Source organism: Narcine bancroftii, chromosome 3 (assembly GCF_036971445.1).
Source record: "Narcine bancroftii isolate sNarBan1 chromosome 3, sNarBan1.hap1, whole genome shotgun sequence".
NCBI lineage: Eukaryota > Metazoa > Chordata > Chondrichthyes > Torpediniformes > Narcinidae > Narcine > Narcine bancroftii.
This window is the reverse complement of record NC_091471.1, coordinates 157,995,302-158,283,659: the sequence shown is the minus strand read 5'-3', so window position 1 is coordinate 158,283,659 and position 288,358 is coordinate 157,995,302. Positions and strand designations below refer to the sequence as shown.

The 288,358-nt window shown below is 44.1% G+C and overlaps 4 protein-coding genes across 32 annotated transcripts in view; 1 reads left to right on the top strand and 3 right to left on the bottom strand.

Moving 5' to 3' along the window:
• LOC138757761 (electrogenic sodium bicarbonate cotransporter 1-like) overlaps positions 1–89,368 on the bottom strand; it is a 148,290-nt gene extending 58,922 nt beyond the window's left edge. For 3 of the 8 annotated variants that reach the window (XM_069925585.1, XM_069925591.1, XM_069925592.1), the window contains exons 1-13: positions 88,656–88,985; positions 74,506–74,579; positions 67,222–67,407; positions 37,969–38,101; positions 34,305–34,465; positions 32,645–32,824; positions 26,292–26,368; positions 24,223–24,380; positions 23,443–23,530; positions 22,046–22,200; positions 12,437–12,550; positions 5,953–6,127; positions 3,904–4,037 (exon numbers count right to left, since the gene is read on the bottom strand). In XM_069925585.1, the coding sequence (XP_069781686.1) occupies positions 3,904–4,037; positions 5,953–6,127; positions 12,437–12,550; positions 22,046–22,200; positions 23,443–23,530; positions 24,223–24,380; positions 26,292–26,368; positions 32,645–32,824; positions 34,305–34,465; positions 37,969–38,101; positions 67,222–67,407; positions 74,506–74,578 (1,634 nt within the window). In that variant the 5' untranslated portion in view covers position 74,579; positions 88,656–88,985. Of the gene's footprint in view, positions 1–3,903; positions 4,038–5,952; positions 6,128–12,436; positions 12,551–22,045; positions 22,201–23,442; positions 23,531–24,222; positions 24,381–26,291; positions 26,369–32,644; positions 32,825–34,304; positions 34,466–37,968; positions 38,102–67,221; positions 67,408–70,606; positions 70,814–74,505; positions 74,580–83,373; positions 83,506–88,655; positions 88,986–89,076 lie in introns of those variants that run through there. The other 5 variants (XM_069925589.1, XM_069925593.1, XM_069925588.1 and 2 more) reach the window with 4 other exon arrangements.
• Positions 89,369–109,512: 20,144 nt separating this feature from the next.
• Positions 109,513–134,691, bottom strand: LOC138757757 (deoxycytidine kinase-like). 4 transcript variants are annotated; one of them, XM_069925576.1, is made up of 7 exons: positions 133,904–134,683; positions 128,842–128,960; positions 125,754–125,947; positions 119,299–119,446; positions 115,902–116,017; positions 111,252–111,377; positions 109,513–109,754 (listed from the first exon to the last, which is right to left on the bottom strand). In XM_069925576.1, the coding sequence occupies exons 1-7, from the start codon at positions 133,983–133,985 to the stop codon at positions 109,613–109,615; spliced, it is 927 nt and encodes a 308-aa protein (XP_069781677.1). In that variant the 5' UTR covers positions 133,986–134,683; the 3' UTR covers positions 109,513–109,612. The 4 variants fall into 4 exon arrangements, with proteins under 4 accessions (XP_069781677.1, XP_069781679.1, XP_069781680.1 ...); XM_069925578.1 differs by lacking the exon at positions 133,904–134,683 and adding an exon at positions 129,864–130,266; XM_069925580.1 differs by having other exon boundaries at positions 109,640–109,754; positions 111,278–111,377; positions 133,904–134,680.
• grsf1 (G-rich RNA sequence binding factor 1) lies at positions 130,332–189,411 on the top strand. 7 transcript variants are annotated; one of them, XM_069925569.1, is made up of 11 exons: positions 130,332–130,668; positions 157,147–157,294; positions 161,726–161,881; positions 172,383–172,553; positions 174,500–174,643; positions 176,114–176,252; positions 181,249–181,427; positions 182,053–182,165; positions 185,527–185,662; positions 187,254–187,337; positions 188,993–189,411. In XM_069925569.1, exons 1-11 carry the CDS (start codon positions 130,354–130,356, stop codon positions 189,016–189,018), a joined length of 1,611 nt encoding a protein of 536 aa, XP_069781670.1. In that variant the 5' UTR covers positions 130,332–130,353; the 3' UTR covers positions 189,019–189,411. The 7 variants fall into 7 exon arrangements, with proteins under 7 accessions (XP_069781670.1, XP_069781673.1, XP_069781672.1 ...); XM_069925570.1 differs by lacking the exon at positions 130,332–130,668 and adding an exon at positions 154,398–154,664; XM_069925573.1 differs by lacking the exon at positions 130,332–130,668 and adding an exon at positions 154,644–154,713.
• rufy3 (RUN and FYVE domain containing 3) lies at positions 187,909–258,268 on the bottom strand. Of its 13 annotated transcripts, XM_069925560.1 has the most exons (20): positions 233,448–233,554; positions 229,266–229,328; positions 223,677–223,850; positions 220,941–221,058; positions 219,709–219,810; positions 216,429–216,552; positions 213,559–213,623; positions 210,118–210,183; positions 209,020–209,089; positions 208,413–208,514; positions 207,938–208,054; positions 206,880–207,047; positions 205,436–205,533; positions 200,759–200,878; positions 198,811–198,913; positions 194,211–194,296; positions 192,245–192,272; positions 192,094–192,156; positions 191,842–191,915; positions 189,672–190,718 (listed from the first exon to the last, which is right to left on the bottom strand). In XM_069925560.1, the coding sequence occupies exons 2-20, from the start codon at positions 229,282–229,284 to the stop codon at positions 190,634–190,636; spliced, it is 1,782 nt and encodes a 593-aa protein (XP_069781661.1). In that variant the 5' UTR covers positions 229,285–229,328; positions 233,448–233,554; the 3' UTR covers positions 189,672–190,633. The 13 variants fall into 13 exon arrangements, with proteins under 13 accessions (XP_069781659.1, XP_069781661.1, XP_069781655.1 ...); XM_069925554.1 differs by lacking the exons at positions 229,266–229,328; positions 233,448–233,554 and adding an exon at positions 257,961–258,268; XM_069925561.1 differs by lacking the exons at positions 229,266–229,328; positions 233,448–233,554 and adding an exon at positions 254,854–255,011.
• Between the last annotated feature and the right edge of the window lie 30,090 nt (positions 258,269–288,358).

Genomic DNA, 288,358 nt, shown 5'->3' with positions numbered 1-288,358 from the left:
GCTTCCTTCAGAAAGAGCACTGGGAAACTTATTGGGAATGGGTAGTACGTGACAACCTGCTGTTGCACAATACATGCTCCACTAGTTGGTAACACTTTGATCCAACAGGACACTTCAGGCTGGAGGAATTTCTGTCTGTCTCCAGGTTTCACACTGTGGTTTCTGCTGCCCAAATTAATCCCACTCTTCACCCTGGTTTCATCCTCTCTATTTAGCAAAGGACAACGGCCAATGACAACTTTACAGCTTCTGTTGAAAGATTGATCCAGATTTAATGCTCAACACCTGAATGATTCTTTTCAGTTGAGTCTCAATGCTAAATGAGGCAGGTCCAGCTGAAAACTGATCACTGCTAAAGTTATTCTCAAGGTCAAAGTATCAGATAGGTTTTGGACAGAGTAAATGGGCAGTGACGGAGCATGGTGCAGAGATCAGAGGGAAGGAGGTCACCAGAAGACCCAGGGGTATGTGGAGCCCAAAGAATGTTCCCATGGGTCTGAATGTGCGAAGAGACAACAGAGCCACATTCAACAAGAGCTTTGCAAAGGCCACGAGATGTGGGCAGCAATACCACAGAGCGCTGGAAGAACTCTGCCTCAGGCAGCATGCGTGGAATGCAGCAGACAGTTGATGTTTTGAGCCAAAAGCCTTTTGTCAGATAAAGGCAGAGCCACGGGGAGAGAGTGAGAAGTTGTGACAAATTGAAGATGCTTTCAAAGAGTCTATAGTGCTGCGTTGGGCTGAATGGAATGGTCTCCTTCTCTTCTCTCAGTGACCATGACACCTGCTGCAAGACTGTACTCTCTCCAGCTGCCTGGGTTATTGGCCGTTCCCAACACTGCAGTGTTAAACAGGACCAGGAGTCGTAGGAACAGTATCAGGCCTTTCATCCCATCAAGTCTGCTCTACCATTCAAATCATGGTTGATGTATTCTTCCTCTCGACCCCATTCTCTTCCCTTCTCCCATAACCTTTGACACTCTCACTAATTAAGAACCTATCAAGCTCTGCTTTAAACTTACCCAGTAACTTGGCCTCCACAGCTGTTTGTGGCAATGAATTCCATAGATTCACCACCCTCTGGCTGAAGAATGTCTCCTCATCACTGTTCTAAAGGAATGTCCTTTTATTTTGAGCTGTGCCCTCTGGTCTCAGACTCTGCCACGAATGGAAAAATCTTCTCCACATCCACTCTTTAACTATGTGATAAGTTTCAATGAAACCCACCCTCATCCTTTTAAACTCCAGTAAGTACAGACCCAGAGCCATCAAACACTCCTCATCCCTGGGATCATTCAAGAAAACCTCCTCTGGACCCTTTCCAACACCAGCACTTTATTCCTTAGATATGGGCCCCAAAGCTGTTTGCAATATTCCAAATGGAGTTTGATTAGCATTGTTTAAAGCCTCAACATTACATTTTTGCCTTTATCTTGAAACAAATGCTAAAGTTGCATTTGACTTCCTTACTACCAACTCAAAATGGAAGTTCACCTTTAGAACAAAGATGAGGATAATGGGGTTGAGAAGAAAAATACATCAGTCATGATTTGAATGGTGGAGCATCTTGATGGGCTGAATGGCTAATTCTGTTCCTATGTCTTTGCTCTTATAATTTTTAGGGAATCCTGCAGTAGGACTCCCAAGTCCCTTTGGACTTCCACGTTCTGAATTCTTTCCCCACTTACAAAATAGTCCATGATTTTATCTATGTTTATTGTTTAGTGTATATTATTTCATGTACATTAAAACTGTAATATATTATATTACAGAACACAATATAGGCCATTCAGCCCTTTTAGTCAGTGGCAAACTATTATTCTGCCTAGTGCCACTGACCTACACCCAGCCCATAGCCCTGCCATCCTTGTACCTGCCCAAATTTTTCTTAAATGTTGAAATTGAGCCTGTATTCACCACTTCAGCTAGCATCCTGTTCCATATTCAGACCACTCTCTGTGTGAAGAAGTTCTACCCAATGTTCCCCCTAAACATCACTTTTTGACCTTTTGGCTAAGATCAAATGCAATGTTCCCCCTAAACCTTTCCCCTTTCACCCTTAACCCATGTCCTCTGGCTACCCTCAGTGGATAAAGAGTACTTGCATTTACTCTGTTTAGAATCCCCATAATTTTGTACACCTCCATCAAATCTTATTCTTCTCCACTCCAAGGAATAAAGTCCTAACCTGTTTCATCTTTCCCTATAACTCAGTTCCTCAAATTTGGGCAAAATCCCAGTAAATCTCTGCATTCTTTCAATCTTATTGATCTCTTTCCTGCAGTTAGGTGATCAAAACTGCACACAATACTCCAAATTTGGCCTCACCAATGTCTTATACAACTTTAACATAACATCCCAACTCCTATACTCAATACTTTGATTTATGAAGACCAATTTGCCAAAAGCTCTCTTTACATCCCTTTCCACCTGTGATGCCACTTTCAGGGAATTATGTATCTGTATTTCCAGATCCCTCTGTTCTATTACACTCCTCAGTGCCCTACCATTTACCGTGTATGCCCCACTTTGGGGGTGACCTTCCAAAATGCAACACACTTTTCTGCATTAATTTCCATCTGCCACTTTTCAGCCCATTTTTACAGCTGATCCAAATTCCTCAACATGCTTTGAAAGCCTTCCTCGTTGTCTACAATGCCTCCAAACTTTGTGTCATCTGCAAACTTGCTGATTCGATTTACCACATATTATCCAGATCATTAATATAAATGACAAAAAACAATGGTCCCAGCACTGATTTGTGACGCTCACCATGATTCTCAGGCCTCTAGTGTGAGAAGTCATCTACCACCACTCTCTTGCTTCTCCTGAATAGCCATTGTCGAATCCAGTTCACTTCTTCACCATGAATATCAAGCATCTGAACCTTCCTGACTAACCTCCCATGAGGGACCTTGTCAAAGGCACTAAAGTCCATGTAGACAACATTAAAGCCTTTCCTTCATCAACTTTCCTAGTAACCTCAAAAATCTCTTTAAGATCGGTTAAACATGACCTACCACGCACATAGCCATATTGATGATCCCTAATCAATCTCTAGCTATCCAAATAATTGTATATCCAATCTCTTGGAACACCTTCCAATAATTTACCTACTACTGACTTCAGGCTCATCAGCCTATAAATTCTTGGGTTACTTTTGAAATCTTTTTTAAACAACGGAACATGAGCTACCCTCCAATCCTCCAACACCTCACCTTTGACCAAAGACATTTTAAATATTTCTGCCAGAGCCCATGCAATATCTACATTAGCCTCCCTCAAGGTCTAAGGAAATATCTTGTCAGGCCCTGGGGATTTATTTCCACCCCCCCCCCACCACTTACAAGCACCTCCTCCTCCTCTTTAACCTGTATAGGTTCCATGACCTCGCTCCTTGTTTTTCTTAGTTCCCAGAGCTCTGTATCTATTTCCTGATGCAAAGCACCCATTTAAGATCTCCCTCATCTCTTTTGGCTCTATACATAGCTGACTATTCTGATCTACAAGGGGACCAATTTTGTTCCTTATTATCCTTTTGTGCTTAATAAACCTTAGGCTTTTCCTTCACATCATCTGCCAAAGCAACCTCATGTCTTCTTTTAGCCCTCCTGATTTCTTTCTTAAGGATTTTCTTGCATTTTTAGACTCAAGTACCTCATTTACTCTGTGTTGTCTATACCTGCCATAAACCTCTCTCTTCTTCCTGAACCAGATTTCCAATATCTCTCAAAAATCATGTGTTCTTGTTCAGTGCATTATGTGCATTGTTTTATCTACAGCATATACATGTTTTGTGCATTATGTTCAGTGAACAGTAAGTACGTGGTTAGTATACATTGTTCAATGTACAATGTGTATTGTTCAGTGTACATGTGTGGTTCATATCGACATCGAACCTACTGGCTGAAGGTGTAGAGGAGGCGTTCGAAGACGAGCACAGGCCCTGTGCTGCTGAGGATGGTGAGTGGCTGCCCAGAAAACAGACAGAAGATGGTTCCACTGACCGCAGTGCCCAGGAAACTCTCCAGCACGCCCTGAAACAGACCAGAAATGGAATCAGCAAACTCTGTCCAATGTCTGAATTGAATGAATTCTCATCTGTCAATACCAGCTGCACTCCCTGACAGAGTATTTACCAAGTCTCTTGTCTGCCTTACTTCCACTTTGACCTCCCTGTCTTTGGCCTTTTGTGATGCTCTAGTGAAGTCCAACGACCGCTCTGTTTTCCATTCAGCAGATTATAGTTGTTGGCACTCAATACTGAATCTGCAATTTCAGATAACCAGCCTTTCCAGTTTGTGGGGAACTGGTCAATTATAGTCATAGACCATGCCCTCCATGTTGATCAATTGGATATTGTGGGTTCATCCCATTCTAAAGGAACCTGTGACACTAACCCATGTTTCTCTTTCTCCACAGACACTGACTAAACTGCGTTGTGACCCCATCATTTTTCAGAGATTGGCCTTGTTTTTCTGGTTTATGTTTTCCACTTTGAAGGACTCTGTAAAATAGTGAAACCAGCAGCAAGTTCCTGGCTTGAGCTGGATAAACAGGGACCTTCACTCTGAGAATCAAGAGAGATGGGACTACCATAAAGACTAAACTTGGATCCTCCCTGCTCCTGTGGGAGTATGACTCCGTCTGCAAGATGAGAAGATGAGAAGCCTCTTTACTTGCCAGGTTGTGAATCTTCTGCTCTCATAGGATGTGAGTGATTAGTTACAGAGTGCAGACAATTGAACACAGAAGATTAAACCATGGAGTGCTCAGAGATAAGATCAGTCATTATTTGACAAGAACGGTGGGCAGGTTCAGTTTGGGAGCAAAGGGAAAGTGTAGATGGTGAGGAGCATACCATGATTTCCTCCTACTTATGTGCTAACCTGATGTCCAAGGTGAATCTCAGCATGCAAGGTCCATTTGGGCAGCAGTGATAAATCAGGACCAGGGAGACAGAGGCTCATTTCACCTGTGTCATTCAATGCAATGACCCAGAGTGTAATTACAGCAAACTCCTGCTTTATCAAACCTCGATTGTCAGGCATTAATTCACAAAAAAAAATAAAGGACCTTGGTGTTGGTGGGGATAAAGGTCGTTAATAATGATAGGGTTTGATTAAGATGTTTCTGCATTTGGCAAAAGCTAAAATAGGGACCACAAATGTAACAAAGGCTTTGACAAATCCAAGGAGTCTTCATGAGATCAGGAGCCCCTTGCACTTGTTCTCTCATTCAGTAAGATTGTGGCTGACCTTCCAGCCAGCTCCACTAATCCTAAATCACTTGATTGCCTTAATATGAAGAAATTCATTTTTTTTAAACATAACACCACAAAAAACAGCCCATTGCTCCATGGTGAGCATCAAACACCTCTCTCTAACTATCTGACATTAATTCCACTTTATCGTCCCCACATTTCTACCAACTACCACTAACCCACCCACAATTTACAACAGCCAATTAACCCACCCACCCACGTGCCATTGGGATGTGAAGGAAGCAGGAACATTTCGAGAAGCATGAGGTAATGGACAAGCTCCACACAGATGGCAACTGAGGTCAGAATCCTCTGTAACAGAGACTCCACAGAACATTAAATGGAGAATTACAAAGGTTCTCCCCCACCTCCCCAGGTGAAGGACTTCTGTCTTTGCCTCATCCAGAGTGGCTGACCAATCACTATGAGATAGGTTACACACATCCAACTGGGGGTTTGTGGGATGACATCAAATCCACATCGACCCTGTCAAGATCCAAATTTATTTGGGATCACCTCAACATTCTGGACCCTTTAGAACCAATTTTCTGGAAACACTGCCTTATGCACGTTGCAGTGAGACCATGGAATTTTGTAAAGAAATTTGGAATGATATCTCTGACGTAATCATACCCCAGTTAGGACATCTAGGAATCAGATGTCCAACAAATGGTTGTAGGCTCCCGAACCTGCATGTTGTCCGTGGCATCTCCGAGAAGTCCTCCAAAGGTGATCGCATTGGTCACAGTCCCCAGGTAGATGAAGAGGATGGCAGAAAGGGACTGGATGCTAAGTGCGTCGTAGAAATCACTGCCATACCATGGGATTTTCCTCTTGATATCTGCCACAAAGCCACCAAAGAATCTAAGACAGAGGACAAAAGAGAAGTTTAATAAAAATATGTGGCTACTCAGATGAGGCCATGCAGGGGATCATGGATGTCTTCCCTCTACAGGCTTTGGGGTCAATTAAGGTCACTGGCCAGACCAGAAGCCCAAGGAAAATCACTACTTGAAGCAACTGAATTCAGGATCCCCAACAAACTACCTTCCTTCATCTCGAGGGCCAGTACCAGAGTATTTGGAAAGTTCAAATTTAGAAAATCACTTTTCTTGAGTTAAAACAAGTCAAGCTTTTCCCCTTTCCCCTTAAGGAAGTCTAAAAAATTTAAGCTCATAACCTTATTTATTCAGTAGAAAATGTGCTATGTAATGTTTCATCATTTTATTGATCAGGAAAAGTTTAATAAAATGGAACAATCACATAAATCATATTGACCAACTGCCTTTTGAGAAATAATCATTGAATTTTACCAAGCAAACACACTGCAAATCTGACACATTAGTGTACGTCACAAAGCAACATCCACTGCAACCTACAAATTTACTAACTACAACACTGTTGGCTAAATAACTGGAAATGATAAGTCAGAACACAGGATGGAAATTCAGAACTTGATTGGGCAGTGCCAGAGCAACAACCCTGCTCTCCACATCACCAAGACCACTACAGGCATTATGAAGAAGAAAAAGAGGGACCACGTAATTGTTTCACTGACAGTACGGATGTGGAGAGTGTTAGCATCCTATTCCTGGGAATCCACATATCTGAGGATCTTTCCTGGAGCCAGCACGTTGAGGCACACTAATGCCTCTACTTTCAAAGGAGTCTAAGGAGATTTGGTATTTTGTCAAATACTGTATTGAACCTCTACAAGTGCACTGAGCAAAGTGTACTGACTGGTTGTATCACAACCTAGTTTGGAAATTTGATTGCCCAGGAACACAGAAAGCTGTAGATGGTAACAGACCTAGCCAGGTCCATCACAGGCACTGAGCTCCCATTCACTGAAAACATTTATGAAAAGTGCTGGCTCAAGAAGGCAGCCAAAATCATGAAGGGGCCTCATCACCCTGATCATAACCTCTTCTTACTGCTGCCTTCAGGCAGAAGATACAGAATCCAGAGGTCCAACATCTTTAGGTTTAAGAACAGTCTTTATTCATCAGCTATCAGAGTCTTGAACCTTCCTGTACTGCTGTAACCCTAAACTACTCCAAGACCATAAAAGGATCAGTCTGCACTACCAAAATAGCCATTTTTAATCTTACACTAATTGCAAATGTGAATATTTATTTATGTATTACCTCTTTGCATATTATGGTAAATTAATGCATGCTATTTTAGTTGATGAATCTTATAGTACAGACCTGAATGGCTACAGGAAGTGAGAATTTCGGTGCATTTTTACATTGTATTCATATACTGTATATGACAATAAACTCAAATGAAATCTTTCTGCTTCTGTTACAGACATTTTTACAGTGGAAAATCAAAGTCGGAGAAATAATGTGAAAATTGTGGGTCTTCCAGAAGACATTGAAGGGTCTGATCCAATAAAATTTTTCAAGAGTTGGATTTCCGAGGTGTTGGGTAAAGAGTTTTTTTTTCAGAAAGTTTAGTATTGGAGAGGGTACATAGAGCGTTACGAAAGAAACTGTTACCGGGACAACCACCACGAGCGGTCTTAGTTCGGTGCCTGAACTATCAAGACAGAGAAATGATATTACAGTTGGCGGTACAGAAGGCCCGACAAAGTCAATCTCCAATGATGCTTCAAAATAACAGAGTATTTTTTAAATGTAGATTTGAGTCAAGAAATTATTAGACGACGACGGGAATTTAATTTGGCTGAAGAAGTACTGTGGTGGAAGGGTTATAAATTTGCTTTTTGATATCCTGCTGTGTTAAAAGTCTTTTATGGTTACTTTCAATCTCAATTTTTTGAGAATGATCATGATGCATTGATTTTTGCTAATTCATTACCGGATTTACGAGGACATGGAAGAGTTTTGCCATCGTCGCCCAAAAAGAGGGCAAATGAAAATGATCAGAATGGGAAGAATGGGAAAAATGGAAAAAATGGAAAGAAAGAGGTTTTAACACAAAGTCTTATTGACATTGAAGATCCGGAACAATCATTGGGAATGGAGTCATGAGGTTGAATATATTTACAGTATTGGATTGTATTAATGTGAATGATGTATTTATGGCTGGGGGGGAGGGGGGGGTGGATAGCACTGAAATCCTTGATAGTCATCTGCCACTCGTGGGGTTTACCACTCCCAGTTTTTTAGGGCGTTAATACCTTTGGGTAGTTTTTTTTTGGGGGGGGGATAATTAAACTTTTTTCTATATATACTTTCTTTAAAAAAAATATTTAGGGGAGGGAGAGTGGTTTTAATTTACTAGAAGTGGAGTGATATTTTGTAGCAAGTGATTATATTGTTAGTTTGTAAGGATGTCTAATTTGAAATTTCCAACTTTTAATGTTCAGGGGTTAAATAATCCGATTAAGTGAAAGCGAGTTTTGGCTTATATCAAGAAAATGAAAACTGACTTTGCCTTTTTACAAGAAACACATTTGATTGAAAAAGAACATTTGAAACTGAAGAGAGATTGGGTTGGGCATGTGTTTTTCCTTCATTTAATTCTAAGGCAAGGGGTGTAGCAATTTTAATTCATAAGAATTTGTCTTTTGAGTTGCTGGAATGCTGGAAGGGTTTTAAAGGTTAATTGTAAAATTTTTACTGAATCTTGGACTTTGCTTAATGTGGATGATGAGTGTTTCATTTCGGATGCTTTTTTGTTATTAAATCAAGTTAATGAAAATATTTTAATTGGGGGAGATTTTAATTGTGTCTTTGATCCTTTGTTGGATAGATCCCCAAAAAGTTTATAGAAATCAAAGATGGCGATACAAATTGGGGCCTTGATGAAGGATTTAAATTTGGTGGATATTTGGAGAAGGGTTAACTCTACAGAGAAGTATTTTTCTTTTTATTCATCTCGACATGATTCATTTCCTAGAATAGATTTTTTTTTGTAACGGTACATTTACAAGGAATATAAAAGCAGGGTTATATCAGATTATTCTTTATTATTTTTTTCTTATGCAAATTCAGAAGTGGTACGTTCATCTTATAGATGGAGATTTAACACAATGTTTTGAAAAAAACAGAGTTCATTATTTTTGTTAAAGAACAGATTACTTTTTTTGTCTGAAAATGTTAATTCAATAAAAAGTCATTTTGTGTTATGGGATGCATTAAAAGCTTATTTAAGAGGACAGATTATTAGCTATACCACTAAAGTTAAAAAGCAGTATATGGCAGAAAGTTTAGAATTAGAAAAGCAAATTGATGAATTGGAGAAGGAATTTCAGAAGGAAGTGACAGAAGATTTAAAAAAAGTGGCTTTGACTAAATTGAAATTGCATTATAATAAGTTGCAGACTTATCAATCTGAATGTTTAATTATTCGATCTAAGCAGCGTTATTAAGAGTTGGGTGAGAGGGCACATAAGGTAGTTGCATGGCAGTTAAAGAAGGAACAGGTTTCACGGATTATTAATGCTGTAAGAAATAATTCAACAGTTACCTATAAACCTCAGGAAATTAATGACCAGTTTTATTCATTTTATAAAAAATTATATACTTCTGAGGGGAAACAGGATAGTGGTTCTATTGATTCTTAACGTTATTGCATTAGAAGAGGAGGATGTTACGGATCTGGAAGCTCCGTTTACAGAATTAGAGATTAAGATGGCTATGTTGGAAATGCCCAATGGGAAGTCACCAGGTGATGACGGGTTTTCGGTGGAATTTTATAAAACTTTTTATGAAGATTTATCTTCAGTGTTTGAGGAGGTATTACAACAAGTGACTGAACAGCATGAGTTACCAGAATCTTGCTCTAGTGCTTTAATTACTGTAATCCTGAAAAAAGATAAAGACCCATTGAAAGTGTCTTCGTATAGATCTATTTCTTTATTGAATGTTGATTATAAAATTATAGCAAAAGTGTTAGCAAATCGATTGATACATGTTGATCAAACAGGTTTTATTAAAAATAGAAATGCTTCAGATAATATTCTTCGATTGATTAGTTTGGTCAGTGCATATCGACAGCAGTCCACTTGGTTGCGCTTGACACGGAAAAAGCCTTTGATAGGGTCGAATGGGATTTTTTATTTAAAGTATTGGAAAAGTTTAAATTTGGCCCTTTCTTTATTGGTTGGGTTAAAGCTCTATATATGAACCCGACTGCTAGGGTGGTGACAAATGGTCAAGTTTCATCATCGTTTAAATTGATGCGTTCAATTCGACAAGGTTGTCCATTGTCACCAGCTCTGTTTGCATTGACTATTGAACCGTTAGCTCAAACAATAAGGCAGAATGAACAGATAAGAGGGATGAGAGTTATGAATGAAAAGTATAAGATTAATTTATTTGCAGATGATGTTTTGATATATTTAACAAACCCAGAACAATCATTGCCGCATTTACGGGACTGTTTATTACAATATAGAGCATTATCTGGATATAAAGTTAAATGGGATAAGATTGAAATTTTGCCAGTCAGAGAAGGAGATTATTCAGAGTATAAAAATATTATAAAACTGAAATGCTCTGATAAAATTAAATAGTTAGGAATAATTGTAAATACTGATTATCAATCTTTTTACAAGTTAAATTATGTTCCATTATTACAAAAAGATTAAAGCAGATTTAATTAAGTGGAAAGATCTTCTGTTAACTTTAATTGGTCAAGTTAATTGTATTAAGATGAATATTTTTCCTCATATTCAATATTTATTTCAATCAATAACGTGTACTCTTTCAAAGAGTTTCTTTCAGGATTTAAATAAAGTTATGAGAGAATTTTTATGGAAAGGTAAACTACCACGGGTAGCATTATATAAACTTACTTGGAAATATGCGTTAGGTGGGTTTCAATTACCTCATTTTCAAAATTATTATGAAGCAGCCCAGTTGAAATTTAGTAGTAGATTAATGGATTTGGACCAGTCCCCGAGTTGGGTTAAAGTTGAGATGACTTGTATTTCTGAAGTCGAGGAGTATCAATTTATATTTTGATGGAATGTAAATTTGTTGAGGGAATATAATATGCTGATATTAAAACATCTATTAAAACTATGGATTTAAAAAATAAAGATTTTAGGATCAAAAGGTAAATTGTCAATTTTAACTCCATTATATGATAATCAGCTTATTTCTTTTTCAATGTTTAATAGTCATTTAAAGAGTTGGGATTCTAAGGGTATAAAAATATTACAGGATTGTTTTGTAGAAGGATAGTTTCTTTCTTTCAATCAATTGAAAGAGCATTTTGATATTGCTGAAAATTCTTTATTTGTTTATTGTCAACTTCGATCTTTGGTGAAAAATATGTTTGGTAGAGAGATGATTTTACCTGCATTGACAGAATTCGAGCCTTTGATGTCTTCTATACCAAAAAAGGGTAATATTTCTGTTATGTACCAAGTATTACAAGACAATATGGATAAACCGGAATGGGAGAAGTCTAAGCTTAAATGGGAAAATGATTTAGCTTTTATTTTTTCTGAAGACTACTGGGCAGATATGTGTCATGACAGTGTTACTAAATTGACAAATGTGCTGTATGGAATGGTTAATTATAATTTCCTACATCAATTGTATTTAACCCCAGAGAAATTTAAAAAATATGGTCTTAGTAATTCGGATTCTTGTTTTAGATGTGGCGTATGTTCTGGAACTTTTTTTTACATGCTGTTTGGTCTTGTGTGTATGTACAACCATTCTGGGATGAAATTAAGTTAATTTTGGAAAAATTGTATAATTTTAAGATACCATTAGATTCATCTATTTTTTTAATGGGCTATATGATTCCTTTAAGGGGATTAGGGTTGGATAAATTTCAAATTGCATTGTCTGTAGCTTGAAAATGTGTAACAAGTACATGGAAAGATAATATAGTGATTAATATAATGCGATGCCATAATGAATTGAAAGCTTGTATTGTTATAGAAAAAATTACATATAATCTACATGACAATTATTCTCTTTTTGTTAATAAGTGGTTACCATATTTGGAATATATGCATTTAGATATATTTTGATTTATTATATACTTTTAGTTTGTTTATATATTTTTAGCTCTCCTTAAGAGAGCTAAATTTCCTTTTCTGAAATTTAAAAAAAAAATATATTCATATAAAATTTTCTTTATGCAATGTATTTCGTATTACTATTAATGATTCTTCAAATAAATAAAGTTTAATAAAAAAAGACATTTTTACAGTATAGGTTATGGAATTTCTCATCTTACCTTCCGGTTTTCTTCAGTTCGTCCGACACTTCATGGCTCCCACCCCCAGATCCGCTGTCGTGAGGCATATCTCCGTTCAACTGGACGCTCTCTCCTCCTGAAATCATGTTCTTCCTGTTTAAAATGATATCGGTGTTAAGCTATTCACCACATACAGCTCGAGAACAGGGCCTTCAGCCCTTTGCTGGGATCTCTACATCTCCTCTCTCTGCATAAATGCAACAATATATGCAATGGACCATTCAACCTGCAGGCTTACCACATCATTCCTTGATCTGGCTGATCTACCTTACAGCCATTTCCCTGCACTGTCTATGAGTGCTCTGGTTTCCTCCCACATCTCCTACCCCATCATTCATTGATCTGACTGATCTACCTTCGAGCCATTTCCCTACACTGTCTACAGAAACCATGACTTCTATTCCCTCTGCCCTCAATTAACTCAGTATCTGTCAGCACAAAACTCCAAAGATTCACCACCTTCTGAATAAAGTCATTTCTCTTCTCTCATTTCGCAGATTGATAGAGGTCTTCATTAGTTGGCGGATTGAGTTCCAGAGCTGTGAGGTAATGTTGCAGTTCCTATAAAATTCTGGTTAGATCACAGTTGGAGTATTGCATTTAGTTCTCGTTGCCTCATTCCAGAAAGGAGATTTACCAGGACGTTGTCTGGATTAGAGAATATGTCTGAAGTAGCAAGGTTGACAGACGTCGGGCTTTTATCTTCGGAACAACGAAGGATGAGAGGAGGCTTGATCAAGGTACAGTAAAAGTCCAAAATTCTTGATGCCAGAAACCTGGCCCTCCTGAGACTCCAGACTCTCAAACATTTTAAATTTAGCAGACTTCCGTGTGCACGCGTGGATGTGTGCCTGTAAAGCACCACAGATGCACAGTGGTAACAAGTGACCACGCTTATTCCAGGTAATCTTACCACAAAGAAACTCATTTCTATTTATATTTTCATTTTTAGTTTTTAAAAATAATTTCAAGTATTATATGCTCTTTCTTTTGTAGTGAAAAAATTTATGTTTATGTTTTTGTGAAGTGTTTACTTTTCTTTAAAACTGCTCGTTTTGATAAATGAAGCATCCTGTATTTGCTAATGAATAAACTCCAAAATGTACCGGTTCACCTTTTCTTTTTTCCTCCTTAAATTTGAATTTTAAAGGTACTGCCCGAGAATCCGGAAAACCCAACAATCCGGACCAATCCAATCCCCAAGCAGTCCGGAGTTTAGGACTTTTACTGTGTATAAAATTACAAGGGGCATGGATAGGGTGGAGAGCCAGAACCTTTTTTCTGGGGGTGATAGTAGCAAATACCAGAGGATATCTGTTTAAGGTGAGTGGAGGAAAGATTAGGGAGATGTCAGAGATAAGTTTTATACTCAGTGTGGTGGGTGCCTGGAATGCACTGCTGAGGGTGGAGGCTAGAACAATAGTGACATTCAAAACATTCTTAGACAGGCACATGAATGTAAGAAAAATAGAGAGTTATGGTTGAGAGTTAGGGAAAGGTTAATTGCTGATGAGTAGGTTTTACAGAGGTTGACACAACATCTGTGGTGCTGCAAATTTCTATGTCAATTCTTAAATGCCCAATTGTGACTTCCCTGGTCCAGGATGACATGGTAGTGCAGAGGTAGTGGTAGTGCAATGCAGTGGTGTGGTAGTGCTGCAGTTCAATCCTAACCACTGGCACTGACACTGTGTACATTCTCCCCATGACTGTGTGCTCCAGGGCTAGTTCATCAATGTTCTGACGTCATGCTCTGAACCCACAGGAAATGGAAGATATGTTGGATTCTCCTGCTCCAACTTCTGATATTCAAATCTTTTCATGATCAATGATGTGTTGTGATGTCAGGAGGGATATTCCAGTGGAATACAGGCCTCAAAAATGACCCCACTTCAAAGTGAGATTATAAGATCGTTTCCATTTATGAGGCATGGCAATATGCATGTCATCTCCTCCAGAAGGTCAGCACTCACCAAGTTAGATGAGAATCCATCCAGAGTTGTAATCAGTATTTGCAGTGTGTGTATACCAGATCAAATTATCTCATTACAGAGAGTGTTCAGTTAATAGGGTCACAGTTAAGGAGCTGGGAGTTCCTCTGCCTGTTTACTAAGTGGAAGCAATGGTTTTATTAAGGGTGAAAGTACCAGTAACTGCTTTATCTTATCTTGCAACCAGTCAAAACCGGAATTGCTCATAAGGGTTCAAATATAATACCTGTTTATTATAGAACAGAACACTAGTCCTAAAACTTGTGTAATCTGCTGTCAATCAGATTTGAGAGCCAAGACCCTTTTATCTTATCAACAAGTTAATGTCAACCTGCAATTATCCTGCAGGTTGAGTCTGGCTGTTTGATGGAATAATCCATTTTAGAACATTACCTTGCAAGGGTAGCTTGAATTGGCCACTGTAAGCATCTCCAGCCACCGGAGACGAGGACCAGGGGCCACAGCCTCAGAATAAAAGGACATCTCTTTAGAACAGAGATGAGGAGGAGTTTCTTCAGCCAGAGGGTGGAAGCCAAATCACTGGGTATATCTAAAGTGGAGGTTGATCAGTTAATGATTAAATTAGGGGTTATGTAGAAAAGGCAGGATAATGGGATTGAGATGAAAAATATATAAGCCATGATTTGAGCAAACTCAATGGGCAAAATGGCATTCTGCTTCTAAGTCTGATGGACATAGTCAAAACCCCAAGTTCTTGGTGTCCCTTTTAAGGTGCTGCCTGGCTGGTCAACTGATGACACCCCTCCTCATGGCTTCATGTCAGTAGGGCATCAACTAATCCATCCTGTTTCTGGCCAAGGAACTCCACTGATTTCCTTTCCTCAATCCAGCAGATATCCTGAGGATTCCTGTGCCTCCCATCAGCGGTCTCTGCACTGCAGTACTAACCAGGGAATTTTAGAGGCCAGATTATTTAAAGCAGTGGTTTTCAGACTTTTTCTTTCCACTCACATACCACTTTAACTAATCCCTTACTAATCACAGAGGACCTATGGCATAGGGATTACTTAAGGTGGTAAATGAGTGGAAAGAAAAAGTTTGAACACCCTTGATTTAAAGCATTTAAAGAGGAGTTCGGTGCACCTTTGAAAAATCAGGGGGTTGAGGGAAATGGGGAACTAGCAAATTGTTGGAGCTGCTGGGGAATCTAGGGTAGATCTACCGGATCATAGTGAATGATGGGGTAGGCCTGAGGGGCCAAGTGAAAGTGGCCTCTTGCCCCTATTTTGGGTTGTCACTCTCTCAACCCACAGAACAAAATGAAGATGGAAACTGAGTATACCATGCAGCAACTGTGGAGAGGGAAAAAGAGGGCCTTCGACCCGAAACATTGTCTCTGCTCCTCTCTCCATGCACACTGCCTGACCAGTTGAGTCTTTCCAAATATATTTCAGATTTCCATCATCTGCATGTTCTAATTTACACAAACTGAAAAACATTTCCATTAAATCACTGGAATATATATACCTTTGGAGTTTAGAACAAATGATAGGTCCACAGGATAGCTGCCCACAAAAAGAAATGAAGAAATTGAGGAGATGCACAACTTAAAAATTTCAAGGAAACTTTGGCTTAGCATTCTGCCCAAATGTTTTGCCCTGCGTTCCCCAGCAGACACTGCTTGTGGTGGTCACTGGTGCCACACCGACAGCAGGGGATGGATGCATCAGGCTGAGGAAGTGCCTCCATGGGCAGAACTCAGTAGCCGCAGCTACAGTGGAGGAAGCAAGATGACGAACGGGGTGCAGTGACCCTGGTATGTTCAGTGTGTCATTAGGTGCGTGACCGGCACGGGAATGGGTGTCTGCCCTACTGAGATGAGTCACAGTCACAAATGTCCAGGATAATTTTCTGGTGGTCATCGGAAATGACCACAAGTGCAACTTCATAATTGTGGTGAATGTCTGCCAAGCTGCCTGTCTGCCCCCCTCTGGCGAGCCTTGCTGTACTAACATTGGCTGTGCATTATCTCTACTGTTAAGGACACTCCCCTTGGGTATAACTGTGTATGCACCTATTGTCTTTCATTATTGTACCATGAGTTTCTGCTAATAAAAGCCATGATTATTGTTTGACCACATTGTCTTTGTCTATTTCATCAACTGGCACTTCAATAAACACATCTCTTCTTTCTTTTATTTCTTTGGCTTGGCTTCGTGGATGAAGATTTATGGAGGGGTATGTCCATGTCTGCTGCAGGCTTGTTGGTGACTGACAAGTCCGATGAGGGACAGGCAGGCAGGCACATTTGCAGCGGTTGCAAGGGAAAATTGGTTGGTTGGGGTTGGGTGTTGGGTTTTTCCTCCTTTGTCTTTTGTCAGTGAGGTGGGCTCTGAGGTCTTCTTCAAAGGAGGTTTCTGCCCGCCGAACTGTGAGGCGCCAAGATGCATGGTTGGAGGCGATATCAGCCCACTGGCTGTAGTCAATATGGCAGGCACCAAGAGATTTCTTTAAACAGTCCTTGTACCTCTTCTTTGGTGCACCTCTGTCTCGGTGGCCAGTGGAGAGCTCGCCATATAACACGATCTTGGGAAGGCGATGGTCCTCCATTCTGGAGACGTGACCCACCCAGCGCAGTTGGGTCTTCATCAGCATGGATTCGATGCTTGCGGACTCTGCCAGCTCGAGTACTTCGATGTTGGTGATGAAGTCATTCCAATGAATGTTGAGGATGGAGCGGAGACAGCGCTGATGGAAGCGTTCTAGGAGCCGTAGGTGATGCCGATAGAGGACCCATGATTCGGAGCCGAACAGGAGCGTGGGTATGACAACAGCTCTGTACACGCTGATTGTGTGTTTCTTCAGGTGGTTGTTTTTCCAGACTCTTTTGTGTAGTCTTCCAAAGGCGCTATTTGTCTTGGCGAGTCTGTTGTCTATCTCGTTGTTGATCCTTGCATCAGATGAAATGGTACAGCCGAGGTAGGTAGTAAACTGGTTGACCTTTTTGAGTTTTGTGTGCCCGATGGAGATGTGGAGGGGCTGGTAGTCATGGTGGGGAGTTGGCTGATGGAGGACCTCAGTTTTCTTCAGGCCGATTTCCAGGCCAAACATTTTGGCAGTTTCCGCAAAACAGGACGTCGTCTGCAAAGAGTAGTTCACGGACAAGTTGCTCTTGTGTCTTGGTGTGAGCTTGCAGGCGCCTCAGATTGAAGAGACTGCCATCCGTGCGGTACCGGATGTAAACAGCATCTTCATTGTTGAGGTCTTTCATAGCTTGTTTCAGCATCACGCTGAAGAAGATAGTAAAGAGGGTTGGTGCAAGGACGCAGCCTTGCTTCATGCCGTTGTCAATGGAGAAGGGTTCAGAGAGCTCATTGCTGTATCTGACCCGACCTTGTTGGTTTTCATGCAGTTGGATAACCATGTTGAGGAACTTGGGGGGGCATCCGAGGCGCTCTAGTATTTGCCAAAGCCCTTTTTTGCTTATGGTGTCAAAGGCTTTGGTGAGGTCAACAAAGGTGATGTAGAGTCCTTTGTTTTGTTCTCTGCACTTTTCTTGGAGCTGTCTGAGGGCAAAGACCATGTCAGTAGTTCCTCCATTTGTGCAAAATTCAGCAGGTCACACAGCATCCATAGGAATTAAAAGGTCACCAACATCCTGGTCCTGGTCTTTTCATCTGGTATAATGAAGCAGTTCACTGCAGCACCCAGAGGTGCTGTGTGTTGATGAGACCCCATTATAGGGTGGCATTGTTTCAAAGAGAGGCAGGATTTCCACCCGATCCCTCCCAGTGTCCGGGAGTGGGCACCCATCACTTCACTAACAGCAATGTCACTGATATCCAAGCTAACTATAGGACCTTACTGTGCTCACATGGGTAACTGAAGGATATTGCTCTTAGATAACAGGAAGAATGTTTCCCATGGATGCCGACACATCTTTCTGCTTCACAAGCAATGAAGCTGGTGGACTTCTACAGGTTGTGACTTGGGGCCACAACATTCTGCAGATGCTGGAATCTGAAGCCAAAAACAAACCACTCCAGGTCAGGAAGCTTCTGTGGGAAAGGAGGGATGGTTGACACTCCAGGTTGAGAACCTGCAACAGAACTAGTCAGGACAGATCGCGATACTCGCCACAAACCATCCTTTACCTCCAAAGATGCCTCCTGACCCTATGAGATCCTCCAGCAGTCTGCTTTGTGTAACCTGGAGCCCTATGGGATGTAAGGAGAGAGAGAGAGAGAGAGAGAGAGAGAGAGAAAAGGCAGGAAGAGTGCATGGAGGCACGATGAGGGCTGGGTCTTTCCCCTTCAATGGGGTTCAGGCAGAAGTGAGCCTTTCTTACGGTTGGACACTTAAAGCAGTGGAAAAAAAATTCAGGTGCAGTGTGAATTTGGCTTTGCATTAGCTTCCCAGCAGGTAAGCTAGGTTAAGATGTCTCTATCATACCTCAGAACCTGATAGGGAAGTTGAGCCAGTTGGGCCTAAGCATCTCCCTCTGAAATTGGATTCTTGACTGCAGGCTGGATCGGAAACAGCACTTCAAAGACCATAATACACTGAGCATGGGGGCTCCCCGGGGCTGTGTGCTTAGTCCATTGCTGACCACTCTGTTAACTTATAATTCTGCGGCAAAACCCAGCTCAAACCACATCATCAAGTTTGCTGACGATACGACCGTGTTGGGCCTTATCAGCAAGAACAATGAGTCAGCATACAGAGATGAGGTGCAGTCGCTAACAGACTGGTGCACAGCCAACAACCTGTATCTGAACATTAATAAAAGAGATGGCTGTTCATTTCAGGAGGGCCTGGGGAGGGGTGGGGGGGAGGGTGGTGGGAAATCACTCTCTGTTCACCATTGACGGCTCTACTGTTGAGGTCATCAAGAGTATCACGTTCCTTGGTGTGCTCTTGGTGGAGAATCTCACCTGGTCCCTCAACATCAGCTCCAAGAAAGCCCAGCAGCACCTCTACTTCCTGCGAAGGCTGAGGAAGATTCATCTCCCATCCTCCATCCTCACTACATTCTACAGAGGATGTATTGAGAGCATCCTGAGCAACTGTGTCACCGCCTGGTTTGGAAACTACCACCTCAGATCATAAGGCCCTCCAGAGGATAGTGGAGTCAGCAGAATAGATCATTGGGGTCTCTCTTACCGTGACAGACATCTACAACAAACGATGCATGCGGAAGGTAAATAACATTGTGAAGGACTTCACACACCCCTCCTGTAAACTTTTCTTCCTTTTGGCATCTGGAAGGAGGAACAATAGCATTTTCCCCCCAAGCCATCAGGTTCCTCAATTCCTAGAACATATGTGGACTAGTATATTGTGGTTTTTATTGTTTTATGACTTAATATTTAAATCATATTTATGTAAATCTGCTCCATGGTCCTGGAGAAATGCTATCTCATTGATGCACCATCAATAACTCCAAAAGACGGGAAGTTACTTAAAACTGACAGGCTTTTATTAACAATAGAATGGAGTCACGTCCATGCTGGTCAACTGTCCTGAACTGGGGAGTGGGCTGTAGAACAGTCACCTTTAGTCAGGAGTCTGTGGGAGGAGCCACAGGTACAGTCAGCCATGGGGCATGCCCAGTCAGTTAAATATACAAACAGCAGTTTACCACCCTTGACTTTACTGTGCATTGTATTGGTAGTTATGGTATGAATGACAAATAAAGGTGGACTTGACTGTATCCTAAAGGAGGGTGGAGAGCAGGAGGATGAGAGGGAGAGAAGGAAGGAGAGAAAACATGGAGGGGCAGACCAACAATGGAAGGAAGAGACAGAAAAATAAAACAGAAGACCAAAATGCTATCTTTGTATTTGTGTGTGTGAGGAAGCCGGGGATACAAAATGCACTGTAAATGTTCAGTGAATGTCTGAACTTCAATGAGATGGTGGTTATTCACTGATGGTGTTGTCTCATGGAACACTGAATTGCCACAATATGAAAGGAGGCCATTTTGCCCATTGAGTGCATGCTGGGACATTAGTAGTGCAATGCAATGGATGTTGTGTAGAAATCTATGTACACTTACACCTATTTTTGGGCTCAATCAGCCCGTGACAGCATTCTCCTTGAGCCGGTAGACTGTTTATCTGACAGTTTTAACACTAAACTTGACTTTAACCATCCAATTATCAGTGACTTTATCCCGATTTTAGTACGCTTAATGTTTTAGCTTTCAAAAATGAAAAGATGCAATCGGAAGAGATCAGCAAATCGTTCATTGTTCACACCCTGAATTGAACAAATAATTCATTTGCATGTCCTCCCTGTTGATATGGAGACTGAAAAATTGGCACAAGTTTTGTCAACAGACAGAATCGTATTGAATAATACATTGGCCTTGCTTATCCTGCTGCTGACTGACAAACACATTGACTGACAAACACCATTCATGGTGGACTCTGCCAACAGGTGATGGCTTGAACTTACAGCCCCTCCTGGCCATGGCATCTTGAGGACAATGAAATGCTGGCACTACTGCAATGTAGAAGCTGCAGCCACCAGTGCACACAATGCACACGATCGGATAATTGATTTTCAGTGAGAGCTTGGACCTGAACATTGGCCGTGATCTCTCTGCTCTTCTTTGGAAGTGTCGGAGGAACTGTAAGGAGTGAAGGGGATTGTCTCCATTACACAGGAGCCAAGGGAAGTACTGACTTCCTCTGTCTGCCCATGTGAGCCCATGTCAATGCAACATCTCAGGGGCCTCATTCTCAGTATCCCTCAACAGCTTCCACAGAGGCACCACTGAGAGTATCCTGTCAGGGTGCATCACTGTGTAGGATGGGAACTGCACTGCCCAAGACCACACAAAATGGAAGGATGCCTTCATGGCTCAGGCCTTCACACACAGACGCACACGCACGCAAGCACAAGCACACACCTGCCCTCCATCTATTCCATGACACCCACCACCCTCTCCTCCATCAACTCCATCATACACACCCCCCTTCCCTTTATCAACTCCACATACACTTCCTGTTGCTTTGGTAAAAAGCCAACATATTAAAGACTCATCCCCCCCCGCCCCCCCCGGCCACCCTCTCTTCACCCCCTCCCATCAGAAAGAAGATTTACGAGGGTGAGATCATGCACCACCAGATTCAAGGACAGTTTCCTTCCCACCATTATCAGACTCGTGAATGAACCCCAAAATAGTGAAGTTCTGTTGTCTTTGCACCATCCTAGCTGATCTCCCTCTGTAACTCTGCACTTCTACACATCATAAAGAGCCCCCATCACCTTGGTCAGAACCTCTTCTCACTGCCATCTTCGGGCAGAAGGTACAAAAATCTGAAGACCAGCACCTTTTGGTTCAAGAACAGCTTATTTCCAACAGCTATCAGCTCGTTGTTACATTAATCAGAAACTGCTACGACACCACAAAGATTGTCTATGCTATTGTAACGTCACTTTTTTTCCAGCGCTATAGTAATTGTGAAAATTTATTGTCTATCTATCCTTTGCATTTATTATCTCTGTTCAATGTGATGTGCATGCGAAGTGCTTCCAATGTTGCACTGCACCAAGTAAGAATTTTAGTATATATGTTCATTGTACGATATATTTGACAATCAGCTCGTAAACTTAAAGGTTTGGTTACCTTTTATCAGAGGAAGGCAGAGACTTTGGAGGCTCGATTCTGATCTCAGGATCCCACTCTCCCGGTGGAAGAACAATCACTTCATCCAGGAACTCGTCGATTCCAGCCAAGAGATCTTCACTGTCCTTTGCTTTGTAAGCAACATCATGGAACAGCTGCCCAGATCCACCAAGAGAAACAGAAGCCATTTAATGAACAATGACCAATAGCAAATCCCACAAAAGACAAATCTCCCTGATTCTGTCCTGACTGGGAAAGTAGGAACAGAGAGAAGCTATTAAAACTGCACTTCCTTGGGTTTGATGCAGGTTCCAATTGAAAGTTGGAACAAGAACAGGTTCAAATGGGTGATTGGCTTCACACTTTTCTGTTTTTCCTTTTGGGACAGAATCAGAAAAAAACCGTCTTCACGACTTAACTCTTAAAATGCTATCTCAACAAATTAGCGCAATAGAGCAGCAACCACCAGGGTTCGAATCCAGCGCTGTCTGTAAGGAGTTTGTACATTCTCCTTGTAATAGTGTGGGTTTCCACCGGGTGCTCCAGTTTACTCCCATGTTCCAAAGATGTATGGGGTTAGTAAGTTAATTTGATGCATTTGGATAGAGTGGTCCCATGGGCCGGAAGGGCCTGTTACCGTGCTGTATCTCTAAAGAAAATTCTATTAAACCACAAATAAAATACCACAGATTCTAGAAATCTAAAATAAAAAATCATATTATCCTGGATATACTCAGCAGGTTGGGCAGCCTCAGTGGAATCAGAAACTGAATTAAAAATCCAGGCCAATGACCTTCCATCAGTTTTGAAGGGTTCACTTGAGAAGGATTTTGGGATTTAGGGTGTAGTGGATTCAGGGAAGGTGATCGGGGGTTGGGGAAAGTGATGGAGATTCGGGGAAGGTGATGGGGATTCGGGGAAGGTGATGGGGAATTCAGGGAAGGTGATGGGGATTCGGGGAGTGATGGGAGATTCGGGGAAGGTGATGGGGATTCAGGGAGGAGGATGGGGGATTCAGGGAAGAGGATGGGGGATTTGGGGAAAAGGATGGGAGATTTGGGGAAGATAACAGGGGATTTGGGGAAGGTGATGAGGGATTCGACGAAAGTGATGGGGGGATTCAATATGGTGGATGAGGGAATAATTCATGGATACTAATGGAAATTCAGGGGTGTTTGTACAGGAATAACCCACAGTTGCATCTGATTCTATGTTTCAGTGAATGCCCCTGGTGTCCCATGTACCAAGGTGCGGTGAGAGGTTCATTTGCGAGCAGTCCAGCTAAACATCCCACACGTATGTTAGAGTACAGAAGGACAGGACTGCAGGCAGAGATCAATCAGAACAGAGCAAAAGCATCGTCATTTGGCGAGAAGTGCATTGGCCATTGGTCTCACCTCATCAGACATGAGTGTGGCAATTGCTCTCCCAATCTCGTGGTATGATTTGGCCTTTCCTTTTGGTCCGAGCAGAACAAACAGGAACCTGGATAAACAGAACAATAAGCCATCCCCTGATTAAGAATTACTCCATAGGCAGAGATCATGCCTGCACTCAATGACCTGCCCCACAATTAGAACATAGAACAGTACTGCACATAGAACAGGCCCTTCAGCAACAATCTTGTGCTGACCTATGGAAACTGACTTCACAACAATTTGAACTTTTCCTTTTTCACACCTATAATGCTCTTTTTTCCTTACATTCATATCTAAGACACTTTTGAAGCCCGTCCCTCACTGATTGACCCCTCCTCTTCCAAACTCTTGACTCCCAAACTGGTCATTTGGACGCCCCCAGTTTGCAATGACTTCCTACTGCCAAGGCCCAAAGCACTGGAAATTCTTCCTCATCCCTCCCCTCCCCTCCTTTCAACTTATTCCCTTAAATGTTGCTGGTTGACCAAGGATCTAGTCACATCTGGAACACAGATGTGATAGGTACAGTTCAGGTGAACCTGTCCCTGCATTCAGCCCCATTACATCATTAAAACCAGTGTACAAATGGAACTTGCCCCTCCCTGTGACTGTCGACAGCACAACAGACAATGCTGCTCCCTGCCCTCCCCTACACACTGGAGCATAGCAGGATTGGGGCTCAGAGAGATCAGGAGCACCAAAACGCAGAGTCAGCATGGGTCCCCAGCTGTGGTCGGAGCCAGCTGTGGGCTCACTCACCTGGTTGGCACAGGGACCTCCGTCAGAGCGCCCAGCATCACAGCTTGCTGCAGTCGCACAAAGGCAATGAAAGGGGCTTCCAGGAAATCCACTTCCCCCACCAGCACGTTGGAAGCCTCAGCATCACGGGGCAACTTCTTCATGAATTTGTTCTTCAGCTGCGGACAGAAAACCAACAGGTAGGTGGTGGTAGGGAAAGCAGGCTACACAGACAAAAGGGCAGGGAGCACAATCTGGGCAAGTGGGCAACAGTCTGTCTCTGGTCAATCTGTCTGGGTGTTCTGGAGAAACTCCTTTCCCCAGGGAGCAGGAGGAACATGGAACTCAACCTCACAGGGAAGGGGGGAGTTAGGTGAGAGACAGAGATGGTGAAGAAGGGTGCATACGAGGGAGAGAGGATGCAAAACACCAGACAAGGTGCTGGTGGTCTGGCTCAGTGCTGTAATGCTCTCAGAACATTATATCACAGTTCAGGCCATTCAGCCCATGAAATTGTGCTACTGTAAACCTACTGCACAACAATCTAACCCTTCCCCACCTCACACCCATAACCCTCTATTTATTTTATACATTCACATGCCTATCTAAGAGTTTTTTTGATGTCCCTATTGCACCAGTCTCCACTACTGCCCCTGACAATGCAGTACAGGCACCCACAACTCTCCAAGTAATAAACTTACCTCTCCCCTAAACATTCACCCAATCATCTTAAACAGATGTCATCTGATATTTGCTAACGTCGACCCCAGGAAAATGGTGCTGGTGTCCACCCTGTCTGTGTGCCTCACAAATGCCTTTAGGATGTGTTCGTAAACTGGAGCAAACCACATGGTCACGGAGACCACCTGTATGGGACATCAAGCCACAGGCCACACCTGACAGTGGGTCAGGTCGAGAGAGGGGCTAGAACCCGTGTACATTGAACTAAGAGGCAGGTCCTTGAGGGCTGAAAGTGCCATTACTTTTCCTTGGTTCCCCCCATGAGGTTCACTGACCCCCCGCAAACACCGGCCCTTCTCCCATTTCCAGTGCCCAAAGACCCCTTTGTGAATTGGAAGCATTCTGGTCTGCTCAAGGGCAGCACAAGGGAATGCAAGAAACAAGAAGGGATGGAGGCCCTTCACTCCCTTGAACCTGTCCATCTCTCACGGCTGCTGTTCAATTTCCCAACTGATCCCCACAATTCCCAAATTTTTGTTGTGTTCAGGATTCCACAGATTTCTCAGAGAATTATATCGATTTGTATGCTTCCAAGTGCTCCTCGATGGAGGACTCCACTCTGCAGCCTGAGAGTAATATCTCGCCTTCGGTGAAGCTCTCTTGAACTACCTATCCTTTTACATTTTCCCATCATGGTAAATATGGTAATTTAATTTATACTATTGTACTTGGTATCTTATGTGCCTATCCGGCTGCAGCAAGGAAGAATTTCCATGCATCTGCACATTGTATTTGTGTATATGACAATAACATCATCCGTGTCGAAGGACTCAGGCCTGAAACACCGAATGCCTTTTACTTCCTATGGGTGCTGCGTTTCTGCATCACTTTGTGTAATGCACTAACAATAAATTCTCATGTGATTTCCTTTTATTCCTGTCAACCCCTGGGAATGTTTTCGAATGGAGTTTGAGATCGTAGTGCTCTGACAACTTTCCTGAGCTAAAGAGGGGAGGGTGGGAAGATTACCTGAATGGGAAGAATGAATGGGTTAACACATAGATTGCAGAATCAAGTTATGGGCCACAAAAGCAGAGAACAGGTGGGACAGTGCAGCAGGTAGAGCCACTGCCTCACCACAACAGAGACCCGGTTTTAATCCTAGCCTAAGGTGCTGTCTGTGTGGAGTTTTCTCCTGGGTGCTCCAGTTTCCTCCCATATCCCAAAGACATCCAGGTCGGTGGGTGAACTGGTTGCTCTCGTCTGCCCCAGTGAAGGTAAGTGGTGGAATATGGGGAGCATGATGAGAATGTGGGGAATGAATGTGGGATTAATGTGAATGAGTGGTTGAGAGACAGCAGGGACTCCATGGGCCGAAGAACCCGTGTCTCTCTCTGACTGCCTCTTACCTGATCCTTGTCTGGTTTGTCCGAGATGTCATTCATGCTGGTTGTAGTCAGGTTGCGATGGATTAGCCCTGGGCTACCTGGAAGGGAGAACCAGTGGATGGGATTCAAACAGCACAGGATGAGTTGTGGGGAGGGACTGAGACCAAAATTGCACAGATGGGAGAAGAGATTCAGAAAGACGGAAAGCTGCAATGTTATAAAAGTTGTCAAGTTTTATATTTCCTGTTGGTACTCGCAGTTTGCAGCTATTTTCTCTACTCTCGTCCCTCGGAGGCAACAAAAGGACTGTGACCCATTTGCCTCTCTTCTCTTCCCATGCTTTTTGGAAGAGTCAATGAACAACTTGTGGTTAGCTCCATTATAACAGCACAGGCTCTAAAAGCAATCATGTCAAAACAGAAAACATTGGTGATAGTCAACTGGTCAGACAGCATCTGTGCTGTGGAAAACCGAGTTACGTTCAAAATGTACCAGGGGTGTAGATTAACTGGGTGTAAATTGGGCAGCACAGCACAAGTGGGCCAAAAATGCCTGTAACTGTGTTGTATGTTTAAAAAAAAAGTTTCTGAGTGGTGAACCTTTCTCTAACCTGACTGGTCGAAATCCTGAAACACCACAGATGCTACCTGATTTGCTGAGCATCCCATAGAACCACAGAGCAGTACTGCACAGAAACAGACCCTCCAGCCCACCTAATCTGTGCTGAACTGTTATTCTGCCTCGTCCCATTGACCTGCACCCAGTCCATAGCCCTCCATACCTCTCCCATCCATGTAATTGTCCAAATTATTCTTAAATGTTAAAATTGAGCCCGCATTCACTACCTCAGCTGGCAGTTTCTTCTACACTCCCACCACTCTGTGTGTGTGTGAAGAGGTTCCCACTAATGTTCCTTTCACCCTTAACCCATGTCCTGCAGCTTTAGTGACCATGATAGTGTTTACATCCACCTCAAACAAGCTGATAGGGTCTTATTATCTGAAGGATGATGCTGTCTGTCCTTGCATCTCCTGGCAGGGGATTGTACCCACAACCTGCTGACACAACAGGATCACTAAGAACCGCAGGACCTGGTATCCTACACTCTCCTCCATCCCCCGACTGACTGTCTCATCGTTCCCACACCCTGTGACAACCGAGAAGCAACTGAAGGGGGAAGCAGTTAAGAGTTGTGGTGTTGCAGATTAGATGAGAACATTCTGGGCCAGGACAAGGAGAGCTTGGTTCCCCCAACTCCTGAATTTAGCCCAAAAGATGTGGCATTTCCCAGCATTGTAGTCATAAACAGATACAGCACAGATTTGGGCCACTTAATCTGTGCTGACCATCAAACACCTATTTTTGGAATTAAGTGTCTAATATATCACCTGAGTTGAATGTCTACAGAATCATACAGTGCAGCAAGAGGTTGGTAGGGGGAGAGGCAATCTCCACACACTGTCAACAAAGGTATCCAATACAGGAGTGAATAATTGTAATCTTCAGTTAAACCAAGGAATTAAATTCTCAACAGACAAATTCAGATATTTATTTTTCTGAATGATCTCAAAATGGGTGCATGCTATCCCATGAACCAACTGGTCAAATACCTTGTTATTTACTGCAGTCTCTCCACTGTTTCAGGAACAGAAAGGAACCATGGTCAAGTCTCTGGATCTGACCAAGAGCTTTCACAAGTTTGGAAGACTACACAATGGTATGATCTTCGAGTGGATTTCAAACTTGCATGGAAGAGGAGTGGATGTACATCATGGTCAACATCAGGAGACTGTGCCTTTAGACATCTCAATCACTGATTGTGATGTGGGTTTTTCTTTCCGACTATGGGTCTTACAAAATCATCAACCACATCATTATAGATTTTCCCCTCCCTCTCTCACTCCCCGTCATGGTTAAGTTGTCACCAAGCCGCCAGCCAACAATTCCTGCTCTGCTAACATCTACCAACAACTGCAAATCCTTTTAAGTGTTGTTCCATTGAAAATACCATGTAGCCCCTCAGTCAGATATCCCATTCAACAGATCAGTTGATCTGCACCTTAATTCTCTTCACCTGCCTTGGGTCCAAATCTCTTGGCACCCCCACACAATAATTACCTAAGATTTCAAATCTCCAAATGTACTGCACTGATGCCCCTCCCTTGTCCCGAAATTCTGTCTATCTTCAAAATTTTTGGAGGGAGAGAGTTCCAGATTCCCATTGTCCTTGGGGTAAGTTTTTAGGGTGGAGTCAGTTTCAGAATCTCTCCCTTTGCTCTGGTCTACCTGCTCCCGACCTAGAGTTTCTCTCTCCCCCTCCTCTCAAATGGTTCAATGGGAACGCCTCACTGATCTTCAGTTCTTGTGGAAGCCAGGGCCTGTCTGCACCAGAGAATGAATGGTCTAGAGACGGCTCCTTGACCTGCGTCACTCACATTCCCATTCCCCCATCACGGCCATTGCTTGTCGGCCAAGGTTGGACTTACTGGGCAGAGCCATTCTCTGGCTCCGAGGGACTGTCTGGTCCTGATCCGATGGTCGAAAGGCCAGGCATGGCCTTGAGCCCTCCAGTGGGCTGAAAGCTTATCGGAGGCCGGTGCAAGCAGGTGAAACGAGTGAGGGCCGCAAAGCAAAAGGCAAGAGAAGAGAGAAATATCGGCAGCAGATGGGGTTTACAGCAAGATGATGGTAGGTCCAAGGTAAGCAAGGAAAACATGTTCAAAGCAGCTAACATTGTAATCAACAGGGGATCAACACATCACATCACATCAGTCTGTTATTTGGGATGCTGTTTCACTGACCAACAAGAGCGATGATGCAAAGGCTTCAGTTTGAGAAATGTTTCCACATTTATTCCAATTCTTCAAATGTGCAACATTTATTTCAGAGTTGCAAAATTTCATGTTTTAAATATATCTACCGATGCTGATCACTTATGCAAATAAATATCAATATTTGGAATCCAACAAATGCTGCGTATAAACCATCGAGTGCAATTGTTGTCAGTCAGCTCTGTACCAGATTGGATTGGAAAGCTGCAACCTCTGCCTGTCACAGCATTGCTCTGTTCATGTTGAACAAGCAAACAAATTAAATTGGAGACCATCTATTACATATCCTTAGCTTTGTAAATAAACAGGGTAGAAGTGCTCCCTTGATCACCAGCACCAAGCCTGTCACCATGGGGCGTGACTGGTGCTTTCTCCAATCTGAAATCAATTGGACTGAATGAAGTATTCAAAAGTTTAAGTGAAATACATAAAAGTGCTGGAGAAATTCAGCTGCCTCCTTCCCTCCAGCTCCCCACCCCCTTCCCTTCACTCTCATATCAGAGAGCTACCCCTTAAAAAAAGAAAAAAAAAAGAGAGAAAAAAAAAGATAAAAAAAAAGAAAAAAAAAAGAGAGCTACCCCTTGCCCCATCACTGCCCAGTTTTTTCTCTTCTACCCTCCATAAATTTAGTGACACCACACTTGGAATATTGTGTTCAGTTCTGATTGCCTCATTACAGGAAGAATGTGGAAGCTTTGGAGAGGGTGCAGAGATTTGCCAGGATTTTGCTTGAAGGATGAGGCAAGGTTAACAGAGCAAGGGTTTTTTATTCCTCTTTGGAGCGAAGAAGGACGAGAGATGACTTAATAGAGGTCTAAAAGATTATGAGAGGCACAGATAGGGTGGACAGCCAGCGCCTTTTTTCCCGGTGACAGGAGCAAATACCAGAGATTGTCTGTTTAAGGTGAGGGGAGCCAAGTTTAGGGAGATGTCAGGGGTTACGTCTTTTTTTTTTTACGCAGAGAGTAGTGAGCATCTATGAACCTGCTGTCCTGACATCCTCCCCCTGCCCCTTCTTCCTTCCTCTCCTCCCCCTATATTTTTATTCAGGTGCCTGCCTGCTGTTTATTCGTCCCTTGATGAAGAGCTCAGCCCTGAAATGTTGGTGACCCCACAGATGCTGCATGACCTGAGAGTTTCTCCAGCACTTCTGTATATTGCACTACAATCGGAGCATCTGCAGACTTTCCTGTTTATCTAAATGTTGCCATTGCTATACTGTGCAGATATTGTTAGCTCTTGAGGACAAACATCTGTCCCAATGGGTTTAGTTTGATGGACAGAAATTGAGGTCAATTAATGAATTAATTTCAACCAATCCAGCTGATTTTCATCTTATTATAACCCATGCTGACAAAACATCAACCCATGGATATGCAATATTGGAGATTATCGAAACTTCAAATTAATATACAACATTAAAGCAAACAACCAGTAAGTTTTCAATTGCACAACAGCGTGAAGTTTGAGAGACAGATCTCCCAATGTTGTTTTTCACTTCAGGATGAGAATAGAGACAAACTGGGTGACAAGCTTCATATTATATGGTTACACCCTCCAATTCATGACTGTGAAGAGGTTTCAGTGGGATCAGAGTCTCTCAAAGTTCACCTCTGTGCATAAATCTACCACCACAGCTGTCTTTCCAAATGATTTCATGTATGGCATTCATATCCGAAGATGTGATAGAGATTAACTGGCTTTCATTAGGCCATTGCTAATTCATGCTAGATCAATGAACAGTGATAATTGGGGTGCAAGTAAAATCTTAGAGATGGAGCCAAGTACTCCTCTTTATCAGAAAGAATTATTCAATAAAATGCAATTGTATTTGCATTTGAAGACTGAAGAGCCCACCTCACTGACAAAAGACAAAGGAGGAAAAACTCAACACCCAACCCCAACCAACCAATTTTCCCTTGCAACCGCTGCAACTGTGTCTGCCTGTCCCGCATCGGACTTGTCAGCCACAAATGAGCCTGCAGCTGACGTGGACATTTACCCCTCCATAAATCTTCGTCTGTGAAGCCAAGCCAAAGAAATTTGCATTTGTAGTTTTCGTAAAATGTATCAGCATATTTTGGCTTTTAAATGGCCTAAGGACATATCTGATTTTACAGTGAGCCAGGTGTGATCCAGGAAGAATTACCTGAAAGGGAAGTCACTGCAGATTTAGGAGATAAAGTAATTGGTGTGTGGGCTAATAGGTCTAGCACAGGGGTATTGCAGCTCCAATGACCTGAATGGCCTCTTCCATGGTCACTGATTGTCTGGGACTGAGAAGGAAATGCAAGCACCTTGCAAATTAGCCAGTTAATCAGTACTCCATGTAATGGCCCAATCAGCTTCAAAGGTCAAAGGATCGAGATAGAGAGATTATGTGTAGTGGATGGATATTCATCCCCATGCATTTAGCATTGCCCTGACAGGTTCTCAATGGGAGCAGCTGGGAGCTATTCTTGGGCAGTACCAGCTATTTCAGAAAAGGCTGTGGAGGAGGCTCACTAAAGAAGCAAAGCAAGGGACCAACAGCGACAGGAGAGTTTAAACCTGCCACAGCCATGTACAAAGATGTTTCCCCGGACAAAGGCTTCTGCCCTGTTCTCTATGACAGACTGCATTTGAAGTGATTCCAATCATTGGGTGTTTGATGAATGATGGAGGTGGTTGTGGAACAGGCAGCAGTTGTGGGGACATGGAACCAAGGGAATGTTCTCACTGACTGTGCAGACCTTGGAGTTACAGGCATTTGGTGTTGATGTCAAACCTAGAAAGGGCTTTGGTGAGGAGTTCACTGTGGCTGGGGGAAATAGCACTGGTTGGGGGAACAGCACTGGCTGGGGAAACAGCACTGGCTGGGGAAACAGCACTGGCTGGGGAAACAGCACTGGCTGGGGAAACAGCACTGGCTGGGGAAACAGCACTGGCTGGGGAAACAGCACTGCCTGGGTTGCTTTTGCACAGAGACTGCATGGGTTCGACAGGCCAAACAGCCTCCTTCCTTGCTGCAAACGTTCTTTAAATCTGTCACAGATATTCTCTGTATATTTCATGGTTTCTTCAAACAAAAGGAAGTCTGAAGCTCACTTCCCACATAATTTGTGGAGCCCAGAGTTGAAGAGGAATCAATTGAAGGTGGGAGAACTTGCATTTTAATAGGTCAGAACATTACAATAAAAGCCAGGCTGGGAGATGGCATCAATATACAAATCAAACATGGTCTAACTAAATGATGCATGGGCTTGAAGACCAATGACCTCCTGCTATTCCTCAGGGTTAATTAATTCAGTGACCTGCCTCCTTCAATGTCTAAGCCTATCTCTTGTCCTGACATCATTGTGAATTGAAAGAGGAGTAACTCAGGAAAGGGGTTTATATGGTTCTTGTCGACTGATCAAAACCAAGCAGGGGTGACAGTGGCTAGCTTTTCCTTTCCACGATATGAGACCATACATGTAGGAAGGGAATTGTTAGCAATGAGTCAGACCACACTGGTGGGGTTGAACAAGGGGGGAGACTGCAGCAAATTGGCTCCTGCATTACCATTATCTGGGGTGGAAAACAGCCTACTTGCACTGGACACAGTCTTCCCGATTTCAGCCAGAGAGCGGAGGTTGGATTTTTTCGTCTGGTGCCGGTGTTTACGCAGCAGGGTGTAAGTCACCTTCTCCTTCAGCTCCGCTTTCAACAGCCCTTTCACAACTTGTTCGTCGACGATCATCTCTGCCGGGAACATAAATGGGTCAGCAGGGTTGGCGGGGATGAATGGCGCTGAACGCCTCTTCAATTACCAACAGCATGAGAGGAGTGGGTAAGTGTTTCCCTGGCACCTTTGGGACAATCTGAACCAGATCACAGCCAGATCACAACCATACAGCACATTCCTTCAGCTCATCTAGTCTCTGTCCAACTATTATTCTGCCCCGTCCCACTGACCTGCACTAGACCATAACCCTCCATACCCATTCATCCACATCCCTCTCCAAATTTTCTTCAATGTCAACATGGGTCCTGCATTCACCCTCCCACCCCTCTCTGTGTGAAGAAGTTCCACCCAATGATCCCTTTAAGCATTTCACCTTTCACCCTTAACCTGGGTTCTCTAGTTCCAGACTCATCTAACCTCAGTGGAAAAGGCCTGCTTGCATTTACCCTATCTGTACCCCACTTTGGATGGGTTGTTGCTCTTGATAAAGAGGGGCAGAGACAACTTGGAGAAAGTTCCTTTGGTCTACTTGTCCGTGCAGGCCATCAACTGCCCAAAATATGGGAAACGAATGCAGCGAGTAGCAGAAACAGTGAGAATATGACATTGTCCAGTGACATTGGTCATTCTGGGATGCTGGACAACCACTTGGCATCAAAACAGTGACCATGTAATCTTCCATCTCCCCCTGAGAGGGTAGCCAAGGCATCTCCTCAGCTCTGCACAGAGCAGCAGTCTCGATATTTATATTCAACGCTTTGGTTCTGCCCATTGAAGGTTGACCAGTGAACGGAAGGTCCATCGCACTGAGTTCTCTGAGTGACCTGCAGTAGTTTGAAGCTTGTCAGTGGGAGCAAGGATTTAGGGAAAGTGTCTGTGGCTCTGGGAACCCTATCATCCTTCCAAGCCATGCATCGACCTAATGAAATATCTCACCGCTCTCATACCATCACTGGGTCAAAATCCTGGAAACCACCCCTCCACCACCTCAGCATCGCTATGGGAGCACCTTCATTAGGAATGCAACGGACAACTTTCCAAGGGCAATAAATGCTAGCCTTAATACCCAAATCCCAAAAATGTCTATGGAAAGAGAGCATGAAAGAGAGAGGGTCAGAATTGGAATGGGAAGATGGTTGACAGTCCTATCTTTCCTCTAGACCAGGAGCCTGTGGAGCATGTTGCCCTATGGAGGGTGGGTATTGATTGGTGGTGACCAAACCAGGGACCTCCTCTCACAGAGCTGTCTTTGGTGATGCCGGATCTGGTTGATCTCCTGGTATAATTTCAATCTTCACAATAGCACGGAAAGGAATTTCCCAGAGTATTTTCCCTCGGTGTGTTTTTTTCCCTACTTCATGGCATACGCAGAGAGGAAGGAGGGGTGGTGGGTAAGTGTTCCCCTCCCTTATGGCCTGAGGCAAACCTCTACATTGCATGCTAACAGTAACATCCCGAAATATGACTCATCACACTGGATATGTGAAGGAAGCTTACCCACAATCTGAGGGAGAGTTGAAGCCTCCAAATCTAGCATGACTGTTCCTTTCTCTATACAAGTCCGGAGTTCAAATAAGCTGTGCAGGGAGAGAGTGGCCACGTGTGGCTTACTCCACCTCTCGCCACCTTCTTCAACCTTCTCCTCAAATTTGATCCACCTGGAGAACAGAAAAGGAGGGACAAATATGGTCACATCACATCCATTATGGGAAAGATAGTGGTTAAATTGTCAGAGCAGCAGCTGGAAATTTGGCCTGTTGGTTCCCAGACACAGATTGAAATCTCACCATATGAGCTTCAGAATGTTGCAAATTACACAATCTGGAATTAGAGGAGAAACTAATCTCAATAACTGAGCATGTGACAATTCTGGACTGTTGTAAAAAAAAGATGTTTCCCTACTGTCAAGTTCAAATTCAAGTTTATTGTCATTTGATGACATATACAAACAGCATTTTCCCAGACCAGGGTGCAAACTCATAGGCATACAATACACAGCACAAAATATTCACGTATATACATAATGATATAATTTAAAATAAATATATATATATATATATTTTGGGATGATTTACTTGGTTACAGGATACTGTTCATCAGTCTCACAGCCTGTGGGAAGAAACTATTTCCCAGTCTGACAGTCCTGATGTTGATGCTCCTGTACCTCCTTCCTGATGGTAGTGGGTTAAAGATACTGTGTGCTGGATGGAAAGAGTCCCCTTAATTTTTTGAGCAATATTTAAGCAACATACCCAGTGAATGTCGTCAATAGAGGAAAGGGATACCCTAGTGATATTGGCTATTTTGAGGATCCTCTGTATGGACCCAGTCTGATCTTTGGGGTAAGAAATAATCTCCCCTTAGCCCATCTGGTCTATGCAAGTGTTCTCCAGGTTATGAATGTCTAACTTATGGTCTGGATGAGAATGAGCTCTCACAATATTAATAAATTCAAAATAAAATTGGGTGACATGGTTAGCGTAGCTGTTAACACCAAACAATTATAGCACCAGTGGCCTGGGTTCAAATCCAGTGCTGTCTGTAAGGGGTTGGTACAATCTCCCTGTGTCTGTGTGGGTTTCTTCTGAGTGCTCCAGTTTCCTCCCACCTTGAAAAGACGTACAGGGTTTATAGGTCAGTTGGTGTATTTTGGTGGCCCTGGCTTGTATGTCAAAAATTTTAAAAACTTAAAAGTCAAATGTTCATACATGCATTCATTCCTACAAATGGCAAATCTAGTTTCCTCTCTATTTCTACTTTGAGTAATTATTCTTTCTTATCAGTTTTGTGTGGATTTTGATGCCATTGATTACAGCACTGGTGGATATAGACATCATGTCCAGTAATTTTTGTATTTTCAGACCCAAGACAAAACTGAATTATGAACATCAAAAAGACAACAGACCCATTTATTAACCAGAGATGGCCTGTATTTAATGTTTAATTTTTAAGTACAGCACAGTAACAGGCCCTTCTGGCCCACACACCTGCCCTGCCCAAATACAGTCATGTGAACAATAACCAAATAAGACCATACATTTTTGGAGGGTGAGAGAAAACCAGAACACCCAGAGAAAACCCACATATGTCCTGGGGAAAATGTACACACTCCTTATTGACATTTGAACCTGGGTCACTGGTGCTGTAATATCACTGCATTAACCACCCTGCTAACTATACCATCTGTAAGTGACTCCAGGTCCACCAAAATGACAACATAGTCAGTGACTTCCTCATCTCATGCCTGAGGATTAATCCTAATGTTCCCATTAATCTGCCCTGCATCTCATTATACTCTAACTCTCTTAGTCAGTCATCATTATCCCGTCTGCAACTGGTTCAGAATGCAGCAGCAAGGTTCCTGACTGGAGTCAAGAAAAGGGAACATATGAACATATCACCCCTATTCTCGCCCCCCTTCTCTGGCTGCCAGTACGGCTCAGGATAGATTTTAAAGTTCTCCAGTTTGTTTACAAAACCATCAATGGACTAGCCCCCTCCTACATCACCGATCTCCTCATGCCAAACTCCACTTCAATACCCCTCAGATCGGCCAATTTAGGGCACTTGGTTGTTCCACATCCAAATTGCAAACTCAGGGGAGATTGCACCTTCACGATAGCAGCCCCCAAACTGTGGAACAACATTCCTCCCTCCATCAAATCAGACCTTTCCTTTAACTCTTTTAAATCCAGGCTGAAGTTGTATTTTTATCGCAAGTTTTTGGAAGTGATTGTTGATTGTTACCATGTGGTATGTACAATTCTGAACCTTGGATACCTGTTGTAACTGCATTTTAAACAGCTGCTTAAGTTAAGATGTAATTTATGATCTGTACAGCACTTTGGTCTACATGAGTTGTTATTGCTATATAAATAAAATAAAGTAAATTAAACTAATCCTTTACCTACCTCTTACCTGTGGTGCCAAAATAATCCTGCTTTTATTAGGAGATTTCACTGTAAGTTCAACTAGATTCATTCAGAGACAATAACCTTCAGTTGGAGTTTATGAATGAATTAAATTCTCAATCCTTGGCCTTGAGCGTAAAGTGTCAATATTCATTCCATAAATATCTGGACAACTGAAAGCATACCTAGTATTGGTCTTCATTATAATACTGTTTATATTCAGCTGCTCGAACTGGATTAACACACACATGTTAGTGATGTCAGAGATTCTACTTTATAGAAGGAATTTCTCTGGTATATCCTAAATGTCCCAACATTTCTAAAGAGCTGCCTTGGACACCTCAAAGCACTTCACAGACAATAAGATACTTTTGTTATTAACCTTGTAATGTAGGAAAGATGGCAGTCATATTGTACACAAGACACCACAAACAGCAATGTGACAATAACCAGGTAACCTACTAAAGATGATGCAGACCAAGGGATTAATGAGACTAATCATCAGGGAAATGTCTCCTGCCCTTTAAAGGAAGTTAGTGGGAAAAATTAAGAAGGAAATAGAATTGTAGTAGACTGAAGGGGTGAGGGGAAGACTCCTGGAGAGGAAGGTTTGATGATGGTGCCAGTCTTCAGTCACTTTGCCCAGGGATAGAGAACCGTATTGCCCTATCAATTGGTGGAGAAGTGGGTTGGGAAGTCAGTGCCTTGGTGGGAATGGGCTTGAGGAAAATGAAAGTTCTGGACAGGTTAGACTTGGGGAGGGAATGCAGAAATGGGGAAGAGAGGATTGATAATGGGGGTTGGTGTATGAACTTGGGAAGGGAGAAGACTGCTAGTGGCTGATACAGTTATCAATGTTTAGAATAATGCTGACAAAGAAATTCTAGAAGCTTGTTCAAGTTGAGATTGACGGAAAGGAATGTATCAAGTGAATGCACAGCTTTTTGGCCAGAGCAGGGGAATCAGTAACCATAGGTGAGGAGGGAGAGATTTAACATAAACCAGAGGGGTAACTTTTCTTTTATAATGAGGGTGGTGGATGTCTGGAACAGGCTGCCAGAGCATTTTGGATGGTGTGGTGTTGGGCCAAAGGGCCTGTCCCCACACTCTTTGACCCTGAGAAATGGTTTGTTGCCATAATATGCCGCAGTGACTCCATTTTAGATATCATTTCCCTGGATCTGAAGCACATTGAGATGCACCGAGGATAAGTAAGGGTCCATGAAGAGGCAGTGGTAACATGCTCTTACCTGGCAGTCTCCTTCCACTCCATTTCATGCCCATCAATGGCTAAAAGTTCATCCAGTTCTGTGAAGAGTTGAGGGGCGGGACTCTCATCATCTTCCCCGAGAATGAAACGAATCCTCTCTGCAGCTGGTGAAGCTACAGGAGCACAAATGCCATTGGTTACAGTCGAAGGTACATGGTACAGTCAGTACAAGCAACCATTCACTCTCCATTTGCACCTCCACAGATTCTATAGCATGATCGTCAGAAACTGTTGGGCACAGAGCCACTCAGTGATTGGGGGGGGCCACTCAGCATTGTCCTCAAAGAGGATTGGAAGGGAAGATCACGAGGTTAGGGTCCAAGGACATGAAGGCACAGTTGCTCACGGTGGATCGATCGAAATTGAAAATGTTCAAGATGTCAGGAATGGAAGAGTTGTATCTCAGAGGGTTGTAGGGTAGGAGGGGTGTACAAAGATGATCAATGTGGGGGGGTAAGAGGTTGTTATAGAGAGGATGGGGTGATGGGTGTAAAGGGGGTTGCTGAGATAGAGAGGGAGAAGGAGTGAGGGGAGGTAGAGAGGGTGATAGTGGCTGGAGGCAGTTACAGAATTAGGGAGAAATGTAGGGGTAAGAAGTAGAGAGCAGTAAAGAATTGGAAGGGTTTTCTGAGGTCAGGAGGGGCGTAAAGTGATAGAGGTTACATAGATAGGGAGAGATGGATTTCAGAGATAGACAAATGTGGGATTGAAAGGTTTACTGTGACAGGGAGGGATAACGGAGAGATTTGAAAACAATAGGGAATTTGAAGTTGAGCTAAGGTAGGTGGTCCAGTCTTTATGGAGTGGTGTGCAATACACAGATGTGCTTGAGAAACTCAGCAGTTAGCCCCATCCCCTGGTCTCTCTCTTTCCCTGTTCCTCTGTCTCCTTTCCTCTAGCTCTACACCCCCTTCCCTTCCCTCTGCTACACTGGACAACAAATCTTTTTAAAATGCTTGCTTCCTGAAATAAAAATTGAGGATTATGATACACAACTTTGAGCCGAACGCAAAGATAATTTCAGATTTGCTGTATTACGTAGGAAGTTGGAGAAACATTAAATTAACTTTTATTAAGCATGTTTAATCGCGTAATGACGCTGACACATGGAGTTAGTTCAACTGACCTAAGAATGTTTTGCCACTGATTTTCATTTGTACTCAGCATCTGATACTTCTTGCGTCAGTGTCCAACAATAATCGGCCAGCATTGATAGATTTCATTTGCCATGTTACCACTTTTCCATTGTGGCAATGTCCTAGTGAAACTTTCCACCATGTTCGTCACTGACTGAACCAAGATCAACAGGAAAGATGTCCAAGTATGAAGGCAGAATATCAATGTTCAATGACATGTGGCACTTCGTGGTTTTGTGTGCTTGAAGCATGTTGTCAATCAGCTGGATGTAGTTTGGTGCTCTGCAGTTGCCAAGAAAATTCTCAACCATGTCTTTAAATGACTTTCAAGTGTGCCCAGGCCTAAGACAACATTTGCATATTACCAACTTCTGAGTTCATGCACAGGCATGCTTGGACTGACCGAAACAGCTTGCAAATCACAAATACATAGGTTATATCTAAAATAAGGTACATGATAGGAAAATTTTAAGGTGATTTTCATGATTAGCAACCCAAAAGTGTTCAGGAAGCAAAATCTTCATTGTCCAGTGCTATCAGAGAGCTAACCCCTCCCCCTATCACTTCTCAGCTTTCTTCTCTTCAACCCTCCCACTGCATCCACTTACTTCTTAATCTGTTTTCATCCTCTTTCCCCTTCCCCTTCCTCCTCTCCTCCCAACCCCATCTTTTCCTCAGGTGCCTGCCAGTTTTTGCTTAAACCTCACAAAGAGCTCAGGCCCAAAACCTCGGTTACCTATTTCTTTCCATGGAAGCTGCCTGACCTGCTGAATTTCTTCAATTTGTTTGTGTATTGCATTTGACCCCAGCATCTGCAGACTTTCTTGTTTAACCTCACACAAATGGAGTCCATCTGTGATGCCTTTGTTCACCAGTGCTGAGCACAGGTCTTGACAACTGAGAGGAGAGGATGTGTCCTCTTCTGGGAGATTCTAGAGCCAGGGGTCACACTTCAGAAACAAAATGTTGTCTAGTTAAACATGGATATGCTGAAAAAAACTCAGGTTCATGAATCTTGGAATTCTTTTCCTCAAAGAGAAGTGGAAGCAGTCTTTGAATATTTTTCATGCTGAGATAGAAAGATTCTCGATGAAAGGCTGAAAGATTAAGGGAGTTGGTAAGAGCATGGAGTTGAGGCAACATCAGATCGCTATGATCTTATTGAATGGCAGAATAGGGTCAAGGAGCCAAGCAAATCACTCCTGCCCCTGACTCATGTCTGAATGAGTTTCCTCAGTGTCCACTGCTTTGGCTTCAGTGGATGTGGCATGGGCAGGCATTCATTCAACATACAAGTGCCCTGAACTGATGGATCTCAGGATGGAGATTGGCAAATCTGGCATGCTGTGTCAGGTTTTCTCCTAGTCAAGAGAGAAGGCCCTGAGGGCTGCTGTTATCTGTGGCAGCATCAAACCCCCAGCAGGGGTCAAAAACCAGCACAAAGAAATTATAAACTAGGTGATCCAGCAGAAGGTGCAGGAGCTTGAAAGCACCAGATTCAAGTACAGTTTCTTTCCTGCCATGATCAGACTCTTAAATGGACTTCCCATCGATAAATAATAATGTCATGCACTGTTTAACTGCACTTTTTGCTGTACTCACACTCTCTGAATTACTGTTACTACACCCTGAACTTTTATTTAATTATTGCATGACTTCAATATGTGTTGACTTACCTGGTTAGCACACAAAACAAAACTGTTCACTGTATCTCCATGACACAACCAATTTAATTCAATTCAATGTAAAGGCTATTCACATATCTTTGCCAATGAAGATGTTCAGAGAGAAATTTACTTTTTCAGATGTGCAAATTGTTTTTGTGAAAGCTAGGAACTTTTTCTGATTCCCCAGAACTCCCGTTGCTCTTGGCAATTTTGATACCACAAAATACCGCTCAAACATGAAACGATCAAGGGGAGAGAGTGACAGGCTGCTAACGTGTTTCCTAATCATGTGGTTGTTAATATTTACTTAAAATCTCTTAAACCCCTTCAAACAAATAGCTCAACATGCCCTTGAATTTTATGTAGGTTTTAAACATATTTAAAGACCTACAACAACCAGTTGGTCTGAAGACCAGTTCCAAACATGTTCCAGCCAGTAGTTTCCCAGGGGTGCAATGTCAAAATGCAGTCAAAAAAAGATACAGCAGAAAAACTGACCCTTGGCCTACTGAGTCCATACTAACTATTAGACACCCATTATGGAATCCACATCTAATAAAGCACCTAAGCTTAGCCCAGGGTGGCCGAATGTACTTAAGGTAAGAACCACACACGATAAACTTTAGATGTTTGAGAGCCGCAAGACATAAAAAATATTACACATGCACTTTACTCTTACATGTTTTATATAAATATTAATAAATTCTTTCTTTCTTTTTCTTTAGCTTGGCTTCGCGGACGAAGATTTATGGAGGGGTATGTCCACGTCTCCTGCAGGCTCGTTGGTGACTGACAAGTCCGATGCGGGACAGGCAGGCACGGTTGCAGCGGTTGCAAGGGAAAATTGGTTGGGGGGTGGGCTCTGCGGTCTTCTTCAAAGGAGGTTCTTCAAAGGAACTGTGAGGTGCCAAGATGCACGGTTGGAGGCGATATCAGCCCATTTATCCCTCAAACAATTTCAAAACACTGTGAAATTTTGACTATTCTCATATTAACTTGGCGTGTTTCTTTTGTGTGCCTCATCTCATGTATTTTGTTACCTGTGGCTGCAATATAGCTGAAGACTTGTCGTACACAATTGATAAGACTGCAGAAGGATTTTGAAAATAACCCCAAATTGGCCTGGGTTAGTAATCCTGGCTTTACAATATATATTCTCAATATCTAAGTCAAAATTCTGGTAGACAGGCAACAGTTAGAGTGGATACATGCATGTAATAATATTCATTAATGCATATAGTTTTTAAACTACAAATTTGTATTGGTTTCAGTAATCAATATGTACACAACATATACACATGTAATAGTCAAATTTTGTGCACCAATTTTTAGGGTAAAATTTAGAGGGTCAGTTATTACACACATAACTTTTGACTACAGTAAATATCTGAGCCATTTGAGGCAAGAGGAGCTCACATGGGTAACCGAAAGGGACTGGGTGGCTGTCCCCGTTCAAGACATTGGGAGCTTAGATGGGTGGGAAGCCGAAGCGTTGGGAGCTCAGATGGGTGGGCATCGGGAGCTCCAGAAGGGGCAGGCTGGGAGCTTAGTTTAGAGGGTGGCTGGGGCATCAGGAGCTCGGATGGGTGGGTGGCTGGGGCATCAGGAGCTCAGGTGGACAGGCAGCCGGGACATCAGGAGCTCGGATGGGCAGTTGGCTGAGGAACCAGGAGCTTGGATGGGCGGGTGCCTGGGGCATTGGGAGCTCGACTGAATGGGCAGCTTGGATTATATTTACACCCTGTTAATCCTACTGCCCACAACACACCAACATGCGCCACAATCACTACAGAGCCAAAATAACTCTGCAAGCCGCACATCCATGTCAAAGAGCCACATGTGACTTGTGAGCAGCAATTTGGCCACCCCTGGGGCTTAGCCTCCGTAGAATCGCACATTTCAGCAGGAGGGAAGAAATCCCTCCACCAGCGACCACCAGAGATCAAATCCTAGAGTTAATTTTTGAAATCTGAAGTTAAACCACCGTACGCAATTCTAAACAGATGCATTCGATTTTACATTGAGATATATTTCCCTTGAATCTTGGTCAGCATGGATAAGGTGGGCCGAAGGACCTCTTTCCATGCTGTAAAATTCTTTGACTCTGTGACTCTGGTTATATAGCACTATAACAGGCCTTAGGCCTATCTCATTCATGCTAACCTGAGTTAGTCCCATTTAACTGTAATTGGTCCAGATCCCTTCAAACCTTTCCTACCCATAAACCGGTCTAATGTGCAACAAAACTTTCCTGGACTCATTTAACAAATTTCACCTCAACCAATGAAGAATCATATTCAGAATTTGTTGTCATGAACAAGTCATGAAATTTGGTGTTTTTTTGGCAGCTTCATAGTGCAAACATACATATTATAACCATCTTACGACCTTACTGTAAAAAATAACATTAACAGTGGACAAAAAGTAAGGAAGTGTTTTTAGTTCATTGATTATTCAGGAATTTGATGGCAGTGGGGAAGAAGCTGTCCTTATGCCGCTGAGTGCTCATCTTTAGGCTCATGTACTTATTCCCCGAAGGTAGCAGAGAGAAGAGGACATGGCATAGGTGGTGGTTTTTGAGGAGAGAGGCTGGTTTTTTAAAGCACCGCCTCATAGATGTCCTCAATGGAGTGAAGTCTGGTGCCTGTGTTGTTGCAAGCTGAATTAACAACCCTCTGGAATTTATTCTTGTCCTGAGAGTTGGCACCTCCATTCCAGGCAATGATGCAATCAGCCAGAATGCTCTCCACAGTACACCTGTAGAAGCTTATGAGAGTCTTTGGTGACATGTCAAATCTCCTCAGACACCTCACAAAGTATAACTGCTGGCAAACCTTCTTTGTGATTAGATCAACATGGAGGCTCCTGGACAGATCCTCGGAGATGTTGACACCCAGGAATTTGAAGTTCTTGACCCTCTCCACTACTGAGCCCTTGATGAGAAGTGGGTTCCTTTGAACTTTGACAGTCCCAGTCGATACAAGGGAAATTGAAATCACCCATTATTATGACAAAAATCCACCTGTGATCTCTTTGCATATTTACTTAGCTAATTCCTGTTGACTATTGTGGAGACTATAGAACAATCCCATCAAAGTGAGGAAACTTATTTTGATCCACTCACACATATATCCTCACAATAGCCTCATTTGGATGATCCTCCGAAAGTATCTGCTCTGCATACTGCAGTGACGTTCCCCCTCACCAAAAACACATCTCCCCCTCCTCTCTCCCCTCCACCTCTATCAATTTAAAGTTTGAGCTTATATTCATCTGATCGTACATTTACAACCAGATGAAAGTGTTTTTTCAGACCACGGTGCAAACACATACACAACACAGTACATAATAATCACACGCATACATAAAATATAATATAAATAATATGGAATTATTTTCCTAATTTTATTTATGAGAGACCCAAGGATACAGGATACCATTCATCAATCTCACAGCCTGTGGGAAGCTATTTCCCAGCCTGGCAGTCCTGATTTTGATGCTCCTGTACATTCTTCTTGATGGTCGTGGGCTGGATGGAAAGTCTCCTCAATCACTCTGATAAAGGTTGTCATTAGAGGAAAGGAAGACCCCACTGATCTTCTCAGCTATTTTGATTATGTCCTATATTGATTTCCAATTCAATCCTTTGCATCTACCATTCCACACAATGATACAACCAGACAGGACACCTTCAAATGTGCTCCTGCATAATGCTGTCAGGATGGGGGGCCTCCTTGGAAAGTGTCAACACTGCTACACCTTCTTGACTAATGAGGATGTGTTGTGGGCCCAGGATAGGTCATTTATCCTTGAATATCGCTAACGGGCTTGTCACATCTGTACCTCAAAACAATGAGCTGCCAGTCTCCTGCCCCTCCTTTAACCACGTTTCTATTATGGCAAAAATATCCCCAGCCTTATGTAGCAACCCATCCCTGAGCTCATTCACCTTACTGTCAAGCTTCTTGTTTTCAAATAAATGCAATTTAGTCCACCTGACCTTTTCCACACTCTGATTTGTTCCTCCTTGTCCTGCTACTGAACTTGCTCACTTCAACTGTGAAGAAGGTATGAAAAAATGTGGTGTCAGTTGGAAATGCAAAACCAGGATTTCACCAGTTTAGCCCCAATGCAAACAGGAATGTTCCATCATATCTGGGAGCTCCATTGTGGATAGTGTGATCTAAAGAACCCATTTCTGTGTTCTACAATTTGTTGGCCAGCAGGTATCAACATTGGAGAAGCAAAAGATCAACATGATGCTGGAATCTGCTGACAAAGGGATGTCAGAGAGACTCAGCAAGCCAGGCAACACCCAGGGAGAGAAATGAACAGTCACCTTTTTGGATTGGAGCAGTGCACAGAAGTGCTCAAGGAACTCAGCAGATCAGGCAGATCTTCACAAAGTGTAAAATCACTCAGAACACAGTCCTGATGCTGATGAAGAGCATTAAGCAAAGATTAACTGTTCAAGGTGCTCTACCTGTGCCAACTTCTCTTCTCTCACCACCATTTGGGTCCCCAATCAGTCCTTCCAAGTGAAGCAACACTTCACTTGTGAATATCCAAGTTTCATCTACTGCATCTGGTGCTCCTGTTGAATCTCCTCTACATTGGAGAGACTGGGCATAGAATGCTGCAATCGCATGAATCTCCAAGTGGTCACCCATTTCAATTCCCTGTCCCATTTGCTTGCTGACACACCAGTCCATGATCTGATGCACTGCCAGACTGAGACCACCCATAAATTGGAGGAACAACACCTCATCTTTCATCTAGGCACCCTCCAACTGGATGGCATTAACATCGACTTATCCAGTTTCCGTTAAACCACCCCCCATCCTCGTTTCCCTCCCACCCCTTCTCCTTTCCTCTTGTCTCTCTCTTCCCTTTTCCCGCTGCCTCCTTTCACAGAGCCAAAATCAATTCTCACCTTTCCGCTTATCATATCCAATTAACCTTTTGTTTGTTGGTCTGGACTCCTCCTCCCATTCTTCCAACCTTCTCAGACTTTGAGACCCCTGTCTGCCTTTTTCTTATACCTTGAAGGGCTCAGGCCCGAAGCGTTGATAGTATATCTTTATCTCCTATGGTCGCTGTGTCCCTCCAGCATTTAATGTGTGCTATTACTACAATCACAGCATCTCCAGACTTCCGTGTTTCACCCCTTTAAACAAGGGTAGCATGGCATCATTCACTCAGAATTGCACCATGACTTCTGCTGAGATTTCTGTGCTCACGTCTCCAGTGTGGGACTTGAACTCTGGACAGAATTAAAAGCCACAGGATGGAAAAAAAACCCATCAAAGGCCAATTTGTCCAACTCAGTCTGTGCAGACTGTGCAGTGTCAGCCCCTCACTTCTGGCTGCACTAAACATTTGACCATGGCTCCTTGAAGAGTTAATTCATGGGATTTCCACGACTACCCTTGTAAACACCTTCACTCATAAATCTTTAATGAGTTCTCAATTACAACAGACCTCCACATGTATTCAGATGAATAATTCATTATATATTTCAAGTGCAAACAGTCAACTATTGTGTGTGTAGGGGTGATGGAGGGGGGGCTGAATTCTGACCTCTGCTGGATGGTTTGCTCATACACCAGAATGGGTTAGTACTTGAGTCGGCGTCATTGGTCCCGTCCTGCCCGCCGAGTTTGCGACGGTTGCCAGGAGGCAGCTTCGGCGTTGCTAGGCCGCTCCTCTGCGGAAAGGCTTTTAACCATTTCCATATAGGCCGGCGGCCTGGGCAAGGAGGCTTCGTCCGTGAACGCGGCCCCGGGATCAGTTGGCTCATTCGTGAAGTGCCTCTTTCACCGTGCAGATTCTAGCCGCCCTGGATTTTCATCCCCATCTGGCAGGCAAGTGGCCCCTGACTGGTTTCCCCATCCCTGAAGGGTAGTCATTCCCGTCCCCAACGCGTTCATGGTGGACACCCTTCCGACAGTCTCTCTCTCCTTCGTTCTCCCATTCAGTCCCCGTGTTCCCTACTTTTTACAGCCCTGTGGACAGCAGTCGTAGATCTCCAGATATGGTTCGACCTAAAAGGGGAGGCAGGCCTCTTCAGCCCGGTTAAGCAACCTGCATAGGAGAAGGACACTCCGATATAAAACCTACGACCCAAGGACCACGCTGCCACGTCCCAGCTTACTTGGCCATGGCACACGAACCATGGGTGTAAAGGATAGGGCCAGTACTGCGCACACAGCACTCCACCTAAAAGCTCCTTCGCTCAGGCCCGAGGACATGTCCATGTCCTCCCCCTCAAAAGATGCACAAAATCTCAAGCTAGCATGCTGGAACATCAGAACCATGCTAGACAAGGCTGACAGCCACCGACCTGAACGTCGGTCTGCCCTCATTGCACATGAACTCCTCAGACTCGACATCGACATAGCCGCTCTCAGCGAATTCTGCCTTGCAGATGTAGGCAGCCTCCAAGAACACGGCGCGGGCTACACACTCTACCGGTATGGCAAGCCTCAGGCTGAACGATGCCTATCTAATGTTGGCTTCATGGTCAAGAACTCCATTACCTCCAAACTCGAAAACCTCCCGACAGGCCACTCTGACCGGATCACGTCCATGCAACTCCCCCTTCAAAACAAGCGACGCATCACTCTCATCACTGTCTATGCTCCAACCCTTCAGGCGGAACCAGCAGAAAAGGACAAGTTCTACACTGATCTGCGCAACCTCATCCAATGCACCCCTACAGCCGACAAGGTTGTCATCCTTGGCGACTTCAACGCTCGTGTCAGCAAAGACTCAGAAACCTGGCCAGGAATCCTTGGCAAGCAAGGTGTCAGCAAGTGCAATGACAACAGGCGCCTCCTGTTGGAGCTCTGCGCAGAACAGCGGCTTGTCATTACTAACACCCTTTTCCAGCAGAGAGACAGCTTGAAGACTATGTGGATGCATCCCCAATCCAAACACTGGCACCTCCTGGACTACGTTCTGGTGCGAGGAAGAGTCAAACGAGATGTGCTCCACACCAGGGTCATGCCCAGCGCGGAATGCCACAATGACCACCGGGTTATTCGCTGCAAGCTCAAACTTCACTTCAAGCCAAAGTTCAAAAACAGTGGAGCCCCCAGAAAGAGGTTCAATGTTGGAAACTTGCAGTCAGACGAGATGAGAGGAAATTTCCAGGCAAATCTCCAAGCAAAGCTCGAAGATACAAACTGCCTCACGGACACGTCTCCTGAAACCCTCTGGGATCAGCTGAAAACAGCCATACTGCAATCCACTGAAGAGGTACTGGGCTTCTCCTCCAGGAAAAACAAGGACTGGTTTGACGAAAACAACCAGGAAATCCAGGAGCTGCTGGCAAAGAAGCGATCTGCCCACCAGGCTCACCTTGCAAAGCCTTCCTGGCCAGAGAGAAAACGAGCCTTAGGTCTCGAATGCAGCCATCTTCAGCGCAAACTCCAGAAGATCCAAAATGAGTGGTGGACTAGCCTCGCCAAACGAACCCAGCTTAGCGCCGACATTGGCGACTTCAGGGGTTTTTATGAGACACTAAAGGCTGTGTACGGCCCCTCACCCCAAGTCCAAAGCCCTCTGCGCAGCTCAGACGGCAAAGTCCTCCTCAGTGACAATCGATGGTCAGAACACTTCCAATCCATTTTCAGTGCTAACCGCTCAGTCCAAGAATCCGCCCTGCTCCAGCTCCCTCAACAATCCTTGAGTCTAGAGCTGGATGAGGTCCTTACCCGGGAAGAGACATATAAGGCAATTGAACAACTGAAAAGTGGCAAAGCAGCAGGTATGGATGGAATCCCCCCCCAGAGGTCTGGAAGGCTGGCAGCAAAACTCTGCATACCAAACTGCACGAGTTTTTCATGCTCTGCTGGGACCAAGGAAAGCTGCCTCAGGACCTTCGTGATGCCATCATCATCACCCTGTACAAAAACAAAGGTGAGAAATCAGACTGCTCAAACTACAGGGGAATCATACTGCTCTCCATTGCAGGCAAAATCTTCGCTAGGATTTTCCTTAATAGACTAATACCTAATGTCGCCAAAAATGTCCTCCCAGAATCTCAGTGTGGCTTTCGTGCAAACAGAGGAACTACTGACATGGTCTTTGCCCTCACACAGCTCCAAGAAAAGTGCAGAGAACAAAACAAAGGACTCTACATCACCTTTGTTGACCTCACCAAAGCCTTTGACACCGTAAGCAGGAAAGGGCTTTGGCAAATACTAGAGTGTCTCGGATGCGCCCCCCAAGTTCCTCAACATGGTTATCCAACTGCATGAAAACCAACAAGGTCGGGTCAGATACAGCAATGAGCTCTCTGAACCCTTCTCCATTGACAACGACATGAAACAAGGCTGCGTCCTCGCACCAACTCTCTTTACTATCTTCTTCAGCGTGATGCTGAAACAAGCCATGAAAGACCTCAACAATGAAGACGCTGTTTACATGCGGTACCGCACGGATGGCAGTTTCTTTAATCTGAGGCACCTGCAAGCTCACACCAAGACACAAGAGCAACTTGTCCATGAACCACTCTTTGCAGACAATGCCGCCTTAGTTGCCCTTTCTGAGCCAGCTCTCCAGCGCATGACGTCCTGTTTTGCGGAAACTGCCAAAATGTTTGGCCTGGAAGTCAGCCTGAAGAAAAATGAGGTCCTCCATCAGCCAGCTCCCCACCATGACTACCAGCCCCCCCACATCTCCATCGGGCACACAAAACTCAAAACGGTCAACCAGTTTACCTACCTCAGCTGTACCATTTCATCTGATGCAAGGATCGACAACGATATAGACAACAGACTCGCCAAGGCAAATAGCGCCTTTGGAAGACTACACAAAAGAGTCTGGAAAAACAACCACCTGAAGAAACACACAAAGATCAGCATGTACAGAGCCGTTGTCATACCCACGCTCCTGTTCAGCTCCAAATCATGGGTCCTCTACCGGCATCACCAACGGCTCCTAGAACGCTTCCATCAGCGCTGTCTCTGCTCCATCCTCAACATTCATTGGAATGACTTCATCACCAACATCGAAGTACTCGAGCTGGCAGAGTCCGCAAGCATTGAATCCACGCTGCTGAAGACCCAACTGCGCTGGGTGGGTCACGTCTCCAGAATGGAGGACCATCGCCTTCCCAAGATCGTGTTATATGGCGAGCTCTCCACTGGCCACCGAGACAGAGGTGCACCAAAGAAGAGGTACAAGGACTGCTTAAAGAAATCTCTTGGTGCCTGCCACATTGACCACCGCCAGTGGGCTGATATCGCCTACAACCATGCATCTTGGCGCCTCACAGTTCGGCGGGCAGCAACCTCCTTTGAAGAAAACCGCAGAGCCCACCTCACTGACAAAAGACAAAGGAGGAAAAAGCCAACATCCAACCCCAACCATCCAATTTTCCCTTGCAACCACTGCAACCGTGCTTGCCTGTCCCGCATAGTACTTGTCAGTCAACAACGAGCCTGCAGCAGACGTGGACATACCCCTCCATAAATCTTCGTCCGCGAAGCCAAGCCAAAGAAAAGAAAAAAAAAGAACAGGAGAATAGGGAGCAGAACAAGGGAAGTTTGGAGGTGGCAACTGGTATCAAATGTAAATCCATCAACAGTATGTCCCTGGCAGGATTGCCCAGAATCCCCAGCAATTAAAGATTAATATTCCAGACAGTGAGATCCAAAGTCCAGGTTTGTTCGTTCAATGACCTGACCTGGGATGAGCACATTGACACAACGGTCAAGAATGCCTCTACTTTCTAAGAAGAGTAAGGAAATTTAACATGTCCCCATGACTCTCAACTTCTACAGGTGCACCGTTGAGAGGTGAACTTGGTGAATGTATCATAGCATGGGATGGGAGCTGCTCTGCCCAAGATCGGGAGAAGCTGCAGGTGATGATTGCACCTCAGAACATCACAGAAACTTCCCTCCGCTTCACGGACTCCAGTTTCAGTACATATCCCGTTGTCTGGGAAATGCAACCAACGTACTGACGGACCCATCACACCCCAGACACAATTCTCTTCTCCCTCCTCCCATCAGAGAGAAGGCTCAAGAGAGTGAAAGCACTTGCCCCCAGGCTCCCCTATGAAGCCCACTCTCTAATGTTGCCTGTTGCTAATTGATCATCTTTTTCTTTGTAATCCTCCACTCTGTAATTTTGCTCTTTACATGGCTGTACGAATGTTAGAGATAAGAAAAACCTTTTCTGCTGTACTAAGTACAAGGTGAAAAATAAACCTAAATAGTATTGTGACATTAATTTCAAGAGTGACCACCATTCTAAGATCGGTGATGACCACATCCCTTCAACGTACGTCGGACCCAGGGTTAGTCATGACAGCAAAACTGTAACTCTGCTCAGACGTGATGAGTGGATCCCTGTCTCCTGGTGCGAGTGGCTTGTGTGATGCCACAACCTGGCCTTACAGAATCAGGATGAAATGATCTGGCGAGGGTGCATCACAGGCAGTCCAACCTTTGTTACTTTCTTCACAAACCTCCACGAGAATTGAAATAGTGAAAATTAAATGTGGGAGATAGGTGGGTCATTTTTGAATGGGAGGGAGAAGGGAGGCAAAAGTTAACTTCCAGGAATACAGAGAAGTGCTGGAGAAACTCAGCAGGTCATGTGGCATCAAATTGGAAGAAAAGGGTAACTGACGAATCATGCCTGAGCCCTTCGTCAGGAATGTTCTGCGAGTACATCTGCAGGTTTTCCTGTTCAAACTCAGCATCATTTTCAGGAGTACTTTCAGGCACGTGAGCTTTCAGAATTGGCAATGCTCTCAGCAGATCGTACCACCCGAACATTATAATTCCTCGGCATCCAAACAGATCACACACAAGTGCAAGCAGAGGGCATGCAGAGAGGCTAATATTTTATGGAAAGAAGCTCACAATTACAAACTCACTTTTATCTGGTTGCACCTTTCCCAAAGATTCAAATGTTATTCCTCTGAACACAACCCGCTGGAGGAACTCGGCAGGACGAGCATCATCCATGGGAGAAAAGGAATAGATGACTTCTGAGCAATTGTATTTGGCTTCAGATTCCAGCATGCAGTCTCCCACCTGTCTCATGTTATTTAAACTGTGCTAGACTGGAAGGACCAAAACCAACCAATGAAATTACTGAGGACCAGCCCCCAGCAATTGACATTACTGAAGACCAACCCATTACTAGGTGTGGCACAGTTAGCATAATGGTTAACACAACACTATTGCAGCACTAGTGACCAGGGTTCAAATCCCGCACTAAGGAATTTGTATGATCTCTCCCTGACCTGCATGGGTTTCCTGGAGGTGTTCTGGCTTCCTCCCACCCTCCAGAACGTACAGGATTGTAGGTTAATTGGGTGGCACAGTTTTCAATGGTCTGAATTGGCTTCTACTATGTTGAATTAAAATTAGAAAAAATTTTGAGAAATTAAAAATTTGTGGAAGACCAGCACCCATCATTGACATTATTGAGGACCAACCCCTAACATTCATTTTAAATATGACTTACCTCCTCCAAAGGAATTGCTTCCCCCACAAATCTCAGGTCCACTTCTCCATTTCCACCAACCACTCCCCTTCTCACAGCTCCTTTCCACGAAGTGTCCGAGATGCAACACTCTTCTCTTCTCTTCCCACCCTCCAGGGGTCCAAACAGTCTTTGCAGCTGAAGCAGCCATTCACCTGCACTTCTTCCAAGGTAGAGTACACTGCCTTCAGTGCTCAGAACAATGTCTCTGATTGGCTGGAGAAGAGATCAGGTGACTCTGATCTGCAAAATGTCTCTCACCATTCCAAGGTCCACCCTGAGTTCACAGACAGCTACTCCCACTCAAGCCCCTCAGCCGCCTGCACAGTTTCAAGGACCAGCTCCCTGTCCATGCAGGGGCATCAAAACCTTGCAGGCTCAGAGGCTTCCAGAATTTCAGCATTCCTTCCACATTCCGTCAATAATTACTCACTCTGCTTCTTCACCTCCTTTGTTACCAGAAAAGTCGCCTGCATTCAATCACCCCTGGCTTCCATCATCACAGATATCTTCCCTCCTCTCCACAATGGCTACCTCATCTCCAAAGTTCTTGAGAGAACTCACCATTTCATTTAATTTCATATTTCCAGCATCTGAAGCATTGGGATGAGCTGGACTGATCCCTCCTCAGAGCAGCACTGGAGACTGCAGAGGCTGGAATTTGAATGAAGCACATTCGGCTAGAGGAACTCAACAGGTTGAACAGCATCCACGGGAGAGAAAGAAAGGTTGACGATTCAGATCAGAAGCCTTCATCAGCATCTTGATGAAGGATTCCTCCAGCAGATCTAAGGCCTCTGCTCAAAGTCTGCAGACCTGAAGCCAACCCTATATTGGGCTTGGTTTTATTTCTCAATGTGCACCCAGGGAGAAAAGAGTTGAGGTATAGTGTTCTACTTCACAGCAGAGTGATCCCATCTGTGTCTTCCAGACCCCCAGCCCAACCTCTGAATGGAAATGCTTCTCAAAGCGTACTCATGCCGCTCATACTTCTCACAATAGGGAGTGTTCTGTCACTCAATTAACTTTCCCTAAACTGTTCTCCCCAAGTTCCTGCCCACTGACCCTGCATTCTACCCCTCACTCACCCACTTGGGGGCCATTCATGGTCACCAATTATCCTCCCAAACCAAAAGTCTTCAGGGTGTGGCAGGGCATTCAAACTCCACGCAGGCAGGACCCGAGGTCAGGATTGTACCCAGGAGCTATGTGAAAGTGACACTACCTAGTACTCTGCCATCCTGTCCCACTGAAAGAAGACCCATTCTATATTCTCCATTTTAAGCAGGAGAATTAAAACTTTCCTCTCTGCCAATGCAGCCAGTGCAGCTTGTCCAATCTCCTCCTGGTCCAAGTGTCACAGAGTGCAGAACTGGTCCTTCAGACCCCATCCTCCATACTGGTCATCAGACACAGAGACACACTAAAACCATTTTCCTGCACTCTGCCTGTAACTTCAATGCCATGGCATTTAGGGCACTAACCTAAATACCGTTTAAATATTACAACTCCCTCAGACAGAGATAAGAATCAAATGGAATCCAGAAAAGAAAGTACTGCAGACACAGAAGACTGCAGAGGCTGGAATCTGGAGCAACACCCAACCTGCTGGAGGAGCTCAGCGGGTCAAACAGCATCCATGGGAGAAAGATAATAATGGTTGACATTTTGAGTCTAGATGAAGGGTTCCAACCCAAAATATCAGTCATCCTTTCGCTCTGACTGATGCTGCTCCACCCACTGAGTTCCTCAGGCTTTTGACCCTTTATTGAGGCTGGGGTGAGAAAGGGAAACACCAAACATCAAGTCAGTTGGGGGGGGGGGGGGGGTGCAAGGCAGGGATGGAATAGGCCACCAGACAATGGAGTCATCCACCTTCTGGTAAATACTCTATCATTTCAGCCACTCCTCTTGTTCTACTCCCTCTCCCCTTCCGCTTTAGTTTTGATAAAGGGTCCCAAACCGAAACGTTGACCGACCCTCCCTCCCCGGATGCAGCCTGACCCGTCGAGTCCCTCCAGTTTCTCCTTGTTTGCTTATGATGACAGCATTGGTGGTTCTTGCACCTCCTCTTCAAGAAGACCAAGAAGTCATTACATCATTTGAATGTAGGGCTGACACTGGAGAAGGCCATTTGGCCCTACTTGTTTCTGCTTTCCCCTTCAACATGGCTTAACTTTCCACAAACTCCTTGCCCTATCCTCGACTCCAGCCCAGACAGAAATCTGTCAATCTGGGCTTTGACTGAGCGAGCGTCTCCACTCCCTCTTGAGGAGAGAATTCTAACCATTCACCATATTCTCTGGGTGAAGAAGTGTCTTCTCATGTCAGCACATCTGGCCCCTGGCCCAGGGTAGACCAGTCAGGCAGAAGCATCATTTTGGCAGCTACCCTACCGAGCCCCACAAGAACTGTGTATCTTTCAGTGAGATCAGCGCTGAATCTTAGTGCATGAAAACTGAATCCCTGAGGACAGCCTGGAGTCAGTCTAATTAACTGCACAGCAACGCAGTCATTAAAATTTAATCTGCATTACAAAAGGCAGTCACAGAAAGGACCTCTGACCTCCGAGTAGCTTAAATCCCTGAAATTCCACTATGAATACTGTATTGACACCAATCCCCTGTTTATGTCACAGCCCAACCGTTACATCAGTTGTCCTTCACTAAAAATAATGGCAAGGGTGTGGCCACAAAACCTAAAGACTGGGATCAATCTTTGGGAATGTGGCTCTCGTCTTTGGAAAGGAGGTAAAGACTCCCTGGAGGACTTTTGGAAATTTAGGGGTCTGGCACCAGAGGTTGACTCCAGCTCGGGGGGCAGGGGGTCTTGACCCACAGTGAGAAAGATTGAGAGGCAATCAGGTCCTCAGCTCTGCCCATGAGTAGGCAATGGGTAGATATTTCTGCTTGTGGCACTTTGTCCAATAAATTCCCTCAGGAATCTGGGGAATCTTTTCTGCCTGTGAGGCAGCAAGAATGTAGAGCTTGTTGTCATCGGAGATGCTGGAGACAAGACAGAGAGGGGTGGAGAGGTTGTGAACTTAACAGAAGAGAGAGGGAGGGTTAGTCGTGAAGACCTTTACCTCAGGGAAACAGGCCCTTCAGCCCAATATTCATGCCAATGAAGGTGTCTACCCAAGCCCATATCCTTCCAAACCTCTATTATTGGGGAAAAGACCACGTCTGTTCATTTTATCTGTGCCCCTCATGATTGGACAGACCTCTATAAGGTATCCCCCTCAGCCTCCTAGGCTCCAGGGAGAAATGTCCCAGCTTATCCAGCCTTTCCTTAGAATTCAAACCCACCCCCACACCCCCCACCACCACCATTCCCAGTTAGAGGGGAATGAAGAGGGGCAGGAGGCTGGCATGCAGGAACCATTTCACCGTGGAGTGGAGAGGTGAATGGCCGTGCTGGGCATTGGTTCACTCGGAGTCACACAGCACAGAAACAACTGTTTAACTCAGCAACTCTGTGCAGACACTAGTCCTACACTAATCACATCTCTTTATTCTCCCTACATGTCCATCAATTTCTATCCCCCCACCCCCAGCACCCAGGTAACATACCAACCTCAATATGATCACACGTTGGCTTCCTGCATTCCAGGATATATCTGTGCATTGTACCCACGTATACAACAATACATTCTTATCTCAACTCATTAACCCCCGCATCTTTGGGATGTGGGAGGAAACTGCAGCACCTGAGGGTCACCTGAAGAACGTGCAAATTCCACACAGGCAGTACCAGAAGTCTAGACTAAATCCGGGTCTCTGGAGCTGCGAGGCAGCAGCACTACCCACAGAAACACTCTGCCACTTAATTCCTCCCAGTTCTTTGTCTTTATACTTCAGATGGTTTCAAATGCAACAAAGCCCCAGATATCCGGCACCTATGGGGATTGGTAGATGCCGGATAATGTATTTTCCAGTTGTTTGAAACTTACTCTTACAATGCCGAACTAATACACTTCCATTAAGAATAAACAGTTTAAAAGACAACACTCAACCAACTTTACTTCCATAATATATAAACCTCAAAGTATTTTAAGTCAAAACACAATGCTGATGAAACTCAGCAGATCAAACCTTGTAGTTTCTATAGCAAAAATAAAGATACATAACCAATGTTTCAGGCTTGAGCCCTTCACCAAGGTAGGAAAATGTCTGTAGACATCCAAAGCATTTTACTTTATTTTCAGAAACTTTCTTTGAAAACATTTAACCGTCGCTACATCTGCAGCTTCTTCCCCTTCCATGGAGCCGCCCAAAGACGAACAATAACATTGTAGATAATTAAAACCCTCCTCCCCCAAATTTACAGATATAGCCTCTGACTGGGGCAACTCTAATTAAGTTTGCCGATGACACCAAGAGTGTGAAATGTAGAAGAAATCGAAAGTTTGCAGAGAGTCTTGGACAGCTTAGGAGAATGGGCAAAGAAATGGCGGATGAGATACAATGTTGAGAAATGTACAGTTGTGCATTTTGGTAGAGGAAATAAATGGTCAGATTAATATTTGGATGGTGAGAAAATTCAAACCTCAGAAGTACAAAAGGACTTGCGTGGGTCCTCGTGCAGGATAACCTGAAAACTGACTGACCGCTACGTTGGATCGGTGGTAAAGAATGCAATTGCTTTGTTGGCATTCGTTTCAAAGGCATTGCGTATAAAGATAAAGAGGAGTTGATGAGACTCTATGGGGCACTGCTGAGACCTCATTTGGAGTACTGTGTGCAATTTTGGGCCTCTTTTGGGCCTCATACCTTAGAAAGGATAAAGCAAGGTTGGAGAAGGTACAGAGGAGAAATTTCTTTAGCCAGAGGGTAGTGGATTTGTGAAATTCATGGCCACATGCAGCTGTGGAGGCCCAATCATTGGGGGGGGGAAGGGGAAATTGATTAATCAGGGTATCATGGGATTATGGGGACAAGGCCAGAACTTAGAACTAGATGCGAGAACAGTTTAGCTCATGGAGGTTTCACAGAACAGACTCGATGGACCAAATGGCCTGCTTCTGTTCCTTTTTCTTGTGACCCTTTAAGAGAGTCACCCCAAATGTGAGCAGCATCAACCAGCTCTTCATCCTGGGCGACACCATTGCTGTTTCACACAACTTTATTAAAACACCTGCTACAAGCAAAGCACAAACAAGGCACTCCACTGGCTGAATATTTGCTCCCATCTTCACCAAAGGTTTATGTGTTACTTCAGAGAACATTTATTTTATAATTTTCAACTTACATATTTTTTATCTATTAGTTCATTTTTATAATTTATTTTCCTCAATTTATTTGCCAGTCACTTGAATTCCAGACATCAGGGCTTTTACTGTAATTGAACAGAATTTCACGGCCTCCCTATTTACCACTGCAGTAAACCATGACCACCAGCCCCCCCTCATCTCCATCAGGTACACTGAACTCAAAATGGTCAACCAGTTTACCTACCTCGGCTGCACCATTTCATCTGATGCAAGGATCGACAACGAGATAGACAACAGACTCGCCAAGGCAAATAGCGCCTTTGGAAGACTACACAAAAGAGTCTGGAGAAACAACCACCTGAAGAAACACACAAAGATCAGCGTGTACAGAGCCGTTGTCATACCCACGCTCCTGTTCGGCTCCGAATCATGGGTCCTCTACCGGAATCACCAACGGTTCCTAGAACGCTTCCATCAGCGCTGTCTCCGCTCCATCCTCAACATTCATTGGAATGACTTCATCACCAACATCGAAGTACTCGAGCTGGCAGAGTCCGCAAGCATCGAATCCATGCTGCTGAAGACCCAACTGTGCTGGGTGGGTCACGTCTCCAAAAGGGAGGACCATTGCCTTCCCAAGATCGTGTTATATGGCGAGCTCTCCACTGGCCACTGAGACAGAGGTGCATCAAAGAAGAGGTACAAGGACTGTTTCAAGAAATCTCTTGGTGCCTGCCACATTGACCACCGCCAGTGGGCTGATATCGCCTCCAACCATGCATCTTGGTGCCTCACAGTTCGGCGGGCAGCAACCTCCTTTGAAGAAAACCGCAGAGCGCACCTCACTGACAAAAGACAAAGGAGGAAAAACCCAACACCCAACCCCAACCAACCAATTTTCCCTTGCAACCGCTGCAACCGTGCCTGCCTGTCCCACATCGGACTTGTCAGTCACCAACGAGCCTGCAGCAGACATGGACATACCCTTCCATAAATCTTCGTCCACGAAGCCAAGCCAAAGAAAGAAAAGAAAGAAACTGACAGAACTGGTTCCTTAAAAGTCAAGCAAGAAATTCTGTGGTAGTAGCAGCTGTCAGGCATACAGTAATCTGAAAATCACAGGCCTGGACCAGGGAAAACATCACTACAGTGTCTGAACGTGAGATCAGAATAGTCAATTCAAGGCATCACATTGCAAGCAAAATGCTGCTTCATCCAACTGCGTGCAGAAACTGGCAGGCATCTCCTCCCTAACATTCTACCACCCATAACCTTCCAGCTCCCCAACACTGCCAACCAAGCACCCCTCCAGTTTCAACCCCTCTCTAAAAATGTCTGCATCCCTCCCAACCTTCTCTCCTTCCCTCAACTCCTCAGTGTTCTCCCTTCCCCAAAGGCACACTGATCCTCATCTGTTCTCCTGCTTGTTCTCTCCCCCCATCCACTCTGGTCCACATCTTCTACCCCTTCTATTCCACCTGAGGGAGCTTTTATGCCAGAAGTGTAGGGTCATGGCTCACGGCTGGTCTGCTGCCAAGTGAAACCTCTAGTTCCAAGTCTGCCTCGGTCTGTCACCCTCTCTCTTTTCCTGCGAGTATCAGACATTCAGACCCAGTCTTTCTCACTTTCACTGTCCCTGACTACACACACACACCTATGTCTCTCTCTGACCCTCCTCTCTCCTTCATCCCCTCCTCATCTTCTTCTCTCCATCTCTCTCACAATCATCTCTCTTGCACACCTTCCCTCCCCCCCACTACTTTTCTCTGAGAGAAGGGAGCAGGTGAACTAGCCAAGTGTTAGCCTTTCACAATGAGAACCTTGTCTGACCAAAAGCACTTTTGATCTGAATAAAATCTTCAGCTGCCGCATTCACTGACTCAATTATGTAACATTAGCCAATGGGATTTAGGACTATTTTAATGATGGAATGTTCCTTTTAACCTGATTACTTTTAAATTAACAAACTATTAATTTCACTTGATGATTATATGAGATTACTATAACCCCCTCTCCCTTTTTTTAATCCCTTAAAGCGATCGCTAATTGTGTTTATGGTAGATCAGGCACATTTTGTCCAACTGGCCATCATTTTTCTGTTCTGGTGTATGCAAAGGCAAGAAGCTTATCAGTGAATTGTGACAATAAATTTTAATTGACATTCCTCAAATCCTTGAACGGGTTTCACTACATCTTTGCATTCCTGAAACCCTTTCTGCAACCTTATCATTTCTGACACGTGAATGAACGCTGTTGAAATGCTGTTATGCAGGTACCGCCAGTAAACATTTAATTCAGATGAACTCCATGCATCTTGCATGGGGTTGGGGGGAGTCATCCATGCCTCAGTGGGCTGCACTCAGACCTCCGAGTCAGGAGGTGTGGAGTCGACCCACTTCATAAACCTGTGCTTCAGAGGCTGGCAGTTTGCCACAGCACGGAAGCACCTGGGGCAGCAGATGCTCGACTCTGGAGCAAAAATAAAATCCAACTGCAGAAGGAACTCTGCAGGTCGAGCAGCATCCATGGAGGAGGGGGTGGGGAGGGTGGAAATGCATTGGGGCTGAGATTGGGGAAGCGAGAGAGCTAGGATAGAGAGAGATGTTAGGGTTAAAAGTGAGTGGAGCATAACGGACATGTGGAAACAGGTGGGGGGGGGGGGGAGCCCCAACAGGAGACAGGTGCAGGTGAGTGGTGAAAGCAGACCAAATAAATAGGGCAGATGGAACCAGATTGGGTGGGGGAGGGGTTAATGGCAGATAGAGGGTGAAAATAGGTGACATGGGGCTGAAGATGGGTCAGAATGGGTGGGGGGGGCAGAGAGCGAGGGGGCAGAGAGCGAGGGGGGCAGAGAGGGAGGGGGGCAGAGAGCGAGGGGGGTAGAGAGCGAGGGGGCAGAGAGCGAGTGGCAGAGAGCGAGGGGGCAGAGAGCGAGGGGGGCAGAGTGCGAGGGGGGCAGAGAGCGAGGGGGGCAGAGAGCGAGGGGGGCAGAGAGCGAGGGGGGCAGAGAGCGGGGGGGCAGAGAGCAGGGGGTAGAGAGCGAGTGGGCAGAGAGCGAGGGGGCAGAGAGCGAGGGGGCAGAGAGCGAGGGGGGCAGAGAGCGAGGGGGGCAGAGAGCGAGGGGGGCAGAGAGCGAGGGGGGCAGAGAGCGAGGGGGGCAGAGAGCGAGGGGGGCAGAGAGTCAGTGAGCATCATTGCATGGGATGGGTACTGCCTCACCAAAGACCCACAGGAAACTGAAGAGGGTTAACATGGCTCAGACCATCGCACCCTCTCTCCCCAATCTATATCTCCCACTGCCTTGGAAAAGCAACCAACATATTATAGAACAGTACATCACAGAACAGGCCCTTCAGCCCACTATGTTGTGTTGATCTATGTAAACTTACTTCGCAACAATATAACCCTTCCCTCTTTCACTGCCATAGCCCTCTGTTTTCTTATATCCGTGTGCCTGTCTAAAAAAAAAAGATCGTGTCCCTATTGTACCAGCCTCCACTTCCACCCCCATCAATGGATTCCAGGCAGCCACCACCACTCTGTGTAAAAAAGTCATATTAAAAAAGCTCATCCCAAATCAGTCACCCCTCCCCTCCTTCCAGGAAAAAGATTCATGAGTGTGAGATCAACACAGCACCAGATTCAAGGGCAGTTTATTTCCTGTGGTTACCAGGCTCCTGAATGAACCTCACATCTATAAAACTACATTGCCTTGTTCTTTCCCAACTGATCTCTCTCTATGTTGTGCTATGTATGAGATATCTACTGGCCTGCTTGAAAAACAACCTCTATCACTGATTCTTGGTGCATGTGGCATTAAATGTAAACTTGAAATCTCCCCAGGCCACCGCACACTCTCGAGTCACTTGTGTAACAACTGAGCTCGTGGCATGCAGGCTAGAGTAGGAAGATTTAGCCTATACTGCGCTGCCTTGGGAATATTCTGTTGTTGCTTCATCATCAAAAGGTGGAGCTGCTGTAACGGCAGAGCTGCCGCTGGTGTGGACCCACAGAGAGTGGGGAGCAGAGACCCAGTGCTCCCGCGGGGTCCATCCATCCAGACCAAATGACATCGGCTCCATACAGGCTTCATGTGACTTGTAAATGGAGTTGATGGTGGTTTTATTTAAAATTCCACAACTGCTGGGACTGTGCCCAAGATGGCGGCGCCTATGATTTGCAGTCTCGGGAAGCAGAGGACTGGCTCGGGGCACCAGAAAATCAGGGAGGCCACCCACCATCTGAGAAGGAGAAGCAGAGGAAACATCTCACAGGACGGTGATGACAGAGGGGTTCTGAACCACCCACACAGGCAGCGGACTGATGGTAACTCAAGTTGCGGAACCCAGGCAGGCTGTGGGCTGCTGGAGTCTCCGGTCAAGGGAGGCACCAGGCTGAGGACTGCTGAAGACTGGCTTGAAACTGGTTAAATGGATATCAGGTATCAGAACCAGGATGCGCGAGGGTACTGAGGGCACTGAAGGGTTCTTAATAGAGTCGGAGGTTCAGATCTGGAGTTCAGGTTGCTGCTAGTTTGGACTGGACTGTGTGGCTGCTGGAGTGATAGAGGCAAATCCATGGACCTGCGCTCGCTCATTCTCTGTCTCTCTCTCTGTCTCTCTCTCTGTCTCTCTCTCTCTCTCTGCTTGCTTTCTTTCTCTCTCTCTCTCTCTCTCTCTTTGCTTGCTCTCGCTCGCTCTCTCTGCTTGCTCTCGCTCGCTCTCTCTCTCTGCTTGCTCTCTCTCAGCTCTCTCTGCGCTCTCTCTCTCTCTCTCTCTCTGACTGTAAGAGGCACTTCAGGCAATTTATACCAATGGAGAATACGTCTGCCTTACACCAGACAAAGACAAATTTGTGTAATAGGACACAGTTTTCATTACATGACAATAAATTGAATTTTGAATCTTGAATCAAGTGACATCTATTCTATCTGCCGAGGGAGTTCTCTGCCATCATCCTCGTTGCTGTGTACATTTCATCCCAGGCTAACGTCAGGCTGGCAGTGGAGAGACTGCGCACAGTGATCAGCAGGCATGATGCCTTCCTGATCATTGTAGAGGACTTAAAATTGGCCAACCTGAAGAAGCAAATAGACTTGGGGGGTTAAAACCCTACTGTCTAATTGGGTCATGGATTACCTCACCTCCAGACCACAATCAGTGAAGATTGGTAAGAACTTCTTCTCTACAATCTTCATTAGTACTGAAGCACCACAGAGCTGTGTTCTTAGCCCCCTGCTCTACTTACTTTACACCTAGGACTGTGTAGCTCAGTACAACAATTACACCATCTACAAATTTGTCAACGATATCATGGCAGTGGGTTGTATAAAGGATGGGATGGGTCAGCATACAGGATGGAGATTGAAAACTTGGCTGAATGGTGCACCAACAATAACCTTGCACTCAATGCCACCAAAACTAAGGAGCTAGAGAAAGGAAACCCAGAGGTCAACAATCCAGTGATCATTGGGGGATCAGAGGTCAAGATGGTGAGCAAATGTAGGTTCTTGGGAGTCACTACCTCAGAAGATCTTTGCTGAACCCAACACACCAATGGTATTGTGAAGAAAGCACATCAGCTCCTCTACTCCCTCAGGAGTTTGTGAAGGTTTGTCATGACATCAGAAACCCTGGCAAATTTCTACAGAAGTGTGGAGGAAAGTGTGCTGCATCACAGTCTGGAATGTAAGCACCAATACTCCTGAGATTAAAGCCCTCCAAAATGTAGTGGACACAGCCTAAGGACATCACAGGCACTACTGAGTACATCTACAGGGAACACTGCCATTAGAGGGCAGCAGAAATCATCAAAGACCCTCACCAATCCAGCACACACTCTGTTCTCACTGCTGCCATCAGGATAAAGGTATAGGTGTCACAAGACTCACACCATCAGGTTCAGGAACAACTCCTACCCCTCCACCATCAGACTCCTCAACAACAAACTCAATCAGGGACTCATTTAAGGACTCTTACTTGTGCACTATGTTGATTTTATTTTTGTTTTCTCTGTCTTGTACAGTTTGTTTACAGTTCTTTCTTTGTTTACATGTTTACGCCTTGTACAGTTTATTTTTGCACTACCAATTAGTGGTAATTCTGCTGCACCAACAGGAAAAAGGAATCTCAGGGTTGTATGTGATGTCATGTGTGTATTCTGGCAATAAATCTGGAATCTGAACCTGATTCTGATCACAGGGTCTAAATCCTGGATCTTCCTCCTCAGTGCATTGGGAAGACCTTCACTAATGTTTAAGATAGTGGCTCACCCCCATCATTGCAAAGCTTACAGTTCGAGTGGCCCAGGTTCAACCCTGACTTGACGTGCTGTCTATGTGGGGATAACACTTTCTCCATGACCTTGTAGTTCCCTCGGGAGCTTGGTTTTCCTCCCAGAACCCGAACATCTACAGGCTCCTCCATTAACTCAATGCAGGATGATGTGAGAAAGGATAGGTTACTGGGAAATCAGTGGGGGAATGTGACCAATGGGATTGTTGGACAGCCAGCATGGAGTCAGTGGGCAGAATGGTCTCCTTTCAGAACAAGGAGTTTTAGGGAAAAAAAGGGCAGTAAGGTTTACATTGTGAAGTGGCAAAGAGTCTGCCCATTTGTACAGACACAGACAAGGCTGGAGGGAGCAGCAGCAGAGCAAATCACAATCCTGAGAGAACACAAGAGCTGGATGGACTCAGTGGGTCAGTGGAGAACAATGGACTGTCAACATTAAAGAACCTTGACAAAAGGCTCAAGCCTGAAACGTTGGTTATGTATCTTTGTCTTTGCGAGATAAAATACATTGTGACTTTCTCCAGCATTGTGTTTTTACTTTATGTCAACATTTCAAGTCATGACCTTTCATTGAGATTAGGGACCCCACCGGAGATCTTGACACCATCTCTCCCCACAGATGCTATCTGTCCTACTTAAACCCTCCAGCTTCTTGTTATTTGCCTCTGAAGGAGAGTCTTCTCCAAGGGAGGGTGGGGATTTTCATTACTCATGGTGATGGAGGGCCAGCTTTCTCCTGCTGAAACCATCAGAGAGCTGAAGAGTCTTTCACAGGGCTATTGGTCCATTTCTCCTTCACCTGAAAAGGACTCCAGCAATGTCAATCACACCGTGCCTCTGCCACCCTCCCCACCTCACTTCCAGAGAAGGCGGTCTGCTTCATTTCTGCTCCCACAGGTAAACGGTGCTTTGAGATGGAGCATGTGAATACAGAGTGGATGAACTTTGGCAAAGGATTTACAAAGCCCAAACTAATTATAACTGCAGCCCAGTCTCACAGATCTGAGGATTAAAATGTGCTGCTCTCTCCATTCGTCAGGCTGGGTTCCATTGTGAACTCATCAAGTTAATGAGGCCATGATGACCCATGAATTTTGTGCACGTTATGTAAAATCCTTATTAAACGCATGTGAAAGCTTTTCCCATTCTCAGCACAGCTATTGTGCTTTGCAAATCCAAAGATTGGTCCACACTGCAGTTCTCCCTGCTATGGGAGGGCATGAAAAGCTGTGAACATGCCATCACATACACTGTCCCCTCCCCTCCTTCTGCACTTCCTGCTGCCTCGGTAAAGCAGCCAACATATTAAAAGACTCTTCCCACTCCGGCCACACTCTCTTCAACCCCCTTCCCATGGCCAAGAAGATTAATGAGTGTGCAATCACTCACCACCAGATTCTCCCCTCCCACTTGTACCACTTGTTCGCCTATGTGCCTCCCTTTCCCTCCCCCCTCCCCCTTCTTATTCAGACATTTGTCTGAGGTTCAGCACTCCTGAAGAAGCACTCAGGTCCAAATGTCAACTACCGTTTACTTCACTTGGATGTTGTGGGACCGGTGAGTTTCTCCAGCACTTTTTTATACTGCACTTGACCCCCATTCTCTGCAGACTTCATCAGATGCAAGGAAAGCTGCCATCCTGCTGTCATCAGATTCGTGAATGAACCTCACATTCATAATATAATATTGCTTTTGTTCCTTTCTAACTGATTTCTCTCTGGAAATCTACTTTTACTGCTGGACTGCATATGGGCTGACCACCTGAACTGCTCACAAAATGAACTTTCCCCCTGTACCTTGGTATAGGTGACAAGAAAAAATTGACTGAAAAAGATTTAGAAGGATGATCTTGCATCAGAGGGAAGCAGCTGGGGCTCATGCTCCGCAAGGCAGAGGTTGGAGTGGGTGACCTGATGGAGATGAGACAGGATTAGGAAAAGACAGCAGGGCCGAGCCAGTTAAATTTCCACCTCTGCAAGACCAGAGCTGGCAGCAAACACAGTCTGATGCTTTCATATAAATCCACTGGTGAAATGAACAGAATTGCATGGAGAGAAGGTGAAACATACGCCCACAGCAGTGGTTTCTCTCAAAGGCCCACTGAGTCTGTGCTAGATCACTAAGAAATCCCTCTCCCTGACTCCCTTTTCCAATAACTGATTCTATCTGAATGCTCCTCGCTCACCCACACCAGGGGTGGTTTACAGCAGCTAATGAACCCATCCACCTGCACAGCTTTGGAGTGTGGGAAGAGACTGGAGAAGAGGAAGCTCTTTTAGCAGCTGCCTTCTCCTGCCCTTACAGCGCCACTGTCAAATACCAACAAAGGTTCCAAAGGTATGTGGGTTGACTGTTTGATTGGCTGCTGGCACACTGTCCATCATGTGGGGGCAAGTGGTAGAATTGATTAGAAGGTGGGGGGGGGGGGGAATAAAGTTGAATTAGTGACCAGGTGGTTGATGGATTTAATGGGCAAAGGGCCATTTTCTGTGCTATGAGCCCATGACTCTAACAATTGCCCAGGTTCCTGTATCCAGTGAACCTTCAGCCTGGAGATGAAATAGAAAGAGTGCAGTGGAGATTCATCTAGATTCTGCTGGGACTCGAGGGAGAAGTTGGCTCTTTATACTCTGGATTGTATGAGGCTGAGGGGTGACATGACAGAGGTTTATAAATTCCCAAGGGGCATGGATAAAGTGAGAGCTCACAGTGCAGATCATTCTAGACCAGAGGGCATAGGTTTAAGGTGAAAGGAAAGAGATTTAAGAGGGACCTGATGGGCAACCTTTTCACTCCAAGGGTGATCCATATCATTTGGGGTGACACTGTTGGCATAGCAATGTCTTTACAGCGCTAGCGTTCTTGACCAGGGATCGAATCCTCCACTGTCTGTAAGGAGTTTGTACATTCTCCCCGTGTCTATGTGGGTTTTCCCCAGTGGCACCAGCTTCCGCCCACCGTTTGAAACGTACCGGGGGTGTAGGTTATTGGGTGTAAATTGGGCAGCACAGACTCATGGGCCGAATTGGCCTGTTACTGTGCTGTATGTCTAAATGTTTTTTAAATTAAAATATCTGTAACGAGCTGCCAGAGGAAGCTGTAGAAATGAGTACAATTACAATGTTCAAAAGTCATTGGACAGATTTATGGATAAGAAGGATTTGAAAGGAGATGGACCAAATACAGAAAAATGGGACTAACCCAGAATGTCAACTTGTTTGGCATGGACGAGTTGAGTCAAAGGGCCTATTCCAATGAAAGGCCTCCCAGTGCACCCCCTTCTGACACGATGGTTTAGTGACAGGGTCCTTTCAGGTGCTGTTAACCCCTCTGCCATACATATGCATCAGAAGGGTCGCCACAAAGATAAGCTCCCTGCCCTCCCATCTATGTTCCAGTTAGTACAGCACTCACAGAGGGGTTTAAACAGGCTCCCACTCGCTTGGTCTTCATTGTTTTCTGTGTCAGAGCGGTCAGAGGCTTCGGCTGCCCTATCTCGCTCCTTGTTCTTCTCCTTTTGCCCAACTCCTCGCCTCCGATGTCGCCTTCTCCTCCGGTAGCTCTTCGGGACATGAACTCCAATATAAACAGTGTGATGTCCTGTAAGGCAATACACAGAGTTAACTTCCACCCTCACCATCTGTGTGGTGGTAGGATTCACCTTTCACACTCTGCTTTCACACAACATTGAACATGGAAGAGAAACTCAGCAATAGAAGGGACAACTCAACTCTGGGGTCCTCTCCCCATTTTAATTGATCAGCATCAATTTGATCCCAATTCCCCACTTCTTAACCTAATAACAATTGACCAATCAAATAAGCAGAAGATGCTGGAAATACTCAGAAGGTTAGTCAGCTTGAGAGAGCGAGAATTCATGTTTCAAGATGATCATCAGATCTCTTTCATTTTGTTTTGTAAAAATCCTTCAACCTCACTTTTGAACTTTCTGTCTAACTCTGACCCCAGTGATCTCTGGGTGGTAGTTCTTTGACCCCAGTGGTAACTCTGGCCCCAGTGGTCTCTGGGTGGTAATTCTGACCCCAGTGGTAACTCTGGCCCCAGTGGTCTCTGGGTGGTAGTTCTGTATTCCCACTAGATGGAGGGGAGGGCAGCTAAGCTCTAGGTTCTGCCTCTACATCTCATTCCCCAACAAGGAAATGATTTCTCACGAATGACAGCCTCAAATACCTCTCATGACCTTTAACGCCTCAATGAGGGTCACTTCTTCAATTCAACAAATGCTTGTCAATGCAAGTTGTTCTCAAACAATGGCCCTTATTCTGAGGCATGTGCCCTTGGACGAGACAATGCCACGGGGCAGAGGTGGAATTCTACTCATCACAGCCCCTTGTGTCCCATTTTGGTAAACTCTAGGCCTTCACACACTGGACGAGCTATTTATTCCAAGGAAACACAAGGAATGAAAATACTGAAAAAAAGAGTCTCAGCAGGTCCAAGAGTTCCAGGGATCCATCCAGTGGACCTTCTCAGATCTGTCTCCAAGGTAGATAAACCCTCCCTCAACAAGGATACCAAAGTTGCCCACATCACTCCAGGGATGATCTTGCTATTTTGTTTTTAAAAAATTTTAAACTGTTGATTCTAGAAATCTGAAATAAAAATAAGAAACATTGGAACTATTCAGCAGGTCTGACAAAGGATTATTTCTACTTGGAACTATTTGTACTGGTGACCTCAGGCCTGTGATTGGAATAATGTGGGTTCCCAGCATGTTCTTTATACTCGGTGTATCTTCCTGTAATTAGCCCATATAAAAGGTAAAAAGGTAAAGGTTCCATTACTGTCACATAATTACTACATTTACAATATAATATACATGAAATTATTTAACTTTTGTTCACTGTAAGGCAGACAGAGAGTCACCACTTGTCCAGCATCCCTCACAGAAACCTACAGCATCTAGTGTTCCTAAGTGGTATCCTCTCCAAGTACTGACCAGGCCTAAGCCTGCTTAGCTTCCACTGAATGGGCTGAATGGCCTCTTTTTAATAATACATGAGCAGAAAGAACAGGCAGGGAACTCCCATGTCTTCCAGTCACAGGCCCAAGATAAACAGCCAAAATACCAACGAGTTCCTGAGTCACACGCACTCCAGACAATGCTAAAAATATCGTAATGTCAACTGGCAGGCTAATCCAGGGTTAGAAGTGGGATTGAATCCATTATCCTTCGCTACAGCAGGTGTTTGAGTGATGAGGTCTGAGGTGCGGGAGGAGAAGCAATTGCAGGAAAAGCTTGCGCCTGTGTCTCCTGGGGCAATGAAGACGTGACGGGCTCCTCAGGTGTGAGGGTTGCACCGAAGCCGGTCTCTGCAGACGGCACAAAGTCTTTGGGCAGTCAGCAAACAGGAAATTAAGGGCCTGAGCCATGGTTCCTGACCTCATTCATTGAGGGTCATTACACCATTTGGCCCTTCAAGACACTCTACTATTCGAAATATGGCTGATACATTTTTTCCTTTCAACCCCATTATCCGGCCTTCTCCCCATAACTTTTGATGCCCTTACTAGTAAGGAATCATTTTAAAACTAGCCAACGATTTGACTTCCACTGCCTTCAAGGGGAATATGCAAACTCTACTCAGATAGCATCGGAGGTTGGGATCAAACCTGGGTCTCTAGCACTGTGAAATAGTAGTTCTACACACTGCACAACTATGCTGCCCTGTTTCTCAACCGTTCTCTCCCACCCTACCACAAATTATCACTCTTCCCCTCCCCCTTCCTCAGCCTTTCACTTCCTCAAAGTCTGTTACAACATTAACTCCTTTTCCAACAAAGGCTTTTTAACTTTGATAGCTCTCTCTCTCTCTCTCTCTTGCTCACTGTGGAGCATTTCCAGCACTTGTGCCTTTCAAACATAGAATGTAGAATTCTACAGCACAGTGTTGTACCAACCTAATAACCTATTCCAACACTGCCTAGTAGTTCCCTGCGTCATAACCCATTTTCCTCAGTTCCATGTCCCTATCTAATCATCTCTTAAAAGATCCTATTGTACCTGCCCTTACCTTTAAACAGTGCCCACCACCCACCCCCCCCCCCCATTCTACATTTTACCTCAAGAGGAAACACGTTCTCTATATTTGTTCTGATTTGAGAAGCTGGAGGGATTCAACAGGTCAGACAGCATCCATAGTGAGAAATTATCAGCCAACACTTCAAGACAAAAAAGGCTCTTGACCCAAAACGTCGACATCCTTTCTCTCCACAGATGCTGTCTGACCCGTTGAGTCCCTCCAGCTTCTCATTGTTTGCTCAGGGTTCCTGCACCTGCACTTGGCTTTCTCTAAACACTTGGTTTCAATGGCCAGAGTACCATCAGTACAGGCTCCGACAGGATTCGCCTGTGCTTCTCCTGCTTCCCTTCCCTCCACCTGATCTGAGTGCTTACCCAACCTTCAGAATTCCTGATGTAGGGCTCAGACCCAGAATGCCCTGTTGCTTTCCATGGATGCTGTCTGGCCTGCAGAATTCCTCCAGTAGCTTTGTGCATTAACACATGCTGAGAGTTCAGAAGGGATGTAAGATAGGTGACGAGTGAGCATGAGAAATGACTAGCAGTAAATATAAAAATGGAATCTAAAGACATTCTTTAGACATTCTGTGGGGTGATTAAGTACTACAACAGAAATTTAGAGTAGAGTGAGGAGTCTACATGAGCGCGTTATATTGGTCTTCGCCATGGGCCATGAGGCTTCTGTTGGTGGAAGTCTGGATGGGTTAAAAATCAGTGGAGATCGTGGAAAGGCCATCTGTAACAATGTCGACTCACCAACAGGATTGAGAGATGGGAGGCCATGGTCAATCATCTCCAGGTTCCAGGTCCAATAATGCTCATTCTTTCATGAAGAGGGGCAAGGATTAATGCTGTAACTGGGAACTTCAGTTCTGGGGACAATTCCAGAAACAATAATTGGGGCAGAATTAACACTCACTTGGAGAAGAGGGGATGAATTAGAGAATTGTGAAAAGAAATGTGTCCAGCAAATGACAGTTTTAGAATGGTAACAGAGTGCATAAAATAAAGGAAATGCAATTGATGCAAAAACAGGAAATCGTCGCAGAGAAAGAATTTTCACATAAAATGGAAGTACACAGTGTAATTTCCTTGAGGTTGATATGAAGTCCACTGGATTTCTCAATAAGTATTCATAGTTTAGAATTTTTAGTTCATAATTTGATTTCCAAAATCTACAGTTCAATGAAGTTCCAAGAAGGTATGTACTGGTGGAATGCCAGAAAGGTGGCAGATAGAGTTTAATGTTGAGAAATGTGAACGGTTACACTCTGGTTGGAAGAATGAAATGTAGCAACATAGACAGAGAGCAGGTTCTCTAACAGTACAAAAGGTGCGAGCTGAGACACAAAAGACTGCAGGCGCTGCAGACATCTATGTGAGGCACTACCTCAAGAAAGACCCCCATCACCCTGGACACAACTTCTTCCACAACTTCTTCTCACTGCAACCCTTGGGTAGAAGGTGATGAAGCCTGAAGATGAGTGCTTCTAGGTTCAAGAACAGTTTCTTTCCAGCAGCAAACAAACACTTGACCACCCCCCCCCCCCCACCCATCCGTTACACTAAGCAGGGACTGCTCCAACATGACAAAGGTTCTGACCATTGCCAAGTAACTTTTTTAAAATCTTACACTAGAGTAACTGAATAGTTATTATTTATTTATTTTGTATTCATTGTCACTTTAATTCAACTTATGTACAACTAGTGTAGTTGTATGAAGTAATGTACAGCTGCAGCAAGTAAAAATGTTGATGCATGTGTACATTGCACAATATTCAGTATATGACAATAAACTCATTGTTGCTATCATTAAGGAATACATCTATCAATCACATAATCTGATGTACAAGTCGCATGTGCTTGCTTTGAGGAACTGCCTAACTGCCTAAACAATAATGGTGGAGAAGCTGCTGGTACTGACCCGTGGAGGGGGGGGGGGGGGGGGTGGGGGGGTGAATGGAGTCACAGCACTCCCGCAGGATCAAACCACCCAGTCCAACTGCCGCCAGCTCCGTACAGGCTTTAAATGGCCTATAAATGGAGCAAAAAGTAGATTTATTTTAAAATACTGCAACTGTTGGGTGTGCACCCAAGATGGCAGCACCTATGGTCGATAGCAGCCATGCGGGGTAGCAGACTCCAAAAAAGTAGACTACTAGCACAAGGCACCAGAAGGCGGGAGAGCACCACCCTCCCCCACTTGAGGCAGAGAAGCAGAGAAGATGACACATGGGACGGTGACCATGGCAGTGGCTCTGTGGCTGAAGAGCAGACAGGCGGCAGGCTATTGGTAACTCGAGTCAAGGAATCAATGCAGGCTGTGGGTGACTGCGATCAAGGGATTCACTCTGCGCTGTGAATTGCTGGAAATTGGCTCAAGACTGGCTGAAGGGATACCAGAATTGGGATGCGACAGGGTGCCTAGGGCACTGAAAGATTCCTAATCATGTCCAAGGTTCGGATCTGGAGCCTTACGGCAGTCGAAAACAAACGTTGTGTAATATTGCATGGTCTTTATTACGTGACAATAAATTGAATCTTTTCTTTCTCTACTACCGATATTGCTTGATCTGCTGAGGTCCCCCAGTGGATTGTTTGTTGTTCCAGATTTCAGCATCTACATTCTCTCCAGAACCTTGGGTAAATTGGTCAGAGGTCAGCACTCAGTTCTGGGCCTCACTGATCAAAGGCAGTACTAAAAAGATCAGGTGCACAAAACCAAAGATTAAATTGAGGGGTTTCAAGCAGTTGGAAAAGCAGAACAGACTGGTGAGGATTTCTCCAATAATGGTGTCTGTGAGAGAGTCGAACATGGAAAGATCTATGGAAGGGTTACATTGGATGAATGCAGGAAAGTTGTTCCCATTTTTATGGAACAGCTGGAACTAGAGCTCATGGATGGAAGATTGATGCCAAGATGGGAATTCAGGAGAAGCTGCTTTTCTCTAAGTGGGGAGGGAATGTGAATGGACGTTCAGGGGAAGAAGGGAGAGAGGAATGGGAAGATGACAGGAGAGAGGCAGAGGGTTGAGATGTGGGAGCTGATATAGCTTTTTCTATACTGTAATTTATATTTCATAGGTATCACATATGACATTGAATCCTACCACTGACTACAAACAGGTGCCAAGGTTATGCACATAACAACATAAGAAACAGAAGCAGGAGACGGCCATCCAGCCCATCAAGCCTACTCTGCCATTCAACAAGATCTCAGCAGATCTGGCCATGGACTCAGCTCCCACTATCTTCCCTGTTCCCTTTAATTTCACTATTATTCAACAATTGTGGTGTACTGACACTCCAGTGATTACATAATAATGCACGGGGGTAAATGCACATCCCAAAACATTGACAACACTGTTCCAAAAAGCCAACCCGACAGTAAATCTCCAAGGAAAAGGATAACCACATATCCAGAAACGGGATTGGGATTTCAGTAATAAAATCTTCAACCAAGTAATGACAACCCTTAAAATCATTCGTCCTGTGCTCACTGAGTCCAATTACCCAGGGTGGTGACATCACAAATTCAAACTCTCATGTTGCTCATAAGTCCCTCATAAAACTCACATATTATCTATGCAATCCATTTCAGTCACCTATACCCCTCCCTGTCACTGTACACCCCCCCCAGTCACCTACACCCTTTCCTGTCACTATACCCTCTCCCCCCCCCTCCCCAAGTTCCCTATACCCCTCTTTATCCCTGTAACCTCTTTCGGTCCCATGCACTTCTCACTGTCTCTGAATCTGCTCCGATCCCCTTAACCCCTCACTGTCTCTGTAACACCTCCCCCCCAACTCCTGTCCACTGCACCCCTCCCTGTCTCCTGTCTCTGTAACACCTCCCCCAACTCCTGTCCACTATGCCCCTCCCTGTCTCTGTAACACCCTCGGATCCCTACATCCCTCCTTATCACAGTAGCCCCTGCCATCACCTGGACCCCTTCATATCCCAGTAACCTCCTCCCATCCCCTTCACCCCTCCCTGTCTCTTAAGCCCTCCGGTTCCTTACACCCTATCCTGTAACCCACTTCAGTCCTGAGATCCTTCCCTATTGCTGTTACCCCTCTTCAGTCCCTACACCCCTCCTATCTCTAATCCCCTACATCTCTCTCTATCTCTACAACCCCCTCCAGTTCCCTACACCCCTCAATAAAACCCTTCTGGCTCCTTACACCCTATTTCAGTAACTTTCTGGTCCCCTACACCCTCCATATCTTTGTAAACCACTCTGGTCCTGACACCCCTCCCTCTCTCCATTTAAATGGGACCAGAGTAGTACATTCTTCACTCAGGAGGTTGGAACATGGAATAAGCTGTCAGAGGAGGTGGTAGAAACAGGACAATTATAGCACTTAAAAGATATTTGGACAGGAACATACATAGAAAAGGTTTTGATACCGGCCAAATTCAGGCAAATGAAACTAGCTTGAGTCTTTGTGGGCATGGGTGAGTGTTTTTAAGGCCTGTCTCCACGCTGTTTGATTATACTTTAGAAAGGCAGTGTACACTCACTGCCTCACTGAAGGCCAGGCCTCACCATCTGGGCGTAACTCTATAAACTAAAACCTTCAAAAGGCAGCAGCTCTGCCCCCAATTGCAGCTGACATCAGACACATGTAGAAAGGAAATTGGTTCCACATACCCTCGACTTCCTCTGCATCGCAGACGTGCTTGATGAAGGAGGCTCCTGTGTCCAACACTGCCTCATCTTCCATCCTGTAGTAATAGAAAAGAAAGAAGGATTGCTCGCATTTTTCCTGGGGTGTGCTGTTTGCATTGTAAGTGGACTTAGGGTCGAGCATTGTATGAGCCCTGCTTCATCATGTCCAGCCACAGTGATTCAGGACATTGAAGACCCTGCCCTTCAAAGGACCGCTGCCTTGCAAGGTTTAAGCAAGTTAATCCGAGGCAGTCTGGCCCACTTAAGCCAGATTGAGTTTGATGTACTGAGATGTGACATGGTTTTACTGCTAAACACACGTGTAGCTCCAGAGAGCCACAATATGCAGGGAGAGAAACACCACGCAATGTGACCGAGCAGACCCATAATAGTGGACGTGCAGATGTGTGGGAGGGGACAAGATGGGGATCTGATTGCACTGAAAGTTTACCTAAGAAATAGGAGCAGGAGTTGGCCATCTGGCCCATCAAGCTTGTTCCACCATTCAACAATGGTGATAGGCTTAACTCCACCTATCTACCTTTTACCCATATTCCTTAATTCCCCGACTATGTAAAAAAAGTTTGATCTGATCAAACGATTGCAGTTCTTCTTGTGTCAGCCTTGCACATGTCTGACTCAGGAGAGGTCATAGAACACTGGAGAATAACCAATATTGTTCAAGAAGGGCAGAAGGTGTACTCCAGGAGATTATTGGGGGTGGGGGGGGACATTATTGGAGAGAGTTGGGGAGAGGAATTTGCTCATTTATGGAAAGGGATGAATTTATTTTGGGATAGGCTTTGTGTAGGTAAGGTCATGGCTCACAGTTCTGATTGATTTTTAGAGGAGGTAAACAAGAAAACCTGCAGATGCTGGGGTCTAGTGCAGTACACAAGGTGCTGGAGAATCTCAGCAGGTCATGCAGCATCTATAGGAAGCAAAAGGCAGTTGATGTTTCGAGCCTAAGTCCTTCGTCACGAATGATTAACACACTGCTGATGAAGGTGTGCTCCAATACCAATATCCGCACCAACACTGTCATCTTTCCTTGCACGAGGATAATTGAATATTTAATATCTATCTTATGTACTTGTGGTCTCTTTTAGTTTCATTCAATTGGATTACTATTGTATATTTTTCGCTGTTTGCCTGTAGCAAGTAAGAATTTTGGTGCATATGTACATTGTACAATGTGTGTGACAATAAAGCCGTGATTGTTATTATTAGAAATAATAGGAGCTCAAGATGAGAACCCAATTGTTATCTCAAGAGCAGTCAAACTCCTACATTTGGGAGAGGACACCTCAGATCACCATGCCTTCCAATCTCTCCAGCTCTCCCCATTGCAACTAGTTCTCCCCATGGTAACTCAATGATGTTTGGGTAAATGCCCCCAACTATCACATATGGATAGAGTCAACAAGCCCAATAAACTCTGGACAAAATGAGTTCCTCCAGTGGCTTGCATTTTAGCTCCAGATTCCAGAATCTGTTCTTGCTTGTGCCTCCAAAGTCTGGAGGCTAGTTTCTTTGAATATTATTCTGTCGAGAGATCACTAAACACATTTGCAACAAGTTCTATTGCAATATCTGCCATTCTCTGAAGCAACATCAATGTTACTTGCACTTAATGGAGAATTATGAGTCATGTTGCAAAGAGAGCAGCAATTAATACAGGAACCCAAAAGCTAGCAGGTTTCCTGTGCCTAGATTTGCTCATTCTGGTTATTCATATTCTTGTAATTTTTGGCACACAATATTGCATATGATGCGATGGCGATAACAGAATCTTGGCTCAGAAAGTAGCAGAACTGGGCGTTAAATACTCCTGGAAACAAATTGGAAAGAAAGGAGAGGGTTAGGGAATGTTGATTGGAGTGAATATTACAGTGCTAGAGAAACGATGGAACGAAGAGATCCCCACAATGCTGTGCTGACCTATATAAACTTATTCCATCCTTCCCTATCTTGCATTCATAACTCTATTTTTCTTGCATTGATGTGCCTATCTAGAAGTATTTTAAATGCTCCTATGGCATCAGCCTCCACCATCAATTCTGGCAATGCATTCCAGGCACTCATCACTCTCTGTGTAAAAAAAAACGTTCCTCTGACACTTTTCTTAAACTTTCCTATGCTCACCTTAAACCGAGATCTTCTGATATTTGCTATTATCACCCCAGGAAAAAGGTACTAGCTGTCCATCCTATTTAAGCCCCTCATAATCTTATACACCTCTATTAAGTCATTTCTCATCCTTCGACTCTCCAAAGAGACAAGGTTAAAATCTATCAACCTTTCCTCATAATACATGTTCTCCCATCCAGGCAACAGCCTGGTAAATCTCCTCTGCACTCACCCTAAAGCTCCCACAGTCTTCCTATAATGAGGCAACCAGAGCTGAGCATTACTCTATTGGGTATATTCTATGGGTCATGGGGTGGGAGAGGATTTTGCACACTTTGTCAGAATAATTTCCGAGGGCAGTGTGATTCTTGTCCAATGAGGAAAGAGACATTGGTGGAGCAGGTCCTGGGGAATGAGGAGAATCGATTCCAAGTTTGGGCTGGGGAGCTTGCAGGTGAGAGTGATCATAACACTACAAGCTTTTGGTTAGCTATAGAAAAAGATAAATCCAAAAGTAATTAATTGGAAGGAATTTCCACAGGGTTAGAGCAGATCTAACCCTGTGGAAAACAGGCAAATTGGAAGCCAAGATGGTAGCAAATCTGGAACAAGCAGATACAGAGTAGGAGTGGGATGGGAAATATGTCAGGTGAGGGGAAGCTCAGGGTCATGCCTGTTGACTGAGCACAGTTGTTCTGTAGAGTGACCACCATATTTCTCCAGCTGAATACAGTATAGCAGGCCAGGAGAAATCAACCACAGATGACTCTGTGCAGACACAGACATGACTTATTCCCTGAGTATTCCCAGTGTTATACATGGATTGCATTACCACGATCAAATTCAAGTTTATTTTCACATGTACCAAAGTGCAGTGATAAAGTTTGTTTTGTACACAATTCAACATCTCATAGATATTAGAACAACTAAAATGCAATACAGCTGCAAAATTACAGAGAGAAATCAGTTAGCAAGCAATAAAGGCAATGTAATTTTACTAATGAGAGGTTCATTCAAGAGTCTGATAATGGTGGGAAACTGTCCTTGAATCTGGTAATGCATTATCTCACACTCATGAATCCTCTTCCTGACGAGCGGGGGATGAAGAAGAGTGTGTAGCTGAGGTGGGATGAGTCTGTTAATATGTTGACTGCTTTTCCAACGCAGTGGGAGATAGATGGAGGGAGGGGGATAGGGAATATGTGATGGAGTTGATGGAGGGGAAGGGGGATTATATAATGATCCAACCCATGTTGACAACCCTCTGTAGTTTCATACGATCTTGAGAGGAGCAGTTCCCATCCCATCCCCGACAGGATGCTTTCAGTGAGGCACCTGTAGAAGTTGCTGAGGGATTCATGTGAATTCTATCCATTAAAAAAGATGAAGCACATGGCATAAACAGGGCACTGGGTGGAGGTAGATTCAGTTGTGGCTTTCAAGAGGCAATCAGATTGATATAAGGTGAAGAAATCTTTCCAAAGGTTCAGAGAAGGGCTGGGGTCAGGTGCAGCAAGTGGACAGCTGGTATAGACACTGAGAACATGTACACAAAGGTGACTGAATAACAAATGAGAAAGTTGCTGTGAACAATTGTTTCTCAAACCAGAGGAAAGTGTGAATAGTGCTGCCCCAGGGAGGGGTTTTAGGAACACAGAGTATTCTAACCTTGTGCAGGCCCTTCAGCTCACGATGTTGCGCCAATCGATATAAACTTACTCAACAATCTAAATCTTCTCTACCTCACACCCATAACCCTCAATTTTCCATCCATTCAGATGCCTGTTATAGAATCTTTTAAATGTCCCTATTGCACCAGCCTCCACCAGCAACCCTGGCAATGCATTCCATGCACCCACAACTGTGTAATTTTTTTTAACCTGACGTCTCCCCTAAATTTTCCTCCCCTCACCTTGCACAGATGTCCTCTGCTATTGGCTACTGTTGCCTGAGAAAACAAAAGATGTTGGCTGTCCACCACATCTATGCCTCTCATAATCTTGTAGACCTCTATTCAATCATCTCTCATCCTTATTTTGCTGGGCCATCTGCTTTTATTTATCGATATTAACAACCTGAACTTGGAGTTGATACCAAATGATTACAATTTCCCAATGACTTCAAACTTCACAGGGCTGTGAATTGTAAAGAGGATAATGTAGCCGGATATAAAGTGGCTCTTAGAATGGACAGATGTTGATAAGAATGAGCTAATGGATTTTGGTCAAAAGCATGAGGAGAGATGAGATAAAATAGCAGATACTATTTGAAAAAGGGAGCAGGAGAAGAGAGACTATGTGTGCTCACATCATTGAAAGTGCAAGAGCACATTGAGAGATCAGTTAAAAAGCCATACTCAATTATCAATAGTAGAATAGATTATACAAGCAGAGAACTCATGCTGAACCTTTACAAAACACTGATCTAGCCTCAATTCCGGGATGTATGAGAGGCATGAGAAAGGGTTCTGACATGAGAAATGAGAACAGTTCCTCGGATGAGGGGCTACAGTTAGAAGGATAGATTGGGGTGTTTCCTTTGAAAAGAAGGTGGAGGCAGATTTACAGGAAATGATGAGGAGTGTGGATAGTGTACAGTGTGAGGCTGTCAGCATGCGTGGAAGGGTCAAACAAAGTACAAAGTACTGGAGAACTTCAGCAGGTCAGGGGGCATCTGTAGAAGCAAGGGAATGGTTGAGACCCTGTATCAGGATGAGGAGTGCAAAGGGGAGATGGGCAGCATAGAGGGGTGAGAGGAGGTGATGAGGCAAAAGCTGGCAGGTGAGGGGGGGAAATGATAAATCCAGGTGGCAAAAGGGAGAGTGGGAAGCAGGATCTGTTGGATGATGGGAAAGAAAAAGGGGGCAGATAAGGAGAGATATCAGAACAAAGAAAAGGGTCAAGAGGCAACAGGGTTAAAATAAAGAGGAAGAGAATTCAGAGTGACAGAGGAAAAGCATCTTTCTTCCATGTTTTGAATAAGGAATGAACTGGCTGCAGATATGGTGGGGCAGGTTCTATGGTGGACTTCAAGGTGGAATGTACTGAGGAGAAGTTTGCAAGGGTTCAGAGAAGTGCAGAGATACAGTGGAAGGGTGGAGAGCTAGTGTATGCAGTCACCCTGTAAGCTGCAAACATTCTTGTAATTGCCACTCCCTCCATGGTAGCAGAGTGGCCAGGAGCCCTTGCACCTGAAATGTCTTATCAGATAAACCCTTTTCTGTGGGTTCACATGTCCCTCACCAAAAAGCTGTGGCAAGAAATCAAAGGAAAGCTTGTTCTTCTCTTCAAAAAGCCAAAGGTTCTACTTGGTTTCAACATCACCCAAAGACTGACCTCCTGAGGTTGGTGAGCAAAGCTTGTCACAAGCATGTGACGAACACAAGAGCTGAGGCCATCATTCAACTTTCTCCTGCTGTCTCAGGAAAGCTGCTAACACACTAAAGGATCTGTACCACCCCGTTCAGACTCTCTTTTCTACCCCCACCCACCTTACCGGGAGGGAGAAGACACAGGAGTTTGAAAACTTGATCCAAAGACAATTTAAAGACTCTTAAATGGACCTTTTATCATCAGTAAGATATGCCACTGTTCTGTTTCCCCCACACTCTGCACAATCTGTGTAATGCCACACCATGCACTCTGTTACTCACTGTTACACCACACCATGCACTTTGTTTTTAATATGACACTACCTTCTCTACTTAAGATGCATTGACTTTTCTAGATAGCATGCAAAACAAAGGTCTTCACTGTATCCTAGTACAGGTGGTGGTAAACAATTCAATTTAAAGAGAGGTGGAAGATCATTGCTTTGTGTCACCTTCAATAATATTAATGTCCAGGTAGTCACAAGGTCCTGCTGGGGGAGATATGAAATCATGGCCCATGACAAAATGAATACAGATAATAATTCTTTTAAAGTAGCATCACAGATAGATGGAGGTTTTGGCACATTGGCCTTCAAAAATCAAAGTATTGCATACAAGAGTTGGGAAAATATGGTGAAGTCGTATAAGACATTGGTGCCAGGACTTGAGGAACTGAGTTATGGGAAATGTTGAATAGGTTAAGACTTTATTCCCTGGAGCGTCATGGTTCCACTGAGGTTGGGTAAGAAAAGAATGAGAGGACGTGGGTTAAGGATAAAAGGTAAACTGTTTAAGGGGAACATTAGGAGGACCTTATTTACTCAGAGGGCGATGAGAGTGTGGAACACAGTGCCAATGGAGGTGGTGGATGTGTGGGTTCGATTTCGGCACTTAAGAAATATTTGTATAGGTACAAAGATGGGAGGTGTAAGAAAGGCTATGGTCTGGGTGCAGGTCAATGCGACTAGGTAGAGTAATAGCTCAGCCCAGACTAGATGTAGTGAAGGGCCTGTTTCTGTGCTGTAATGTTCTATGGATCTAATGTGCCTAGGGCTTTAGCCACTGGCTGTAGGTAAACCTCACCATCTCCCCCACAGTTCCTTTGTCGAGGCCTTCACACCACTTTCTCACCCTCTTGTTTGCAGCAGCGCTCCCTAGTCACTCCATCAGAACCCTTTGATAAAGGCAGGTATCTGACATACACATCCACCCATTGTGAAACATTTTAACCTCTCCCACCCTCTGCAAGATGGAGGGGATGGGGGAGTCACGCAGTAACCTGGGTAACAATCTCCCTTGGCTCAGGCCACTGTATGTGGGAATTTTCAGTGCCAAGCAGCGGTTTCCAGCCACCTGGGCTCCAGAGCAGCTGGCCAATGCCTCAGTCCATGGCAAAATGTGTCGGTAACTCTTCCTATCTCTCACTTGTCCCTCTTCATTTACTCTGATATATGCGTGTCTCTGCTCGGTATGTGTTTGTCACTGTTTCTTGCACACTTTTAATTTTGCCCTCTGAGTCTCTTTCTAGCTATGTCTGTCTCAGAGTCTGTTTCTCTCTTGCTGGTTCACTTTTTTTCTCTTTCTCTCTCTCTCTGAGCCTCTCTTTCTCCTTGTCTCTCTCTCTCCCCAACACCATCTCTCTCCTCTCTCGGTCTCACATCAATCTCCTTTCCCCCCTCCGTCTCTCTGGAACTAACTAGAGAAAGCTATAGAATCAGGTACAATTATGACTGTCAAGGGACTTATGGTCAGATATATGGATTCAAAGTTTATGGACCAAATTCAAGAAAATGGGACTTGCCTAGTCTTGGTCAGCATGGATAAGTGGGCTGAAGGGCCTGTTCCTTGTGGTATGACTGATTTACTCACACAAAATTCAAGATATTTTTTAATGTCATCTAATAAAACAGAAAATGTAATTTACACAAAATTTCCTTTAATTTCTCTGAGACAGAGTGTCACCATTAATAGTGATCGGCACCCCTTCCAGTAAGAGAAAGAGAATCATTTCAAAATCACTGAGTGTCCGTGGATTCACCCACAGCCTCTGCAGCCACACAGTTTCTGGTTTAAACCATCGGCAGTCCAAGCTCTAGATCCACACCTCCAACGTGATTAGGAAACCTTCAGCACCCCAGACCCTTTGGGAGTCCTTGCCCTCAGCACCCTTATGAATCACAGTTCCAATATCATGTTCGCATGAGCCAGGCTCCAGCAGCCCATTGTCCACGCAGGTCTCCTGACTGCGCCGCCAGCAGTTCACAGCCTTTGTGGGTCCTTTGACCACAAGTCGCCAGCAGCCTGTGATGGTCCTTCAGCCATTGAATCTCTTGCTGTATGATCATCTATGCTTCTTCTCCTCAAGGGTGTTTCTCCCATATCTGGTGCCCTGAGCCAGTCTGCTGCTCCCCTGGAGTGTGCAACCCCTCAAGGCCGCTGCCAGCACAGGTGCCGCCATCTTGGGAACACCCTACAGTTGCAGGATTTTAAATAAAAACACTTTCATCTCCTTTAACAGACCATTTAAAGCCTGTATGGAACTGTCTGGAATGGGACCAGGCGGTTGGACGCTGCAGAAGAGCACTGTGTTTCTGCTCCCCACTCACTCTGGGTCCGCATCAGTAATGGTGCTGTCATGACTGCAACTCCGGTAGCACCGCTATTTTATAACAGACGCAGAAAACAGGTGTGTGAGTGTGCAAGTCCTGTCCTCCTTAGCACCTCTGTGGAATGGAATACTCCCTCTCTTTACACAGGATATTCATATTGAACATACTTATTAACCTCATTCATCTGCACTTACAAAATACTTTCACTTTCTCATGATGTGGCCTTTTGCAGATGTCAGGAGCTAGTCCCTGAATTTCCATTCAGTGTACCCAGATTCAGACCACTCTGCTGGAGCTACATGGCGATAGGACCTGTCGGAAGCTCAGGACTGCCCCACATAGAGAAACAAGGCAGCTGCCTGGTGCACAGCAAGACCCCATGACTAACCATTTCACCTGTCCATTGAAGGTACACTTCAAGCAACTCTTAGAGGACCCCCATTTCAGGAGGAACAGCAGAACACCCCCTCCCCACTACAAACCCTGGCCCAAAATTAATCCTCAAGCAACAGTTAACATTGATGATGATACAGTACTGAGTTTATTGTCATACACACAGTACTATGTACATATCCGTGCCTGAAATTCTTACTTGCTGCAGCTGAATAGTTACTTTAAATAAAAGCTCTGCTTGTATATAAATTAAATTATCGAACAATCGAACAAAAAGAGATAGATAAAAATATTCACTATTGCAGTTAGTGGAAGAAAAAAAGTGATACTTCAATCATGCAGACTGACCTTTTGGTGATCCGAGTTGTTTATGGTTTAGATTAGGTTAGAATGGTAACAAATGTTAGAAAAGGAACCTGAATATACTGGTCTTCAGAATTTTGTACCTTCACCCTGAAGGTAGAGTGAGAAGAGGCTGCAACAAGGGTAATGGGGGTCCTTTATGATGCTGTCTTGAGGCAACAATTCACATAGACGTCGTCAAGAATGGGAGGTCAGAGCCAGTGACGCAACTATAGCGCCTTTAACACTTGCCAGTGATCCCAGGAATCAAATTCCAATTGGCCTTTAAAGTGGCAAGTGTGAAAGCAAATTCTGCCCAACACCAGCATCAGGTGCCAGCCTCGACCCCCTAGTACAATCCCCGTCATCTGCAGATGCCAGCATTGAGATCAGGCAAGTGTGAAACGGGCAATTGCATTGAAGGCACTTCCTATTAAAGGTAGAACAGACCAAATACTGGGGATAAACCTTTGCAAGTGTGGAAAGCGTTTAGTGTCCTGGTTAGGAGTGGTCTATTGTGAAAGGCCAAACCCCTGTTCACTGAATGGCTGATTTACAGGGATGCAAGTGTGAAAGGGGTTCAAGTTTGCTACCTTCTGCGTTCCTCGCCACTCAAGTTACCAAACCAGGCTGCGTTAACAAGTCAATGCTCTTCGTGCATTACCACTATGACCCCCAATCTGATTCACAGGGGAAGTTTTATAGTTAGAGATATGATAATAAGCTAGAGCACCAGTGTGATCACATATGGTGGGGAGGGGGGCTATTACAACATCTGTCATGCATACTGTAGTCTAGAAACCAGAAGAGCGGACATTTTTTTGGAAATGCAGGATGCCCCGATGTGCTCTACAGCCTGTAAAACACTTTCCAAACACTAGTTGCCCTGGGAATGTTGGAAACCTCAAAGCTTTTTGAACAACAAACTTCCACAAACAGCAAAAATCCTGTTTTAGGAAGGTGGGGGGGAGGGGGGAACAAATGATATTTGGCCAAGACCCTGGAGAACTTTACTAGCTCTTCCTGAAATAGTGACATAGAACATAGAACAATGCAGCAAAGGAACACACCTTTCAGCCCACGTATCAGACTAAAGCATGCTAATTGCTCCTGACAAGTATCCTCCATCATCTTCATATTCCTGTGTCTATCTAGAGTCTCTTAAACACTACTGTATCTTCTTCTGCCACCACCCAGGCAACCAGTTTCTTCCCTGGGGAAAAAAGTTTCTGATTACCCTATCAATGCCTCTCATTATTTTAAACTTCCTAAGAATGGCCATGGGATCATTTGCTGTCAGTGGAAAGACCAGGCAGAGTTTGGGTTTAACCAGTGCATTCAAATAATGAAGAATCATTCAAGTTATTATTCCATGGTTGCCTTGGAATGATTATCCCAAGCAGACCCGCAACTTGGCCTGCCTTTGTTAGTTTTCACAACCCAGCATCAGAGGTGGTCCACTTACTCTGAGCAATGAGAACAACCAGTTAATCTGTTGCTAATAACATTAGTCAACTGCAATCCACCAGATCACTAACAGTTGAGATCACCGTTATTGTCACACACACATTAGACCAGATGCACCCGCTATAAGAAAATAAATTACATTACTACAATGTGCCAAATTAGATTAAAAAAAAAGAAATAGTTAAGGATAAATAAATAAATATTCTCAGATGCAATTAGTGCAAAAAATGGATATATTTGGAGACAGGTCTTTGGGTGGTCCTGGAGTAGTTAATGGTTAGGGGAGATTGATAATGAGTTTATCGTCATACACATTGTGCAATGTACATATCCACTGACATTCTTACTTGCAAACTATAATTGCAAACTAATTGAATTTAATTTAATTAAAAGAGACAATATTTAGACAAGATAGATAATAAGCATCCACAGTAATCCTCATGTGAGTATTTTCATCCATTGTATGCATTATCTTAGGCAGTATGGGCAGGCCCAAGAGTCTGATAGCTGTTGGATAAGAACTGTTCTCAAACCTAGAGACGCTGATCTTCAGGATTCTGTACCTTCTGCCAGAAGGGAGCAGTGACGTTGGCCCTTTCCTGGGCTCCAGACACAGTGCCGTGAAGGAGATACAGTACAAAGGAAAAGAGGTTCAGAGGTTTCCTCATACAGATCAGGGCAGCCTGAATGCTGGAGGTTCTACAGTCCAGTTCAAATCCCAGGGTGGGACTGACAGGCTTTAAATGGAGACTCTGCTCCCCATTTCAGAGAGTTCTCTCCAATGTCCAGAACCAGAGTCCATCCAACAATCCCGCAAGGTGGCTCCAGATCTATCTGCTAACTGAATATTTATTTATCTTTCCTTTTATATTTATTATCTTTTCTGTCTTGGCATATTATGGTATTTTAATTTGTACTATTGGTGTACTTTGCATATTCTTATAGCTGCAGCAAGTAAGAATTTCAGTGCATTTGTACAATGTATATGACAATTAAGTCATTGTTGTTCGTTATATACATTAATGATCTAGATGATGGGGTGGTGAATTGGATTAGTAAATATGCAGACGATACTAAGATAGGTGGAATAGTGGATAATGAAGAAGGTTTTCAAGGGTTGCAGAGGGATTTGGGCTGCTTAGAAAAGTGGGCTGAAAAATGGCAGATGGAATTTAATGCTGATAAGTGTGAGGTGCTTCATTTTGGTAAGAAGAATCAGAATAGGACATACGTGGTAAATGGGAGAGCATTGAGGAATACAGAAGTGCAGAAAGATTTAGGAGTAACGGTACATCGTTCCCTGAAGGTAGAAACTCACGTGAATAGGGTGGTGAAGAAGGCTTTTAGTATGCTGGCCTTTATCAATCATTGCATGGAATATAGGAGTTGGGAGGTGATGTTGAGATTGTATAAGACGTTGGTGCGGCCTAATTTGGAGTTCTGTGTGCAGTTCTGGTCGCCTAATTATAGGAAGGATATAAACAGAGTGGAGAGAGTGCAGAGAAGGTTTACCAGAATGTTACCTGGGTTTAAGCATCTAGAGTATAGGGAGAGATTGGACAGATTAGGTCTTTATTCTTTGGAGCATAGAAGGTTGAGAGGGGATTTGATAGAAGTATTTAAGATTATGAAAGGGATAGACAGAGTGGATGTGGATAGACTATTTCCGTTAAGAGGAGGAAAGATTAAAACAAGAGGACATGAGTTAAGAATTAAGGGGCAGAGGTTTAGAGGTAACATGAGGGGGAACTTCTTTACTCAGAGAGTGGTAGCCGTGTGGAATGATCTTCCGGGAGAAATAGTGGCGGCGGAGTCAATTGTATTATTTAAGAAAAGGTTGGACAGGTCTATGGATGAGAAGAAGATGGAGGGTTATGGGCATTGTGCAGGGAGGTGGGACTAGAAAGGGGTGTTTGGTTCGGTGGGGACTAGAAGGGCCTAATGGCCTGTTTCTGTGCTGTAATTGTTATGTTATGTTATATGTTATCTCACCATTTTGCTGGGTGGAACTGCTCTAAACCATGTGACTGTGTTCCCCAAGATAGCCACTCAGTCTGAAATTGAGCTCCACTGAAGATGCTATCTGACCAAATGAGTGATTCCTGGTTTTATTTCAGGTTTCCTGCATCTGCAGCTCAGTGATTTCCATCTCCCACTTGCCCAGGTTGAGGAAGGAACAGTGTGAACATTTGACTCGGCGGGGCGCAGGAGGCAAAAAACCTCAGCTCACAGCTGGCACCTGCTCCTGGCCACCAGAACAACTCGCTGACACCTGGGGGATATACACGGGCCGGCACGGACAGAGCGACCACCTTCACGCGTTCCCCTCTCTTCCCCCCCACCCCCACTGAGAACCAGCCGGGAAGACAGACGATGAACGGCTCAGAGAAAGAAACTGGAATCTGGAGCCATCAGTGAGCGACTGGGGGAAGCCGGCGGGTCAGGCAGCGCATGGGGAGGAATTAGATGCAGGGTCAGCCGTGAAACCAAAGGGCATGGTCGCCGATTGTCCTCGTTTCAGATAACTCCCTCTTTCTCTCCACCCCCCCCACCCCCCCCCCCCCCCCTATCTACTCGTACTGACTATTCTCTCCAACTCTCCCGGTATCCCCACCTGTCCTGCCCCCTCTCACATCATGGCCCTCGCCGCCCTCTTTCCCCTTTACGTAAGGCAATCCCCTTTTTAACTTGACACAGTCTTCCGCCCTGCCCATGGACCCTCCCTGGCCCGCGGAGTCCCTCCAGCTGCTGCTTGATGCCAGCCCGGGGACTGAGCTGCGCTCTCGGGGTGAGAAGGCGACACATTCCCGTGCGCCGCGGACTCCAGGAATGAAGTTTCACGGGAGCACGTGGCGTCTCGCCAGTCCCTCGGCTGGGGCACAGGGATTCAACCCCAACCACGGCCGACCCTGGAGGCGAACTTGGGACCTCCCTCCGCTGCACTTGGTTTACAAACCGCCTGCCGCTGCCTCCCGGCCGTAAGCGGTCGGAAGGATCCTTTGTCCCGGAGTCATCAGAGAGCGGCGCATTCTAAACGTACCTGTCTCCCCCGGTCTATATAACGGTGGGATCCACACACAGTCCTCACCCCACCGCTCACACACACACCCCACCGCTCACACACACACCCCCCACCGCTCACACCCACACACGCAGTCCTCACTCACACACGCAGAGTTCACACACGCAGAGTTCACACACACGCAGAGTTCACACACACGCAGAGTTCACACACACGCAGAGTTCACACACACGCAGAGTTCACACACACGCAGAGTTCACACACGCAGAGTTCACACACACGCAGAGTTCACACACACGCAGAGTTCACACACACGCAGAGTTCACACACGCAGAGTTCACACACGGAGTTCACACACACGCAGAGTTCACACACGGAGTTCACACACACGCAGAGTTCACACACACGCAGAGTTCACACACACGCAGAGTTCACACACACGCAGAGTTCACACACGCAGAGTTCACACACGCAGAGTTCACACACGCAGAGTTCACACACGCAGAGTTCACACACACGCAGAGTTCACACACACGCAGAGTTCACACACACGCAGAGTTCACACACACGCAGAGTTCACACACACGCAGAGTTCACACACACGCAGAGTTCAAACGAAGACAGTTCTCAGACACAGAGCTCTCCCACACACAAAGACACACGCAGAGTTCTCATAGACAGAGTTCGCACAAAGACAAACACAACACAGAGCTCACATACAAAGACACAGAGTTCATACACACAGATCGTTCACAATTCCCACACTGTCTTGCTGAATTAAAGCCCAAGCTCTCCCTACCTCGGAGCAGAGTCCTCGAGTTCCACTTGGCAGCGTTTGAACAAGCTCCTTTCTCTCTACCTCTCCCCCAGAACACGCGGCATCAAACACCCGACGTGGGGGTGGGGGGAGGATTTCCTTCCCAGACAACAAGCCTGCGGGTTCACGGCCACGCTGGAGTCAGCGACAAGCTTGTGTGTGAACGCCTGCCTCTCCGAGATACTGCCCGGCCAATTTGATTTCCATATTTAAAGCGCAAACACGTCACTGATCAAAGTGGGAGGCGAGGTGGTAAAGGGTCAAAGTGCCTCGTCCCCGGGATCGGAAGAAACTTTCGCGCTGGGCGTTGCACTGTTCTGAAACGGGGTCGATGAGAAGCAGCACTTCCTCCGGTCTGAGGCTCTGCGCAGTCCAACGAGGCCGGGCAAGGATGACAACTCACCTGCTCACAGCGGCCGCTGGTCACCAACAGGGAACCCCAAGCGCCACCGAGTCGAGGCGCCCACAAATTCCGCTGGCTTCCAGTTCCGATGTGAACTTTCCTGCCCCGGGAGTTTCTCTTCCTTTCATGTGATTCCCTTCTACGTTTATTCAATAAAAGTGTTTTCAGTTATTAAACTTCACAACTTTAAATTAAAGTGCTCAATCTGACTTTTGCCCAAGTCGACCTGATTCAGGCGTCGCTGTCGCTGTTTCTGAGGCTATGCCAGTGTTTCGGGATCCGCTCATTTCATCCAGAAATGTGGAGAGGCTCAGTCAAGAAGGCGCTCCCTTGTGGTTTGCAGCTCTCTCTCCCTCTCTCTCAAACACTCAAATACACACACACACACACACACACACACACCCACCACATACACATTACATATACACACACATTACATATGTACACACACACCACATACACCTCACATATACACACACATTACATATGTACACACACACCACATACACATCACATATACACACATTACATATGTACACACACACCACATACACATCACATATACACACACATTACATATGTACACACACACCACATACACATCACATATACACACACATTACATATGTACACACACCACATACACATCACATATACACAAACATTGCATATGTACACACCCACCACATACACATTACATATACACACACATTACATATGTACACACACACCACATACACATCACATATACACACACATTACATATGTATACACCCACCACATCTCTTTTCTTTGGCTTGGCTTCGCGGACGAAGATTTATGGAGGGGTAATGTCCACGTCAGCTGCAGGCTCATTTGTGGCTGACAAGTCGGATGCGGGACAGGCAGACACGGTTGCAGCGGTTGCAATGGAAAATTGGATGGTTGGGGTTGGGTGTTGGGTTTTTCCTCCTTTGTCTTTTGTCAGAGGTGGGCTCTGCGGTCTTCTTCAAAGGAGGTTGCTGCCCGCCGAATTGTGAGGCGCCAAGATGCACGGTTGGAGGCGAGATGAGCCCACTGGCGGTGGTCAATGTGGCAGGCACCAAGAGATTTCTTTAAGTAGTTCTTGTACCTCTTCTTTGGTGCACCTCTGTCTCAGTGGCCAGTGGAGAGCTCGCCATATAACACGATCTTGAGAAAGCGATGGTCCTCCATTCTGGAGACGTGACCCACCCAGCGCAGTTGGGTCTTCAGCAGCGTGGATTTGATGCTTGCGGACTCTGCCAGCTCGAGTACTTCGATGTTGGTGATGAAGTCATTCCAATGAATGTTGAGGATGGAGCGGAGACAGCGCTGATGGAAGCGTTCTAGGAGCTGTAGGTGATGCCAGTAGAGGACCCATGATTCGGAGCCGAACAGGAGCGTGGGTATGACAATGGCTCTGTACACGCTGATCTTTGTGTGTTTTTTCAGGTGGTTGTTTTTCCAGACTCTTTTGTGTAGTCTTCCAAAGGTGCTGGAGTGGAAAACCATTCTGCTGGAGGAATTCAGCAGTCACGGACCCGCTGCCGCCCGGGGGGCCCGAGGTCCTGTTTCTGCCATCGCCAGAGGCCCGAGGTCCTGCTGCCGCCCGGGGGCCCCGAGGTCCTGTTGCTGCCGCCGCCGGAGGCCTGAGGACCCGCTGCTGCCTAGGGGGGGCTTGAGGTCCTGCCTGAGTCTGCCTGAGGTAGCGGCTGCATCGCGGGGAGAGACAGCCAGCCGAGACTGGGCCTGCCCGCACCGCTGCCCGAGCACTGAACACAGGCTGCCATTGCCAGGCAAACCCTGGCAGCCCACACAGCCCGACCGTTGGCAGCCGAGCCCAGGCCGGGAGCGGTCAATGAGAACTGTTTAGTGTATTTCAGAGTTTAATACACACCTCAAAAACCAATAGTCTAAACACTAACAACTATGAACTCCATTGCAGAGTTCTCTCCAGTTTAAAAAAAAATTTCTACTAGAACTTTTCTTTCTGATCCTCAACCAATGCTGCATCCCCTTTACTCGTCCACGGCAGGAGTAAACGCACGCAGGCCGATTCCAGGGCGCACCACTCCATAACTGTGGACAGCAGTCGTAGATCTCCAGAAATGGTTCGACCTAAGAGGGGAGGCAGGCCACTTCAGCCCAGTTAAGCAACCTGCATAGGAGAAGGTCACTCCGATATAAAATCTACGACCCAAGGACCTCGCTGCCACGTCCCAGCAGATACACATACAAAAACACATATTGACACATACACACAAAACAACAGGCATCTGCACTGGCACACTTAGACACAATAAGTGACATACACACACGGTGCTGATGAGAGATGGGTACTGCTGGCCATCAGGCAGTTAACAGCAATGTAAATAACTAGATATTTCCCAATAGAACAAGATTGTTCAGCCCATTGAGTCAAAACTGGCATCCACCTACACATGAGGTGCAACTTGCAATAGCTAATAAACTTGACCACACATCTTTGGGATGTGGGAGGAAACCGGAGCTCCCAGGGGAAACCCACATGGTCACAAGAAGAATGTGTGAACTCCACACAGACAACACTGGAAGTCAGGGTCAAACCCAGGTCTCTGGAGCTTTGAGACAATGGTTTTACCTCTGGCATTTCTTTTCTGACTTTCTTCAGTTTGTCTTTATTTTTATTAAGTGCACATGAAATAAGAACTCTGTAAGAAGTTGCTGGGGTCTAATGCAGTACACAAAAGTGCTGGAGAAACTCAGCAGGTCCTGTAGCAACCACAGGAATTAAAGGCAGTCAGCATTTCTGGCCTGAGCCCTTCATCAGGAGTGCTGAAAAGCAGGCAGATGCCTGAATATAAAGGTTGGAGGAGAAGGAAGGGAAGGAGCACAGGATAATAGGTAGTAAGCAAAAGGAGGATGCAGGAGGGAGGGTAGAAGAGAAAGAAGCTGAGAAGTGATGGAAAGGGGTAGAGAACTAAGAAGGAATGCTCTCTGATCAGAGAAGGAAGAGAAAGGGGTAGGAAACTGGAGGAAGGGAGTAATACGAGGTGTTCTTCCAATTTGCAGGTGGCCTCAACTTAATTCACTATAAAAAGGATGTGATTAATCTAGAGAAGGTTTAAAAAAGATTCACCAGGACATTGCCAGGATTGCAGGGCTAGGATAAATACAGAGAGAAGTGTGATGGATCAGATCATATACTATATATCGACATGTAATAAAACAAAAATGCAACATTACACAAAAGATTTGCCATTAACAGTGCCTACCAACCCTTAGAGTCAAGAGAAAGAGAAGCAACAGAGAGTCCCCTCAGAGTAACTGAGGGTCCATGGGTTTGCCTCCAGCACTCCCTCCCTCATCCTCTGCAGCTGCACAAGACTCCAGTTCAGGTCAAACCATCAGCAATCAAACCTCTGACATGATGACAAAACCTTTAGCATTCAAGGCCCTTTTTGCCCTCAGCACCCTCTGGAATCCTGGTTTAAATCCCTGGTTCTCATGAGTCAGTCTCCAAGAGCTTACAATCTAGTATGAGGCCTTTGACTTCAAGTCGCCAGCAGGTCACCAACAGCTTGCCACCTGTGTGTGTCCTTCGGCCACAGAATCTCTTTCTGGCCACCACTGTGTACACTGTCCTTGGGCTTGCCTCCTCTGCTTCTCCTTCTCAATGGGGGCTGTTCTTCCCGTTACTGGTGCCCTGCACCAGTCTGCTATTCCCACAGAGTCTGCAACCCCTCTAGGCTGCTGCCAAACACAGTCACAGTCATCTTGGGACCAGACCTCTACTTCCTCAGGAGTTTGCGGAGGAGCTAGTGGAGTTGTTCAAGTGAACCGGTACGGACTTGAAGGGCCGACATGGCCTGTTTCCGTGCTGTAAACGGTTATATGGTTATAGTTATATGGTTGCAGGATTTTATATAAAGCACTGTCCTTTATCAGGCCATGGTAGGATCCTTCGGGAGGGCGTGTGTCTCTGTTCCCGGCTCTCCCCAGGACCACCCCTGCAGCAGCGCCACCATTTTATTTAGGGTGTTTTACCCAGAGTGAAGGACGCTGACTTTCTAGAGAAGTATAAATCATCATGGCATAGACAAGAAGATAATTAGCCTTTCCCAAGAGTACCAACACCAAACTTTAAGGTGAGTGGAGAAAGACAAAAAGGGACCTGAGAAACAATGTTTTTAAACAGAGGGTATGTGGAAGAGACAGGGACAATTGTGACACTTGAAGGACATTTAAACAGATCCATGGTTTAGAGGAATATAGACCCAGTACAGACTTGCAACTGGCTCTGGCAGGCACCTTGGATGAGCTGGTCAGTACAGCCTGCTTCCGCACTGTAATATCTACCACTTTAAGCCATGCCTCTCATCGTGTTCACGTCTGTGCTGGCAAAAGATGGATGTTGGAAATACTCATCAAGCCAGGCAGTAACTGTGGGGACATTGATCTTTCACATCAATAATGTGACCAGTTGTGAATTTTGATAAATACTTGAACCGGAAACAGAAAGCCAAACAGGAATCAAAAGAGATGAAAAAGTGAAAGAGCCAAACAGCTCCAGATGGAGAGAGGGGCACTTTTCTACGAAATGCACTTTCCTGGGAGAGAATTGACTGTGAGCTCATTCAGTAATTGAAAAGCAAAGTGCTGGATATAGGGTCAGGTGGGAAAGGAGGCAAAATTAACATTTCAGATGCATGACTTTTGATCAGAATTGTATTGGATATGAGCAAAACAAGAAAGTCTGCAGACACCATGAATGAAGTAGAAAAAAAACAAAGCTGGATAAACTCAGCAGGTCAAACAGTGCATTTTATAAAGCAAAGATACATCACCAACATTTCAGACTTGAGCCCTTCATCAAGGTATAAGCAAACTGTAGGCAACTGCCCAAACCTTTAGGGTTTAATAGGTTAAATAGGTTTGCATGCCTGCCTACATTTTGCTCATACCTTGATGAAGAGCTCAAGGCTGAAACATTGGTTATGTCTCCTTATCTTCGCTATATAAAATACACTGTTTGACCTGCTGAGTTTTTTATTGTATTGGATAGCTCTGGCCCCAGTGACAGCAGGGCAGCATTCAAACATCAGTCTGGTGAAGCTTGGTGCAGACGAAGAGTGGGGAGGTCGAACCATCCAGAAAAATGTGCTGAGTGGTAACCTTGGAAGAACATTAAACACAAGATAGTTAGCCAGTTTCAGACTTCTGCGGCATGTGCTGTCCAAGCTCCCTGCATTGAGTTCTAAAGGCAACTTAGGAGAGGTCAGCAATCCTCACTACCATTTGAGCAGGGAGTAAAAGTAGACAAAGGAGATCTGGTATAACTCTCATTCTCCGCTCTCAATGGTTTCCACAACAAAGATTTATTTCCCAGCCAATTAATTAGCAATGTAATTGGAACAATTCATCAACTATGTCCATATTCAGATGTTTTCCCTACTCCCTGTGACTGAGGAAAATTTTTTGTTCATTGTTTAATTTATTCTGTGTGGAATAACTATTCTAAGCAGTGGTCATTTCTTTCTAATGCTCTTTTATCATCAATTTGAGCTTCTTTTTTGTACCATCAATTGAATGTCATATTCTCTTCTTTCTGTCTCTATCAGCTCTCTCCCTTGTTCCCTGCCACCCATGCACCTTTGCCAGTCTGATCATTGCCTAATTGCAGGGTCATACACAAAGAGCAGAGAGGCTTCACAGGTTCAGTATCAGCTCAATGGGCTGAGTTGCCAGATCCGCATCGATGAAAACAACAACATGCACTAAACTGGTGCCTCTGCCCTGGTAAAACCTCTCCACAAGTTGGTTCAAAGCAAGGTCAGCACAGATTGGACACTGAGTTACAGAAGAAGACTCAGTGCACAGAGTGGTGGAGGAGCTCAGTGGGTCAGGCAGCATCCGTGGAAGGCAGCGGACAGTCAGCATTTTGAGCCAGAATTGGGAACAGCAAGAAGAGGGCTAAAGCCTGATTGAAAGGAAGGGGGAAGTGTATGGGCTGGCAGGAGATGGGTGATTACGGATAGAAGGGGAAGAAGGTAAGAAGCTGGGAGGTGATTGGAGAAAGAGACAGAGGGCTGAGGAAATGCACTCTGATAGGAGGAAGGAAGGAAAGGGATGGGGAGCTGGAGGAAGGTATGGGTGACAGGCAGATGGCGGTGGGGGGGGGGATAAAAAGAGAAGGAATTGTGCCTGAAAGATAGTGGAGGGTGGTAAAAAAAAGGGGAGAAATTACTGGAAACTGGAGTTCCATATTGATGGTGTCTGGAGACTGCTGAGGTGGAATATAGACGGAGTCTTTTCCTTCAATTTATATGCTGCCTCACCCTGGCAGTTCATGAGACCACGGAGAGATATGACAGTGTGGGAATGGGAAAATTACCATGTGGCTGGCCACTAGGAGGACCTGAATGTTTTGGGGAGCATTTTGGACAGGAGGAGAGTGTAAGTGAGGTGGAACAAGTATGGAAGCAGGTTGTGATGCTGGCTGAGGGAGTGTCCATTGTTGAGCGAGATACGTAGAATCGCAGCATGGTGCCTGAATGTTACAGTAGAATTGGAACTGCAAAGTGGAGCACTGAATGAGTTTAAAATCAGGTCTGTGTTGTCTGCCAGGGAACAATGTCTTTGGTCGCATTTCCCTTTCACTCTGCCCTTTCCCTGTATCCACTCCAGCCCACATACCCATCTACACTCCCTTGATCATCTGCCCATTTACCCACACCAGTAGCCATTTACAACAGCCAATCAGCACTCAAGCATGCCTTCAGGATATTGAGGGCCACCTCTGAGTGGGAAGGAGCTGGAGCACCCAAGCCCATGGGGTCACTGGGAGATGATGAAAAGTCCCACAGATAGCATCGGTCAGGATCAAACCTTGGTGACTGGAGCTAGGGGTTGGTCATCAGCTTTCCTTGGGGAGGAGGGGAGAGGGAGTGGAGTTGAGTTTGGTTGCAACAAGAGTCATTTTTAGATCTGAATTATGAAGCAGTTCCAGCTGTGTAGGGAGTGAGGGAGATGTATACAGTAAATGGTTGAGACTTTGGGAATGGATACCTCATTCCCTAAAATTGGCAACACAGGTAGACAGGGTGGGGAAGAAGGCTTATGGCATACTTTCCTTCTTGGCCACGGCACCAAGTACAGGAGTTGGGACATCATGTTGCACCTAAACAAGACATTGGTGAGACCACATTTGGAGGAATGTAGGCCAGGAGCCCAGAATTCCAGATGCAATCTCACCAGTGATCTACATTATCGGAGACTATACTACTATAAACTCAATAGAGGCCAATGTCTTGTTTTCCATTTTAGTTACTACTGTACAAATATTTATACGCTGAGACACCTTGCTTCCTCTGAACAGCAACCATTTGCAATCTCTCACCGTTTAAAAAATCCTTCACTTTCCAGTCAAGTAAGTGACCTTGAATTTCTCCACATTATATTTTATCTGCCATGCCCAGACAGAACATGAGGGGAACTTTTTCACACAGAGTGTGGTGGGAATGTGGAATGAGCGGCCAGCTGAGTGGTGAATGCGGGCTCAATTTTAACATTTAAGAAGAACTTGGACAGGTACCTGGATGGGAGAGGTATGGAGGGCTATGGACTGGGTGCAGGTCAGTGGGACTAAACAAAATAAAAGTTTTGGCACAGACTAGAAGGGCTGAAGGGGCCCGTTTCTGTGATGTAGGGTTCAATGGTTCTATGAGGCAGTTTATTGTGACCTATCTTGTGACAATTTTCTACTCAAAGACTAATATATGAAATTCAAATCATTTAATTTTGGGATGAAACCAAATGATAAGGTATAGACTGTGCAAGTAATATGATTTTAGGTGATATAATTTATTTTACAAATTTGACACCATCACTTTATAAAGGTTTATCGGAAAGTTAGGAATGGAAACGAACTGGATGGAATGTAATTGTACACAGAACTCTGAAGAGAACCCTGTGTACACAAGACAGGGTGGGAGGGGAGGATAGGGGTCCCACATGGGAGAGGTGACACATAATGGACATCTACCTGCACATGGACTGTACCCCTTCATCTCCTGCCTATTCACGTCTCCATCTAAATGTCTCTTAAATGCCACCATTACATCTGCTTTCTCCACGTCTCATGGCAGTGCGTTCCAAGAACCCACCACTCTCAATGAAAATAACATGCCTCCCAAATTTTCATTCAACTTTATCTTTAAAGCCATGCTGACTGGCATTTGACATTTCCACCCTGGGAAAAAGACTAACTGTCCACCCTATCTCATAAATCTCCATCAGGCCTCCCCTCAGCCTCCAACACTCCAGAGAAACAGTACAACCTCTCGCCATAGCTCATCCCCTCTAAATGTTCTGGAAGAAATCTTCTGTACCCTTTCAAAGCCATTGATTCTGAAAGAGGGATTGAGTAAATTTGGAAAAAGGTGAGATCAACTGGCCTTGGGATGAATACACTCTGGTGGTCTGAACTTCCAGACAGTGGAGAGGGGTCGGGGTGGGGAAGGGAGAGGGATGGGTGCAGACTAGCGAACAGATCCTCTATTTCACTCAGACCTATACTGGGTGAAGATACAATGGAGATGCTCAGAGCCACAGCTAAACCTGCCTATGTTTCACATTATGTGGAAAGAAACTGGGGAAAGGGAGGCAGTGGCTTGGTGTCTGATTAATCTAACTACAACATAAGCCCTGCTCACTATTCACACTCAACAATCTCTTCCTCAAACACTGTGCACAGAAAACTCATATAGCAGAGTTATCTCGGACATTACAAACTACACTAATCATATTGCAAGCCCTATTTTTGGAGAAGGTTACAGGGATATGGAGAATGCAGGGTCCAGAAGAGGGTTCCAGAGTTGGGGAGGAGTGTAGGATCCAGAGGGGGAATCGAGAGATGGTGAGAGCTGTAAGGGATGGCAAAGGTTAGAGAAGAGAAAGTAGCTGCAGGGTTTTACAGTAACAGTGCACAGACCATAGTGGCAGTCTCAGGAGATTAGAAGTCGAAGAGTTTTTGGATAGATTTTTTCAGATTGATTGAATTTCTACAGGCCAGGCTGTCTGAGACTGGGGGACAGGGACCAAGTTTCAGAGCCATGCTGACCCAGTACAGCTGGAAGAACAGAGGGTGGGAGAACAAAAATTCTTCACTCTTCTGTGCTCCCAATGCTGTCTGAATATGTTGCAATTACCTTGGCTATGAGGAACTGAAGGAGGGAGTGCCTGGTTGCTGTTGGCCAGCTGAACGTTAACAGGCGGTTCGACACACAATGAAACTAGGAGTTGTCAAGTTGACTGTAAACATGGAACTCCACAGGAACATTACCCAAATCCTTCCCAACTTCTTCAGAAGATGATTACACTAGAAACAGCACACAAAGTGGTGTAGGAACTCACTGGATTAGGCAGCAACGGTGAAAGGCAATGTACAGTCAACATTTTGGGCCAAAACCCTTAATCAGAAATCTTGAATCTTGTCTACTGCCTTCCACGGATGCTGCCAGACCTGCTGGTCTCCTCCAGCATCTTCGTGTGTGGCTCCAGTTCTGCAGCATCTTCAGGCTTTTGGTTTGCCTCCATCAGATGAGAGCAGGAAGTCACCTTCCTCCCCCAGTCTTTGTCGCTATCAAATGAAGCCAGTCTGCTCTGCCCCTTAGCAACATCTCACCACCTTCAAAACCCTCCACGCACACCAGACAAGAAAGTCCACTAATTATGTGGTGATACGACCACTTCAGGGGCTGATCTCTGTACCTGCAGGAAGACCACTTAAGAGGGCTGACTCCACCTGGCTGGCTGTCAATCAGCCTGTGGTGATATGTAATTACATCACTAGGTCACCAGGGGTCATCTCAGTGACCTTGTATATAAAGCAGTCCAGAGCTACAGTCTAGCCTTCCAGGTTCGTCTTGCAGAGAGACAAGACCTTTTAGTGTACGTATTAGTTTATTAAAGCTGTCTTATGCTCGCACTGCTGGTGTGGTTATTGTCAGTACACAGCCGACCTGAATAGACCACCTAAAGGGCTGACTCCACCTGGCTGGCTGTCAATCAGCGGATCTGAATATAAACCTGAGCTGGCCCTTACTGAGCCAGTCACACGGGGAGCCATCAAGGCTTGAACTGGTGTTTAGATTTGGTACAGTCTTTCCTGAATTTGTGCTTGCTCGCTGCTACCTCAGCGCCCCACAAATTATAAGACTGAAACTTCTCATAATCACCTCTGTGCCTTAGCTGAGGCAGCAGTCAGGGCAGAGGGCTTCAGACTCTTATTGGCCTGGGCAGGAGGGAGAGATGCCTAGTTTGACCCAGAAAGTCCAAGATCTGAGCCTCATGCTCTCTCCTCCTGCTCTCAAATTTTCTCCTGCCGCCAGAGGAAATCCAACAAACCAGCTCCCGTTTAACACTTCAATCAGTTGACCCCTTGATCTCCAATTATCAAGGGAGTCAGACCTGGTTGAACCGGGGTACAACACCAAGACCAAGGAGCTTACTGTTAGTTTAAGGAGAGGCTGTAGGACCACGCGGCTGTCTGCATTGGTGGAAATGAGGTGGAGCGAGTCAGACCCTAGGAGTGTACATTTCAGAAAAATTCTGCTGATGTCAACACATTGAAGCAACTGTGAAGAAGGCACACCAATGTCTTTACTTTGAAATGAGTCTGACGAGATTTGGCACATTGTCAATATTCTATCAAACTGATAGCTGTTGGGAAGCTGCTGTCTTTGAATCTAGGGATGCTGGTCTTCAGGCCAAAGGTAGCAGTGAGAAGAGGTTGTAACCAGGGTGATGGGGTCCTTCATGAAGTTGGCTGCCTTCTTGAGGCAACGTCTCACATAGATGCCTTCAATGGATGGGAGGCCAGAGCCTATATTCTGTAGCCTTCTGCATTCCTGAGCACTTGCATTGCCAAATCAGGCTGTGATGCAACCAGCCAGTATAGTTTCCACAATGTATCTGTAGAAGGTAGAGGCCTCGATGTGCCTTGATGGGCACTCCCAGGAACTTGGTTACAACATTCTCCACCACTGTCAATGCAGACAGGCATGTGGTCCCTTGGCCCCTCCTTCCTAAAATCAACAATAATAAGCTCCTTGGAAGAATGAGAGCATTTGATTCTATGCAGAGAGTATGTGTTCCTTAGTGAGAAATCTAGAACCAGGGGCAGCATTTCAGGATAGGGAGTCACGCATTTAAGGTGAGATGTGGAGGAATTTCTCTCAGAGATTTCAGACCCTTTGGAATTCCGAGCTGTGTATTCGAGTCACTGGGTTTATTCAAGGCAGAGGTAGATTACCAGGCACTGGGAAAACAGGGAGAATGGGACTGGGTGGAGAAGGTTTGAGGACCAGCCCTGATATTGATGGTGCTGCAAGGCCCATGGGCCACAGGTCTACCTTGGCACATACTCTGCCTTCTTCTCACCTTCTATGTCAGCAGTGGGGAGTCACCTGCGTCCTGCAGAGGGTTTTAAAACAGTTTCTCAAGAGCTTCTGGAATATGGCGGGTTTAAATCTAGTTCTCCCAGTTATCCTGAATTCCAAAACTTGGACTATGCTGCCCTCTGGTGGTACAAGTGTTATTTAGCATTCACAGTGGGGGCGGGGGTTGGTGGTGGCAGATGAACTCATTCAGTTACTCAGCATTTGAACAATAACTCATGTCCATCTCATTCATATGAAAATAAATAGACAACATTTCAGAGTCATGGATTGCTTTTACGTCTCCAATTGCTTGGTAAAGGCAGCCAATGTACTAAAGGACCCAATCACACCCTGGACATACACTCTTCTCCCAGGGAAAAGGTTGAAAAATATGAAATCGTGCATTAACAGGCTTTCAAAGAGTTTTCCCCCACAGCCATCAGGACCCTTTTTGAACCCCAAAACAGTGCTCTCCTGCGGCCCTTGCTAGGCACTAATTAACTGTTTTCCATTCAGTATTTCCATACTGCAAATTGTGCTCTTGTTCTACTTACATTTTTATAAATGTTAGATTTGACCTGTTACACTGCTTGCTGTAGAGACCTTCTCACTCTACCAGGTCTTTGGCTTGGCTTCGCGGACGAAGATTTATGGAGGGGGTAAAAAGTCCACGTCAGCTGCAGGCTCGTTTGTGGCTGACAAGTCCGATGCGGGACAGGCAGACACGATTGCAGCGGTTGCAGGGGAAAATTGGTTGGTTGGGGTTGGGTGTTGGGTTTTTCCTCCTTTGCCTTTTGTCAGTGAGGTAGGCTCTGCGGTCTTCTTCAAAGGAGGTTGCTGCCCGCCAAACTGTGAGGCGCCAAGATGCACGGTTTGAGGCGTTATCAGCCCACTGGCGGTGGTCAATGTGGCAGGCACCAAGAGATTTCTTTAGGCAGTCCTTGTACCTTTTCTTTGGTGCACCTCTGTCACGGTGGCCAGTGGAGAGCTCGCCATATAACACGATCTTGGGAAGGCGATGGTCCTCCATTCTGGAGACGTGACCCATCCAGCGCAGCTGGATCTTCAGCAGCGTGGACTCGATGCTGTCGACCTCTGCCATCTCGAGTACTTCGACGTTAGGGATGTAAGCGCTCCAATGGATGTTGAAGATGGAGCGGAGACAACGCTGGTGGAAGCGTTCTAGGAGCCGTAGGTGGTGCCGGTAGAGGACCCATGATTCGGAGCCGAACAGGAGTGTGGGTATGACAACGGCTCTGTATACGCTTATCTTTGTGAGGTTTTTCAGTTGGTTGTTTTTCCAGACTCTTTTGTGTAGTCTTCCAAAGGCGCTATTTGCCTTGGCGAGTCTGTTGTCTATCTCATTGTCGATCCTTGCATCTGATGAAATGGTGCAGCCGAGATAGGTAAACTGGTTGACCGTTTTGAGTTTTGTGTGCCCGATGGAGATGTGGGGGGGCTGGTAATCATGGTGGGGAGCTGGCTGATGGAGGACCTCAGTTTTCTTCAGGCTGACTTCCAGGCCAAACATTTTGGCAGTTTCCGCAAAGCAGGTATAATGGGACAAATAAACAGAACTGCGGCCTGAAAAACAACCCTCCACTACAACCTTCTGCCTCCTGCACCAGAACCCACAGGCGGTAAATCTAAAATCAGTGGTTGGAGGTAGCAGAGGACAGAAACCACTTTGCATTTGGAAAGGCCAGGACCCATTAGGGATAGTCAGCACGGCTTTGTGCATGGAAGTCATGTCTCACATTTTGAATTAAGTTTTTTGAAGGGGTGATGAAGACGATTAATGAGGCAGAGTGGGGTCATTATTTACATGGACTTCGGCAAGGCTTTAGTCGAGGTCCCACATGGTGGCCTATTCCAGTAGGTGAGATCACAAGGGATCCAGGTAAGATGGCTTAGTGGTAGGAGTCAGAAGGTGGTGATGGGGGTGCTTTTCAGTTCGGAGGTCTGTGACTAGTAGTGCGCTGCAGGATTTGCTGGGATGTCTATCGTTTGATATTTGTATTAGCTATGTGGATGAATTCAGAGTTGGCATGGTTAGTAAGTTTGCAGATGACACCAATGTCAGTGGAGTGGTGGAGTGATGAAGGTTCTCTAAGGTTACAGCAGGATCTAGATCAACTGGAAGAGTTGCCAAGGAATGACAGATGAATTTAACTCAGACAAGTGTGAAGTGATGCATTTTGGGAAGTTAAACCAGGGCAGCCAAGCAGTGAAGAAGGAATTGACCATGTTTGCCTTCATTGGTCAGGGCATTGTGTATAGGAGTTGGGATGTGATCTCATAGCTGCACAAGATATTAGTAAGGTTTGGAATACAGTGTACAATTCTGGTTAATTTTTATTGGAAAGATGTCATTGAGGTGGAAAGATTCACAAGAATGTTCCCAGGGCTGGAGGGCTTGAGTTTTAAGGAGAGCTTGGATAGACTGGAACATATTTTCCCGTGGAGCAGAGGAGCCTGAGTGATGACTTTGATGCACCATCAATGACTCCAAAAGACTGAAGTGAACAAACTGATAGGCTTTTATTTGTTATAAATCGAAGGTACATCCATGCTGCTCGATTGTCCTGCACTGGGGAGGGGGCTGTGGAACAGTCACCTTTATTCAGGATCCTGTGGGAGGAGCCACAATTACAGTCAGCCAATGGGTGTGTCCAAACAGATAAATATATACCTACAGTGGTTAACCACATTCTCCCCGTTTTTTTAAGAGTCCAACAGGGTGAAGTGTTGATGATATAGTTACAAGTTAAGTCTTTCAAGTGGTCTGGTTTTTCACTGTGATCATTGTAATTTGGGTTGCTGTTGCAGTGCAGTGGTGGGGTCCTAAGCAGTCTGGGGTGCCTGTGTGCATTCATTGGCATTGGACTGGTGGGTATACGGCGATGGGTCTGGCATGTCCTCTGTTGTGAGTAAGGTTATGTGGCATGACCCTGGTGCATCGTGGGTGGCTAGGGGTGGAGGAGGTGTGGGGTGATTAGTGGAATCTCCAGAGCCACTCAGGGTGTCAAATTCCTAACGGAGACAGTGTCCTCATGCTAATCAGGGTATGCCACATAGGCATATTGGTGGTTAGCATGGAGGAGGTGGACACTTTCAACCTGAGGGTTGGACATTGCACCCCACGTGCTTCCAGAGTAGGACCGGGCCTGTGGATATCAACCACGCCGCCAGCGTGGTCCCTTTTGCAGATTTTTTGGGAAAGGAAAACATACATTCATGGGGTGTGGTATTCATGACAGTATGTAGGAGAGACCTGATAGAGTGGAGTGCCTCCGGGAGGACCTCTTGCCAGTGGGAAACTGGAAGGCCTTTAGACCATAGGGCAAAGAGAACAGCCTTCTAGACCACGATGTTCTCCCTTTCCACCCGCCAATTTCCCCAGAGGTTGTAGCTGGTGGTCTTGCTCGTGGCAATGCTCTGGCCAACCAGTACTAGCTCATCGTTCATGAAAGAGGACTCCTGATCGCTATGAATATAGCTGGGGAAGCTGAAGAGAGTGAAGAGACTGAGCAGGGCCTTGATGACTGGCAGCTGTCTTGTCAGAGCAGGGGATGGTAAATGGAAAACAGGAGTACTCATCAATAACATTAAGGAAGTACACATTGGGGTCCGTGGAGGGCAGGGGTCCTTTGAAATTGACACTCAGGTGTTCAAAGGGGCAGGTGGCCTTTATCAACCGCACTCCGTCTGGCCAGTAGAAGTGTGATTTGCACTCGGCGCAGACTTAGCAGCTTTTGGTCATTGATCAGATCTCTTCAATGAAGTACAGCAGGTTGCGGGCTTTGACGAAGAACCTGGTAACTCTGGGGTGGCAGAGATCATTGTGAACGACTTGTAAGCGATCGATCTGTGTGCTGGTCCCGCAAGATAGGACATCAGAAGGCTCATTGAGTTTCCAGGGCCAGTACAGGATATCGTGATTTTAGGTGGACAGTTCGATTCTCCACCTCAATATCTTGTCATTCTTGATTTTACCCCACTGCTGATTATTGAACATAAACACAACTGCACGTTGGTCAGTTAGCAGGGTGAATTGTTTATCAGTCAGGTAGTGTCTCCAGAGCCACACTGTCTCGATTTTGGTTTGAGCTTCCTTCTCAACATAGAGGTTTCGTATTTCGGGCCCTGATGGTACGGAAAAAAAGGAAATGGCCTGCCTGCCTGGTTATCGTTTTCTACCTGGAACAGGATGGATTCATCCACAGCATGTATTGTGGCCTTGACAATATCTGCCTTGATGTGGATGAAGGCTGCATGTGTCTCTGACATCAAAGGGAAAGAAATGAATGTGATGAGGGGTCAGGCCTTATCTGTATAGTTAGGGACCCACTGGGCATAGTAAGAGAAAAAGCTCAGGCACCTTTTCAGGGCCTTCAGGCTGTGGGGGAGGGGAAGTTCCAGAAGTGGGCGCATGCAATCAGGGTCAAGGCTAATGACTCTGTTCTTAACGACACAGCCAAGGATGGCAAGATGGGTTGTGCAAAATATGCAGTTGACCTTATTGTACATGAGATTGAGGAGTATGGTGGTTTGGAGGAAACTTTGAAGGTTTACATCATGGTCCTGCAGGTCACGGCCAGAAATTGGGACATTGTTGAGATATGGGAATCTAACCTGCAGCTTGTACTGATCCACCATGTGGTCCATCTCCCTCTGGAACACTGAGATTCCCTTGGTGACACCGAAGGGGACCCGCAGGAAGTTGTAGACGCCATCTGCCTTGAACCCAGTATAATGGCGGTCCTCTGGGCAGATAGGGAGCTGATAATATGCGGATTTCAGGTCGATGGTAGAGAAGACCCGATACAGTGAAATTTGGTTCACCACATTGGGTATTAGGGGAGGGGGTTCGCTTCTAGTTGTGAGTACCTATTAATGGTCTGACTGTAGTCAATGACCATCCTGTGCTCCCCATTCCGCACTACCACCACTTGGCCTCTCCAAGGGCTGGTGCTGGGCTCAATGAGTAGCAGCTGCACCTCCACCTAAATAAAGGCCCTGTCCCCGGCAGTGTACCGTCTACTTTTAGTGGTGATGGGTTTACAGTCAGGGGTGAGGTTGGCAAACAACAGTTGGGGGGGAGGATGATTTTGAGTGTAGAGAGTCCTCAGATCATGCACATTGAGCGACTGGGTTGCTGGCTGTATCCGATGTGGGGGGGGGGGGGTTTGCTGAAGGGTGGTGAAGCGCAGTGGATGATTTGAGAACTCCTGGTTGTAGGCAATGAAGGGTGGATGGGACCCATCGAACTCCATCATCAATCTTTTAAGGTGACATTGAAATTCAAGTCCCAGTAGCACAGCAGCACAGAGCTGCAGCATTATCAAAAGTTTAAAGTCTTTTATAGTGGGTACCCCGCACAGTCAGGATCACTATGCTGTAGCTCCGGACATCCACCGTATGTGACTTTGAGGCCAAGGTGACCTTTTGGTTTATTGGCCTTACAATTTCTTGATGAATGAAACTCTCCGTGCTCCCACTATCGAACATCGTGTGGCCGTTTACCTGAATGTCCATCATTGACCTGGCGAGCTGATGCGGGCTGTCCTGGTCGAGTGTTATTGAGGCCAGTGTTGGAGCATTGCTTGTCACTGCGGTGGAGAGATCGTGTGCTGATTCAGAAGATGGCAGTGTCCAAGATGGTGGGCTCTATGGCCCACATGCGGCACTGCTGAATCCCGAAGTTGGCGCCTAAGATGGCGGCCCCACAACTTGCACTTGGCGCTGCTAGTTCCCGGCGATGGAGGCATCCAAGATGGCACCCCACACGGTCCGCATGCGGCGCTGCTGGGAATGAGTTTGGAACTACACACCCTTAGCATAGTGTCCCTTCTTTCTTCAGCTGGAGCAGACCATGTCTTTCACTGGGCAGCATTTCCTCGGGTACTTGGCCAGACCACAGAAATAGTATTTCGTATGCAATTGGAGTATAGCCGCCATGGTCAGATTGTTAGTGGGGCGATGGGTGGTGGGACATCCCAAGATGGCGGTGCATGGGCCCACCATGAAGCAGCCACATTGTCAATTGAGTAGGTCTCTATATTCTGAAGGGTCATCTCCAGCGTACCTGCCACCTCGACTGCTCTCTGCAGGCTGAGTTCCTCTTGCTCCAATAGTCTTGGCGGATGTAGTTTAACCTGATCCCTGCAACATAGGCATCCCTGATCAGGTCCTCAGTGTACTCCACAGCTGTCACAGCCTTACATTCACAGCCCTAACCAAGGGTTGGCAGGGCCCGGAGGAACTTGGCGTTTGACTCCACAGATCGCAACTTTCGGGTCACCAGGAGATGCCTGGCATAGACTTCATTAATCTTTCGTAGGTACTGACCCTTTAGAATGTCCATGGCCTCCTGATACGACACAGCGTCCCTGATCATCGAGTACACCAGGGTGCTGACTCGAGAGTGCAGAACCTGTAATTTGACTGCACGATGGATGAAGATGCCTGCAGGAAGGCCTCGAAACAGTGTAGCCAGAGTATGAAGTTGGTAGATGCCTCAGGTGACTGAGGGTCGATATCCAGCTTCTCTGGTTTCAGGATCTGCTCCATTATTAAAAAAATATAGCTCTCAGAATTGAAGACCACTGTCCAAACACACCGGTCAAGGCCAAATATTGCTAAATCTATATTTTCCACAAAACGGTGATTTTTGGTAGTCCTCGAGTTATAAATAAATAGTTCAATGACTCCAAAAGCCTGAAATTAAGCTTTTATTCGCTATAGAACAAAGGCACGTCCATGATGCTCGATCTGTCCTGGGGAGGGGGCTGTGGAACAGTCACCTTTACTCAGGAGCCTATGGGAGGGGCCACAGGTACAGTCGGCCAATGGGTGTGCCCAAACAGATAAAATATACAGACAGTGGTTTACCACAGACTCTTTAGAAGTTTAGAGATAAAATGAATAGTCACCGTATATTCCCAGGATCGGGAGGCATGGATGTAAAGCGAGAGGAGACCTGAGGGGCATTTTCTTCACACAGAGGGTGGTGGGTGTTTGGAACGGGCTGCCAGAAAAAAATGGTCGAGGCAGAGATAACTACAATGACTTTCTTTCTTTGGTTTGGCTTCGCGGACGAAGATTTATAGAGGGGGTAAAAGTCCACATCAGCTGCAGGCTCGATTGTGGCTGACAAGTCCGATGCGGGACAGGCAGACACGGTTGCAGCGGTTGCAGGGGAAAATTGGTTGGTTGGGGTTGGGTGTTGGATTTTTCCTCCTTTGTCTTTTGTCAGTGAGGTTGGCTCTGCGGTCTTCTTCAAAGGAGGTTGCTGCCTGCCGAACTGTGAGGCGCCAAGATGCACGGTTTGAGGCGATATCAGCCCACTGGCGGTGGTCAATGTGGCAGGCACCAAGAGATTTCTTTAGGCAGTCCTTGTACCTCTTCTTTGGTGCACCTCGGTCCATCAGCCAGCTCCCCACCATGACTACCAGCCCTCCCACATCTCCATCGGGCACACAAAACTCAAAACGGTCAACCAGTTTACCTATCTCGGCTGCACCATTTCATCAGATGCAAGGATTGACAACGAGATAGACAACAGACTCGCCAAGGCAAATAGCGCCTTTGGAAGACTACACAAAAGAGTCTGGAAAAACAACCAACTGAAAAACCTCACAAAGATAAGCGTATACAGAGCCGTTGTCATACCCGCACTCCTGTTCGGCTCCGAATCATGGGTCCTCGACTGGCATCACCTACGGCTCCTAGAACGCTTCCACCAGCGTTGTCTCCGCTCCATCCTCAAAATTCATTGGAGCGACTTCATCCCTAACATCTAAGTACTCGAGATGGCAGAGGCCGACAGCATCGAGTCCACGCTGCTGAAGATCCAGCTGCGCTGGGTGGGTCACGTCTCCAGAATGGAGGACCATCGCCTTCCCAAGATCCTGTTATATGGTGAGCTCTCCACTACAATGACTAAAATGCATTTAGATAGGCACATGGATAGGGATGTGGGCCGAATGCAGGCAAATGGGACTAGCCCAGGTAGACAACTTGTTTGGCATGGATGTTGAAGGGCCTGTTTACACCTATAACTTTGTGACTCCTTTAGTTTGCACTCTGCCTCTGATTACATGATCTTCTGTAGTTTCATTTAAATAAACCAGCTTATCAAGTTGTTCTACCCCTTTTAAATGTGAATGAAGGTGAAACGGCTTTGATTTGTTTCACCGTCACACATTATCAGAAGGCATGAGAGCTTGGAGGAGATAGGCAAAGCTGTTGCCACATATGGTGAACCCTAATTCCAGGGAGAGGTTTAGATAAGCTGGGTTGTTTGTTCGTGAGGTGTAAAAAATCGAAGCCTTTGGCATGAAGGGAATGGGAGGAGCTGCTTCACATTTAATCTCTGGCCAGGGTCCAGGTTCCAATCAAGGCGTGAGAAGCAGAACCACAAGGGTCAGTCACTGGACCAAAGGAACACAGCCAACACCCTGAGCTGCCCATCTCAATTCAGTGTTGTACAGAGAGCTGGAGAGAATCAGTGTGTCAAAACAAAAGATTGTGTCATTGTGTGACAGAGAAAGGGGGGGGGGGGGTGTTGTGTGTGTGAGTGTGTGAGAGAGAGAGAGCTTTCAGAGATGGAGTTACAGAGAGACGAATTAAAAGAGGACCCTGGACCTAATATGTGTAAGTGGGACTAAAGCAGGAGGGCATGCTGTTCAGTGCAGACAAGCTGGGCCTGTGGGCCTGGTTCTGTGCTGTGGGATTCTGCGACTCTGGTGTATGAAGATAGAAGGAGAGAGTCAACGAATGAGGGAGGGAGAATGTATGAGAGGGCATTGGTGTGTTGGTCAGGGGACCATGCTATGAGGGAGATGGGGCAGCTCTCAGAATTGAAGACCACTGTCCAAACACACCGGTCAAGGCCAAATATTGCTAAATCTATATTTTGCTAAATCTATATTTTCCACAAAACAGTGGTAGTCCTCGAGTTATAAATAAATTGTGCAATGAAACACTTCCTCATTCTAGAGTCAGGCCAGACTTTGATGCAAGATCATATTTATTCTATGCTTCTCATTAAATCAATAGAAATAATCATTATTTTACAAATACCGAGCTGTGATTCAACTGGTAACTAAAAATCACATGGTAACAAAGCAACACCAGGAATGGAAAATGTTGAACATTTCAACAGCTTCACAATTCTCTCTCATTTGTCTGCTAGTTCCCACTCTTGTTCCATGGCGTTTACCTGGGTCACAACCAGTGTAGAAATGCCTTGATCTGCAAGAGAAACAGCGTGTCATTGAATGGTTGTGTCCAGGAGATCGTGGAGGGATTGTGCATGGAGATTTATTGAATTAGTTTTTCAAGGACATGCTCTTTGATGAAATGTTATACCATCAGTGACTCCCAACAACCTTTCCCCTATAATCTGGAGTAGGGACACTCAAGCCAGCACTGAGAACTTAAATCAGAAGTAAGATACCACCACTATGAAGGGCCTATGGTTGTCTCATTGGCCTCTCCTCAGAAGCAACTGAGACAAATAACCTAGAAAAGTCACAGGTTACCAGCTCTGAAATTCCCTCGATAAACCTCCAGTGCCTTTACAATCTCCTTGAAACCTACATCTCCGAGCGAGCACATGGCTTCCTGTTTAGGAGTTTCCCTCTTGTGATCAAGTTCTTCCTGATTCTGATTACCATGTGAGGCACTCTGGAATGATTTAAAGGTGCCAGTATAACATTCTGCAGCTGATCCTTTTGACAGATCAAGCCAAGTCTCCACCCAGGCATCGAAAGTTTGCAGTTTCCATTTTGAATAGTCAGGGAATAATTATTTCTATCCTTGTAATTTTCTAGGCAACAATTGTGAGAAGAACCTAAGTCACAAGTTGAATGTGTGATTATCTGGTTCATGCATCTAGTATCATTTTCCTTAAATATACCCTGCTGTTGACCTTAATCCAAAGAACCATAGAATACTACAGAACAGAAACAAGCCCTACAGCCCATCTAGTCTGTGCCAAACTGTTTTCCTACCTTGTCTCATGTACTTGCACCCAGACCATAGCCCTCCATATCCCTCCCATCCATGTACCCCTCAAAATTTTTCTTAAGTGTCAAATTTGAGCCTACATTCATAGTTTCATGCTTTCAGCACTTGCTGTGTGAAGGACTTCCCCTAATGTTCCCCTTAAATATTTAACCTTTCACCCTTAATCCATGTTTTCTAGTTCTCATCTCACCAAACCTAAGTAGAAAAAAGCCTGCTTGCATTTACCCTATTAATACCCCTCATAATTATGTATACCTCCAGCAAATAACCCCTCATTTTCTGATGCTCCAGGGAATAAAGTCCTAACCTATTCAACCTGTCCCTGTAACTCTGCTCCTCAAGTGCCGGCAACATCAGCAATCATAGGACAGTGCAGGTCAATGGTGATCCAGGAGAAAGCAATGAATGGATCTGAAGGATAGAGCTGGCAGGAGACATTTGGTGGAGGGGTCTACGGCCCAGAGTGAAGACTCCCAGTGAAGAAATGAGCACTGAGATGATAAGTGGTGAAAGAGACCTCAGCATTAGTTTCAGGAAGATCAAAAGTGGAGATATATTCATAACAGGTTAGCTTCATATTTGCAAAAGGTGAATTGTACATCGATGGACATTTCTGTACCTCTTCTTTTTAAAAATATTTTATTTAATATTCCATACATGCAGTAACTACTGTCATTATAATAATACAGATATCAAAAAAAGATCAAATTTATTACATACATGATGGTTTTCACCCCATTCTGTACCTTCTCTATCATTTCTTTGCACTTGGCTTCATTGTGCTTGAAATCCTCATTAGCATCCAATGTCAAAATCGGAACTTCATTCAGGTAATCAAAGTGCAGGCTGGAATGAGAACAACCCATCACAAATCAAGCAAACCAATAATTTCCCTTCCTATGAACCCAATAATTCACACCCAATAGGACTTACACAAATCAGCTCTTTGAAGATTGACAGCAATGACCTCTGATAAATCACTGGTTCTCAACTATTTTTTCACCTCTCCTTCACCTACCCTGCACCACCTACAACAAACCCATAAACCACAGCTGCTGAGATTGAACTCCTTCCTGGACAACCATTAGCACTGCTTTGGTGAGAAAATCTTTTCAAGAATTTTCACTTTTCTTTTACATATTACCTGTTTGTGGCATTAATGATAGTTGCCTTCAGACCAGACCACCTCTAACAAACCCACAGACCACCAGTTTTTTTTCTGTTTTGATCAGGAAATCCTTTCTGGTCCAGTCTCATAAACTCCCTATCTTAATTGATTCAGTTCTCTCTCTAGTTTAATCTGGGAATTGGAGAGGCCATTCAGCCCTTTGTGCTAATGCTGTCATTCAACTAGATCTTGCCTGATCTGTAGCTTATGTAACCTCATTGGTTCCAACTCCCCAGAGAGAAAAACATACAGGTGTGTTGTTGACACTTTACAAGAGAATGCATGGAATCGATGAGATAACAAATATTGATAGAGACATGTCTTGATTGTGTTTCCTGTATACAGTATGAATAAAATATACCTTTCGAGTCAAAATTTCAAAGAATGAAGGGGGGGTGGGGGCAAGGGACCATACCCTTGCCTTCATTGATGGGATGTTTGGCAGAGAGGGTTATACCTTCAAGTTCCTGGGAGTCCACATTTTAGAGGACCTCTTTTGGAGCCAGCACATAGAAACCACCCTGAAGAAGAAACACCAATGGCTCTACTTTTTCTGGAGGAGATTTGGCATGTTGTCAGATACTCCACCAAATTTCTACAGCTACACTATGGGAAGTACACTGATAATTTGCTTTACAGCCTGGTTTGAAAAATCGAAAGTGGCAAACCTGGCCAAGTCTATCACTGGCACTGACCTCCCATCCATTGAAGACATCTAACACTATCAATGATCACCCTGGTTATAACCTCTTCTCACTGCTACCTTCAGGCAGAAGGTAAAGAAGCCTGAAGACTAACACCTCTAGGGTTAAGAACAGTTTTTATCCAACAGCTAACAGGCTCTTGAATCTTCCTGACCATAAGCTACTCCAGAACGACCAAATTTTCTGACTACACTATTGAAACATAACCTGTTTTTATTTGCACTGTCTGCAATTCTGAGTATTTATTTATCTCGCCTTTTACATTTGTTATCTCTATTTTTGTCTCGGCATATTGTAATGATTTAATTTATATTATTTTTGTGGCCCTCTGCATCTACTTCTCTACATTGTACTTATGTACATGACAATAAACTCAGACATCATAATAGTTAATACTGGCACAATTAAGATAACAGTTATCACAACACCATTACAGCGCAGTTCATGGATTCGAATCCGCTGCTGGACATTGGACACAAAGGGCATTCTTCCCATGACCAGTATGGGTTTCCTCTGGGTTCTCTGTTTTCCTCCCCCATCAAAAAAAATGTACGGGGTTTGTAGATTAATTGTGTATTTGGGCAGCATGGTTCATGGTCTAGAAGGGCCTGTTACTGTGCTGCATCTTTAAAATAAAAATATTAAATTTCCTGAAACAAAACAGTTGTAGTGCACGTCGAAAGAACCAAAGATTTGTTGATCCAAACCAAGGCTTTTATTAACTAAAAGACAGGAGCATATCACAAGTAGGCCGACCAGTCCAGAATGACCTGGTCTGGCTTGGAGCAATCCTTTAAGACCTGCCAGTAGGTGTGGCTATACTCTCAGCCAATCACAGTCATCCTACTCTACAATCTGTACATATGTACACATTGGTGATAGAATCTCTACTATCACAATTGTCATCAGTTTTGACATTTGAATGCTCTCCCTACAGCTAAGAGTAAAGAAGGTAAATGGCATATTTGCCTTTAATGCCAGGTAGTCGGAAGTCTTGAAGTAAGCAAGGAATGGTACAAGGTTCTAGTGAGGCCATGCCTGCAGGGTTTAGGTCCCTTCCTTAGAAAAGGTCATAGCAGCACGAGGGGCAGTCTGTGAGGTTCCCCAGGCAAATTGCTGGATTGTCCAATCATTGGGAGCTACACAAGTTGAATCGAAACTTGACGGTATTGAGAGGAATGAGGGAAGATCCAGTTGAAACACGTTGGATCATTCAGGAAAATGAGAGGGCAGAAGTCAACTTTTCCACCAGCGGAAGAGACTCGAATTTGGGGATGAGTTACGAGATCAGAAAGTGGTCATATAAAACTGATATGGGTAGGAACTCCTTGCAGAGGTAAGTCTCTGGAATTCCCTTCCCTGGAGGGTCATAGAGGCCAAATCACAAGGGATATTAAAGAGGAAGTGGGTGGATTTTGGAATGTCTACCCAAGCTAGACCCATTTATCTGTGTTCACCCAATATCCCACTAAACCTTTCCTAGGTAGGTATCTACCCAAATGTCTTATAAATGTTATATCTGTCCCCACCTCTACTTTTTCCTTTGGAAGCCCATCCCACACATCTATGGGGAAACCTGCCAGCAGATCCCCTTTAAATCTTTCCCCTCTTACCGTTAAACCTATGACCCCTGGATTTGCTCTGTTCTACATTCCTCATCATTTCCTCCACACTTTGGAAGGAGATCCTGCATCATTCAATGATGGCCTTTGGAAACAGCTCATGAACTGACCAATGACCTTCCAACAACCAAACCTGGTCAGGTCACCTGGTCAACCCTGGTTTGCTTGTTGGTCTCTGCTGAACACAAGTTAGCTTACCATTGATTGACTCATTGTGGCAAAGTGACGTGGATTGCTCTGGCCCAATGCAAAGCATGTGCACTTTTTACCCATGTAGAGATAGGGAGCTCCTTTACATCTCCAAACTGAGCTTAGCAGGAAGGGAAGTGACAAGTCGGTGGGGTTAGGGGGCAGGTGAGGGTGGGGTTTGAAGGAAGGTAGAGATGAGGTTGGGAGGAGGTGATGGTTGGGTTAGGAGCAGGTGTGGGGTGAGGGGTAGATGAGGGTGGGGTTAGGGAAGAGATGGAGGTTGGGTTGGGGGAAGGTGAGAGTGGGATTAGTGAGAGATACTCAGGGTTAGTGGGAGGTGAAGGTGGGGATGGAGGTGAGGGTGGGGTTGGGGAGGTGGGTGTTAAGTTGGGGGAGGTGAGGGTGGAGTTAGTGGGAGATGAGAGTGGGGTTAGGGAGGTGAGAGTGGAATTGGGGAGGTGAGGGTGGGGTTGGGAAGGTGAGGGTGGGGGATTGGGGGGTGAGGGTGGGGTTGGGGAGGTGGGTGTCAAGTTGGGGGAGGTGAGGGTAGAGTTAGTGGGAGATGAGAGTGGGGTTAGGGAGGTGAGAGTGGAATTGGGGAGGTGAGGGTGGGGTTGGGAAGGTGAGGGTGGGGGATTGGGGGGTGAGGGTGGGGTTGGGGAGGTGGGTGTCAAGTTGGGGGAGGTGAGGGTAGAGTTAGTGGGAGATGAGAGTGGCGTTAGGGAGGTGAGAGTGGGATTGGGGAGGTGAGGGTAGGGTTGGGGGTGAGGGAGGGGTTGGGAAGGTGAGGGTGGGGGATTGGGGTGAGGGTGGGGTTGGAGGAGGTGAGTCTTGAGTTGGGAGGAGGTGAGGGTGGGGTTAGTGGGAGGTGAAGGTGGGGATGGAGGTGAGGGTGGGGTTGGGGGAGGTGAGGGTGGAGTTAGTGGGAGGTGAGAGTGGGGTTGGGGGAGGTGAGAATGGGGTTGGGGGTGAGGGAGGAGTTGGGGTGAGGTTGGGGTGAGGGTGGGATTTGGGAGGTGAGGGTAGGATTGGAGGAGGTGAGGGTGGGGTTGGGGGTGAGGGAGGGGTTGGGAAGGTGAGGGTGAGGGGTTGGGGGTGAGTGCGGGGTTGGAGGAGGTGAGTGTTGAGTTGGGGGAGGTGAAGGTGGGGTTAATGGGAGTTGAGGGTGGGGTTGGGGGGAGGTGAGTGTGGGGTTGGGGAGGTGAGGTCTGGCTTAGAGGGCTGACATAGCTCTGTACATCTAGGAAGTGGGAGGAATCTGGCTCACCTGGAGGAAACCCATGCAGGTCACAGGGAGAACGTACCAACACTTTACAGACAGTGGCAAATTCGAATCCGAATCGCTGGCGCTGTAATGGGAGTTGTATTAACCATTATGCTAACTGTGTCACCCCAAGAGCTTTCAAAATGCAGTTGGATAACACCTGTGGGTGAAACAGTGGTAGGTCTCTGGGGAACAGCAGGAGAATGGTTCTAGTTGGAGTTGCCATGGACAGTCATGATGGGCTGAAAGGCCTCTCTCAATAAACCCAGCCTCACCCATCCCAGTGCCCAGCTTCAGAAGCATTAGTGAGTTCAGAGTAACTGTCAAGCATTCATTTCCCATGTCCCAGCCTCCCATCAGTTCCCTCCACGCCCCACCTCAGGTCCTGAGCACAACTGGGACTGAGCCCCGATGTGTACTCACTGCATGGTCCTGTGCTGCAGCCAGTCCTCATGCTTGCAGTGAAGCTTCTCCAGGTACTCCTTAGAAACTCCCTGCTCCTCCTGCCTTCCTCTCACTTCAAGCCTCTTCATACACACCTGAGGAGGAGCAGAGAGAGGTAGCATCAAAAGCCCTCCCAGCAAATGGATTCCACCCCAAACTCCATCCACAGACTCCCTGTGTCTGAAAAGTACTGGATTCTCCACCCCTTCTCCAACTCATATTACAATCAGCTGGCCACCTGCTCAGCAGCAATCCGCTCTGACTCTGCATAACATCCAGTACTACCAGTCATGGCCAGATTCCCCTCTACCCACTTGCAACCTGCTGCTCCATTTCTTGTTCATCTCTACTCAATATTAAGGAGGGTGAGGGTGAGCCACTTTTACGAAAGACAGTAAAACACACGATGCTGGAGAAACTCAGCAGGTCGGACAGTGTACTTTATTTGCAAGATACAAAATCAATGTTTCAGGCTTGGTCCCTTCATCAAGGTATGAAAAAAATGTTGGCAGGCACCCAAACAAAATGGTGGGGGTTGGAGAGGGGCAAGAAAAAACATCAGTCTCTCCGGAGAAGATCGTCACACATTGCTGCTGGAGTGGGGTCCAGATTTAGATCAATGCTGGAGACTATACAGTTCCAACTCAGGAGGGTGTGTCACTGGAAGGGGAAGCATTTGGTGGTGGTGGACCTCTGGACCTGCTGCCCTTGCCCTAGGAGGTAGTGGTGGGATATTTTGGGAGGTGCTGTGGTGTAGCCAGGGTGAGTAAATGCTGTGCATTTTGTGCTGGAGGGTGAAAGGAGGGAATGTTAAAGAGATGCATGGGCTGCTTTGATAGGGATAATGTCATGGAGTCATTCAGTGTGGAAACTTACCCTTTGGCTCTACTTCTTTACCCCACGCACATTAGCCCCACCTGCCTGTGTTTGGCCCATGTCCTTCTAAACCCATCCTCACCATGTATCTGTCCAAATGTTTCTTAAATGTTGCAATTATACCTGCCTCAACCCCATATTCCCCTCTTGTCCCCTCTCCACTTTCCGCAGGGACCGCTCCCTCCATGACTCCCTTGTCCACTCCTCTCTCCCCACCAATCATCCCCTTGGGACCTACCCCTGTGACTGCAGGTGATGCTCCACTTGCACCCAGACCTCCTCCCTCAGCACCATTCAGGGCCCCAAACAGTCCTTCCAAGTGAAGCAACATTTCATTTGTGAATCTGCAGGGTTCATCTACTGCATCCAGGGGTCCCGCTGTGGTCTCCTCTACATTGGAGAGGCTGGATGCAGACTGGGAGATCGCTTTGTTGAGCACATCTCTGTCCACCTCAATAGCATGGATCTCCCAGTGGCCACTCATTTCAATTCCCCATCCCATTCCCTTGCTGACATGTTAGTCCATGGTCTCAGACTGAGACCACCCGCAAATTGGAGGAACAACACCTCATCTTCAGACTGGGCACTCTCCAACTGGATGACATTAATATCGACTTTTGTTAAATCCACCCCCCTCATTTCATCCCCCCTTCCCCCAGCTCTGTCTCTCCCTTTCCTATCTCCTTTCGCACAAACATGATAAATTCTTACCTTGTCCCTTATCATATCCAATTAACGCTCCCCTTAATATACTTGTTATCACCCATCTCCATTCAATCTCAATAAAGGTCCCAGCCCAAATCGCTGACTGACCATTGACCATGGATGCTGTCTGACCCGTTGAGTTCCTCCAGCAGCTCATTGCTTGCTCCAGGTATTTATGATCGTTGAGTTCTAGTCAATGGTGACCCTCAGACTGTAGATGGTGGGAGAGTCAGCAATGGTAAAGGGTAAGTAATTTCATGAACGTCAGCACCTAAAACATCACAGCACACTACAGGCCCTTCAGCCCACAATTTTGTGCCAAACTATGTAAACCTACTCCACAACAATCTCAACCACACACACACAAAACCTCCTATTTTCCATTCATTCATATGCCTGCCTAAGAGCCTTTTGAATGTCCCTATTGTACCAGCCACCATCACCACCCTGGCAATGCTTTCCAAGCACCCACCACTCTCTGTGTAAAAAACTTACCTTTGACATCTCCCCTAAACTTCCTCCATTCACCTTACAGAAGCTGGTGCTTTTAGAATCAGTCACACAAGTTCACACTAACTATCAAACATCTATTTGTATGAACCCTTTATCCCCACATTCTCATCAACTTGCCCCAGACTCTCCCACTCACCAATGTACTGGGGAAACTCACAGATGATGCATGGCAATATTTATCATGAAGACCTACTGTACAGGGTAAGACGTGACAGGACCATCTAATTTTAATTTTTAAAAATTTAAACATACAGCTCAGAAACAGGCCATTTCGGCCCATGAGTCCGTGCCACCCAATTAGCCTGTACCCTGGTACATTTTGAATGATGGGGAGGAAACCTGAGCCTCTGGGGAAAACCCACGCAGACACAGGGAGAACGTACAAACTCCTTACAGACACTGCGGGATTCGAATCCCAGACCCAATCACTGGTGCCGTAAAGGCGTGGCACCAACTGCTATGCCAACCATGCCAACTGGATTGCACACCATGAAAACAGTCCCTTGGCCCAACTCCTCTATGCTGACCAAGGTGCCTCTCTGAAGCAGTTCCATTTGCCTGCATTTGGCCCATATCCCTCTAACCTTCCCTATCCATGTATCTGTCTAAACATCTTATGAATGTAATTGTGCTATGTGTGAGCTGTCCATCAATGTACAGTAAAACACCAAGAGTCTGTAATTTGATGATTCCATAATGCTGATTGTTATGTCTCTGTGTTGCTTGGGAAACTTTTTAAATAACTTAGAGATGCAAGATTCAAATAACAGAAGAGACTTTACTTACTGATGCCTTCCACCATCTCAGGAAAACGCTGTTCACACACATTCATACATGTACATACACCTCACAGTAGTGAACTACAGTTACTACAGTGAGAAGGATGTATTCTTACGTGATTACAAAATAGTTCACATTATCCTGACTATATAACACTGATGGCTCAGCATCTGGTTCACCACCTGATGTTTACTGTGTTAACTTTCCACTAAACACTGCCCCTGGTTCCTGCACTCCCTTTCCTCTCTCTGGGGCCTGTGTAACATCAAAAACTAATCTATTTAAAGTGTGTTGAGGAATTAGTGAGAAAGGTCATCTGATATTAGATTCTGCAGGGCCTGACCATGCTGAATTATTGGAGTTTTTCTGCACCAAGGATCCCAGCCACATGTTGGCCCAAGTTAGCAGGAATTCCTTATCCAGAGGGATGTGAGTGAAACAGATGAAGTTTGATCCAGCAAACTGAGCTGATGGCTTATCCAGAGAAAGAGCAGGGCCTCACCTCAGGGATTGCTCGAAGGTAGATGATGCCATCCAGTTTGATTTGATTTTCCAACCAGTGGTGTATCCAAGCATGCCAATCCTGGTAAATGACCCACTCAGTTGAACTGATGCAATGGGACTCATACATGTTAGTTGCAAAGACATACCTGACACAGAAAAGGAAAGTGAAGATTGTCAGAGTGTCCCACCCACTGAGTTCATGGGAAAAGTATTGGCTCTTTAAATTTTAAATTCAGACATACAGCACAGAAAAAGGTCCGACCAGCCCATGAGCCGTGCTGCCCAGATACCTCAATTAACCTGCAATCCCCATACATTTTGAAATATCTTGTGTAAGATATTTCAGGCTCATGGGCCACCTTTGAAAGAATCATCAGCTGAAGAATCAAAGACAATGTTAATAAACAGGAATTGAAAATTAAAAACTGTAGTTGTTGGAAAGCAGAAGTATAAACAAAGAATGGTGGAACATGCAACAGGTCAGGGAGCATCTATGAGGAGAGAAATAGAGCATATCTTTCAGGTCAATGGGCGTACATCAGGACAGGGAAAAGTTACAAAGACAATGGAAGTATTGGGTGAAGAGAAGGGGGAGTGGTAGAAGGAACACTGAGAGTGTAACACTCCTCACTGACCCCACCACACCTCAGTATGCCCCATTATTTTTGTCTTTTAAGTGGTAAATCAAAACTACCCCTTTATTATTTATCATCCAAAAGTTATAAGTGCCACATTACTTTACAATTCAGGCTATTCATACGAAAAATAAGTTACAAATTGAAACATAATTATCTCTGTTGATACTGTCAAAACCTTGCGGAGCCAACTGTTCTCGGAGATTCCAAACTGCCCGTGAGCACTGAGTGCTCCTTCTCCAGGGATGAGCAGGTGCATTGGGAGCCTCAAGGCCAAATATACTGAGGCCTGCAGATTTGTCAAAGTGCGGCAGCTGCAGGTGGCCCAGCGATCTGGCCGGCATGGAGGAGAAGGCGACCTGCGGTTGGAGGATGGGGATGTGTGGATGGACGATGATGACCAGGAAGAGGCTGAGCCATTACATGTGCCCTTCCCCTGGGTACCCGAGACATTGCCAACCCGCCAAGTGACCATGAGGTCCCAGACCTGCCAGGAGGACTCCCCACCAGTCCTCCCAAACAGGGAGGTAGCTGAGAATGTGGAGAGAGCGAGTGGATGGGTTTGTAGCCATAACGAGGTCATAGAGAACCAGAACTATTCCACCAAGGAGTTAACAGGGCTGGGTGATAGATATTGCCAGCAACCAGGTGAGCACCTGGCCACATGGCTGCTCCGGCTGTGGGATGAGGGGGTCCATATCCACCTCTCCCATCTAGATGCCGGTGCCCCGGGAAGCCTATCACTGCAGCAGACAGTGAACTACTCCCTGCGAGTGCCGCCCAAAGGGATTGAAGAGAGCACTATCCTGTGATCTTGGCACAAGTACTAGAGTCCTTGATCTCAGGACTCTCTGCCCATGGCTGGACAGTCAACCCATAGAAGGGACAGGCCCAGACGGTCCTCTACTTAGATATTCAATGGCATTCAGGCCAAAGGAACATTCTGTAGGTTGCAAAGAATAACATTTTTAACACTGCGGTGCCCTCCAAAAAACTGACAGCCAGAGCTTTGTCGGCCTTTTAGGCTACTGATGACAGCACATTCCTTGCCTCACCAAGCTGCTACAGCTGCTTTATGCGGTCACCAGAAGAAAGCTACATTCCACTGGGGTCCTGAGCAGCACCTCCCACTGAAGCCGCTTTGAACACCAGCTCCTGATGTGCTATCTGGCGCTCCTTGCCACAGAGCCCCAAAGTGCTGCTGAGACTGTAGTACTCCGGTCTCACCTTCCCATCATGTGGTGGGTCAAATCTGCCAATGACACACACAAAGAGGGCCGCACCCAGCATTGTAAAATGAAGGTGGTACATTGCGGACTGGACCAAGGCTGGGGCAGAGGGGTCAGCAGGCGTTATAAACAAGTTATGTCCCTTCCCAAGAGAAAAGGTCCCCTTCCCGAGGTTCCTGACATACATCCCTTTCCTGTATCCTGGGGCAGCCACTTAACTCCCTCAATAAATAGCAGCAATAGATGTACAAACGGCTCGAGTCCTTGGAAGAATGGAAGGCAACTATGAAAAGCAGTAGCCCTACACCCTGCCAATGGTAAGACCGTGACTCAAGAAGGGGGGGGGTGGGATTTATTCAGCTTGCGGAGCTGGCTGTGGTAGCGCTCATAATTAAAGAAATTATGGGTCCACACTGTATCTATACGGACTCATGGACAGTGGCAAACGGGATGGCAGTGTGGATGGCCCACTGGCACAAGGTGGGGTGGGAGATTCACAGCCGCCTGCTTTGGGGCCAGCAGCACTGGAAATGCATCTGAGAGCAGGCTGGGCAGAGGGTGCTCACAGTCCACCACGTGGACGCCCATACGAATAGGGACACGGCAGCACAAATCTGCTCAGTCTCCACCCACTCCAACAATAGAGACTCCAGTGCCCTGGCAGCATGGGCACAAAGGAAGAGCAGCCATCTGGGGTGTGATGGCATGTGACAGTGGGTGGAAGGCTTAGGGGTGGCTCTTACTCATGACGAGGTGCTGACAGTGGTGGATAATTGCCCTTTCTACCAGCAGACTAAACACAGGGCTGGCTGATGGGTATACTGGGGTGCATCCGTCATGGCATGGGAGCAGGCCAAGTCTGGCAAGTAGACTATGACAGCCCCCTCCCACACCAAAATAAAAAGAGCTTCCTCCTGACTATGGTGGACACCTTCTCCAGTGTCCTGGATAAGATGTCCTGTGAGAGGGCCAACCAAGACAACTCCATCTGAAGTATCTCTCCTCCATTTATAGAATCACATGGGAGGTATAGTCTGATCAGGGCTCACACTTTAAGGGGGCCAAAATACAGAATTGGGCAGTAGAGGCTGGTATCTTGTGGCTACTGCACATCCCCTACCACCCACAGGCATCCAAACTCATAGAAAGGATGAATGATCTCCACAAACAAAAACTGCGCATGCTGACACATGACCCCACATTGAAGGGGTGGCTCAGTGTGATGCAAGAAGCAGTGGACCATTTAAACTCACACCACTCTGGACGGGGCGGGGGGGGGGGGGTGTCCCATTTTCACAACATCTGACCTCTTCAGACCTACAGAAAACAGATGAGGTCAACCTGCAGGATCTTGTAGTACAGGGTCCACCTAAAAAGGGGGAATTAATTGCATGCAGACCAGGAAACACACCATGGATTGCAATCCCAGGAGAAACGTCATTGACGTGCCAACACATTAACAGACTCTCCAAAAGAGAGTGAAATATTCTCACCCACCCACTCTGCAGGCTGTCTACACTTCAAGCTCAGCACGACGGAAGACACAACATCGAGACGCCGGAGTGCCACCACTTCAGAATGCTGCACTCTCATCACTGCTTCTGACGGTCTTCCACCCATCTCTACCAGTCAATGGCAGCAGCTTGTATAGACCCTTGTACATTGTAACCTTTCGGTAAAGATGGTGTTCCTCTGCTTCCCCCATAACACCATTTCTAATAATTCCCCATGGGGCGAGTGCTTCAGGAACCTTTCTCAAAAATACTCTTAGTTTGGACAAAGCACAGTGAGTCCATCAAGGGAGCAAGAACACAGTGAGAAAATAAACAGGAATGGCACCAGAATGTAGCCCAAAAAATGGGGATGTTCCCAGGGAAGTACTGGCATGCCCTGGATGTACACCTGCCAGGCCAATCTCTGCTTCCCCACAGAATGACACAGCGGTGGACATCTGGGCTGTGTGCCTCATAACGATGGGGGAGCGCCTGGATGGATAGCCAATGTGCGAGAGGCGCTGGTCAAGGAAGGGCAATGGCACTGGAAGGATGGCCTTGCACTGCCTGCTCGCAGAAGGAGGTGGTGGCACTGGTGCTAATGTTGGTGGCAAAGGTGCACATACATGCCAGAAAATTCAGAGAGACCACGTATACAAACCACCCTCTCTCACTAGAGAGCAGCACCCTGCACACAACAGCTCTGTTCGGTCAGAGGAGAGCTGGTAGAGTGTAGTCATTTTCAGAAACATCACCTTCCTCTGCTGATGTGCCTTGTCCCTCATTTTAGAGGCACTTGCATTAGCACGCTTTTTATTGTACATTTTGATTTGTGTAGTTTATGCAAATTACATTTAGTATAAGTATCATAACCTGTCAATCGAAGATTTCTTTCTTTTTATTTTGTTAACCATTGTACAAAATGTTTGTTGTTCACATTTGTAGATTATTGGAGAGTGGCGTGACTTCTGAGGGGTGGGATATAGTGTAGATTGTGGCCTCTCCATCTGGAACCTAGTGGGAATGTGGATTGTGGAGGATCATGTGACCTCTCCGTCTGGTCCTGGTGGGAATGTGGATTATGACGGGTCATGTGACCTCTCCATCTGGAACCTAGTCAGAAGTTGTATCACCTGCCAATGAAGGTTGGACTCTGCCAACCCATTTATTGCACACCTGACCACTGACCTCTTTAAATCACTTACTGATGACCTGGGCCAGACTCCCCGGCTCATTGCACTTTAAAAGCCTAACACATGAAGCAGATCATCCTCTTTACTCCTTGGTCCTGACTATGAATGCTGCTCCTCGCCAGGTTGCGATCTGTTGACATCGCTGGAGGAGTTTTTGGTAAGGTGCGTTCTACCCTTAGAGCGGGACAGTGGTATTATGTGGGACTACTTACCATTGAGCCAGACCCCATTGGTACATGGAATCGGGAGTGGGTGTTGAAGTCTCTGTATTGTAAGATTGTGCTAGTTTCCAAATATTACTGCACGTGTATAATAGAGAGAGAGAGAGAGAGAGAGAGAGAGAGAGAGAGAGAGAGAGAGAGAGAGAGAGAGAGAGAGAGTAGGTGGCCACAGATATCGGAGGTTGCTGTATCTGATGTGAACGCCTATATTGTTTTAGTATCAAATGCTGTTTTGTGTCTTCTCCATTACGATTTTGCATGTGTGCAATAAAGATCATCCTTGGTTTGTTTGCCTGTGTCTGGACTCGATTCTCTGTTAACCCACCGATCATGATTTAATACCACATAACACACTTGAGGTATCTGATGCCACCCACTTTGATTTGATTTCCAAACCAGTGATGTATCCATGCATGCCAACCCTAGTAAAATGATCCACTCATTGGTCTAGTCTGTTGGTTTTTCATAAATATGCCAGATGCGCCTCTTCTTCCATACCGGGTGCATAAAGATGAGGAGCGTGAGGTTGAATTCAGTCAGAACGAGGAGCATGCAAGCAGGAGCAGCATCTTCACACACTTCATATCGCCATGAAACAGTCTCAATCAAGCCGCTGAAATGACAGTCGGCTGGTGATTCCATGAATCACCTCAACATGTGACTAGGCCCACTGCCTTCGCGTTTCATAGGCAAATCATGGATCTCCCTCCCATTTTCACACACCCTGGAATGGCTGTGGTGCTATCACTCCCCACCATTACTTTTGTGCATTTTCCAACTGTGATAGCTAGGGAAAAGTATCATGACAGCATCAGGTCTTCCAGTCGTTGAAGTCGCTGGCCCAGCATGACTCCTGGGGCCCAGGTCTTTCAGAAGAAGGGTCAGCCATATTTATGAAAAATGGACTAGACCACTGCATAAAATTATAGTCTACAAAAGGAGAGGGCAAGTGTCATGTTGACTGAAGTCATGCTAACTCAATCCTCCTCAGAGCCACATCCCGTATTCCCTATGTTGAAACAAAAGTCCAAGATGTGAGTCCTTTATCTGGATGATGAGATAGCAGAGTGAAGAATACAAATCCCCGGATGCTTCATGAACTGGCTCCCTGGCCACCTTCCAAAGCCTTCCAAACTCCTCGAAGGCGAACCTGAGGCTTCCAGGTCTTTGAGTCGCCATCGAAAATTCATGAACTACCAGCTGCTGAGTTAATCAGTGGTGGGGCCACCCATGTTAAGCTTTTAATGAACAAATTAGATGAAAGGTAGCAGTTCCACAGTGGAGTGAATCCATCCTAGCAACTTCCAGCTTATTGCTTGAACTACGTATTGGAGACAGCAGAGCTTTACTCACAAGCAGCAGACTTCTTCTGAACAAGAAGTGTGCCCGAGTACTCCCGCACCCCCACACAAAACCTCCTTTCAATTCAAATCCCATTTCTGCCGTTTGAATCATGTAACTTTCTCCACTTTCCCAGCAGTGCAGACTGTGACCTCTGCACCATCACTCTCACAACATCATGCTCCCTTAGTACTGTTGGAGAAGGCCAGTGTTATCTCAGAACATAGTATGAGCCTGTAACTTCCAGACTCACTGGTGTTACTGTGTTCACTGTGCATTTTATTGCCTTCCTTTGACTGTGGAAAGCAGGTAAATACTCACTGTGTGAAGGCAGTCTGTACCTGTCACTGTAGAGGGATCGCTCAAAAAACTGAATGGGTTGTGTCGAGTTTCTCAGCTTGTCACTGACCGACTGCAGCTGTGAACGTGTTCTGCTCAGGCAGGCGTAGTGCTGGAAAGTGTAGGACCAACGTTCCGGCTTGTCGTACATCATCTGCAGGAGGTTGCCTCCACTCTTCTGCGATGTGGTCAGCTCCTTCAACAGTTTGGGTAAACAGCAGTAAAAAGCAAAAAGAAACCAATGCATCTTCCAAGCCATGTCGATCCAAAATTAACAAGCTCCCCCCTCAGATGCCACACGGCATCGCACACCAGGAAGGTTGACACATTCAAGAGATGAGAGCCTTAGATAATATATTCTCTGCTCTGACCCTGCTGAGATGTGAAGATCAACTCATCATCCTGACCCATGTTCAACCAACACCCACAACCATCTGCTTGTTGTTCATTCCTGAGTGCAGGAACTTATTCTGCAAAAGCTTATTCTTCATTACATTTCCAACAGGGGACCAGAACTACACCATCCATCCTCTGTAAAGTTTGTTGGGATGTCTGATACTTGTGAAAGTCACCTTATAAAGTGCCTTCATTGGTCAAGTGGCTGAGTATAGGAGCAAAAACACTGATGAGACCACACTTGGTGTATTGTACCCTCTGGTCATCCAGGTATGGGAAGGAGAGAACTCAGCTGGAAAGATTACAGAAAGACTCATGAGGATTTTAGTAGGATTGGTGGCTTGACTAAGGAAGTTGGAAAGGTTGGACTTTTCTCCCTGGAGCATTGGAGGCTGATGGGTGATCTTAAAGAGGTTTATAAAATCATGAGGGGAATAGATAAGGTAAGCAATCATAGCCTTCTTCCAGGGTAAGGGAATCCATTTGCAACCTTTTTTTTTTGGCTATGACCCCCTTAGGATTCTGCTCAAAGTTTATGGCCTCCTTTCCCTGTGAAGTAAGCAAGTTTTGGTTTCTTTTGTACTTCTCTCCTTCCAGACAACATGAAAAACAACAAATATTTATGCTAAGTTAGGCAAAAAGAAAACAAGGCTTTTACTTAATGTGTTGTATTCCCCCCTAGTGGGGAGGGGAGGGTGGGTGAGGTTGTAGAGACCCCCCCCCTTGAGAATGATTGATCTAGAGGGCATAGATTTAAGGTGAGAGGGGATTTAACACAGAGGGTAGTGGGTGTGTGGGACGAGCTGCTAGAGGAAGTGGTGGTGTACAACAGCATAGTTTGAAGGACATTTAGATGGGTACATGGATAGGAAAAGTTTTGAGGGGTTTGGGCTGAACACAGGGGAATGGGACCAGCATGGGATGACACCTTGGTCAGCATGGTTAAGCTGGACAACTGCACTTGGTTCTGTGCTGTCATGCAATGTGACCCAATGACATTCCTTTGTTCCTTCCCCAGAGCTCAATCACATCAACTCAAACCCCCACAGGGGGATAAGGGGAGCAGGAATGGGAACACACCACTTCACCCACCCCACCTCCTAGAAATACACCTCCTCGCTCACCCTTTCCCCAGCTGGGAACGCGCCGGCACTTCCTTCAGTGTCACTGGGTCTAAACCCCGGAGCAGCATCATGGCAGCACCTCCTGCAGGAGGACTATGGTGCTACAAGAATGTAAGGAACCATCACCTTTGCTAGGGCAACTACCAATGAATACAGTCTTTACCAATAATCCCCAGATCCCCAAAAAGGTTTGCAGACTTCTGGGCACTTGTAAGTATTTGATGACAATTTATGTAAACAATAGACTTCATTCTCTTCTCTGATAAGTAACAGGCCCTTCCGGCCTATGCGCCTGCATCCCCTAAATACACCAATTAACATACAATCCCATACATTTTGAAAGGAGGGAGGTAATCAGAGCACCTGGAGGAAACACACACAGACACAGGGTGAATGTACAAACTCCTTACAGATAGCACCAGATTCAAACCCAGGTTACTGGCACTGTTACAGTGTTGTCCAGGAGTAATTCCCTTCCTGCTAAAAATACCCTCAGGCCAGAAAATGTAGAGTTAGATCCATCAAGATAGAAGAAACAAACGCATTGGAGAAACTCAGCAGGTCACGGAAGTAGCATTCAGGAGAAGTAAAGGGTAACCAACATTTGGGGCCTCTGCTCTTCATTGGGATTCTTGAAAAACAGGTGGGGGAAAGAGAGAGGAGAAAAGAGGATAAAGGGGAAGGGGAAGGAGCACAGCCTAACAGGAAAGAAGTAGATGCAGGTGGAAGGGTAGAAGAGAAAGAAACTGAGAAGTGATAGGAGGAGAGGACAGAGAGTAGCTCTCTGATAGGAAAAGAAAGGGAAGGGGTGGAGAGTTGGAGGAAAGGAGACAGGGGGATAGAGTAAGACAGAGACCAGAGGAGGGAATTAACAGCCATTGGAGAAGTCGGTTAATGCCGATGGTGGGAGTGCCCAGACGAAATATAAGGTGTTGTTCCTCCAAATACCAGGTGGCCTCGGTTTGGCAGTGCTGGCATCTACTCTCCCACCTGTCAGTGCAACCTCATCTGATACACGGTTGATATATTCTCATGAGATAACATCGAGTGACATTTGAATTTCCGAAAGCTATCACCTATGGTGGGAAAAGACAATCAAACAGACCAAGAAAACCTTAGGGGCTTGTGAAACAGATTGCTAGAGGATTGGATGGGCATTTTAAATTATTCCCCCACTACCTGAAAGACTTGGAGAGGCAGACCCCTCGTCACATCAGGATGTGGGCTCAATGAGCAGTGACCTGCAGGGCTACAGACCCAGAGCAGGAAGATGGGATCAGGCTGGGGCTCTGTCTTGCACAGTGGCTTCCTTGTGCATTGTAGGTCAGAAGCAGTAGAAGGCCATTCAGCCTTCAACATGGATCTAGCATTCAACCATGGTGAATCTATCCCAACTGAAATGAATTGTGTTATTGTCATGCTAAGAAGCTCCACTTCCCCACAGTTCCCAAATTCTTCTGCCTGTTGCCACAAGAAATCTGTCAATCTTAGACTTGAAAATACCCTAAGGGTGAAGAGAATCCTTCCCACCTTAGCTCCAGAGAAGAGATGATTGAAAAGTGTTAGGTACCTCAGAGTCTTCGTAGTCAGTTTCTGAAACATCACACCACCGAGCGATAGGCTCCAAAACCACATCCCAGTCTTCGCTTGCTTCTCTCAGTATATGAGCCAATGTTGACTTTCCTGCAGCTGCAAAATTGTTTTATTGACAAAAAATCTTTTGTTTAAACAAGTGATACTGAGGTGAGTGGAACTAAATGGTGGGATAGGATCAAGGGGCTGAATGATGATGAGTCCCATTGGAAAGAGGAACACAGACAGACTTTGGAACTGGAATCATTTTGACAGCTTCTAGAACATCAGCAAGGGTGAAGGGTTATGAATGGAAGGATGTAAAGGGTTAGCTTGCTGCAGAGTAGGTGGTGGTGACATAACCACCAGCCTACTGCAGGGGGCAATCTCTGTACCTGCAGGAAGACCACTTAAGGGGCTGATTCCACCTGGCTGGCTGTCAGTCAGCCGACCTGAATATAAACCTGAGTCAGCCCCTCCTGAGCCCGTCACACAGGGAGCCACCAAGGCTTGAACTGGTGTTCAGACTTTTACTGGAATAAAGCCTGTTGTACAGTCTTTGAGTTTTGTGTTTGCTTGCTGCTACCATGGAGAATTTTCTGACGATGGAGCTTGGAGATTAACTCCCAACACTCGGATGCTCAGGCATGCTTCGAGATCTGGAAGGACGCGATTGAAGCAAACATAGGCTGAGGTGATCAACACCAACCAGAAATGGCTCATGGTGCTCCATTAAGGACTGCACGGACTATGAACCTGCAATGGCCATCCTGGAGAGCATGTACAAGCCCCCAACAAACGTAGTCTACACCTGGTATCTGCTCAGCATCAGGTCCCAGCAGCCAGATGAGATGGCAGATGTCTATCTGGGGGCCCTTCATGAGGTAGCTCGCCCGTGCCTGGCCGAGACCGAGTGACCAAAGGGGAAGTGGAGTGAATGATCCGGGACACCTGTGTGTGAGGGCTGCACTCGAGGAGTTCCCGTAAAAAGCTGCTGGAGGAAAACATTTCCTCACTTACCAGGACAATGAAGGTAGTCTGCTCCCTGGAGGCTGCAGCTTATCATTCAGAGATCTTCGATGCTCGACTCCCCCAACCCCCGGCCTGGCAGATGCAAATGACCGCTGTCGCCGAAGGGCCCTACATGGAGAAGATTATCGCAGCTCGCCTCTGTGAGTACTGTGGGTCTCGGGGTGGGTCGGACAGGCGATCCCACAAAGGCTGCCCAGAGAGGAACTCGTACTACTCCTGATGTGGGAAGAAAGGCCACTTCGCCAAGGTGTGCCTTTTCAGGCCCGTCGAGAGCACTGCGGCCCTCCGCAATCAGCTGGGGGCTCTCCCGAATGCCGCCACATGGGAGGACTGGGCGACACCATTATTTGCCCCGCCACTTCTGCCTGCACTATCGACGTCACTTCCAGCCCAGCCACCGACCTGCACTGCTGCAGTGTGCTCGCTCCGGGCGCCACCATCTTCCTCCAGCTGACTTCTGCCTGCACCGCTCACTCGGATGTCGTCAGCTCCCGCTTTGCTGCCGGTTGTGTCGCCCAACCGCACCAAGGCCACGTGTGTCCACCGGACACCATCACCTTGGGCCAGTCGGGCCCCGACTGCACATCAACGGTATGATGTGGTCAACATGGGTGCATACCCAATTGCCCACCTGACACACCCCATGCCCTGGAAGGAAGCCCCTGGCTACTCGCCACATCCTTCGGGGAGCAGCGACTCAGACCTCAAGACAGTCCTAGCATCCACTGCTTTAAAAAGAGACATTCCCCATGGACTCGGGTGCTCAATAATGGACATCACCGTCAATGGGAAGGTAACAAAATGCCTGTTTGAAAGCAGTAGTTTTGAGAGCTTCATGCACCCGAACGTGGCCCGGACACTTAAGCTCAAAATCTATCCCACAAACATTTCCATCACTTTCACTGCCCAGGATTGCTCCATCATAGCCCTCGGGCACTGCTCAGTAGAGGTAACAGTGGGGGGGGGGGGGGGGGGGGAGAGGCGATCATACCAAGGGTTCAGTCTCCTGTTTATGCGCCAGCTCTGTGCCCCAGTCCTCTTAGGGCTGAACTTCCAGTGCCCCTTTCCCCCACTCACACTCCATAGCACACAGCCCTGCAACTGCCCCCAATCTACGTGCAGCCTCTCCATGCTACGGGTAACCCCTCCCACCCTCTTCAACTACCTTAAGTCAGATTACAAGCCCATAGCTGCCAAGAGCAGGTGTTATTGCACGGCCGACAGGGCCTTCATTAAGGCAGAAGTGAAGCGGCTTCTGGCAGAAGGTATCATAGAGTCCACCACTAGCCCCTGGAGAGCCCGTCCTAGTGGTAAAAGGGGGTTGTAAACTAAGGATGGTCATCAATTATTGCCAGACCATAAACCGACCAGTACACCCAACTGGACACCTACCCCCTGCCCAGAATAGCTGGCATGGTCAATGAGATAGCCCGCTATAAGGTCTTCTCAATCATTGACCTAAAGTCGGCCTACCACCAGCTCCCTATCCACAACTGGGATAAACCATATACTGCCTTCAAGGCAGATGTACGCCTCTACCAGTTCCGCTGGGTCCCGTTTGGGGTCACCAACGGGGTCTCTGTTTTCCAGCGGTAAGACAGACTGGTACAACCTAAGAGTGGCCTTCCCGTACTTGGACAATGTCACCATCTGCAGCCATGACCAGTAGGACCAATTAACAACCTGGAGAGATTTATCTCGATGACCGAGGAGCTGAACCACACTTACAACAAAGAGAAGTCATGTTCAGCACCACCCTCCTCGCCATCCTAGTGCACATCGTGGAACATGGTGTCATTGGTACTGACCCAGAACGCATGCATCCACTAATGGAACTGCCCCTCCCCCATAAGCTCAAGGCCCTCCACAGGTGCCTTGGGCTTTTCTCCTATTACTCCCAGTGGGTCCCCCGTTTCTCGGACAAGGTCTGCCCACTGGCCCAAGCCACCACCTTTCCCTTCCCCCCGAGGCGCAAGCTGCTTTCACTCACATCAGGCAGGACATCGCCGATGCCACGATGCATGCTGTAGACGAGGACACCCCATTCCTCTGATGTTGCTCTTGGAGCCACCCTCAACCAAGGTGGGGGGGGGGGGGGGTCGACCCGTGGCCTTTTCCAGGACCCTCCACTGTTCCAAGCTCGGGCACTCCGCCATTGAAAAGGAGGCCCAGGCGATCGAATAAGTGGTGTGCCACTGGTGCCACTACCTGGCAGGCAGGAGGTTCACCCTCTTCACTGACCAGCATGCAGTGGCATTCATGTTCAGCACCACCCACAAAGGCAAGATCAAAAATGACGAGATCTTGCCCTGGAAAGTCGAGCTGGCTACGTTCAGCTACAACATCCAGTATAGACCAGGGAAGTTCAACGACCCAATGCCTGTCCCGGACCCACGCCACTGTGCAGTCCGACCAACCGCAGGAGCTGCACAACACCCTTTGTCACCTGAGCGTCATGCGCCTGTACCGTTTCATCGAGTCCTGGAACTTCCCCTTCACCGCCCAAGAAGTCAGAATCATGGCCGAGTCACGCAGGGTTTGTGCCGCCCGCTACAGGCCCACATCATCAAGGCCACTCAGCCCTTCAAACGGCTTAGTATCGACTTCAAGGGCCCATAAACAAAATGTCTATTTCCTCACAGTCATAGACGAATACTCCCATTTTCCTTTCGCCATCCCTTGCCCTGACACCTCCACAGCCACCGTTATCAGGGCACTGATGCAGATCTTCACCATGTTCGGATACCCAACCTTCATCCACAGTGATCGGGGGTCCGGCTTCATGAGTGAGGAGCTGCACCAGTACCTGGTAACACGAGGCATTGCGGCTAGTCATACAACTAGCTACAATCTGAGGGGTAATGGGCAGATGGAGCGCGAAAACAGGGTGATCTGGAAGGCAATCTTCCTGGCCCTGAGGTCCAAAGCTGGTCTATTGCCTACTGGCAAGAGGCCCTCCCCGAGATGCTCCATGCCATTAGGTCGCTCTTGTGCACGGCTACTAATCAAACACCTCACGAGTGCCTTTACTCGTTCCCCAGGAAATCGGTGACTGGGGTCTCCCTTCCAGCTTGGCTCACATCTCTGGAACTGATGCTCCTACGCAAACACGTGCAGACCTACAAGTCTGACCCTCTGGTTGAGCAGGTGCACCTCCTCCACGCCAACAAGAACTACACCTATATCAGGTATCCCAGTGGTCGTGAGGACACCGTCTCAACCAGGGAAGTAGCACCAGCAGGGCCCCCCCCAGCATCACGACTAGCCAGTCCAACCTCCCCACCATGGGTAACCTTAGCCCACGCAGGATCCGGGGGCCGACCTCCTCCCTCCGCCCCTCCAAAGAACTCAACTCCTGGCCCACCTGGCCACCCCCACCCCCATAGACAGACATACAGGTAGACACCATGCTGCCCACACCGACGCCTGCCACGGCTACGCTGGATCAAGCCAGCCTTCAGGCACCAACCACACCCTCTCCGACCTTTGACCAGAAACCAACCCTGCGGCGGTCCCAGAGACTCTGATGGCCGCCAGTCCATCTGAATCTGTAAATACCACCCGCTACCGTTTACACACCTCCCCCCCAGGTCAATTTTAAGGGGGTGAATGTGGTGATATGACCACCAGCCTTCTGCAGGGGGCGATCTCAGTGACCTGCAGGAAGACCACTTAAGGGGCTGACTCCACCTGGCCGGCTGTCAATCAGCCAACCCAAATGTAAACCTGAGACAGCCCCTCCTGAGCCAGTCACACAGGGAGCTACCAAGGCATGAACTGGTGTTCAGACTTCTACTGGAATAAAGCCTGTTGTACAGCATCATGGGCTGAAGGGCTTGTCAGACCTTCCAGCTTCCTAGTGGGAGGAGGGACGGATGGGACCAAGGTGAAAGGATGGAATCAAGACAGGAAGACGTTTGGTGGGGCTAGAACAGGGGTGAGAAGCCAACGGGAGGAAGGATCCTGCTGCAGAAAGTACTGAGAGTTACTGAGCAGACCAGGGAGTTCACAGCTGCCCCATTACTCACCTATATTCCCCTCAATGGAGACCTTCCTGGGGATGTGGTTGCAAGTGTTTACCCTAATCCGTTTGGAAGGAGGCACCGCCATGTTGGTGTTTGAGGACCGAAGAACTCTGTTTTGTTAGGTTGTACTGGTGCAATCAGATGATAAATAAACTTAAAAATTGGGGAACCTCTGAGAACGTGAGAGTCTCAGACAACAGATGTGCTCTCTCTCTCTCTCTCTCTCTCTCTCTCTCTCTCTCTCTCTCTCTCTCTCTCTCTCTCACACACACATACACACTCACACATCTTCTTTTATTCTATCTTTTTGTCATCTTTCTCTCTAGCTCTTTCTCTCATCTCACTCTCTCTATCTCTCACCTGTTCTTTGACTATTACTCTCTCTCACCTCTTCTGACCCCCTCTCTCTCACACCTTCTCTTACTCTCTCTCTGCCTGCCACTCTCAGTCTCTCTTTCTCAATCTCACTCTTTCTGTCTCTTTCTCTCACACACATACACTGTCTCCTTCACATACTCTCTCTCCTCTGCCTTTTCTCCCTCTGTTTCTCTCTCTCACACACATATATACACACAAACACAACTTTGTCTCTCTCTCACGCACTCTGTCTCTCTTCACATCCACACTCTCTCCTCTCTATCTCCTTTCTCCCTGTCTCTCTATTTGTCTCTGTCTGTCTCTTCCCTCTCTCACACATAAAGCCTTTTTGTATGTCTTTCTTCTCTCTCTCTCACACACACGCGCGCAAACATACACACACGCACACAAATTCAGACCAAGCACTTCAATGATTGTCATGAGAACAAATCATTATCACCGCTTCAAAACCACTCCTCAAATTTTTTTCTGACGTCAGGTAGCAGATGTTCAAACCCATTAGGATAGAAACTGCAGCAAACCACACTGACAACTGGCATGGCCCTCCCAAGGCACTGAAACCCCAGAGAGTGAGTGGAAGCATTCACAACAGTGGAGACTTTGAAGGGTGTTGGGGCAATGTGGGTTTGCTCAGAGATATGGTCAAGGACCAACAAACCAGATGGAGATATCTGTGTGCACACTGCTTAGTAAACAAGTTCACTGGTCACCAGGTGGTTTTAAAGCAGTTTATGTTAAAGACTTGCACTTAAATAGCAACGTTCAGCAGGATTGTGCACAGAACAGTGTCAGGCAATAGGTCCCCAATCTCCCAGGTCATCTGTTATTCAAGTCATAGAGTTGTAGAGTACACAAACAGACCTTTCAGCCCACTGTGCATATACTTACCATCATACCGATCCAAACTAATCTCTCTTTCCCACATTAGTTCCATGTCCCTCTGTTAATTCATGGACCTGATCAGATGCCCATTAAATGTAACTTCTGTTCCTGCCTCCACCACCTCCTCTAGCAGCTCACTTAAAAAAAAATTAGAAGTATAGCTTGGTAATAGGCCCTTTCGGTCCATGAGCCACACCACCCAAATACATCCATGTGATCAATTAACCTACTAACCCTGTACATCTTTGGAACATGAGCGGAAACTGGGGTGGCTGGAGGAAACCCACACAAGGGAGAACGAACAAACAACAAACTCCTTACAGAGAGCAGTGAACCCGGATCGGAGGCACTGTAATAATGCTGCACTATAACACTAACCATGCATCATTCCAGACATCCGCTACCTTATGTGAAGCATTTACCCCTCAGATCGAAGAAAAATAGAGGATTATGGGTATGAGGTCAGGAAAAATTAGGTCAGCACAACATTGTGGGCTGACGGACCTGTACTGAGCTGTAATGTTTCATGTTGATCCCCTTTAAAGCTCTTCCCTTTTACCTTAGGACCACTAGTTTTGGACAACCCTACCATTGTAAATAGGCTCTGGGTATCTATCCTCTCTGCCTCTCATCATTTTATACACCTCTATTAGGACACACTTTTGTATCCATTTTTCGATGGAAAACAGACGTGGCCTATCTAATCTCTTGCCATAAAATTCAAAGTTCAGATTTATTGTTAGAGTACATACAATGCTGAGTTTCTCTTTCCTGAGGGCGAGGCAGAATTTCTACTTATCAATAATGCAAACAACTGCACTGAAGGAAAGATGCATATACAAAAGAGAGAAAAGAGTAAACAATGAAAGAAGTGTAAACAAACTGAGGGTGCCTTACAGAAAATAAATATTAAACGTATATTAAATAATGTGCAAAGTAAGAGTCCTTAAACGAGTCTCTGATCGAGGAGTCTGATGGTGGAGGGGGAGCAACTGTTCCTGAACCTGGTGGTGTGAGCCTTGTGGCATCTAGACCTCTTTCCTGATGGCAGCAGTGAGAACAGAGCGTGTGCTGGGAGGTGTAGATCCTTGATGATTGCTACTCCTCTCTGATGGTAGCGTTCCCTCTAAATGTTCTCGATGGGCTCATCGAGTCCATGCTGACCAGCAAACACCCACTTTTGCACAAATCCTGTTCTAACCCATTTTATTCTCCCCACATTCCCATCAACCCATACAAGGAGGCTTTTCTACTGTGGTTGGGTGAGTCAAAAATGAGAGGACATGGGTTAAGGGTGAAAGGGAAAATGTTTAAAGGGAACATTAGGGGGAACAACTTCATGCAGAGAGTGGTGAGAATGTGAATGAGCTGTCAGATGAAGTGGTGAATGACGGCTTGATTTTGACATTTAAGAAACATTTTGTTATATACATGAATGGGAGGGGTATGGAGGGATATGGTCCGGGTGCAGGTCAATGGGACTAGGCAGAGTAGTTGGCACAGACTAAATCGGTTGAAGGGTCTGTTTCTGTGCTGTAGTGTTCTAAAAACACCCCTCCCCCCCCATTCAAGACTCTTAATTAAGAGTTCTGATCTGCAATATCAACATTTCTTTCTTTCTCTCTCTCGAATGCTGCTCAACCCATTGAGTTCCCCTCGCATATTGTGGTTTGCTCCACATTCCAGCATCGACAGTCACTTGTGTGCCACTAACTACCACCTCCCACCCACTGATTCTAATGTTCACACACATTAGGGGTAATTTACAGCGGACAGTTAACCCATCGACCTGCATGTGTGGAAGGAAACCGGAAGACTCCGGGGGAAAAACCCACATGGCCAAAGGGTAAACATGCCAACTTCACACAGGCAGTGCTGGAGGTTGGGATTGAATGACTCTGGAGTCATGAGATTGCAGCTTAACCACTGCACTACCCCACACGGGCTTCACCAAGTGGAAGCACCTGTCCTACATCACAACATAATTTCCAAGCCCTTGATGGTCACCTCAGCCTTCTAGCTCTTCCTGCAGTTAAACCACGTCAGTGTCCCATGATGCAAGTTAACCACAGACTAACAATTTTTTAATGTTTACAAAGTAAATGATTTTACAAACCACAGTTGACAGTAAAAACTGACAACAGTATTAACATTGCAGCTGCAGCATTATTTGTACATTATCAGGCAAAAGCAGTTCCAATATCCTGGCCATGCACCAACTGCTCTGATGAAGCTGAGGTACTAACTCTGATTCTGCCCCACAGATGCTGCCTGACCTGTGGAATGCTTCCAGCATTTTAAGCTTTACTTCACATTTCCAATATTTGCAGCATTTCTGGCTTTTGAAAATTATTTTTCATCTTCAACAACTTAAGGTTACTTTTGCACCATCATCCTGCAAAAAACACCATTCATTTAAAGTTCATAAAATCAACTCAGGAAAATAAATTCCCTGATATAATCCCTTTGGTAGCCAGAAATGTTTTTTTTTAAATGGGCAAATAAGAGGGTATTTAAACCAAATTTTTGTCTATGCTTCCTATTGTGTTGGAACTGAAAGGCTATAACTGAAATCTGAGGGGTTCCAGGTGATTGTTTGTTAAACCCTCTAATCCAGAAATATCTTATCAGAGCCGTTACAGTATGTGCTCAGAGTTGAACAGGAACGTCTGCAGATGCAGTGACTGTGGTGCAATGCTGTATTGTGTATTTGCACAGTACGTGCTCAATTGCATCACAAAAATCTTGTAGCAGCAAACTCAGTTGATTTGCCTGAGTGCATCCCATTTTCAGGGGTAAAACATTAACATTTGCATTGGGTGTGCAAACCGTTAAGGATGGGGAAATCTACAATGAATAATTAATTTACAAATTATGTCCTTGTACTGACAATAACCACACCTGCAGTGCGAGTATAAGACAGCTTTAATAAATTATTATGTACACTAAGACGTCTCATCTCTCTGCAAGACGAACCTGGAAGGCTAGACTGTAGCTCTGGACTGCTTTCTATACAAGGTCACCGGGATGACCCCTGGTGACCTAGTGGTGTAATTACCTATCACCACAGTCCCTACTTCTAGATTAAATCTAGTTTGCCTCTGCAGTGCAATGTCAAAGAGGTTCTGCGCTTAGGATCAGACATTAAACTGAGGCCCCAATAAATAGATGGGCTGTGCTGTGGGGCAAACTGTTCTGGAGTCAGTTTATTCCCACAGACACAGGACACACAGTGAGAAGCTAGAGGGACAGTGGGTCAGGTAACATCCATGGAGTGGAATGGTGAGTCAATGTTTTGGGTCGGGACTGTCATTGAATCACTAGCCCCTTTCACATGTGCACCCCAGTGATTAATGGCCAATCAGCCTAAAAAGAGTCAAATCTTTTTTTTGGGAATATTTTATTTAAAGTCAACACATATATAACAATTCATAAAAATCATATATCACATTATTTAAAACTTAACTGAATATATGTTGATTTATATAAAAGAAAAAGAAAAAAACTACAAGAAAAAACTCAATCTAACCCCAACTAATCCCTCCCCTACTACCCCATCTAAAAAAATCTAAAATTACTAAAATATATAGTAAACATAATTATAAATTAAATCGGATTGCTTCAGAAGATGCTCAAAAGGATTCCGCTCCTCCATGCAAATTCCCAATATGCAAACGCAGCCTACCCAGATGGGCCCTTTCCCTGCCGCACTGAATTCTGGAAGGACAGGTCCACCATCACTTTTTCTCCACAGTATTTATAAATTGTGCACTATAGCGCCACCAACTTTCCCACGCTGTTTAAAAATTGTCCACTGTTGCTATTTATTGCTAGCATTTTCCCACAGTCCCTCATAAAGGGATTTAGGACAGATCCACCATCACTCGATGCGTCATGATGTCACTGGTAGAAGGCAGAACAACCCTAACTCCGGGGATGGCTCCTTGCAAGTGTGTTCAGTGTCCCAGTTAAAAATGGTGAAGTGTGAACAGCAAAAATGCCATTCCCATCCCGGGACACTGAACAGCCGATTTAGTGGGACGCAAGGGTAAAAAGGGCAATTGACTGATCATTTCTACCCAAAGATGCTGCCTGACCCGCTGAGTCCCTCCAGCAGCTCAGTGTTTGCTCAATGTTCCCGCACAGGCAATTTTTGTGACAGTAGGTTCTTAGGTTGCTTGTTCCTCTCCAATGTGTGGGTTATTGCTGTATACTAACAGGCCCTTGTGTTTCCTGCATTATAACAATGAAGGCACTTCCAGAAATATTTTGGCTGTAAAGTGCTTTTGGTAGTCCTCAGACCTGAAAAGATTTTGGAATAGTTGGCATATACAGTATTGAGGGGTCAGTCGTCAGTCACAGATAGTCATTTAACTACACAAGGATGGTCACACATACAGTGCCCTCCATATTGTTTAGGACAAAGATACATTTTTACCTTTATTTCCCCCTGTGCTCCACAGTTTAAATTTGTAATCAAACAGTTCACATGTGATTAAAGTGCACATTCCTGATTTTATTCAAGGTTATTTGTATACAGTTTGGTTTGACCATGTAGAAATTACAGCACTTTTTATACTCATGCACCATCAATAATCACAAAAGACCAACACTGTGAAACTGATGGGCTTTTATAACTATAGACTGGAACAGCCATCAACCTCATTGACTGATCAAGGCAGAGTGGAATGGGGAGCATGCAAGGGGCCATGGGTAGGATGAGTCTCGGGAGGCGTGTCCTGTCAGCAGCAGCCAATCATAGCGTAACAGTGATTTACCATATAAGCATAGTCCCTTCTTTTCAGAGCACATTGATAACAGTTATTCATTTGTAAAACAGTGATCCCCATTCAATCACAGGCAGTCTCTCAGTTCTCTCCACCCCTCCCCCTCTCAGCAACTTGAAACATATGTTTCCAAACTTTCCCATTTCTGATAGAGGGGTTTCAATGTTAAATGATGGCCCTGTCTCTCCATAGATACTGTCAGTCCAATTGAGTGTTCCCTATTTGTTCTTGGATGCACAATCAAAAGCTTGGCCAGGGAGGTAGGTTCCTAAAGAACATCCAGGAGGAGGAATGGGTTGAGAAAAAGGAGGGCAGGCACGGCTGCAGAAGAGCTACAACAGTATGGGAATGGTACAGAGGTGTAGTCACTGCAGGCATCTTGTGTCCAGAAGGATCCCACGCAAAAGAACTTGTGGTGATCAGATAACCTACGAGGGTATACCGAAAATAGTGAATGAACACAGCGCTCTGATTTCCCATATTCCAAAGTCGTGCAGGTTGGTGGGTTAATTGGTTGCAGTAAATTGCCCCCATTGTGTAGCCCTCAAAGAGTTGATATGAACACAGCGAGGATTTAAAAAAAATTATTTATAATTTTCAACCATGTAATTATACAGTTTATATAAACAAACTTAAGATACAGTAATTATACGGAATTTAAAATCCCTCCCCTACCCCTTCCCCCACTCTATGAAATATATTATATAGTAAATATATAATATAATTATCTGAGAAAACACAAAAGGAAACCAAGACTGAAAAATAGAGTGTTATTCCAGATTGCACAGAGGGTCGGCTCGCACACTGGAATCTTACAGTGTTTATATGTATATAACTTTTAGGGAAGAGATTAATACAGGACTTAGGAGGCTGGAAGTACATTTTTTACATATTTATTCCTAATCTTTGCTGCATATATGGGCTCCAGATCTGCACAAAAAGTGAATATTTATTTCTTAAATTGCAAGTGATTTTTTCTAAGGGAAGACAACTTTGTACCTCCAAATGCCATCCAAATACACAGCCGATTTCCAGGTCACTGAAATACACTTCCTTGCCACTGCTAAATTTTAATGAATTTAACTTGATGACTTAGTAAATTTAGTTTAGGTCTTGTTCCTTCAATGTTTCCCAACAAAAATAGATCTGGATTTTGTGGAAAAGCAATACCAGTAATTTGTCCCAAAAACTTTCCCAGATCCAACCAAAACATTCTAACCTTGGAGACGATTAAATATTTGGGGATATGGATAGATAATAATTTAAATAGTTTGTAAAAATTGAATTATTTACCATTTTTTAAAAAACTCAGGATTTAAAAAAATGAGTTACCTTGCCAATAACATTTGTAGGCAGTGTTACGGCAGCGTTATTTGCAAAATATGTCTTTAAAAGGTAGATTGTTGGGGTTTAGTGTAGGTCACTTCACAAAGTAACACTTCGCAAAAGACATCTCATTTAAAATGCAAGAACTTTGCTGAAGCTAGACGTTGAGGCTCCGGTTGGCTTTGTAGGAGTAAAGAAGAATGCTGTTCATGGGCAATAAAGTCCAGGTTCAGAGATACTGATAGAGTTTTTCAACTTGGATTTGGTGCCCTGGAAAAGGTCATGTGGTTTTTACAAGCAGAGAGGGAATAAACAAATAGGTGATTTCTCTTTTGGAGGGAGAGAGAGAGAGAAGTCTGTTTTACAGCAGCAGTTGAGGCTGTAAAATGGGAAGCTGGCAGCTTGTTAAAACCCTATTTTGAATACAGGTTGTGAGTTCTGAGTTCAGCCTCTTTAAAACCCTTGTAGTCCTTACAAGAGAAAATGGCTGGCTAGAATGTTTCTTCTGAAAGAAGGGAAACAGGAGGAACTTGGTGGTGACCTGGAAGAAGAGGTTATCATTTGGAAAACCCATTGATGGACGAGTTTCTTCACCAAGACACTGAAGTGACTGATTGGAGGAAATCAGTTTGCGTGTGTCCAATGAGCAACAAATATCTCTCTGAAACCAACAAGAACCTTCCTGAGCGGTAACCATTTACCTTTAAGCACCAAAGCCTGCTGAAGATTCATGAATGTTAAATTCTGGGCACTGTATAAGAATTGCCTGATATCAGTGAACTTGGAGAAGTGAAAAGTAAATGATTGGACAGTGAAACAGAGAACTTTCCTGAACATATCCACACTACATATATGTGGACTTAGAATTAGAAGGGGATTAAGTTAATAGTAATAAGTTAAAGATTGATCTTGTTATTATGTTTAAAGAAAATTAAAAGCAACTTCTGTTTAAGTAACCATTGTCTTGATGAATTTCTATCAGTGCTGGGTTTTGGAGTCCTCTGGGCTTGTCTTCTTTGGCTTGGCTTTGCAGACGAAGATTTATGGAGGGGTAAATGTCCACGTCAGCTGCAGGCTTGTTTGTGGCTGACAAGTCCGATGCGGGACAGGCAGACATGGTTGCAGCGGTTGCAGGGGAAAATTGGTTGGTTGGGGTTGGGTGTTGGGTTTTTCCTCCTTTGTCTTTTGACAGTGAGGTGGGCTCTGCGGTCTTCTTCAAAGGTTGCTGCCCGCCGAACTGTGAGGCGCCAAGATGCACGGTTTGAGGCGATATCAGCCCACTGGCGGTGGTCAATGTGGCAGGCACCAAGAGATTTATTTAGGCTGTCCTTGTACCTCTTCTTTGGTGTACCTCTGTCACGGTGGCCAGTGGAGAGCTCGCCTTATAACACGATCTTGGGAAGACGATGGTCCTCCATTCTGGAGACGTGACCTACCCAGCGCAGTTGGATCTTCAGCAGCATGGATTCGATGCTGTCGGCCTCTGCTATCTCGAGTACTTCGATATTAGGGATGAAGTCGCTCCAATGAATGTTGAGGATGGAGCGGAGACAACGCTGGTGGAAGCGTTCTAGGAGCCGTAGGTGATGCCGGTAGAGGACCCATGATTTGGAGCCGAACAGGAGTGTGGGTATGACAACGGCTCTGTATACACTAATCTATGTGAGGTTTTTCAGTTGGTTGTTTTTCCAGACTCTTTTGTGTAGTCTTCCAAAGGCGCTATTTGCCTTGGCAAGTCTGTTGTCTATCTCGTTGTCGATCCTTGCATTCGATGAAATGATGCCTGTAACCGCAGAGTAAATTGTATGAAGATGAATATTTTCCAGTGGATACAATACTTTTTTCAAACCTTACCAATATTGTTACCACAAAAATTCTTTCAAGAATTAAACAAACATATCAGAAAATTTATTTGGAAAGGAAAGATGTCAAGGCTATCGATAGGAAAAATTAATGTGGTCATACGAACTGGGAGGTTTGCAACTCCCTAATTTTAAGAATTATTATCAGGTGGCTCAACTGAGATTTCTTACTGCTCTATTTGAGGGATCGAGAAAACTGGCATGGGTTAAACAGAACTGGATAAAATTGGAGAGAATTTAGCAGTAGAATTTATTTATAAATGGGATTCAAAATTAACAATCGGTGTGAGGGAAACACCCTTGTGATTAATATTTGGAACAGTTGAATAATAAAATTGGATCAAAAGATAGTATTTCACCTAAACACCTCTGTTTCAAAACCATCTTATACCTTTTACTAAAGTCAATCAATTTATGAATATTTGGTTTCATTATGGAATTAAAACTGTCGAGAATTGTTTTGAACAAGGCCAGTTGATGTCATTTCAACAATTAAGAAATAAGTATGGAATCTCGCACAACACCTTTTTTTGTTATTTACAGTTGAGAGAATATTTGCGAGTTAGGTGTAACAATGTTTTTACTGGATTGTAGTAAGTTGGAGAATCTTATTAGGAAAGATTATACTGAGAAATTTATTTCTGTAATGTACCTTTTACTACAAACAGGCACTATTAAAAAGGGAGTTCCTAAATCAAGGCAGAGAGGGGAGGTTGATTTGTTACTACCATGGCTAGGAAAAGATAGGCAGAACCTTGCCATGATTGTATGACCAATATTATAAATATTAGATAGAGTTTAGTTCAATATAATTATTTACATCAATTATATTTAACACCTCAAAAACTACATAAAATGAAATTGGATCTGATCAATGTTTTAGATGTTTTACACTCTATTTGGTCATATACCAAGGTTAGATTTTTTGGTAGCAAAGATTTTAAGAAATCAATAACATTTAAATTTAAAAGAATTTAAGGGTGACACAGTTAGTGCAGTGGTTGGCACAACATTATTACAGTCTGAATCATCCAGGTTTGAAGCTGCCGCTTTCTGTAAGGAGTTTGTACATTCTCCCTGTGCGAGAGATTCCTCTGGGTCCTCCAGTTTCCACCCATGTTCTACAGACTTACGGGGTTAGGATGTTAATTGTCACATGGGTGTATTTGGGCAGTGCGGGCTCTTGGACTGGAAAGGCCTGTTACTGTGCTGTCTCCAGAATAAATAAATGAAAGATGCAAATGAATTTGGAAAGGGATTAATGCAGGATTCAAGTAGGTAGATGATTTGCACATGCTTGATGGGCTGAAGGATCTTTTTCCGGTTGTAACACTGACCTAGACCTGCTTTTGGTCTTGAAGCCACAGCCCTGACTCCGCCTATCTTGCTCACCAACACTAACTTTGTGTGTGTATGCAGAAAGTGAGATTGTCAGCTTCTCGGCATGACTCAACACTTTTCAGGTTGAGAAAGCCCATATCTTCTTCAAGTTAATATGCAAAAAGCAGACAGGCATCTGAATTAAAGACTGGGGAGAGAAAGGGGGAAGAATGGGTGGGGGAGGAGTCCAGACCAATAGACAAAAGGTGTTAATTGAATCTGATAAGAGGAAAGGTGAGAATTGATTTTGGCTTTGTGAAAGGAGACAGGGAAAGGGACAAGAGAGAGAGAGAGGGAGAGAGAGAGAGAGAGAGAGAGAGAGAACTAGAGGAAAGGAGTCAGGGGGAAGAAGATGGGGGGAGGGCTCAAAGAAAACTGGAGAAGTCGATGTTGCTGTTAATGCCATCCGGGTTGGAGGGTGCCCAGACAATTTACAGGTGATCTCAATCTGGCAATGCATGAGATTATGGACAGACATATCAGCAAGGGAATGGGATGGAGAATTGAAATAGGTGGCCATTGGGAGATCCATGCTATTGCGGGGGACAGAGCCAAGGTGCTCAATGAACTGATTTTCCAGTCTGTGTCCAGTCTCTCCGATGTAGAGGAAACCACAGCGGGAGCACTGGGAACAGTAGATGATCCCTGCAGATTCACAAGTGAAATGTTGCTTCACTTGGAAGGGCTGTTTGGGTCCCTGAATGATGGTGAGGCAGGAGGTCTGGGTGCAAGTGGAGCATCTCCTGCGGTCATAGGGGAAGGGCCCAAGGGGACAATTGGTGGGGAGGGAGGAGTGGACAAGGGAGTCATTCATGGAGGGAGCGGACCCTGCAGAAGGTGGAGAGGGGAGGAGAGGGGAATATGCGATGAGTGGTGGGATCACATAGTAGGTGGCGGAAATGGCAGAGGAGGATATGTTGGATGCAGAGGCAGGTGGTGTGGTAGGTGAGGACAAGGAAAATCCTGTCCTTGTTGCCCATGAGGGCAGAGGGGTCCAAGGCAGATGTGCGGTAATGGCGGATGGGAAGAAAATTTCCATCTACTGCCAAGACATCAACAGTATTGACTTTACCACTTCCCTCACTCATTCCAATTTCACCCCCTTGGAATGCCTGGCCCTCCTCTCTCTTCACACCAATCTGAACCTCACCATCAAACCTGCAGACAAGGATGGCACTGTTGTGGTCTGGCGCACTGACCTCTATCTGGTTGAAGTCAGAGGACAACTCTCAGACACCTCCTCTTACTTACCCCTCCAACAGGATCCCACCAAAACTCATCAAACCACTGTATCAGTTCCATTTCTGAACTCATCACTTCTGGTCTCCTTCCTGGCATGGCCTCCATCCATATTTTTGAATTTTTAAAAAATTATTTTCCAAACTTAAACTGAAACATTTATCAACGTTATCAGTGTCAGTGTTAACAGTATCAGCATTGACTACAATTTACAATTATCAATTCTATACAAAGTTTTCTGCAGAGTTCAAGCTCTTTCCATACCCCTCCCTTCACCCACTCCCCCACACCCTCAACATTTAACACTTAACAATTAACTAACCACAGTTACACACAACATTGAAGACACTGACAACAAAGGTGTGAAAAATATATCAGGGTTTTGTGGGTTTGTCACGGCACGGCGGCCAGAGCTCAGGCTGCTTTCTTCTCTTGACTTTTCCTGGTTGGGATGGGATGAACCCCCCCCACCCCCCCCACTGATTGAGGAGTAGAAGGGGTAGGTAGGGCAGCATACAGCCTCCAGCCTTATTGTTTCCCAACCCCATACCGCCCATTTCTACCACCTCCCCAAGATCCAAATACCTGATTGACCTGGCAGACCAATTGTTTCTGCATGCTCCTGAACTGGTATCCACTTATCTCGACTCCGTAATGTCCCCCCTGTCCAGTCTCTCCCCATCTACATCCAGGAAACTTCACACATCCTTCATCACTTTGACAACTTCCAGTTCCCTGATCTCGTTCCCCTCATGTTTACTACATATATCCAATCCCTACACACCTCTATCCCCCATACTTAAGGCCTTAAAGCCCTTTGTTTCTTTCTGGACAATAGAACCATCCAGCCCCCCTCCACCACCACCCTCCTCCAGTGGGAATAAATTGTCCTCACCCTCATTAACCTCCTTTGACTCATCCCACTTTATCCAGGTTAAAGGAGTAACCATGGGTACCTGCAATATGGCCCAGCTATGCCTATATTTTTGTTGGCTACATGATGCAATCATGCTACAAGCCTATACAGGCAAGGTTCCTTAACTCTTCCTCCACTACATCGACAACTATTTTGGTGCTGCCTCATGTACCCATGATGAGCTCGTCGACTTTATCCACTTTCCTGCCAACTTCCACCCTTACCTCAAATTTATTTGGTCCATCTCTCGACAGACGTTTTCTACTAACCCACCAACTCCCACAGCTACATCAACGATACCCCTTCCCTCCATGTCCCCTGTAAGGATTCCATTCCATATCTCAATTCCTCTATCTCCGTCGCATCTGCTTCTTGGTCATGGACTTACATGCCAGATCATCAGAGATGTCTCCTTCTTCAAACAATGTGGGTTTCCCTCTACCCCTCTATATATGAGCCCTCACTCATATATCTTCCATTACCCTCACATCTGCCTGGACTTCCTCTACCCCATGTGCAACAAGGACAGGATTCCTCATCCTCATCTACCCCCCACCACTAGCCTCTGTGTCCAACACAGCCTCCTCCACCATTTCTGCTGCCTACTATGTGATCGCACCACCAGACAGATTCCCCTCTCCTTCCCTCTCCACCTGCCACAGACTACTCCCTCCCTGACTCCCTAGTTCACTCCTCCCTCTCTGCAATCATTCCCTTGACCACAGGAGATGCTCCACTTGCACCCACACCTCCTCCCTTACCACCATACGGGACCCAAACACTCCTTCCAAGTGAAGTAACACTTTACTTCTGTATCTGCAAGAATCATATTCTGCATCCGAAGCTCCTGTTGTGGTCTCCTCAATGTAGGAGAGACTGGGTGCAGACTGGGATATTGTTTCATTGAGCACCTCAGCTCTGTCCTCTGCGAAATGTGGATCTCCCAGTGGCCACCCATTTTAATTCCTCATCCCATTCCCCTGCCAACACATCTGTCCATGGTCTTGTGCACTGCCAGGCTGAGACCACCCACACCCGCTAAATGGAGGAACAACACCTCATAATCTCTCTGGGCACTTTCTAGCCTGATGGAATTAACATCAATTTCTCTGGTGTCCAAAGAAACCCCAGCCCCTCATCTTCATTCCCCGTCTCCTTTCCTCTAGTTTTCTCTCTCTCCTCTTTTCACTGTCTTCTTGCACAGAGTCAAACTCAATTCTCATTTTTCCTCTTATATTCAACTAATAACTTTCATCTGTTGGAACGGACTCCTCCCCCTATCACCTTCCTCCTGATCTTCAGACCTACACTGACCTTCAACTTGAATCCCTGCTGGGTCTTCATTGTTCCTCCTGACCTCTCCTCTCGGCACTGAGTGGTCGCTCCTCAGCAGAACCCTTACCTTTGTGTTCTCCGTCCACTCCCAACAGCTGGCAAAGTAAGCTCAGGAACAGAGCATTGGGGGAATTAAACCTGTAACGCACTTTAGACCGGTAGACACAAAAGGGCAGGTGTCCCCAATGCACAAGTCCTGACTGTCCCGCGCAGTGTTGATCTGATGGAAGAAATACGCAGCTGGATTTTGATAAAAGGCAAAGATTACCTCTATTAACATTTGTCAATGTCACGAATTTTCACATTCTATATGCAAGCACTGATGAAGAGAAACATCAACTCTGCTTCTTTCAACACACATGCTACCTGATGTGTGTGCTACGTTCTTACACTTGGCAATCAAACCACTGCTCAGTCTCTTTAATTCAGCACTCTCCAGTTTTCTGTTGAAAGGTCAGTAAGTCCAGTGATTCGGTAAGTAAACCCAGTCCTTGCATTTTCCAGACTGTTTGTTTTCATTGGATCTCCTCGATGATCTGTTCCTTTCAAGCAAGTGCATCAAGAGATGGCAAACTGGCAACTTAGCTGATTGCTACTTTTAGGATCTTGCTATGTCCTGGTTGATCGCTATGTTTGCCTGCATTTTAAAAGGGAGTCATTGGGTTGGGGTGCTCTTTGGAAGACAACTAGGCAGGAAAGAAATGTTAAATCTCATGTTAAAAGCTTGCAACATAAAAATGGATTGGGAGGAAGGGAGGGGTGAGGAAGGGGAAAGGAAGGAAGGAATTGAAGGGGAAGGAGGGGAGGGGATGGAAGGGGAAGGAAAGGGAGAAAGGGAGGAAGAGGGAAGATGGACTTTAATTTCTCCTTAACTTCTTACCATCTCAATTTCCATCCAATGCATCACCTGGATGTGTTGTCCCAGTTGCAAAGTAGTAAAGGGAATTGCAAATTTGAACATAACCAGCTGCCACCAAAAGCAATCATGGGCTCTTTTATTGCTACAAATAGGTTTTGAGATAACCTCTTCCTGATGAAGGAGTTCAGCTGATATGCTTTCCACAGGACAGGATTTTCCTTGCCCTCACCTATCACCCCACTAGCTTCTGCATCCAACACATTATCCTCTGTAATTTTCACTACCTACAACATGATCCCACCATCAGAGATATCTTCCCCTCTCCTCCCTTCTCCACTGCTCTCTATGTGACTCCCTTGTCCACTCATCCCTTCCCACCAATTGCCCCCTTGGGACTTTCCTGTGGCTACAGGAAGTGCCACACTTGTGCCCACACCTCCTCCCTCACCACCATTCAGGGCCTCAAACAAGCTTTTCGTGTATCTGCAGGAGTCATTAATTGCATCCAGATCTCCTTTTGTGGCCTTATCTACATCGGAGAGACTGGTCGCAGTCTGGGAGATCACTTCGCTGAGCTCCTTTGCTCCGTCCACATCAGTGACAGAGACCTCCCAGTAGCCAACCACTTTAATTCCGTGCTCACATCTATGTCCATAGCCTCACACCAATCCCACCCGTAAATTGGATTAACAACACTTGATTTTCCACCTGGGCTCTCTCCAACTGGATGGTATTAATATTGACTCCTCTGGTTTCTGCTAGTCTGCTCTCCTTTCCCCCTCCCTTCCCTTTCCTTTTGTCTTCTTTCCTTCAGCTCTCCACCCCCTTCCCTTTCCATTTACAAAGCCATCCCTCTTTCCCTAGCTTGTTGCTGGCCCTCCTTCCCTTCTCCACCTATTATCTCCTGTCTTTGGACCTTACTCCTCCCCCTTCCCCTCCCCCCTACCATTTTGTTCAGGTGCCTGTCAACATTTGTTCATACTTTGAAGAAGGGCTCAAGCCTGAAACGATAGTTATCTTTATCCTTGGTACATAAAGTGAACTTCTTCACACAGAGTGACGGGAGTGCAGCCACATTAACAGTTCCTGCCCTGACCCCTTCGGTCTCTGCTTCTGGAGATGGAAGACATTCTACCCAATGAATCCTAGGGGCTTTACCCAGAGAACACTTGGGGCAGGCTGGACACGGACTTGGAAAGGCAAAGGCTGATGGCTTATCATCAGTAATTGAGGGTGGGTTTGGTAGGAAAGACACAGAGATGTGTGTGCATCGCAAGCTCAGACCCACAGTCACTGTGAACCAGATGGAACAAGAGGTTCAAATCCTTTCTGGTGGTCTTTGGAGAGAGACTTTTAGCCAAAGCAATTGAGAGACTAATATTGCCAGAATAATTATGTGGAAATAATCCTCCACCCTCTGAAACGTGGCACAGGCATTGGAATGGCACTGAGGTGCCATCTCAGTGTTTGCCAACCAGACACAAGGAATATGGAAATATGGCAGAGCCACTGTAATGGAAATGCTACCACTGGTGAGGACCCGTGGGGAGTGAGGGTGTGGAGATGCAGTGTTCCCATGGGTCCCAGCCACCTAGTGGACTGCCATCGGCTCTGCACGGGATGGAACAGGGTCTGTGCTCAAGATGAAGGCGCCTGTTAATCGGCAGCAGACACAAGGGGTTGCAGACTCCAGGGAAGCAGAGGACGGAGAGAAGGCGGGGACTGGGTACTGAACTTTAAGATCAGGCATGATCTCGTTGAATGGCAGAGCAGGCTCGAAGGGTCGAATGGCCTACTCCTGCTCCTATCTTCTATGATTCTATGCTTCTATGACTGGAATAGAGCACCGGAGGTCAGGAAGATCACCCCACACTCTGTCTGAGAAGGAGAAGCGGAAGAGATGACCTACGGGACTCTGGCCACGGAGGTGGACAAGTGAGGGGGCTCTGCAGTGGGCTGTTGGTGACTTGAGGTGAGGAACCCATGGAAGCTATGGGCTGTTGGAGACTGGCTTGAAATGGCCGGAGGGGTACCAGGTATCGGAACCGGGATGCGAGGATGTGCTGAGGGTGCTGAAGGGCCTATGACCATGTCAGAGGTTTGGATCTGGAGGTCGGGTTGCTGAAGATTTGGACTGGACTCTGCGTGGCTGTGGGGACTATTGAAGTGCTGGAGGTGAATCTATGGACACTCGGTGACTCTGGTGGGGGGAGGGGGTGAACACACACTCGCTTTGGTGCTATCTCTCTGACTGCAAGAGTCACTTAGGCAATTCCTGCTGGTGGTGAATCTGTCTGCTTTTCAACAGGCAAAAGGAAATTTCATGTAACACGACACTGTTTAAAAATGAATCCCGATTAACAATGTTTGCTGACCTGCCACAAACCAGAATGATAGTCAAAGTAAAATACTGTGCACTATGGGTGCTGGGAATCTGAAACAAAGGCATTTAATTCCAAATAATTTTAAATGGATCCATTCCCTGACACTTCAGTTTTGATATATTGTGTTAGGAAGCTTTATTCACAGTACTGTTCCAATCGGCAACATTTTGGTTTAATACCATACTTTTGAAACCGACCTTGTTCCAAGCGGACACATTCCCTTGTGGCACATCCTGTCTGAAACATTCCGGGAGATTCCACCCCTTGGAATCTGACACCTTGCAGTTTGGGCATTCACGCTCTTTGGATGCAAATCGATGGGTTTCAGCCCAGTCCATTGCACTTGCACGAGTGGAAGGGGACAGCAGAAGACCTCCTCGGACGGTATTGGACCAGCTTCACTCATGGCTCTGTCCGGATTCCCTCGCAATCAGCATCAGAGGGATGTGGTTCGGAGCTCCAGGCAATGTGGCTGTGGCCGCGGACCCTCACCCTGCTGCCGCATGTCCTGCTCCAGCCCTGTCACCCCTCTCCTGGCTGCCCAGTGACCTCCCACTCACCTCCTGGGCGCTGCAAGGAAAGGCAGCGCCGCAGCATGTGAGCCCTGATTGCACATGACCAGACACAGCTTGCCACAGCAAAGTCCCAGAAATCTCCAAGCCCACCCCTGCAATCTCTCTCGCTGGCACCGACTGGCAGAATATGAAATGCAGCATGCATTTTGACGTTTTCCTGTTGTTACGACCCCAGGGGATCCCCAAAACCCAGCAGCAATAGATATTCACCAAGACAAATGGTTACTTAAACAAAAGTTGCTTTTAATTATCTCTAAACATGAAAATAGAATCAAACTTTAACTTACTTAACCTAACAACCCCCTTCTAATTCTAAGCACACATGTATGTAATGTGTGTGTAAGTTCAGAAAAGTTCTTTGATTCACAGTCCAATCTCACTTCTCATTCCTCCAAGTTCACTGCAGGCAATTCTTATACTATGCACAGAATTTAACATTTATAAAGTTCACCAGGCTCTGGTGCTTGAAAGCTAAATGGTTATCACTCAGGAAGATTTTTGTCGATTTTCAGAGGGAGATTTGTTGTTCCTCTTTAATCAGCCACTTTAGTGTCTTGCTGATAAAACTTGCCCCTTCAGGGTTCTCCAGATGATAACCTCTTTCTTTCAGGTCATCAGAGAGTTCCTTTTTGTTTCCCTTATTCCAAATGAAACATTAGACAGCCAGTCCTCTCCTCTTGCATGAACCACAAGGGCTTTGACCAGGCCATCTTCCAAATGGGCTTGCCAGCTTGTCCTGTTCCAGTCCCAGCTACTTCTGCTGGCTGTAACACTGTCCAGTGATCTCTGTATCTCTCTCTCTCTGAGATAAATCCTGTTTGACTCTCTCTGCTTGCAAAACCACATGACCCTCTTAGAACAGCAAGCTCTCTTCTAGACAGCAGTGGCTCCAACATGCTCTTTCATCTGTTGCCTTTTGCAAACAATTCATTAGTGAAGTCTCTTGAGCACTCTTCAAAGCTCTTGAAAAAGCTGTGGAGCTGATATGTCTAGCATGGGGCAGAGCTCCAGTATTTCAAATAAGATCTGTTTTTGTATGTAACCTACTCTAACAAACCTTTCCCAATTTATCTCTCAAAAACATATCTATATACTCTGTCACACTATTACCAAGTTTATTAAAACTAGGGAACTGTTTTTCAATCCTCAAGGGAGAAAACGATATAGATGCTCGAATCTATATCGACTCAGATGGTCAAGCACTTTTCCCCAGCCTTCGTGTCATATCCCTATGTACATTTCAACGGGTAGAAAGGGTCAGTTAAGGTTTTGGGTCTGGACCTTCCAACGAGACTTTGCATTTACAAAGTGGTTCATCACAGCCTCTGGCCGATCCAATCACCTCAGTAACCCAGGATTTGGGTATAGAAAGATGGCACGCTGAAGTTTGGAGTTGGATACTGTCATGATAATGAATATGTATGAGATGTACCGGAAGTCACGTGGTATGAGAGAGAGATAAGAGCACAAGCAGGAGAACAAAGGAAACTGGAAAATAAAGACTCTGAGAAGTTTACCTGATAAAACTTGTGTTTAATGTTTTATTAACTTCACATTTCGGGCTACAAATGTGACAGATACCACTTGAGAAAATTACTTAATATTTAAGAGACAAATAGTATATATTTTACAAGATATGGAGCCCATATTTACAAAATATGGGTGTAAATATTTAAATGAGGCTCTGATATTCCCTCTCTCCTTAAGGTCTCAGGAAAAAAACTAAAATAATACGTACTCCTGTTGGGGGTCTCTTGTCCCCTTCTTTTTTTCCCCTTTTAGTAGGGGGATAGAGGGGAAGGGGGTGGGAAATAGGAGGGGTTTCTTTTTTCTCTTTATATACCACATGTATTTGTATTGATCTGCATTATTTTTAATTATGAGTGTTCTTTTATGTGGTTTTAAATTTATAAAATAAAACCCTTGATAACCGGGCATTCGTTCAGAAGTGCAGTCGCTGACTCTGCCTGGATAGAAATGACAACTGGTACAACAAATGCATCATGATGTGAAAGGTTCCCCCCGCCCCAGGCAGATTTTGGAAAGAGGAGGGAGTTAAGGGGATGCTTGAAAAATTAGCTTTCGTTTTAGCATTCTAGCAGAGTTCCAGACTCACCATTGCACTGGGTGCAGCGGAAACTGTCACCCTCCTCTGATCCCAGGAGTATCTGTCTCCAATGTTTGACCTTGGAAGCCTGGAGCTGCCGGAGGACGGAACAATTGGACGTGCTCCACCTGCATTTACCAGGTGATGGCGCACGAAATCACTGCTGATCGTGGGAGAAGCGGAGCTCGGCAGTTCCTCCAGCGCTGCAGATGACGCTGTGTGCGGCTGTGACCCCTCCGCCACCCCACCCCCCCCCACCCCCACCCCCACCCCTTCTCGTGCTGGAGGTGGTGCTCTGTGTGGAAGTCTGGACTTTTTCCGCGCTGCAGGTGGTGCAGTGTGCGGAATTCGGCGATTTCACCAGCCCTGCAGGCGGCGCTGTGAGTGGAGATCGGAAGGTCCTCCAGCGCTGCAGGTGGTGCTGCGTGTGGAGGTCAGCAGTTCCTCCAGCGCTGCAGGTGGCGCTGCAAGTGGAGGTCCACCGCCGCAGTGCCAGGCGGTCACTGTGAGGAGAGCGATTCCGTGCGAGGTGTGATCCGGTCTCCATGGCCGTCAGCTGCAGGCTCGGCGCTTTCCTCAACTTTCGTGCCGTGTCCCGGGCTTACGGTCCTTCGGTGGCCGGGTGCCTCAGACCCTGCCTGCCGCTGGTGCCGGTGAAGGAGCCGCAGGCCCGAAACTGGGCCGCGGGCTGGAGTAGTGCGAGCGTCGGGCCGCAGCGTCCTTACTCGCAGCAGGTGAGGGGCTGCGAGCGGAGCGCGGGCGTAAGGCGCTGGTAGAGTGCAGGTAAAGGCCTTAAACCCACCGGTGCCGGCCTGCCGGGGGCCTCGAGTTGAAGCTCTCCGACGTACCGTTCGATGATGATCCCTGGGGAAGGTGGCAGGGATGGGGATGGGGATTTTCCCTTGTAGGAGGCCATCTGGGTAACACCCAGGTCCTCCCTTGGTGGGACCAGCCAACAGGCGGAACGGGAAGGGGTCTGTTCACCTGGAAAGGATGCAGTGAAGATTCACCAGAGGTGTAACTGGAACTGAAGAGCTAATGAGCCTTTCCTTATAAGACTTGGCTGGGACTTTTGTTCTTTGAGTGTGGGAGGCTGAGGGAGGACCTTGTACAGTAATAGTCATGATGGACATGGATAACGTAATACACAGGCATTTTGCCCAGGGTAGCAAAATTAAAACGAGAGGGAAAAGATTTAAAGGGGAACTTTCACACAAAGGGTGGTGGGTACGTGCATTGAACTTTCAGAGGATGTGATGGAAGGAGAAACAAAGCATTTGAAAAGTGTTTCAACTGCCATAAGGATTAAATAAAGAGATTATGGACCAAATGCAGGCAAATGAGACTAATTGAGTGGAGAACTAAGGGACACACTGGAAACTACACTCTGGAATCAGAAGCAAAGCACAATCTGCTGGAGGAACTCAGTGGTTCAAGCAACATCAGTGGGAGAAACAGAATAGTCAATGTTGCAGACCAAACCCCTCAATCAGTCCTCGGTTCCTTTTCTTTCACAATGCTGCTTGACCCACTGAGTTCACAAGCTTATTGTGTTTACAGCTTGACAACTTGATTGGCATGGATGAATTGGCTTTGTAATGCAGTGTTGAAACTCATCAGCCCATCTCCTCCATGCCAACCAAGATGTCTATCTACACTAATCCCGTTTGCTCTTCCCTGAATTTACATCAACCATGAAATTGAATATCTGTGCAAACTGTTCTTCTCTGCCCATCCTTCCTCATGTCTGTAAGGTATAGTGATCTTTGGTAATGTGCTCTTTTTCCCAACAGATTGATTTAAAATCATCTGCCCATCTTTGTCCCACACTTTAAACCTGCTGACTATACCTTACCATTGCCCTCCACTTGGTATTCTTGTCTAAATGAAATGCATTAATTATAGTGCTGTTTGTTGTAATTTCAGTTCTATTTTGTGTGTCAATATATGGGTTTTAAAAACAATTGTGGAGCCATGTGTTTGAGAACTGAGTTCTTGAAGGTTTGATGGAGGCTGCGCTGAAAGTATACTGCCCTCTTGCAGCAGGGGCAGTGTCTTGCTGATGTCTGATTGCTTACAGCTTTGTGATGCCCTTGGTGATTGTGTGAATGACCAATAACCTTTCAGACCCAAGCAGAAGGCAGGGGCACTATGAGGGAGTGGTGGGATAGGGGAACATGCCTATGGAAGAAGCTCCCTTCCATATCCACCTCCAGTCACTTGCCTGTTGGCCTGTGTTCCTTCCCCTGCCCTTTTTTCCCTCCACCTCCCATCTTTTTATTCATGCGCTTATCTGCGTTTTGTTCATACCTTGATGAAGGGCTCAGTTGCAAAATGTTCGTGGCATACCTTTGCTTCCTTTGGATGCTGTGTGACCTGCTGAGTTTCTCCAACACTTTTGTATTTTGCACCAAGTTTAAGAGACACTCACAGATTTAACTAGGAAAGGTATGGACATAATGTGGATACGTGGGACTAGTGTAGATGAGCAAAAAGGTCAGCATGGCTGTGGTGGGCTGAAAGATCTATTTTCTCTTTGCCACAACTCTATGACCCTCCAACAAGAAAAGTCAATTTCTTGATAGTGACTGGCATTACTATTGCCCAGTTCCCCACCATTGATATCCTGGGGGTGGAGTTACCATTAACCAGAAATTTAACGGGGTTATGCACACACATCTGAGGGTGAGATCTTCCAGCAAGTGACTCCCCTAATGCTCGAAAACCTTCACACCAACCATAAGGCACATCAACAGTGTGTTGGAACTCACCATCAAACCTCAAGAAGCTCACTGTAGCAGGCCAAAGCCCACTTGGTCGAGACCTCTTCCCCCTCTGCCAGTACCCCACATTTGTAGCCTTGCCCATAGCAAATGCATGGGAACACCACCAACTGCAAGTTTTCCCCCAAGTGTACTCATCTAGAAATGTATCCCTTATTGTTAGGTCGCATATTTGGAACTTTCTACTCAAGAGTAATTTGGAGGCACTCTCACCAGAAGGATTGCAGTAACTTAAGAACCTGGTTCACTGCCCCTTCTTGGGGCTGAGTTAGGAAATGTTCAGTAATCTTGCCAGCATCCCCCATGCACTGGAAAAAAGAATGGAAGGGGAAAGGCCCAAGATGAAGCAACACAGAAATCTGTGTATTAATGTATTTCCACTTTGCTGTGTTGACTGTACTCAAAATATCTAATTTTTAAAAATCTCACTCAGGAGACCTGCCAGCCTTTCCAAGAGGACTATCCTCCACTTCCTGATTATGAGCCCTCTCTTTTAGAAATGGAGCAAAATGTGTTTGTTGTAAAGGCTCGTGGTTTGCCCTGGTCTTGCTCTGTGGAAGATGTGCTTGGATTCTTCTCAGGTAAGGAATTTACTAAAATCTAGATATGCTTTTGGTTCACTGGTTTTTGTCACTGACAGTTATAAATGGAAGTGTTCTTAAAATATGTTCATGCTTCACTGAAAAATGTGTGTGCAAACTGGCCTGGAGTGTTTATCCTTCAGTCAATGTCTCTGGGAACTTGCTGCTTTGTTCCCTGTGTTACAGTGGGATAGCTCCCCTGCTGCTCTGAAGTAGATGGTACTTGTGGATCCATTCAGTGCTAGAGATGTGCAGTACGTAAATGGGCCCTTTGGCCTTCCATGTCCATGTTGACCACTATACCAGTCTCTTCTGTGTCATGGCAATTCAAGTGCTGGTCCAGATGCTCCTGGTCTGTCATGTGATTCCCTCTAAACCCTTTCTGTTTCACTTTATATCTGTACCCTCTTGTTTTAGGTGCTCTATCTTATCTAGCACCCTGGTAGATTTGTAAACCTCATTTCTGTCACCCCTCTTCCTCATTTGCTACAAGTAAATAAGATGATCCAATCTTTCTATATGACTTGAACATTCCAATCCAGGCAATACCCTGGTGAATCCCCAAGGGACCCTTTCCAGCACAGGCACATACTTTCTGTAATGTAGCAACCAGAACTGCACACTGCTCCATCTGTGGGCTGAGCAATTCACTTGTACCTACTCTAACTCGTGTTCTCTTCTACATCAATGAAACCAAGCGCCGATTAGGCAGTTGATTAACAGAGCTCCTCACTCTATCTGCAGTACCAACCCAAGCTTCCAGTTGTATTGTAGTTCAACTCCCATTCCCACTCCCAAAGTGATCTGTCCATCCTCTGTCTTCTCTACTCAAGGGCAGAGTGGCTTAATACTGTTCCTATGTCTTGTGGTTCTAATCCATAGTTGAGGAACACATATTCCATCATGGTAATCTACAACCCATTGGTGTGAACACTGATTAGTCCTGTCTCTCTTCCCCCACCCGCCCTTCCCTCGTATCTCATCCACTTTCCCTCCTCTCCTCATCCCACCCACCTACATCACAAACTGGTCTCTTTCCTCAACTGATACAATCTGCCCCACCTCTTCCTGAATGGTACCCATATCACCTTTCTGACTTACCACCCTCTAGCAGCTATCTCCATCTTCACCCTCCCTCCCCCCCCTCCCCGACCTCCCGCCATCTGCCTCTGATCTTTTTCTATCTGTCTCCAAATTTCCTTGCACCCCACCGAGCTCCCACCCATTATGCTTTACTCTTCCTCGGTCCTCTCACCACTTCCCCAATTTTTATCCTGGCTACCTTCCTTCTTAACTCTCAGTTCTGATGAAGGGTCTTGACCTAAAATATTGATTCTTCCTTCCCTCTCCACACCCCCCCCCCCCCCCCCCACAGATACTGCTCACCCACGAGTTCTTCCAGTAGTTTATTTTTTTGCTCCAGATTTTAGCATTTGCAGTCTCCGTGTGATTGTGGCCTAATCAATTAATTAAGTTTCATCATAACATCCCTGTGCCAAGTTTGATAAACGCAAATATCCCACATACTGCCTTCATCATCCCACCCATGTTGTCTCTTGTAGTGGATGTGGATGTCTACTTCTGGGCCCTTCTGTTCAAAGAAACTTTCTATGACCCTACCAGTTTCTGCATATATACTACTCTTGACCTTCCAAAATACACCACAACGTTTGTCACGAGTAAGTTCCACCTGCCATTGCTCTGCCTGTTGGAGCTCACTATGATTCTTGCTATCTCCACCAGCACAAATTTTGGTATTTAATACCTTACTCAAATGATGAGGTTACAGGTAATATAAACTGTAATGAGCATTAAATGCTGAAGTTTGTTTGCTTTTTATCTGATTTCCTCGAACATTAACTGTCTTGATATGTGGGCTCTTCCCATTTGAATTTGCTTCACCACTGGGCCACCTTAGGATTCCCCTCCCAAAATGTTCTTTCCTGCCTCATGACTCATCTTTTGTGGTTTGTTGTTGTTGATATTAGTTTTATATGAAGCAGTTTTCTAGGTTAAACCTAATATAGGAATGAAATTTCCAGGCAAAGTAATGACTGACTTGCACTGTGTCCAGTGTTGTTCCCTGTATTTGATAACCGTGTGGAACAAAACACAGATTAGATAGGACTGATGATTTTCTTTCAGTCTGTAACAGTTAACCCTGAACTTCCAGCTGCCTGTCACTTTAATTCTCTGTCCCATTCCTTCTACTAGCCTCAGACTTTGGCCTCCTGAATTAGTCCCACAAACTCCAGCTGTGGCATTACATCTTCCAACTTGGTGCATTACAGCCTTTGTATGCATTTGAGTAATTTTGAATCAACATTTGTGACATTTTCTGTTTTAGTTATGGTTTTTAATCATGTGCAGTGTTTTCCTTTAGGGATTTCTGGTCATTTCTGCCACTTTCATCACCTCCAGACAGGTCCTTGAACCTAGAAATCCCTGCCAGCCAAACTATCATTGTTTTTACTCACTGAGTTCAAGCAAATCTTGTGTGGATTCCAGATGAGAGATTTCTTGCAGGATTTATTCCCTGTTGATGTCTGTAATCTCTTCATCTAGTGTGGCCAGAGCAAGCCCTGTCCACTCATGCTGAATAATGACACTAGAAACAATTTAAAAACTTCCATTTGCTCCTGTTTGGTGGAGTAAATGGTGTTGCTGTCCCTGCTTCAGGTTAAACCTGATATCTTCAGAAGGCAGATGGCCCAGCCAACTGTTGTGGAGTCGCAAGAAGTTTGTGTTCTGTAGTGGCTCACTTTGAAGAGTCCAGTGACAGTGTTCGGTCAAGAAAATGCCAGCCAGCAGCTGTCAGGGTTTTCACACAAGGTCCAGAATTCCGGCATGCTTCGCATAAACAGTTTATATTTGCCACATGCCCCGCTATCCCTTCTGTCATATTTTCTCTCTTGCCTTGCTTTGATCATAGATCTTTCCTTTTGTTTATTTTTCAACTCCATTTCCCAGCAACCTAAAATCAGTTTATCTGTAACCTTTCTCCATTCTGTTGAAAGGTTGTTGACTTAAAACAATAACTTTTGTTTCTTTCTCCACAGATGCCTCCTGTCCTGAATATTTGAACTTTTGCTGTCTCTATAAACCTACATTGTTGAAATGGAGGCAATGAGTGGTCTGACATTTGCCTCTGTGGGGCACACCCGGACACAGGGATACTGCTTGCCCCCGTTACATGTCCCCAGATTAGAGCAGGTCAAAGTCAATGACTGGAAATTCTAACTTTGTTTCTCTCTCTTGCTATGTACTTCTATTTCTAAACAGAACTTGCTCTGCTTTTGCAATAAATGAACAGTTCAATATTCAATAGAAAACTTGTCCATAAGATCAAAAGTCACAAGAGCAGAAATAAGCTATTCAGCCCATCAAGTTTAACCCGCCATTCAATCCTGAGCTGATCCATTCTCCCACTGAGCCTCACTCCCTAGTCTTCTCCCCATGACCTTTAATGTCCTGGCTAATCAAGAACTTATCAATCTCTACACTGAATGACGGCCTCCACTACTTCCTACGTCCACCATATTTATTTCCTATCAGTAAGGCTGCAGTTGCCTCGACACAGTGCAGCATTCCATGCTGAGAACTGTGGCTGGCAGCTTGAATCAGTGTGATTTGAGAGTGGAGAAAGAAAGGGTGGGCCTGACAGGGTTGGTGTCTGGAAGATTGCAGGGATGGGGTCAGTGAGTAGGTCATCAGCTTTGAATGAGTTTGGATAGAAAGTGGGTCAACCACGAGTTGAGTGGAATGGTCAGATTTGAAAGAAGCAAAGTTATGAAGCACTGAATTGTGGGATATCAAGGCAGTGAATGTTTTGATTGTTTCCCAACAGTGGTCAGTAGCAGGAGCTGGGTCTGTGGCTGTAGGTTTCAATCAAAGTAACACATCACAATACCTATCTTAATTAGTACCAGCTCAAACTCCTACAGTGTGAATTTAAGAGGTTGTGTTATTTACACTAAATATGACCCTGTTTTTCAAGAATTCCTCAGTTTTGCATTGAGTTTTTACTTTGTATCATTCAGATTTGCATGATTTTCCAAACAAGTGTGAAATAGACTGTGGGTATTGTGGAACTAGTCTAGTAATGATTAAAGAGTACATAAGAGATTCAAGAGCAGCTTAGATTCTGCAGAATAGAAGCCAGCTGTTCAGCCAACTGTCCAGGCTGTCCAACTGTTAATGCTCCAGCTGAACTTCACTCTCCTCAGCAGGCCATCACACTCCTTCATTCCAACTGTGTTCTAGCAAAGGATTACTGATCTGGTGACCCTTTGTATATCTCCATAATCTGCTGAATGTACTGGGGGTTGTAAGTAGAATCATTATAGCTGCATGAGATGTGTGGATCTCTGGCCTTTTCAGTGCTACTCTGTGGACATGTTTTTATTTACATTGGCCTTTTCCTTATCTCAGATTGTGGGGTGGTGAATGGTGTTGAGGGCGTGCACTTCCTGTGTAACAGAGCAGGCAAGCCGAGTGGTGAAGCAATTATTGAACTCCAGTCTGCTGAGGATGTCCGGAAGGCTTTGGAGAAACACAGAAAGTACTTGGGGGAACGTTATATTGAAGGTAAGTTGAAGCAGGACTCCAGAACACTTCTTTCATCACTGGAAGGTTCTTCCACTTGTGTCCGTGCTGACTTTATGAAAGATTTCTCCCAAGACAACCTCCCCTTGTTGCCTCTGTCTATGCCTCCTACTGTCTCAAGAAAGCTGCCAATATATTAAAGGACACATTCCATTCCCAGTAACACACTCTTCTAAACCCCCACCGTCCATTGGATACAGGAGCTTGAAAACATTTAAGGACAGTTCCTTTTCTGCTATCAGACTCTCACTGGTAAAAGATGATGTCCTTGTACTGTTTAACTGTTCTTTTCTCTATTCCATGAACTGTAATTATACTTTTCTCTACACTCTGCACATTTGACTTATTGTAACAATACTTCCTATACTGTTGTTTGTACATTTGTTTGTCATTATTGCACTACCTACATTATGGGTTGACTTTCCTGGATAGAATGCAAAATGAAGCCTTTTATTTTGGTATTTTGGTACAAGTGGAAACAATTCAATTCAAATGTTTTCATTTCCACTGTTTATTCAGTTTCCTGCTGAAAGTTGCTGTTAAATCTGCTTCCAGAATTTCTACTGGCTTTGTTCCAGAAATCAAAACAACGAACTCCTCTTTCACCAATTGCCTTTAATCTATTTCTCCAGTTCGCAACTCAGCACGTTCTTGGGTTTTAAAAATGAGCCCAAAAGTCTTTGTAGTTTGCAGAGTTAGATATCATTATGTTGATATTATATCATTATATTGTAGCCTATGCATATACTCCTGGGGAGCATTGTGCTGTAGACTGATGATCCTGGGACACAGGATGGAGCTAGATAACCATAAAAGAGGTGTCCTGGCTGCTCTAGAGAGAGGGATCTGGAAATTTCTAGCTTGTCTGCTTCTCACAAGTAACCAGAGTTTGAGTATAATATTCTGTTTCTTGATGCATTAATGTGCAATATTGAGCAGGGTTAAAGTAATAAACCATGAGGCTAAAAAATGCAAGATCTTTTCTCTTTCCAGCTTCACTACATAAAATTGTACATAATTTGATTTTTTTTGATGATAATGATTAATGGATAACTATTGGGAAAGAAATGGAGTATTTTGCTGTTTTTGAAACAAGATGTTGTATCTTTTTCTTTTATTCTAGAGGAGAGGCACAACTTCTTATTAATGTCCTCCTACAGTGCAGTGCTATACCTTGAGTGCCAGCCAGTGTAGTAGTCATGCTGGCAGCTACTGTGAAATCACTAAATTCCAATGTAAATATTGCTTCCCTCTTTCCTTGTGTGTCCATGTTTGGAGTTCTATTTAGAAGAAAGCTGTTGTGGGTTGCACTTTGGCTGCATTATAACAAATGGAAATTAAAAAGGGGAGAAAAGGTTTGAAGGGGAAATTGTATCCCTTTGCAGGGGATAAGGAATGTTTTGTAAACCAGAGTTCAGCAATTCCAATACATGATAGATTTATGATAGAGGATTATTGGAAGAAAACAACCTCTATCATTGCATCCTGGTACATGTGGTAGTAAACTTGAATGGAAGAACAGAAGAAATAGGAGTCTGCTCTTCCATTCAGCAAGATTATGGCTGGCTGTGAACTTGACTCCACTTGAACTTACTTGTTCCCCATCAGTGGATGGAAGGTAAGTAACCCTGGGACTTAGAGTAGGTGATCTATGTAGTGACTTGTTCGTTGCGCTTATTCTATAAATCTGAATCTGGGTTCCACCCTGTGAAGCACCAAGTTATTGTGAAATACAGCCTTGTGAAGTTGGAGGGTATGATATTTACTATGGTATGATTGTCTATTGCATAGAATTATATCTACATTATCTACATTGTCTGCATTTAAACACGATCATTTGGTTCCAAATATCTGGCCATGAAAAGATGAGGAGAATTAAATTATTACAACCACCAGAAAAGAAGGAACAGGTTATGACTTTTATATAATAAGGAAGGGTTTGGGGTGACCTGATAAATTGTACCTTTAAAATTAAGGGAGTTTCGGCATTGAAAAGATCTTTCCACATCAGGTAGTGAAGAACTAAGAATAAAATATAAGCTAGACACTAATAAATAGATGATAGGTGAATGGTGGCACGGTTGGCGTAGCAGTTAGCGCAATGCCTTTACAGCACCAACTATCAGGACCAGACCTGGGTTCAAAACCCATGCTGTCTGTAAGGAGTTTGTATGTTCTCCCATGTCTGCATGGTTTTCTCTGGGGGCTCTGGTATCCTTCCACCCTTCAAAAAAAAAAATCATGAAAAGGTTTTTTTTTTAAAAAAAGACTTTGGCATGATCTTGATTAAACAAAGAAAAGAATTTGAAGATGTGAAAAGACAACTATGTGCTTAAAAACTTGAAATATTCAATGATATATCCCACGACTTTGAGGGTTGACGTAGCAGAAGGGAAGCGGCAAGTTTTCAAGACTAAGAATGAGGTGGAAGACTTTCTGTGAAGTTTGTTTAAATAAAGAGATTAAGGTTGCTGAGGGACAAGATTGTGAAAATATTTATAATGGAACTATGTAAAAGTACTAAAAGTTGTATTTTTTTAATTAAACTCTCGTATTTATTGTTTAAAAGTTAAATGTATAGAAATGTTCATAGAAAGCTTAGTAAAAGGAAAATAAATCTGGAAAATAGGTCTAAGGGGGAGAATGGTGCCTGGAAAGGAGTAGCAAAAAAAAATGGCACGAAAGCGAGGGTTCTTACTCAAGATATTCCATGGGCTTTTTTCACAGGCTTTCAAGGTTCTATGTATATGTCACTGTTGGGGAAGGGACATTGTGTGTTTTTTCTTAAAGGGGAAGGATCGCTATTTAACAGTCAAAGATTTTACTATGTTAAAAAAAAATTAGTTTTAAAGAGGAATATGGATAGAACATTAAAATTTATTAGTTTTAATGTTGATGGAATTAACGGGACGGGGAAGAGAAAATGGGTCTTGGTGGACCTAAAAAAAAAATTTAAAGACGTCTTTTTACAAGAAACACGCCATACCAAATTGGAACATGCAAAATTTAAAAAGAGGATGGTGGGGCAAGTAAAATGGTCTTCATTTGGATCAAAAGCAAGAGGTGTAGTGATTTTAATTAATAAAAATATACCAATAATAATAGAAGAGACATTAACTGATCAAGCTGGAAAATTTATGATGGCACATTGCAAAATTTAAGCAGAATCATGGACATATATGAATATTGTTACAAGATCAAACCAGCAACCACAAAGAAGACATATCACACAGGGGTAAAAATTAACAATTTTACTTTATTAACAAAAAATTCACCTTCAAACTTTAATTCAAAATCCCCCCTTTTATAACAATGCCCACTGGTTACTATGCAAATTCATATTACAGTATAAAACTAATAAATTCCCCAGCCTAAAGATAACATGTGTAATAAAAGTCTAAGTTATATTTCCAACCAGCCCACAGAAAAACTTAGATACAAAACAAACACAAAACACACAAGACTCACTAAGCTTTGATCTCAACTGAAGCAAAGATCATGAACAAAATTCAGTTTGTTTGATTTCTTTGGCTTGGCTTCGCGGACGAAGATTTATGGAGGGGGTAAAAAGTCCACGTCAGCTGCAGGCTCGTTTGTGGCTGACAAGTCTGATGCGGGACAGGCAGACACGGTTGCAGCGGTTGCAGGGGAAAATTGGTTGGTTGGGGTTGGGTGTTGGGTTTTTCCTCCTTTGCCTTTTGTCAGTGAGGTGGGCTCTGCGGTCTTCTTCAAAGGAGGTTGCTGCCCGCCAAACTGTGAGGCGCCAAGATGCACGGTTTGAGGCGTTATCAGCCCACTGGCGGTGGTCAATGTGGCAGGCACCAAGAGATTTCTTTAGGCAGTCCTTGTACCTTTTCTTTGGTGCACCTCTGTCACGGTGGCCAGTGGAGAGCTCGCCATATAACACGATCTTGGGAAGGCGATGGTCCTCCATTCTGGAGACGTGACCCATCCAGCGCAGCTGGATCTTCAGCAGCGTGGACTCGATGCTGTCGACCTCTGCCATCTCGAGTACTTCGACGTTAGGGATGAAAGCGCTCCAATGGATGTTGAGGATGGAGCGGAGACAACGCTGGTGGAAGCGTTCTAGGAGCCGTAGGTGGTGCCGGTAGAGGACCCATGATTCGGAGCCGAACAGGAGTGTGGGTATGACAACGGCTCTGTATACGCTTATCTTTGTGAGGTTTTTCAGTTGGTTGTTTTTCCAGACTCTTTTGTGTAGTCTTCTTCAGCATGATGCTGAACCAAGCCATGAAAGACCCCAACAATGAAGATGCTGTTTACATCCAGTACCGCACGGATGGCAGTCTCTTCAATCTGAGGCGCCTACAAGCTCACACCAAGACACAAGAGAAACTTGTCCGTGAACTACTCTTTGCAGACAATGCCGCTTTAGTTGCCCATTCAGAGCCAGCTCTTCAGCGCTTGACGTCCTGCTTTGCGGAAACTGCCAAAATGTTTGGCCTGGAAGTCAGCCTGAAGAAAACTGAGGTCCTCCATCAGCCAGCTCCCCACCATGATTACCAGCCCCCCCACATCTCCATCGGGCACACAAAACTCAAAACGGTCCACCAGTTTACCTATCTCGGCTGCACCATTTCATCAGATGCAAGGATCGACAATGAGATAGACAACAGACTCGCCAAGGTTTGTTTGATAAAATGAAGACAAAAGATCTTTGAGAGAGAGAGAGCACAAAATTTGAAGTTGTCTTCTTGTGTTGTTTGCAGAGAGAGGAACAACTACTTTTTTTGGATCCTTCTGGCTGCCTTTGGAATGTTCATCATTTTAGAAATCCCAACATTCTAAACTGTCCTCCAGACCATGACTCATCCTCTGGGCCTTCTTCCACTCCACAGCACCCCCAATGGTGGTTTATCATCCAAGTCCAGAAATTTTTAGATCATTTTCTGCACATGCTCAGTCTGTCTCCCACTCTCTCAGCAGTCCACTTTCACCTTGGCTCTCTAAGGCAAACTGTCACTTTTTAACAAAACCACACAACACATAGGCCAATACACAACACAGAACTCTGTAACAATATTTATGCCACCAAACTGACGATGAAGTCTTTGAAGGATATCTTTTTTAAAAACTAGGGAGAAGACAAAATGTATTGATTGGAGGAGATTTCAATTTTTGTTTAGATCCAATATTGGACAAATCAGTGAGAACAATAACGAGCAAAAGCTGCAAAAACATCATTATCATTTATGAAGGATTAAATTTATTTGGTATATGGTGGTGTTCAACCCCTTAGAAAGAGACTATTCGTTTTATTCAAGGGTATATGATTCACACACAAGGATTGACCTATTTTTAATGTCTGCTCAGTTACAAGGTAAAGTAGTAAAAACAGAGTATTTGTCAAGACTTTTATCAGACCACTCGCTGTAACTATTATGATAATGGAAAAGCAAGAAAGTATGTATAGATAGCGCCTTAATGCTACATTATTAAAGAGGAAGGATTTTTGTGAATTTATTAAGAGACAGAAATATTTTGTGCAAACAATCTTCCTTCTACAAACAATAGTTTTCTAATATGGGATATGCTTAAAGCTTGCTTGAGGGGATATTAAGATAGAATATGCAAGAGATTTAGAAAGTCTAGAGAAGAATATAACAAAATTTGAAGAAGAATATTAGATATCAGGACCACAAGAAAAATATAAAATATTAGAGAACAAAAAGTCACAACATAATGCACTTTAAACATATAGAATGGAAAAAATGATATTAAAATCTAAACAAAATATGAACTAGGAGAACAGGAGCATAAAGTGTTATCTTGGCAGGTTAATGCAGAGAGTCATCCAGAATAATAAATGTAATAGAAGCCGATACCATAACATAATACTATATTAGACAATACTATATGAAACTATATAAATCTGAATTAGTAGGAGATGAAAATGAAATGGAAGAATTTTTTAACAGATGGGTTCCTCCTGAGTTCGACAGACAATTTAAAGATTTGTTGGTGCCTCTTTTGATTGATGTGTTAAAACCAGGCAGTGGAGACCTAAATCCTCCCAGAAACATTTTCAACTGCTATAATTACAGTGTTACCGAAGAAAGGTAGAGACCCACTAAAAAGTTCATCATTCAGACCAATATCACTTCTGAATGCAGATTATAAAATCTAGCTAAGGCACTAGCCAACGAACTGACTGAGTATTTACCAAAATTAATACATCCTGATTTGTTAAAGGAAAATATTCTTCAAATAGTCTAGGTAGATTATTCAAATATAATACATGGCAAAATCAAGGTTGAGTCCAAACATAACTATTTCTTTAGATGCAGAATAGACAATTGACCTACTAGAATGGTCTTTCTTATATAAAATTTGGTGTCGGTAGAAAATATATAAATTGGACAAATGCTCTCTATCATAAGCCACAAGATAAAATTATAACTAATAACCAAATGTCATCCATTTTTCCCTTGAATAGATTGCATAGACAGGGGAGCCCCCCCCATCTCCAGCATTATTCATTCTAGCTATTGAACCTCTGGCAGAGATTATAAGAGATCCAGATATTAAGAGCTTCGAAGTTGGACAGGAAGAACATAAAATTAGTTTATTTACTGCTGATGTGCTATTAAATATGTCTGATCCAGGTGAATCACTGATAACATTACAAACAATACTAGAAAAATATGAAAGACTATCAAGGTATAAAATAAATTTGGATAAACCTGAGATAATATCTTTGCAGAATTTTGATTATGAAAGATACCTAAAAGGAAGAAAGATGGAATTAAATATTTAGGAATAATGACAGATAATAATTTACAGAATTTATATAAGCTTAATTATACCCCTTAATTAGAAAAAATAGAAAAGGATTTACAGAAATGGAAAGATCTGCTGATTACATTAGTAGGAAGGATAAATTGTACAAAAATGAAGGTAATGCCAAGACTACAGTAACTCTTTCAATAGTTGCATATTGCACTAACAAAAAAAAATTAAATTATTGCATTATTATATAAGACTATTCCTATGGAATAACAAAGTACCAAAAATTGCTTGGGAAAAGTTAACATGGAACTATAAATTGGGAGGACTTAGACTCCTGGATTTTTTTTAAAATCTTGATTTATTTGAAAGATCATTAGTAGTAATACAACATACATTCCATAAAAACAATTTTATGTAAGTATATGTATAAAAAAAATAAAGAAAAACAGAAAAATAAAGTCCCCTCCCACCCTCCCACCCCATCAGCCAGCCCTCTTAAGGAGAGCCAAAAATATATAAACAGAAACTAAGAATATATAATAAATCAAAATAAATCTAAATGCATATATTCCAAATATGGTAACCACCTAATAACAAAATAAATAATGACCATGTAGATTATATGTAATTTTTTCCATAACAATACAAGCTGTCAAATCATTATGCCATCGCATTATATTAATCACTATATTATCTTTTCATGTACTTGCTACACATTTTCGAGCTACAGACAATGCTAAGCGTACAAATGCAATTTGAAATTTATCCAACCCTAATCCCTTTAAAGGAATCCTATAACCCATTAAAAAAAAGATGGATCTCGTGGTAACTTAATGTCATATCATTTTTCCAAAATTAACTTAATTTCTTGCCAAAATGGTTGTACATAAACACAAGACCAAACAGCATGTAAAAAAAGTACCAGTACATACACCACCTCTAGAACAAGAATCCGAATTACTAAAACCATGTTTTTTCAATTTCTCTGGGGTTAAATACAACTGATGTAAAAAGTTATAATTAGCCATTCCACACCGACTCCTGGATTTTAAGAAGTATTATCTATCAGCACAAGCAAGATTTTTATCATCTTTCTTTGAAGTAAACAGTTCCCTTCATGAATTTGCATGGGACTAAATTCAATAAAAGAGGAGACAATGAAGGTCTTTATTTGTGTCAATAAAAAAAGTGGATAATTCTATATTAATACAGGTAATTAGAATATTGGTAGAAATAAATGTATGGGGGGAAACAGGTATATCACTGATATACACATTATGTAAAAATATACTACTGTCTATGAATCTGGGTAACAAAATATAGAATTCATAGTATGACAAAGGAATAAGATATTTTGATGATTGTTATATGGAAGGATCTCATGTCTTTGGAACAATTAAATATGGAGTAGCTAATGGGACATTCTTTTGCTTTCTCCATTTAAGATCATTCCGAAGATAAAGGTAGGAATAAAACTTGGCCCCACCTGAAATTATTGAGATTGAACGAATGATGTGACTGGGGAATGCACTTAAATTTTTATCTAAGATGTATTTTGCTCTCCAAAATGAAAGTGCAAAACCAGGTTTACAGAGATCGAGAGTCTGGTTGGTGTTTGGATAGCATGATGTCAATTATAAATGCAAGATATGGATTAGTTCAATATAATTTTCTATACCTTACCCCACAGAAATTACATAAATCAAAATTTGAAATATTGGAGATGTGTATTAGATGTGGAATAAAAAAGGAATGTTTGTGCATGCTATGTGGTCGTGTGTGAAGGTGAGACCTTTTTGGCAGTGTATTACTGAAATACTAACAAGGATAACAGGGTTGCCTTCGCAGACAACCTGGAGCTTGATCTTTTTAAAAAAAATTTCAATCAAAATGGAGTTACAAAACAAAGTCAAAGAAACAATACAGATATATACAATAAAATACCAAAACCAAACTACATGTTGATAAACAAAAAAGAATCAACACATTATCACAAATATCAAATTCTGCACCATTGTTTATAAATACAAAATTACATACCGTGCCAATCCTTTTTAAAAAAAAAAGTAGAAAATAAAAGAGAAAAAAAGAGACCCCCTCCCCCAAAGGAAAAGGGAAAAAAGAAAGTTAATTCTCCCATATTATCTAACAAAATAATCTGTTTTCCAAAAGCATTCATTATATACAGATGAAAAATTAAGTGGTTCATCCAGAGCTTACTTCTTCCCTTAAGAGATAAATGTCTTGACATAGGCATCAATAGGGATACTGGAGATAGTGGTTTTGGAGACGGGAGAGGGGAATCATCAAAGGTTAATCTGTATATCTTAAATATGGTTCCATATTCTTAAAATTATGTTGTACCAATTTCTGAGGTTGTAAGTAATCTTTACCAGGAGAACACAACTATGCATTTCTGATTTCCAGCAGATCAAACTCAGTTGGGAATCAGATTTCCAAGTAATGGCTATGCATTTCCTGGCCACTGCTAAAGCAAATTTCTATTGATATTTTGACAGCCTCATTTTAGGTCTTGTATCTGCTAATTTCCCCAATAAAAACAATTTTGTCACCTGAGGATATCAAATTCTGGACATTTGTTCCAGGATATTTCCCATATCTTCCCAGAAGGATCTCACCTTCGGGCATGACCAGGTCAAATTAAAAAGGTCCCTATAGCTTGACTGCGTCAAAAACATAAATTGGATAATTTAGATTTCAATTTATTTAATTTTTGTGAAGGTAAAGCTGATGCAAAAAAAATGATATTGCATCAGCCTATACCTTACATTAATTGTATTGCTAATGCTGTCTCAACATAGGTCAGACCAGAAAAATGAATCAATTTCTGTACCTAAATCTGATTCCCTTAAATAAGATTTTAACTGAAGATATAAGAAAATGTATATATTTAAATCTCCAAATTTATTCCTGATTTGTTCAAATGTCATAAATTGCCCCTGCTCAAAACAATCTTTGCTATATTTGATCCCATTCTAGGACCAAGTTTCTAGAATTTTATTATCAATTGTTAATGGAATTAATTTATTTTGAGCTTGGGGTGTTTTGGGTGAGAGGTCTCTCCTAACACCAATTTGACCATTGAGTTTATTCCAAATTGTAATGATATGTTTTAGTAAGGAGGCTTTCTTAGGATCAGATAGTAATTTAGAATTCCATCTATATATATAAAATTTTCTGCTATCTTCTCACCAACCTTGTGCAGTTCCAGTTTTACCCAAGAAGACTTGTCTCCTCTGTCAAAGAGGGAGGTGACGAACTTCATTTGGATTGCCCAATAATATATTTTTTAAAGTCTTGGGAGCTTTAATCCTCCCAGTTCATAATTCCAGGTTAATTTATCGATAGAGACTCTGTGAAACTACCCTTCGACAGAATCTTCCTAATATATTTATTTAAATTCTGAAAGAATGGTTGTGGTACTAAAACAGGTAGGTTTTGGAAAAGATATTGTAATTTAGGCAATATATTTATTTTTATATAATTGGCCCTTCCAATCAAAGTAATTGGAAGAGTTATCCATTTATTTAAATCTTACTCAATTTTCTGAAGCAAGGGAAGATAATTGAACTTGTATAAATTCTGTAAGTTATTATCTATCTTAATACCTAATATTAAACGGCCACTTAAATTGAGAGTCTCTTTTAACATGATCGTAATTCCCACCCGTAAGTGACATAACTTTGTGCTTTTATTCCAATTAACTTTATAGCCCGAGAAAGTCCAGAAAAATTCAATTTAAACTACAATTTTTGTAATGAACTCCCTGGGTCTGTCAGATCTATCAGAACATCTTCCTGGAGAACCCTGAATCCTTTTATGTCTGGATCTTGGCAGATAGATTCCACTAACGGTTCGATAGCCAGAACGGAAAGGACTGGAGGTATTGGACAACCTTGTCTACTAGATCTGGACAATGGGAAAACATGAGATTTGGCCATTAGTGATTACTTCTTTTAGGCTCATGATATAGAGGCAATTAATAAAAACCTCTCCTAGTCCAAAATTTCCCAAAATTTTAAATAAATAGTCCCATTTCAGACTATCAAAGCTTTCTCCACATCTAGGGCCAGAGCGACACTCAATTCATCCCTTGTTTGTGCCAAATGGATAATGCTGAGCAGTCTGCTAACATTGTCCACAGACTGCCTCTTCTGTACAAAACTCGTTTCATCTACATTTATTCACTTAGGCAAATATACTGCCAATTTATTTGCCAGAGCTTTATCAATAATGATATGGGCTGAGATGCAGATAATAGTTTCAATGGGTCCCTAACTTTTTAGGGAATTACTCTAATAATTGATGCTGAAAAGGACTCCAAGAGAGCGTGGGTTGCGACTGCTTGACCTAATGCCTCCATAAATAGAGGATTAGTACATTTTTAAAATTCTTTATAAAATTCGGGTGGGAACCCAAGATTTATTAACTTGCAGTGATAACAATGCTTTCCCTATCTCAATGGAGCTTTATCTTTTGGGCAACTTTATTGAAATAAGTAATTAACTAAATTCCAAATTTCATTTGTAAATAATAACTTTAACTGTGGCTAAGAAGTGTATTGCAATTGCTTGGAAATCTGTCTCCCCTCTACAGATAGCATTATGGAAGACAGAGATGAACATTTGTATACCTGTGAAAAATATCACGTATAATCTAGGAACAAATATGATGTATTTATAAAAATGTGGCAACAATGGACTATATAGGGGATAAAATATAAAAAAGATGGTATTATAAAAATGTGATTTCCCCAATAAAGACTTTTTTAAAATCCAACTGTAAGCCCTGTTGGTGTATGGAATACACTTCTCAATCTGTGAAGGGGGTCGGAGGGAAGTGGGTTGTTGTCTTTCGTAAGAAAAAAGTTTTATTTATTCATATAGAATGTTCATATATTTTGACAATGGAAAATTTTGATATGCATATGGTAAAAACAAAAATAAAATATTTAAAAAAAAAATTAAAATACAGTAACAAATTCAGGAGAACACTATACAAAGAGCTGGAGGAATTCAGCAGGTCAGGCAGCATCCATGGAAAAAAAAGTCGACTTTTAGACTGAAACTCTTCATCAACAATACGGGCAATGGCTTGAATAAGAGGGTGGGGTGTGGAGGCGGGTGGGGGGGAGGTGACAGTGGAATGGTGGTTGAGGAACACAGATTGTCAGGTGATAGGTGAATGCAGGTGGGAAAAGAAAGGAGATGACATGATAGGGGAAAGGGCAGAGTTGAGAAAGGCCCCCTCATAGGAGGAAAGAAGGGATGGGCAGCTAGAGGAAGGAAGATGTGGGTGATGGGCAAGTGAGATGGACAGGGGACTGGAAAGAGAAGGTCAAAAGGAGCCAGTGAGATCAGGGAAAGTAAAGATGAAGGGGATTACTGGGAATTGGAGAAATCAATATTGATGCCGCTTGGAGGAGACTGCCAAGATGGAATTCAAGATACTGTTTCTCCAAATTTCATGTTGGCCTTAACCTGGCAATATGCAGGGACCAGTGAGATGATGGAGAGCTCTCCCAGTGGTGATTGCCAGAGGTGCATTTAAGCATGAGAAAGAAACAGGAGGATTTATTAATGGGTAAGATGTGGAAAGGGTGGGAGGAGGTCCATGCATGGCATGGAAATTGTTTGGGTGTCTGCTCTCATTTTTTTAATACCTTGGTGTAGGGCTTAAGCCCAAATTGTTTGTTATGTATCTATCTTTGCTATATAAATCACGCTGTTTGACCTGCTGAGTTTCTTTAGTAATGTGTTTTTTAAATTTTCATTATGGTTGTGTTTTACAAATAGTTAACTGACCCACTTGTTCTTCTCAATGTCTTAGTGTTTGAACTAAGCAACAGTGATGTGGACTTCCTTCTGAAGCGTCTCCACTCCAGTGGGAAGGAGCTGACCGATGGCAGTGTTGTGCGTCTGAGGGGCCTTCCGTTCAGCTGCATCACGGAGGATATCATTCGTTTCTTTGCTGGTTTGTTCACTCTACATACTATTTTGCCCTTGTTCCTTTGGTTTAGAAACATTTGGGAGATGGCCTCATCACAACACAATTCTTTCCTGTACTGGTCCTCCAACACCCTAACAGACTTTTCTTCTATCTAGTTTATAACATTGCCTTTTGAGAATTTCTATTGGTTAATTCAGCTTCTGATATTTTTTTACTTGGTCAATGGAAAGTGATACTTTGTATGTTATTGAGGCCACCTTTCCCCACAGTAAATATTAGTCACCCTAATGTGTCTTTATGCACTTAAAAAGTGTATTTTCGCAAGTAAAAGCAGAAAAATCTGTAATCATACAGGTCTTGCCGCAAGTGTGGAGAGAGAACCAGGTAATCTTTCAGATAATTTCACTGGGACTGGTCATCGCTCTGAAGAGACCTGAACTCTTCTTCACTCTTGACAAATGCTGCTTGATGTTTGCAGTGTTCCATATTTTTATTTGGGATATCCAGCAGTATTACAAGTTTTTTTTTTAAGAATGATCTACTTGGCTGTATTTAGAAACGATTCCTGTTATCCAAAAAAGGTGAACTATTCGGAAAGGGGGTGGAGGCAGAGGGAAAGTAGTTGTGGCTTTTGACCAGGATTTGCGATTAGCTGAGTTTTCCCTGTCAGAGGAACATGAAAAATGGAAGGCACAAGTTGCCATGGTTGCTAATTATGGATTTTAATGTTTTGCTAAATAGTGACATTCTAATTGTCCCATGTCACTTTCAACCCAATTGATGTTGCTTCTTATCCTGGGGAGTGATGATCTAAATTTGGTGTCCAGTATTTCAACAGCCATTTTCTAATTGCACTTTAGTATGCAGCACCCACCAGTGCTTCCTTCAGCAAGGTCTTGTACAGCATAGCTCCACTAGGAACCTGCCATTCTCAACTATAATAACCAGTGCCAACTGAGTTGAATTATAAATATGTTATGGGTTGTGCTTCTATGTGAGAGGAATAAAAAGGGTGAGTGTACAGAATCAGGAGAAGAATAGATCAGATGAACGCACAGTCTTTTGCTCAGAGTAGGAGAATCAAGAACCAGAGGGCACTTTTAAGGTGAGGAAGGAGAGATTTAATAGGAACCTGAGGGGTAACTTTTTTATACAGAGGGTGGTAGGTGTATGGAACAAAATACTGGAGGAGGAATTGAGGCAGATACTATTGCAATGTTTAAGAAACATTTAGATGGATAGGATGGGTTTTGAGGGATATGGGCCAAACACAGATTGGTGGGGTAGTGTGGGTGGGACTTTTTTGGTTGGAGGGGGCTGATGCACCTGTTTCCATGTTGTATGACTCTATGACAGGAACTGAAATAAGTATGTTCAGATTCACTTCACTTACAGCCACCAGAGAGAAAAGAGGTTGCCAAGAAGGGACAATGCTTTTAGGTTGCACTAGCAGAGTTGTTGAAACTAATTTTCTTTTATTCTCATGAACTGCAGGTTTGGATATTGTAGAAAATGGCGTGACTATAACCAGAGATCATCGTGGCAGAAACACTGGAGATGCTTTTGTTCAGTTTGCATCTCAGGAAATGGCAGAGAGAGCCCTAGCAAAAGACCGAGAAATGATTGGATCTAGGTTTGTAATGACTTGACAATTTAACCATGCACAGTGTAAATTTATTTTTTTTTAAAGTTTGTGGTAATAGTCCACTTTTGGCCCATGAGCCCTTGCCACCCAATTAGCCCAATACATTTTGAAGGGTGGGAGGAAACCGGAGCCCCCAGGGAAAAATAGACACGGAGAGAACATACAAACCCCTTATAGACAGTGTGGGATTCAAACTCCAGTGCCACTCATTGGCACTGTAACGGCATCGTGCTAACTGCTATTGCCAATTGTGCTGGACTTAAGTGTAGGAAATGGCTGGTTGGGTAATTATTCAATTTAATTGTCAGAACAATGGGCCATTGTCTGGATTATGAGAAAGGGGAGGATCTTTGAAGACAACCAGAAATGGTAGATGTGGAGAGATGGGGCATGGGCAGAGCTGACTGGTGTACTCTGTTTCTGTACCATGGATGTTGGACAAAACCAGAAAATACTGGATGCACTCTGGAGGTGGAAAACGATCAACGTCTGCAGACTTTCCTGATAACTCTTTGTCAAACCTCTTACAGGTAATCAACATTTAAAACAAGTACAGAGGCAGGAAAGGCAGGGAGGTGGGAAAAGGAATGATCTGTGACCAGGTGAAAGGAAGAAAGCAATTCTGGGAAGACATGAAAGGATGTGTCATGAATCAAGTAAAGGAAGAAGAGATGGGAGGAGTCACGTGATGGAGTAGTGGCCGGTTGGGAAAACCAGCTCTCTCCAGGGAAACAGGAAAAAAGTTAGAAAAAGACAAAGCACAACAAAAACAATAGAAGATAAAGTTACAAAGAGAAGGAAGATGGCATCCAAGAAGGAAAAAATAAAAACAACTGGAATAAAAGAAGTAGAAAAATAGCCAAAGAAGAAAGAAGAAGGCCTTACCTGCACGAAAGAACAGGACGCTGTGGTGGCAAGAGGCGCCCGACCACAGAGGTCAGTGCCTGCCCTGCGGAGTCGTGACTCACCTGCCAGTGGACTTCAAAGATGGCTCTCAGAGCCAAACAAAAGTGCGCAGTGCGCAACCAATGGAAACAAGGGAAAAAGAGGACACTGGTGGGAGGGGGGCCAAGCAGAGGAGCAGGCAGTCACAACGCGAACAGCTGAGGGACGCCTGACACCAGGGCGCTCAGCTGGAAGTCGAGAAGGAGAGAGAGAGACGGAGAGACGACCGGCAAGAAGATCAACGGCAGGAGGCACAACAGAGGAGTAGCCGAGGAGGGGAGGACCAGCAACAAGAGGCCCAGCAAGAAGAGGCCCGACAAAGAGATGCAAGCAGATCCACAGGACAAACAGAAGAGACACAGACACAAAGAAGAGAGGAAGAAGACACAAACACAGACACAGAAGGGGAAGAAGAAGACCAAGATCTTCACAGAGAAATAGAAGGTAAAACTGATGGACAGAATATAGATAAAGTTTTTTTTGAAGAACAAATTAGGTCATTAAAAGAATGGCTAGCATTAGAATTTAATGCAATTAAAAGGAAAATTAAAAGAACAGAAGATAAAATGCAAAGGTTAGAACTGGTAATGACAGAAATAGGGAAAAGAGTAGAGAATGTGGAAGAGCGGGAAACAGCTATAGAAATGGAAGTAAATGACTTAAGAGACAAATTGGAAGGAAGTGACAAAAAAATTAAAGAGACGCAAGAGTTGTTATCTCAGAAAATTGATATGTTGGAAAATTATAGTAGACGAAACAACATAAAAATAATGGGCCTGAAGGAGGGTGAAGAAAGCACAGACATGAAGCAATTTATAAAAGGATGGATCCCAAAGGTCCAAGGAACAACAGAAATACAGGAAGAAATGGAAATAGAAAAGGCTCACAGAGCACATCAAAAACCAAGATCCATCTTAGTAAAATTTTTGAGATATATGACAAGAGAAAACATACTGGAACGTGCAAGGAATAAAGTTAGAGAAGACAATAAACCCTTGGAACACAAGGGCCAAAAAATATTTTTTTATCCAGACATAAGTTTTGAACTCTTAAAGAGGAGAAAGGAGTTTAATACAGCGAAAACGATTTTATGGAAAAAAGGTTACAAATTCATGTTAAGACATCAGCTGTGCTTAAAATATTTATACCCAGGGAGCAAAACAGACTGTTCTCGGATCCGGAGGAAGCACTAGAATTCGCAAAACGTTTGCAGGACAGAAGAAGAGATGAAGAGATGAATAAGAATGAAGAAAGGCGATAAAGTATATATAAAAATGTTAAAACAATGTATATGTAAAGAACTAAAGAGGGAAAACAGAAGGGAAGGAAGGAAGGGTGGAAAAAAAGAGAGAGCTTTGTTATGTGTTTTTTTTAAAAAGTGTTTTCTGGGGAGGGCTGGGGGGAAAAGGGAAGAATCGTCACTGCAAAATCAGTTGACGCTGCGAGCAAGATCGCAATCCAAATGAAAAGGGGAGTTGTGGTTGCCCGGCAAGGGATAAGGGGCATCTCAGAGAGGGAGGGAACTTTTGGAGTTAAGGTATTAGTGGGTGTGGGAACCGCGGGGGTACTTTATGTTTTAAATTGTTGTCATACATTAAGTTTGATAAGAGAAAATTAAGAGATGAAAATGGGGAAAAGGGGGATGGAGGTGGTGAAGTGGTGAAAAAGAAATATAAGCAAGATATAAGATGGCCATGTTGAACTATATGACTATAAACATTAATGGAAAACATAACCAAATTAAAAGGAAGAGGCTACTAAATTTATTCTAAATCAGATGCTAAATAAAATTACAAAAAATAGCATACCAAAAAAACCAGATGTTTCTTTTAAATAAAGAAGAATTAGACCTCAAATTGGATAAAGCACAAAAAAAAATTCATTATGATAGCCTTAGCAGTAGCAAAAAAAATTTATAAAATCAACTTGGAAAATGGAAGAGAGCCTGAGAATACAACAATGGTACATGGAAATGAATAAATGTATTCCATTGGAAAAAAATAACATATAATTTAAAAAATAAAGTCACAATGTTTGAACAAATTTGGGAACCGTACATGGAACATATCAGAGAGAGCATGCCTAGGACCTCCATCCCCTAAAATGAAAATGATAAGAAGACAAAATGACTAGATTCAGTGTGTAATAAATAGACGACGCATTTTTCTTGTTTATTTTCCTCTGTGTGAAGATATTGTTTTATGGTTTTATTGTATTGTATATGTTGAATACCAATGGGTTTTTTTTGGGGGGGGGGGGTAGAGGGGAGGGAGGGAAAGGAGGGAAAAAAAGGGAGAAAAGGTCACTGTATAAATTTAATGAGAAACGTCTGTACATATTTTGGTTGACATGATTCACAGTGTGAAAAATAAAAAAAAAATTAAAAAAGGAAGTGATGGGTTGGAATGGGGAACTCCTGAATTGTCATTGGTGGCTGCAGTGAGCAAATATCTGAATTTGTTGAACACGATATTGAGTTTGGAAGGTTGAGAATGAGTTCATTTTCCATCTGGAAGTGTACATGATGTATGCAGTGGAGTCTGTCAAAGGAAAAGCAGCAAATGGAATGGAGATAGTGGCCATTCATGTTGAAGGATCTCTGACCTGAAACATTGATTCCATCTCTCTTCCCACAGATGTGTCCTGACCTGAACATTTTCAGAGTTTTCTATTTTTGTTGGCTGCTGGTACTCTGGCAGACCCTTGCCCAAGCAGAAGTCTGGAGATGAGGTGACCAGTCCCTGTCATGTGACCAAATAATCATGCAGGGTTCCAAGACCCCATCATTCATCAAGACAAGCTTCTCTTTGGTACTGACAATAGTGAGATCAGGAAAAGCTGAGCTCTTTTCTCTGGAATTTTCAGCATAATTTAAAAAAAAATAGATCAGCTAGACAAAGATACTTAACTTTAGATATTTCAAACTAGATGACATAGATATGTTCCAAATTCAGAGAGTTCAGGCAAATCTTCTTTCTGACCTCTGAATAATCTGCTGAATAATCTGCATCTCAGTGCAGTTTGTTGCTTCAGGCAGATAACATTGATATATTTAGACAGCTATCCAAGGGAAGATATAGTTCTGCTAGCTGGGTGTGAAGGAGGAGGCTTGTACCAGCAGATTTGTATGGCCATTTGTTTTGCTGTGAGTTCTATATGATCACTAGTAATCTGGATTGTTTTATTGCATTTATTTCTTTGTATAGTAAAATCCCCATTATCCAGCACCTACATGGATCACAGATGCTGGAAATGCGAATTTTCTGGTTGACTGAGTCTTACAATGCCTAACTAATACAGCTGCACTAAGAATACACCATTTAAAAGATAAAACAATGTAAAATATAAAGTGATATTTTTTAAAAAATCAGTTTTGTAGTCTTTAATTATGCGAGGTTCATTTTAATCAAGTAATTCCCATAACTTACAAAAGTTAAGCGCAAACCCCAGTAACTGTAACATGTTGGGCTAGCCACTACACTAACCGTGTTGTTGTCATAATTAATCACCTCCCCCAAGTTGACAGATAAAGCCTTATTAATATACCTAATACTTATGAAGATAGACTTCTACTAGGCAAAGACAGGAAGACACTTGAGGAGAGTTGTCCCTGTGGCATCGACCAGCTCTTCATTCTGGGCCCCACCACTTTATTCAAACAGCTGCTGTGAGTGGGACACGACCAGACAGTTTTGTGATTCTGAACTCGTTATCAAGTGAAGCCTAGTACAGAGCTCATTGCTATATGAGGCATTATCATCTGTCATTAATAAACGGGTTGGGATTTTAATATTTTGTTAGTTCTGAAATAAAACCCAGAACTTCATTAGTTGCTCTAGTTGTGTTGCCGAACTCAGATTCTGCCTTTGTCCAAAAGCCAATTTTCCCAATTCTCTGTGCATGATAGTGAGCTATTTTTGCTTAGTGTGTGTGGAAGGTGGGTCAAGGGCATGCAGTCATCAGTTAACTACTAAGGATGATGTTAAATCAGAAAATAACTGTACAACAAATGGCATTGTGTGTGTTTTTTTTTGGTTAGATACATTGAAATATTCAGAAGCACTAAGAATGATCTTCGTTTGTATATCCGTCCATCAAAGAAAATGGCTCGCTGTCCCACTGCACAGGAAATTGTAACTGACAGTGAAAACTGTAACGTGGCAAACAGTAATGGTGATAATGGCGAGATGATGGAGGAGGATGGGAGAGACCAGAATGGTGAGAGACCCTGGTGGTTTAACTGGAATGAAAATGCTATTATGGGAGCTGGTAATTCTGCTGACCTTCCACTCTCAAAGCTCACTCAGTCTGTAGAATTCATTCAATTACAGTTTGGACCAGCCTCTGTGGTATCTATTTAATTTTAAGATTTTTAAAATCCTGAGTGTGATTTGATCAGTTGCTAAAGACTCAGCCGTTATTGAGGAAATTATGTTGTTGTTTTAAGCTTTAAAGAAGTCCATCTTCTATTACCTGTGGTTTTCCTGTTAGGAAAGAGTGTTAATGGACATGAAATATAGGCAAGTGATTGGAATTAAGAAATCAAACTGAGATCTCATGAAATGACAATTATCTTCTGTCTTGTCTTAAATGTTCAAGCCATAAATACAGGACAGGTTTTCACTTTTTGAATTACTTTATAAACTGGGCCTGTGAACAGTTCCTACAACTCCGATTGTGCATTCATTCAAATGTGTGACATGCATGGAACTTGCATGGTACCTGACTCTAAATTAGTGCATGTATCCTGATTGGTTGTTTTGTACTGCATGACCAAAAATACTTGATGTGAAGGAACAACTGTGCCATTTTACTCTCAAAGCTATGATTTTTCTTCTTATAGTGCAGCTGTCTAAAAATGATCTGGAATCTAATCACTGCATTCAAAAATCTGATGTGCATAATGTGCATATGAGAGGCCTCCCATTTCGAGTAAATGGACAGGATGTTGTTAAAGTAAGTGTTTGCCTTGCTCACTTTTTAAAACAAATTAACTGTCTGTAACACTTGCCCCATATCACAAATATTTGAATTGACAGTGAGCAATGTGTATCCGCAAGCTGTTATCTCAGAATAACTTGGGAAACTACTGGTACAACCCAACATATGTATTATGCCCACTTAACCCAGATATGTATCATGTGAGTGCCACTTGCAATGTGACAGATATCAGTTTTAAACTCACCAACAATTTCTCATTCTTGAGTCATTTACATCTTGCATCTTTAAATCCCACCACCCCACAAACCTCTGTCCAGTTAACTTTTGCCACAACTGCATCCTTTTCTTAACAAATCATGACCTCCCAACCAGAAGACCCAACTTCTGCAGTCTCTCCTTGTAATGGAGTCTCTCCTCATAATGGGACTGCTCCATCCCAAGCAACTTCCTTATGAATGACCGCTGCACTCTTTCCAATGCTGTCACATTTTTCCACAGCATGGTGACCAGAATTAAAAACATCATTCCAGCTGAGGTCTGACAGAAGTTTTGTAAAGTTGGGGCACAAACGCTGTATTTCTGTTTTCAGTGCCACTTCTAATGAAGACTAGTGACTCCTATGGTTTCCAAACCACATTATTTATGTGTTGTTGTTGCCTTCAAAGATCTATAGACTTGAACTCTAGGAACCCTCTGACCCCGCACAAACTTGCTCGAGAAACTCAGCAGGTCATGCAGCATTCATAGGAAGTAAAAGGTAACCAGCATTTTGGAACAAAGCCCTTTATCTTTCCTGCTCAAAACATCATTATCCCTCTGGTTACACTCATGACAGATGCTGGAATCTGGAGTGACAACCTGCTGGAGGAACTTAGCTGGACAAGCAGCATCTGTGGGAGATAAAAAGAATTGACAACAGTTCTGACTGGAAGTCTGCTTGATGAAGGGTTCTGTCCTGAGAAGTTGGCAATTCTTTATCCCCACAATGCTGCTGTCTACAGATTGTGGATCAATATCTCTTGCGGCTTGAGATTACATCTTGCACTGTCAACAACTCCATCAATCTTCATGTCATCTGCAAACTTACTATGTCTTCCACATATATTACAAACAGCAAGGTTCCTACCATTGATCCTGGTGGAGCACCGCTAGTCACAGGCATCTACTCACTAAATCAATTTTGTACCATCATTCTCTGCATCCTATTGCCAGTCCATTTTCAATCCTTTTTGAGAACTTCTGGGATTTCTTTTACATTTTCGAAGAATAGAAGTTTGAAGGATGGTCCCACAGTATCACTCCTCCAATAGCTCAGCATTCCCTCCACTATAACAACCTGCCAGAATGTATTCAGGGCTGAATTTCCCATTGGGACTTAAACCTGTAGCCAAGCTCAGAGGCAAGTGCGGAACCAGGTGAAAAGCGGTTGAATTATGCAGGTGTCTTAACCTTTTATCTGGAATTCTCAAAAGCAGCAACTCCAAAAATAGGCACTTTTTTCAATAGATGACATCTGCTCATCAAAGATGGAGTTTGGTGTCAAACATGGCCTGATGCAACCTTCGCTCAACTCGCTCTGTCGATAATTTGCGGTATCATCGCCTAATAAGCAGCCCTTTATGGAGTGTGCCATTGCTAATTAGTGCGATTATCATTTTATATGAGCAATTCCCTGTTGGACGCTGTCACTTATTAGCACGATCGTTAGTTTATAAGAGCCCCTCCCTGTCGAGTGTAATCGCCACCCACCCTCCAGTTGATACTACCAGTCAGAAGCCTCTGTGAATCCTATGAATATGGCAAGGAGAACTGCAGAGTCCCCTATGGGTAACAATGAGATGCAGAAAAGGTAACGTCCTTCATTATCCATTGTGCAGAAAGAGGAGTTATTGCGGAAGCTAAATAGTGGTGTAGCTGTGCATTTTCCAATGGAAGATTATGGTGTAGGATCATTCACCATATATGATTTGAGGAAACAAAGAACAGTTGAAGTTTTACAGTGAAAGCGATAACCACAGACTGATGAATAAAAGGAAAACTTAGCATTGGCAAAAACGTAGATATTGATCAAGTGCTTATTGAGTGGGTACGACAACGAAGAAGACTGGTCTGCTTGTAATGAAACAAGTTTGAAAATTCCAAGAAGAACTGAACCTTCAGGGTGAGTGTGAATATTCACATGGTTGGTTGCAAAATGTAAAAAGCGTCACAGTATAAAATATCTTTAAATCTGTGGTGAAAAAGCTTCTCAAATTATGGACTTGTTAATGCCTGGAAAAATATAACTGAAGCAACATTAAGACATTCTTGGCATAGACTTTGGCCGTCAACAATGTTTGATGAAAACGAGCTTACAGGTGAAGACTGAAGGTTTTCGTGTCAGTCACGAGGAGGAGGATCGTAACCTCATTCCCTATGCCAAAAGTGTTGCAGCAGAACATGTAAATACACTTGAGACAGCTGACATCGAAGAAGTGCTGAACATTGACAATGATGCTGTGCATTCCTTGAGTAATGAGGAAATTGCTGAAATGGTGTTATACCGATAAGCACAAGGAGAGTAGTGATGAAGACAAAGACATTGTGTGCACAGGTGGAAAAAATGCCCATTGATGATAGGGTTAAAATGTGCGATCAGTTAATTGGTGGGATGGAACAACGTTCATTTATCAGTGAGCATGAGATTATGGCTGTTACTCAAAGAGAGACTGCTTAGACAGAAACCACTTAATTTAACAGATGAGATTGGAAGAAGTCTTTAAAGAGTTCATTCTGATGTCATGTTTGAGCTGTAATTTGCACTGTGAGATGTCTGCAATGTCTGAGCCTGTTTTATTTTGAAGTTTTACTTTAAAATAAAAAAATGCTAGAGATATTATGGTCTTTGTTTATCTAAATTAATTTAACACCCTGCACCCCCCATTTTGTTCAATTTTGAAACATTGCATTTGCTTAAAGGGACCGCCATTCTAAAATGATTCTGAAACCCAGAAGATCCTGAACAACGGCAGGCATCTGGTCCTGACGATTCCGGATAAAAGGTTAGGCACCTGTAGAGCTTGATCTATGGTGGAAACTAAACACGACATTAGATCCTGCTTCCAACATAAATACACCTTATTTTTCAAGCTGGTGATATTGTAATATTTATAAGGCAATGTATAATGTAGTGAACAAAAGGCCAATCGAAAACAATAGCTGCTGGGTTAGAATTCCGTGCAGGAGTTGTGAACAGAGAATGGCTGCAGCAATATTAACTTGGTGTTTTATTTTTAATGCCAGATAAGACTGAAAGCCATCATTTGGATTGTGTGTGAAGCGCATTCTCCAACAAGCCTCTCGGGCAGGGTTGCTCTGAAACATGTTTTTGTTCTAGTTTTTCCAGCCTCTGAAGCCGGTGCGAATCATTGTGGAATACGGACCTGATGGAAAGGCCACTGGAGAGGCAGATGTTCACTTTGCCACACACGAAGACGCTGTTGCTGCCATGTCAAAAGATAAATCACATATGCGTAAGCACCTTACTCCATTGTGTAGTCCTTCCAAGGTAGACCATTCATAGTGGATCTACGACACGTGGTCCTTTGGCCTATTTCTCAAGTTGACTCTTGTACATGCTTACTAGTGCATCTCCTTTTATCTTTCCGGACTGCCCTGCTATTATTTCCATTGCAAGAATTGACCCAATTCACTTTTGAAAGTTCCTTTTGAATCTACTGTGATTGGTCTTTCAGCATGTTCCAGATCGCCACTGCTCACTGTAGCTCAATAAACATGTTCTCCTCTTCCGTCATCTCCTTTTGCCAATGTATGGTGTAGATTCTGCGTATTCTCTTTGAATCCCAAATTGCTTTTTTTTCCCAAAACCAAAAGCTAGGAATTTACTAACTAGTTTATCAGTCCAATGTCTTAATGACGGCTAGTCAAATGTAATACATCAATTCCTCATCAACACATCAGAAGGTTCACAATACTGTACCCTGTAGGACCAATACCCACTAGAGTTTAAAAGGATGAAGGGAAATGTTATTGTAACCTATCAAATATTGAAAGAGCTGGATAGGATGGACATGGCGTAGATCCTTCCACTAGTGGGAGACCAGGAGCCACAGCCTCAAAGTAAAAGGCCATTCCTTTAGAACAGAGATGAGGAGAAATTTCTTCAGCCAGAGGGTGGTGAACCTATGGAGGCCGCCATTGGATAGATTTAAAGCAGAGGTTGATTAGTAAGGGTATCAAAGGTTATTGAGAGAAGGAAGAATGGGGCTTTATTTTTATTTAAGATGTACAGTATTGTAACAGGCCATTTCGGCTCACGGGTCTGTGCTGCCTAACTTACACCCAATTAATCTACGCCCTGGTACATTTAGAATGATAGGAGGAAACCCATGCAGACACAGGGAGACCATACCAAATCAATGAGAGGAAAAAAATAAATTGCCCATAATTGAATGATGGAAGATTTAATCTGGCAGCAGATAATCATGAAAAAGGGGAGAAGTTGGGATTGGGTAGCAGTAGTGCAAGAAATAAACATTTTAGAAAAATTCATGAGAGAGAGTACCAGGTCAAATGTCTAGTTTTACACTTCCCTCTCAGCACATCCTATTTTGTGTCCTCAAGCTCCAACATTTATACACGTTCTACTCAATCCTGCAGAAAAAAAATTGGTACAAGGCTGGTGTGCAGTGTCCCACTGTCTGGAGCTGATCAGTGTCCTGGTTCTTTCCAGGTACCTTGCCCAGCAAGTTTATTGTATTTCAAATAAATGAATTGGTTTCTGCTGTCTTAGGAGTGAGTTGGTTGCAAGCCTCCACCATCTAAAATATTGCAGGGGCTTTGATTGCCACCATATTTCCTGCTGTGGTGTGAGTAATACACAAGACCCTTAATCATTTTCTACATTTACTGCTGAGATTGCTGAAAACAGCTGCAGATTTTTGATCACGGGTTGATACTAAGTTTGGTAAGAGAGGGAGGGTAATTTGAGCTGATCAGTACACTTCATGTACTTAGTCATGCTGAATTTAGTTCAGGCACAAAGCTTTTTAACCACTTGGTTCATTTGCTGCAGCTGTTAAATTCTGGTTCTCTTTGATGCAGAACATCGTTACATAGAACTCTACCTGAACTCGCTGTGCTCGGGGATTACTGCCAGACATACCGATCAAGGAAATCAGGAGAAAGGTAAGGGCATGAGAGGTTCATTCAAGCTTCTTGGGCTGATTTAGCAGAGCTTTTTCTATAGATTACAAGTGTTTTCTGCTGTGAATTTTTGATTTAAGAGATATGGCATGGTACAGGCCTTTGTGAGCTGCAAACCTGTGCCAAATTCTTGATTAGTTTCTCTTCACATCTGCCATGAGTGGGCATGGGGAAACATAAGGAACTCTTGCTGTTGTAACTATGTGCCCTGATAATGTGGGTAGGCTCTTCACCACCATCTCATTACCTGGTTGGTACTTGCACTGTCTAGTTAATCCCAAGAATTCACTATGTGCAGCTTTGCATTACAAGGACTCGTGAAAGTAGCAGTGAATGACCATAGGACATGAAATTGATGCAGCAATCGGTGCTGCTTTCATACAACAAACAAAAAATTACTGCAATGTCCTCTTCAACTTGATTTGGAACCCCTAAACGAAATGGCTCTTTCTCTAAAAATAGTCCAAGGAATAACTTTATTAGAAGCCTTTAAAACAGATCCTTTACACTTGTGTTCATAGGAAATGATCAAGGTAATTATCAGACGATTTTACATAGTAGTTTATTGCAATGTCCTCTTCAACTTGATTTGGAACCCCTAAACGAAATGGCTCTTTCTCTAAAAATAGTCCAAGGAATAACTTTATTAGAAGCCTTTAAAACAGATCCTTTACACTTGTGTTCATAGGAAACTATCAAGGTAACTATCAGACGATTTTACATAGTAGTTTATTGCAATGTCCTCTTCAACTTGATTTGGAACCCCTAAACGAAATGGCTCTTTCTCTAAAAATAGTCCAAGGAATAACTTTATTAGAAGCCTTTAAAACAGATCCTTTACACTTGTGTTCATAGGAAACTATCAAGGTAACTATCAGACGATTTTACATAGTAGTTTGTGCTGAACATGATGCCCATTTTAAACTCAAATTTTGCTGCTTGAGCCTGATGAGTAACCCACTATTCCCTACATATTCGTACTGAATATAGAAGCCTCTTAAATGCCACTGGTGTCTGCTTCCACTACTCATGGTAGCTAATTCAAGGCACCTACTGTTTTGGGAAGAAAGACTTGCCCCACCAATCTTCTTATAACTCCACCCCCTTCCCCATCCACTGCATGTCCTCTCGTATTTGACACTTTAACCTGGGGGGAAAAAAAGCTCATACATTTAATCCAGGTAAACCTCTTCTGTACCCTTTTCAGTCTCCAAATCCTTCCTATAAAGGGATGTTCAGAATTGCACACAGTATGGTCTAACCAAAGTTTCATGTAACTACAACACGAGGACCTTGTTGTTCTTGGGTAGTTTAGAGCCCATTTACAACCCCTTCTGGTCCCATATTTGCTGCATTTAACTAAAGCTACACATCCAGCTTCACCAGGTATGACTTCTCTTCCTCCACCTACCTTATTTTCAAATTCTACCATCTCCCCATAGTCTTGATGAAGGGCTCTGGCTTGAAACATTGAGTTCATCCAGATTGTTTCATGTACATAAAGCCAAAATCTTTGAAGTTGCAGCAGTTAGCTAGTTTCAATCATTCTTGCTCATAAAGTTGTCTAGGACACCCAATATTAATCTCATCTGCAGAGTTATAACCTTGTGAAATAATTGTCTTTTTTTTTGTTCCAGGTCCTGAAGAAGTAAATAGTCATTGATTTGGAAATTCCTCTGGCATTGGAAGTGAACAGATTAACTAAACAGTAGGTAAAACTAACAAGTGGTACAGGAACTCAAAGCAGTCTCAAAATCTGTTAAGAGTTCCTGATGGACTCAGTAACAAAGGGGAAATTTGTTTTTTTTTTGGTACTCCCAGTAGCCTGTATTGCAAATTATGCCACTTGTAACACGTTTTAATGTTACATTACTTGATAAAATAAATTCAGGCATTTTAACAAATTTATATTGCATAACAGTGAGAATGGAATGTTTAAGAGTTACATGCTCTGTACATTACTGCAAACATTCATGTACTTGGCTAACTCTGGAGCTTGTACCTTATGGGTGAAATACATTGTGCACTGCAGCTAAAATAAAGACTTCAGTGGTGATGATCTTGCACCAATTCACTTTTTCCAAAATCAAACTTTGGTGGTTTTTTTTTAAAAGCAGTGGAACTGGCTAGTCCCCTGGTTGTGTTCCACCTGCTAGCAAAATCCACTGGTGTAATGTTTGAAAACTAAAGCCCAGGAGACCACCTCCCCTCTGGCTGGAGTTGCAATACTACGTTCCACATTCAAAGCCAGTTTTTTTTTGGCCTTGATAAGGACATAACAGGATCTTCCAGTGTAGAAACCACTCTAACCCACAGTTATGTGCACAAAGAAATGTTTATTCAGACAGTAAATATCCAGTTGAACCCAGACAGTAGGTGAACAAGCAACTATGAATTATTCAGGTCTTCCCCCACTCATGCCTGAATTACAGTGCAAATTTCCTAGTTAAAAAAAATGTCCAGTTTTTTTAAATAAAGTACTTGAGTTAAACAAGTGCCATTAATAGCTACTAGAAGAAAAATGGTTGATTATTAAAGTATCAAGCTCTATTTGGTCACTGTTTAAATCTTGTAAAAATGGAGGAACCATCAAGATCCTGTCTGATCTGATTTAAACGGAGCACATTTTGAGGTAGTACAACTTTAAACCTCACCTTGAACATTATACAAATCTTATCTGATTACACTCGCAACAGGCAGCAATAGATTGATATTGGATGCCTGAGTTAGTTGTTTTATTCCTTTGCCAAAAGCCTCCTGGTTTTACCAAGGACAAGATGATGATTATTTTGCAGCAGACAAGGCCAGCCTACCTGAGGATGTTTAAAGACTGCAATGGAGTCTTGGAGCACCTCTGAAATTCACATTTGTTCTAAAAGGGAAGAACAATAATAGAAAGCCTGGTCCTTCAGTAACACTCTCATTGATATGGGCAAGCTGATCTTCTTGACTACACCTCCATGGGCTTGCCTAAGGGAAGTCAGGCCTCATCTGATAGGGTTCAAAGTTGGACCAAACTGAACTAATCTGATCAGGAACATTCAACTTCCAGATCTCTGGATTGCACCATTAATGGCCCATATAACAGCAATGCCCAAGTAGATTGTTTACATTGATAAGGGTACCAGCACATCACCCAATGACATGTCAAAATAGATTTCTATTGAGGGAAATGGCACACTGATTGGTCCAATACTTCACGCCGCCGATGACAAACAGATGTCAGGGTGGTGTCGAGTACTGCTGTAACAGTGTCTTGTGGCAAGGCTTGCACACACTCACTGGCTGGAGGGAGGATGGCAGTGGCAATTCACAGACAGCACACGCACTGCAGAAGACACCTTGACAATTGCCACATCGTTTCTGCAAAGAAAATAAAGCCACTGTTTACACTCATGGGAGGATAGAGAAGGGACTGTGGCAGAGCTGCTACAAGCCCTTCAGCCTGACATGTCCTTTCAACTAAGCTTGTCCTATTTGCCAATGTTCAGCCCATGTAGCTCTAGCTTTTTCCTATCCATGCACCTACCTAGTTGTCTTTTAAACGATGGTATATTCCACTCATCTGCCACCCTCTGTACAAAAATAAACTTGCCTCCTCACCTCAGACTCCCCTATCTTAGGAAAAGGACCATGATCATTCACATTATCCATGCCCTTTGTGATTTAATAATTTTTTTAAAATAAAGATTCTCTTCCTCCACCATCATTTTTTTAAAAAAAACATTCCTGGGAATGATCCTAACTTGTTCAGCTCTTCAAGTCCCAGCATCATTTTGATCTTATTGTTACCTTTCCTGTCGGTAGGGGACAAACCTGCATACAATATTTAAAATTTGGCTTCACCCAATGTTTTATACAAATTCAACATAACATTCCAACTAAGCCAATGTACCAAAGCTCTCTTTTTGACCCAATCTACTGGTGACGCCACTTTCAAGGAATTATATTTGTATTCCCTGATCCCTCTTCTTCCCTGCAAGTTTTAATTACTCTTTAAAATTTTGGTTATACAACATAGTAGGTGTTTCTGGCCCACAAAAACCCATGCTGCCCAACTAACCTGCCAACCCCATACGGTTTGGAGGGTGGGAGGAAACCGGAGCACCCAAAGAAAACCATGCCGGTCACGAGGAGAACATACAAACTCCTTACAGAGAGCATCGGATTCAAACCCAGGTCACTGGCCCTGTAATAGCGTTGCACTAACTGTGCCACACCAGATTTGTCCTCCCAAAGTGCAGAACCTCTCTTTTCTGCATTAAATTCCAAGATGCAGCACAATTCTGGAGGAATTTAAAGGGGATAGAAAGGGACTGAGGTCTTGGGAGATTTGAAATGTTCTATTGAAGTAGTCATCCACAGATCAAGAACGTGTGCGAGCAAGGATGAGTTATAGGCAAGCAGGCTGAGATGCACGCTAAACAAGAAACTCTGCAGATGCTGGTGTTAAGTGCAATACACAAATACACTAGAGAAACTCAGCTGGTCATGCAGAATCCAAAAGTAGTAAAGGGAAACCACTGTTTCAGGCCTGGGATCTTTGTCAAGGTACAAAACCTAAATAAAAAAGGAATGGGAATGAGGGGGGGTGTGGTGTGCAGGGAGGAGTACAAGCTAACAGACAAGAGGTAATTGGTGGATACAGGTGGGAGGATAAAAGCAAAAAGGTGAGAAGTGACGAGGGGGAAGAGGGCTAAGGAGATGCTTGTCGATGGATTGCAAGTCCGTACTATACCTTGGGCCTGGTTAATGAGGCTGCCTCTTGGCAGAGTTTGCAAATCACATTCTCTTCACTCTCCTGTGACAGACAAGGCAATGATTAGAAACCGCTTTCTGAAAAATTGGTGTAAAGCGAGATTACATAAAAGAAAATACTATGAACTTACAATTCTTGCCTCCATTTTTGAACTTGACCTAAAGATATGGAAAAGGAAACATTATGACCATTGTTATTTTATGAAATACATATCAAACCAATGAAATTACAGGAAGAAAGGGCAAGAGGTAGAGGGGAGTTTGGAAAACGAGATTAAAAAAGCGAGGGAGAGTAGAGAGGACGTACAATTGGATTTATTGTTTGTGGGTATTTTGGGTCATCATGAAGCACAGCAGGTTTATTCTATGCAGATTCTCAACACAGTCATGATAATGCTGTATACTGACCAGACAAGAACAGCAATCTGCTTAAAGTGTTCAGCTCCTAGCACACCAATAAAGTCCACCTTCACTGTGTGCTAAAGAACTTAAGAATTTTAACAAAATATTTTCATGAGTCTATCTGTGGACTTTGGCATATGTCCATATGCATATATCGATATAAATACTTCTCTCCATCAACTTTAATCGGCAACTCACAAAGCTCTTGCTGGGGAGAGAGGGATTGGAGGAACTGACATGATACCGTCAGAGCCACACAAGTGTGGAAACAAGTGTGCCCATGCTGTCCAAAATGTTGCACTCACACCATATTTGACCCATTTCCCTCTCAATCCATCCTTCCCATGTATCTGTTCAAACGTTTCTTAAACATTGCAATGGTACCTGCCTCAACCATCTCCTCCCAACAGCCCGTTCCATACACCCATCACCCTGTGTGTAAACATGATACCCCTCAGGTCTCTGTTAAATCTCTTCCCCTCCCCCTCACCTTAAACCTTTGTCCTCTAGCTCTGAATCCCCTTCTCTAGGCAAAAGCTGTGCATTCACCCAATCTGTTCCTTTTATGATTTAGTATGCCCTGAGATTCCCTCCACATTCAATTTCTGTTCATTAATTCATCCCAACACTTTAAAAAAAAATGAAGTGCACGAAAATACTAACTTCAAACATCAGATCTTAATAATGAACAGGATGTTGCTTGGACTAGAGAGCATTAACTACAAGGTGAGGCTCGTCAATCTTGGGTTGTTTATTCTATAGAGCATTGGAGTCCAAGGGGAGACCTGGTAGAAGTTTATAAAATGATGAGAGGCAGAGATAGATGGTGACTTGTTTCCTAGGGTGGAAATATCAATCATGAGAGGGGAATCAATTAGGGTGAGAGGGGAGGTTTAAAGGAGATACACAGGTCGTGATTTTTTTAAATCTCTTATCTATATACATAGATATGCATGCTCAGAAGTGGGTGGCTGGAACCGGGTGCCAGAGGAGGTGGTGGAAGCAGATACAATGGCAGTGTCTAAGAGGCATTTAGACAGACACATGATCAGGCAGGGAATGGAGAGGTAAAGAGACATGTGCAGTTTGAATTGGCATCAAGGTCAGCACAAGGGCCTGTATTCTGCAATACAATATAAATCCTAAACATTCCAACACAGTACAGGCCTTTCAGCCCACGATGTTGTGCCGACCTATGTAAACCTACTACACAATTCAATCTTTCCCTCATTACATCCATAATCCTCTATTTTTCACACATCTATGCGCCTATCTAAGTGTCTTTTAAAAATCCCTATTGTACCAGCCTCCAGCACCACCCCGGTAATGAATTCCACTCACCCAACATTCTGTGTAAAAATAAAACATACCTCTGATGTCTCCTTAAACAGATGTCCTCTGGTATTTGGTATTGTCGCACAAGGAAAAGAGTGCTGGCTGTCCACCCTATCCTAAACCCCTCAATCTTGTAGACTTCCAAGTCACCTATCATGCTTTGTCACTCCAAAGAGAAATGCCCGGGCTCTATCAATCTTCATTAGATATGGTCCCCAATCCAAGCAACGTCGTGATAAAATTCTGCATCCTCTATATCTTTCCTGTAAAGAGGCGTCTAGATTGAACCCAATATTCCAGAGTTTTGTAGAGATCTGAAACAAAATATTTGATGCTGCTATGTAATGAGAGTTAAAATACCTGATTGCTCTGTGGGATCCGTTGAGAGCTGGGTTCTGTGCTACTTGACGGAGTCGAAGGTTTTCTTCTTGAAGCTCTTCCAACTCCTATAATGTTACAACAAAGATATCCACCCCCCACCCCAATAAAATAATTAGTAGCTAGCAGAGAGTCACACTTCAAAGTAAGAGTACAAAAATGCACTGACTGGTGAATGCAGGATGGTTACACGATGATAATATAATCATGTGGGTGCACAGGAAGAGACAACCTCACCAGTGGCTCAAGTCTGTTGCACTCTTGCCTCAGATCCAAATGGTTTTAAGTTTGAATCCCACTTCTAGGATAGAGTAAAATCTCTATTCTGGGCAACACTCTTGGGTTTAGCCTTTACGATGATATAAAGCATGGAAACAGGCCCTTTGGTCCAACTCATACATGCTGACCAAGGTGCTTTCCTGAGCTAGACCCATTTGCCTGAACCTTTCGTATCCATGAGTCACTTTAACATAGTAACTGTCCGTGCCTCTACCCACTCAGCTCATTCAACTCACCCTCTCTGCCTGGGAAAAATAAGTCAAGGCCCCTTTAAATCTTTTACCTTGTATCAATGCCCCCTAGTTTTAGACTCCCATTTCATGGGTAAAAGGACAGAGCATCCACCTTATCTATACCACTCATGATTTTATCTTCTTTTCTTTTCTTCTTCTTTGGCTTGGCTTCGCAGACGAAGATTAATGGAGGGGTAATGTCCAAGTCAGCTGCAGGTTCGTTTGTGGCTGACAAGTCCGATGCGGGACAGGCAGACACGGTTGCAGTGGTTGCAAGGGAAAATTGGTTGGTTGGGGTTGGGTGTTGGGTTTTTACCCCTTTGTCTTTTGTCAGGTGGGCTCTGCAGTCTTCTTCAAAGGAGGTTGCTGCCCGGCAAACTGTGAGGCGCCAAGATGCACGGTTTGAGGCGATATCAGCCCACTGGCAGTGGTCAATGTGGCAGGCACCAAGAGATTTCTTTAGGCAGTCCTTGTACCTCTTCTTTGTGCACCTCAATCTCGGTGGCCAGTGGAGAGCTCGCCATATAACATGATCTTGGGAAGGCGATGGTCCTCCATTCTGGAGACGTGACCTACCCAGCGCAGTTGGATCTTCAGCAGCGTGGATTCAATGCTGTCGGCCTCTGTCATCTTGAGTACTTCGATGTTGGTGATGAAGTCGCTCCAATGAATGTTGAGGATGGAGCGGAGACAACGCTGGTGGAAGCGTTCTAGGAGCCGTAGGTGATGCCGGTAGAGGACCCATGATTCGGAGCCGAACAGGCATGTGGGTGTGACAACGGCTCTGTATACGCTAATCTTTGTGAGGTTTTTCAGTTGGTTGTTTTTCCAGACTCTTTTGTGTAGTCTTCCAAAGGCGCGATTTGCCTTGGCGAGTCTGTTGTCTAACTCGTTGTCGTTCCTTGCATCCGATGAAATGGTGCAGCCGAGATAGGTAAACTGGTTGACCATTTTGAGTTTTGTGTGCCCGATGGAAATGTGGGGGGGCTGGTAGTCATGGTGGGGAGCTGGCTGATGGAGGACCTCAGTTTTCTTCAGGCTGACTTCCAGGCCAAACATTTTGGCAGTTTGCCCTCAGACAGCTCCAAGAAAAGTGCAGAGAACAAAACAAAGGACTCTACATCACCTTTGTTGACCTTACCAAAGCCTTCGACACCGTGAGTAGGAAAGGGCTTTGGCAAATACTAGAGCGCCTCGGATGCCCCCCAAAGTTCCTCAACATGGTTATCCAACTGCATGAAAACCAAAGCAAGGCTGCGTTCTCGCACCAACCCTCTTTTCAATCTTCTTCAGCATGATGCTGAAACAAGCCATGAAAGACCTCAACAATGAAGACGCTGTTTACATCCGGTACCACACGGATGGCAGTCTCTTCAATCTGAGGCGCCTGCAAGCTCACACCAAGACACAAGAGCAACTTGTCCGTGAACTACTCTTTGCAGATGATGCCGCTTTAGTTGCCCATTCAGAGCCAGCTCTTCAGCGCTTGACGTCCTCATGATTTTATAAACCTCTATGAATTCCCCCCTCAGCCTTCTACACTCCAGGGTAAACAGTCCCAGCCTTTCCATACCAGAGGAAACTGCAGAGTTGTGAATGCAGCTCAGTCCATCACTCAAACCCCGCTCCTCTCCATCTACACCTCTTGCTGTCTGGAAAGCTGCCGACATAAAGAACGCATCTCACCCAGTCACACTCTCTTCTCAACCTTTCTGTTGGAAAGAAGATACATAACCTCCAGATTCAAGGACAGCTTTAAGAGGCAATTATCAGGCTCTTAAATGGACCTCTCACTGGTTAAAGAGTAGATCCTTGCACAGATTTATCAGTATTTTTCTCTACACCGTACACTCCGATTTACTGTAACACGACACCCTCACTTTTGTTTTGTTATTGCCATATCTGGCATACTTACGGGCTGACTTGTCTGGATAGCAGACAAAGCAAAGCTATTCATGGCATCTTGGTACACAAGACAAACAATTAAGTCCAAGTCTTCCAGTCCCTGTTACACCTTTTCAATACGCTTCCTAGTTTAGTTATATCCAAAGATGGTGATCTCTGGCCTTTTTCTCGGTACCATTTTGACACAAGGCAGGATAGTTAGGGCAGCAGTCAGTGCAATGCTATTACAGCACCAGAGAGCAGAGTTCAAATCTGGTGCTGCCTGTAAGGTGTCAGTACATTCTTCCCATGACCGTGTGGGTGTACTTGGGCAATGTAGGCTGAGGGGCTTGTTACCATGCTGTATCTCTGAATTAAAACATTCATATTTAAACAAAAGGCCTTTTTCTCCAGTGCCCTAGGTGCCATCAGACTGCTTTTAGTGATCAGGTTTTTCTTCTTCTGCACAAGATGTGAACTAAGACTGAGCTTAAACGTTTAATGTATTTGTTTTTTAAAAATTATTTATTAATGTCGTGGTTAAAAATCTGCCCTCTCTCAGAGTGTAGTTTGGGCAACACCAGATCCATGTCTCTCACCAATTTATGACAAAGCTGGGAAAGAATGCAGCGATTATCCTGCAAGGTGTTTGGAGAAAACCTTCAGAATGAGATGAGAATAGGGAAATTCCATGAACAAGCCCCTATCCACCCTTGTCATACCAATAATTTAAAAAATGCACAGCACAGTCTGCATTAAGAGAACAGTAACATCTTTCTGCAGAGTTGTGAACCATTGGAATTGATTCCCTAAGGGCTTTGGTCAGGCATCAGTGCTGAAATCAATAAACCTTTGGATACCGAAGGATTCGGAGAATATGGGAATCAAGCAGAGGATGTGGTTGAGACACAGGATAAACCACAATCCTACTGAATGACAGGTCAGGCAGAGGGGAAAGATTAGAAACAGCACAATGGCTGGTGCTCTATCCAGGGAAAAAAATTAGTTTCATTTTATGTGGACCTCTCCACTTATTAAACATCTTGGCGCTGAAATATGTGGCAAAATTGAATCTGCACAGGCATAAAGATCTATGAAGAGAGAGTTCAGGAATAATTTAACAAGGAAAGATTTATGATCAGAGAAATGAGAGGCAATCCTGACGCTTGCCTGATTCTTTGCATTTACCTGGCCTCTCCCATAAGACTGTTCCAACCCATACAATAGTCCAAAACACAGAGGCATTCTCTCTGAATCAGATGCCACCCTTTTAAGACTGAAGTGAGGGAAGATGTCTCCCTTCAGGAGGGCTTGTCAAAGACTGAGATGGGTAGATTTCTATCCAGGAAGGAAAGGATAAATAGAGGGCAGGAGCAGGGACCAGGAATGTCAAATTGGTGGGGAGCAGGCTTGAGGGGTGATGGCAACTTCTATAGGTGCTTTGACGTGCTTTTAAACCAAAGGTTCCACAATAATTCCTCCTGTCTCCCACACTTTAATTTTGTTTACAGAGAGATTATTTGTAATAACTCATTAAATTCTTGCCAAAAAGAGATTGCCTGAATGCAGTGAATTTGAAGTTCATGCCATTTTTCAGACCACAACAAATTGATGTGGAATTAGGCCATTCAGCCCATCGACTCTGCCCAACCACTTCATCATAGCTGATTTACTATCTTTTCAACCCATTCCCATATCTTCTCCTTGTAGCCCCTGATTCCCTCCCTAATCAAAACCTCATTCTTAAATATAAATGACTTGGCCTCCACTGCTGTCAGTTGCAACAAATTTCACAGATTCACCTCCCTCTGGGTGAAAAAATCTCTTCTCTGCACTAAAGTGATGTTTCTGTATTCTGAGGCTGTGACCTCCGGACCCAGACTCCCTCATCATAGGAAACATCCTCCAAGAGGAATTAGGGGATATGGGGAGAAGGCAGGTAGGTGGAGTTAGGTCATAAATTAGATCAGCCATGATCGTATTGAATGGCGGAGCAGGCTCGATGGGCCATTTTTGGCCTACTCCTGTTCCTACTTCCTATGTTCCTATATCCACCCTATCCAGGCCTTTTAGTATTTGATAGGTTTCAATGTGATTCCCCCTTCATTCTTCTAAACTCCAGCAGGTACAGTCCCAGACCCATCATGCACTCATGATAACCCTGTCAATCCAGCTTGTTCACTCACCTTCATGACACATTCCATTTCTTGACTATAGTTCCTTGCCTGTGCTTCTGATCCAACATGTGAACTCAGTTTCTGCTCCCTTAAACACATTTGTAACTGGGCCCTGAGGAGAGAGCAGTAGATCAGACGTTACCTCCACTTGCTTTGGTTAACCACTGCTTGGTCAAAACCAGTGGGTTTGGCCTTTGGCACAAGGTGGCTGCAATGCAGAGATGAGGAAGGAAGCCAGTGGTGGGTCTTTGACTTGTGCCAGTCATAATGTACCCACCTCATCAGTGGCCACTCCTTACACCAGCTGCACCTACCCCTTCGCCAAGCACTGACCACTTTGCCAAACACCTGCGTTCTGACTGTGGGTCTGAGCTGGAACTCCCAGCAGTCGACCACCTCAATTCCCCTCACCATTTCCACAGACATGCCTGTCCTAGGCCTCAACTATCGCCAGGATGAAACTAAAAGTAACCTGGAGAAACAATGCATCATATTCCTTCTGGACAGCCTTAAAACTAACAGCATGAATATTATTTTTTTTTCAAGTTTAGGGAACCCCCAACTCCACTGTTTCTATCTCTTATTTTTCAATCTAACTCCCCCTCCCGCCAGCAGTGATCTCCCCACCTCTCACATCTTCTGTTCAATACCTTCTCACCTCTGCCCCAGCTTCTTTCCCCTTCATACAAACATCATCAGCCCCTTTTAACTTTTATCTCAGCAAAGGGACCCATCCCGAAACGTTGACTGACCATTTCTCCTCATGGATACTGCTCAACCTGCTGAGCACCTCCCGCACCCCACGGTTTGCCCATCTACACTAATCCATGAACTAACATTGGGACTGAATCCTTCTCTGGCTTGCCTTTAAATGTCTAAACGCCTCTGAGTGTATCTGATTCAAGAACTGCTCCACCCAAGACTTCAAGAAATGAAAGGGTGGTGAAAATGGCTCGGACCCCCTCGCCTCTATTTAGAGCTCCAGCTGCCTTGGAAAAACAGCCAACATATCCCATTCCACCGCAGCCATACTCTTTCACACACCTCCCATTAGGGAGAAGATTCACGAGTGTGAGATCACACAATACCAGGTTCAAGGACAGTGTCTTTCCTGCTCATGAATGAGTCCCAAAATAATCAAATTATTTAGTCTTTGTTCTATCCCAAATGATGTCTCCCAGTAACTCTTCACCCTTATACTGCATCTTACTTGTTGAACTCTGTATGAGATGCTTGTAAACAACCTCTATCACAGAATTTTAGGGCATGTGACTATGAACTCTCATCTACTTGCACAAAGCTAGTTGCACGGTATCCGGTGAGACACCCTGTAATGGAGGATTTAGACCAGCTTATGCAAGAATGTATACATGTGAATCAGATGACATAATCTAAATTCCATCATGGGGCCCAGGGATGCAGTTGAATCAGAAGACATAATCTAATTTACACCATGAGGCCCAGAGATGCAGTTGTCTTTTGTTGGTCGCAGACTTTCAGGAGACCTTGAAGATAAGTAAATCATTTATGCAGGGTGATGGGCTACGAGTAAGCAATTTTTGGGTAATACAAGCCATGGTCCCACTGCTGAAGTTTCAGACTCTCCGAGAGGTGGCAACATCTCAGCAAGAAGAACTTCTAGACTCCAACCAACGTCCCGGTCGGGGGAGGTGGAGAAGCTGCTACCGGCGCCCAGACAACCTACTACAAGTGTGCGATCGTTGCCTCGCTTCGGCAGTTGGTACCAGTCCAGGTGTGGATAAGTATAATTGGGAAGGCCTTGCATATTGTAGTTTGAATTCAGCTTTAGATTTAGTAATAAAGATTTGTATAAACTGAAGTGCTCTCGGTGTGTGTCTGTTTTCTTTCGGTAGCTCAAACACTGTGACCAATCTAAAACGAACAAAGTGAGAGGTACAAGTTTACCCAGGACACACCCACTCTGCACAGCACCCACCGTTGTCTGATCAGGAGATCCACCTCTTGCTGCAGGCTGGCAATCTTTTCACCGAAGTCCTGCTTGAAGAGTCTGTTGTCCTCCTCCGCCGAGAGGCAGCATTCCTGTGCCCGGCGCAATCTGGATGTGAGCCACATGAGTTTGTGATAACAACAAAAAAGCCATGGTGGAGGAGGCAGGGCAAGGAAGAGGGCAGGGCAAGGATGGGGAGAGATCACTCAAAACAATAATGGCTCAAATCATACCACAGAACATGAGACATGGGGATTGAGGCAAAGAGATGGTTTTCTTTCCAAGTTTTATTTTGATTTATTACCACACAGTTCACAATATTGATGGTTAATTAACAAAATTTATTTTTGACACCTTTTCCCCCACCCAAAATGTATCATTGCACTGAAATTCACTCCAAGATTTCCCCATTGAAACATTCACTCTAAATTAAATACAACTGTGATCAGCAGAGTGCCAAAGTGTACATTGGTTGCACACTGTATTCCTAGTTAGCAGACACTTGGGTGCTTCAAAAGCCAAATCCTCCATCTCTCTATATGCTTCATAATTCATTCCCCAAATGCTGCGTACCTCTGAGTTGGGGCTGCATTTCCCCACCAGGACCTCACTTTCATCAGATGCTGTTGTTGGCTGCCAGATTTCAAAGAGCTCTCTGGGGATTTGATCTTTTGCAACACAGAAGTACTCGGGGAAGTACTCAGGCAATGGGGAAGGGAGGGGTCAAAATTCAAGCAGCTTTTCATTTGCAAAATTTAGCACAGGTTTTTAGAGCAAGATCTGCTCATGGTCGTGTGTTCTCCTCCAGCCGAGCAGTGAATTCTGGAGTGGGAGAAACCATTCAATGCAGATCAGCTCCAAGAAGAAGAGCAAGTACCCCCCCCCCCCTGCCACAATAGCCCTGACCCAGCAATGAATCACCCTCTATACAATCCAAACTGCTACAGAGTGCCCACAGTCATCTGTGGCCTTTCCCCTCTCTCCTGCAATATTCCAATATTCTTACAACCCATGTCTCACTCAACTCTCCCTTCCAACTTTTTATGGTTTGTAAATACTACTGTCCACCCTGGCAGAATCTAATACTGTGACTCTGCTCGGAATGGCCTTCATGTCACAGCAAAGCAAAACCACAGTACAAATCACCACTGCCAGTGATTTCCCACTCTCTGAAACCCCCTACGATACACCTAAACCTGATCCGGCAACTACCCAAAGCCAAGCTGTCGCACTATTGCCATCAAGGCCTCAAGTTTCCAACACAAACATCAAGGAAAGCAGAAGAGATCATTTTAAACTCTTCCAGAGAAAGTGTATAAATCTTTTTTCAGGAATAAATGCAAAAGGTAATAAGAGGGCAAGGGGCAAGAAGATATCACTATGCATATCTTTCTCAATGATCTGGCTTTAATCCATAATATTTATATCAAATTACCCATGCCGACCCACTCAGAATGAATCTTCACTGATTCAGACAATAAATCTGAAATTTGAATCCTTAAACCATCCAAACTGACACAAAGTTTCCAATTCGAAGAAACAAGGAATTCTTGAGAAACGCACACTGCTCATCCCACTGGAGAGAAACCAGCCCATGGAAATCGCGGCTAAAAGAGCCACAAGTGAAACATGAATTATTCAAATATTATAATAAAAAATCAACTACTGTAGCTGACTTTTAATTGGGAAAAAGCTACATGCTTCACTACAAACTGTAACCACAACTTTTAACCGTTTTCCGATGGTAAAAACCAGGGCCAAACAGGTTTTCTTCACTCAGTGCCTATTGTCTCTGCACAAGCTTCCCAGCTGCAATATTTAGACTTTTAGCTTGTTTCACCAAATCATTTTCACTTTTTATCAGAAGTATGCAACAGGGTCAGGAGAGGAAGGCAGGTGGATGAAAACATTGGCAAAGTCCAAAGAGGAGGGAAATGGAAGGAAAAGGGGAAAAAGGGGGAAAGAAAGTGAACAGCAGTTTCATTAGTCCATTACGATCTTCAGGGCAAAACATGGTCAATATAACCCATGCACATCAGAGCCCCAGATATTCTACAAACACATCCACAGAGATAACTGCACTTGCACACAAACGCACAGAGTAAGACACATGCAAACATACAGGCACAGACGCGCACACAGTCCTTTCTTTACAAAGCTATCAATTCAAACCAGCACGCTCCTTTCCCCTACTACCCTCAGTAGCTTTAGAGCTAATTCTCTCCCAGCACAGAGGTGTGTGGAATAGTCCAGGAAAGTGGGGGAAGAGAGGCATCCCAGATGTGTAACACTTCTGAGAAGGACTACCACAACCCTGCACAAACAGTCACTATGGAGATGACTTCCCCCTTATTGCCCACGTGTACATCAGCAAGCGGCTGTGTCTATAGACATCATTTGTACATCACAATTCTCAGAAGAATGCAGTCAGTGCAGGATTAAACTCTGCCTGATGCTCATCAGTAAAAGCCCTGTAATGAGCCCAGATTAGAGGTGTGCAGTTCAAATGGACTCGTTTAAACAGACAGCAAGTAAATGATGGCTCTACTTTGAAGGAACCTCAAAACTGTAAAATTATGCTGCCTTTGCTCCCATACAGATCTCTCTGTGGAGCTCTGCACTTTTGTGCCTTCTTTATTGTTCTAGGTATGAGATGTCTAAATGATCTGCTTGCAAAACATCACCATTTATCTGCTGCAATCCTACCTCAAGGGATGTTTTTATATGTTGCAATGTGAGAAGGTGTGATCATTTAGATCCCAATGTCACAGAGCTACCCAAGGGATTAGAATCAAGAATCCATCTGCAACTCGTAGTGGATTATTGCCAGCAAAAGCATCTTGTAAAAATGTATGAAAGCAGAGGCTGTCCAGTGCAACCAATGGATCTGCTGCCTCACACTCCCAGAGAACTGGGTTCTATCCTGAACTCCATTGCAGTTTGTGTGGAGTTTTCTCATTCTCCCAGTGATGGCGTGAGTGCTCCGGTTTCCTCCCACATCCATCTCCATCTCCCCGAGCAGGTTAACGGCAAATTTGAATTTATTTACAGCACAGTCAAAGCTAATTCTGGCCATTGAACCCCATGCTGCCCACTTACACCCAACTAGCCTACCTACCATTTTGGAGGGTGGGAGGAAACTGGAGAATCAAACGGGAATTGATGAGCTTGTGTGAGAGAGACAACAGGGAAATGAAGTAAGGGGAGAAGGGACTGAGGGGCAGGGACTCGTTGGGCAAAATGGCTTTGGTTTTTTGTGGTGGTTCTTAAATGCTGTGATCTGTAGCCCAGATCTCCCCTAGCTCAATGGCTGCATTTTGTTTTCTCCTTTGAAGTAAATTCCCTCCAGCTCACTTGTGGGAGATGCTCTGCAGGGGAAACAGAAAAACTAGGAGCAGGTCAAGGCTATTCAGCCCATCAAATCTGATCTTTCACTTCACAAGATCATAGCTAATCCGACTGTGGCCCCATCTCCACCTATCTGCCTTTTTCCCAAAGCCCTTAATTCCTCTACAATGCAAAAAATCTAATTTGGGTCTTAAATATATTTAGTGAGGCAAAGTGAGTTGTTCAAAGGTCAGCAGCCTGGGACAAAACAGATAGCTGGTGGGGTGGGGGGAAAGTGAGATTTCTGGGGAAAGGTAAAGCTAACTTACACCAGGTATAGGAGGAACAACAACATTTGGGGGAAGAGGTATACAGAGAGCACCCACCAGGAGGTCATTGGGACCAAAGAGATCAAGTTATCAGGAGAGGGATTTTATTACATGGAGTATGGCAGGCTGAGGGGGATCTTCTAGAGGTAAGGGTTACCCTTATATACAAGGGGGGATGGATGAAGTGAATGCACACAGGCGATGGGTTGATCCATTGCAGGTGAGGGGAGAGATTTAAGAAAGAGCTGATGGTCAATTTTTCCACAGAGAGTGGTAGGCACCTAGTCCGAGTGGCCACAGGGAGCTACTGAATCAGGTAGAATTACACCGCTTACTAGATACAGGAACAGGAAGAGCTCAGAAGGAGACAGACTACATGCAAGCAAATGGGACTAGCCCAGAATGCCAACTTGGTCAGCAAGGACAAATTGAACTGAAGGGCCCGTTATGTGCTACGTAACTTGATGATGGAGGTGATACCACAGAAAGTCTGGAGTTGGGATCTGGGTGCACCCCCTCCACACTCCCATCTACAGGGACAGGGAGGGACGGAGAGGCGATGCCCCTTAGCTCTGGCACAGCAGAAACTGACCCCTCTCACTGGGGTCACAGAAGGGAGGCAGATACATTCTGAGGTCTTCCCACACACACCACTGTGCAGATGTTTCTGGAGGGAGGGTACACTTTCAGGCCAGCTGACTCCCACCTTGGATTAAAGTTATAGTAAGCATGAAGCAGAGTTGGGACCTCCCAGAGGGAAGTTTCAACAACCCCCCCCCCCCCCCCAACTCCCCCAGAGCTGGGACCTCCCAATGGGAAAAACCCTCCACTTCCTCCCTCAGAGCTGGGACCCAGCAAGAAAACCCCCTCCTGCTTATCTAGAACTAGGATCTGCAGTGAGAAACCCCCTCCCTCTCCCCCAAAGCTGGGACCTCCTGGTGAAAAGCTTTCTCCCCCAGAGCTGGGACATCCCAGCCAGAAGCCACCAACCCTTGCTCTGCTGAGGTACCTCTGTTCAAGCTGTTTGATGGTGGAACTCATCTGGGCGGCTTTTTCCTCCAAGCAAGTGATGATCTCGTTCTTCTGTCGGATCACATTGTTGGAGCCCTGTAGAAACAAGCAGAAGGGAGATCACAGCTCTGCTTCACCACTTCCCCCAGAGCTCCAACCTCCCTTCTCTCACCACCACCCCCTCCCCCACCCCTCCGGCTCGGACCAACCACAATGATCCCCAGATCAGTTTCCTGAACCCGCTCCCTCCACAGCTGGCCCCCAACCCCACCTCCTTGATCAGCACCCCCCCCAACACACAAACCTCTTACAGACCCAGGACCCACAGGATGAGACCTCATGGATGGAGGGTGAGTGGGGATGGGGAGGGAGGGTTATTGTGCGATTAAAAGGGGCTTCTTAAATCTAACGGTGAGCCAAGGATCGAGCTTAACTCATGGAGGTGATCACTGTCTAGAACTCAGAGACAGATAGAGCCGTTGTCAAGCAGACCATTGGCGCAAGGGTTTGGCGAGCCTCGATATGCATGGCTCTCTGTGATTCAATGCTAGTGCTCCAATAGAGTTCCCCAGCTCAGGGGATGTGACTGATTTGATGGGCTGCATGGCTCTCTGTGATTCAATGCTAGTGCTCCAATAGAGTTCCCCAGCTCAGGGGATGTGACTGATTTGGTGAGATGCTGTCACTCCACAGGAACCTGCTCCTCTGAGCCCCAGAGCTTCCAGGACAGTCCACGAAGACAGATGGAGCCCTGATCTACAGCCTTGGTTTGAAGTTTCCCCGCTGCCTCAGCTTCCTTCTCTGATGCTGCCCAAGCCATGGGTTCTGTGAGCTCAGTCCATCCCTAGTGAGGCAGCTGTGCCACCCACCCCTCATTCCCCATCCTCCCCATCCCCTTCCCCTCCTACCGCAACATCCCCCCTCCTCCCCTCAACTTCTCCTTGCCCCCTCCCCCTCACCCCCTTCCCCTCCTCGCCCTCCTTCCTTCCTGCAACCTCTATCCAGCCCCTTCATCCCATCCCCATCCTCTTCCCCACCTCCTCCTGCCACCTCCCTTCCTTGTGCCGCTTCCCCTCCCCCACCCATCCCTTCCCCCACCTGCCATGCTCCTTATCTTTGCTCTGTGCCAGTTTAAAGGTGCATCTTGTCTGGCACATAAACATGGGCCAAAGGGCCTGCCCCTGTGCTGTACCACTCCACCTTCTGTAGCCTATCCTCTACATGGGTTTCAAATAGGAAAGGTCCCAATTCTGAAGGGCGTCAGTCTGGGTCGAATGGAGGAGGTTGGACAGTGTTTGGCTGCCTACTGCTGGCACCCAGTGCTTCACCATCTGCTACATTGTGGGACCAAGTCTGGTTTGCTGTCAGTAGGTTTCCATGAGTCAGCACCGCATTGTGGACCGAAGGGACTGTGCAGTATGGTTCTGTGTTCATCTCCTCACCTGGACCTTCTGGGACAGCTCCTGGTTGAGACCCTGGATTTCATCAAGTTGTTGACGGAACGCCACCAGCAAGTCCTGCTTGTCACAGATGTCCTTCTCCAGCATCTTCATGGCCAATTCCATTTCCTGCTTCATTCCAATCTGCACCTCCAACTCCTCCTCCACATCCTGGAACAGACACATTTGTCAGACAAAGTTCGCACCCCAAGCCAGAGTCCAGGAAAGGAGCGGCTATCAAAACCCTACAGCCTTCCCCCACTCCGCCAGCACCTTTTCCTGGGGCAACAGTGACAAATACCACATGACATCTGTTTATGATGAGTGGAGGAAAGTTTAAGGGAGACATCAGAGGTCCATTTCTTCCCTCCACGGAGAGTAGTGGGTGCCTGGAAAACATTAATGGGGATGGTGGTGGAAGCTGGTGCAATAGGGTCAGGCACATGGATGAAAGAAATAAAAGAGTGTTATGGGTGTGAGGTTGGGAAAGTGTTAGATTGTTGTGGAGGTTTACGCAAGTCGGCACAATATTATGGGCTGAAGGCCTGGACTGTGTCTCACCGAGTGCTACTGGTTGTGGTTTCTTGAATCTTAGCTGCTCCTATTTTGGCGCTGCCTTTAAACTTACTGGGTCCCCTGATACCTTAGAGTCCTACATCTCACTTAAATAAGTGAATTGAAAGTGTATTTGAGTATTAACAGTAACACCTGACCACTATGGTGCTAGAATTTTACTGTAGTGTTTATGGATGGTTTCCTGGGGACGGGGAATAAATACTCTTACATTGAACAATACAGCATAGTATGGGCCCTTCAGCCCTCAATGTTGTGCCAACTCATATCCCTTCCAAAAAAAAATTATACCCTCCCTACCCCATAATCCTCTATTTTCCTTTCATCCACGTGTCTGTCTAAGAGTCTCTTAAATGATCCCCAATGACACACCACAAGGAGCTTCTGGAAATGCTGCCACCCATCATTCACATGGAGTGGGGATCATGGAGCCATGCTCCAGAGAGAGGATTAACCGAGGGTTTGAAACACCCCTCTCCAGGACCTACCAGCCTGAGCTGTGTCTCCTCCTTGAGCTGCTTCCTGGTCTCAGTGTCCACTTCCTCCACAAACTGCCGGCTTGGTCTCTGCACTGGCCCCTCGGCGCTTCCATCCGCTTTTGACACCTGCCAGGGAAAGCTGCGTCACAGTGGTGGAGCCAGGAGACCCATTTTTGATCCTGATATCCGGCGCTGTCTGTGTAGTTTGCACGCTCTCCACGAACAGCTCCTCCCACATCACAAAGACGTGCACGTCAGTGGTTTCATCACCCACTGTAATCTTATCTCCCCCTGCCCCCCATTCATGGGTGAAGGGTAGAGGACTGGGGAGAGTCAGTAGGAGTGCAGGGAGAAATAAAGTGGGATCAATGGCCGCGATGCATCAATCTACGACCAAAATCTTCAGTTGCTAAAGCGCAATGTGGGGACATCAAAGAAAAGGCTCTCCACCAAATGGGGGAACATCCTTGTGTCCCAAACCTACCTCCATCTTCTTCCAGGTGGATTCTAGTTGGAAGGCATTCTCCTGCTTTATCCGTTCCGTCTCCTCCTGCAGTGTTATGATACGATTGTTGGCAACGGCCAGCTGAAGGATGGAAGGAGAGAACAGGTAACCATTAGCTTCCACCATTCCAGTACACAACCCTTCAGTGGTCTCAGGGATTCAGGTCGCAGTGTGGGGTTTGGATCCATACAGACATCCTCTGCACTCCAGAGGGGAGGTAAGAGCATAGCCTTGGGCAGATGGCCAGCAGGAGGCACACTTCCAGAGTCTGCCCAAGGTGTGGAGAAGTGGGTGAAGGAGGTGGGAGGTGTGAGGTGGGGAGCCAGTTAGATCACATAACCCTTGCCACACGCCATGGATTCACTTGAGCTGATGCTGGAGAACTCGGTAACACAGGATAAGGTAGAGGATGCGTAGTTTCATTTCACCATGACTGAATAATGCCAGCAGCTTGCAGAACCACAGCTTCACTGCCCAGTCTAACACACCAGACCCATGCCTCTGGAGAGAGTAACCCCAGGCAGGTACTCCCTCTTCCCTTTCACACACTGCCATTCATTGTTTGGAGGGGGTTGAAAATACCAACCTCTTCCGTAAGCTTTGTGTTTGACTTTTCCAACGCATCCACTTTTGCTTGGAGATTATTTACAGTGGAGCTACAAACAATAACAACATAGAATCGTTACAGCAGACAAGGCTATTAATGACTGCCAGCACATTTTTTGCATGACCAGACACTGACTTTTTTTGCCTTCACTTTGTATTTGTCTTTGGTTTCTTTTTTAAACTTAAATTGTGTTCCACATAATTGTGAAGCTGCAGCAAATACCACTTGCATCTAATATACAGCACTATCGTGTGATAAAGAGCTTTTCATTCATTCACTCTGCCTACTGGGTCTGTGCCTAACACCAAGGACAGTCTTCCCATTTCTTTGGAAGATCAAACTCACTGCGAATCATGAAGGTCAGACCTGAAGTGAGTACACAGTTCACAACAGTGTGGAAGAACACAGGGAACTTGGGGTCCAGGTCCATATTTCCTCAATGCAGGTTAAGGCAGTATTCACTCATCAGGGGATTGAGATCTCAATTGGAATATTGTGTTCAGTTCTGGTCGCCTCAGTACAGGAAGGATATTGATACTTTGGAGAGGGTACAGAAATTTACTGGGACGTTGCTTGGATTGTCTAATGAAGCAGAGTTGACAGAACTGGGTCTTTTTTTCTTTGGAGCGATGAAAGATTAGAGATAATAGAGGTATACAAGAGGCACAGATAGGGTGGGCAGCCAGCACCTTTCACTCCAGCCCCTTAATCCAGTCTCTGCCATTCCCCTTGACCTCTCTGCAGGGAATGAGTCTCACATTCTTAAATCTCCCCCGAATTCCTTGTAGGATTTATCATTGTCTCATGTTAATGGCCTGAGTATTCTCTCCCTGAAGATTACTACCAAGTGCCACCACAGCTGTGAAGAATTCTCTGGGGCCTGCTCCCCAAACCTCTTCCCTGAACAGACCGTCTCCTACCCTCCCGCCCCCCAGTTCTGGGTTCAGAGAGTACACCATCTTGGCAGATTCACTGGGGAAGTATCTTAAACCATGACAAAAAAAAAATGTGCAGCAAAAAGAAACAAGCTTCAATGCTGCCTTTGTCTACACCCCGTCCTGTAAACCCTGTTCATACCTCAGGTGTCGGTTCAACTCCTCCACGTAATTCTTTTGGTCCAAAATGGCAGTAATCTGTCCATCCCTGTTTCAAGAACAAGACATACCCTAATTTAATAGGTTGAGAGATTCTCTGTTTAAAAAAAAATTGGAAAAAAAAAGTACATGGTTTAGGATGAAAGGTGAGATGTCTGAGGAGAACGTTGGAGGGTGATGGGAGTGTGGAACCAGCTGCCAGCAGAAGCGGTGGATGCAGGTTCAATTTCAACATTTAAAAGATTGGATAGGTATATGGATAAGAGGGGTATGGAGGACTAAGGTCCAGGTTGATGGGAAGAGGCAGTGTGTTACAGATTAGAGGGCCGAAGGGCTCGTTTCTGTGCTGTGGCAAATTGAGAGGGTGGGTATGATATGGTGAGTGACTCACCTCCTGCAAGGACAAGTTGAGAGGGTGACGGGGCTCTCCACTAGCTCGAGCGAGCTTAACATCAACCCTGACCATCCAGGACTGCATGATCAGTACTCTTTGTGATCTTTAAAAATGGCTTGGATGATGAAGAGGAAGGGTGGGTCAGTATGTATGCAGATGATAAAGGTTGTTGGATATTGTGCCCCAGGGATCGGTGCTGGGACCATTGTTGTTTATCATCTATATCAATGATCTGGCTGATAATCTGGTAAATTGGATCAGCAAATTTACAGATGACACTAAGATTGGAGGCATTGTGGACAGTGAGGAAGGCTTTCAAAGCTTGCAGAGGGATCTGGACCAGCTGGAAAAATGGGCTAAAAAAATGGCAGATGGCATTTAATGCAGGCAAGTGTGAGGTGTTGCATTTTGGAAGGAAAAATCAAGAAAGGAATACAGAGTATTCATTGAGGAGTGTGGTAGAACAGAGGGATCTGGGAATAGATACATAATTTCCTTAAAGTGGTGTCACAGGTAGTAAAGGGAGATTTTGGCATATTGGCCTTCATAAATTTAAAGAATTGCATATCAGAGTTGGGATGTTATGGTAAAATTGTATAAGACATTGGTGAGGCCAAATTTGGAATAATGTGTGCAGTTTTGGTCACCTAACTACAGGAAAGATATCAATAAGATTGAAAGAGTGCAGAGATTTACTAGGATGTTGTCTGGACTTCAGGAACCGAGTTACATGTTAGGACTTTATTCCCTGGAGCATAGATGAAGGCGATTTGATTGAGGTATTTAAAATTATGAGGCGCGTAGAAAGAATAAATGTAAGTAGGCTTTTTCCACTGATGGTAGGTGAGATATAAACCAGAAGACATGTGTTAAGGGTGAAAGAGGAAAGATTTTGAGGGAAATTCTTCATACAGAGAGAGGTGGGAGTATGAAACAAGTTGCCAGCTGAAGCGGTGAATGCGGGCTCAATTTTAGCTTTTAAGAATTTGGACAGGTACATGGATTGGAGGGGTATGGAGGGCTATAGTCGGGGTGCAGGTCAGTGGGACGAGGGAGAATAATAATTTGGCATGGACTAGAATGGCCAAAGGGCCTGTTTCTGTGCTGTATTGTTCTACGGTAGAAGGTTGTCGATATACATAGATAGGATGCAGTTGAGCAGATAAGTGGCAGATGGGGTTCAATCCGGTTAAGTGTGAAGTGATGCACTTTAGAAGTTTAAACTTGAAGGCAAAGTATGTGATTAATGGCAGGATTCTCAACAGTGAGGAAGAATAAGGGAACTTGGAGTCCAAATCCATAAATTGCTGCACTGCTTGATAGGGTAGTTAAGGTTTATGGTATGGTGGCCTTCATTAGTCAGGGAATTAATTTCAAGAGCCCCGAGGAAATGTTGCAACTCTATAAAACTCTGGTTAGACCACACTTGGTATATTGTTCATTTCTGGTCGCCTTATTATTTGGGAGGACGTAGATGCTTTAGAGAAGGTGCAGACATTCACCAGAATGGTGCCTGCATTATAGAACAAGTCTTATGAAGCAAGGTTTACAGAGCTAGGGCTTTTCTCACTGGAGCGACAAAGGGTGAGAAGTGACTTAATAGATGTATACAAGATTAGGAGGGCCTTGGATAGAGTGGACAGCTTTTTTTTTTCTGGGGTGCCAATAGCAAATACCAGAGGACATCTGTTTAAGGTGAGTGGAGGGGAGTTGTCAGAGGTAAGTTAGGTGCCTAGAATGCATTGCTGGGTTGTGGGGGGGGGGGGGGGGGGTGTTTTGGGGTAGAGGCTAATACATTTAAAAGACTCTTAATTAGGCATATGGATGTAAGAAAAATGGAGGGTTATGGGTGGGAGGGAAGGTTTAGATTGCTGTGGAGTAGGTTTAAACAGGTCAGCATAATATTGTGGGCTGAAGGGTCTGTGCTCTAATGTTCTATGTTGAAGCAGTAGATGGCAGGGGTGGGGAGAAATCTCCCAATTACCTTCCAATTAACCAATGTCATTGGTCTTTGGAAGTTGGCACTACACATCAAGAAGTTATAAAGCAAGTCAACATACCAGAGGGAGAAAAGGTGCTACAAGAATGCAAGTCCTTCTATGTCCAGATACAAATGGCTTACAGACATCAATGCTCTCAGCTTAAAATCCGTTCCTTGCACCTTTAGTTCCAAGAATCAATGAAGCAACCCACTTTTTAAAAAAAAAACCATTTTGACACCAAAAATGTTTTGGGCATTTTGCCACTGTTGGCCAATGTTACACACTTGCAGTATGTGCGCAGTTCTGGTCACCCAGCAACAGGAAGTATGTCATTGAGCTGGAAAGGGGGCAGAAGAGATTTACAAGGATATTACGGGATGGGAGGCCTTGAGTTACAAGAGACTGGATAAGCTGGAACTTCTCCCTGGAATGCTGAAGATTGAGGGGGGGGTGGGGGGGGAACCTCACTGAGGTTTATAAAATCAGGAGGGGCATGGATAAGATAAACTGTGAAAGTATTTTTTTCTGGGGTAGGAGTGTCTAAAACTAGAGGGGATTGGTTTAAAGTGTTTGGGGGGGGGGGGGTGGGGAAGAGAGAGAGACTGGAAATCTACCTGAGGGGCAACACTGGACAAAGAGAATGGTGGATATATGGAGCAAGCTGCCAGATTAGGTGGAAGAAAGGTGGGGGGTGGGGTAAATTACAACACTTGAAAGACATTTGGGCAGGTACATGATCAAAAAGATTTGGAGGGATATGGGCCAAATAGGACCAGTTCAGGTCAACATGGATGAGTCGGGCTGAAGGGCCTGTTTATCAGCTGTTCAGCTCTACGTCTACGACTAATTACAGTGTTTCTCCATGAGAATTCCACACATTCCGGCCATCGAGCTGACTGTTGTTCTGGGATCATCCTGTACATCGGCCTGCATCGCAACAGCTGAAATACAATCCACCGACTGAGGTGGAAGGTGTGGAGTTAGACAGCCTCCTGGACTTTGACTGGACAGGCATTGTGAAGGCGTAACGCTGGGCAAGGATACGCACCCTTCTGAGCTTTTACTGCTGTGACCTCCATCTTTCAAGTAGAGAGAGAAGTCAATCACACCAACCTAAAATGCAACAGAACGCAGATTACAACAGTGGGTTCGTCACTGTGAATGGCAGAGCCCTGGGAAGTGTTACACAGCAGAGACACCGGTGGTATCTGCAAGTTGTTCCCCAAAAGTAGTGATACAGCTAGACAGGATGGTGAAGGCATACAGTACGAGTAGCATCATGCCACTGTTCTACAAAACACTGATCAGGCCGCACGCACTTTTCTGCTCAGCTCTGGCCTCCACACACAGTATTGTGTACGATTCTTGTCACCACACATAGTATCTGTGTACAGTTCTGGTCACCACACTACAGGAAGGTTGCAATTAAACAAGGGAGAGGGGCAGAAATTATTGACAAAGATGTTTGCTGGACTGTCGAGCTTGAGCTAACAGGAGAGATTGGAAAGTCATGGTCTCGTTTTCCCTGGAGACCAAGAGGTCACGTGATAGAGGTACAGAAAATCAAGCGGAGGTACAGATCAGGTATTCACAAGAGCTGTTTCCCAAGAGGGGATAAATTTGGCACAAAGCGAGAGGGGACACTGATACAAGGGAGGAGGTTTATAGGCGATCTGAAAGGGTAAATGTTTCACACAGTTTAGTCAGTGTCTGGACTGAGCAGCCATAGGAGATGGTGGAGGCAAGAACAATATTCAAGAGGCAACTAGACAGGTACTTAAATGAGGGCACCAATGGACATGGAATTAATGCAGGCATGTGTTATTAGAAATAGGCAGCGATGGTCTGCATACAGCTAATGAGACAAAGGGCCACTTTCTAAATGAAACAATTCTATGAACGTAAAATTGCTCCTCCTGGCAGGAAGTGATCCAAAATCCCAGGGACTGGGAGTGGAGGTCGAGGCAGCTCCTCAAACATGTGCGAAAGGAGCACATCTGCACGCTGCCAGCTTTGGAACGTGACTGAACCATAAACCCCCTTCACGCAGGCATCGCCTGCTAGCCTGGCCTACCATTGGTCCTTGCGGAACTTCAGTCCGGCAGAACTGGGTGCATTTAGTTAGGCAAAATGAAAAATGGCATTCAACTAATTAATCACTGTAGTAATGAGCAGACAAAACATTTGTTGAGACAAAAATGGGAAATGCTGGAAGCATTCAGAAGGTCACTGCTGAGGAACCCAGGAGTGCTTTGACTCAAATCGCAAAAGGTTGGTTTGCAGGTGCAACAGATAATCAAGGCAAATGGAACATTTTCCTTCACTGCAGAGAGATTAAATTTAAGAGCACGGAACTTCTGTTGCAACTGTACAGGCCAGTACCAGTGCAGTTCTGGTCTCTTTACTGAGAAAGGAAGTGGCGCAGAGGAAGTTCACCAGGGTCATGTGCAAAAGTGCTGGAGAAACCCAGCAGGTCACACAGCACCTACAGGATGTAAAAGGTATCCAGTGTTTCAGGCCTGAATCTTTTGTCAGGTACAAGTAAAAACAGGCAGGCATCTGGATAAAAAGGTGGTGTGATGGGGTAGGGAGGTTCACAGTCTAATGGGTAAGAAGTCATAGGTGGATACAGGTGAGAGGGTAAAAGAGAAAAAAGCCTGGAAGTGATGGCGGGAGAGGGGTAGCTCCCTGAATGGAGAAAGGAAGCAAAGGGTCAGAAAAGAGAGAGACTTTGAGGAGGGTTTAATAGAAATTGGAGAAGTTAATTTTAACACCATCTAGTTAGAGAGTGCCAGACAAAATATTAGTTGTTGTTCCTCCAATTTATGGGTACCCTTCGATTTGGCAGTGCATGAGGCCACAGACAGACATGTTGGTGCTGAAATTAATGGATACTGCAAAGTCCATGTTATTGCAGCAATGTGAAAGTGCTCAATGAAACGATCTCCCAGTCTGCATCCAGCCTCTCCAAGATAGTGGAGGACATTACGGGAACACCAGATGCGGTAGATAATCCCTGCTGGTCTTGTTTCACCTCTGTTTGGGGGCCCCCAAACAGTGGTGAGGGAGGAAGTGTGGGTGCAAGTGCAGCATTTATTGTGGTCGCAGGGGTACGTACCAAGGGGATGATTAGTGGAAGTAATGAGTGGAAAAGGGAGATCCAGAGGGAGTGGTCCCTGCAGAAAGTGGAGAGGGGAGATGTGTCAGATGGTGGGATCAGAATCCAAGTGGTGGAAATTGTGAAGGATAATATATTGGATTTAGAGGTTAGTGGGATGGTAGATGAGGACATCCACCACGTCTATCCCAGGTCTCGTGCACTGCCAAACCAAGGCTACTCACAAATTGGAGGAACAACACTTAATATTCTGAACGGGCACTCTCCAACCAGATCAGCCGCGATGTTGCAGATGAGTTGTAGGCTTGACAGACCAGATGGCTAACCCCTACCTTCACTTTTCTCATGTTAATCCATTCAAGAGTCAGAGATGTTTCACAACTCTTCACATCAGCAAAGCCACACCGCTAAAGAAGCACCTTTCCCCTCACGGCGCACTGACCCATTTGACTTGGTCTCGCCCCATCATAGATATTCTTTTTGTCCTATCCATTCCTCCTTCCACCTTCTCTGTAACTTTTAATTTATTTTTCTCTCCCCACCTCTGGTCAGAAGCATGGTTTCTCCCTCCACAGATGCTGCCTGACCTGCTGAATGTAACCAGCGTTTTGGTTTCAGGTTTCCAGCACCTGTGCACTTTTGCTGTGTCACTGGTCGAGACACACTGGATAGCAACGAGGATTGGCATTTTTATCCGACAGTTCTGTGCTGGCGAAGGATTAGGGTAGGAGGCTGCAGCACAGGTGAAGTGTTACCTCAGTGATTCGGCCAGTTTCAACGGTCGGCCCCTTCTCTCCTACCTGAGTATCCAGGTCCTCTCCCTTCATACAAAGGTTGACGTCAATCACATTGAGCCCAACCAGCAGCCCAGCGATCACTGCCCCTTCTTCCTCCATCATTAGAGCATTGGGTTCATAGAACTCACTGAAAAGCAAAGTGTAGACAAAAGACTCAAAGAAGGATTCCAACCTGAAATATCAACCATTCTCCTCCACCAACCCCCCCAACAATAGATGCCTCCCAACCCAGAGTTTGAACAGTGAATTGGCTGTTGCTCCAGTTCCCTAGTGTAGAAAGATCAGACACACCTTAGAATTTGTCCCTTAATCCACATCCCCTTACTGTTTGAGCCTATCCATCTCACCATTCTCAGAGTCTGAGTATGCACTTGGGGGCTCAGAGGTTAGATTTTGTGATAGAACAGGCTCTTCAGCCCATCCTAACTGACCAAGTTGTCTACCAAAGATGGTCTCAGTTGCCAGTGTTTGGCCCATATCCTCCAAATCTTTCCTGTCCAATTATCTTTTACACAAAGTAAATAACCATATACAGCACAGAACAGGCCAGTTTGGCCCTACTAGTCCATGCCGGAACAAATCCCCACCTTCCTAGTCCCACTGACCAGCACCTGGTCCATACCCCTCCAATCCTCTCCCCTCCATATAATTATCCAGTCTTTCCTTAAATGTAAATAACGTCCTTGCTTCAACCACCTCTGCTGGAAGCTTATTCCATATCCCAACCACCCTTTGCGTGAAGAAATTTCCCCTCATGTTCCCCTTATAATTTTCCTGCTGCAATCTCAAACCATGGCCTCTGGTTTGAATATCCCCACCTCTGCCATTCCCCTGGCAGGCCATTCCACACAACCACCACCCTGTGTGGGAAAAATGTCTCTCAGATCCTTTGAATCATTCCCCTGAGGCGGCTCAACGGAAGTTTAATTGAACTGGCTCGGGAGATTCTGAGTGACGTCACAATGCAATGATGTAATTGACATGGGGTTTTAAAAAGCAGCATGTGACTGTTTGAGGAAATGACTTTTAGTGAACTTTGACTCAACCACATCTGATCATTTTCTCATTCTTCATTGCCCACTGCAACACAGTTGCTACACCCCTCCTTAAACCTGTGCCCCCTCATTTTAAGTTGTACCTCCCCTGTTGCGAGGCTGCAAACACAGAAATGAGAAAGTTGCGCTGTTGGTGAGATCAAATTTGGAGGATTGTGTGCAGTTATAATCTCCTTACTAAAAATTATCTGCCTGAAGTTATACAAAACATTGGTGAGGCCAAATGTGGAGCATTGTGTGCCTTTCTGGTCACCTATCTGCAAGAAAGATATCAGTAACATTGAAAGAGTGCAGAGAAGAGTACAAGGATGTTGCTAGGATTTGAAGAACTAGGTAACAGGGAAAGGTTAAACAGATGAGGATTGTATTCCCTGGAGAATGAGGGAGATTTGATAGAGGCATACAAAATTATGAGGGGTTATAGATAGGGTAAATGCAAGCAAGCTTTTTCCACTGAGATTGGAAGACAAAAACTAGAGGACACTCGTTAAAGGTGAGATGTTTAAAGGGAACATTAGGAGGAATTTCTCAATGCAAAGATTGGTGAGAGTGTGGAATGAGCTGTCAGCGGAAGTGGTGAATACAGGTTCCATTTTGACACTTAAGTTTCAATAGGCACATGGACGGGAGGGGTATGGAGGGATATGTTCTGTGTGTAGGTCAATGGGACTAAGCAAAATAATAGTTTGATTTATGTGCTGTGCTGTTCTATGGCTCTATGCCATTGTTTCACCAGCAATTCCAGGGATGGCACGACGAGGAGAATGGGTCAACTAAGCCTGAGTTCAGAGTTTAAAAAAATGAGAGGGGATTCATTGAAACACTGTAAACTGTGGCAGGCATTCAACAGGGTGGGTGAGTGGGGAGGCTTGCCCTGGATGAAATGTCTGGATCACTCTCGGGATATCATAATCATATAACCATTCACGGAGCGGAAACAGGCCATGTCGGCCTTTCGAGTCCGCACCGGTTCAATAGAACAATTCCACTAGCTCAAACCTCCTGCTCTCTGCCAATAACCCTCCAACCCCCCCCACTTCACCTCCATGTACACATCCAACCTTCTCTGAAATGACAGAAGGGACCGTGCTGCAACTATCTCATTCGGAAGATCATTCCATTCTGCCACCACTCACTGAGTGGAAAAAGCCACCTCTAATATTTCTCCTAAAGTGTTGCCCCCTTACACTTAACTCATGGCCTCTTGTTCCAACCTCCCCTGCCCTCAGGGGAAAGAGTCGGTTTATGTCTAGTCTATCTATTCCTTTTATCATTTTAAATACCTCTATCAAGTCCCCTCTCAGTAGTAGATTGAACTGTATTAATTGGTGGAGACTTTAATTGTTGTTTAGATCCAATTTTAGATAAATCTACGAAATCCTTGACTAAAATGAAAATGGAAAAAAAAATTATTCATACTGATGGAAGAATTGAATTTGGTTGATATTTGGAGACGATTGAATCCTAGAGAAAGAGACTATTCATTTTATTCTTATTGATTTTATTCATGCTCTAGAATTGATTTTATTCATGCTCTAGAATTGATTTTTTTTTCTTAATTTCAGGCCATTTGCACAGAAGGATTGAAAATATACAATATAAACCTAGAATTATATCTGACCATTCTCCATTATTGATGACATGTTCAAATTTGGAAAAGATTTATTTATAGATGGAGATTTAATCCATCGTTGTGAAGAAATGTAGAATTTTGTGATTTTATATGGAATCAAATATATATTTGGAGACTAATCTTAATTCAGTTGATAATAAATGTGTTATATGGGATGTGTTAAAAGCCTATTTGAGGGATCAGATTATAAATTTTTCAGCCAAGATTAAGAAGTATTTACAGGAAATAGAGGAATTAGAGAAGGAAATTTCAAATTTGGAAAAAAAACACAGAAAAATTCATCAGAGAAAGATAGGTTAAAATTAGAAAATGCATTATAATTCAATTCAGATGTGCCAAGATATTGGGAAAGACAAGTCCTTCACAAATAGGTTTATGGGAAGAGGATATGCCGTGATGCTGCTGAAGGGCAGAAAAAGTTCAAAGGGCCTAATAGCCACAAGCAAGCCCCTTGTTTTGATGATGATCCAAAGGTTTGTTCTCCCTCTCGGCCCCCAAAAGGACCAGGCTGGTTAGACTGGTGAAGGTAGTCTATGAATTGGTGACTGGAACCCTTCGTCCACTGTGTGAGGGCTCAAGATTACAAATCACTAACCTCAGAAGATCTTTTCGATTAATCAGGGCTTTCATGTAATCGGAGAGCTTCTTCTGCATCAGTGCCAGGCGGAGCCATGCTCTTCCCCTCCCAACCGCAGTCCTGCAGAAGTGGGCATCATCAGACATACCAATGCAAATGCATTCAGCCTTCAGGACTCTACTTCATTAGCAGAACCACATAAATGTAAATGCCACAAAATATCAAGTACAGCCTAACATGTTATCTTTAATATTTATACAGCCATGTAAAAGCACAATTTACTGAGGATTACAATAAAAAAGGTCAGTTAGCACCAGCATGAGGGCACTATTGTGGGGTTCCCTCAGGAGCCTGATGTTGTGGGGGAGAGATGGACTTTAAGCTTGTCAGTTCTTGTCTTCTCATTCTTGAACCTTCTTGCCAATGGGAGAGGGGAGAGGAGAGCGAGGAGAGCAAGGAACATTCTTTCCTTGGCAGAGGATGTGTAGATGAAGCCCATGGAGAGGGAAGTTTGTGTGATGTTCTGAGGTGCATTCACCACTTTCTACAGCCTTTTCTGATCTTGAGCAGAGCAGCTCCTGTCCCACACTGGGATGCATCCAGCAAGTCTGCTCTCAGTGATTCACCTGTAGAAGTTGTGGGACATGCCGAACCTCCTCAGTTTTCTAAGAAAGTAGAGGCATTGGGGCTTTCTAGACCAGCGGTTTTCAAACAGCCCCCCCTAAACCCACATTCCACCTTAAGCAATCCCTCTGCGATAGGTGCTCTATGATTAGTAAGGGATTGCTTAAGGTGGTATGTGAATGGGAAGAAAAAGTTTGAAAACCACTGTTCTAATCTTACATCATTGACTCGTTATGTGCACGGTTTCATAACTCCAAAGGAAATGGGCCATTGACAATTTTTCTTAATCAGAATATTTTGGTAATAATTGGGTCTAGAGCAGTGATTCTCCACCTTCCCTTCCCACTCACATACCACCTTAAGCAATCCCTTACTAATCACAGAGCACCTATTGCAGAGGGATTACTTAAAGTGGAATGTGAGTTTAGGGCAGTAATTTGAAAACCATTGGTTTAGACCATATGCTTGTCCCAGATTTTTGGAGACATTTCTCAGAACTAGAAGCAATCTACTCTTTCAAACTCAGCACCATTGATGTGGACGGGGTGTGGTTAATGTTATTGTGGGGACTTCTGCAGTGCCTCTAAGAAGGCATGTCAAACTGAGATCTGACATTAGTTACTCACTTCAGACCCGGCAGGTCCTTGACACTGACAGTGATCTCCCCTGCTTCAGGACACAGCCTCTCCACGAGTTCCAGCGCTCCCCAGAATGACTTGTTCTGTCCAAGGAATGTTTTCTTAACTGGTTTTAAAAAAAATCATGAGAGAAACACCAGCAAATTAAGATGGAGGAAGGAAAGATGTTTCCACTGGTAAGTGAGAATAGAATGAGGAGACAAGGCCTCAAGATTCAAGGGGGTAGATTTACATCACAGATGAGGAGGAACTGTTTCTCCAAGAGAGTAGTGAATGTGTCGAACTCTCTGCCCAAGTAAGCGTAGAGGCTGCCTCATTAAACATATTTAAGGCACAGATAGATGGACTTTTGAATAGCCGGGCAATGGAGAAAAGGTAGGTAGTTGGAGCAGACTCCATGGCCAGATCAGCCACGATCTTATTGAATGGTGGAACAGGATCGATGGGCAAGATGACTGATCCCTGCTCCTATTACTTTATCTCTGAAATGGACACAAGGGATATGTTGACTGCTTTTTTCAAGTGCAGGAAGCACCAGCATTCTGGAGCCAAAACCCCTATATCCACATTATCTTGTTTTTGCCATAGTACAGTCAGTGGGAGCTTGCTTCGCACAAGAGTGCCTGCAGGCGACAACACTTCACAAGATCTCTACTAGATTAATGGGAGCAATCCTATCAAAAGTATTAGTTTGTGGTACATGTGGATCAGTGGCAAGATCAATGCAAAGGCAAGTGACAAACCGTAGCTACAAGGTAAGGGCTAGTCATTTAAAACAGAGGTCTGGAGAATTTTCTCCTGTCAGTGAATGGTGAATCTCTGCAATTCTCTGCCCAAGGGTGGTGCCATTCAGGTGGAGATGGATAACTGTTTGAAATGGCAGAGAGAGGAGTCAATGCCACTACTGATCAGACAGGATCATGTTGAATGGGAGGGTAGGTTCAATGGGCTGAGAAGGCATCAGCTCTAATTTTCTTGTACTCTTATCTTCCCACCAGGTAAGACCAGTGTGTCTGGAGTCACACACAGGGCGGGGAATTTCCTTCCCTGTAGGTTGTTACTGAATGTCCAATCCAGAAGTGTCAAATTCCCCGTTAACCAACAGTTTCATAGATTAAATTTATGATAGCAATCTGGGCCAAGATCTTCACCTATCGAGATGAGATTGAACTCCTGAAACTGGATTAACGTCCTGATTCTGGATTACAGGAGTACTAACAAATGCACTTTGTCACAGGAAGATAATTTGCAAGTTTAATTCTCCTTCAAAAATTTCACTAGCCATGGAGAAGAGGACTGAAGGGCCTGTTACTGCTTTGTCAGCCAGAACAGTGAAAGGGAAATGAGTTTTTATATGAAACATCTTTGATCTCGAACACTCTCCTTGCAGATGGTCTGTAGACTACTTCCCACTTTTGCTTTATTTCTGAATTCCCACCTCTCGATATTTAGGTTAGTTCACACATAGTACAAGACACAGTACACAGGTGCAGAGTTTCAGATAGAGATCAGTTGATACTGAGCTAAGCCAGCATAATTTTACTAATTTGAATTTTGTCCTGGAGAGAATCAACCCCTGGTAGTTCTAGACATGGACTGAATCTGTGTTCTGAGAGAGTGGGGATGCACTGATCACAGAGTTCGGGACATAGCTCCTCTGATCCAGGGCTGGTTGATGGGGCAATTTCATCCCAAATAAAAAGGCCATGCCAATGATCTGAACTCTAAAGGAGGCCATTCAGCCCAATGTATTTGTGATTTCTCTCCCCTCCACCCTATTCCTACTTTTATCAATCTGCCTTATGGAAGCTCCTGTCAATCTGCTCACATTGGCAGAACATCTAGGTCACAGTCTGTCCTCATGAGAACATTCCCTCACTGTGTTGTTGAGCAACCCACCCTAGTACGGACCCCTCTATTAACCCAGGAAAAGTCTCCAGCAGCCCCTCATCAACCTCTGCTCTCATCTACACTTGGGTAATTATCCACATACCCCACTTCTAGTGAGCACCTCTTTGCCCTTGTTATCACATCCTCACCACCTCCTTGCATCCCCATCAGTCTGGGAACAGGACGTGGAAAGTTCTGGGAGGAGCAGATTGCGGTGGGGATGGAGATTGACAGGAAGTAATGCTCAGGCCCTTTGAAAATACCCTGCAACAACTTTGAGCACTTGCCACTTCAACCTGCAGGCACACCACACACCTTCCTCCCCATCAACACCACAACCATGTATAACTCTGGGACAGAAATGCATCTTTCCCCTGCCCATAATGAATGTGAAAACATCAGCCTAGTCAACTCCCAGGCACGAGGGCCAGAGGAGCTCACCTTTAACCAAAGCCAAACTCACTCTTGCTGGAGGAACCCAGCGGGTCAAGCTGCACCTGTAGGAGGAAAAGTGTGGTTAAACTTTCGAGCCGATACCCTTCATCAGATCTGAAGGATGTGCACAGATGCAGTAGAGGACAGGGTGGGAGGGGTGAGGCAGGGCCCCACAACAAAGCAGAGATGAAATATGATAATCATATTTCCATGTGGAGACCTTGTCTCACTCCTTCCATCCTGTCCTCTCTGCTCCTGAACCAACATCCCCCCCCCACCCCCAGTCATCATGCAGACTTTCAGCATGAAACATTAACTATTCCCTTTCTCCCATGGATTCTGTTTGTCCAGCAGATTGCATTTGGCTTTAGGTTTCAACATCTGCTGTCTCCCACTCACCTTTAAGACCGTGTTTGAGGCAGTGTTCCATCACCACGAAGAATTGCTGGAGCGGGGCGTAGTCAGAGTCTAGGGACCTGCCCAGGTTCAAGGCCGATTCAATCAGACCCTTGATGCTCAGTTTTGCCATATTCATGAGGTTGAGCCGTTCAATGGCAATGGGGTCCTTGGGGTCTGGAAGAGTTGGATGAAGTACAAGTTTACATCTTGGGCACAGGCAGAAGGCACTGACACAACTTGGTCAGCACAGAGAAGTCAATAACACCATCATCTATTGAACTATAGTTGATCAGTACAGTGACCTGGGTGTGATCCTGTGGCCATCACGACCTTCAGTTACATCTCCCATTGGCTGCGCAACATTCATGTCAACTGGAGATCAAATAGACTGTTTCCATATTGTTAACCCCATGTGGTCAAAGCCCTTGCCTTTTTACAAATTCCAAATGGGCTTTGTGTCGTCAGGTTGATTTTTCATAAAAGGAGTCCAGGACCCCTTGTGCTGTCACAGTGCTGGGTGCATTTTCATTCCCAGAATCACCAAAGTCCAATGACCAAACTCAATGCCAGCAGACCACAGGAGAGTTTCCTCATCAACCCAGCAAGAAGGGAGCACACTGGGTGACGACGGCTCCACATCACTCAGGGTCAGCCCTCAGGAACGTGAGCGTGAGGGTGGCTGGTACATGTGGGGGCAGCTCTCTGTCCTTCAGCCACTGTAACCCCCTCCCACCCCCCCCAGCTCTCTCTCACCGCCTGTGAGAACTTCCCTCAGAGCATCCTCTTTTCTAATGCCACAATTTCTCAGAAAGAGCCTAAGGAAATTTGCCATGCTCCCAAAGTCTCTCACCCAACTGATAGGTGGGCTATCACTGGATGTATTGCTGTGGGGATTGGGAATCACTCTTCCCAAGATCACAAGAAACTTCAGTTGTGAACACAGCTCAGACAATCACACACATATCCCCTCCCCTCCATCGACTCCGTCTACGCCTTCCCCTGTCTCAGGAAAGTTGCCAACATACTAAGGGCCCATTCAACCCTAGTCACACTCTCCACCCCCTCCTGAGGCAGAAGATACACAAGCTTGAAAACTCAGTCATCCAGATTCAAAGACAGTTTCATTCCCTACTCTGAACTCCTCATCATCATAGAATTCCACCTCCATTCATTCCACCCTTCCAGCTACTACCTCAGACCCATCTAATCTTCCATCCAGTTCTCCTTTGGAAGCTGCTCATGAATATGCTTCCATTGCTCATCGAGGTGGTGTCAGCCTCGACTTTGCGGTGACTTCTGTACTTCAGGAGGTAATATTCGTTTAACTGAATCTGGCATCACAATATTAAACCAACTTTTGATCAATATGGCTTCAATGGAAACCAAGGGAAAAGTCATCACTGACTTGCATTGAACAAAGGATATGGTCGTGGTTTTTGGAGGCCAATCATCTTACCCTCAGGATACAGTTCTTTCAGCCTAACTGATCCATGCTAACTACGAGGTTTATTTACAATAATATCATTTGCCACATCAAGCATGCAACCTGCTTCTTTTTCCCGATCTTAGTACCTGTCCAAATTGCTCTTTAGACGCCGCAACAGGATCCATCTCTCCTCTTCCTCTGGGACTTCGTACCAGATGACCATCAACCTTAATGAAAAACCTGCCCCTTTTATCTCCAACTCTTCCATGCTGATGAGCATCTTTTCAACCTTTCCAAATGTCTTTTGAACATGAGAATGTGGTGTTCAATATACAGAGGGAGATAGAGAAGAAATGCAAAAAAGAATAATGCTACAATAGTCATGGGGGATTTCAATACTCAGGTTGATACCTTTTAAAACAGAAATTTCTTGGTGAAAATCTGGAACTTGCTATCACAGGCAGCTGAGGAGGCCAAGTTGTTGGGTGTTCACAAGACAAAAATTGATAGGTATTTGAATAGTCAGGGTATTGATGGTTAAGGGGAGAAGGCAAGGGAGAGGGGCCGAGTGGGTGAATGGATCAGCTCATGATGGAATGGCAGAGCAGATTCGATGGGCCAAATGGCCTGCATTTTCTCCTATATCTTATGATATATAATTGTGCCCATTTCCGCTGGCAGTTCATTCCAGATATGGACCACCCTCAGAGTGAAAACGCTACCTTTCAGGTCCCTCTTAAATCTCATCTCTCAGCTTAAACCTATGCCCCCTAGTTCTAGAATGGTTTACACTGGGACTGTGGGCATTCAATTTATCATGTCCCTCATTATTTTATAAGCCTCTAATAACATCATCCTCAACAGCCTATGTTCCAGGGAATAAAGACCCAGCTTTAACTCACATCCTCCATTCCCAGCAATATCCTGGCGAATGACTAGACAATCAAGTCCGGAGCTCACATCTCAGGCACAACCACCAAATGCAGGCACTCCACCAAGACAGTAGAAATCTCACTGGGCTGGAGAAGAGTGAATGGTTAGCATTCCACATTCTCCCAACCTCCAGGTGAGGTGGTTTCTCCAGAAATTGGTGGTGAATTTATTAGCCACGAGCCATATTTAATCCATAAAACTGACTTCTACTGAAGTGTAGGAGAACTGGGTGGTGCAAATTGTGCAGTGGGTAGTGTCACCACCTCATGGCACTCATAGGAAGTGAAGATATTTAACTAACGTTTCTGGCCTAAGCTCTTCAACAAGGACAGGCACCTGTTAAAAGGTGGAGGAGGGAATACAGGAAAATAGGCAAGAAGCCATAGATGGACATGGATGGGAGGGAAGAATTGATTGGGGGAGGAGAGTAGCTCTGTGAATGCAGAGCTGAAGGAAAGGAGATGGAGAGAGAGAGAAAGGGTGCAGGGGAGTGAAAAAAGCTGGAGGAAAGGAGACATTGGAATAGGAAAAGGGAAACATGGGGATGAGGGGTGGATGGACTAACTGGAGAAGTCTATGTTAATGCCATCTGGTTGGAGGATGTCCAGACAGATAATGAGGTGGTGTTCCTCCAATTTGCAGGTGTTCTGAAGTGGGCATTTATGAGACAATGAGATACATGTTCATTTGGGAATGGGCCGGGGAACAGAAAAGCCTTTCAGAAGATGTTAACAGGGTTTGTGAGCAGGAGCCATAGCCACAGAGCAGTGATTCACAACTCAGGTTCAAATCCCGCCAGAACAGAAAGGAAATTTACATTTAGTTAATTCAGCATGTCAAAAGTAGATTATTGGTTACGGTGATCGTGTGGTCACAAAATTATTGTAGAGTCATCTGGCTCACAATGTTGTGATACATACAAGTACAATATACAGATGCATTGAAGTTCTTATAGCTGCCACACAGCTACGCAAGATACAATAGTACAAATTAAATGACCACAATGTGCCAGGAATACAATAAATATTGAACAATAGATATCGAAATATTTAGAATTGCACTTGGTGCAAAATTAAGTATGTTAGAGCACACAGCTATTTTGGTGGTCCCAGAATAGTTTATGGTTCAGGTTGGGTGTACAATGAGGAGGTTGAAGAGTCTGATAGGTGTTAAATCTTACTGTCTACAGAAATGGTCCAAAAAAACTCAGCTCAAGGGGGAACGAATGAATTGCCCAGTCTTTTCCACACCACAGAGAAGTTATATTGATGTTGTTGGCCAGCAGTGCTGAGGTCGTCTGACAGGGGCTTCATCTTATGAATGGACGCATTGGCATGGGTCGAGGAAAATGGGGAGGGGGTGGAAATGAGAGAGCCAAAGGGGGTGGGGGGGTTTGGAGCAACACCTCTGAAGTAATTCAGAGGTCAGATGGAATGAGCCAATTTCAGATGGGGCAGTGGGGAAATTTGACTAAGACACTACAACAAGAAGCGGGTGAAGTCAGCAAACCTGGAATTTCTTCCCCAGAAGACATACCATCACCCAGAGACGATCACCAATGTTTTGGCTAGTGAGAGTCCAGGGTCAAAAAACCAAGGCGAGTTAATCACCCCCTCCTCGCCTAACATCACTTCAGGGTCACCACTGCCCAGCTCAATGGCCTCTTCAACTCTAGCAGAGGAGCTCACCAAAACCTCCTTCTCCAACGGGCTGCCATGATCACAACAATCTATGCTGAGTAATCCTTTTTACAATGCTCCCATGAGGACATCAAACAAAAGTCAACAACCAGCCTCACAAGAGATAGTCAGGCAGGCGACTAAAGATGGTGAAAGCAGTGGGAGTTGAGGGGAGATTAAGAGGAAGCCTTTGAGCTTGGGGAAGAGTGGTGGGGGGGGGGGTCTGAAGGTGGAAGGGCTCTAGAGACCTTGGAGCCCATCACACTGAGCGTGGAGACCATGGATCTACGGAAAAGGACATGACCCATCCTGGAGAGAAAGGTTCTGGTGTTGTCCAACTCAAGAGACCAGCACCTAATCCAGAACAGCGCGGCCCTGCCGCCAGGCCCGTCAAAGGTGCTGTCTTTGGATACACTAGTCACAAGATCCTTGAAATAAAAATAAAGTTCTGAATAACCTGCTTCACTAAAATTTCTGAACTTTTATTCTTGGCTATTTTCCTGAAACAATTCACAACTTTTAACAGCTGAATAATTTTAACATTAAAATGAAGGCTGGACAATGATACCTGGTACAACCACAAACATCCTGCTGCAGAGACGATCTCCACTGAAGACATGTTTATGGTTGATCATTCCCGGCATTCTTTTGAATAGGCACAATTCCTGCCTGGAATTCCTACTACATCCTGCTGCCCAAACACCATCTACTACTTTCAGCTCGGAGGTGGGGGTGGGCAACACCGGATATTGGTGCCTGGGTGTGTCAGAGACAACAACTCAACCATTGTATTTTACCAGCACATATGTTTCAAGCACTGCAGTGTATATAACATGGAGTAGCACATTCATTTGATCTGTGAGGTCACAATTAAGCAATGGGATGTGGGGTTGCCTTGTGAGCAGAAATTGAGTAGCCTGGGACTATAATCACTGGGGGTGAGGGGGCATCTTAGAATGATATATACCATTATGATAGGAATGGATAAGGTAGAAGCAGGAAGGTTGTTTCCACTAGGAGGTGAGATTAGAATTCGGAGACACCGCCTTAAGATTCGGGGGAGTAGATTTAGGATCTTGATGGGGAGGAACGGGATTTTCGAGAGGACATAATCTGTGGAATTCTCTGCCCAGGAAGCAGTAGAGGACATTGAATGTGTATAAAATACATAGATTTTTGAATAGTCTAGGAATTAAGAATTATGGGGAACAGGTGGATGTGGAGCGGAGTCCACAGTTAGATCGGTCATTATCTTATTAAATGAAGGAGCTGGCTCGATGGGCCAGATGGCTAATTCCTGCACCTATTTCTTGTGTCTTTTATCATTTAAATGCAGGGAAGCATCCTGTATTCTGGAGCCAACAGCCATCCCCTAGTCAACTGGTTATCGCCACAGTATAGTCAATGGGAGCTTGTGCCACACAACCCATCAGATGCCCTGCAGGCGACTCTATTTCACCTGGCTGCGAAAGGAAGCCTGTGGAGAATGTGACAACCTCAGGCCTCTAACCGAAGCAAGTACAGGATCCGAGAAGCAATGCTAATACGCACCTTCAGCGTCATCAAGCATTTCATCAAGCTGATCCACCCACACTGTTAAATCCTCCCAAGAGCCTTTCAAAGGGCAGCAAAAAATAAAAAGAAAAGGAATAATGTCATGCAAATAAAGCCACCACAAAAAAAAAACAGCTATTGAGGAAAATAAAGGACATTAATGCTGCAAAAATCACAAGTCAACTATGGCCTGACTTGGAACATTTCCTTTGATTAACCACTAGCACAGATCTTCTAGCCCCAATGGTCTGCTCCTTTGTTCAGTTACCTGTAAAATTGCAGCATTGGGCTTAATAATACTGGCTTCACTCAGTAAGCCTGGATTCCACTCAACATGGCACATGGACTCAGAGGAAGCTCACAACATCAGAAAGGACAGAAAATAGAAGGCACTGTTTGCACCATCTCATTGCTGGTCAGCATGAGTGGCCTACCAACCCAAAGCCATGTCTCAGCTGTAATGGTTCCCCTTGCCCATCCTGGTAACAGGGCTGTGTGACACCCCAGTCACTTACACCAGCGTCTGTACCCTCACATCTGACCATGACACACTGAGTGCCAAATGCTCATTCTTTGTGGTGGTGGAAATTAGAAAGGCTGCTCACAGCCTCCCTCAACACCAGAAATGGGCACATTGAGCTGCTCCACCCTGCATCCATGAAGAGGGAGACAAAGACAGGATTTTGCTCCACATCTCATATTCCATCTTGGCAGTCTCTGACCAGGTGGCATCAGTATCGACCTCTAATTTCCGACACCAACCCCCCCCCCCCCCCCAGCATTTTTTTCTCCCACCACTTTCCCTGACCTCTATCCTTGTCCCTGCCCATCACCCAGATCTTCCTTTCTCTAGCTCCCCACACTCTTCCCATCCTTCTTTCTCAGCCTTTTGACCCACCCCCATTGCCTGTTTACTTTTTTTTTCCTTTCCCCTCCCATCTTCAGTATGCCTGTGCACCCTCTTATCCCTCCCCTCCCCTCTTCTTATTCAGGTGTTTGACTGATCTTTGGCATCCCTGAAGGGCTCAGGTCCTAATCGTTGACAGCCTGTTGCTTTTCAAGGATCCTGTAGACCTGCTGAGTCTAGCATCTGCAGACCTCTTTACACTAGACATTGTTATGCCTCTTCCCCAATATTTCAAATACTCAGCAGTCCACTTCCAATATGCCAACCTCTCAAACACCAAGCCTGATATCTCAGCGATGATCCACAGGAAGATGTGCCTCCGACATTTCCTTTGTTCCAACATCAACAGCTATGCCTTCAGATGCCTAGACTCCACGATCTAGAATTCCTTCCACCACCTTCTCACTTCTCTTCCCCCCACCCCCCTCCAACTATCCCTCCCTGTTATGGTGCTCTTTGAAGCTAACTCTTTCTTTAAGCTTGCTAATGACACTGCAATGGGTTTTCTCACTGTGAAGCTCCCTGCAGAGATGTTGTGGAATGGCTGCAAAGGGATGCCAACTTGACATGACATTCATCAAGTACCCATCCACTCTACCCTGTTCCATCCAGAGTCAAGGAGCAATCTCTACATATAGAAATACACAAGGGCCAGCAGGTCACCTTTCCAGCTTAGGATGTAGGCCTGTGTGGACTGGATTGACAGGTCAGGAAGTCTAGATGCAGAGAACACAGGTTCAAGGGGCATATCTGAGGGGTAGGTGTCACACTGTGGGTGGTGGTTATCTGGAGTGAACTGCCAGAGGAGGTTGAAGCAGATATAATTACAATGCTTGAAAGGTGTTTGGACAGGATGGAGATGGTCCTAATGCAGACAACTAGCTTCAGAGTAGACAGGCTTCATTGCAGGCATGATAATGGAGGCCAAAAAGCTCCACTTTTGCTGAAGGATTCACACAAGATCGAGAATGATCTTGACAATGTGGGTTGGGAGAGGACATCTCTTGTGGGGATCCAGGTTTAAAAACTATGTCAACCATTTAAAAAGCAGGCAAGACCAAATTTTCCCACAGCGTGGGGTGGGTGGGAAAGAGGGGCACTATCACGACTTTGGAACACTCTTCCTTACAGAGCACCAAGGCAAATCTGAGTAAAACATTTCAAGGTATGAGCAAAAAGCAGACAGGCGTCTGGATAAAAAGGCTGGGAGAAGAGAAAAGAAAGGGTGGGGGAGGACAGGCCTCCTGTGGATGCTGTGTGGCCTGCTGAGTTCTTCTAGCATTTGTGTTTTTTTTGTGGGGGGGGGGGGGAAGAGGTGAAGGAGATGGATAGGTTCCTGAAAAATTGTGGAGTGGGAGGTCAACAGGGCAAAATGGGAATGCAATCAGATCAGTGACAATCTTGCTGACTGGAAGAACAGAATGGAATAAATTGGTTCATCTCTTTGTTGTCAACCACAGATATTTCTGTGGTCATCTCTGCTAAAGGTGATACATTTATCTATCAATTGATGACAAACAATTAAGCTACATGCACTAAATAACCCAGACACAAACACTCCATTGTCTCTTGCAGGCATCATCTTAGTAAATGGGTTTAACAAGGCACAACTGTGTGGTGGAATAACTGGGTTCTTCCATACAGAGGGGAGTAGGGAATCTTGGACTCTCCCCAGTCCCCATCTTCAGCACAGAGAGTGGAATATGGAATCTGGGATACTCTCCAGTCATTCCCTTTGGGAACTCCATTGGGATTGGGTGGGGAGGCGAAAATCAAATGGAAATTCCAAGCAGAGATTTGGTTGGTCAAGAACGAGAAAGACAAGTTAAGATTCCTACGAGCGAGGATGTAAGTGAATGCAGGGCAAGTCCCACAAGGCTCCCTCATGTTCTTTATATCTAATACTTAAAATTTTCACATTATAGTGAATGCATATGGAAAAGTCTCCATCTGCACATAGACTGGGGAAAGGTCTCCATGCAGCGCAGACCTCCTATCTCAAAACATTCAACTTAATCAGTGGCATCAGACACCGTCCCTGTGAACATGGGGGAAGAGGTGGCATCAGATGCTGGGGTGGGCTCTGATTGGACAGCAGTGAGACTTTCCCTTTTTCCCTTCCAAGTTTTGGAAGGTTAACACAACTGCATTACACTTGGACCCGGTCATCCCGAATCCACCAAGAGGCAGTGAAGGAGAACAGAACCAAGCTATGGTTCTGGTTTGATGATGCTGTTCGTGGAAGAAATGAGGTAGGTGTGGTACAGCCAAACAGAAGAATAGTGGGTTCAAAAATCAAAGCAGTTTCTGTTAACAAAACTGGAATAAAGCAACCCAAAGAGACCATGCAGGGCAAGGTTATTCAGCCCATCAAGCCTAGGAGAGAACTCTCAGTCTAAATCCCCTGCCCTCTCCCCAGGTCTCTACAGATTTATTCAACCACTAGCCACAAATATTCCTGTTGAATCGACTTCCACCATTCTTTAGGTCAGGTCCCAGGTGATAAGTACTCACCAGAACCCCCGCTTCCCATTACTTTAAAGCAAGATCTCCTCTGGTCATTGGCCCTCCCGTTATCAGAGGCAGGCTCTCTTCATCACTTTCTGATTCTAAGCTCCATAACCTTCCCCACTTTGCCCAAATTAAGAGAAGGAGGCCATTTGGCCCTTCAAGCTTGTCCTTGACATTCAACATGATCACAGCGGATCGACCCCAGGCTCAATTTCTCTGTTCTCCCAGTTCCCCATCACCCTCAGTCCCTTAATCTTTCAAAAATATTAACCATCTTAAAGATCTCAATGACCTAACCTTCACCTCTCTCCAGGGCAAAGAATCCAAGGGATTCACTCCCCCCTTAGCGTTGTAAATCACACCCCACAACACTGAAACCTCATCCCAGACTCTCCCACTAGTGAAAATATCTCAACATCTACTCTGACACACTCCTGTGATGTATGTTTCTATGAGATCGCCCTTCATTCTTCCAAACTACTTAAATGCATCTAATTCATTAAGTCACTGCTGAGAGAAAACCCTCTCAACCTCGGGAATTGTGTTTTTTAGCAATTCCACAAATCTAACTTCTGAGTCATTTTGCTAAATAACCCACCCCAATCTCCAGATCCTTCCTGGGGCAGAGTCTACATTAGGACCCCCCCCCTCCCCCCACTGCTCTGATGTCCAACTTAATATAACGAGATCTCTTCCTTCTATACCTCCAAGCCCTGGATTCAGTTAGATTTTTCTCCAAATGTACAAGGCACGGTATATACCTGGATTTTAGTTACAACCTCTCGATGGAAAATGTAATCAGGCAGCACTAAAAGATGGAACTGCTGGAATAGGGTTTATGAAAGGACTTCCCTCTCTTAGATTGCAAGGCTCCCCCCCCCCCCCCATTGAAACATTAATCACAGTTCCGGAAAGCAAGTCCTGTGTGAAAATCCTTTGTCACAATAACCTGACGGTACTGCGCCTCCTGTACGTTCAACGGGGATATCTGCAGCCGGGAGGGAAGGCAAGCGTTAACACTGATGGTGGCGAGATGACTGACGCGGAATTAGGAGGCAACTGCATCCCTCTGGCTTCTGCCCCTCCCTCGGCGAAACGAGAGCCTTTACCTTGTCGCCTGCGCGTTTCCAATTCTCCTGCCTCACTGGGTGGTCGCAAACTCAATCGATGCCCCTTTTCTCAGTTGCACTTCAACGTCACTGAACCCCCCCATTGTATTGAAAAAAATCCCCCTTGCAACAGCTGGCAATGACCTGAGGACTGACTGGGTTGCAACCTCCCCTCGGCCGGCCACGGTGAATGGCGAGGATCGCCTACTCCAGACTAACAATGACCGGATTTTCAAAATCCCACCCTTTGGGCACAAAATTTCGGTCCCAGGCTCGGCATTGCTTTTAGTTTTAGGGATCCCTTTCGCGGTGGTGGGGAGCAGGGCCGTCACGAGTGCCCCAGTGGGCTCGCTCTCTCCGCGGGCACGGCGACCGCGGTGCCCAGACCTCGCCCTACCTTCGTGGCTGGGTTCCGGGTCGGGGGTGAGGGAGATGTCGTTCAGCTCCCTCAGGCACAGCCACTCGCCATCCACCGACACTCGGAAGTTGCACAGGTAGATGGTCTCCCTGGCCGCTTGGGTGATCCTATCCGTGGTCGGAGTCGGGGCGTCGCTCTGGGGAGTCACGTCGGACATGGTGACTCGGCGGCTGCGATGTCCTGCTGCTGCTCTTGCTCTCTCTCTCGCAGAGCGGGCTGGCGTGCAACGTTCACAAGCCCAGCCTCGACCCTGACTCAGCACACCCAGCCCAAGCCCCGGTGATGCGCAGTGCTCTGGCGGAGGCACCAAAGGCTCAGATGGTCACCCCACCGACCAGGCTCAGGGCACCGCCGCCAGAAACACCACTCCTTCCTTTGCAGATCCTACATGAACTAAAATGGCTGGCTCAGTCTAACCCTGGGAGAAGGGGGTGGGGGGGAGAGAAGAGAAAGAATCGAGCACCACCTGACTTTGATCCCAATCCATAAACAGTTCCCGAGATGCTCGTTGGAAGAGGGGGGGGGGGGGGGGGAGGAATGATGCTGCAGCAAAGTCTAATTGGTGCTCGCCTGATGCTGGTCCCAGGCTGAAGTAACGACGCACACACTCATTCATCCGCCTCTAGGCAGAATGCAGTGCAGAGCCCCGGTGCGCCGCAGCCTCCAATCCCCCCCCCCGCACTTCCACAAGTAGACTTTGCCTGACAGTATGGGCTTTGGGAAGGTTTCCCCTGGCTTGGGGGGGGGGGGGGGGGGGGTCACGGGCTCAGAATAAAGGGACAGCATTTCAGGACAGAGACGAGGACTTTCTTTCCCCCAGAGGTAGAGGAACCCGTGTAATTCTCTCGTTCTGAGGGCCGTGGGGGCTCAATTCATTCAGGGTTCATTCAAAATTGAAATCAAATCAAAATCTGCATTTTGAGGGGTCCGGGGCTCTGTGAGGGGTCCGGGGCTTTGAGGTGGGGGGGGGGGGGAAGAGCATGATCGAATGTTGCAGCAAACTGGCCGCCTCCTTGTTCCTCTTCAGGAGGACATGAAAGCAGGAGATCTTCAAGAAGGTGACATGCAGGGCCACAGACCAAGTGTTAGAAGGTCAGAGATTGTGGATTGTGGTTGATTTTGTAACCAGCATGGAAACAACAGATCAAAATACCTTCTGTTGTAATTTCTTCACAGTTCTACAATTCTCTCCAGATCTTGGGTAAAATTTATCCTTCAACCAACAATTTCCCCCCACCCCGAGGATGGAGGGTGGTTTGCTTCCATTCTTCTCTGGACTGTTCAAGAGACTAATAAGGTGTGGCAGGGCAGTAACTGATAGGGTGGTTGGTTGGGTAGTCTGTGAGGTGGTTCATTCTTCACTTGCCTGTAAACCCCCTACACATGGGCTGGAGATTCCCAATCCTATCCCACATGCTCCTCCACTTCAGGAGTCATTGGGATATTGCACGTCATTAAGGCAGCCTTGAGCAGATCCTTGAACATTTCCCTCTGCCTACCTGGTGACCTCTTCCTGTGGCAGAGAATAGAACCACCTGCTTGAGAAGTTTGGTGACCAGTTTGCAAATGATGGGGCCAGCCATCAGAAAGAGTTAGAAAGAGCTCTTAAAGATAGTGGAGTCAAGGGATATAGGGAGAAGACAGGAATGGGGTACTGATTGTGGATGATCAGCCATAATCACAGTGAATGGCAGTGCTGGCTTGAAGGGCTGAATAGCCTACTCCTGGACCTATTGTCTGTTGACTAACTCAGTCAACAGTATGAATAGGGGTGCAGTGCCCAAGAGAGGACACTGGCATTAGTTCACCATCTCCAGTAAATTTGGAGGAATTTGCAGAGAAAGAGTTGATGCCATCGACCTGGAGGACCTGCTGTCAGTCCTCCAAGTCTCAGAAGCATCTAAGCAGGTAAGATTCACTGGTATCATCCCTATACACCCTGTTTAGCACCAGATCTGAGGTCTTCATTTTTAAATCCCCTTTCCCTCAATTGACCACAGACAATGCTGGTAAATTTCACTGTCATCATCTGCTTTGTCTCACTTGTTGTGGTCCACACTTTCCAGAGTCTCATCATGAGGGAGCACTGTACAGCAGCAGGAGCGGGATGGTGGAGAACTCTGGTTAGACAAATGTGTTCATGGCTCAACCTCACATACGTATCCTGCAGCAAACCCATGATGATGGTGGGTTTCACAGGGTGAGTCAGCATTGATTACCCTTGAGAAAGCGGTGGGGGGCTTACAGCTACCAAACTTTAAGAATTATTATGGAGCAGCACAATTAAGATATCTATCAGTTTTTTTTTTAATCAAACAAGGGAAAAACCAGGTTGGACCAGGTTAGAGCTAGATAAAATAGGGGAGAAGGTACCAGAACATATACTTTATAAGTGGGATGAAAAACTGGTGCAACATGGAAGTTCACCAGTACTGCACCATCTGCTCAACATTTGGAAGAAGATTCACGTAGAAAGGAAAAAAACAAAATTACCAACTACCAAAATTATTATTGATGCAAAATCAACTAATCCCTTTTCCAATAGATAAGCTTTCCTTTAGAGAATGGGAGAGAAAAGGGATCAAAAGAATAGAAATTTTTTTTTTGGGAAATAATTTATTATCTTTTGAACAAATGAAGTACAAATATGGTATAACTCACGGTACAATGTTTGCATACCACCAACTGAAAACCTACTTCAAGGACAAATTGGGAAGCAGGCTGAGGTTACCAGAAGGAAGCAATTTTGAATATGTGATTACAGACACAATGATAATTAAAAGATTTATAACAAACATGTACATCAAACTGCAAGAGAAAGAGAACAATGAAATAAGCTGTAAACAATGAAATAAGCTGTAAACGATGAAATAAGCTGTAAACCCAAACAAAAATGGGAACAAGATCTAAAGATAAAGATGAAAAATGGGAAAATCTATGCTCCAGAACTATGAGAAATACAATAAACACGAGGTTACGCATGATACAATTGGTTACACAGGCTATATATCACGCCCCAAAAGTTAAATAAATGGGACACAACAATATCAGATAGATGTTTTCGCTGTAAGAAAGAAACGGGAACAACAGTACATGCAATTTGGGCATGTGAGAAAGTGGAAAAGTTTTGGGAAGATCTAAATCAGGTATTAAATAAAATCACAAAAAGCAACATATCAAAAAAATCCAGAGATCTTTCTTCTAAGTAATACAAGAAGTAAAGAACTAGGCCTCAAATTGGATGAAGCACAAAAAAGATTTATTATGATAGCCTTAGCTGTAGCAAAAAAATGTATAATATCAACCTGGAAATCAGAAGAGAGTCTGAGAGTACAGCAATGGTACATAGAAATTAATAAAAGTATTCCATTGGAAAAAATAACATATAATTTATAAAATAAAGTCACATTATTTGATCAAATTTGGGATACATGGAACCATACATGGAACACAACAGAGAGGGCCTACCGCGGACCTCCACCCCCTAAAATTATAGAATGAGAAGACGACGAAATGAACTGACCCAGTGTGTAAAAGTAGATGACACAATTTTCTTGTTTATTTTTATTGTGTGATGACATTGTTTAATGGGTTTATTGTATTGTATATGTTCAATGTTTAGTGGGTAGGGAGGGGGGTGGGAAGGAGGGAGGGAAGGGAGGGGGGAAAATGACACTGTGTATATTCAAGAGGGAAATATTTGTGTGTATTTTGGTTAATATGGTTCATAGTGTGAAAAATAAAAAAATTTTAAAAAGAGAAAGCAGTGGGGTGCTGCCTTCTCCAGCTTTGTGGTGTGGGTATATCCACAATGCTGATGAGGGTGGGAGGGGGAGGAGGCTCAGGATTCTGACCCAGTAACAGTGATATATTCCCAAGTCGGGATGGGATGGAGGCACTTTTTACTTTTCCACAGTCATCAAATGCCTTGGTGGATTCTACTCCAGTTGTATTCTTTGTGACTTTTTAAATTTTTTTATTTTTATTTTTCACACTATGAACCATACTAACCAAAATACAGACAAACATTTCCCTCTTGAATATACAGTGCCTTTCCCCCCCCCACTTCCCTCCCTCCTTCACCCCACCCACTCAACATTCAACATATATGATACATTAAACCGATTAAACAATGTCATCACACAATGAAAATAAACAAGAAATTTGTGTCATCTACTTTTACACACTGGGTCAGTTCATTTTATCTTCTTCTCCTTCTGTCATTTTAGGTGGTGGAGGTCCGCGGTAAGACTTCTCTGTTGTGTTCCATGTACGGTTCCCAAATTTGTTCGAATACTGTGATGTTATTTCTTAAATTATATGTTATTTTTTCTAATGGAATGCATTTATTCTATGTACCATTGTTGTATTCTCAGGCTATCTTCTAATTTCCAGGTTGACATAATACATTTTTTTGCTACAGCTATCATAATAAATCTTTTTTGTGCTCCATCCAAATCAAGTCCAAGTTCTTATATTACTTAGAAGAAAGATCTCTGGATTTTTTTGATATGTTGCTTTTTGTGATTTTATTTAATACCTGGTTTAGATCTTCCCAAAACTTTTCCACTTTCTCACATGCCCAAATTGCATGTACTGTTGTTCCCGTTTCCTTCTTACAGCGAAAACATCTGTCTGATACTGTTGGGTCCCATTTATTTAACTTTTGGGGCATGGAAAATAGCCTGTGTAACCAATTATATTGTATCATGCGTAACCTCGTGTTTATTGTATTTCTCATAGTTCCGGAGCATAGATTTTCCCATGTTTCATTCTTTATCTTTATGTTTAGATCTTGTTCCTATTTTTGTTTGGGTTTACAGCTTGTTTTCTCATTCTCTTTCTCTTGCAGTTTGATGTACATGTTTGTTATAAATCTTTTAATTATCATTGTGTCTGTAATCACATATTCAAAATTGCTTCCTTCTGGTAACCTCAGTCTGCTTCCCAATTTGTCCTTCAAGTAGGTTTTCAGTTGGTAATATGCAAACATTGTACCGTGAGTTATACCATATTTGTACTTCATTTGTTCAAAAGATAATAATTTATTTCCCAAAAAACAATTTTCTATTCTTTTAATCCCTTTTCTCTCCCATTCTCCAAAGGAAAGGTTATCTATTGTGAAAGGGATTAGTTGATTTTGCGTCAATAATAATTTTGGCAGTTGGTAAATTGTTTTATTTCTTTCTACGTGAATCTTCTTCCAAATGTTAAGCAGATGGTGCAGTACTGGTGAATTCCTATGTTGCACCTTCTTTTCATCCCACTTATATAGTATATGTTCAGGTACTCCCCTATTTTATCTAGCTCTAATCTGGTCCAATCTGGTTTTTCCCTTGTTTGATAAAAATCTGATAGGTATCTTAATTGTGCTACTCTATAATAATTCTTAAAGTTTGGTAGCTGTAAGCCCCCTTGTTTGTACCATTCTGTTAATTTATCTAGTGCTATCCTCGGTTTCCCCTCTTTCCATAAGAATTTCCTTATTATTTTCTTTAGCTCCTTGAAGAATTTCTCTGTTAGGTGAATTGGTAACGATTGAAATAGGTATTGTATCCTTGGGAAGATATACATTTAAATGCAATTTACCCTTTCTATCAGTGTTAGTGGTAAGTCTTTCCAATGTTCTAAGTCGTCTTGTAATTTCTTCATTAATGGCTGATAATTTAGTTTGTATAGATGGCCTAGATTATCTAGTTGTATACCTAGTATTGAATTGCTTTTGTTTGCCATCTAAATGGTGATATTTTCTTAAACTTTGTGAAATCCGCATTATTCATTGGCATTGCTTCACTTTTATTTGCGTTGATTTTGTACCCCGATCCTTCTCCATATTTCTTCAATTTCTTATGTAATTCTTTTATTGATATTTCTGGTTCTGTTAAGTATACTAGCCATGGTGGGGAGCTGGCTGATGGAGGACCTCAGTTTTCTTCAGGCTGACTTCCAGGCCAAACATTTTGGCAGTTTCCGCAAAGCAGGACGTCAAGCGCTGAAGAGCTGGCTCTGAATGGGCAACTAAAGCGGCATCGTCTGCAAAGAGTTGTTCACGGACAAGTTTCTCTTGTGTCTTGGTGTGAGCTTGCAGGCGCCTCAGATTGAAGAGACTGCCATCCGTGCGGTACCGGATGTAAACAGCGTCTTCATTGTTGGGGTCTTTCATGGCTTGGTTCAGCATCATGCTGAAGAAGATTGAAAAGAGGGTTGGTGCCAGAACACAGCCTTGCTTCACGCCATTGTTAATGGAGAAGGGTTCAGAGAGCTCATTGCTGTATCTGACCCGACCTTGTTGGTTTTCGTGCAGTTGGATAATCATGTTGAGGAACTTTGGGGGACATCCGATGCGCTCTAGTATTTGCCAAAGCCCTTTCCTGCTCACGGTGTCGAAGGCTTTGGTGAGGTCAACAAAGGTGATGTAGAGTCCTTTGTTTTGTTCTCTGCATTTTTCTTGGAGCTGTCTGAGGGCAAAGACCATGTCAGTAGTTCCTCTGTTTGCGCGAAAGCCGCATTGTGATTCTGGGAGAATATTCTCGGCGACACTAGGTATTATTCTATTTAGTAGAATCCTAGCGAAGATTTTGCCTGCAATGGAGAGCAACGTGATTCCCCTGTAGTTTGAGCAGTCTGATTTCTCGCCTTTGTTTTTGTACAGGGTGATGATGGTGGCATCACGAAGATCCTGAGGCAGTTTACCTTGGTCCCAACAAAGCTTGAAAAACTCATGCAGTTTGGCATGCAGAGTTTTGCCGCCAGCCTTCCAGACTTCTGGGGGGATTCCATCCATACCTGCTGCTTTGCCACTTTTCAGTTGTTCGATTGCCTTATATGTCTCATCCAGGGTGGGAACCTCATCCAGCTCTAGCCTTAGGGGCTGTTGAGGGAGCTGGAGCAGGGCGGAATCTTGGACTGAGCGGTTGGCACTGAAAAGAGATTGGAAGTGTTCTGACCATCGGTTGAGGATGGAGATCTTGTCGCTGAGGAGGACTTTGCCGTCTGAGCTGCGCAGCGGGCTTTGGACTTGGGGTGAGGGGCCGTACACAGCCTTTAGAGCCTCGTAGAAACCCCTGAAGTCGCCAATGTCCGCGCTGAGCTGGGTTCGTTTGGCGAGGCTAGTCCACCACTCATTTTGGATCTCCCGGAGTTTGCGCTGAAGATGGCTGCATGCGCGACGGAAGGCTTGTTTCTTCTCTGGACAGGACGGCTTTGTAAGGTGAGCCTGGTGGGCAGCTCGCTTCTTTGCCAGCAGCTCCTGGATTTCCTGGCTGTTTTCGTCAAACCAGTCCTTGTTTTTCCTGGAGGAGAAGCCCAGTACCTCTTCAGTGGATTGCAGTATGGTAGTCTTCAACTGATCCCAGAGGGTTTCAGGGGACGGGTCCGTGAGGCGGATTGCATCGTCGAGCTTTGCTTTGAGGTTTGCCTGGAAGGTCCTCCATCAGCCAGCTCCCCACCATGATTACCAGCCCCCCCACATCTCCATCGGGCACACAAAACTCAAAACGGTCAACCAGTTTACCTATCTCGGCTGCACCATTTCATCAGATGCAAGGATCGACAATGAGATAGACAACGACTCGCCAAGGCAAATAGCGCCTTTGGAAGACTACACAAAAGAGTCTGGAAAAACAACCAACTGAAAAACCTCACAAAGATAAGCATATACAGAGCCGTTGTCATACCCACACTCCTGTTCGGCTCCGAATCATGGGTCCTCTACCGGCACCACCTACGGCTCCTAGAACGCTTCCACCAGCGATGTCTCCGCTCCATCCTCAACATCCATTGGAGCGCTTACATCCCTAACGTCGAAGTACTCGAGATGGCAGAGGTCGACAGCATCGAGTCCACGCTGCTGAAGATCCAGCTGTGCTGGATGGGTCACGTCTCCAGAATGGAGGACCATCGCCTTCCCAAGATCGTGTTATATGGCGAGCTCTCCACTGGCCACCGTGACAGAGGTGCACCAAAGAAAAGGTACAAGGACTGCCTAAAGAAATCTCTTGGTGCCTGCCACATTGACCACCGCCAGTGGGCTGATATCGCCTCAAACCGTGCATCTTGGCGCCTCACAGTTTGGCGGGCAGCAACCTCCTTTGAAGAAGACCGCAGAGCCTACCTCACTGACAAAAGGCAGAGGAGGAAAAACCCAACACCCAACCCCAACCCACCAATTTTCCCCTGCAACCGCTGCAATCGTGTCTGCCTGTCCCGCATCGGACTTGTCAGCCACAAACGAGCCTGCAGCTGACGTGGACTTTTTACCCCCTCCATAAATCTTCGTCCGCGAAGCCAAGCCAAAGAAGAAGTATACTATAACTGCTAATAGACTGATTTTATATTCCTTCTCTTTTATTTTTATCCCTCTTATTTTATTTTCTGTTCTTATCAGTTCTGCCAGTGGTTCTATAGCTAACGTGAACAGTGAGGGAGATAGTGGACATCCCTGCCTAGTCGATCTGCTTAATTTAAATTGGCTTGATATATATCCATTTACTGTCACCTTCGCCAATGATCCCTTATATAATGCTTTAATCCAATTAATATATTTCTCTGGTAGGTTGAACCTCTGTAGTACTTTGAATAAATAGTTCCACTCTACTCTGTCAAAGGCTTTCTCTGCATCTGAGGCAACTGCCACTGTTGGCGTCTTGTTTCCTTGTACTGCATGGATTAAGTTAATGAACTTACAGATATTGTCCATTGTTCGTCTTTTCTTAACAAATCCAGTTTGATCTAGTTTTACTATTTTTGGTACACAGTCGGCCAATCTGTTTGCTAATAGTTTAGCTATTATCTTATAATCTGTGTTAAGTAGAGATATTGGTCTATACGATGCTGGTGTTAGTGGATCTTTCCCCGTCTTTGGTATTGCTGTTTTGCATGAATCTGGCATGTTTTGTGTTTCTTCAATTTGGTTCATTACTTCCAGGAGAGGAGGAATTAATAAGTCTTTAAATGTTTTATAGAATTCTATTGGGAGTCCATCCTCTCCCGGCGTTTTATTGTTCTATAGTTTTTTTTAATATATCTTGTATTTCCTCTATTTCAAATCATATAACCACACTTACAAAACAGAACAGGCCAGTTCAGCCCTACTAGTCCATGCCATAACAAATCCCCACCCTCCTAGTCCCACCGACCAGCACCCGGTCCATACCCCTCCAGTCTTCTCCTCTCCATGAAACTATTCAGTCTTTCCTTAAATGTAACCAATGATCCCGCCTCAACCACATCTGCCGGAAGCTCATTCCACATCCCTACCACCCTTTGCGTAAAGAAATTTCCCCTCATGTTCCCCTTATAATTTTCCCCCTTCAATCTTAAACCCTGCTCTCTAGTTTGAATCTCCCCCACTCTTAATTCAAAAAGCCTATCCACATTTACTCTGTCTGTCCCTTTTAAAATCTTAAACACCTCTATCAAGTCCCCCCTCAATCTTCTATGCTCCAGAGAAAAAAGCCCTAGTCTGCACAACCTTTCCCTGTAACTCAAACCTTGAAATCCTGTCAAGATTATCATGAACCTTCTCTGCACTCTCTCTATTTTGTTTATATCTTTCCTATAATTTGGTGACCAAAACTGTACACAGTACTCCAAATTTGGTCTCACCAATGCCTTGTACAATTTCATCATAACCTCCCTACTCTTGAATTCAATACTCCGATTTATGAAGGCCAACATTGCAAATGCCTTCTTCACCACACCATCTACCTGAGTATCAGCCTTGAGGATACTATTTACCATCACTCCTAAATCCCTTTGTTGCTCTGCACATCTCAATAGCCTACCATTTAATGCATATGACCTATTTAGATTTGCCTTTCCAAAATGTAACACCTCACACTTATCTGTATTAAATTCCATCAGCCATTTCGCAGCCCACACCTCCAGCCTTCCTAAATCACCTTTTAATCTACGGTAATCTTCCTCACTGTCCACAACACCACCAATCTTTGTATCATCCGCAAACTTGCTGATCCAATTCTCCACCCCTACTTCCAGATCATTAATATATATATAACAAACAATAGTGGACCCAGGACCGATCCCTGAGGAACTCCACTAGTCACCGGCCTCCAATTGGACAAACAATTCTCTACCACTACTCTCTGACACCTCCCATCCAACCATTGCTGAATCCATTTCACTACCTCCTTATTTATACCTAATGCTTCCACCTTTGTTCCTAACCTCCTGTAGGGAACTTTGTCAAAAGCTTTACTAAAGTCTAAATTGACAACATTCACAGCTTTCCCTTCATCAACCTTTTTTGTAACCCCCTCGAAAAACTCAATCAGGTTTGTCAAGCATGGTCTGCCCGTGACAAAACCATGCTGATTACTCCCTATCAATCCCTATACCTCCAAATATTTGTAAATAGCATCCCTCAGAACACTTTCCATCAACTTGCCCACCACAGATGTCAAACTCACGGGCCTATAATTCCCAGGTTTACATTTGGACCTTTTCTTAAACAGCGGAACCACATGCACAACCCTCCAATCCTTTGGCACTACCCCCGTGGCCAGTGACATCCTAAATATCTCTGTTAATGGCCCCACTATCTGTCCACAAGCCTCCTTGAGTCTCCTTGGGAATATTTTGTCTGGTCCCGGAGATTTATCCACCTTTATCTTTTTCAACACAGCCATCACTACCTCCTCGGTTATCCTTATATGCTTCATTACCTCCCCACTATTTTTCTTTACTTCAACTGGTTCATTATTTTTTTCCCTAGTGAATTCCGAGGCAAAGAAAACATTCAAAATTTCCCTCATTTCCTCTGACTTCTCACTCAGCCTACCCTCGCTATCTACAAGGGGTCCAATTTTATCCCTCACTAATCTTTTACTTTTAATGTACCTATAGAAACCCTTTGGATTTATTTTTACTCTGTCTGCCAAAGCCTCTTCGTGCCTTTTTTTGGCCTTTCTAATTTCTAGATTCCTTCTACACACCTTGTAGTCCTCCTTCAAATTCTCATCTCCTTGCTCTTTATACCTCTTGTACACCTCCCTTTTTCACGTAACCAAATTTCCAATATTCCTCGAAAACCAAGCCTCCCTATGACTTCCAGCCTTTCCTTTGATCCTCACTAGGACATATCTACTCTGTACCCTCAAAATTTCTTTTTTGAATATCCTCCATTTTTTTTAAATAAAAATGATTTTATTAATTTATTTTGCTCCTCTTCTTGCAATTTCGGTAGTTAAATTTTAGCTAGAAACTCATCTATTTTGTCTTCTATTCTTTGTGACTTTGAAGCAGTTTCAATTTTAACAATACAGCACAATACGAGGCCCTTCCAGCCTAAGAAACCCATGCCATCCAATTAACCTACAAACCCTTCATGTATTTTGGAGGGTGGGAGGAAACCGGAGGACCTGGAGAAAACCGATACAGGTCACGGGGAGAACATACAGTCCCGGATTTGAACTCAGCTTGCTGTAATACCGTTGCGCTAACTGCTATACCAACTGTGCCACCCAACTGACATGGTTAAAACTGAATGGTTTGTTTGGCCATTTTAAGGGCAGGAATTGTCTAGAGTCCTATGTATAGGCCAGATCAGGTAAGGAAGGTAGATTTCTTCCACTACAGGACATTTAGTTATCCAGGGGTTAAGCAAGAAAGTCTGCAGATGCTGGGGTCAAGTGCAATACACAAAGATGCTGGAGAAACTCAACAGGTCTCGCTATATCTACTGGAAGTAAAGGGTAACCAACGATTCAAGCCTGAGTCCAAACTAGCAAATCAGATGGGTTTTTACATCCATCGACCATGTTTTCTGTTACACTTTTTAAATTCCAAAATTCGTAAATGCATTTAACACTATCTGCCCAGTAGGATTCAAAGCCAGATACCCAAGTCTTCGCCCTGCACATCAAGAGGATTAATCCAGTGATAACACCATCATGCCATTGTCTCCTCTAAATGTAAACGTCATCTGCTTGTTGAGGCTTGCAGTCACCGTGGGTTCAACAGGTAGGTCCGAAAATTATCCTCCTTCTCCATGGGGAGTGTTGGAGGGAAGGTACAAGTTGCAGTGAGGAAGAGGACAACAGGAGCTAACATTACCTGCTGCCATGTCCCCAAAGTTACAATGGCTGCACTTAAATACAAAGACCATAAACTGGTACATTCTGAAAGGTTAAGTTACAGACAATAGAGACTGCAGACGCTGGAACCTGAAGCAAAATGCAATTTGCTGGGGGAACTTAACAGGTTGAGCAGCATCCATGGGAGAGGAAGAATGGTCAACAATTCGGGCAAGAACCCTTCCTCAAAACTGAAAGGGCAGAGGGGAGATGTCAGTATGATGAGGACAGTATGGAATAGGTTGGACAGGGGCCAGTAAGAGATTGGTGAAACAGAAAGGGATGAAGAATGACAGAGAAATGGGGAGGGTGAAGAGTCGAGTTGGGAGGCAGATTGGTAGCTGCCAGGAAAAGGTAGAGAGAGGAAAACCTTCCTCCCACTGATGCCACTTGACTTGCAGAGTTCCTCCAACAGAGTTTTTATTTGCTGGAAGGTTTAGTGTTTGACAGGACTTGCTAATCCCTCTTTCCCATAGATGCGACTCAATCTGGTAGTTCCAGATATGCATGATTTTCAATTTCCTAGTCCCACACAATTCTGTTTCAATTCTTTAGCTTTATGGGAATGTGCCACCTCTTGGACCATCCATGTTGAATTCTGCTGTGCTCCAAAGTTCATCACAAGATGTGGTGTTGCTGGCAAGGCCATCCCTAATTGTCCTTGAGAAGGTAGGGGTGAGCTATTTTCTTGAACTGCTGCAACCCTGATGAGGGGATGAAGGTGCTCCCATTGTGCTGTTGGAGAGGGAGTTCCAGGATTTAGTCCTAGTGAGTCCTATTTTCTTGAACTGCTGCAACCCTGATGAGGGGATGAAGGTGCTCCCATTGTGCTGTTGGAGAGGGAGTTCCAGGATTTAGTCCTAGTGAGTCCTAGTCTTTGTGGAAGAATTGTCCAATACATTACTTCCTTCACAACCTGTTCTCCTGATGCCCTACAATTATTTTTTTAACTATTGCTCAACCTGTCCCATTTGCACATTGACACAGTGTATCAGGTGTAAAAGTTAGATGTAGTACACAGCCCTAGACTCCACAACCTCAGCGACAAGTCCACAGTGGTTGAGGGTTATCCTAACCCGGATAAGCAACAGACAATTAGAAGCGATTTAATAGATGTGTGGAAGATTACGAGAGGCACGTACAGGGTGGAAGGTCAGCACCCTTTTTCCCAGGCAGTAATGGACGAATGAAAGCACATGAGGAGCGACGTTGCCAGGCAGTGGAGGCACTCAGGTCAAGGCCTCCCTGTACAGTATATAGACAACATCACTGTTTGTTCACACACAATCGGTCCACAAATTAATCAGCATGTAAGGCCAGTTTGGGACTGTATCAGTGCCAAGGTAAACCTGAATAAGAGCAAGGCAATGCTCTTCGGTAACTGCTCCAACCGGTCCATCATCCCTTTCAGAGTAAGATATGATCACCTGAAAGTGTTGGGGATCTGGTTTGGTGGGGTCAAGGCATATAAGAAGAATTGATCAGAGCAGATCGCAAAGGTCCATCTGAAATTTGGTCTGTGGGTATGGCATTCCCTCTCAATAATGGGGAATAACCTGGTCATCGACTGAGAGGTTCGCTTGGGACTGCTGTAAGTGGCACAGGGGTGGCCCATCACCCACACCTCCGCCCTGGTGGTCACCAGAGCTGTTTTCCAGTTCACATGGCAATCCAAGATGGAGAGGGTCCGAAGGGTCACCACATACAAGTCACTAAGCAATGGGGGCAAGGGCTACCCAACATGGCCACCTTCATGTGTGGCTGAATCAGGCTGTGCGTAGAACCAAGGTACCAAACGTGCTGAGGTTTTACCTGTCCCAGATGCTGTAAAGGATAGCCGTGGCCCTATTGTTGCACAATGTCCCAATTGACTGAACTTTGCCATATCACCTATCCTTCAAGGAAAATATTTTCCAGACCAATACCATCAGACAGTGGTCAGCATAGAACCCAACTGCAGAAACTGAGAGACAAAGACTCAATGGACCCAGTGGGGTGGTTCCCTGAGCAGACTGTCAAGATCATCTGGCAAATTGCCCCATTGCCAGTGCTCACAAAAATGCACCAGGACCTGGACTGGCTGGTGGTGAGAGGAGCCCTCCAAGTCGGATCCTTTCTGAACAACTGGAACATCACTGACCGCACACGTTGTCCTCAACATGACTTCGGTGGAGTGGTGACAGTTGTCCACCTCTTTGCTAAATGCAGATTCACTAAGAGTATGTGGAGAAGGATGCAGGGGTCTTTGTCACCATTCATCCTCAGCAGCAATGTGACAGAAGATTCTACTGGCTATTCCCATGGATGCACATGGAGTCAGACATCCAGAACTGTTGGAAGACCATCAACTCGGAGAAAGACACACCTTAGTCTGCAAAAACCTGTTGGTCTTTCAGGAGATGAAGATGTCACTAAGGAACTGCTGCTGACTGGGAGATTTCAGGCTACAGGTGTATGTACTAAGTGTTAGGTCTGCTTTGTTCATGAATGAGTGAGACAAACACCAGGCTGAGTCGAAATCAGGGTTCTTTGTTCTTTATTACCGGATTGTAACACTTGCGACTAAACATGTTAGTCGGAGAATGCATTCTGCCGTTATCAGCAAAATGGTGATTTTTTATACCCTTGGATACATGCTTAGAACATCATCATATCATTACTTGTCCAATGACTAAAACTGTTGCTATCCTTTCCCTGCTAGCTTCCTGCCTCTCAATCCATCAATGTCTCTCTTATCTTGTAAGTACAAGGATGCATTTACATCTTGTTACAGCCCTGTACAGGGCAGGGTAACTCCTTACACATTCCCATCTCATGATGTTTTACCTTACATAAGGGACGCACTGAGGTTTGGTGTGGACAATGTGAGGACACTGTAGTGTAGGACTACAGTCAAGAGTCCTCCCATTACCCAGCATTGAGGGGCTGAGACCAGGGGAAATCCCTCAAACAACCGGGAGGAGGGGGGGGAAATGAGGGAGAAGCGACAAGGTACCACAAGGGTGGTAATGGTGTATTGAGAGAACAAATGTAACAATGTATATTGATGCGAATGTATAGATATGATTGACACTAGGGGTGTGAGAAGACTGAATGGTTTTCTCATTTGTAATAAATTTATTGTGAATAAAGGCTATCTTTTGAAAAATGTAATGGCCAATGCCAAAGGGCATCCACTTAAGGTAAATGGAGGAAAATTTAGGGGAGACATCAGAGGTTTTTTTTTTGGTAAAACACTGGGTGCAGTGGGCATCTGGAATGCATTGCCGGGCTGCTGGTTGAGGCGGGTACTATATGGACATTTAAAAGACTCTTAGATAGACACGTGAATGCAAGAACAAATACTTGGTTGAGAGTGAGGCATGGAAGGGTTAGATTGATGGTGTAGGTTTATAAAGGTCAACTGAAGGGCCTGTACTGTGCTGTAATGCTCTGGATCATCTGGACTAGAGGACTTTCACTGTGGGGAGACATTTAACAGGCTGGATCAAAAGAGGCTGAGGGTAGAGTATAACTTTGTGAAAAGAATAGATGGGAGAGATAGTATTAAAGTTAGCAAACACAATGGGTATGGTTTAAGGTGTGAGGAACAAGTTTTAAGGGTATGGTTTATTGCACAAAGCATGGCTGATATCTGGAACTCAATGCAAGAGGAGGTAGTGAAATCAGATACAGTCACTTTATGATATTTAAATAGGCAAAACAGAGAAGGGGAAACAATGGACTGAAGGCCTCGTTTCTATGCTGTACAAGTCTACGACAGTACAAAGGTTTAATGGGATGAAGGGTTAATGTTGGTGGAAATGTTGACTCTGCACAAAGAGAGGTGCATCTTAGTGAAGAATGCAAGGTTCAAGGGAAGGCTGTCTGGATGGGTGCTGAGAGTGGGGATCCCAGGACCAGAGGCCATCGTTTCAGAATAAGGGTCCGGTGTTTTCAGATGAGAATGAGGAGGAATGTATTCTCTTCTGAACCTTTGGAAATCTCTGCATCGTAGGATTCAATCAAAACTACAGAAAGCTAAACAAACTTCCTTCCCCCACACAACAATCCCCTTCCCAGCACACAGAAGGCCATACAGATGCTGACTGATCTGATGCGGAGACAGACACATGTAGACTCAAGGACAGGCAGATACACACTTGCACATTCACACCTTTTTCCTAGGCCCGTCCCATCACCCTGATCTCCTCCTCCTCATCCCTCCCCAACTGTTTATTCACGACCCCTTTCCCCTCTCAGCTGCCCTGTCTCACCCTCCTCACTATAGACTGATCTTGCCCATTCTCCCAGGATGAGATGCAGGGGAGGGTTCTTACATGGAAGGGGAGCGTCATGTGGGGAAGGGTGCATGATGCAGAGGAGGGGAGTTGTGTGGGGAAGGGAAAGGGGTGTCAAGCAGGGGATCCAACATGTACCCAAAGTAGGCGAGAGCATATGCAAGTGATCACCACAGAGGGCCATGACGAGGGACAGAGGCATTACCTGGAACCCAGATCCTGCACCAGTCACCAACCCCTGCACATAGTCTTCATACAGACATTACCCATCTCACTGTCTGCACACTGCCTCCTTGCTGTTCCTGGGATCTTACTGTGCCTGAACCGTAACACTAACTCTCAACAGGTGAAGAATGCTTTGGCATGTCCAGCATTGTGTAAAATGTTTCTCTTGAGTGCCAGTCTGGTAGGGTAGAGGGTACTCCCACCTCCTCGCTACTCAAGCTAAGGGTAGAATATCCAATTTGTATATGGCCAAACCAGCTGACATCCACTCCACCTTCAGGCACAGTCAAGCCTCCTCTCTCCATGGGTGAAGAAACCCTCCATAGACCCAGAGAGCACCTCCTCTTCCTTCAACAAGTAAACCATTTCATGTTCTTTTTAATTCATTCAAGATTGTGGACTTCACAGGTCGAGCCAGGATTTAGTTGCCCATCCTGAATTGCTCGAGAAGGTGGTGTAAGCTAGCTTCTTGAACCGCTGCAGTCCTTGAGATGTGGATGCCCCCACAGTGGTGATGGGAAAGGAGTACAAGGATTTTTAGGGTGAAGGAGCAGTGATATCCTTGACAGGATAGTGTGTGGGTCAGAAGGGGTGGGAGTCGCCTTGCTTTTGCTGCCTTAGAACACTACAGCCCTTCTAGTCTGTGCCAAACCATTTTCTTTTGCCTAGTCTCAATGACCTGCACCCAGTCCATAGCCCTCCATACCTCTCTCATCCATGTACCTGACCAAATTCTTCTTAAATGTTAAAATTGAGTGGTTGGAGAGTTTATCGATTGGGCTGTTGTGTCCTGAATGGTGTCGAGCTTCTCAAGTGTTGATGAAACTGCACTCACCCAGGCAAGTGTCGCTTCTTTCATTTTGTTTGTGGGTTCTTGTTCATCCAAAGTCTAATTTCATTTATGATATCAAGCACGGTAACAGACCATTTTGGCCAACAAGTCTGTGCCGCCCAATTTACACCCAATTAATCTGCACATTCCCCCCCCCACCCACCCCGTAGGTTTCAAATGGTGGGAGGAAACCAGAGCCCCTGGGGCAAATCCACGCAGTCATGGGGAGAACGTACAAACTCCTTACAGAGAGCGTGGGGTTCAAACCCCAGTCACAATCGCTGGCGTAGTAAAGGTGTTGCGCTAACTGCTACGCCAATCATGCCGCCCCACAATGTTTCACAATGAATCATGGGCCGAAGGGCCTGTACCACGCTGTAGCTTTCTCTGACCTACGAACACCCCAATTGCAAAGTGTTTCAAGAGAAAAACACATTAAACATTTTTCAAAATCACTGCCTAATAGGTTTTAAATTACCTGGCAAATAAAAAAAGCTGGACTTCTTAAGTTAAAATGTAACAGAAACTGAAAAATCAACTGTTTCTCTTTCCACAGATACTGTCTGACCTGTTGAGTATTTCCTGCAAATTTTTCTCTTTCTTTATGCAAAATATTTTGTTTCTGCTTTTAGTGAAGGTACAAAAAGCCAGATGACAGAATTGCTTCCTTTTAAATGCAATTTGCTTCCTGTTATGCCTCCCAAAACAAATGCTAAATTTGTAAAATGGAACTGAAATGTTTTTTTTAAAAAACCTACATCCAAAACACCACTGCATTATACAGATTTGCCATCTGTTCCAAGTTGCCCAGAGCAACAGGATGTCTGAAAAGATTGAAATCAACAGGCAGGAAATGAACTGCAGGTGCACCAAGGCGTCTCACACAGAGAAGATTACAGCATTGAACTAAAAAAGATATTCGGTTTGGTCACCAGAAATAAAATTCACCAACATCAGTCTTTTGCTCCCAGCTCCATCCATTCATGTATGCATTCAACAATGGAGATGAGCACAACTGATTACCAATTCCCTCATACACGGACAGAGGTGGGTCACTCCTTCCCTTCACTCATATCTCCCCTGACCAACTGACCCTGAACTGTCCCACCCACTTCTCTGAAGCTCACCCTCTTACCTCCTCGACAGACATGGATAAACCATTAGTCTAAAGGAGAACTTCCATTGAGATTTTCCTGCCTACTCCTTTGGAGTGGACTCCAGTACAGGAAATTGGTCAGATCACCAATGGTGGTGAGCTTCAGCTTTCTATGACTGAATATCACCAACATGCTGTCCTGGGTCAACAGCATTAATACCACAACCAAGAAAGCACATCAATGACTCTACTTCCTGAGAGCTTGCGGAAATTCAGCACGTCTCCAATGTCTCTTGCCAATTTTTAAAAAAAAATCAGTACATCACAGAAAGTATCTAGCCTAGATACATCTTAGTTTGGGATGGGAACTATTCCACCTGAAAATACAGAGTTATGCACACAGATCAGGCAGCCACAATGACCTCCCCCACCCCCCCAATTCATCAACTCCATCTACACCTCCCTGTGTTTTGGAAAAGCTGACAGCATATTAAAGAATCCACCCCACCACAGTCACACTCTCTTCTCCCCCTCCCATCGGACAGAAAATACATGAACTTGAAAACACAAGCCTCCAGATTCAAGGACTCTTTCTTTCCATTATCAGGGTTGAATGGACCTCTCATTGGTAAAAGATAATGCTCCTACACTGTTTAACTGTATTTTTCTCTACATCCTTGCTGTAACAAAACACCTTGCACATTTGTTTAATGATTGCACAGCCTGCTTTGCACGGGAGACTTTCCTATATAGTATGTAAAATCAAACTTTTCACTGTTCCTAAGCACACATGATAATAAACAATTCAAATCTCCTCCATCATGCACAAGGAGTGGAACAATGTGTACACTCTCCAAGGTACCAGCTCTCTCCATCTGTGAAATAATTGGTGCAACTGAATCACATCACCACTTTCTGCTCATTGCAAACCACCAGCAAGGTCGATCAAACGATGCCAACATGTTCCTGAAAGTCTCGAGTACAAGCAGACTGCGCACCATGGACACTGCGGCAACAGTCCAGGGCAGGCCTCTCTCAATGATACAGGATGGACCACAGAGAAGGAAATACATGCCCTGGATAAGGGTGTCACTAATTCACACAATCAGGAATTGAGGAAAAAGTTCACCACTCCATGAGCACACTCCCAGGGAGAGGATGATCTGGACAGCAGGGATAAAATGAGGAATCTGGAGAGGAAGGAAGGATAGGGAGAAGGAGAGGAATGAAGAGGGATGAGGGATTGGAGGTCATGGAGCAGGATGGCCAACTGGAGCTATTCCTAGGTAATTTCAGAACTCAGCATCAATCTCCGTGTGCAGCTGATGTAATAAGAAACAGTAATCTCACCAATGATTGTTTAATAACTCCCAGAACAGGCAACAGGTGCAGGGGAACACCACTGCCTGCAGCAACACCTCCATGTCTCACACACACCAACTCATGGAAATCTAGCCTTCATCACTAGGTCTAAATCCAGGATCTCGCTCCCCAACAGCACTGTGGGAGCACCCTCACCAAGACTGCAGAGTTTCAAAGGGGTTCTCAACCCCCTCCCCCCTACCTCCCCAAGAGGCATTCAGAGATGGGCAATGAATGCTGACTTCTCCAGCGACGTCTAGGTCCCATTAACCAATTAAAGGACTTGTTGGTTCCAGGAATCAGTGGAGAACCTAACAACAGAACTCTTATCAAGTTGGTTGTGTGGCTCAGACCATCCCAACTGATATCCAGGAGAAAGAGTTGAAAACTCAGCCTAGCGTAGGGGATTTGTTTTTTCAAATGATCTGACATAAAGTGTGCTAATAAATGCTGGGGACCAGGCATTAGAGGTTCAGAGCACTCTCCAGTTTCCACTCGAAGTCAGTGTTCAAGAATCAGCTCAAAGCACGGGCTGACACTCCCTGAGCAGCACCGAGGGAAGCTGCACTGTCAGAGGCATCTTCTTTTAGGTAGCTCAACTAAGCAACTTTGGTCGCCCGAAACATTGGTTACCCTTTACTTCCTATGGCGCTTTGTGACTCCTATTGCTCATGACACCAGCGTCTGCAGACTTTCCTGTTTAACTCCAGTCAGCTACTCCACTGTGAAGTGTCTTTGAAGGTTGCCTACCTGAAAAATTTCTCCTCCTGCCTTTGAAGGGAATTCTGTGAGAACCTTTCTCACTGCTCCCCCTCTGTTATTCCTGCTGCTCTCAAGCCTTATATCTGACAAAGGACCCAGGCTCAAAATGATGGATGCCCTTTACTTCTCGTGGATGCTGTGTGACCTGGTGAGTTGTGCCCCCCTGTATATCTGGCCATGTCCAAACTTCCATTGTGACATCCGAACCCATACTGCCCCATTCACATTTCTTGCTCTTGCTGATCTCCACTGACCAGTTTATTAAAGCCTTGTTTTAACACAGCACCCTCTATCTTGACAACCTTTTCTCTCCCCTCGCCCAAATCTCTGTGCTCCTCTGACTCCTGTCCCTCAAATTCATTGCTGTGCCTTCAGCTGCCTGTGCTGTGGAACACCCTCCAAAACATCTCTTCTCTCTTCCTTTAACAAACTCCTTAAAACCTAATATCTCATGTGGTTCAGCGACAGAGTTACACTTGTATCCAGCTCATTTACTTTTGTTTTTAAAAAGGAGTCATTGCCCAACTTCTACTACAAATTCTACAAATACAATCTGTTGAGCCCCAGCAACTCTCCTGGATGGATGCCAAGCCCCCAAAGGTAGCAGAGCTCTCCTCAGAGATCCAATTAATCTTCATTGCTCAACCGCCCAACGTAAACTGATGGTCCTATTGTTGCTGGTGGGGTCCTGTTGCATGTGAAGTGTCTGCCCTGACAACAAAGAACCCAGCAAATAAAGTACCCGGGAATGGCTGAAGAGCTGCTGCCAGAAGTGAAATCCTCACCAGGACCTTCAAACCCTCTCCTGGCGTGGCAGATCACCATTCCCCAAATCACTGCGTGGTCTCTGCCCACCCTGAGGTGCAGTGGACATGATCTTCACCACACAACTCCAACAAAAACAGCTTTGTCCAAGGGATCCCTTTACCTCAACTGAGAGGGATGTGTGACACCATCCATAAATTCAGCTGAGGGCAAAAGTACTTCTCCATCTTGCATTTGTTCCACAGCAGCATAGAGATCATGATATTAACGGACAGGTTCTCAATCTCTCCCATCTCACCTCCAATATCCCACAATAAGGGAGCTCACGAAGACCTATTCCACCCATGGTGACTGCACTCCAGAACCAAGATCATCCTAACAACAGCAGGCAATGTGTATATGCATCAAAATTGTTTCTTTCTGCAGCCACACAGGTACATTTTATGAAAAACTACAAAGGTACACATTAAATTACCCTACTAGGGAAAGGGATGACAAATATAAAATTTAGGTGGATAATAATATTCAAAGTTGCAGATGGTGCAAGAAAAAAAAGTGGTATTTCAACAGTGCAGACAGACCTTTCTGTGGTGTGGGTGTAGTTTATGATTCTGGTAGTACAGGGAGGTTCCAGAGCACGACAGCTACTGGAAAATAAACTGTTCTTGAACCTAGAGGTGTTAGACTTCATTTGTTAATGCTTAGAGGACAAACTCAGAGTTACGATTGGCTCAGTCACTGAAACTATGTTTCACCTTGCTCTCAATCTCGCAAAACAAATACACCTCTATGAAACCACATCTCAGGCCATCACTTGGTAACAACTGACGTTGATGATTCAATCCATCACCACCTTCAATGTGCCATCACAGTTGCTGTCAAGGTAAAATACGTTTGAAGATCTGACACAAAACTCCTGGTCTACTTGGCAGCAGAGATCCTTGTCCTCCTGGTCTACCCACAACAGGCATTTTAAGTTTCTGGAAAGATATAAACCCCCACTGTCATAGAAAACCCCTCCAGATTCACCAATAGGATAAATAAACCAATGTTCAGGGTTCCTTGCTCAGGTCCACATTCCCAACACAGAGGCCCCATTTAAACTCAGCAGCCTACGATGGCTTGGCTTAATCGATCCTGATGAAAAGTCTTGGCCTAAAATGTTGACTAACTGAGTTCCTCCAGCAGGTTCTATGCTGTTCATTTCTCGTCAGCCTGACCCTAGACTCTAACTTAAGATTACCTATTCTGAGCTCCTTCACAGAAACCAAGCACTTGTAGAAAAAAATCCTCAAGGATATTGTCTGTATAAAAACACAACATCTCCACTGAGGCCCTAGAACCTCTGGCCCATGACTGCTCAACGTGACAAGTTACATTCAGAGTGAGCACAAGAAAATAGTAGCCCACTCAGCATCTCAAGCCTACCCCACTTACCTACGCTGGTCTTAATGCCCCTCAGATCCATGTGTTAGCAGCATTCAGAAGTCCACCTCCAAAGTACCCTCCTGGTCTATCAACCATTTCAAAGTACGTACCAGTTTATTGTCATATACACAAGTATGATGTATACAGAAACAGGCCCTTTGGCCCATCTAGTCCATTCCAAATGATTATTCTGCCTTCTCCCATTGACCTGCACCTGGATCACAGCCTTCCATAGGCCTCCAGTTACATCTAACCTCCTCCTTGCTAGTCACACAGGTACACAAGATATACCAACAGTAGAAATGAAATGACCATAATACCCTCAGACAGAAAAATGGATAATAACTATAAATGTCAGAGAAATAAATATCTCGAGTGCAAAAAAAAGTGACATTTCAATAATGAACCGATCTTTTGGTGGTCCAGAGTAGTTAGTGGGTATGGAGAGGATAGTACTGGAGGTTCAAGATCCTTATATCCGTTGGGATAAAAACCTTGAACCTACAAGTGCTGGTCTTCAGACTTCTGTACCTTCTGCCCCAAGATAGCAGTGAGAAGTGGCTGTGACCAGGGTGATGAAGGTTCTTCTTGAGGCTTACAGTAATGCAACCCTCGCATGAGCCCGCAGACACGGCTCGCTTTAACTTCCGTGCAAACTGGCTGGGCTATCGGTCAACCTGTTAGGCAATGCACAGTCGGTTGAAATGCAAGTGATTTTAAACCAGTTCTTAATTTGAAGCAGCCCTTTGCCTACCCGCATGTTGAGGTTGGACTTTAGCACGAGTCCCTGAAATCCGGCCCAGTTCACACAGCTGAATCTGGGAAGAGTTCGGCCAACTGTTGCAGAGTTTGACCAACTCCTGCTCCTGAAAGCGAACGGTCAGTAGAAGCACTCGACTTACTTCTGGCGGGGACTTTGGCGGAGAGTGCGGGAGGAGAGGATTCGAGGTGCACCAACCCGACGCCATCGCAACTCTCGGCGGCGGAAGGCGATGTTTTCTTCACGAAATAAATGACGGGGTCTGCCTCGGCCGGACTACGAGCTGCGCCGCACGCCTCCCCGTTGCTGGCCTGCGCACCAGGGCGGATGGTGAAGCGTCCGTCTGCTGTAGCCGCTTTCTCAACTTGCTGCAATCTCATAGCCCCTGCCAACTGCTCCGCCATGATCAGCGCAGCGGCAGCAGGTCCTGCCCCCGGAGCGCGTGACTGTCAGACCGTCCGGGGCCCGATCAGGGGAAAGAACCGGCGCCCCGGAGGAAGTGGACTGGCGGCCCGGGGATATGTAGCAGCCTCCCGGGGAGGATATACCGGCGGCCCGAGGATACTTACCAGTCTCCCGAGGGAATGGCTCGACGGCCTGGGGAGGGGGTGTGGATAAACCGGGAAAGAGTATCAGCGCCCCGGGGGGGAATGGACTGGCGGCCCGGGGAAATGTAGCAGCGCCTCGGGGGGAATGGACCGGCGGCCCGGGGGGGAATGGACTGGCGGCCCGGGGAAATGTAGCAGCGCCTCGGGGGGAATGGACCGGCGGCCCGGGAGGGATGGAAAACGTCCCGGGGAAATGTAGCAGCGTCCTGGAGAAACGGAGGAAATATATTGGCGTCTCAAGGAAATGGGGGAATTGTACCGGAGTCCCAGGGAAATTTATTGGTGTCTGGGGAAATTTTAATCGGCGTCTTGGCCAACGTACCAGCATTCCGGGAAAATGTTACTATATCAGCATCGGAGTCTGTGAAAATTTTCGTCTGGGGGAATGTATCAGCGTCCCGTGAAATGTTTGAATGTCACCAGAGAAGTAAATACAGAGTAGGAATCGGCCACTCATCTCTCAAACCTGCCCATCTCTGATCCACTAAACATGACCTTGTCTTCACCAATCTCACTTAAAATATCTGGTCTTGCATCCAATTCCATTGCAATGATAATATTACTTGCTGAACCTGCATATTAACTTTTGTTAGGAGACACCGTGGTTGAAGTAAAAGCAGTAGCAAACACAGAACAAACCTTTACACTGTATACCTCAGTACATCTGACAATATAATTGAACGTTACATCACTTTTGCAGCTTCTCAGTCTGAACATGACCTGTTTATTCCACTGTCCATTCATGAACCAATCCTTTTTTGGTGGAGTAACCCTAATGCTGTTTCATAACTTTTTGTGTAGCCTTTTAATAAACTCAAACAGAATCTTTTCTGACTTCACTTCCACCCTACCTAAATCATACATTTCAACATGGATGTCAGAGGAACTGGTTTATAGTCTCTTTCTCTCTCCTGTCTTTCTTAAATAGTGAAGTTTTAGGCTCCAATTTGTGGGAACTGTTCAGGAATCAATGGAAGGTTTGAAGAGAGCAATCTGCATTCACAATCTCCCCAGTCAACACCTACAAATGCAAGAATGCCAGTCATCTGGTTTTGGGAATTAATCACATTTTAGTGCTATTAATTTATTCAATGATTATTTTTCACTGAACTTCATTGCTTCCAATTCCACATTTAGTCTTGGCCTGTAGACCTTATCCTGCAGGTTTTGTGGAGACAGACAGAAACAACAATGAGTAGGATGCAGGAAGAAGATAGAGAATCTGGTGGAGTCAGGAAAACAATCTCTTCTTCAATACCACTGAATTAAAAGAGCTGGCCATTGATTAGGAAGCAGGGTGGACCTCATGTCTGTCTGTATCAATGGTGCTGAGGTGGAGACGGAAGAGAGCTTTAAGATCTTAAAAGTTAATACCCTGACAAACCTGAGAAAGAGCTGAGGCTCAAAACGTTGACTGCATTTTTCTTCCTATGGATGCTGCGTGACCTGCTGAGTGTCTCCAACATTTTTGTGTATTGTACCAATGGACTGTTCTACTCAAACCACATTAACACTGGCCCAGAAAGCACAGTAACCCCTCCACTTGCTTAGAAGTCACAAGAAATTTGGCATATTCCCAGTGTCCCTTACCAGTTTTTATATATGCACCATAGAAAGTATCCTGTCCAGACGTATCCCAACTTGGGTCAGGAACTACCCTACTCAAAGTCACAAGACACTGCAGAAAGCTGTGAACACATTTCAGGCCATCATACACCCCTGTCCCCTCTGTCTACACCTCTCACTGTCTCAGGAGAGCTGCCAACACATTAAAGGGCCCATCCCACCTCAGCCACATTCTCTTCTTTTCCCTCCTCTCAGGCTGAAGGTACACAAGCTCAAAAGTACAAACCTCCAGGTACAAGGACAGTTCCTTCCTCATTGTTATCAGATTCAACTCTGTTGTTCAAATAATTAAAAAAAAACAGTATAGAGATATATAAACTAAACTAACAAACTAGTCCTGACCCCCTAACCTAATAGTAGAAATTAGAAGTTGGGATGTCTTAAAACAATTAAATTTGATAATAAACTAGAAAATGTTCCATAACAAATAAAAATAGTTGACAAGAATGGAAAAACAATAATAAAACATATCATTAAAGTGGGTTTAAAAATCATGAAAGAAATTCATAAACGCGTGCCACATTCTATCAAACTCAATAGCAGTATTGGTTAGAGCATATCTAATCTCTAAATTTAAACAAGCTAAAGTTTGGCACATCCACTGGAAATAGGCAGGTGGAATTAAATCTTTACACCTAAGCAAAATAGATCTTCTAGTCATTAGCATCATGAATGCAACAATACGGGCATCACCATTCCAAATAATACCATAATTGGATTCAGCTGTAAATTAACAACTAAAATTGTAAAGTGTTAAAAATTTCTTTCCAATGAGATTCCAATGTTAGGTGAAACCAAAATAAGTGAACTAATGATGCCACACCGTTGTTATATCTGTCGCAACAGGGATTGACCACTGGAAATATTTGTGGCAATTTATCTTGAGATGTACGCCCGGTGTGCAACCTTAAGTTGGATCAGTGAATGAAGGGCACAGATTGAGGATGTATTAAAAGTTTAAAAATCCTTTCCCACAAATCGTCAGAAATAGTTAATTGTAAATCCTGTTCCCATGCTCTTCTAATCTTATCAATTGGACTCTAATGTAATTTTAATATATCAATAATGTGAACAATTAAGACCTCTGGGAAGGATGCAAGAGAAAATTAAATCAACAACACCTTCTTCCTGAGTATGAGGAAAGTTTATTAACTGGACATTCAAAAAATTCCTAATCTGCCGATACCTAAAAAATTGTAAATTTGGAAGATTAAATTTAATAAATAGTTGCTCAAAAGACATGAGACAACTATCAACAAATAGATCTTGAAAACATACAATACCTTTCTCTTTCTATTTAGAAAAGGTCTGATCAATCCTGGAAGGAGAAAAAAAAAATGATATAAAACTGGCTAAAGAGAAATTCTTCAGTCAAAAAAATCTTCACAATTGATACCATCTATGTAAAGTATGTTTCTGTCATCTGTTAACCTTAGCTAAAGAAAAAGGAAGTGCAGCTGACAAGCAACCATACAAAAGAAAATTTCTTAATTGATTAGAATTTCAAAGTTGCCCATAGAGGGCAATCTAACATCGGAATATTGAATCCAAAAAGTAACATAATGAATGTTAATAGCCCAATATTAAAATCTAACATTGGACAAAGGCAACATTCCATCCCTTTTGGTTTTTTGAAAAAAAAAATGAGTCAATCTTGGACTCTTATTTTGCCAGATATAAGAGGAAATAATGGAATCCAAAGATTCAAAAATTTTACGGATAAAAGTCGGTATTGCTTAAAAAAATAAAGTGGCTTGGGAAGAACATTCATTTTAATGGGGTTAACTCGACCAACTAATGTCATAGAAGGAGGCGACCATTTAGTCAATGATCCTTTCACTTGTCTAATCAAGGGAATAAAACTTTCCTTAAATAAATTATTATGATTCTTTGTAACTGTAAGACCTAAATAGGCATGGAAGCATTAAAAGGGAATAGCTTGAGAGGGGGGGGGGGGGGGTGGTTTGGGAGGAAAGGGGGGGGGGAGAAAAAGTCACTGTATATGTGTGAAAAGAAATAGTGTATATCATGGCTAATGTGATTTATGGTGTGAAAAAAAAAAATTAAAAAAAAAGGAATAGCTCACTCTTGTGAAGATTTAATTTATAATCTGAAAAAAAAAACTAAACTGCAACAATAATAACAACATGACAGGGACAGACTTCTCAGGATCAGAAATGTATGGTAACAAATCATCAGCATACAGAGACTTTATGAACCTTTTCCCTCTCCAGATCCCTTTAATATCCTCAAAGTCCCAATAAGCTATAGCCAATGGCTCCAAAGCTAAATCAAACAGTAATGGACTCAGAGGGCACCCCTGTCTAGTACCACGGTATAACCTAAATTAAGCAGATAACTGAATATTACTGAGGACAGAAGGCAGGAAACAAACCCTGGAGCAATATTAAATCTCAAAGTTTCAAACAAATACTGCCATTCCACCCTATCATACGCCTTTTTGGCATTCAGGGAAATTACACATTCTACCATTTTAGCTGATGGTGAATAAATAATATTCAATAATCAGCGAATATTAAAATGTGAGTTACAATTTTTAATAAAACCTGTCTGATCATTAGAAATAATTAAAGGTAAAAAAAATTCCAGCCTATTAGCTAATATTTTAGAAAGTAACTGCATCAACATTCAATAATAAGATTGGCCTGTAGGAGGTGCAATCATCAAATCTTTATTCTTTTTGGGGCTCAAAGAGATCAAAGCTCCATAAAATTGTGGGGACACTACCCTTGCCTACAGAATCTGAATGAACTGTTTAAATGGGGATAAATGAATAAAAGATTTTTTAAAAATCTGCAGGATAACCATCAGGACTAGGAGCCTTTCCCAATTGAACAAATCCAATAGCTTTAACAATTTCTTCTGTAGAAACAGTTTGTCTAAAAAGGTACAACTCTGAAGATAACTTGAGAATGTTTAATTTAACTCAAGAAATTTTTCAATGAAATGGTATTGCCAGGAAATTCAGATTTATGCAAATGAGAATAAAATTCTTTCAATGCATAATTTTTTTTCTTTATGGTTTGTCACAGATCCCCATCCTTTTTATGAATTTTTGTAATCTGCCTTCTAACAGAAGCTTTTAATTGATTAGCCAAAAATTTCCCTGGCCTGTCATCATTATATAAAACTGACTCTTGCTTTTTAACAGTTTTCAATTGGATATGTAAGCAGTAAATCATGTTTAACTTGTTTTTCAGCTTTTCTTTAAACAAAATAAAACATCGTCTATCAATTTCCTTTAAACTGTCAACCAATTCCTTTAATTCTCTGTTAGCTTGAAACACCATTTTCAATCTTTTTACTGCCTGTTAATGTTCAATTATTGTCACATACTTAAATATACAAAATTAGGGTTGTAATTTTGTGTGCCTGTCCAGACCAGCAGACAACTTGAGTTCCAGGCACCCATATCACCTGTTATACTCAACAGTAGGTTGACTTCTAGAGAGTAGTGGATTTGAGAATAAATAATTCAATTTAATTCAAATATTATTTGTTTAATTTCACTGCCATTTCCTTATAGTCATACAATTGCACAGCAAGGAAGCAGGCCATTCTGTCCACCATCCATGCTGAGCAGTGGACACCTATCTGAACAAACCCCATAGGCTAGCACATAGTCCAAAGCATCTGAACTCTTTCTAAGTGCTGTCAGTGACTCAGCCTTGACCACTCAATGGATTGCAGGTACTCACCACTCCCCAGCTGAAAGAGATCTCCCTCGAAATCTACATCCAGTGAAAATACACCAAGCTTCCTGAGTCGTCATAACAGAAATGGTCAATTCTGGATTATATCCTGGTTAATCCTCTCTCTACAGCATGATCACATCCTTCTGATAGCAAAGTGAGCAGACCCTCACACCAGCTAGGTATGACTAACAATTTTAAAAGTCTGAACATGATCTTGCTACATCTGTATCCAATGACCCGATTAATGAAGCCCAGTATCTTCTATATCTTCCTAACCAGTTTAAACAACTCTGCCTGATGCTTTCAATGATTCACTGATGTACTCCAAGTACACCCTTAAGGTCTCTGTACTGTTCCTCAGTACACCCTTAAGGTCTCTGTACTGTTCCTCAGTACACCCTTAAGGTCTCTGTACTGATCCTCAGTACACCCTTAAGGTCTCTGTACTGATCCTCAGTACACCCTTAAGGTCTCTGTACTGATCCTCAGTACACCCTTAAGGTCTCTGTACTGTTCCTCAGGACACCCTTAAGGTCTCTGTACTGTTCCTCAGGACACCCTTAAGGTCTCTGTACTGTTCCTCAGGACACCCTTAAGGTCTCTGTACTGTTCCTCAGTACACCCTTAAGGTCTCTGTACTGATCCTCAGTACACCCTTAAGGTCTCTGTACTGATCCTCAGTACACCCTTAAGGTCTCTGTACTGTTCCTCAGTACACCCTTAAGGTCTCTGTACTGTTCCTCAGGACACCCTTAAGGTCTCTGTACTGTTCCTCAGGACACCCTTAAGGTCTCTGTACTGTTCCTCAGGACACCCTTAAGGTCTCTGTACTGTTCCTCAGGACACCCTTAAGGTCTCTGTACTGTTCCTCAGGACACCCTTAAGGTCTCTACTGTTCCTCAGGACACCCTTAAGGTCTCTGTACTGTTCCTCAGGACACCCTTAAGGTCTCTGTACTGTTCCTCAGGACACCCTTAAGGTCTCTGTACTGTTCCTCAGTACACCCTTAAGGTCTCTGTACTGTTCCTCAGGACACCCTTAAGGTCTCTGTACTGTTCCTCAGGACACCCTTAAGGTCTCTGTACTGTTCCTCAGGACACCCTTAAGGTCTCTGTACTGTTCCTCAGGACACCCTTAAGGTGTCTGTACTGTTCCTCAGGACACCCTTAAGGTCTCTGTACTGTTCCTCAGTACACCCTTAAGGTCTCTGTACTGTTCCTCAGTACACCCTTAAGGTCTCTGTACTGTTCCTCAGTACACCCATAAGGTCTCTGTACTGTTCCTCAGTACACTCTTAAGGTCTCTGTACTGTTCCTCAGTACACCCTTAAGGTCTCTGTACTGTTCCTCAGTACACCCTTAAGGTCTCTGTACTGTTCCTCAGTACACCCTTAAGGTCTCTGCACTGTTCCTCAGTACACCCTTAAGGTCTCTCATTAGCCAGATCCCCCTGATGTCTTTCTTGGCCACAGGTATCAGTTTTCCAAACTCCAGTAAAGATTTAAAACTCAACTAGAGCCCAAGCATTCTCTTTCTTGCCTCCTGGAGCAGCCTGGTATGGATTCTACAATTCATGGACGTTGTTGCATCCTAGTCTGTTGGTTTTACCTTGTAAAGATACAGCGAGAGCTGAAATATTAGGAGCACTGACCCAGAGATGAGAAACTCGGTGTGAAGTTGCTAGGAAAGGGTACAGTCCCAAACCTTTGACAGAACTGTGCAATGTTTATCTCCCATGCCGTTTGATTACTGTAGAAGCTTGCTGTGTACAAATTGGATTCTGCTTTCACTCATTGGCTCTTATGAAAGGTGTTTGACCAATCAATGTAAATGTGTCTAGCTCCATGTGATTCCTCTGTTTCCATCTCTTCTTTGCCTACTCTATTTCTTGCCTACTTTTAAAAAATTAATCTCCACATCCCCCCCCCCCCCTCACCCCCTTCCCAATGGTCTCTCCACCTCTCAAATCAAGTCAAGTTTATTGTCAAGTAAAACCTGACAAAACAGTGTAGCCGGTCCTTGGTGCAAAACATGCAGACACACGACCAGGTATAGCATGCAGATAATAATATATATAGTCAGGATAAGTATTCATACATACAAATAAATAAATAAATACATTTTGTTTCATGGATATGAAAGTCTCAGATGGTTAGTGTGATCAGTTCCTTAGCATTCTCACTGCCCGAAGGAAGAAACTTTCTCAACCTGGTGGCGCTGGCTCTGATACTCCTGTATCTCTTTCCTGACAAGAGCAACTGAAAGATGCCGTGTGTGGGGTGGAAGGGGTCCTCAATAATTTTGCATGCCCTCTTCAGATAAAGATCCTGCTTGATCACAATGATAGGAGACTCCAGTGATCCTCTCTGTCACTCTTATGGTCCTGTGGACTGACTTCTGATCAATTTCTCTGCAGCAACCATACCATGCTGTGATGCAGCCAGCCAGGATCCCCTTGAAAGAGCTCCTGTAGAAGGTTGATATTGTAACAATATTAATATTTGGGGAGAATTTATAAGATTTAGAGTAGGTCATCTTTCACAAGTAGGTGTTAATTGAATTGTCATAAAATGAATGACCATTGTTTGGAACTGGAGACACGATGGGTGATGGAAGATCTTTTCAAAGGTTTTGCCAAAGTGTGCAGGAAGGTCATTCTTGGGTTGTTTTCCTAAGATAACAACTTGAGCAGAAGGAAGAATTCCTGTTGTTTGCTGGAGAAGGTGGGGCTTTTGCAAGTCACATGAGTCACATGCTTTTCACTGGAGTGGCAGTTGGAAGAGAGAGAGAGAGAGAAAGTTCAGTTAACAGCTCAGTCAGTCAGTCAGTCAGTGTGGGACACTGACAGGTAACTGAAAAGTCCAAGCCAGGAAAAAACTGTTTGAAACTGATGAACGCAAGTCCCAGAGCAGTAGATGGCTGGAAGTGGTATCTGTCTGATGTTTCTCTTGAAATAGAGGAAGGAATGGAACTCTGTGGTAGCTTGAAAAAAGTGGTTACCATCTGGAAGACCCTGTTGGGGAAAGTTTAATCAGCGAGACCCTGAGGTGACTAGTGGTACCTCAGTTGTGGAAATCCTGGAGTAACAAATATCTCTCTCTGCAAACCCTACAAGAACCTTCCTGAGTGGTAAACATTTACCTGGTGAACTTTATACATGTTAAATTCTGTGCACAGTATGGTGATTGGCTGCAACCAGAGAACTTGGAAGAAGGAGAAGTGAGATTGAACTGTGAACCAAAGAAGTTTTCTTAAATCCACACACACACATTACATACACGTGCGCTTATAATTAGAAGGGGTAATTTGGGTTAGTATAGAGTATAGTAAGTATAGAGTTAAGTTAAAATTTGATTCTATTTTCATGTTTGAAGTTGATTAAAAATAACTTTTGTTTTAAAAACCACTTGACTTGGTGAATATCTATTGCTGCTGGGATTTGGAGTCCTTTGGGCTCATAACAATATAATGAAAGCAGGTAGCCTTGCCCGCTTCAGTCTTCACAGGAAGTGCAGTCCCTGTTGCACCTTCCTGACAAGTGAGATTTATTTTTAGACATCCATCACGGTAACAGACCTTTTCAGCCCATGAGCCCATGCCACCCAATTACACTCAATACAACATCTGGTACATTTTGAATAGTGGGAGGAAACCCACACAGACATGGGAAGAACGTACAAACTCCTTACAGACAGCGCAGGATTCGAACCCTGGTCCCAATTGATGGTGATGTAACAGCATTGCACAAACCGCTACACTAACCGTGCTACCCCTGTGAGTCCACGATAGGTCACTAGTCAAGTGAACTCCTAGGAACTTGGTGTTCTCCACTCTCTTCACTACAGAGTTATCGAGGTGTAGTGGAGGGGGTTGGGGGTCATACTTGGTCCTCCTGAAGTCCAAAATCATCCACTTTGTCTTGTCCATGTTGAGACTCAGGTGTTACTCTTGCACCATTTCATGATATTTTTCACTTCTCTTTAATGTGGCCCATCGATGTTGCTGATGAGGCCAACAATTGTTGTGCCATCTGCAAACTTGATGATTCTGATGGAACTGGTTCTGGCGATGCAGTCGTTGGTCAGTAGCATGAACCGACCAATACCAGATCACTTCTTGGACTCTCCTCAGCTTATTCTCACCTTGATATCTTTTACATCATCCTTTCCAATTGTAGTCTTGATCAAGGTTCTTTACTTTTGAAAATTTTATTTATATATTTTTAAATACATACAATAAAATTTTACTAAAAACTATACTCCTACTAACCCCCCACCAAAACCCAGCTCTGCATCCTATCAATGTCCCCCTGCAACCTCTGGCAACCCTCCAGACTATCCACAACATCACCAACCTTCATTTCATCTGCAAACATATGAACTCACACTTCCACTTCCTCATCCAGATCACTGATAAAAATCACAAAGAGAAAGGGCCCCCTTATTTTCCGAACAAGACTTGCATGGGCAAACTTATCAAATGCCTTATTGAAATCCTTATACACCACATCCATGACTCTACCTTCATCTATGTGCTTTGATACATCTTCAAAGAATTCAATCAGGCTCATACTCTAACACTATACTCTGTACTTTTGTTTTATTATTGCACTATCTGCTGTACTCGAATATGGATTGACTTTCCTGGATAGCACGTAAAACAATGCCTTTCACTGTACCTCAGTACACATGATGTGAATCAGTAACATTCAATTTGAATCAATATATATCAACCAGGATACCGAGGAGATCTCATAAAATAAACATGGTCGAGAAGTGGCATATATTAGTGGTACTGCATGTCTTGACTAATTTTTATCTCTCAGATCATCATTATACAGATGATATTAGAATTATCTAATTAGAATTGAGCACTAAAGTATGCAGCAGTTGGTGAACTGCCTCACAACCTCGAGATCTCAATTTAATACTGACTGGCCGCTGTCTGTGTAGAGTTTGCAAGTTCTCCCTGCCATTCCCCCAGGTGGTCTAGTTTCATTTGACAGCAGATTTGTAGATTTTTAAATATTTTATTTAACATTTAAAAAATACAATACATTAAAATATTAATGAATTATATATTTATGGCGTATAACCTAATCCCTCCCTCCCTACCGACCACCCCCCTCTCACCCCACCAGCACCTTCCTCCCAAATATCCCTAAGAAAGAAAGAAGAAAGGAGATTATCATTGAATATTTAAATTCAAATCAACCATCATGAAAGTGAGAACCACCATCGAGATGAGCTATTGAGAAGTTAAATTTTCAAACCAACTTGTTGTTAATATGGGGTCCATATTCTCAAAAATAAATGATACTTATCACGTAAATTTTGTTATATTTTCAAGAGGAATACAAGATTTCATATCAGACTTCCAAGTAATAGCTACACATTTCCTTGAAACAGCAAAAGCCAATCGTAAAAATTCAATTTGATACCTTAATTTTAAACTAAACATATAAATATTTCATAATAAAAATAACATTGGGTCTAATGGAAGTTTAACCTTTAATACTTTCTCTAAAAAATAATTTGTATTCAAAATGACTTAACCTTAATAAACTGCCAAGTCGAGTGAAAAAAAGAACCTATTTCTTTATGACATCTAAAGCATAATTCTTAAGAAATTAAATTAAATCTTTTTAATTTTTGAGGTGTTAAATATAACTGATGTAGAAAGTTATATTGAACCAATTTATATCTTACATTAATAATTTTAGTCATATTATCTTTACATAACACTCTCCAATCATTTTGATCTATTGTTCTACCTCAATAATTTTCCCATTTTAATCTTGATTTATGAATATCTAATTTAGGTATTTTCCTTTGAAGTAATTTATACATTTCTGAAATTAATTTATTAATACCTCCTTTAGTAAGTAAAATTTCTAACTCAGATTGTCTAGGTAATCTTAGACTTTGACCTAATTTAATCAATTAAAAAAGCTTTAACTTGATAATAACAAAAAAAGATATTATTTGGAACATATTTTTCTTTCATTCGATTGAAAATAAATAAAATGACCAGCTTCAAAACAATCTTCTATTGTTTTAATCCCCATTTGATTCCATATCTTTAAAAATTAATTATTAATAGTAAAAGGAAGAAGTTTATTTTGATATAAAAGTATTTTATGTGAAATTTTACCTTTCTTGGCTATCTCATAATCTATTTTATTCCATAATTAAATTAAATGTATCAGTACAGGTGGGTCATTGTAATAAATTAATAATTTGGTATTCCATTTATAAATAAATTGTAGTATCGATTTTTCATCTTTTTTCATAAATTCTATATTAGCCCATGTTAAATATTCATCTAAATCAAACATTCCATTAATAAATTTCAACTGAGCAGCTTTGTAATAATTTTGAAAATGTGGAAACTGTAAACCTCCTAATTCAAATTTCCAAGTTAATTTCTCCAAAGATGCTCTTACCATTTTACCTTTCAACAAAAATTTCCTAATTATTAAATTTAAATACTTAAAATTTTTAGAGGTATATTACAAGAAATGAATTGAAAAAGATATTGAATCCTTTGGAAAATATTCATCTTAATATGATTCACTCTGCCTATTAAAGTTATAGGTAAAACATTCCATCTCTTCAAATCCTCTTTAATTTTATTAAATAATGGTAAATAATTTAACTTATATAAATTATCCAAATTTTTATCAGTTTTAATACCCAAATATTTAATTCCATTATCTTACTATTTAAATTGAACAATTTCTTTGACATTGAGTATAATCTCCCTCAACCAAAAGCATAATTTTACTTTTATCCCAATTAATTTTATAACCTGATATTTCACCATATTCCTTTAATCTCATATACAACAAACACAAAGAATTTTCAGGGTCTGTTAAATAAATCAAAACATCATCAGCAAATAAATTAATTTTAAATTCATCAGAATTAACTTTAATTCCTTTAATATTAATATGTTTATTAATTGTGCTAAAGATTCAATAGCTAAAACAAATGGACAAAGGACATCTTTGTCTAGTTGATCTAGTTAATGAAAAAGCAGAAGATATTTGTCCATTTGTCATCATTTAGCAGAAGGGTTTTATATAAAGTTTTAATTCAACTAATGAATACTGATCCAAATCCAAATTTTTATAAAACCTTAAAATAAAAAACTCCACTCTAATCTATCAAACGCCTTTTCAGCATCTAATGATAAAACCATTTCAAAGTCAGATTTCTTCTCAGAAGCATGAATTAATATAGCAATATTATTTGCACAATACCAGTTTTTAACATATCCAGATTGATCTCAATGAATTAAATTTGGTAAATATTTAGCCAATTTTTAACTACAATTTTATAATCAACATTTAATAATGAAATTGGTTTATAATATTCAGTGTTTAACACATTTCTGTCTTTCTTATGTATTTCTGTTATAATAGCATTAGAAAAAGACACCAGTAAAGAATGGACTTCCATTGCCTGTTTCAATACCTCCATTAATGGAGGCATTAACAAATCTTTAAATTTCTTATAAAATTCAGATGGAAAACCATCTTCACCTGGAGACTTAACATTTTGCATAAAATTAAGTGCATTAATAACTTCTTTATCCCTAAATGGGGTATTCAAATCTTTACGATCTTGGCAATTTAAAGAAGGAAGATGAACTTCAGGTAAAGAATTATTAATCTTTATCTCATCATTATTAGATTGAGATGTATATAAATTATATGTATATATACCTTGATGTTTATAGGTAATTTCTGAATTTCTTTTAATAGCATTAATAGTTCCAGAAGCCTGTTCTGTCCTCAATTGCCAGGACAATACCTTATGATCCCTATCCCCTAATTAATTCATATTTCTGTTTAATTCTCTGTTTTAACTTCTCTGTTCTATAAGTCTGTATTGAATTATAATATATTTTCTTATTTATTATATCTATCTTTTTCTTTTCAGACAAATCTTTATGCAAATCTTTTTTCTAAATTCTCTATTTCTTTCTCCAATTTATCTACATTTTAAGATAGTCTTTCTTAATTTTAGTAGAACACATTATTTGACCTCTCAAATAAGCTTTTAAAGCATCCCATAAAATGAATTTATTATCAACTGAATCAGTATTGATAACTAAATATTCCTGGATTTGATTTCTCATATAATTACAAAAATAAAGATTTCTTAACGATGAAGGATTAAATCTCCATCTATAACCTGAGTTAGTCTTTTCAGAGCCTAAACATTAAATCAATAAAAGTGATTGATCTGATAAAATCCTAGCCTTATATTCTGCATGCATTACTCATCCTTGGAACTGAGCCAAAATTAAAAAAAAAATTCTAGAATAAGAATCAAATCTGAAAGAATAAAATTAATAATCCTTTTTCTTAGGATTCAATCTTCTCCAAATATCAACTAAATTCAAATTTTTCATCAATGCTAAGATTCTTTCTGCAGTTTTCATTTTTGTTATTGATTTTTGTGATTTATCTAATAATGATCTGAACAACAATTAAAATCACCACCAACTATCACATTTTCATATTCTTCTTCAAGATTAAGAAAGGAATCCTGAATAAATTTCTCATCATCTACATTAGGAGCATAAAATTCACAAGTCCAAAATTCCAAATAAATTTGATTATTTAACTAAAACAGCAATTTAAAAGGCAACTTCTTATTAATTAAAATAGCAACTCCTTTTGACTTAGAATTAAAGGATGAAGCAATAACTTGACTAATCTGTTGTGTATGCACTCAAGTATGGACTTGAAGATGTAATGCTTTCTCATTCTTTAATACCATCAGACTAGCATGGCTACTGATATAGGAAGGGTGACATCATAATGTGGGTGTCATGATGTACAGCTGGGCAGGCTTATACCCAACACTCTTCCCCCTCATGCAATAAATGTTGAATGGACCCCCTCTAACTACCATTACTACATTGGGCCATGACTACTAGTGAGAATTAGGATACATATACTGAGTGATTATAATATGGAATGCACTTAAGAATAATTATGGGACATAGTCCTTAAAGTGCTCAGGTGGTCTTCTTTATCTCTTGGACTGCCTCCGCGTGATATTCAGGCCGACGGCGACTGGTGGCCTTCGCTGGCCTACATGCTGGGCTGCTTTCTCAGTTACTAGGCTACCATTCTCCACCCCCCCTTTCACTCAGCCCAAGGGGTTGGATTGCCATGGCAGGTCTGGTTCTATCTCCTGCAGGTCATGAGGTAGTTAGTGGACTTTAGTGTCAGGCTCGCAATTAGTCAGTGTAGGAACTAGCTTAAGGTTACCTGAGAGTAGCTGCTATGAATACTTAATTACAGAAACTGTGATAGTAATTTTTAAAATCACAAATATGTACAGAAAACTGCAATACAAGGAAAATGTAGAAGCAATGTACAAACCTAAACAGGGTTGGGAAAAAGATTTAAAAATATGAATAAAGAATGAAACATGGGAGGAACGATGCACAGGGGCCATGAGTAATACAATAAATACTTGGTTTCGTATGATACAATACAATTGGCTACATAGATTATATGTGACATCACAAAAGTTAAAAGAATGGAATCCAACACTATCAGACAAATGTTTCCATTGTAAACAAGAAATTGGAACAATATTACACGCAATTTTGACATGTACAAAAGTGAAAACTTTTTTGGAGGATTTAAACTTAATATTTAAATAGAATTACAAAAAAAATAAGATACCAAAAGATCCAGAAATCTTCCTGTTAAACAATATAAAAGACAAAGAATTAGGCCTAAAATTAGACAGGGCTCAGAAAAGATTAACTGTGATTGCACTTGCAGTAGCAAGAAAGTGCATAATGATAACTTGGAAAACAGAGGCAACCTTAAAATTACAACAATGGTACATAGAAATGAACAAGTATATTCCATTTGAAAAAATTACCTACAATCTAAAAGACAAATATACTTTATTTGAACAAATTTGGGAACCATACATAGAGTATATTAGAAACTGCCGATTTCAGACCTCCATCTCTGAAAGCTACAAGTATGAAAATAGTTAAATATGGAATTTTGGATGACACGATTTCTTTTCTTTTTTTTTCTTTTGTGTTCTTTTATTGTTTATTGATTTTTCTTCTTTCTTTTATTCTTGCTTTATGTTCTAGGGGGTGGGGAAGGTGGGGGCAGGTGGGAAAAAATAAAAATGCCACTGTGTATATTTTAATGATTAATGTTTGTATATATTGTTATTGAAATGGTTCATGGTGAAGTATTACATAAAAAATTATTTTTAAAAAATGTGTCATTTCCATAGTCTGAGTATGAGCAGGGGCTCACCCCTACCACCCGTGGATCTTTGTATGTCTGTAATCTTGTGACAGTACTCTCTCGCCCACCTCCAGTGCTCTAGGTAAAGATTTTTTATAAATGGAAGCCCAAATCAGGGTGAACTATGGACAGTCTTGTCCGCAGGTTGCAGCCAAACATTAATTCCGCTGGGGTGCGTTTTGTGGTAGAATGTGGTGTGTTTTTGTACCCCAAAAGGAAATCTGCAATCTTGTGAGTCCAGGAGGCGTTTAGAAGTTTCTTGGTTTCCATTGCCTTTTTGCAAGCACAAAGCATTCTGCCTCCCCATTAGTACTTGGGTGATAGGATGTTGACAAAATATGTCTGATATTGTTGTCACACATAAATTTCTTGAAAGGTAATGATGTAAACTGGGGTCCATTGTCCATGACCAATTCATGTGATAATCTGTATGTGGCAAACATGGCCCATAGATATTCAATTTTAGAATCAGTTTTGGTCTTTTTCATATGCAAAACTACTGGTCATTTGGAATGTGTGTCCACTGCTATAAGGAAAGTCTCTCCTATGAATGGCCCCGTGAAGTCTATGTGAATCCGATGCCAGGCTCTGGAAGGCCACTTCCATGGGTTGGCCTCAACATTTTTGGCTGAATTGGACTGATGTATTTTGCATTCTCTCACTGTTGTTTCAATATCTCTGTCTATTGATGGCCACCAAATATGTATTTGGGCCAGTGCTTTCATTCGTACCATTCCGGGATAGTTGTGATACAGCTCTGATAATGTGGTATTTTGCCATTTGCCCAGGATAATTGTGCGGATATCCCAAATAAACATCCTTTTCAACTGATAGTTCATGGCGACATGTGAAGTAACCTTTCAGCTCTTCTGGTATGACCTCAAATTCTAGTCATCCATTAAGGGTGAAGTATAAGACTTTGCTTACCATTCTCTCCTTTTGGGTTTATTTGCTGATCATCTGGGCTGTAATGGGCAGTTGTTGGAGTTGTTCTTGATTGATGGCTGCTGCTTCTGCTGTCCATGTAATAATTTCTTCCTTTTGTTCAGTTTCGGGTAGTGGTAAGGCATCCGCATGACTCTTGAGTGTTCCCGGTTTATGTTTTATCTCGTAGTTATATGTGACTAGTAGCATGGCTCATTTTTTAATTCTGGCTACAGCTAATATTGGTATCTTTTTGTGGGGGCCCAAATCAAACTTAGGGGTTTGTTGTCAGTGATTAGGATGAAAGTTCTTCCGTAGAGATATTGGTAGAATCTTTTTAACACCAAAAATTATTGCTAATCCTTTTTCCAGTTGTGCGTAATTGCATTCATTTGTAGTTAATGTCCATGAAGCACATTGGTTGCTCACCTTTCTCTGTGATTTGGGACAATACTGCTCCCAGTCCTACTGATGAACCATCAACGGCTAGAGTCACTTCCCTGTTTGGGTCATAGTGGTTCAGAACCTCATTTGTTGACATTAATATTTCTTTTTGTTGATTGATGGTTTTTAGTTTCCATATCCCAGTACCATTTTTGATCTTTCTTGAGTAAGTGGTTTAGGGGGCTGCATAGTGTGGAGATGTTAGGGATATATTTCTGATAGTGATTTATAAGTCCTAGAAATGACTGTAATTCTGACTTGTTGGTTGGATATGGGGCTTTGTGAACAGCTTCCGTGGCCGCCAGATCCATTCATACCCCCCTCGTCTATTGGAAATCCCAAGTATGTTACTGAGGGTAGCATGAAGTCACACTTATCCTGTTGTAGTCCCCTTAAGACTTTTTCAAGGTTTTGTAAGGTGTTCCATGTCATCTTGGCCCGTGATGATGATATCATCCAGGTAACATCCTGTAATGGAGGATTTAGACCCGCTTATGCAAGAAGAGATGCAATTGCATCAGAAGACATAATCTAAATTCCACCATGGGGCCCAGGGATGCAGTTGAATAGGAAGACATAATCTAATTTACACCATGAGGCCCAGGATGCATATGAATTAGTAAACACATCTAAATTCCACCATGAGGCCCAGAGATGCAGTTGTTTTTTGTTGGTCGCAGACTGTCAGGAGACCTTGAAGATAATTAAATCATTTATTCAAAGAGATAAGCTATGGGTAAACAATTTTTTGGGTGATATAAGCTATGGTCCCACTGCTGAAGTGGAGACTCTCTGAGGGGTGGAAACGTCTCTCAGCAAGAAGAAGAACTTCTAGAGTTCAGCTAACGTCCTGGTCGGGGGAGGTGGAGAAGCTGCTACCGGCGCCCCGACAACAAGTGTGTGGTTATTGCCTCGCTTCGGCAGTTGGGACCAGTCCAGGTGTTGATAAGTATAATTGGGAAGGGCTTGCATATTGTAGTTTGAAATCAGCTTTTGAATTTGTAATAAACATTTGTATAAACTGAACTGCTCTCAGTGTGGGTGTCTATTTTCTTTCGGTAGTTCAAAGACTGTGACCAATCTAAAATGAACAAAGTGAGAGGTATAAGTTTACCCAGGACAATTGGCGCTGCGAGCAGGATTGGTCTCGAGATGTTTTGCCGAAAGAAAGAGATGAGCCCTGAGCAGTTCTTGATTCCGGGATGGACTTCCAAAGACGACGGGTTTGGCATGTTGGCCAATACCCTGTCTTTGTCGGGACCACCCATTAGTTGGGATGAGAAGTTAGACCCATCAAGTGCCCCTCTGGGAGAGCAGGTTGCCACTCTCCTTCGAGAAAGTAAATTTCCTGTTAAAAAGGGGATGCTGACGGACAGTTTTTGGCTGCTGGCCACAGCCTTATGCCGCCCTGATCAGCGTGAAGCAGAATCAGTTCAGCGAGAAGTAGAATCTCAGCACAAGAGAGAGCAACTAGAGGAGGAGCTAGAAGCCCTGCGACAACACTCTTTCATAATGAGCGAGATTGTTCGCACCAGTCAGGACCAAGCCAAAGAATGGGATGATAAGCATGTCCAAACGAACTGGCATAATATTAAACTCCGGCAGCAGCTCTATGCAGATAAAGAAAGGCATGGGGTAGAACCTGATCCACATCATATTCATGCCATGATAAGGAATGGCGACGATCCTGATGTAATTGATGAATGGGATGGGAATATCTGGAATGATGACCATGGTAATAATGCAGATACTCCTCAGCATGTGCCTAACATACTACCCTCTCCACCCGCTGTTCACACCCACCCTGTAAGGCAGCGGATTTTCTAAACAGACGGAGAGGGAGAGGGGCGGAATGTAACTGACGAGATTGAAGACGTATATGATCCCCTGATCTCACTAGAGGACCCAGGGGAAGGTATCCGAACCCCTGCTTATGCTCAATGTCCCACCCCCTCTTTGGGAAGGCCTAGGCCTCATCCCGTCCACTGGGCAAAGGACCCTGTGGGCCAAAGTGGGAGCAGAGGTCAAGAGCAGTCAATGATCCATGACTTCTCTGTAAAAGAGCTGGCTGCCATTGGAGATCGATTTAGGCAAAAGGCAGGAGAAACTCTGGCAGCCTGGCTCCTGCGTGTTTGGGAGCAAGGAGGGGGTAATGTATATTTAACCCCTGAGGAATTGTTTGGATTAGGAACATTGACTACTGATATCCGGGACACTGCTGAGCTGCGGGGTAGAGGAAGAGAAGTGGATTACTTACTTGCCACTCTAGGGGATGCCCTGCTACGAGTATACCCTTCACCAGTAGATTGGGATTTACATTTGCAGAACAATTGGGGCACCCCAGAGGAGGGTATAGCAGTAATTCGTCAACAGGCCCTGGCATCTGCCTTGTATGCAGGGCGTTTGAGGCTGTGGGTACATGGGGGGAGCCCTGATGAAGAGATATTCATGGTCAGAATGCATACCCATATAACCATATAACCATATACAGCACAGAACAGGCCAGTTTGGCCCTACTAGTCCATGACGGAACAAATCTCCACCCTCCTAGTCCCACTGACCAACACCTGGAACATACCCCTCCAATCCTCTCCCCTCCATGTAATTATCCAGTCTTTCCTTAAATGTAAATAACGTCCTTGCTTCAACCACCTCTGCCGGAAGCTTATTCCAAATCCCAACTACCCTTTGCATGAAGAAATTTCCCCTCATGTTCCCCTTATAATTTTCCCCCTGCAATCTCAAACCATGGCCTCTGGTTTGAATATCCCCCACTCTTAATTGAAAAAGCCTATCCACGTTGACTCTCTCTGTCCCTTTTAAAATCCTGAACAGCTCCATCAAATCCCCCCTCAATCTTCTGCACTCCAGAGAAAAAAGCCCCAGGCTGGTCAACCTTTCTCTGTAACTCAAACCCTGACATCCTGTCAACATTCTCGTGAACCTTCTCTGCACTCTCTCTATTTTGTTTATATCCTTCCTATAATTCGGTGACCAAAACTGCACACAGTATTCCAAACTTGGCCTCACCAATGCCTTGTACAATTTCAACATAACATCCCAACTCTTGAATTCAATACTCCAATTTATGAAGGCCAACATTCCAAATGCCTTCTTCACCACTCTACTTTGAGGGTACTATTTACCATAACTCCTAAATCCCTTTGTTGCTCTGCACTCCTCAATTGTCTACCATTCAATGTTTATGACCTATTTAGATTTGCCTTTCCAAAATGCAACACTTCACACTTATCTGTATTAAATTCTATCAGCCATTTCTCAGCCCACTCCTCTAGCTTTCCTATATCTCTTTTTAAGGTACGGTAATGTTCCTCACTGTCCACAATACCACCAATCTTTGTATCATCTGCAAACTTACTTATCCAATTTACCACCCCTTCTTCCAGATCATTAATATATATAACAAACAATAGTTGTAGTTTGAAATCAGCTTTTGAATTTGTAATAAACATTTGTACAAACTGAACTGCTCTCGGTGTGGGTGTCTATTTTCTTTCGGTAGCTCAAACACTGTGACCAATCTAAAACGAACAAAGTGAGAGATACAAGTTTACCCAGGACACATCCTACTGAGATTCCATGTACAGGTACACAATCCTTTATCAGGACATCTAAAATCCGGAAAGCTCCAAAATCTGGCAAGAGAGAGATGGCAGCATGAGTTGGGTGGGGGAGGGGAGAGACCGGCAGTGTGAATTGGGTGGGTGAGGGGAGAAGACCAGCAGCACGAGTTGGGCGGGTGAGAGGGAAGAATGGCAGCATGAGTTGGGCAGGTGAAGGGGTGAGAATGGCAGCGCGAGTCGGGCAGGTGAGGGTAGGGGAGACGGCAGCATAACTGGAAGGGTGTGGGGGTGGATACAGCAGCACAATTCGGGTGAGCTTAAATCTAGCTTTCCGAAATCCAGAAAAATCTGAAATTCGGAACACACTGTCCCCCAAGGCTTCCGGATAAAGGATTGTAGTAATTTGTCCATTATAGCTTGAAAAATTGCAGGTGCTGTTGAAATTCCATATGCATGCGTGTATCGGTGAACAGTCCCAGGTGGGTATTGATTCTTTATCCAACTCTATTTGTTTGTATGCCTGTGACAAATCTAATTTTGTGAACTTTTGCCCTTGATTTAGTGCTTGGAATAATTCTTCTGCTTTGGGCATGGGGTGTTCTGGTATTTTTAGTGCCTGATTGATGGTGATTTTGTATTTGCCACAAATGTGAATCTCACCGTTTGCTTTCCGTACAGGTACACTGGGCACTGCCCAATCACTGTATTCTATTGGTTCTAATACGCCTTCATCTTTTAATCTATAAATTTTTCATTTCATTGCAAATGGAACTGTTCTGGCTTTGATGAACTTTTGTTCTCCGTTCTCTTTTACTTGCAGTTTGGCTTGAATCCCTTTGATCTTTCCTTGTTGGAAAACCACTGCGTGGTTATTGAGAATTTGGTTGAATTCTGGATGGGTGTTGTCTTCGTGGTTTATACTCAATATTCAACTGATTTCCAGCCAGTCCAGGGAAATGTGTTGTAGCCAGTTTCTTCTTAAAATCGCTGGTCCCTGGGTATCTACGATGTAGAGAGATGATATTTTTGGTTGTTGTTGCTTGTATTGTACCTTGACTGTACATTTTCCAAACACTTTGGCTTTGTCTGCAGTAACAGATCTCAGTAATTACTCCAGTTGTTTTCACTACAAGGTGTGGTAGCAAATGTTGCTTTAAATATAATGGCATTGGAGACCCTTTAGCCTCTGTGTCGAACTCCATTCTTACAGGTTGGTTGTTTATTTTCAGGTGAATATAGATTCCTGTGCTTTTTCCCTTTATCTCTTGGATGTGTAAGACTTCAGCTGTTGTTTTGTTGTCCTCAGAGGAGTTGCTATCCTTGTTGCTAGGGCTGCTCTCTCTCTCTCTCTCTCTCTCTCTCTCTCTCTCTCTCTCTGCCGGTGTTTTGACCTCGGCTGGGTGCTTACCACCTGCATTTTACTGTTTCTTTAATTGGTGGACATCTAGCACCTTTGATATGTCCTTTTTTGTTGCATATTTTGAAGTTTTTTTTTCGAAATTTATTTATAGTATCTCCATACGTTCATTTCAAATTGACTTAGTATAATATTACATAATAGATACTAAATAATTTTCAAATTTTCACCCCCCCCACCTCCCCTAACCCCTTAGGAAACCACCTTGTGGTGGTTAATTCCCAAAAACCCAAATGGGTGTGGTATAAACCACAAGTGGCATATGACTTTCGGGAGCAGAAGTACTACTCCCTCCCCCCACCCCCCAGGCAGACAAAATACACGTATAAACCGAAAAATCATCATTTCTTATATCCATAAAACCCCGGTCCATCAATTTAACCAATCTTATTCATAAACTCTTTTTTAAAAAAATCCAAACTTGATATTAAATTTTGCACCCTTTCCACCCTCCCAACACTGAGTTAAACATTGTTTACAATCAATAAAAGTTTTTTTTTTTTTTCAAGTCTTCCTGAATTTCATCCACTGAATTAAAACACCTCTGAACATCCCAGTTCAACACCGAATCTTCCATTCTTCTCAGTCTCAAGTTGAATTTGTAGCTTACTTTCAAAAAAAGTTTTTTTCAAATCTTTTAAAATTTTCTTGAACATAATTCCTTCGGTCTTGATCTTCTAAAGCATCAATGTTATTCATAAGTTCTTTCTTCTGTGTTTCCCAATTTAATACCAAATTTTCCACTTTGTCAATCTTCTCAATGTTAAGTTGAAATTATTGTTTATTTTCAAGAAAAACTTATTCAAAATTTTTAACTCTTCTTGGACATTGCTCCCTCGACTTTAATTTTATAAATCATCAATCTTGTTCATAGTTTGTTTATCTTCAGAAAATATTTCAAATATTTCAAATCAACATTCGTCGCCATCTTTCAAAAAGGAGTCCGAAATCAACTTTAATAAGTTCTGTTCTTGAGAAAATTCCAGCACCAACTCCGGCTCTGTCTGGGCAAATAGGTCAAATTTCTTCCAAAGTCAAAGAATGTAATTTTGTTCTGTATTTATAGATAATAAATTCATCCTTCCGATATTCCATCCAAAAAAAATCACTAATAAACTTTAATGTTATCTGGATTTTTAAAACTCACGGACAACCAATGCCAATTACTGCAATTTATCTTCATAAAACATTTCAAATCAATATTCATCACCATCTTTCAAAGGGGTGTCCAAGACCAGCTTATCCGACAGTCCAATTAATGAGCTCCGTTCTTAAGAAAATTCCAGCCTTGACTCCGTGGTTCTGTCTGGGCAAGTAGGCCGAGTTTCTTCCAAAGTCGGAGAGTGTAGTTTTGTTCTGTATTTGAACTCTATTTTCCTTAATCTTTGTTGCCATTTTAAACATCTTTCAGAGGGGTGTCCAAGGCCAGCTTATCCGACAGTCCAATTAATGAGCTCCGTTCTTAAGAAAATTCCAGCCTTGACTCCGTGGTTCTGTCTGGGCAAGTAGGCCGAGTTTCTTCCAAAGTCGGAGAGTGTAGTTTTGTTCTGTATTTGAACTCTATTTTCCTTAATCTTTGTTGCCATTTTAAACTAAAAACAATTGATAAACAAAACAAAGACTTTTAACAGAAAAGAAATATTCTTAAAACGGGTATTTATATAACTGCCTGGGGGAGATCGGGAATGCACGTCCGCTCCCTACGCCATTTTGCCCTGCCCCCCATATTTTGAAATTTTGATGAAACAGTTATTTCCCACAACGGAAGCACTGTTGGCGAGAAAACCTCCCAACCAGAAGGTCTTGTTGGCCCACATCCAAAATTTTGTCTCCCATTTCTGAGCTCCAGGCAAGAGTTACTTCATTGTCAATTGCCAGTTATTCCTGCTTTGCCTGAGATTCTGCCAACCCCATCACCAATCTGTCTCATTGTGTTTGGGTTAGAAACTGTTCAAAATGACAGTGCTTGGACAGTTTACGCAACGCTGCCAGGTATTCACTTACAGTCTCCCTGGCATTTGTTTCCTTTCATAGAATCATTGCCACTCTGCCATAATTGGTGGTCTGAGGCTCAAGTGGTTCCCAGTGCTGTGCATAAATTGGTTTATGTCTTCGTCCCTGGGTCCTCTAGGGCCAGCAAGGTTTTAAGGAGATCAAATGTTTTGCTGCCCATTATACTGAGGAAGGGGGGGACATTTTTAGTTTACCAGGGTTTTATTAATATTATGGGCTACCCAGTAGTGGTTAAACCATTCTATGTAATTACCTCAACTTTCATCTGCTTCATTGAATTCTCTGAACTTTCCCTCCACCATCTTGGCTCACTTTTACTTTGATCTTTTGGAGGGAACTCATGGAGCTTGTTAGGTAGTCACCTTTTACCTTTATCCTTTTGTTTTCTTCTCCCAGTTGGTGCATGGAGCACCCATAGGTTTTGTTTCATCCTACTTGCATGCACTTATGCAATTAGGACTCAGAGACGTGGTGCTTTTCTCATTCTTTAGTATCATCAGACTAACATGGCTACTGATATACAGATATATATGGAGGGGTGACATCTTGACGTAGGCATCATGATTACAGCAGGGTGGGCTTATACCCAAAGCAACCCATTCCCTTTTTAATTTTTGATGTTCTTTCTCAGTTGAATGAGTCTCTTCCAAAAAAGCAATATCTACTCTCAACTTTTTAATATAAGCTAAAACCCTCTTAATTGGATTATTGCGGCCATTCACGGTATAAGTCACAAAATTCAAATTATTGACAGCCATATTATATATCTAAAAATACACAACCCTTGCCATCCGTCCCGGAAGGTCTCAGCTCCACAGCAGTTTCTAAAAGTAAATAGCATCTCCTAATAAAGAAAAGAAAGAAACCCCTAAAAAAGAAAAAAAAAGTACTGACAAAAACAATCAGTACTACCTCCCTCTATGAACAGGAGGCAGCCTTCGCCACTAAGTGGGATGCGACTTTGGAAGGAAAGGACAAAAAGTCTGTCCCCCATACCTGGACAGAATATAAAAAATAATATACTTATCAGTCTATCAAGTATGATGAGCTTTTTCAAGATCTTTATTCATTTGATCAATCATCAATCTCAGTCAATTCTTGACGCTCCAACATTTGAGATCCATCTCGTAACTTATCTTGACTCAATTTAGATTGTTGAAGAGGATAACTTTGATTTCCCTCTTTATTATTAGGCAATGAGTTAGCAAACATCAAAGCTTCATCTTCATCAGTAAAAAAACTGTAAATTCTTTCCTTCTCTTAACAATGGTTTGACTCAAATCTGCATTAAAAAATATCCTATTTTGCCCAATCATTAAAAAGGACCTTGTTGTTTTCTAGCATTTTGGACTGTTAATCTTAATATAATTTCTTTGTCTTGATAAGGGAGTCATCTAATTAAGATAGAGTGTGGTGTCTGTCCTGGAAACGGTTTCTTTCTAATAGCTCTATGAGCTCGATCCAGTTCCAATCCATTAGGAAAACTTTAAGGACCTAAAACTTCAGGTAGCCATCTTTGAAAAATCTGTACTGGATTAGGATCTTCCAAATCTTCAGGCAGCCCAACAATTTTAACATTGTTCCTATGACTTTGATTCTCCAATACATCAATTTTTTGTAAAAGATCTTTCCTTTGGAAAGGAATCTTCCAATTTATTAATTGTATCTTTACATTGTTCTACATCAAGATGAAAATCCTGAAAATTTTCTTCAATTTTTTGAATTTTAACTTTTGTCTTATCCACAGCTTTAGCAATTTTTCCATATCAGTCTTAATGGTAGTCATTTCATCTTTAATACATTCAAATTGAGTCTTGACAGATACAAATTCTTGATTCATTTGATTAGATAATGATTGAATTTGTTGCAAAATCAAAGTAAATTGACTTGAAGGATCTACAGAATGTAGAGTAATTTGAGAGGTTTGAAATTTACCTTCTTGAGTAACTTGTTGAAGTTGGGGCCTATCTTCACGATGTATCAATTCCTCTCTCTCTCTAATTCTTCTGAAGGCTCCTCTTCTTCTGTTCTTATTTCTTTTTCTGATGAAGTGATAGTTTGTTTGACTTGTCTACAGGCCTTTTGTTTTGCCTTGGTCTGACTAGCGACGCTAGCCAACAAGTGCTCTACAGGGTCGGTAGTTTGATACCAAACAGCTGTTTCAGTAGCACACTTTCATCGAACCCCCGCGCATGCACAGTTGCTCCTGCAACGACAATTCAGGAAATCTCTTCCTCACTCCAGCGCCATCTTCATCGGCTCCCTGGGGAAGTGGCGCTGGAGTAACATGGATTTTAGCTGTTGACTGTCGGGTTGTCTTCGGAGGGAGAGGAAACAAGTCGGCAGGATTCATCACCAAGGTAGGCCCCATTTCTTCAATCATACTGACCTCTTTAGTAGTTGTTTTTTTTTCACAGCTTGAGCTTTAGGTATTTTCATAGCCATTGTTAGTCATGTTTAAGAAAAGTTTTAATATCACTAATTTTTTAAACAAGCTTTTCTGGTGCCGGTGGGTGGAGGGAGGGGTTGATGTGCCTGTGAGAGAGCATAGGATAGTGTGGAAATAAGACATAGGAGGTGATGAGATGGAAGTTTATTGTCATATACATAAATACAATGTACAGATGCACTGATATTGCAATTCCCTGCAGTCAGGACAGACCCAATGGACCAAATGGCCTCCTATGATGTAACTAATTAATTATTTCTGGGATCATACTGTGCCTAAATTGGCTGCAAAAGCACCCACACTTCCAGCATACCTCATTTACAAGTTAGGCGATTTTGAGGTTGTGAAAGATGCACTGGCATTTTTAAAAATCTCGTTACTGAATAGTCCAGAAACAATGCTCCCACACTACAAGTTCCCTAGGGTATTTCCCATGAAGCATTGAAGTTACTGCATTCTTCTTACATTGGTTGTAATCTAGCAGCATGTATTTGTTTTGTGAGGATGGAGAAGTTAAGCCACATTTTGTAATCATGAGCTTCACTGTGTTGGGTTGGTGCTGTGGCGTGGAACTGGTCTGGTTCTTAGATTAAAGCAGTACACACATCATCCAATAATGTGATTACTCCTCCATTAAGTGGTGGCCGGGGACACATTAGAGGGCTTGTGGCATTTACAGTCAGCAAAAGAAATTCACGAGGATCCATGCACAATACAGTGCTATCCTTACAGCCAGCAAGCAAGCGGCATGCATTTGCAAAGGGGCAGACTTCTACACTGAACTTTAAAGAATTTCATTTTGAGAGCCCTTTAACAATCTCTCCATGCCCCAGAGTATTTTTACTGCCAATAAAATGATTTATTGTTCACATTCCTTTAATTCAGCAAGCAATTCAAACATGGCAAGATCCCACAAACAAGAGTGCGTTAACAATGAGGACTGGATTGTTTGGTGCTAGGTGTGGTAAATATTGGACTGCAGGATTGGAAGATGATCCCTGCCCTTCAAAGAGTGTCACAGACATCCTTTGCACCTGGCAGTGATCCTCATTTGGAGACATTACCCCGGCAAGGATCTTCACCTGGAGACTACCTGTAGCATGGATCCTGATCTGGAGATGCTACCTGTGGCAGGGATCCTCACCTGGAGACATTATGTGTGGCAGGGATGCACTGTTTCAGCTCCACACTGGAAAATCTGGATTTTTTTCTGGGAATATTTTTGCACAGTCAGTAACTGATCAGGAGTTGTACCCATTCTCGCTGAGTAACAAAAGTTCCTCTGAAAGTTGTTTGGAATTCTGAACCTTCTCTACCTCTTACACTGACTATAACCCATTTAGAAACATAGAAATATAGAAACATAGAAAATAGATGTAGGAGTAGGCCATTTGGCCCTTCAAGCCTACACCGCCATTCATTATGATCATGGCTGATCAGTACCCGGTTCCTGCCTTCTCCCCATACCCCCAATCCCCTTGGTCACAAGGGCCAAATCTAACCTACACTAAAATATTGACAGGGAACCAGCCTCAACTACTTCCTGTGGCAAAGAATTCCACACATTTACCACTCTCTGAGAGAAGAAATTTTTCCTCATCTCAGTCCTAAAAAACTTCCCCCTTATCCTTAAACCCTGATTCTGGTTCTGAGGGAGAGGGAATCAAGACTGAAAGGGTGTGAGAACGATGGCCTGGAATAAGGATGTTACAGTACTGTGTATGCATGTGTGTGTTCAAACTATGCCTGTGCTTCAAGTGAGACAAATGTAATGTCTCCTGAGTCATGCAGTCATGTCTGTGCGTGTGCGTGCATGTTTAAGTCCGTATTGCAGTGCGGTCTGCAGGGGTTTTGGATGCCCTCTTGTCACTGGACCAAGAGCTTGCACTGTCACTTGTCATGCTGCTGGCTTGCAATGTCTCTACACATTGAAAGAATTCATACAGGGCATCTCCTCCTCCCTAGAGTTTGAGCAGAGGAAACTCAACCTCAAGTGATTGCCTTAGAAGATTTGCAATTTCAATTTTATTTTGTATTTACCTTTTTCTATTTGATACAGAAGTCCCAATGATACAAATAAATCTCTGCCCCCTCTTCTGCCCCTGTACCTAGCCCACAGCAGCAGTGCCTCCCTGAGAAAAATAGGCACCATTAATGCTTTAAACAATGAGCTTCAAACAGCTTCCAAGCCCCTTGCAGAAAAACAAGATCCTGGAATCTTGAGCAAGGAAAGAGAAGCTGGAGGGTCTCAACAGGTCAAGCAGCACCTGTAGAGAGAGATGGACGGTTATGTTTTAGGCTGGGAACCTTTATCAAGACTAAAACAAGGAGGGGTGATATCAGGCATATGAAAGAGAAAAGAGGGTCCAAGTTGTGACAGGATACTGGACAGAAGGAGCAAGAGGCAGAGAGACAGGTAGAGGGATAGACCAATGGGAACTGGGTGGGGATCACTTTCAAGCCCCATTGTGTTTCTGCAACATGCCACAAACTCCATTCCAGTTACAATTCAATATGTCCAAATGGATGTCAGAGCTCGTGGTCGGCTGGGGCAGTGTTGGATGTGCCGTGATTGGCAGCAGCAGGTTCTCAGTGGTGAATGATCCATTGGACTTGAGTGGAGAGTGGGTTCCAGAAAATTTTGGTCTGACTGAGATAAACCAATCACTGCGCTGTCAGCACTCAAATAAACTGTGATAGGTCCCACTGGGAAAAATCCCCTCAAAGTCCAACAGCCCAGACTCCTGAAAAATGAAAGTTAAAGAATAATCCCATTGTTAACATGGACCCAGCCACTGCTCAGTCCAGGAGAAAAGGTTGTAGGCTCATGTTGTTCCTGGCTAGAGCACAAAGCTTGGGACTGAAGCTCCAGTGCAGAGCTGAGGGAGTGCCACATTGTTGAGGGAGCTTGATCAGATATGATATTAAGTCCAGCCCCGACCCCATCCCTCTGTTAGACAGAAACAAGCCTGTGGCACTACTTCCATTGGAGCTGTCCTGGAGCCCCAGTCAATATCCACCCATGGTACACCAAACAGTTATTAGATCAATATCACCTTGCATCCCTCTCCTCCATTGACTCAATCAACAACTCCTGCTGCCTTGAAAAATACTCATCCCACCTTGGTCACTCTCTCTTCACCCCCTTTCCATTAGGAAGAGATTTGTGACTGTGATATCACTCACAACCAAATTGAGACCAGAACTAGAGGATGAACCTCAAGATTTGAGGGAGATTTAGGATTGAGATGAGGAGGAATTGCTTCACCCAGAGAAGAATGAATCTGTTGAATTCCCTGCCCAAAGAAGCATTAGAAGCAGCCAAGTCAAGTTTATTATCTGATTGTACAAGTACAATCCAACCAAACAACATTCTCCGGTCCACGGGGCAAAAACATGCAGACATAACACACATACAAACAATTAATACATACACAGGACAAATAATATATCT

Bases quoted from the DNA above. Each gene is read 5' to 3' on its own strand.
- grsf1 (XM_069925569.1), top strand. From the start codon at position 130,354: ATGTCGTCAGCTCCCGCTTTGCTGCCGGTTGTGTCGCCCAACCGCACC. The intron at 172,554-174,499 runs GTATTGGACAAC...TCAATGTCTTAG, and splicing joins CAGAACGGAAAGGACTGGAG to TGTTTGAACTAAGCAACAGT. The intron at 182,166-185,526 runs GTAAGTGTTTGC...TTTTTGTTCTAG, and splicing joins ATGGACAGGATGTTGTTAAA to TTTTTCCAGCCTCTGAAGCC.
- LOC138757757 (XM_069925576.1), bottom strand. From the start codon at position 133,985: ATGGCGGTGCCTCCTTCCAAACGGATTAGGGTAAACACTTGCAACCAC. The intron at 128,961-133,903 runs GTGAGTAATGGG...ACAATTTTGCAG, and splicing joins CTCCATTGAGGGGAATATAG to CTGCAGGAAAGTCAACATTG. The intron at 125,948-128,841 runs GTACCTAACACT...AAACTGTTGAAG, and splicing joins CTGACTACGAAGACTCTGAG to GAGCTGACCACATCGCAGAA.
- rufy3 (XM_069925554.1), bottom strand. From the start codon at position 258,222: ATGGCGGAGCAGTTGGCAGGGGCTATGAGATTGCAGCAAGTTGAGAAA. The intron at 207,048-207,937 runs GTAGGTCCTGGA...TGTCTGTTCCAG, and splicing joins AGGAGACACAGCTCAGGCTG to GATGTGGAGGAGGAGTTGGA. The intron at 205,534-206,879 runs GTGAGGAGATGA...TTGTTTCTACAG, and splicing joins AGCTGTCCCAGAAGGTCCAG to GGCTCCAACAATGTGATCCG.